This window comes from Diabrotica virgifera, chromosome 7 (genome assembly GCF_917563875.1).
Source record: "Diabrotica virgifera virgifera chromosome 7, PGI_DIABVI_V3a".
NCBI classification, from domain to species: domain Eukaryota; kingdom Metazoa; phylum Arthropoda; class Insecta; order Coleoptera; family Chrysomelidae; genus Diabrotica; species Diabrotica virgifera.
In genome coordinates this window covers 252,612,537-252,886,375 of record NC_065449.1, presented here as the reverse complement: position 1 = coordinate 252,886,375, position 273,839 = coordinate 252,612,537, and the positions used below count along the sequence as shown (strand labels likewise).

The following is a 273,839-nucleotide window of genomic DNA, read 5'->3' as shown; positions in this document are numbered from 1 at the left end:
AAGGGTCATGTTATAGCTCATTTGAAAGGGTATTCAACTCTTTATTCACTAATATAAACATTAACATAATTCTTTATACAAGGTATTCAAAAAAATATTTTTTCAATTAAAATAATTGAGACAAAAAGAAGAATGTTTGTAATTTATATAATTCAAAATACATATTACTACTTTAAAAAAAAGTGTATGTACTTTGTACGCACGTAAGAAGTTATACTTCTATTATTTATTATCATTTCAACGAAATTAATATACTTAACAGGTTATTTGTATTTTATTTAAATATTAAACTAACTTTCTTTACCTACCACTTTTAAAAAACTTTTTTTAAAACGATACCAAAAATATAAAAAAAAAAATATGAATCGTCCGGGATTTGAACCCGGGACCTCTTGATCTCCGGTCACACGCTCTACCACTGAGCTATATTGCCTTTGCTTTGACAGGTTACAAGATTTCTCATACATACTGACAAATTTAATAGACCAAGTGAAGTATACAAAAATACTTTAAATATACTTACTATTATTATAAAATATCTTATTCCTGAGGAAGACAAATCCAAAGACACAAAAATTATAATAAATAATAAATTTACTAAAAACACTAATATATCCTTTTATATGATATAATATGACTTATTTGCGCTGACAGCGCTGATACATACATATCTTGAAAAATTAGCAACGAAATACATACTGTCTGTATGCGCCTGCGCCCGGCATTATAAAATTTCACTCTCGATCGTAAAGAAGTATAACTTCAAAAACAGAAAAAAAATTATTAGACAAATAAAAATTGATTTTCGCTTAAACGAAATGTTCAAACTGTCAAGAGGTAGGTGGGTGGCAGCTTTAACATTAAAATTTAAGCGAAAACAATATTTATTTGTCAAATAAACATTTTTTTCCTGTTTTCTGACAACAGTAAAAACTTTAAAATACATACATACAGTATTTCTCATGATCATCTTTCAGTGCGTCACAGTTTTTCGATTTCTTTCTAACGCATCAAATTGTACGTGACAGAAAAAAAGGCACGTCGGTGATTACATTTCGTCGGTGACATTTTTATAACATTTATTCTAGTTATTCTAGTTGTCGATAGATGGCGCCATAATAAAAAATATTTTTTTTTAATTAGATAATAAATAATATTACAAATATAATCTGTATAATTTATAAGACTATACAAATCAAAGAAAATACCATTTTATAAATGCAAGAAACACTTTTGATTTGTTTTTATTCCAAATTGAAAATATAATGTGACAACTGTCAGATTTAACTAAAATGTCATGTTAGAATAAATGTCATAAATGTCATAAATGTGTATTATCACGGACTTACCCTTTTTCCTATCATTTGTTACGCACTGAAAAATGATCATGAGAAATACTGTACTTGAATTAAATAAATTACATACATTCTTCTTTTTGTCTGAATTATTTTAATTAAAAAAATGTTTTTTGAACACCTTTTATAAATAATTGTGTTATTGTTTATATTTTTGAATAGAGAATTGAATACCCTTTCAAATGAACTATCACATGACCCCTATTCTCATTTAAAATAATCATCGATTACGTCATCACACCCAGATGGATGACGTCACTAGTATGATATAGGTATATATGCCAAAAAATCGGAACTTAAAAATAAAAATCGACCTCTTTCGAGATTTTTCCTTAAAGTCTCCGGTTTACGAAATGATGAAATTATGCGTCACTTTATGGACGCACTGTATTTTAAAACAAGCCAAAGTTTTACTTCAATAAAGTTAAAAATAATATTAAAATATAACTTTCATTGAGACCAATTTCGGTCCGCGATTTCTATAATTTATTTTCAATTTATGAATGCTGATGCAAAGAAGGCTAGGGAAGATCTATGAATTGTTTATGGCACTCTCTGAACGAATTGAAATATAAGACGTCTCTAGTTTTCGTTTCACAGCAAAATTATTATTTATTTATATTTTAAAATTTTACTGAAACCCTCTTTGAAAAAAGCGGCTATGCTTAATTACACCTTTTTCATTAAATTTCACACCAATATTACAGAGAACACTATTTTGCCAGGAAAGACGGTTTAACCGTTAACGGCATAAGACTCATGCTTTTTCTTCTTCTTTTTTAATAATTTTAGACACCTGTAAACTTAAACTCAAGAGGTCTTCGTATATTCATAAGTTACGGAACTATATGAACTGAGTCTAATTAATTTTTTTTATTGAGTCTGTCGGGCAGATGTATTATCGTTACCTGGAGGCCTGTCGAAGTAATTTTTGCTTCTGTTTTTTATATCTTGTAGCATTTTCTCATCGGCCATAGTTTTACAATTCCATTATGTCTCATTCTTTCAATTTTCGTAGAACACTTTTATATACACATTTTTTGGTTTTATTAATGTGTGAGTTAGTGAAGCGAAGAATATATAGAGAAATAGAAGAGCAAGATCTGTGCAAACGTTGCAATTTTGAGTTGTACCTATAGAAGTTTTTGGAAACCTCACGTTGTATAATTCATGAAGGTAACACGACTTGATGGACAGGGCATGTAAGCAGGCAATAGGAAGGTGTAACAGTCAGAAAAATTAGAGACTTAGGTATCACGACAACTTAGAGGACGATTTAAAAGCTATTGGGGTTACAGTATAGAGAAGAGTTGTCAGAGACAGAGGTGAATGGAGGATTTCTGAAGAAGGTTTTGGTTTATAATGAGCTGTGATGCCACTGATATGATGAGTTAGTGAAACAAACTATGAGTTCTCCTCCTCCTTATTCCTTTTCTCTTTAGCAACTCGTTCTTCTTCTAAAGGTGCCTATCTTCTAGAGATGTTGGCGACCACATTGACCACATTGATCAGTTGACATTAGACCAGTCCACTTCATAAGATGGGCCAGCCAGGATATACGTCTACGTCCAGAGCTTTTCTTGACCTCAATCTTGCCTTGCAGTATTAACTGTAGCAGTCGGTATTTCTTATTATGCATAATGTGGCCGAAGTAAGCCAACTTTCTGTTCTTTACGGTGTTAATTATTTCTTTTTCTTTTCTTATTTTCTGCAGAATAGTTATATTAGTTGTGTGGTGTAGGGGAGAGTTGGACAAAACCGGGTACCACTCCAAAACCGTCTGTATCTTTTGCTATGTGAGAGTAGCAAATGTTTGCTACAGATTGAAATATTCTCAAATGACTTAAGTCTCAGTAAGTAAGAACAAATTCAATCGTTAAGTCGTTTCGCATAGTTATCCAGTGTCGCCAAAAAACGCCGGTTTCAGTTATAGTAAAAAATAAATTAACCCTTTCCCCCTCCTTCCTTCACCTTACTAATAACTGAAGACTTCTCGACCTACCAGTTAAAATAAGGTAAGATTTTTTTGTTATTATTTCCCTACAGTCCATTTTAAATTTGATTGCGTAATAAACCAGCATTCGCGTAATCGCCACCCCATAAGTTTTGGTGAAAACCAAAACTTATGGGGTGGCGATTAGGCGATGCTGGTTTATTACGCAATCAAATTTAAAGCGGACTGTAGGGAAATATTAACAAAAAAAAGTCTTACCTTATTTTAACTGGTAGGTCGAGAAGTCTTCAGTTATTAGTAAGGTGAAGGAAGGAGGGAGAAAGGGTTAATTTATTTTTTACTATAACTGAAACCGGCGTTTTTTGGCGACACTGGATAACTATGCGAAACGACTTAACGATTGAATTTGTTCTTACTTACTTGATATGCCAATGTCAATTTTTAAAAATATTCTTAGATTTTTAATTTTTTTATTTTTATGAAAATATTGCAAAATACCCGGTTTTGTCCAACTGGTATGATAAAACCGGGTAGTAACTTAATTACCATGTAAAAAGACTAATGGGCAAAAAATAAAATATTTATTAAAAGCATGTGAACAAAAATCGAAAATCTATGAGGAGAAGTCACAAATAAAAACTTCATCTACATCATCATAGGCACTACAGGCGTCATAAGCCCATTTGATGCAAGAGACACATTTTATCCAGCCTTCCTTCGCGTTATAATTTGAAAATAGTTAATTGTAATATAGACACGCATTGTCATTATTATCTTCTTCCTCCAAACTCTCCAAAATGTTGTTTTTGGTGCAGCCCTTTTTACCACGTTTTTTCTTTTTTTTTTGTCCAGTTCATTTAGTTTTAATTTTTTTACGACTGGAGATTTTTTTAATTTTTCCTACAGTTTTATTTTCACAAATAAAAACTTCATCTATATCATCATAGGCACTACAGGCGTCATAAGCCCATTTGGTGCAAGACACAGATTTTATCCAGCCTTCCTTCGCATTATAATTTGAAAATAGTTAATTGTAATATAGACACGCATCGTCATTATTATCTTCTTCCTCCAAACTTTCCAAAATTTTGTTTTTGGTGCAGCCCTTTTTACCACGTTTTTTCTTTTTTTTTTGTCCAGTTCATTTAGTTTTAATTTTTTTACGACTGGAGATTTTTTTAATTTTTCCTACAGTTTTATTTTCACAAATAAAAACTTCATCTATATCATCATAGGCACTACAGGCGTCATAAGCCCATTTGGTGCAAGACACAGATTTTATCCAGCCTTCCTTCGCATTATAATTTGAAAATAGTTAATTGTAATATAGACACGCATCGTCATTATTATCTTCTTCCTCCAAACTTTCCAAAATTTTGTTTTTGGTGCAGCCCTTTTTACCACGTTTTTTCTTTTTTTTTTTTGTCCAGTTCATTTAGTTTTAATTTTTTTACGACTGGAGATTTTTTTAATTTTTCCTACTAGCTTTCTTACTAGCTTCTTCAATAGAAGAAGCCACATGTTGTAGTTAACTAAAAGCAAAGAAACCACTGCAGAAACTGGAAGTAACAACAGATCTGATAAAATCGGGCACCCGGTTTTGTCAATTTTCGGACTACCCGGTTTTGTCAAACTCGTAAACAAGACATTAAATGTTATTTAAATTTTTAAGTTATGAAATAATATTCAACATTTTTGGCCAAATTAAATATACTAGGTTACATGTATTAAATTTTGAAATGGCCATTAGTTATATTCTTTAGAGAAGAAAACATCTACAAACTTACCTTAAAAATCGAGTTTCCTGCTTCAAAAAACAGGTGAGGTCTTACTGCTCCGGCACAGATTACTCAAATGAGGTAGAAATGAATACACACGACCGTTGGTGGTAAAGGGACACTAATTTTAACATTGTCTAATAGATAGCAGCAGACAGTTAGAAGAATTATGGGGTACCCGGTTTTATCAACCTACCCGGTTTTGTCCAACTCTCCCCTATATATGAGACACTCAAACGTCGGTAGCACCACATTTCAAACGCCTCTAATCGTTTGATGGCATCTTCAGTAAGACTCCAGCTTTCTAATCCGTAGAGGACACTAAAGACATAAGAATTGTTATGCGTATATTGATACTTAAAGATAAGTGCAGAGAATCTTCCTAAGACTGTTAAAAGAGCTTCTGGTTTTTTCAATACTAGTTTTTATTTCGTAGCTACTGTAAGGTAGGCAATACATTCACCATATGTTGGAAAGGTGTATTGCCTGCTATTCGTATAGTTGGTAGAAGCATGATAATAAAGAGGACAGTTTATAACCTAACCATGGAGTATCATTAACCATACATGGCGCTGCGACAAAAAATATATAAAATAAAATTAATAAAGAAGATAAAGCAGTAATAATTATAGTAAACATGGACTTTAAAGGTGTACCTCCTATGGAGATGTCAGGGAATGTCTCCGAAAATTGGAAATTCTGGAAACAGCGATTCACAACTTACCTCGTGGCAACGGAAATTTCAAAAAAGGCACACGAGACTCAATGTGCCCAGTTGTTAACGTTAATAGGCGACGAGGGAATGAGAATTTATAATACATTCACATTCTTAGAAGAAGAAAAAAATAATCTAGAAGTTTTACTTACAAAATATGATAACCACTTTACACCAAAGAAAAATTTAACCTATGAAAGACATCAACTATTAACCAGTAAGCAAACAGAATTTGAAAGCATTGAGCAATTTAGTGTAAGAGTGAAAAATATATCATTACACTGTGAACTAGGTGAATTAAGAGAGAGCCTAGTTAAAGATATTTTAATTTGTGGTATAAAATCTAACGAAATTAGAGAAAAACTCCTACAAGATGATTTAGTAACATTAGAGGAAGTCATAAAGAAAGCAGTTTATATAGAAAAAACCAAAGAACGTAACATGGCTATATCCAGTTACATGGAGCCAGGTACCAGTGACTTAAATGTAGATAAAGTAAACAAAAATCCCTCACGAGATGTAAGTGGAGAATCCAGACAAAAATTTGCTACCCAACGTCAAGGCAACAATAACCAAGAATGCAAGAAATGTTCGTATAAACATGATTTTAGAAAATGCCCTGCTTTCGGTAAAATATGTGCAACATGTGGAGGTTACAACCATTTTTCGTCAGCCTGCTACAGTAAGAAGAACAACAGAGATAGAAGAAGTGTTCATGCTATCGGAGACAACAGTGAAGATGAGTTCCTTTACGTGGAAGCAATTGATATGATTTCAAACAATGGTGACATAGCATGGGCTCAGGACTTAAATGTAGAAGGTAATATTATAAATTTTAAATTAGACTCAGGCTCTATGGCTAATGTTATACCTGTAAGTATTTTAAATAAAATAGATTTTGATTTCAATAGAATTAGAAAGACTAAAGTCACTTTAAGTTCATATTCAAAAAATTTACTACCTATAATTGGAGAATGCTGGTTAAATTGCAAATATAAAAATAACCAAAAAACTATGTTATTTCATATTATTGATTTAAATACATGTCCAATATTGGGTTTAAAAGGCTGCATAGAATTTGATTTAATCAGTAGGGTTGATATGGTAAATATAGAACAAAAAAATAGCGTAAATAAATTATTGATAGATTATAACTCACTGTTTAAAGGCATAGGTTGTCTAGAAGAACCTTATCATATTGAGCTCAAACCAGACGCAAAACCAGTAATATATCCCCCTAGAAAAATTCCATTTTCCATTAAAGAAAAGTTCAAAATAACACTTGATAGTTTAGTAAGGCAAAGGTTAATTGAAAAAGCAGATGATGCTGCAGACTGGGTAAATGCATACGTTTTGGTGAGAAAACAAAATGGAGATTTAAGACTTTGCTTGGATCCCAAGGACTTAAATACCGCTATCAAAAGGCACTATCTCCAACTACCAACATTTGATGAACTGATAGAAAAACTGGCAGGAGCAAAAATTTTTAGCACCCTAGATGCTACTCAAGGTTTCCTTCAGATAAAGTTGGATGCAGATAGCTCAAAACTGTGTACTTTTTCTACACCGTTTGGTAGGTATAGATTCCTTAGAATGCCCTATGGACTATCCAGTGCACCAGAGGTATATCAGGAAAGAATGTCTGAGATTTTTCAAGACATAGAAGGCGTAAGTGTCTTTATTGATGATATTATAGTGTCTGGCAAGAATGAAAGTGAGCATTATAATAGATTGCAAGAAGTTTTAAAGAGAGCCGAAGAAAACAACATTCGTTTTAATAGAAGTAAATGTAAGTTTGGTCTTTCAGAAGTTAAATACATGGGGTATAAAATTACAGCAGAAGGCCTGAAACCAGATGATGAAAAAGTGGAAGCAATAAAAAACATGCCTTATCCAAAAAACGTAGCGGATGTGCAAAGATTCTTAGGCATGGTTACTTATCTAGGTAAGTTTATAAACAATTTGACAGAAAAGACTGCCCCCCTCAGACAATTGATAAAAAAAGATATAATATTTGAATGGACTAATATTCACAGTAATGCATTTAATAACCTTAAGAAAATCATTAGTAGTAGCCCTTGTTTAAATTTTTTTGACATAAATAAATTAACTACTATCTCTGTAGATAGCTCTAAATATGGCATGGCCGCAGTGTTATTACAGGATAATATGCCTTGTGCTCACTCTTCATGCTCTTTTACAGAAAGTCAAACTCGCTATGCGCAAATTGAGAAAGAGTTGCTTGCAGTCTGGTTCGGTGTTAACAAGTTCTCACAATATGTGTTTGGAAAAAAATTCGTAGTGGAAACAGACCACAAACCGTTAACCAGTATAATAAAGAAACCTTTGAATACATGCCCAGCTCGACTACAAAGAATACTTATTCAACTTAGAAAATATGAATTCGAATTAGTATATAAACCAGGAAAAAATCTAATATTAGCTGATACACTATCCAGAGCATTCCAAAACACAACCTTCAACGAAAACATAGACATAGAATTAAAAGCACAAGTATGCATGATAATGGAAAATGTAAATGTCTCAAAACAAAAAAGAGATGAAATAATAGAAGCAACTAAAAATGACCCAGTACTTAAAAAACTAAGAAATCAAATCCTTACAGGTTGGCCTAATCGTATTAAACAAGTACCAGAAGAAATTAAACCTTATTTCAAATACAGGGATGAACTAACTTTAGTAGAAGATTTAATATTTAAAGGCCAAACTTTAGTAGTACCAAAAACAATTAGAAAGGAAATTTTGGAAAAACTGCACTATAGTCACATTGGTGTGAGAAGAAGTATCGATAAAGCGAACCTATCCTTTTTTTGGCCTCACATGAACAACCAAATAAAGGACATGATTTTAAACTGTAACATATGTCAAACTTTTCAAAATTCCCAAAAGCCTGAACCCATGATTCCTCATTTATATGAAAAAAAACCATGGTATAAAATAGGTTGTGATTTATTTCATTTTGGAAACTGTGTATTTTTAATAGCTTGTGATTATTATTCAAAATTTTTTGAGATTGTCGATTTAAATAAAAATTTAACAAGTGAAAATGTAATACTAGCACTTAAAACAATATTTTCCAGGCAAGGCATTCCTGTAGAACTAATGACAGATAATGGTCCAGAATTTTCAAGTAATATATTTAAAGAATTCACGAAAAAATGGAACTTTACTCATATAACTAGCTCACCGAGATATCCACAATCCAATGGATTCGTGGAAAGGCAAATTCAAACAATTAAAAAAACTTTACAGAAATGCGCTGCCGAAAACAAGGATATATATTTAGCGTTATTAGATTTAAGAAATACTCCCTTAAATAATAGTGACACTCCTGCAAGAATTCTAATGAATAGGGACCTTAGGGACCAAATGCCAAACTTAACTAATGGTAAAACTAAACAATTTGACACATCAACATATGATAAATTTTTAGAAGATAATAAATACAAACAAAAAATTAATTTTGATAAAAAAGGTGTTAAAGAGCTTCCTGATTTGCAAATCAATTCCAGGGTTAAAGTACAAATCAAACCGGGTGACAATTTCTGGCATTCGGGAAAAATTTTACAAAAAGTTAATATTAGATCATATAGAATAAAGCTATCTAATGGTACACAAATAGTAAGAAACAGAAAATTCATTAGAATTCTTAATACTAGTCAAGAGAAGTCGGCAGAGTATCCTAAAAACGATTTGTTTATAGATAATAATAAAACCCTGAGTTACAGTTATATACCAATTACTAAAAATTCTGTAAATCCAAATCCCAGATTCGGTAACTCAAGTCTGGAACTTCCCTCAACCTCGACAGCTACTAGTGATTACGGTGAGAGTGAAAGTGTAAGTAGTGATGTTGGGGGAGAGGAAGGAAATACAAAATATACTCGTAGTGGTAGACCTTCTCGTACACCTTCGTACTTGAAAGAATATATGATGTAGTTGTAGTATGTTTAATCTGGATTGTGTTTTCTGTTCATGTGAACTTTTATTTTGTTTGTTAGACTTAGACTTAGGAAGAGAGGTGTAAGGTAGGCAATACATTCACCATATGTTGGAAAGGTGTATTGCCTGCTATTCGTATAGTTGGTAGAAGCATGATAATAAAGAGGACAGTTTATAACCTAACCATGGAGTATCATTAACCATACAGCTACGAGTATGATCCCAAGTATCCGTAATGTCTTATTAACCGGATATCATATTTCTGTACTCTTTCTAGGGGTGTATTGTTTACGGTAATTTGGGCGTTAATGTTGGTGTTCTTACCAACGATCCTTATTTTTGTCTTCTTACAATTTAGTTTTATGCCGTACTTGTTACATGCTTCTACAACATTATCCATCATCCTTTGGAGCCCCAGCGCACTATCTGACAGCAATACTGTATCGTCTGCATATCTAATATTGTTTATAAGTTGTCCATTTATTCAATACCGTCTCCTGATTCGTCCAAGGCCTCTCTAAAGATGTTTTCAGAGTATATGTTAAATAATGCTGGTAACAGTATTCAACGCTGTCTAACTCCTTTTCTTACTGTGAAGATTTCGGACAGTTTATTTTCGAATCGAACTGTTGCTTTTTGTTGGAGATATAAGTTTGAGACCAGTCTTACATCCTTACCATCGAGTCCTGATGTTTTTAGGATATCGATTAGTTTCCCATGTGGGACTTTATCAAATGCCTTCTCGAAATCTATGAAACATGCATACACATCACAGTTGACATACCTGGATCTTTGTATTAGAACTTGCAAACTGAAGCCACTCGTTTTCAAATCAATATTAATTTTTAAATACATTTCTTTATTGGAGGAATATTTTCTTGTTTACCTGTATCCTGTATGATTATTTGACTAATCTCGCCCCAGCTTTCCTAATAACCATACAACTCCCATAAAAGTGAATAAAATAAAAAATAATCACACCATAAAGGCCATTACGTTTAATTTAAGAAATTTCCCGACCGAAAAGTTTTATTTGCCTTGTCTGTTACAAGCCCCTTCCTGAGAATCCAATATAACAAATAGTCTTATTCCGTGTTTGAGGGCACTTTAAATGCATCTACCCGACTTTACAGACTATTAATAAAGGCCAAACTGCTTTCTTATTAAAGTTTGAGTTATAAGTTCGAAGCCGATAAACATCTTTAATTTCGTTTTTACATATAGTTACGCCAACTTTTGTTCGGGATCGCTCCTCATTATTGGGCCCATTTGAATAAATCATTGCTTGTTGGTTTTCTCTTCTTTTTTTGCAAGAAAACTAAAAGATATTTTCTGTCAAATTAGCTATTTGCAAAGTTTACTTTAAGTTAATAAAATGAAAGGTTGAAGACATTTAGAATGTAGCATACGAGGTGAGTAATAAAAATAGCACAATGGAAAAGAGAGAAAATAATAATTTAAAGGCTAATTCCGAATTAAACACATTTATTTTACAAAAAGGTACACCGATCTGAATATCATGAAATACCAAATTAGTCCAGAAAGCCACTGCGCATCCGCCAGGAAAAATATTCTAATTCGGATTTTTTGCACAATCTTACTCAAAAAGGACTCCTTTTAACAAATTTGCATGTTGCCAAGACCAAAAGGTGGTCAAAATTTTTTTAAACGTTTTTTTTTGTTTTTTTCCTAAAATTATTTTTTTCGCATGGAAAAAAGTTTTTTTATTTTTTTTGGATCATTCCAAACAGAAAAGGTCTTTAGTGACTTTTCTCTAAAAATGATAGTTTTTGACATATAAGCGATTAAAAATTGAAAAATTGAGAAATCGGCCATTTTTAATCCTCAAAAACTATGTGAAAAACGAAAAATTTTAATGTTGCCAAGGTAGGTAGATATTTTTTAAACATCGATTGATGAATACAATATTCAAAACTCCTTTGTTTTTTAATTGCTAATCAAGCGTGCGCGACACTATTTTCCACCGGACAGTATGGTGCAAATGAAAGGAATAAATTGGTTATCTCGTAAACCGGCGAGATTAAGGAAAAATCCCGAAACAGGTCGATTTTTATTTTTAAGGTATGATATTGTGGCATATATGGTATACTAGTGACTTCATCCGTCTGGGCGTGATGACGTAATCGATGATTTTTTTAAATGAGAATACGGGTCGTGTGGTAGCTTATTTGAAAGGCTCTTCAATTCTCTATTCAGTAATGTAACCATTTACATAATTATTTATACAGTGTGTCCTTCTACTTATGTTTTTGTCAAATAATTTAATTTAATAAAAAATTTTTGGACACCCTGTATAAATAATTATGTAAATGTTTATATTACTGAATAGAGAATTGAAGAACCTTTCAAATGAGCTAGCACACGACACCTATTCTCATTTAAAAAAATCATCGATTACGTCATCACGTCCAGATGGATGACGTCACTAGTATACCATATATGCCACAATATCATAACTTAAAAATAAAAATCGACCTGTTTCGGGATTTTTCCTTAAATTCGCCAGTTTATGAAATAACGAATTTATTCCTTTCATTTGCACCATACTGTCGGTGGAAAATAGTGCCGCGCACGCTTGATTAGCAATTAAAAAACAAAGGAGTTTTGAATATTGTATTGCAAAAAACTCTTCGGGATTTCATCAATCGATGTTTAAAAAATATCTATCTACCTTGGCAACATTCAAATTTTCAGTTTTTCACATAATATTTGAGGGTTAAAAATGGCCGATTTCGCAATTTTTCAATTTTTAATCGCTTATATGTCAAAAACTATCAACTTTAGAGAAAAATCACTAAAGAACTTTTCTGTTTGGAATGATCCAGAAAACCTAAAAAAAACTTTTTTCCATGCAAAAAAAATAATTTTAGAAAAAAAAACAAAAAAAAAACGTTTAAAAAATTTTTGACCACTTTTTGGTCCTGGCAACATGCAAATTTGTTAAAAGGAGTCCTTTTTGAGTAAGATTGTGCAAAAAATCCGAATTAGAATATTTTTCCTAGCGGATGCGCAGTGGCTTTCTGGACTAAATCTAATGACGCTTTTTAATTAGCTTAACTTAACCCATTTTCGGCCTCGGCTGTTAATGCTGTTAATGTAAACATCTTATTCTTATATTATAAAAATCGTATCCCTTATGTCATCCTCCAGGGCAGGCATCGACATAGCTATTCTTTACATAATTTGACGATTATTTATCAGCTTATTCTTCATATCATATAATATACCATGTCTTTTCAGAACATTGGTTACTACCATAGCTATCTTAATTTTTTTCACTGCCTCCCTAAATAGCATGTTTGTATCAATACCATATTACCAATCTCGCAAGGTCTTCAACTATGAACGTCTTTCTTCGTCCTGGACTGACTTTGCCTACTATTATTCCTTAAATAATATTTTGTAGCAACCTGTATTTGGGACCTCTACTATAGCTTTCTCTTTTTGATACTTTTTACAATCACAGTAGCATTGCTAAGACTTTCTAGTATTGTGAAGTTTCGAATCTTCTCCTCCCTAAAAAAATTCTTCTATAGCACCAGTCCAAGACTCGATACTATAAAGTAAGACCGAGAACACGTAGCAGCGAAGTAGGCGGATCCTCAATGCCAATCTTAGGTCTCTGTTACATAATACCTTGGATATCTTTCTAAGAGAGGCTCCAGCCTGCTCAATTCTTGATCTAATTTCACCGTGACTCTCTGCGTTACAATTTAACTATTATTCAAGGTAAAGAATTTGATCAACTTCCTTAAGTTTTGTATTACATATCATGTAATACATATAGACGGTTTTACATTCTATTGTTTACTTATTACGAGTATTTTGGTTTTCCGTATGTTCAGAGTTCAGATCCATATCTGCTTGATTGCAGCTCTCGACGACCCTATCACTATCGTCATGTTAGCTTAGCTCTTATCTTCTTGAGTATATGCTAGGAGTACTGTGTCGTCGGCATTTCACAAATTATTATTGATGGTAAAGTCATCGTCAAGTGTATCCTATAATTTCTGTAGAGATTTGTAGAGAAAATTTGGACGTTAATGGCTTAAACTTTTGTTTTTATTTTCATTTATTGTCCTGCTCGCACAAAAAATAAAATAAATAAAATATCAAATTGGGAAGGAAGCAATGTATTAGTTAAGGGGTTACATAGGTTTTGTGGGTAAAACAAGTGACTTTTTAAAAAAATTATATCTCGAAAACTAAAAATTAGTTTTATTTATAATTGGAACATGTAAAAGTATAGTACTTAAGGTACTCTCAAAAAAATTGTCAGCCAAAATATTCATTTTTGTAGAGTTGACTGCAATTTTTTGACAACAGCCCTTTTTTTGCGGTGGGGAACATAACTGAGTCCAGTCTCATCTGAAATCAGAAAATCAAAAAGTTTCTTCTGGTTTATTTATACCTCTGGCTAGTGAATGAACGAAGGAATAAAAAAAAATGAAATTTGAAGATTTTACATAAGTTTAAACACATTTTCGACGCCAATTTTTCTCATTTTCTCAAAAATTACCATTTTTAAAGTAGTTTTTTTTTATAAAACAAAAACAACTCCACCTAATAAAAATGTCTTCGTTCATTCACTAGTCAGAGGCATAAACTACAAGAAACTTTTTGATTTTTTGATTTCAGATGAGACTGGACTTAGTTATGCTGCCAACCGCAAAAAAAGGGCTGTTGTCGAAAAATTGCAGTCAAATCTACAAAAATAAATATTTTTGAGAGTACCTTAAGTACTATACTTTTACATGTTCCAATTATAAATAAAAATAATTTTTAGTTTTAGAGATATAATTTTTTTAAAATGTCACTTTTTTACCCGCAAAACCTATGTAACCCCTTAACAAAAATACATACCTAACAAAAACATAATTCATAACAAAAATACATTAATTTGTAGATTTTCCTCTTAAATAGACTATTCGTCTATTGGTGTATTGTGTATGTTCATATCCAGGATGTTAAACTGTAATTTGACAAAATACTATTAAATAGGACATATTGTCTACGTTAATTTTAAAAGTTATGGCACTTGAAATATTATAAATCTCAGCCGTATGGCCGCATGCCACCCGGTTATAATGAACCCAACAAACAAAATTTCTCGTCGTAAGTAGATAGATGAATAATTTTCACAAGTTGATGCATTATCTTTTTCTCACATCCACCATCGATCCTTCTCCATAAAATAAAATAAAACCAGCTGTCTACTAAGGAAACCTGATACTTTTAAGAGCCGCTACCCGTCTCTCTTGCACCCTAACCTTCCGCTAAGGCCCGTCTGCCTTTCTCCCACAGCAGAAAAACAAACACATTAAAATGAACAGTGCTGAACATTGACAATGCCTATAAATAGACCATATACCTCTTTACAGTTTATCAGAGCCCAGCATCTGAGTTGCGTAGGACCCCTGGGTATGTGATATTGTGGGGTCGATCAGGGCACTATGCCAGTGACAGATAATTATCAGTAGATTGTTCAGATTGTTGTTACGATCGCAGTAGTAGGTATCTTTAAAGAAGAAAGGAGTGTTCACACTTGAGATACCACGTTTTTGAAATGCTTTACATTTTTTTCTTATATTTGAGAAACTTAATTTTAAGGTCCGATTTTATTCAATTCTGTATTAGTAAAAATCATATTTGAGTTCATCTGTCATCTAGGTATTCTGTGGCGTTGGAAACAAAGTAAATTCATTATTTTGAAAGATAGTTCATTCAATAAAGTCGTCCCAGGAACGCAACTCATAAATATTGGCAATATCATTTTAAAGTCTTTACTTTAATGTAGAATACATATATGTAGAAGTACTTTAAAGTCTAGAATTTGTCTGAATTGCCGATATGAGTGAGTCAGATTAAATTAAATTATTAGAAGAATGTTTGAAGTTATACTTCTTTACGGGCGATATGAGGGTGAATTTTTATATGTTAAAACCTATGATCCGTTCGCATGCGCATTATAACTTTGTTCTGATTGGATGTTCAAATGACATGTCAAAAATTATCCAATATGGCAGCTGTAGCACAGCTGTGACGTACAACTAAAATTCTACAAGAAATAATGAATCAGAGGGTAAGCTTAGCAGATAAACAACAGGGTTTTCGTACTGGAAGATCGTGTGTACAGATGCAATATTCATCTTAAAGTAAATTACTAAGGAATCACTAGAGTATAATAGACCATAATTTCTATGTCTGATTGACTTAAAGAAAGCATTTGACAGAGAAATACTCAAAGATGTAATGCATCTTTTGTATAATAGAGAAGTTCCCCTAGATATTATAATAAAAACAATTGAAAACTTCTACCAAAACAGCAAAATGAAAGTCAGAATAGATGGACAACTTACAGAACTATAGACATAGGCAGTGGAATAAGGCAAGTAGACTCATTGAGTCTTATGCTCTTCAATTTATTCATGGATGAAATCATCAAAAACGTCAACATAGGAAGAAGATACAGAATGGGAATATGGGAAACAAAGACGTAAAAATACTCCGTTACTCAAACGACGCAATATTGATAGCTCAAGATGAAGAGAGTCTGCAAATACTAGTCCACAGATTTAACATAAGAGCAAAAGAATTCAATATGACAATTTCATCTCAGAAAACTAAAACAATACTAATTATTAGTGAAGAACCAATTAGATGTAAAATAGAAATTGATGGTATACCCCAGGCTGTGAAAAAACGTGATATAATTCAGGAATTTTTGAAACCTATCAGGTGTTATAAAGGACGATGCCAGGAATAACTTCTACTAAAATGTGACCAAAAATATTGTGAGCTTTTTTTTTAATTGCGATTTTCATTTCTTAAATTTGCAATTTTTAAAGATTTTTAATTTTGCAGCTTAGGATATTGATTTTAGAGAAAAACTTTTAATAGAAAGTTGTAGTAAATTAAAAACCTACAATTTGAGCTATGGTAAGTTTAATTTCGTTTATTGGTTATTGCAAAACAGCATGCGAAAAGTCCAAAATGGCCGTTTTTTACAATTGCGTTATTTATTGTACAAATAATTTTTTTGTTTTTTAAAGCTTAAAAATGAAGATCTTTCAATTTCAAACATAAAAAAAATTGCAAGACCGGATTAACGAATTTGTTGCTTAGATATTATAAATTGTTTATCCCAAGAGGTCAAATGTCGAAGGCTATAACTTTTTGAAAAAAAATCGTAGAGAGTTGTTGTGACATCCAATCTCCTTCTAAAGAGTTATATTTTTATATTCTGATGTAAATAAATGCGTAAAACATTTTTAAACCTCTAATTTTTGGGTTTGAAAATAAGGGGGCAAATTTCGTTATAAACATTTAGAGCTGAAACGGCCCTGTACATCCTATGAGTTTCTAACTTACAGATTATTGTTGCTAAAGACGAAACGAAGATATATAAAAAAATAAAAAAAATTTACAACTAACTGAAGCCGAGATAATTGTTTATTTTTTCTTAAATCGTAGTGCCTTTATTTATAATAATTAAGAAATTATTTTACAGTCATTGATTAAAGAAAGACTTATATTATCTTAAAATAAAAATTATTATAAACTATAATTACATTTAATTATTAAAAATTATTTTTAAAATCGGTGCTTTTGCGAGCGGCCGAATTTTGCAAATCGCCCGGCTCGCTTCAAATCCGCGCGCTCGGAAAATTTTTACGTAACTTGTATTAAATTTTGACCGAAAACAATTTAATAATATTACCTTTATAATATACAGTGTATTTACCACTGTATTTGTTTTTCTTGATAAACTTTTATATGTGAAATCTCATTTCTGAAGAAATAATATTACAAAAATGAGTAAAATGATACATATAACTATATTTTTAATTTTTGCAGTGTTATATAAATATAATAATAATAATGTTACTTCTTATTATACAATATAAAACTTTTTCTTCTTGTAGTGACTATTCGTTTTGGATGTTGGCGACCATCATGGCAATTTGGCAAACCCCATTTGGAAACTGAGAACCAGGAAGGCGAAGGATTACCTTGCTAGAAAATTTACGTACGTCGTTCAACACAACAACTACAAATCTTTTTAGAACAGCAGTACCGATTTAGTGTGCAAGTATAGATTGCCATGATGGTCGCCAACATCCAAAACGGATAGTCACTACAAGAAGAAAAAGTTTTATATTGTATAATAAGAAGTAATATTATTATTATTATATTTATATAAGAATGAAAAAATTAAAAATATAGTTATATATTTCATATACAGCGTGTCTACTTAAGTTGGAAACATATGGGAAACTTTTTTATTATTAATTTTACGAAAAAAAGTTATTCTTTATAAAAAGTTCTGCATGCCTCAAAACCTAAGATTCAATCATTAGATATCAAATTTTCTTAATATTATACGAGGTATGTCAAAAAATATGAATTTCGGTCAAGGGTAAAGAACCTTTATTTCCCTCAATATCGAAAATTCTTACGATAAAAAGTTGTTTGGAATTAAAAACTAAGATCAAATATGCAATTACATGCTTCTAATTGAAAAAAAAAAAATTTTTCTCAAATTTATGGAAACATCGTTTTTAATTATTTCAAATATGGTAACTCGTTTATTATTCATTTTACGAAAAAAAGTTATTCTTCATAAAAAGCTTTGCATGGTCTAAAATCTTAGGCACAACCATGATATATCAACATTTATCAATTTTATACGAGGTGTGTCAAAAAATATGAAATTCGCTCAAGATTATAGTACCTTTATATTTCACAATATTTCAATTAGAAGGATGTAATTGCATAATGAAACATAGTTTTTAATTCTAAACAACTTTTTTAATAACCGTTTTCAATATTGTGAAAAATAAAGGTACTTTACTCTTGAGTGAAATTCATATTTTTTGACATACCTCGTATAAAATTAATAAAATGTGATATCTGATGGTTGCATCTTCGGTATTAGGACATACAGAGCTTTTTATAAAAAATACCTTTTTTCGTAAAAGTAATAGTAAAAGAGTTATCGTATGTGTAATAAATAAAAACGAAGTTAGTATCAATAAATTTGAGAAAAATTTGGAAAATATTTTTTCCAATTAGAAGCATGTAATTGCATATTTGATCTTAGTTTTTATTTCCAAACAACTTTTCATAATAAGAATTTTCGATATTGAGAGAAATAAAGGTACTTTACTCTTGAACGAAATTCATATTTTTTGACATACCTCGTATAATATTGACAAAATTTGATATCTGATGATTGAATCTTAGGTTTTAGAGCAAGCAGAACTTTTTATAAAGAATAACTTTTTTTCGTAAAATGAATAACAAACAAGTTTCCCATATGTTTCCAACTTAAGAGACACGCTGTATATGTATCATTTTTGTAATATTATTTCTTCAGAAATGAGATTTCACATATAAAAGTTTATCAAGAAAAACAAATACAGTGGTAAATAGACTGTATATTATAATGGTAATATTATTAAATTGTTTTCGGTCAAAATTTAATACAAGTTACGTAAAAATTTTCCGAGCGCGCGGATTTGAAGCTAGCCGGGCGATTTGCAAAATTCAGACGCTCGCAAAAGCACCGATTTTAAAAATAATTTTTAATAATTAATGTAACTATATTTTATAATTATTTTTAATTTAAGATAATATAAGTCTTTCTTTAGTCAATGACTGTAAAATAATTTCTTAATTGTTGTAAATAAAGGCACTACGATTTAAGAAAAAAGAAACAATTATCTCGGCTTCAGTTGGTTGTAAAATTTTTTTATTTTTTTATAAATCTTCGTTTCGTCTTCAGCAACAATAATCTGTAAGTTAGAAACTCATAGGCTGTTCAGGGCCGCTTCAGCTCTAAATGTTTATAACGAAAATTGCCCCCTTATTTTCAAGCCCAACATTTAGCTCGGCTTCAGTTGGTCGTAGAAATTTTTTATTTTTTTATAAATCTTCGTTTCGTTTTTAGCAACAATAATCTGTAAGTTAAAAACGCATAGGATGTACAGGGCCGCTTCAGCTCTAAATGTTTATAACGAAATTTGCTCCCTTATTTTCAAACCCAAAAATTAGAAGTTTAAAAATGTTTTACGCATTTATTTACATCAGGATATGAAAACATAACTCTTTAGAAGGAGATTGGATGTTTCACCAACTCTCTGCGATTTTTTTTCAAAAAGTTATAGCCTTCGACATTTGACCTCTTGGGATAAACAATTTATAATATCTAAGCAACAAATTCGTTAATCCGGCCTTACAAATTTTTTTATGTTTGGAATTGAAAGATCTTCATTTTAAAGCTTTAAAAAATAAAAAAAAATTATTTGTACAATAAATAACGCAATTGTAAAAAACGGCCATTTTGGACCTTTCGCAGGCTGTGTTGCAATAACCAATAAACGAAATTAAACTTACCATAGCTCAAATTGTAGGTTTTTTAATTTACTACAACTTTCTTTTAAAAAGTTTTACCCTAGAATCAATATCCTAAGCTACAAAATTAAAAATCTTTAAAAATTGCAAATTTAACAAATGAAAATCGCAATAACAAAAAAAGCTCACAATATTTTTGGTCACATGTTAGTAGAAGTTATTCCTGGCATCGTCCTTTACAACACCTGATAGGTTTCAAAAATTCCTGAATTATATCCTGAAATCGACCTATTTTTCACCCACAGCTTGGAGTAGTATCAGTATTGAAAAAATAATGGAAATAAAATACCTTGGAATTACATTTTCAAGCTATATTGAAGGCGATATGGCGAACCGAGATATTAACACTGAGATGAAGTAAAGAATTTATAAAGCCAGTGAAAGATCAATAATGACATATGCATCAGAAACAAGACCCGATACAGCCACAACATAAAGACTACTATAAAGGGCAGAAATGAAAGTACTGAGAAGAATTACAAATTACAGGAAATACGGTGAGAGATCGAAAAAGGAGTGAAGACAATGTAACGTACAATCTATAAACGAATGAACACTAAATAGAAAAAAGGATGGAATAACCACATAAGCAGAATGGGGGAGACACGTGTTGTCAAAATAGCAAGAGAAGAAGTATCGGTGAACCACGCAAAAGATGGAGTAACAACCTTCCATAAAGGTATCTATCCGCCAATGAACAAGCAGAGTTGCTTATAAAGAGGAAGTAGAAGAAATATACCTAAAAAATAAACTTTCATATTACAAACGACCTGTCAAGAAAAATGCTTCTATGAAGACGGCATTATGTAGTAGTGGATAAAGTTGTGTCGTTTCGAAAAACGTAATATACCTACTTGTGCAATCGAAAAAAAAAACAGTTTTGAATGTTTTAGATTGTTTTTAATGTGAAAGTTTGAATTCCGCGTTTTGAAGTATATTTCAAATGACTCAGATTGGTTGACAAAACTTAAAATCGAAATCTCATAGATTTGAAGATGTGCTCTAACAATGGGAATTGCAGAATGACTGGCATATGGAAGTGATAAATTTTATTGTTCTGATGTGGCACAAAAAATAGCAAAAATAGTGCTACGTTTATTTATTTAACGGCTTTATAGAAACTGACTTCATTTGTAGCAGAATGAAAATATTGCAAACGAAATCTGCTATCTTTACCTTTAAAAGGTATTTTGATTTTTTTTGATATGATACTCTGATCAAAAATATTGAATTTTTACCGTTGAATTGATACACATTGCACCTTTTTATAATGGTTTTTTCGTTTCTTTGTAGTGAGATGCTATAAATTAATAAAGTATTATATGTACTTACAAGTAATTTTCTGTGCAACATAATAAATAAATAAAGTTTTATTGAAGTAAAACCGCATTAAATATTCGTCTATCTCTTAGTAGAAAATGACGACTTCAACCGCAACTTCTCAAAACAAAATAAAAAATAGACTCTTTGAAAAACACGGGTTTGGTTTCATCTTTTTAATCCCACAAAGTCATAATGCACATCTCGCATTCTCAAACCGAATATCAAATCTATTCACCTGCAGGAGGCCGAAGAATAAATTAGAAAACACAAAAGCCACGTGTTCATCATTAGTTAACGCTTGCACGTGACCAGATAACAAGATTTGTGGATGATGCGCTACAGAAACTGGTAAGTTACACCTACGGTCGGGATTAGTACACCCCGGATTTACACTGTATTCCTATTACATCATTACCGATTGGATTTATCTTTATTCTTGACATGTATACATATAGGTACATACTGATATGTTAGGATAACCAAAATTTACTTTACTGAAATTTTCATCTGTTTTATCACAAAAAAAATTAATCAATGTTACAAATTAATCTCTCAGGGTTATTCGTGCTTCGCTTCCTATCTTACTTCCGTATATACTGTTATGATCTGCTTCTTATTAATTTTATATTAATTATTTTTTATTTGATTAATTATTTAATTGTCGCAAATCATACATAAAAAATGAATAAAAAAATCTCAGGGTGCCTTTTTGTAGTATTAAAAAATGTCTAAATTATCTTACGTTATACTTATCTTCTCTCGTGGTTTCAGTATCTCTTAGTTGATCCTAATCAGGATAAAATATAAAAAAAAATAAAGCAAAAATATAAAATAAACATACAGAATTGTCTTTTATTTATCAAAATCAATACTCTAAAAATCTATCAAATCTAAAACCTGTGGACACAGATGTCCGAATGAAATTTTTACCACTTAAATTTATTATAGTTAAAAAAAAACAATTTATCGGTTTGTTCCCGATGACTTTGGTAAAACAAACTAAACAAAAACAAATTTATGTATTCGCAAGATTAGCTATACTTCCGATTTACTTTTAGAAATATTGGAATTTTAATTCATATGCTTTTTACTTAAAATTTTAGTTTCCGAACATAAAAATATCTTTCACATAAGTTGACTGACCTTTTTCTTCACTCACTCTGATGTCTTCTCGTGATCCAAAAACAGCTCTCCCTCGTTGACTATGTTAAAGGCTACTCATCAAAGCCCTCTCCGTTCTCCAGCTTCAAAACTATCAGCATACCAGCACCAATTCTCCAACGAGCCAAAGCCTCTTTTGACCAGTACTCGATTCACACAAACTCCAAAAATTCTCTGCTCTCCTTCTCACAATAATACAGAATCAAAGAGGTATTTCGTCTCAATTTGATCTGTCTCTCGTTCCACTTTTCAGCACTATTCTCCACTATCAAACAACCACTGGTACTTGCTAACTATCTATTCACGAAAACGTCGAACTGCTCCTCAGCGATGCCAAAAACATAATAACTTCTTTTTCAAACTCACTCAACATTCAAACCACTTTTCCCCTTCCAACTTGCCAAGAATCAGAAACATTTCTCTTTTCCATTCGACAAACAAACAGTCATTTTCAAAATTATTCCGACCATCCTAATTACTTTCGGGGAACCCTACAATATTTACTCGGGTTGAAACAAAGATATTAAAATTCCAAACTTTCTTTTAAACCATTTTTCTAGAAAATGATAATTACCTCTACCTGTGGATTCTATAGTTCCCGTAATAAACAATCTTTTTCCATTTTAAATCTAAATACATCGTCCTTTTCACTTTAATTATTCACAAAAGTCTTTAATGGTTCATCGGAAAGCTCATTAAAAAAGAAATCCACTTACATCCAAACTAAATTCTAATAAATATTTACAGATCAATATACAGGATGTATTAAATTTATGTGCCCTCGTTATTTAAAAAAATTTTAATTTAATTTTCATTTTGCCTTTGATTGATAAATTGAAAACACAATAATACATTAGTTTCATCTCTATTTATTTCGTTGCTCCATGTTTGGTTATTGTATAATATATCTTTGTTTCTCCTTTTCTGATATCAAGTTGATCGTATAAATATATTTTTATACGCTTCTGCTTTACAAATAATGTAAAGACTGAAATAGTTTTTGTACACACTTATATGACTCAATTATGACTACAGAAAACAGGGAGAAGTGTACTTTTTAAGTGTGTAAAATATATAATTCCTAGCTAGAGCGCTTTCGGCTTATAAAGCCATCTTCAGAGATTCAGAGCTATGGTCAAAAAGTACAAAATACCACTACTATGAAGAGAGAGAAAAATACTTCTACTTCTTATGCAGTTTTTAATGATAGAAAAAAACTTGTCTGGCTGTTGTTTCAATTTGTTCATCATCAATTTGTTTCTCTAGATCTAGTCTTAGCAATTCTTATCCATTTCTTGTCCACGATATGTTTGATATCAGCCGTCTACCTCTTCTGCGGTCTGGCAACTCTTTTCCTGTTCTCCTTTGGTCTCCAGCTCAGTGGCGTGCTGGCCATATAAATGAATCGGTGCAATCACCGAGAGGCCCCGGCCTATTGAGGCCGTCAAATAAGTTTTTTTCGCAAACAATTTTGGACGTAACAATTTTTTTAAAATTTCTAATCGAATAATATTAACAAAACAATTCAAAAATATTTTATTTCCATACATAGTGTTCGAGCCATTTGCATTTGAATAATATTGATATAATATTGCATTAATTCCATTACTCTGTTTTATACACACCCTGTATTTCAAAACGGTTAAAATTAAGACGTTCAATTGAGCCATGAATAGGTATTATTCGGCTGATAATATAAACACAGACTTTTACACAAAATACGACTCAGCAATAATTGTATATATTTTTTTAGAGTGTTTTTAGGAAAAGTTCATTAACTATTTTTGGATGTTTTCGGTTTTGCTGAGTGGACAGAACCAGGCGATGTATCGCGGTTATCTTGAAATTAGCGAGGATAGATCCATTAGAAATATATTTACATATGGTTAATATAGATATTATTTTCTATTAATGGAAAAACAACTTAAACAATCTACTATGCAGACGATGCAATATTAATGTCTCAAAGTGAAGATGATTTAGAACGTATCTCTCTCTCTCTTGTTTCCCCATTACTGAGGATCGTGTTCCTCAGTATTCCTAACAATTTTATTCCATTGGTCTCTATCTTCAGCTGCTTTAAGAGTTTCGCAGAATGAGTTTCCAGCTGAATTCTTAATTTGGTTGGAGCATCTAGTTGGTATATAGAGAGTTAGACATCTAGTCGAATAGAGAGTTACACCCGTCTCTAATCTTGGATGTAAGAGCACTAACATCAGCAGAAATAGGAAGCGATCATAAATTGGTATTGTGTAAAATGAGAATGAAAACACTTATATATGATAACAAAACAGAAGAATATACCACCAAGATTAAAGTCGAAAGCTTACAGGACGAGTCCACAAGATACCTATTCCAAAAAAGACTAACGGAAAAAAGCAGCAACATGTATATCACAGAAAGTGACGGAGTCTAAGAAAGCTGGGCAAAAATTAAGTCTAATATCTTAGCCTCAGCGAAGGAAGTTCTTGGTGAAAGAAACATTAATAAAAATAAATCGCTTCCAAGACGAAGAACTCCATGGTTTTGTACAGAAGTGAAGGAAAAATGTAAAGAGAAAAAAAAAAGCTTACCTAAAATACATGTCAACTAAAACACAAGAGGCATACGATAATTATAAGACTATAAAAAACGAAACACATTCAGTAGTAAGAAGAATAAAAAATGATCACTGGGAACGTTTTTCGAAAGAAATGGAACATGATTTTTATGGTCTCCAAAAGGAAATATAGCGCTTTATAAGAGGTCAAAGAACGGAGGTAAAGGAACTAATAGAACCAAAACACATAGAAAAGGATACATGGATTGACTACCTAAAAAAGCTCTATGCAGAAGAAGAACAAATGATGCTAGAACCGGAAACACCAGAAATTACCACAAATGAAGATGTTAATATAAGTGCACAGGAAGTACGAAAAACACTCGAAAAGCTGAAGAACAGAAAAGCTACAGGTAAGGATGGAATACCAAACGAATTACTGAAATATTGTGGAGCAGCAATAACAGAACAATTAACAACATTAATTAACAAAATCATAAAACACAATAAAATACCGGAAGAGTGGAGAACGAGCGAACTAATTCTACTTTCTACTATTCAAAAAAGGAGATAAAAAGCAGCCAGAAAACTACAGAGGTATCAACTTTTTAAATACTACCCTAAAACTTACAACTAAAATCTTACAAGACGTAATGAATCAGAGGATAAGTTTAGCAGATGAACAACAGGGTTTTCGTACTGGAAGATCGTGTACAGATGCAATATTCGTCATAAAGCAAATTACTGAGAAATCACTAGAGTATAATAGACCAGCATTTCTATGTCTGATTGACTTAAAGAAAGCATTTGACAGAGTAAGACTCAAAGATGTAATCCATCTTCTGTATCTGTATAATAGAGAAGTCCCTCTAGATATCATAAAAACTATTGAGAACATCTACCAAAACAACAAAATGGAAGTCAGAATAGATGGGCAAATTACAGAACCTATGGATATAGGCAGCGGAATAAGACAGGGAGACTCATTAAGTCCTATGCTTTTCAATTTAATCATGGATGAAATCATCAAAAACGTCAATAAAGGAAGAGGTTATAGAATGGGAAACAAAGAAGTAAAAATACTCTGCTACGCAGACGACGCAATATTGATAGCCCAAGATGAAGATAGTCTGCAAAGATTAGTCCACAGATTTAACATAAGAGCAAAAAAATTCAATATGACAATGTCATCTCAGAAAACCAAAACAATAGTAATCAGTAAAGAACCAATCAGATGCAAAATAGAAATTGATGGTATCAGAATTGAACAAGTAAGGGAAGTAAAATACCTTGGAATTACATTGTCAAGTTACGGAGACCTAGACAAAGAAGTGAGAAATTAAGTACAAAAAGCAAATAGATTGGCAGGATGTCTTAATAACACTATATGGCGAAACCGACATATTAACACTTAGATGAAGTCAAGAATTTATAAAGCCAGTGTAAGACCAATAATGACATATGCATCAGAAACAAGACCCGATACAGCCACAACACAAAGACTACTGGAAACGGCAGAGATGAGAGTACTGAGAAGAATTACAGGAAATACACTGAGAGATCGAAAGAGGAGCGAAGATATTAGAAGACAATGCAACGTACAGTGTATAAACGAATGGACACTAAATAGAAAAAAAGAATGGAACAGCCACATCTGACATAACCAGAATGGGGGAGACACGTGTGGTCAAAATAGCACGAGATAAATCACCAATCGGCAGAAGAAGTATCGGCCGACCGCGCAAAAGATGCGGAGTGACAACCTTCCATAGAGGTATTAATCCGCCAATGAACAAGCAGAATAGCTTATAAAGAGGAAGAAGAAGAAGAAGAAGATCTAGTTGGTGATCGTCCTCTTAATCTTCTCCCCGGAACGTTTCCAGAAACAATTAATATCTCCAAACTATCGTCACCTCTGTGAACCACGTGGCCGAATAATTGCAGAATTCGTTACAGACATATTGTAGACAGACTTTTTTTTATTTTCGAGTTGGTTTAGAATGGAAACGTTTGTCCTATGAGCTGTCCAAGGTATGCGCAGCATAGCTTGAATATTCTTCTCCAGCACCACATCTCAAAGGGATCCGCTCTCAAAAGCACCACACTTGGACTCAAAGAGTCCAATTCTCTGCCCCGTATAGAAATATTGAGAATACAAGGGTATTCACCAGTCTCAGCTTGATATTTTGAGAGATAGATCTGTCTTTCCATACTTAAGTTAGGCGACTCATCGCATTTTTTGCCATACCAATACGTCTTCGAAGTTCTGCTTCACAGTTAATTACCACTGTTAGTTGTACTAAACCCGAGATAAACAAAGGTGTTTACTATCTGATATTCTTGTAACATGTTAGTCAGTTGAATAGTGTCGAATCTGTCGACCACCATTATTTTTGTCTTAGCTTTATTGATTTTCAGACCAACTTTATTGCTTTCGTACTCTCAACTCTTCGCAGGAGATCAAACATTACTTACAACGTACGCTGCACCAATTCAGAGCTGCCGCTAAAGTGTTGGCCGCCTGTGTGCAACTTAGTATTTGCCGCCCCCTTCCAACACTTTAGTTGTTTCAACGTAGGTACTAGTATTTAAAGAAATATGCAGGACACCATAACGCGTATATGAATAATATTTGGTCTGATCTCGACGTTACTATATTTAAATATATAGGCCTGGATCCCGCGTACCAAATAAAGTTGATTAATAGCAAGCTGAAAAATTGTTAATAGCTTAACGGTGTCTATTCGGACAAACTTTGATGTATGGGAACACTGGAACAGGGGAAGTTTTAATTGTGGAACAGGTTAAAAATTTGGAACGTCAGACTACGAAAACGTTCCATGTATTTTGTCGGACGTAATTTCCAATTGATTTGTTACCATTTCATTAAACTCTCACGCAGAAATCAGACTGGTGTTTATCACCAACTGGGCATTTTAATGAGTGGAACACGAAGAACATGTCAAATGACAGGAATCATGTTGGTTAGTAATATCAGTCTGATTTTTGCATGAGAGTTTAATGAAAGGGTAACAAATCAATTGGATGCTCTGTTCGACAAAATACATGGGACGTTTTCGTAATCTGACGTTCAAAATTTTTAAACTGTTCCATAATTAAAACTTCCCCTGTTCTAGTGTTCCGGTACATGAAAGTTTGCCCGACTAGACACCGTTAACCTATTAACAAGTTTTCAGCTTGCTATTAATCAACTTTTTTTTGGTACGCGGGACCCAGGCCTATTTGAAATACAGTAGTGTGCAAAAGAAAAGCGTGTCTAAAATCATCAAATTCTCAACTTATACTGAACTATAACCCTATCCATAACAATACATAAGCATAAAGAAACAATATCATAACAACAACCGTCGAGTAATAAAAAAGATTTTTTTAAACCATCTGGTAATAAAAAAGACTTTTTTATTACTCAATGAGAGCAACTTAAGCACTTATCTAAATTCTCGGAAAGTATCCTATTGTCGTATCGTACTCTCTTAACAAATCATAAATGTTCAGAATTTGAAAAAATCTCATATGTGCCACGTAGATAAAAATATCTTAAAGTCCGAAATCCGCCAACCACTTTGAACTAAAAAACATTCCCGGAACTACTTTATGACTACAGCCATGATACTATACAGCTGCAAAAGGGCAGTTCATATAATAAAAAAATAACATTTTCTGGCATTTTTGTTTAGATTGTTTGGGATATTAGAGTTTATAGGAATATCTGAATTATTACTATTTAATTTTTTGAATTTATTTTCGTTTTAAAAAAGTATTATCATCAGTGGCCTGCTTTTGGCCGCCCCTATAATCGGCCGCCCGTGTGCTATGCACACTTTGCACACATGGTAGCGGCGGCCCTGCACCAATTTAACATAACCGCTAGAAAATTTAACATGTTAATTTCACCAAAAAAGACAAAATGCATGGTTATAAAACAGCAAATTCAATAAGATGTAAATTGGAGCTGGAAGGTCAGATAATAGAACAAGTGATGGAGTTTTAAAAACTAGACATTGCACTATCTAGCTACGAAATGATCTAAACAGAAGTGGAAGATCAAGTGAATAGAACAAACAGAGCAGCAGGTGGCCTGAATGACACAATATGGAGAAATAAAAATATCGGAAAAGAAATGAAACGCAGAATTTACAAAACAGTAATCAGACCAATAATGACATACGCGGCAGAAATACAAATACGACCCGACACAGAGAGGACAAAAAACCGTTCGAAAAATCGATGGTAAGACTTTATGGGACACAGAGCTAGAAGTACAGATATACAGCAGAAATTCAAGGTGGACAATATTAATAACTGGATAAGAAACAGAAGAATATAATTGAATGACCACATACGCCGAATGACAATAAATAGAGTAGCAATAACAGGCCGCTTGAAAAGTTCCAGCACGCCACAGCTCCAGCTTGTTGTTTTTTGCGTTCATTTCACTTAAGCCAGCGTTCACTTAATTCTAGATATACCTATGTTCAATGACATCAGTAACTTTTGTTCTGTCACGAATATCGGTCTGTCATTCAAATTCCGAATTCTCTCTTTCAAACTGATCCCGAGCATGGCTTTCTCCATCGTCATTTGTGGTTCTTTGTAAAGGTCATAGTCTCAAGTCCGTACGTAGGTCAGTAAGTCTCTTCAAGTCTCTCTATTCTTAAACTTCGTTCCTGACGGTTTTCCAAGTATGTATTTTAACAGTAGTATCTCTAATGATATTGTTGGCCATCGTCGTTCAAATTGTACTAGAACTTCCATTCATCTTCCATCACATTTTTCTACTATTCTTCTTACCTTGAATAGACCTTCTACCATTAATTTTAACTTAAATCTCACCACTTGATTTTTGGCAGTCCTCTCCAATTTTCTGGTTTAGTTTCTGTTTCATTAACTATTATCTTACAGTCACATTTTTGTATATCTATATCTTCTTCTTTACTTGGAATGAAATAATCTATTTGGGATTGATTTTGTCCACTTTTTTAGTCAACAAGTTGAGTAGCTCTTTTGAAAGAATGTGAACAATCGTCATATCTAAGGCTAATTTAAGCATATCAACTCCAGCTTGCAGGGTCGGTATTTGTCTTGTAGTAAATTCCTTCTGTCAATTGTACACGTTTACTACACGTTTACGACCTCTGACCTTTTACCATGCTCTCATCCATTAATAAATAAAGTATATATTTTTTAATTTTTAATTAACATAAAATTAAAAGAATCTCGTGTATCATATCAATATTTCATATCGTTGTTCCAGAATGACTGTTTAGGCAATACGTAAAGTATCCTTAACAATAGTAACCTATACTTATTGTACGGTTATAGAGTATATTCCCATAGGTAAGCTGGTTAAGAGTAGATAACGATTTTTCATATGTAATTTAAAGTATTATCTGCATAAATGGCACAAAGAATATTTGCTACGAGAGGTATATGGTTCAAAATGCATACAGTATCACGACTAATAAGTTATGTTCACATACATGTAGAGTACTTACAGTTTTATTCCTTGATGACGTGTCACATCAGAGCTCTGATTGAATTCCATAATCCATTTGGTTCATTTGTAAGGCACTCACTAATACGCTAAATAAATCATCGTCGATAATACTGAGCAGATTGAATTATCTGAGCGGTATAAAACGATAGCAAAAAAAGCCGGTAAAATGCGGCCTTTTTACGAATAGCGGGAGCGTCGATAGATTAGAGATGATTCTCGTTAGGAAGCTTTTGACGATCTGCCCCGGCGAGGGGTTCAAATGCGAGTCTCAACAATAACCTGGAGTTTCCAGAAAGGTTACATAAATACTACTTGAATTTTAAGTAATCAGTAGTACAGGGGCGTAACTAATTATTTTAGTGAGCCGTGTATAATATATTTATTGTACATATTGCCGGGGGCGACAGGCGAGAGAGATGGCCTATATCACCTCGAAGAGAGGGGATTGGCAAAGATGTGCACAACGATAAGAAATGTTTGAAGAAATTAGAGTTTATATACACAAGGGGTAACAACGATAAAATGGAGGAAAACGATAAGTTTTCCCCCTAGGGATAGATTTTAATCTTCCAGGGGAATCACAGCGATTTTCGTAATACCACGAAGAAAATCACCGTGAGTAGTGTGAATCTTGACAGTACGAACTAGACCATCCTTACCAGGCAATACATCTATTACCCTGGCAGTTGGCCATAAGAGTGGAGGAGTACCATCCTCCTTCAACAGAACCAAATCCCCGATCTTGACAGGGTCAGTAGGGTCGGTCCATTTATTTCTTTGCTGCAGGAGGCAAAGATAGTCTTTTTTCCACAATTTCCAAAATTGCTGTTGAATTTTACTAATACGCTGAAAAAGATTCAACCTATTTTCAGGTATCTCTGAAACACTTGGTTCAGGGGGCGCGGTTAAACTTCTTTGAACTAAGAAGTGAGCTGGAGATAGGAAAGCGAAGTCATTGGCGTCAGACGACATCCTAGTGATGGGTCTCGAATTTAGAATAGCCTCGATTTGGCATAATACTGTGTTAAACACTTCAAAGGTGAAGTGGGAATTTCCTATAATTCGATAGAGGTGATACTTCACACTCTTTATTCCTACCTCATGGAGGCCGAATTGATGGGGGTTGCGGGGAACACCCATCTTGAAAGTTATGGAGTTTTGAGTACAGAATTCCTTAATCTGTTCCGAATTATTTTGATTTAAGAAAAAATCATAGAATTCGCGCATTTCATTTTTTGCCCCATGGAAATTTGTGGCATTGTCGCTCCAAATAATACTGGGCGTGGATCTTCTGGCAATAAACCTTTTCAGAGTAAGAATATAGGCTTCTGCGCTTAATCCTGTGACGAGTTCGATATGAACACATTTAGTGCTCATGCAAATGAAATAGGCTACGTATGCTTTGTAAAGCGGTGCCTTCCTCAAATGTGAGGACTTAATTAAGAAGAACCCCCCATAGTCCACTGAGACGACTTGGAAGGGTCTAGTGGGGAGTACACGATCGGGATGCATATCTGCCATCTGTTGAACAGAATTGGGTGTCATGAATCGGAAACAGTTTACACACTTACGAATTAAGCGTTTAATCTGTCTTAATCCGTCAATTGGCCAGTACTTCATTTTGACATACGAAAGTACTGTTTGCGCGCCTGAATGTAATAACTTATGATGAGCTTGAGTCAAGATTAGTTCTACAACTCGACATTTAGAAGGAAGTAGAATGGGGTGTTTTTGATTATACGATATGGGGGCGTGTCGGAGACGTCCTCCCACACGAATCAGCCCATCATTATGTTGTAGGAAGGGGTTGAGTTTACGAATGGCTTTATTGGTCACGAGTTTAGCATTTTTCAATTCAAGAATCTCTTTTTTAAAGTAGATACTTTGGATATACCTGATGATCGCGTGATCAGCGATCTCCATTTCGGGTGGCGTCAATATATCCGTATCTCGTGGAGAGTTATTTATTTTCTTTTTAATATTACTGATGAATCTAAAAAGATAAGCGACAATTCTTTGAATTTTACGAAAAGAAGAAGATTTAGCGAATAGATTTTCAAAGGTGTCGTTGAGTTCGTGATTTGTTGCTATGTTTGAGACAACTAACTTCCTTAATTCAGGAAGATCATCCTGAAAATGAGGAATTTGATGAAGAGAAAAATCGATGGGATTGTCTCTAATAAAGCTAGGTCCGCATAACCAGTCTTCGGTGGTCTGGGGATTATCAAAGACATTTATCCCTCTGGAAGCGGGGTCAGCGATGTTTTCGTGACTTCTGACGAAATGGAAATCACAAGGAAAAGTTTCCAACAAGGAATTGACCTTTTGAATTCTGTTTTGTACAAAAATGTTCCAAATGTGTTTTTTAGAAAGTATCCAAGACAAGGCAATTGTAGAGTCAGCAAAGAGATGAGATGAAGATATACTCAAATTTTTCTTGAAGATGTGAAAAAGTCTATGAGCCAGAGTGACTCCCAACACTATTCCACAAAGTTCCAATTTGGGGATGGTGAGTTTATTTTTTAGCGGAGAAATTTTGTTTTTAGAAGCGATAAGCCGCGACGATACAGAAAAGTCTGAGTATGTCGCTTTGAGATACACACAAGTGCTGTATATTTTTTCCGATGCGTCGGTGAAAATAATTAATTGAACATCAACAACTTTCTTTTGTAAAAGTAAGCATCGAGGTACCTTGACCTCTTCTATAGTTTTGAATGTCGATAAGAGGTTTTGCCAATTTTTCATAATGATGGGTGAGTCAATGGGTTGATCCCAGTCCAATTTCTGGGACCATATTTCCTGTATCAAGAGCTTAGCGTTCACAAGGACAGGGGATAACCATCCTAGCGGGTCATACAAAGTAGCAATGTAGGAGAGAATAGTACGTTTAGTAACAACATTAGCCAATTTGAAGATAGGAGTTTTAAACGAAAAGTGGTCGCGTTCTGAATCCCAGAATATGCCTAAGACTTTATCAGATCCCGTGAAGTTAAGACTGACTTCAGAGACGGGATTTAAATTGTGTTGAGACAGAAATTCTGAAGAACTGCAGTTCCACTTGTGGAGGAGGAAACCATGGGTTTCTAGCAAAGAAGTTAATTGTTCGAAAAGACAACTTAATTCATGAAGACTGTCAGCACCGCTGATCAGGTCATCCATATAGATAGATTCTTGCAGAACACTAGTAGCAAGTTCGTGGGTATGTTTGTTGTTGTCAGCGATGTGCTTGATAACTCTTTGAGCGATAAATGGGCTACTTGGGAGCCCGAAGGGTAATCTTTGAAATTGATAGCACCGTAAAGGCTGCTGAATATTGTCCCTAAAGAGAAAATTTAACAGAAATGTTTCAGTGGGACAAATGGCGATTTGTAGGAACATAGCCTTGATGTCGCCTACTAGTGCGAATTTAAACTGACGAAACTTAGCGAGAATGTCAAAAAGTTCATGTTGGACGACATAACCTTTGTCTATGACGTCACTGAGGGAGATTCCCGTAGACGATTTATTGTTTGGATCGAAAACTATACGAGTGGAAGTAGTAGAGTTGGATTTGAAAACGGGAAAGTGAGGGAGAAAGTAATTAGGTTTACCTGAGTCATTTAGCATTTTTAACGGCACTTGAATTATTTGTCCGTTATTGAGATATTCCGATATAATGTCCTGATATTTTTCCAATAAATCAGGGTTGAGTTGAAAACGTTTCTCGAGACTGAGAAAACGTCTTTTTGCCGAGAGAAACGAATTTCCCATGTCTATATCTTCGATAGGGAGTTTGAGATTGAGTGTGGACTCATATCGTCCATTGGGGAGAACATTAACATGTTTTACAAAATTAATTTCAGCGGGGTGATCATTAATGAGATCGGTGTTCTGAGGAGCGGCTTCTTCCAGCTCCCAGAATTTTTGTAAATGATCGGATAGTTCCTCGTTGGACACTACCGGCTCATTTACGGCGGAAGGAGTGTTATGAGAACAACAAGTAACGAGAGAGTTTGAATAAAATTCCAAAGCCTTTTTAGTATTTTTCGACTTAAGAGCAAAGTCTGGAACTGACCCTGATATCGTGTACCCGAGTAGAGTGCGTTGAAGAACGGGAAGACCTTTTCCCAAACGAATTATTTCAGGTTGAATGATATCGTTATACAGGTCTGCACCGAGCAGGATACCAATTGGGGATGTTACATGGAACATCGGATCACCTAATGGTATCTCTGAGGGTATGTTTAGTTTGCTCGCCGAAATAGAAATTTGAGGAAGCGGATTTGTTATCTTTGGGAGTACAGAGCACGAGATGTCAAAAGGAACGTCGTTAGCGACAGCGAAAATTGTTGTATCTACAATAGATTGAGACGAGGATGAGGTGGAGTTAATTCCATTGATCCGTAATTTTCCATCTCTAGTGGTGAGTGACAGTTCCTTTACGAGGTCAGCACTAATAAATGAAACCTGTGAGGCCGAGTCTAAAAGTGCCTTTGCGAAGACCCTCTTGCCGCTAGGAGCGACAAGATAGACCTGGAGTGTGCTTAATAACACCAAATGATTATCAAGCGAGGCTGCAGATAGAGCCATTGAATGTGGAGTCGAATTTTGAAGATTAACTTCCGTTTCAGGAGCTCTAACATGTGAGGGCCCCTGTTGTGAATTACCCTGTGTATGGGAGTTATTTGAGATAGCGGTTTTATTATGATTATTTGAGTTGTGTTGGCCAACAGCCGCGGAAGGGTTACTATGACCCGTTTTGTCGAAATGGAGCAACGTGTGATGACGAGATTTACAAACTATGCAAGAGAATTTGGATTTACACTGATCGAGCATGTGAGACCCAAGACAATTAATACAAAATTTATTTTGTTTGACAAAACTAAAACGTTCTTTAGAATTCAACTGCTTGAACTGAGGACAAGAGTAGATCGAGTGAGAGTCGTTGCAATAGGAACATTTCTTAGGACCTAAGCGAGGCGAAAGGTTACTGGTAGAAGTGTCTGAGGCTAGGTGTAAAGAGTGTCTGGAAGTAGTAGTCGATTTTGGTTTTGATTGAGATTGAATATTCTCAAGATGAACAACGCGTGTCTCGATTTCCCCTAGAAAATGGACAAAATCAGGGGTAGCTTGGCTACCACCGGATTGGAACTCAAGAGCCCTAATGGTAGGTGCGTCGAGTTTCTGAGTAGCGATATGTATGAGAAGTAAATGCAAGAGATCTGAAGGGGGCCTATTCAAGTTCAATAGGGCCTTGAAATTATTTGACATGACCGTATGAAAATTTCTTAATTGTGAGTGATTTGCGTTTCCAGAAATAGGAGGCGCATCAAGAATTTGAGAGATGAGAGTTTTGATAAGCGATTTAGAGTTGGCGTACCTTTGTGTCAGGTTATCCCGGGCTATTTTGTAATTGTCACCTGTGAGTGGGATATGCTCGAGAAGCGTCAAAGGCTCGGAAGTTAGAAAACTTTTGAGGTAAATGAGTTTTTCCAGATCACTTAATGTAGTATCAGATCCTATTATTGTATCAAAGGTCTCAATGAATGAATTGTATTCAGTAACTAAGCCACTAAATGGTTTTAACTGAATACGAGGGAGGTTTACTGTTCGTTGCCTAGCCATAGACTGTGAGGTTAGAGAAGAATTAGGGTCAAATTGGAGGGAGGGGGTAGCAGTCACATTAGAACTTTCAATGACCTCTAACCTTTCTTCCAATAGAGAAATTGTATCCAAATATTTATCAAAAACCACAGAGGAATCAGTAGAGGGGGTAGGTTCCTCGGGGATCGTCTCCAGCACATTTTGAGCATCGCGGAAAAGTCCGTAAGAATGTTTGAGTTGTGAAATTATTTCACGAATTTTATATTTGTTTAGAGAATTAAGAGTTGTGGGAACCGAATCAGCCAACTTGGTTATATCAAGTTTTGCGGTGAGCCTCTGTCGGTTATATTTTGATCGGTCAGCCATGTTGCGAGAATGTGAGATTAGATAGATTATTTGCAAATGTCTAAACCTATAAATCGATGCGAAAATGAGAGAATATGTACAATATATTATATATTACACGTTTAATAGTGTGAGATTGGCTTAATAGTATCACCCTGTATGAGCGCAGATTAGTATATGAAATGCAAAACTATAAAATTTCAAAATATATGCAATTTTCCAAAATGGGTATTTTTCAGCAAGTGTGAGACACCCTTAACAAGTATTTAAATTAATTAAATTGAAGGAAAAAACAATTATTTATTTTCTATAGTTTTCTAGAAGTGTAAAATGAGCTTAAGCGAAGCTAAATGTAGCAAAAACTTACAATTTATGCAAGAAAACAAAATTATTTTTAATAATTTTTGTAACCTGTGAACCAGGCTTAATCGGATTCAAAATTATAAATTTAATTTAAATCAAAAGGTTGAACAAACAATGTTAAAATTATAACACCCGTACTATCAGCCAAGAAATGAGTACACTTTTTGTATACTATAAACAGAAAAATATATTTACGAAAATAAAATAATGTAATATATGCAAATATTTTTTCATACAAACAAAACGACTCCTTTATTTGAACAAAGCAAGTAGTTTCTGAAATTGCACGTGTAGACCGGGCTTAACAACCTACCAGCTATTGTAGAGACGTGCTGGGTTAAATACTGAGAATTTGAGTGCAGAAAGAGAGGAATATTTTATTTTTGTGCCGGGGCGGCGTGGCTTGGAAATTTCCAAATGCAACAGAAAGACACTATAAATGAAAAACCGTTATTCTCAGAATAGAGATTATCAAAATATGCAAATACGAAGGACCTTGAGGATTTAATTAATAAATAATTAATATGATACGGCTCGATGGAACAGAAATGTTTAGGCAATACGTAAAGTATCCTTAACAATAGTAACCTATACTTATTGTACGGTTATAGAGTATATTCCCATAGGTAAGCTGGTTAAGAGTAGATAACGATTTTTCATATGTAATTTAAAGTATTATCTGCATAAATGGCACAAAGAATATTTGCTACGAGAGGTATATGGTTCAAAATGCATACAGTATCACGACTAATAAGTTATGTTCACATACATGTAGAGTACTTACAGTTTTATTCCTTGATGACGTGTCACATCAGAGCTCTGATTGAATTCCATAATCCATTTGGTTCATTTGTAAGGCACTCACTAATACGCTAAATAAATCATCGTCGATAATACTGAGCAGATTGAATTATCTGAGCGGTATAAAACGATAGCAAAAAAAGCCGGTAAAATGCGGCCTTTTTACGAATAGCGGGAGCGTCGATAGATTAGAGATGATTCTCGTTAGGAAGCTTTTGACGATCTGCCCCGGCGAGGGGTTCAAATGCGAGTCTCAACAATAACCTGGAGTTTCCAGAAAGGTTACATAAATACTACTTGAATTTTAAGTAATCAGTAGTACAGGGGCGTAACTAATTATTTTAGTGAGCCGTGTATAATATATTTATTGTACAATGACATACATACGGAAAGATAAAGCCTTCAGCCACGAAATTAAATCGAATATTTTTCAATTTAAAGCTTAAGCAGCTAAGCTAAGAGAAGAGGTGAGAATAAATATAAAGACTACATATAGAAACCAAAGCTAATAATTTAAAGTATACCTTGTAATCAAATTGAAAAACATAAAATGTTCGAGCTCGAGTTCCTGGAAGCCATACGCTGTGTTTTTCTCCTCAGGGGGTATTCTCACTAACAACATCTTGTTAGGCACCTTATTTATCACCTAGGTCTTCTTTCTCGCTTTAATACACTTGAATCTCCGGGCAGATCATTTTATTTTTGGGGTCCTGACTACAAACGTTTATAGCCGATGTCAGCTCCTAGCTGTACACGCTAAAGTTGCCTCCTTATTTCTATCGCCCATCCAAATAAGTGGCGGTATCAATGTTTGCGTTAAAATGTTTAAGAAATTCGAGTAACCGCTTTAAAGACATTTGCCGATATTTTAATTATTGTCCATATTTATGAGTTGCGTTCACTCAAAAAAATTTAGTTCGCAATATTGGTTGACAGTGATTATTGAATAGTATTTCGTTGTAACAACAATTTAATTTTTTGTTTCAACGAACTTTTAGACATTGATCAATATATTTGGTTATTGTCACAATTATTAAATAATAATTGTGAAAATAACTAGAGTACATTAATCAATAACACTCAATTTATTCAGACAATAAGTTAATTTCGTATATTTAATAAATAATGGTAATTCTGGCAGCAAAGCACTTTCTTGATTTCGTAGATGATAAGTAATTACCTTGGTTTATCGTGACAACGTACAGATTTCATTAAAACAATGTACAAATGTTGTTAATAAAGAGTAATATTTGATTATTCCATAGAGGTAAACTGATTGTTGTGACAACGAATGCATTAATCAATCTACTACTGCGTTTAATAACTGCAATCGATGAGTTCATGGTAACAATAAACGAAGTTGTTGAAACAATAAATGTTTTGCTTGACCATTTCAAATGTAAAAGCTTTTCCCTATCGTTCTTTGTTAAACAATGCTGTTACCTCTGCCGAAGTGCCGAATAATTTCATTTCGTTTCCAAGTGTAGTCCGTACTGGAAGGAAGTTTTCGTGTGTCTATTACCGTATTAATTTTTTTCGAATCCTGAGAAAACTAATTAGTATTTTTGAAAAATTTAAACGCAGAATAAAATATTACAGTGTTACCGAGGGTCTGAAGTTCCTGAGAACTTCTATAATGATTATTTTAATAAGTCACAGGGGTGAAAAAGAGAAAATTTAGTATAATTTTTAATTTCAAATATACCATTCAAAAGAAACTTTTTGTTTATTCTAAGAGACTTTCAGCCCTCGGTAATACTCTAATCTTTTATTCTGCGTTTAAATTTTTCAAAAATACTTATTAGTTTTCTCAGGATTCCAAAAAAATGAATGCGTTTAAAAATAATTCGATCAAAATTTTGCACCTGCGCTCTCCAAAAGGATTAAAGTGTTATACATTTTTGGAATCACTATTTCAAACGCTTTTAAATGAGCCGTCACATGATGTACTTTCCCATTAAAAAAAAAACCAAAGTTGTGGCTGTCACCTGAAGACGAATCGCGTAAAGTTTGAAACATTGATGTTATAATATACTTTGATTATTTTAAAAATCGACCTATCCGAACGTTTTGCTTATGTGCTAAAAATAAATACATAAGTTAATAAGGGGACAACACTTTTTCCAGCGCACTGTATAAGTGAAATCATATGCGAAATCACACCATGTAAAGTCCATTAGGTTTAGGACAAAAAAAGGGGATTTGCAAAATTATTATTAATCAATTAATATCATACATTGAGCTAATGCATTCAGTAATTATCAATATAAAATACGTTCATAGTAGGGATGAATAAAATTGCTTGTAAGAATAACCATATTTATTGTGGGAATGAGCGGAATTAATTGTAAGAATAAACGGAAATAATTGTAAAAATAAACGAAATACGTTAGGAGAAATAACACTGTTATTGATACAACGAATAATCTTCGTCGGTCAATTAACACGACGTTATTGTTTCAATGAATATTGTTCGTTGGCTGAGTGAACAGTGTTCGTAATATTAATAAATGGATGTTCATCCATTCAATAAAAGTAATACATTGGATCAACTAACGAACATAATGAATTGATGAACATCGCTTTGTTGTTCCAATAAACCAAGAATTGGACAAATTTTAAGTATTGCTTTTGTTGTCTGAATTAACATTTTTATTAATATTTTGTACCTTTCGTTGAGTGTTCCTAGGACGACTTTATTTAGTTATAGTTCATTATAACAATTTATAGTCCAAATAAATTTTCATAATAACAATTTTCAATCTTGTGAAATATACAGGATGTCCCGAAAAGATGGGTCGTAAATTATACCGCACATTCTGGAGTCAAAAATAGTTCGATTGGACCTAACTTACCTTAGTACAAATGTGCTCATAAAAAAAGTTATAGCCCTTTGAAGTTACAAAATGAAAATCGATTTTTTTTTCAATATATCAAAAACTATTAAAGATTTTTTATTGAAAATGGAATGTATCATTCTTATGGCAGGATCATCTTAAAACAAAATTATAGTGAGATGTGTCCACCCCATAAAAATTTTATGGGGGTTTTGATCCCTTAAACCCCCCCCCCCAAACTTTTGTGTACGTTCCAATTAATTCATTATTGCGGTACCATTAGTTAAACACAACGTTTTTAAAACTTTTTGCCTCTTAGTATTTTTTCGATAAACAAGTTTTTATCGAGATGCGGCCTCTTTTTTAATATATTTACATAAAATCTTTATGGGAGTTTTGTTCCTTTAAACCCCCAAATGTTTGTGTACGTTCCAATTAAACTATTATTGTGGTACCATTAGTTAAACACAGTGTTTTTAAAAAAATTTTGCCTCTTAGTCTTTTTTTGATGTCACCTTTTATCGAGATGTGGGTTCTTTTTCAAAATATACCTAAAAATGTAAATTATAAATAAATTTTCAGATTATTAACAGGTCTCTAGAATCTTACTTAACCATATAAAATATGTGGTGGATTCGATAAATATTCAAAATATCTCGATAAACACTGGCTTATCGAAAAAGTTCTAAGAGGCACAAATGTTTTAAAAACAGCGTGTTTAACTAATGGTGCAACAATAATAATTAAATTAGAACGTACACAAAAGTTTGGGGCGGGGGGTTTAAAGGAACAAAACCCCATAAAATTTTTATGGGTTACACAAATTTTACTTTAATTTTTATTTAAGATTCTGCTGCCATAAGAATGCCACATGTCCATTTTCAATGAAAAATCTCTAAGAGTTTTCGAAAAAAAATGAAAAAAATTGATTTTCATTTTGTAACTTCAAAGGGCTGTAACTTTTTTTGTGTGCACTATTGTATATAGGTAAGTGAGGTTCAATCAACCTATTTTTGACACCAGAATCTGTGGTATAAATTATTACCAATCTTTTCGGGACACCCTGTATAAAGATACTTTACTCTTGACAAAAATTCATATTTTTTGACATCTCTCATATACTATTAATAAAATTTAATATCAGATAAGTGCATCTTTGGTTTTAGAGCATGCAGAACTTTTTATGAAGAATATATATCTTTTTTTCGTAAAATCAATAATAAAAAAGTTTTCCATATGGTTCCAACTTACAGGGACATACTGTATATATTCGTATATTAGTAATTATTCATTTGTTTTTAATTTTTAATATTATCCAAATATATATTATTCATTTTAATTTTCAAAACATATCTAAATTTTATGATATAATAATAAATCCACTTAGTAAATATTTGATTAGTTTTACTTACATGACTGAAACAGTATATAGGTCTGGAACTTTGATATATGGGAACACTGAAACAGGGGTAGTTTTAATTGTGGAACAGGTTAAAAATTTGGAACGGTCACAGCACGAAAACGGCACATTTATTTTGTCCGACAGAACAAACTTAAACTCTCCGAACAGAGATAAAACTCTCATGAAAAAATCAGACTGCTATTTATTACCTGTCATAATTCCTGTCATTTGACATATTCTACATGTTCCACTCATTAAAACGCCCATTTGGTGATAAATAGCAGTCTGATTTTTGCATGAAAGTTTAATCTCTGTTTGAAGAGTTTAAGTCTGTTCTGTCGGACAAAATAAATGTGCCGTTTTCGTGCTGTGACCGTTCCAAATTTTTAACCTGTTCCACAATTAAAACTACCCCTGTTCCAGTGTTCACACATATCAAAGTTTATTCGACTAGACACCCTTAAGCTATTAACAAATTTTCAGCTTGCTATTAATCAACTTTTTTTTCATACGCGGGATCCAGACCTAATAGACATTTGCTCAATAATAATCAAAAATTTCGCTTACCAATCCTACACCGATACAGTTAATTTCTGGACCGAAATAGCATAGGATATGTAACTAATATTGTGCATACAAAACCTATTCGAATTCAGTCGACCCCATGACTGAAATAGTATAGGTTTTGTAAATTCGCCACCTGTCCAGCGCGGAGAAATTCCAACAAAAATAATTATAATAATCCATTCGTACCGCGTACAGCTAAGAGGTACAGCTACATCGGCTATAAACGTTTGTAATCAGGACCCCAAAGATATACAGTTGTCCCGAGATGCAAGTCCTTTTCGTTCTCTCCTTCTTTCCGTATATCCACAGAGCCTCAGCCACACACCCCGATAACAAGCAGTTATTTATTTAATTATTTATTTACACTGTAATGGGTTCCTTTTACCCACCTTTCTGCTTTATTTATGGTGCCACACGCAGGCAGGTATTCCAATTGAAAATATTTTAATATTTATCGCGCAATAACCAATATCTATGCTGATTGGATGAGCTACGAATCGTTAGCGTAATCACAAAAATGAATTATAAGTGCGATGCACTGGTTTGGGCGTATGGTGAGGCGCTGCGCTGCTCCTAGATGAAAAATCGTTTTGATCGTTTTAAATGAATTATGTGAATGTGACCCTCCTCGCTTTTGTTTATACATTAAATGCCCGTTTATCAATGTTACCGTTGATTTCTAGAAGTGTTTTTAATTATACCTCCTAAATTTTATGTAAATACATATTACCAGGAGTATTATTTATTTCGTGTACAGTTACTGTTCTATGTTCTATAATTCTGTAATTGTTGAGACTTAAAAGCCAATTTAGGAACATGACAAAGACCAATGACACAGAAATTGACTTATAGTTGAATAGTAAGCATCACTACAAATAAAAGCAAAAATCAAATCTGCCGAAAAATGCAACACCTAAATGTCTTTTGTGTGCTGGGTCTAGGCATAGGATTGTTGGTCCATATTTCGTTGAAGATAAGAACGGGCATCCAGTTACTATTAACCAACAGCTTTACAAAAAGAACATTTTACACCTTTAGTTAGAGATTTACTGCATAATATACAATTTATTCAACAGGATGGCATAACAACGAGCCATACAGCTAGGCGCTTCCTAGCCTTACTTCACGAACATTTTGAAAATAGAATAATTTCTTGTTAAACATACTTCGAATATCCAGCTCCAGCCAGCTCACTCAGCTGATCTGACAACACCTGATTTATACCTTTTTAGGGCGCTGAAGGAATAGTCTTTAAGTCAGAAGTTCCGCCAGCAAATATTGGAGGACATAACGGCAAAACATAACTTGTTTTTAACATTCTTTTCAAATGATTCAATCCTTTCGAAAGTAAAAAACAGTTCAATACTTCGGCGGAGAAAGACAGCTTTGCAATATTGTGCGATCTCTCTCATCAGCCTACAAACAAGCGGTTCTTAATATAACAGGAGCCTTGAACAGTACAGGAACTGCTTCATTAGAGGCTATCACAAGTCTTCTTTCGCTGGAGTTATATATTTCGTCGGTAGCCTTTATGGCCATCCTAAGACTTAAAGCAAAAAGCAAACAATACTTGGAGGCTGAATTATGTATTGAATAGCTATACAAACACTACTGGGACTATACTGGTCCCAACTATTAATAGCGACTTAATATGGTTCACTGATCGATCCAAAACTACCCATGGTATTGGATCAGGAGTCTTTTGGCAAACATGCAATTATGGTAAATACATTATGATAAATCTCCTAGCCTAGGTAAATAAGTTTTATACTTTACAAAATGATGAGTGTTCATTGGAGAATTAATTAACGAAACTACTGAAGGAAATGCACAAATACAAAATATCCTTAAAATCTTTCATGGTCCTTGAAAATATCACTGACACCTCAAAATTATCAGTTATCTTCGATGTAGTCCAGATACTAAAATAAAAGCACACAGTGGCGTGCTCGCCATAACAAATATACAACTGTGTTCCAGGTTGAAGTTTTTGCTTTGATGACCTGCATTGATGAAATCTTAGATGGAGACATTCTGGCAGTAAAAAACCCACTCACCAAATCAAGTCAAGTCAAGTCATTTATTCATGTCAATATACAAAAGTACTTACATACGTCGAAAAATAGTATACAACTTTGGTTCACAGATATAAAATACAAATATAAAAACACAAGATATAAAATACAAGTATAAAAACACAAGGCTTAATATGAAATAATACACACATCAATTAAGACAGACACTTTCTGGGTTCCTAAGAATAAACAAAGTACAATTCAACAATTCACAACCCAGTTCCAAACATTAAAGTTAAAATTTAAAAATTCATCACTGCTGTAAAATGCTTGGCCTATGAGAAAATTCTTTAGTTGTTTTCTAAATTGTAAAGTTGGCAATTCAGTAATTTCAGTAGGCAACTTGTTGTAGAATGTTAAACCATATGAGTTTGGTCCGTCTCTACTTCTTTGGAGCCTGGTGTAGGGCAGTATTAAGGCATGCTTATTTCTGGTTTCATATTGGTGTACATCCTCATGTCTTTGATGACAATCTATATTTTGTTTCACATGAACAAGACTCTCCAGAATAAATAGCGAAGGCAGAGTCAGTATGTGCAGTGCAACAAATGCTTGCCGACATTCTTTCTGATAGGACAGGCCAGCAATTATCCTTACTATTCTTCTCTGAATACGAAAGACATCTTTGGCTCCAGCACTGTGACCCCATGCCAAAATTACATAGCTGATGTGTGAATGACACAGTGCAAAATAGGCCTGTTGTAAAGTGAACTGAGATACACACTCAGAAAGTCTTCTAATCAGAAAAGTTGTAGTTCCTAACTTAGCAACAAGGGACCGTGTATGAGCCTTCCAACATAATCCTGCATCCAAGTAAACTACCAAAAATTTTATTTGTTTGTCTGCATCTCCGGATGGAAGCTGTCTTGTTGAAAAAATCAAAGACTGGGTTTTATTGATGTTTAGAAGCAACATATTTGCTGCAAACCATTGTTCTGCATTATCTTGTGCTTGCTTTGATGCCTCTATTGCTGCCTTACAATCCCAATCTTTGCAGGTAATAGTAGTATCATCAGCAAAAAGAGTAAATGAACTGGTAAGGTCCATCTGTGGAAGATCATTAATATAAATTAGAAACAAAAGTGGTCCCAATATTGAGCCTTGAGGTAATCCAATATTTATAGCTCTCTCTGCCGACCTCACTCTACCCACCTGCACACTCTGCTTTCTATCGGAGAGATAGCTGGAGATCATTGCAATGCTACTATCTCCAAACCCATATCTCTCCAATTTCCTGAGAAGCAGTTCATGTGAAACACAATCAAAAGCTTTGCTCAGGTCACAAAATGTAGCCGACAGATAGCAACTCTGCTCAAAAGCCTCTTGAATCTTCATCACTAAGTCCATGATGCTTTTGTCGTATTTAGACCCCTCCTAAAACCAAACTGACTATTTGTGAACAAATTTTTGGATTCAAAGTACTTAATAATCATTGCTGCCATACATTTCTCAAATACCTTTGATATTATAGGAAGGAGTGATATTGGCCTATAATTGGATGGGTCGTCATTGTCACCCTTTTTATAGATCGGTACCACCACTGCTTTTTTGAGCAGATCAGGAAAGATGCTTTCCTTAAAGCAGTGATTTATAAGTGTTGTTAATGGACCAGCAATGAGATGTTTCACTCCTTTTATTATGTTAACCGAGAATCCAAAGTAGTCTCTACTTTTCTTATTCACCATATTTGTTAAAATGTCTCTGGTTTCAACGAGAGAAACATCTTGGAAGAAAAATTCTTCCCCAAACATGGTGACATTAAAATCCAAGGGATTGAAAAAGGAGGGTTGAATCTGGGTTTGCAAGTTACAGGCGACATTAGTGAAGAAGTCATTAAATTCATTAGGTGTAATTTTTGTTTCTAACTTACTTTTAGACTTGTTTCTGTGTTCATTGATGATATCCCACATACACTTAACTGGATTGGATGCAGTTGAAATAAGGTTATCATTGGCCTTTTGTTTAGCAGATTTTATCGCTAATTTGTAATCTTTTTTGTGATTTGCTAATAGAGTTTTCTGAGCGAATGTAGGAAACTCATCATACTGCTCCTTTAGTAAGTAGAGTGTTTCCCTCATGGACTTCAAATCATCGTTGAACCAGTTTATTAGTCGACTTTGATCTCTACGTTTTTTATAGGATTTTTCAGGAAAAGAGTGTAAGAAAGCCTTACTTAATTTATTATGAAATGCAAAGAATTTAGCTTCAGCAGACAAGTCAGAATCTTTTAGAAACTCCCATTTTAAACCTTCAACATATGAGAAAAAAGAACATTTACCCTTTTGTGTAATTGGTCTAAAAACAGATCTAACAAGTGCTGGATCATTACCACTATTAGGCACAAGAAAATCCAGAAGCTGGCCACAATGATCAGAGAGTGCAGTCTCAACAACCTCCAGATTACAGTCATGATGATCCAAACTCAGAAATATATTGTCCAGACAATTATTCCCCCTTGTAGGTTCAAAGACCAACTGGGATAGTCCAAAAGAGGAAAACAAGCTACATACTTCAACACATTCTCGAGTCGTAGACAGAAAATTCACATTGAAGTCCCCCACAACTAATAGATTACCTTTACCATGAACTATAGTCAATGCTTGCTCCATTATTTCCAGAAAAATATCCAAAGAAGCAGATGGTTTCCTGTAAACTGAAATTACATATAATTTAGATGTTTTTAAGAAAATACAACATATTTCCACGCATTTTACAACAGTCATGGCATTTACTTCATTTATTAATTTAAAATCATACATGGATTTAAGAAAAATAGCTGAACCTCCCCCTATGCTGTCTCGGCAACTAGCTGCAGCCAATCTATAGTCGGTTATATATAAGGCTTCAATCTCTCCATTTGTGTGCCAATGCTCTGTTACACAAACAATGTCACAATTTTTGTCAGCTAGGAACATTTCAAATTCATTTGTTTTATTCCTCATTGAATGTATATTTATGTGAAATAGCTTTAGTTTATTCTTGTGTTTTGCACCACCATCAGGCTCTTGACACTTGGATGCAGCATCTTTTTTAAATGGAAGGTCATCTACAGCATTTGGTTTTATGACCTCATCACACTCGCTTGCTTTTACTTTTAAAAATTTCCACCTCTATTGTCAAATAAATCTTTATACCTGTTCATGTGAAATCTTTTTACCCCTACACCAGCTGGCCGGAAGTCAGGTTGATACATCTTGTCCTTGTGGTTAAAAGGAGCAGATACTACGAAACGCTTTAACATATGTTCCTGGCTAGGCAATTCTTTTACTGTGATGATAGTTTCTTCCATACCCCGTTTCTCCTTTAGGAATTTATAAATATCATCTTCTGTGGAAGTTCTTCTAATTCTGTACAAGTATAACCATACCTTACTCTGTTCTCCCAGGAAACCTCTGTTATTTTCATCTAGACTTATCTCTGCAGTACCAATATTTCTTTTTGTTTTCCATTTTTCCCTTCGTCTGTTTACCATTTCTACAAATCAAAACTAGTGAGGAACTACAAAGATTTCCTCAACAACCTGACATAAGACAATAGAGTGTCTTTAATAATGGATGCAGGGTCATGAAGGGGTGCATGGAAATGAACGAGCAAATTTGTTGGCAAAACAAGAATCGAGAGAATCCTTTGTAGACCCAGAACCTTTCTGTGGAATCATTAAATATGCTACTAAAAAACGAAGTTCAGAAGTGGTTGATAAGAAGTCATCAAAACATATGGAGAAACACTTAAGCACAAATCAGAATAAAAAATAATCAAGAATAGTGATAAAAAACTCTCGAACAGTTTGATGAACCTCAATAAGAGAGAGATATCAAAAAGGTAACTGAAATGGTGACTACATTGCCGTTTAAACTACTTATACAAAATAGATAAGGTGAATGAACCATGATGCAGAAGGTGCGAAATGGAACAAGACATTGCTATACACATCTTAGGCCATTACAATGTGCTAAGTGCTAAGTGATGTAAGGCAGAAGTTCACTGATCAACTGAGGTTTGAAAAAGACATCCTAAAACTACCAATAAAAAAACTGTTGGCCTTCGTTCAGACCACAGGACTTATTATAGTTTAAAGGAAAAAACAAGATATGGTACAAAGTACAAAGGCCTTACAACCAATCGCCAGATACTAACGAGTCTTGCCTGATACAAGAAAAAGTAAAAGACAACAATTTTTATATTATGTGAACTGAAGGAAACGGAATAATGATATTTTTCTTGAAAACTTCACGACAACCTAGTACTTGAACAAAAAAAAAATATTTTTTGTTCAACTATTATTAATGGTTATGTATAATGATTAGATGCAAGTTTCTTGGAAATAAAGACATTATATAAAATCAAGATATTTCTGTGTTTATGGCTCTTGCGGTACTATTTCCGCAGATTCTCAATACCCCATCTCATTCACCAAATAAATATTTCGCCATCAATCAGCGACAGGCCTTCGGGCTGCAGCTTGCTCAACTGAACTTTAAACTTCCAAAAACAAAGCCCAAATCCCAGACTGTCGGTCGCTAGGTAAAATTCAAAATCGTGTCTCGGCCGACCGATCGTCTGGTCCCAAATTACTCTGTCAATAAGCATCACTGTACGGTCCTTTTGAGCCCTCTTTCACATCACTAATTCCTTCAAAGTCCATTGTTGGCCGGGTGAATCTTTTACATGCTTATCGGATTGCATTATCTCTATAATTCGGTACTTATTCCGTTCTTATGACGCAATTTGCAGCCACAAAAACCAATAAAGGTATAATGGTTCCTTTAAAAAGATTAGGAAATTGCATAGGGCCACCATCTTGTTCTTCGACCAACATAGAGCATTCCTAATTCAGGCTATCTCCTTCTAATTTAATATAGGATTAGAGCAAAAAAAGACTCTTGATAGTGTGGTTAATTTTGTTATGTTATAATTCATTAAGGACAGAAGAAGTACATACGTATTTTGTTTCGTTACGGAAGAAACATTGTTTTCTTCTTCTGTATTCTTTTCTTTTGCCTTAAAAAAGTAAAAAACAATTCCTCACGGTTCACCCATGTTTTTTATTTCTTCTTCTTCATGTGCCATATTATTATAATTATTATCCGACGTTGTCGATCGCCATTTCGAAGGCTTCTAAATCTTATGCAACGTGGAATAATGTCCTGTATTTAAAATCTGAATCCATTCACGAATGTTTTTTAAACAAGAAACTTGTTTTCTTCCTATAGTTTTAAGACTCTCTATCTTGCCTTTGAGGATCAGAGTCTTTAGCAATTTTCTATATTTATTGGCCCTTCTTAGTACTTCCTCATTAGTTTTTTTTATTGTCCAAGGTAGCTTCAGCATCCGTCTATGAATCCACATTTTCAATGCTTAAATTTTGTTCATGATCGATAATTTTAGTGTCCACACTTCTGCACCATACAAAAGACTCTTATTCTGTATAAAATGATGTGTGTTCGTTGGACAATTAAGTAACGAAACTATGAAGGAAATGCACAAGTTTATTGAGTTGTTAACAGCTTAGAGTACAAAACGATATTAAATTAATGAATACAAACTATTTCTTAAAACCTTTCATAGTCCTGGAACATATCACTGACACCTCGAAATTATCAGCGTGGGTATTTATCATCTCCGATGTAGTCTAGATATTAAAATAAAAACACACACAGTGGCATGCTCGCCATAACAGAAGTACATACCAAACATAGCATTTAACTTTTAACCATTCTTTGTATTAGCTTTAGACTTAGATGATTATTGCAAAATTCCAAAGAAATTAATTCATTTTTATAAAAGTAGTTTTAGTCATTGCTATTCTATTGGTAGGGGAGCAAAGTATGCTAAATTTGCAGTCACTCGAGCGCTTTGAGGACCTATTGGGTGAAGAGTAGGTCCTAAAACCAAAAAAAAGTTAAGTAAAATTTTCCATTTTAGTGGAGAATTTCCATTTTTAATTTAATTTTCCATTTCCAACCATCGTTTTTTTAGATTATAGCGCCATCTATCCACAATTCGAAAAAATGTCTCGAATAAAAGTTACTTATTTTTACGTAAGTAATCCAAATCTGCAAGAAAAAATGGGGGCTCCCATTTAAGATTTTAAAGTAACCCCCCACCTCACCTGTGGGGGGTCGTGTTTGGTGCCATTCGATAGATTTTTCAAAAATATTAAATAAGTGTATTTTTCAGTTTTTCGATCTGTCATTCATTTCGCGAAATATTCGCTTTTTTCTTGTGAAACTTTGGGACTCACCCAGTTCCTTACGCCCCGCTCAAATCGTCAGATTTTTAAAATATACACTGTTTAGCATGTACTTAAATTACCTTATCTTAATCTGACATTTCGAGTTTTTCTAAGGATAGATTTTTTTTTCGGCCCCCCCTTAACTAACTGCCCTGCATCAAGAGCCAATATATGGTAGAGGTACATTTTTAGGTTACAAGGTTTCTCCTCATGTAATAATCTGACGCGCTCGAGTAACTGCAAAAATCCCCGCTTGGGCTCTCCTACCATATCTTTCATTTTTATCTGGATCTAGTTAGTCCGTTGTGAGTTGTGATAGTGATAGTTCCCAAATATGTAATTTTGTGAACTTTTTCAACTTGTTCTCCATTTAATTGAAGCTCTACATCTGGATGTGAGTTACAACTAAAAAATACAAATTTCATTATACAACAGGGGTGGCCAAGCTCCTTGATAGTCCGAGCCATTTTTCAAAATTTGAAATTTTTCGCGAGCCGCAATTAAACAATTATTAAAAAAGTGTAAAAAACGTATTAAATTTTTCTCTCGCCGCGCCGTTTGGATTTCAAGAATTTTAAAGTGAAGTAAAATGGTTCACATCGTTGTTTAAAATATGCAAATAGTTCTACAAGCAGTTTTTACTAATTCAGGATACTTCGATTCTTCATCATCCTTCCATCTTCTTTCCGGGCCGGCCTACTGATTTTCTACCGTCTCTCAAAAACATTGCCTTTAACACTCTGTCTTCCTCTGATCTTACTACATAACCTGCCCATCTTATCTTAACCTTTTGTATGTCTGAGGATGTTTTCAGTATCATACACAGTCACCAATTCAGCTTTGCGGCGCCTTTTTCACTCTCCTGTCAATTCATCTCTTTGACAGCCAAATATCATTCTGAGAACTTTCCTTTCAAATATCAGCAGCATTTATTTATTTCTCGCTGATGTAGGGCTTTTTATATGTGGCTGTAATCTGTGATTACCGCCCCTAGATATTTAAACTCTTTTACTACTTCGACGTTGTGGTCATTAATAGTCATGTTCTGCCTAACTATTGGCCTTGGATTTTTGGTTACTAGCATGTTCTGCTTAATTTTTGATCTTGGATTTTTCTTTACTAGCATGTATTTCGTCTTCTCTTTATTTATTCGAAGGCCCAGATTCAGAGGTGTAACCAGGATGATCCTAAGTGGGGGTGGTTACAACTAGGTACTTGATGGTCTCTGGGGGGTATGGAATAATAATGGTGTTAAGCGTATAGAGCTCAAAGTACATCCAAATGGGGGGTTACAACCCCCAAAACCCCCCTGGTTACGCCTATGCCCAGATTACCTATTTTTTCCTCGAGTTGTGAAAACACCTCTCTCATATCTCTTGTAGAATGAACGACTGCACCTAGATCATGAGCAAAGGCCAACAATAAATAGTTTTGATCCTCGATTCGCAAATCCCCCCGTCAGCTCAGATGATATTTTATTTATTATCTACATATTCTAAAGCCAAATTGAATAGCAACTTTGTCCAAGTCCTGATGTTACACTCAGTCTTTTAAGTTTTGTTGTCAGTAATTTAAGACATTTTGAAACACATAAATTTAAAGTAATTAAGGTGCATTTATTGAGAGCCACAAATAATCCCTCAAAGAGCCACAATTTCGCCACCCCTGTTATACAATTTGAGTTTATTTTAATACACACTTCACACTTCCTCTCGTACTTCGTGAATACGATCAAGCAGAATTTGGAGACCCTCAATATTTTCTGACAGAATTACTGTATCGTTTGCATATCGAATTAGTAGCTCCCAGTTGATTTTTATTCCATACCGTCGGTATACCTACTGCGAAAACCGATAAATGACAATAAATTTTAAAATATGTATTGAGTTACGTATACCAAAATTCTCAGTTTTTTACGCTCTACATACAGGTAAAACCCAATAAATGATACGACTTACCATTCAGCAGATAATTTGTGTAATAAACAAATAAGTTACACCTAACCAACTTTTCATTTTCAAATAAAACAATATATCGCTACTTACTTCCATAAACTCAAAGTTCTGTTGCATGTAAAACCAACTAAGCGGACATATACAGCGTGTCTACTTAAGTTGGAAACATATGGGAAACTTTTTTGTTATTCATTTTACGAAAAAGAGTTATTCTTTATAAAAAGTTCTGTATGCTCTAAAACCTAAGATTCAATCATCAGATATCAAATTTTGTTAATATTATACGAGGTATGTCAAAAAATATGAACTTCGTTCAAGAGTAAAGTACCTTTATTTCTCTCAATATCGAAAATTCTTATATTGAAAAGTTGTTTGGAAATATAAACTAATGTCAAATATGCAATTACATGCTTCTAATTGGAAAAAAATATTTTCTAAATTTTTCTCAAATTTATTGATACTAACTTCGTTTTTATTTATTACACATACGATAACTCTTTTATTATTACTTTTACGAAAAAAGGTATTTTTTATAAAAAGCTCTGTATGTCCTAAGACCGAAGATGCAACAATCAGATATCACATTTTATTAATTTTATACGAGGTATATCAAAAAATATGAATTTCACTCAAGAGTAAAGTACCTTTATTTTTCACAATATTGAAAACGGTTATTAAAAAGGTTGTTTAGAATTAAAAACTATGTTTCAATCTGCAATTACATCCTTCTAATTGAAATATTGTGAAATATAAAGGTATGTACTATAATCTTGAGCGAATTTCATATTTTTTGACACACCTCGTATAAAATTAATAAAAGTTTATATATCATGGTTGTGTCTTAGATTTTAGACCATGCAAAGCTTTTTATGAAGAACAACTTTTTTTCGAAAAATGAATAATAAACGAGTTATCATATTTGTAATAATTAAAAACGATGTTGGGTATCCATAAATTTGAGAAACATTTTTTTTTTCAATTAGAAGCATGTACTTGCATATTTGATCTTAGTTTTTAATTCCAAACAACTTTTTATCATAAGAATTTTCGATATTGAAAGAAATAAAGGTACTTGACTCTTGACCGAAATTCATATTTATTGACATACCTCGTATAATATTGAGAAAATTTGATATCTGATGATTGAATCTTAGGTTTTGGGGCATGCAGAACTTTTTATAAAGAATAACTTTTTTTCGTAAAATTAATAATAAAAAAGTTTCCCATATGTTTCCAACTTAAGTAGACACGCTGTATATATTTGCCGGACAACAATATATTTCTACTGCTGTATATCTACCATATTCAGTAAAAAGGTGATAAGTGTCTTTAATACAGTGTGATTTATTTTGATTTACAGGTAAAACCAGGTAAGTGATCGCACCTCGATCTTAAATTTAGGTTTAATCAGCTAGGTCTCTTAACTATTTCAAACTAATGATAGAATATTATTTCTGATACATGCATCTTTCACTAGCATATTGAATATCAAACACAACTGGTAGGTATAGACTAAGAGCCGCTATAGGTGAAATTTCTTAATCATTTTAGGCACGATGGGACTCTATAACTTAAATAGTAGAACCTAAAAGAAAACGTTTGAACACTGTGCCGTCACTTTTCAGTGGCACATGCGTCGACAGTGGCGCATCAAACTTTCCACTTATTAACTGGATAAATAAATTAAAAGTTACCCTCCCTTACTAACAGAATTAATTTTTTTTTATTTTTTAAGTTCTATGTGATTAATACATAATATTCAGTGTAATTTTAACCCACCACCCCCTTCCCCCTGCCCCCACCATCAAAAACTTCATTTTTCGTTTTTATTTTTTTTTTGGTGGGATGCAATCAATTTTAAAATTTCAAAAAATTCACACGCATAGCTGAGGCTTTTATAAAATATTCCTATTTTTTATAGACCCATAGGTAGAGTGTACATAACCTCAAAAAATTAAAAGAAATTGTTTTTTTCAAAAAAGCGTATAACTTTTTTTGCGAAATAGCTGCAGGTCTAATTTTTTCTTAATCTTGTGTGTTTTATCAAACACTATATTTTTGATTTTTTTCAGATTTTTCCGTAACTCTCCCCACCTTCAAAAATCCGAATAACTGTTTTTTGGGGGGTTTTGGGGGATTTTCCCTATTTTATAGACTTCATAATATATCAAATCAATTTTGTTTTTATAGGTTATATGTAACTTGAAGTAACTGAGTCCTTTAGAATATTTCAAAATCAGAAAAACACGTTCAAACCCCCCAAAACCCCCTTAAACAACAGTTTTTTGGATTTTTGAAGGTAACCAGCGTTACAGAGAAATCTGAAAAAAATTAGAAATATAGTGTTTGATAAAATACACAAGACTAAGAAAAAATTAGATCTGCAGCTATCCCCCAAAAAAAGTTATATACTTTTTTCCAAAAGAAAAATTTTAAAAATTTTTTGAGGTTATGTACACTGAACCAACAGGTCTATAAAAAATAGACGTGTTTTATAAAAGACTTAACTATGCTTTTGAATTTTTTGAAATTTTAAAATTGATTGCATCCCACCAAAAAAAAAAATAAAATCGAAAAATAAAGTTTTTGATGGTGGGGGCACGGAGAAGGGGGTGGTGGGTTAAAATTACGATTAATCTTATGTCTTAATCACACAGAACTTAAAAAAATGAAAAAAATTAAATTCTGGTAATGAGGGAGGGTATTTTTTAATTTATTATCCCGTCCATAAGTGGAAAGTTTGATGCGCCACTGTAGACGCATGTGCCACTGAAAAGTGACGGCACAGTGCTTAAACGTTTTCTTTTAGGTTCTACTATTGAAGTTATAGGGTCCCGTCGTGCCTAAAATGATTAAGAAATTTCACCTATAGCGGCTCTTAGTCTAGTACGCTTAATTCAAAATAAAGCACAAAAGCACTAAACTTTAAAAACGTTTTTTCTCGATTTCGGTATTTCGACATTTATCTGGTTTTCGTAGTGTACCGACGATATGGCTGTCTCTCAAGAGCCTTTTTAAATAACTGGTCCGAGTAAAAATATTAAAGAATGTTGGAACAAAATGCAACCTTGTCTGGCTCCTCCTTGTATTGAGATTTCGTCATTGTAGTTGTAGTTATCTCAAATTTTTACGAGAGCAATTTGATCCCAGTTCAAGTTTTTAATGACACGAATTTATTTGTCATTTAATCCTATATTTTTTTAGCATCAGAATCTGCATTAATTTTACATGCTGTACCTTATCGAATGCCTTTTCGAAGTCCGCGAAGTATGTAAATACTTCCTTTTCGTTCCATAGTAACTGTTACTAAGTAAAGGATATTTAGCCCAAAAAGTGCCTTCCTCTCCCTGGTTTCTACTATTCTATAGCATTTCTAAAACCAGATTTGGTATCTTCGAGATCTTCTTCGCATTTGTGTCTAATTTTGTTGTTAAGTATTCTTAAGGAAAATCTTAAGGGTGTGGCTCATTAGGCTAATTAATCGATATTCTGAGCATTTTATAGCGTTGTCTTTTTTAGGTAGATATTGCGACAAAGATAAGGCAAGACAAAACAGACTGAAACAGTCTGCTTTTCGATTTTTTATTATGAACATTTTTGTTTTAAATTTTTAATATAAGAGTTATTTCTTAAATTTTCGTGACCTTTTACTCAATCTCATTTTACATTCTGCTAGTCCAGAAACCGAAGCTTTTCACCTCGTAATTTATACATAATGGATCGATTTGCCTGAAAATTTGAGAATAAGCTGTGAATAGTCAAAGGATCAATATCTATATTCTATATGATGCCGAAAGGCGCTTTTACCATGGGGGTGGTTGACACCCCATCTCGGGGGTGGAAATTTTTTATTATATTGTGACCGCAAAAGTTGATAAAAACGTTCATTCTAAGCAAAAAATGTTCTATACAATTTTTTGATAAAATTAATAGTTTTCGATTTATTCGCTATCGAAAGTGTTAGTTTAATAACCTATCGAAAAAATCAATGTTTTTCAATATTCTCATTTACGATTCACTTAATTTTTGCCGTAGAAAAAAAATTTTCAAACCAAATTCTTAGGAATTATATAACCTACAATTTCATATTTACACATTTTTTCGTATCTCTGATGCTAATCTTTCTATTCTGAAGAAAATGGCATTTTTTACCAAGTACAAAATTTCGTTATTCGCTTTTAACTCCAGTTTTTTAAAAACTGATCATTCTAAGCCAGTCAAACTTCTAAAATCTATTAATAATCCATAAATAAAGAAAAATAAATAAGGCGGAAGAATAAATAAGAAGGAATAAATAAAAACACCGTCAACTTACATTATTATGCTTCCAATTGGATTTTTTTTTTCAAAAAACTATATTGATTTTTTAACCGTAACTATTTTATATTTAGAAAGATTGGTAGAAAAAATTTTTGTAGATTTTTACAAGATATATAAGCCTATTAATACTAAATCTTTTTAAAATCCTCTGTCGCAAAAAGAGGTGACTTTGAATGGGTTGGTAAAGGTGGTTTTTGCATGTTATTACAAGTTTTAATTGTCAATAGCTCACTCAATTTTTGCCTTAGAAAAATTTTTTCAAATCAGTTTCTTGAGAAATAAATAAGCTACAATTTCATATTTAAACATTTTTTTGTATCTCTGATGCTAATCTTTCTATTCTGAAGAAAAGGCCATTTTTTCCAAACTACAAAAATTCGTTATTCGCTTTTAACTCCATTTTTTTTAAAACTAATCATTCGAAACCGGTCAAACTTCTAGAACCTATTAAAAATACATAAGTAAAGAAGACCAAATAAGGTTAATGACTAATTTTAATTAGGGTGGTGATTAGAGGAATTCTTCCGATCACTTTTTCGCAGAAAAAAATAGGGGCTGACATTCTTTTAATTGTAAGTCACTTAATTTTTGAGCTAGAGACTTTTTTTTATTTCTGTAGATAGACATTTTTAAATACTTTAAATTTTGAACAAATTATCCTCAAAAAATGCATAGTTTTCCCGTTTTTTGACTTTGAAACTACAATATTTAGCATTTGGCGAAGTAGAGCTAACATAATAAAGTATAGCTCGATTGCCATTGGTCTTAAAGAAAATAAAAAAACGGTTTTGTTTATTTTTTCAAAAGGTACATTTTTGTTAACTAAAGTTGTTTTAATAAAACGAAAATTTTTGGAGTTATTAGCAGAAATCTTATTATAAACATTTATTTTTTCGATATAAAACTAACACTTTCGATAGCGAATAAATCGAAAACTATTAATTTTATCAAAAAAATGTATAGAACGTTTTCTGCTTAGAATGAATGTTTTTACCAACTTTTGCGGTCAAAATATAATAAAAATTTTCCACCCCCGTGAAGGGGTGGCAACCCCCCCATGGTAAAAGCGCCTTTCGGTATTATATAGATTTTGATCCTTGGACTATCCACTAGTTATTCTCAAATTTTCAAGCAAATCGATCCATTCTGTAAAAAATTTTTTTAGCGAGGTTTTGTTCTATTATAAGCTTCATTACTTGGACTATGGGTTATTTTTTTTTTAAATAAATTGTGTGAGCATTTTCTGTGACAATTTCTATTTTCTATCAGAAAGTCTGTTTCATTAATCTAAGGTCTGAAATCTCTATTGATCTATAAATAAAAATACAATGACATCTAATTTTAGTGGCGGTTTTTGTTAATAAAGTCGTTGTCATTCTATTTTTCTGCGATCTGGGAATTCCACCAACTTTAATCACGCACCTATTATTTTTTTTTACCCCAAAAAATAATATCTGGGAATCGTTCTGTAGCATTTATTTCTTTTATTTTCTATATTTTATGTCTTTCCGCGGCGCTATCAATAAAATGCCTATTATCAAAAGACATATCATTAAAAATTACTGCAGATTCATCCCTCTCTATACACAGTGAACGCACTCAAGGGATGTAGGTAATAGAGATAAGCCAATTGGGGCTTGAGCTTACACATACACAATTGAATAGAGTGGTAGAATAATAGATGTGACAATGAGAGTATGAGAGGCAGATACCCTCTCGATATCGGAATCGTCGCGGTGATTACTAAATACAATGCACTAGTTAACACAAGTCATTTATCTTCCGAAAATGGGAAGATTTTGCTCTTTTTCCAGAATTTAGTTGTTATTGTTTGATGGGTACCTTCAATGAACTGAATAACGACAACGATCAACGATCTGAGGTTTCTATGAGTTTATGACACCCTTAACGGCGATGTTACAATTTATGTGAAGCTTTCCCTGATGATAATTAATTACACAAGGGAGAAGGGAGACGTTATCAAAATTAATAGAACAATTTTTTATAAACATGTTTTAGTATATTGTTAGAACACGACATTTTTTTCCATAATTATCAGTATGATAATCATTATTACAATTGAGTGGCCGTTTGCCAAAAGCTGATGTCCATTTTTCAGAAGAGCAAATTCAAATGTCCACGATGTCCATAAAATCACAGTTTTAGAAATATCATATTTGGTTTTGAGTTTAATGTTTATACAGCTATTTATGTAAGTCGACATATAAGAAAAAACTGTAATTTTATGGCCGTCGTGGAAATTTGAATTTGCTCTCCTGAAAAGTATCAAAAATGGACATACATATCTGCTTTTGGCAAACGACCACTGAATTACAATTTAACCTAAATTACTACTGTTCCCTAAAATTTAGAGCTTACCATATTAGTAGGAGAAAAAAGTATGCTAAATTTGCAATTACTCGAGCGTTATTAGGACCTATTGGGTTATGAATAGTAGGTCATAAACCAAAAAAAGAATGTGTGTGTACTTTGTACGCACGTAAGAAGTTATACTTCTATTATATTATGATTATATGATTATAAACGAAATTAATATACTTTTTATTTATATTTTATTTAAATATTAAATTAATTTATACTTACTACTTCTCAAACATTTTTATTAAAACAGTGCCAAAAATTAAAATAATAAAAAAATAAAACACACACAAGTACATTAAAAATGCCACAAATGATTTCTGAACATTAATTGTCGGAAAATTTTTTAACTAAATACGTATTTTCTGAAAATAAAATTATATAATAAATATACTTACAATCATAAAATGTATAAAAAAAAATAAAAAAATAAAAGTTTCTATTGGGATTCGAACCAACTTACCAAGCGGCTGGTATTTGCGTTGTATTTTGAGTCACCCGCATTAAAACTTCGCCACAGAGACAGCTTGTCATTATGTGCGAAGATCGTCTAACTAAACAGATTAACCTTTTGACATTTTTAACTTATGTAAATCAAATTATTTTGATTTTGAATTGAAATGATTTAGAATTGAAAAAATACAACAAAACATAGAGTAAGAAAACAATATATTAGGTGAATATTATTTAAATAAAAGTATTACATACTACTTATGTATTTTGGTAGGTTCAAGGTAGGTATCGGAGCCCGTATAACGACTAATAAATTTCGCAATCACTTGCGTCGTGCAAAGTGGCTATGTTCAAATATCATAACAAAATTTGATCAACTATTTATAAAACACTTACCAGTGAAAGATTCTTTAGCTCTGAATAAGCGAGATCTGCGGCACTCATACTAGTCACAGTTTGATGAGCTTTCACATTGGCATGCAACAATCATCTCTTCTATGTAAATAAGTCCAAAAATATAATATGAAAACTATTTAAAAAGGCAGTATAACCATTAACTAACTTTTTGTTTGTTTGTTTCTCTTCCAACATATTTTAAAACGCAACAAGCATACATTATAACCAAACCACCGTCCCACAGCTGTGCCACAGCTGCCATATTGGATAATTTTTGTCATGTCATTTGAACATCCAATCAGAACAAAGTTATAATGCGCATGCGCCCGGTCGCTAGGTTTTCCCATATAAAATTTCACCGTCATTACGCCCGTAAAGAAGTATAACTTCAAAAAGTTGAGTTAATTTTTCCTGAAGTGGATGACTTCCATTTTTAATTGAATTTTCCATTTCCAACAATCGTTTTTTCCGATTATATCGCCATCTATGCATATAATCCGAAAAAATGTCTCGAATAAAATTTGCTTATTTTATTAAAACCTTTTTATATTGGCTTGGTTGGTGTCACGGACTCCGCAAATTTTGTAATCCATTTTAAAAATAGTTCTAGGCTACCTAGGCATCTGAACTTTTTAGGATAGCTTAGAACTAGCTAACAATGCAATATTTAACTGCTATTATACAGGGTGATTAATTGTGAAGTGGGGTGAAGCTCCGTAGATCCGTTATAGTAATGTATAGCGATAAAACTTAATAACAAAAATTGTAGCGAACTTTGAGCTTCACATTACAAAATTAGTTAGAATGTTACAGGGTGTTCTAAAACATAGTGGCAGACCAAACTTATGTTTTTTTAAATAAAATACCCTGTATTTTATTTTATATTCGAAATCTTCGTAACTTTTCGATTACAAAAATATAAAGGTTTGGTATGTTATACGGGGTATTTACAAAGTTATAACCAATTTTATATGAAAATCGTAACAAGTTTAACGACCTGTATAAATAAAAGCAAGCACAAGGTCAATGGTTTATTGACGTCATATTTTTTTATTCATTGTCAAAATTTTTGTAAATGTTTGTTTTGCTAATTTTCTTTATATTGAATACAGGGTGAGTAAAAAAACGCAAGTACATTATTTTCTCAGTAATTTTAAATAGAACACCCTGTATTTTATACCATTATCGAAAAGTACCATTACCATACTATAATTTTTGGATAACATTCCCTATGTCTAAATTTATTAGTTTTCGAGATATTTTCATTTTTCAGAGCAAAATTATTAATAATTACGGGTCTAAATTTTTCCAAATTTTAAGTAAGGCATGACTGAATAATTTTCTAAAACTTACAATTTACGATTACTGATTATCAATCTGTAATCAAAGTTGGCTACAATTTTTGTTATTAACTTTTATTACTATCTATTACTTATAACTGATCTACAAAGCTTTACCCTACTGACCAATCACATGTCGATGTATGGATAAATCGATTTTTTGTTGTTTCAAACTATTTTAAAAATGTGACTAATGCAATGATATTTTAAAGTACGTTTATACATCGATATCTACAAATTGATGGTGCCTCAATGGCATTAGACTGCAGATCGAGAGGTCCCCAGTTGGAACCCGGCTGTTGCGTATCTTTTTTTAATTGTTTTAATAAATAATTAAAAGTTTATATACCTACTTAAAATTATAAATATGTACTATTTTAAACAAACGTGGTATTATAAAAAATACTATTTTATATTAGTGTAATTTTTGGAATCATAATTATAAATAACAGTTAATACACCTACTAAAAATTCATATTTTATAAGTTAATTATTCTTTCCAAACATGTTGTGTCCTACATATGTATGTACATGTACAATAACAAAACCGTGATATTATAAAAAGTACTTTATCTACTCTATGTCATATTATGTATAAGTTTTTAGTTTGTGAAAACTGTCATTATAGATAGCAGTGCGTGAAGTAACAATGTATTTTAAATGGGATTTACTTTTTCGCACACTTTCAATGGATTTTTTGTCACACTTGCATATAATCAAATATCCTTAACTTTCGCGTTGTCATGGTGATGACAATATGAGCAATGACTTACAACAAAATTTTTGACAGCTTTGTGGTTTGAAAGTAGTTAGGATTTTTAAATGTCAAAGTTCTAAAAATTGTAGAATAGAAATGAATTCAAGTGACGAAGAGTTACTGTTTTTATATTTGTTTATCGTAGATAAAATATTGTATGAAACTGTACGTGAAGTACTTTTTGCGAACTTACGCCATTTATAGCACTCACTCCGCTGTCGCTCGTACTCTAAATATCGCGTGCGTTCGCAAAAAGCATACTTAACGAACTGTTTCATAAAATAACTATTTTTATTAGAGTGTAATTTTTGGAATTTTAAGCATTTTATCGTTAAATCGTTTATTGTTAAATTATTTTATATTCTTTCCTATAAATAATAAAAAGGTTTTATTATAAAAAAGTTATTTTTTATAAAAGTGTAATTATTTACGTAAAAAATCCAAATCTGCAGTAAAAATTGGGGGCTCCTATTTAAGATTTTAAAGTAACCCTCCACCCTAACCTCGTGGGGGGTCGTGTTTGGTGCCATTCGATAGATTTTTCAAAATATTGAATACGTCTAGGTATTTTGCAGTTTTTCGATATGATGTTCATTTCGCGAAATATCGCGGGATAGATTTTTGAAAAATATTGAACACGTATTTTTTAGTTTTTCAATCTGACGTTGATCTCTCGAAATATTCGCTTTTTTGTTGTGACACTTTGTGACTCACCCATTTCCTTACGCCTCGCTCAAATCGTCAGATTTTTGAAATAGGTATACACTCTTTTGTATGTACTGAACTTACCTTATCCTTATCTTAATCTGACGATTTCGAGTTTTTCTAAAGATAGATTTTTTTTGGACCCCCTTAACGAACTCCCCTGTATTAAGAGCCAATACATGGTAAAGGTACATTTACAGGGTACAAGATTTCTCCCCATCTGATAATCCATAGGCGTAACCAGGGGGTGGTTTTGGAGGTTATAACCCCCCCCCCCCCCCCCCCGTTTTGGATGTACTTTGAGCTCTATACGCTTAACACCATTATTATTCCACATTCCACACCCCCAGAGACCTTCAAGCAGATGTAACCCCACCCTTAGGATCATCCTGGTTACACCTCTGTGATAATCTGATGCACTCGAGTAACTGCATAAATCTCCGCTAGGGCTCCCCTACTATATAGCGTCTCTTATCTAAACTAACTAGATGGTGCACTATTCTAACATGCACACGCGCACAAATACTATGCTTTTCTTTTTCACTATCACTCAAACTAGTTCAAAAGGCTTTGTCCTCTTCAATCTTCTACGTTGCCCGGTATTATCGAAGAGCTGGATTGCCTCAAAATTCTCGTGCTTATGACGTTGCTCGTGACTTCCTGTCATCTTCTTTATGATTATATCCAGTTTCCATTCCTAGGTTCTCATGGAGGTCACTGCTTGCCACGTAGGATATGTTCCAGCTCTACAATGTTTCTCAGCGTTTTCTTCTATGATCTTTGTAGGTATTTATTATTGTTATATTGCTTGGTCTAGTCTAGTACACTTTAAGTGGAGTGTTGTAGTACACTCCAGTGGATATCTGTAATTCTATACTATACCCATGTAGGATGTAGGTCTCTATACAGAGTGTCCAGAAACTCTACCGACAAACGGAGATTCTTCATATAATTTTAAGATAATTTAACCCAATTCACTTAGTCCGAAAATGCTTCCTAAGGGAACTAGAGCTCTTTGAAGATGGCGTCTGGTAATTAGTTTTTCTTAAATACCTTCAGAACGCTTCTATTTAGAAAAACAAAAATTGGTACGCGTATTTATCTTCAAGATATAAATCTAATCCATCTATTGCAAATTTCTAGTACCAATCATAGGCGTCCCTTTTGGGTAGGGCAACGGATATTTTATCGCATAAGTTTTTATCTTTAACTTTTATGCATTTCTGATACTGGATTATTAAATTGGGAAGTATTTTAGTACTAAAAGGTACTCTTGTTTTAAATAGGTAGGACATACCGTTTTCTAGAAAAATCGACTTAAAAACTTTTCGCTTTTTGAAAAAAAAAAAATTTCAAAAAAAAACTGTTTAGAAAGATGAAAACTGGTACATTTATTTATATTCCAGAGATATATCGATTTCATTAATTGCGAATTTCTAGTACTGGTCATAGGCGTCCGTTTTGGGTAGGTCAACAGTTATTTTATAGCATAACTTTTTGTCTTGAATTTTTGAGCATTTTTGACACTAGATTATTAAATTATGAGGTATTCGAGTACTAAAAGTTAGTCTTACTTTATGTTGGTAAAATACTTCGTTTTTTGTTGAAAAGTTCTTTCAATTTTTTTTCAAATTCCAAAAACGAAAAACTTTCAAATCGATTTTTCTAGAAAAAGGTGTGTCCTACCGACTTAAATCAAGAGTACCTTTTAGTACTAGAATATCTCACAATTTAATAATCCGGTGTCAAAAATGCATAAAAGTTAAGGACAAAAAAGTTATGCGATAAAATACCCGTTGCTCTACCCAAAACGCACGCCTATGACCGGTACTAGAAATTTGCAATAGATGGAATCGATTCATCTCTGAAAAGTAAATACGCATACCAATTTTCGTTTTTCTAAATAGAAGCGTTCTGGAGGTATTTAAGAAAAACCAATTTCATGACGTCATCTTCAAAGAGCTCTAGCTCCCTTAAGAAGCATTTTCGGACTAGGTGAATTGGGTTAAATTGTCTTAAAATTATCTGAGGAATCTCCTGTCTCCGTTTGTCGGTAGAGTTTCTGGACACCTTGTATATCTGTTTGTAACGTATGTAATAACTAATAACTTATTATGGATCGACAGAGTAAAGTTCTTCCAACTGGCCAATCCATTTTTTATATTTACCTTATATCTAATAATATTTAGTTCCATCTTTTTCTTAACGTGAGCCTTCCAGAGTAGATTGGTAGGTATACCTCATAGGCGTAACCAGGGGGTGGTTTTGGGGGTTATAACTCCCTCCCATTTGGATGTACTTTGAGCTCTATACGCTTAACACCATTACTATTCCATCCCCCAGAGAACATCAAGTAGTTGTAACCCCCCCACCCCCCACTTAGGATCATCCTGGTTACATCTCTGGTATACCTAAACACTATTGGATTATAACTGGTATAGATTGTATTTTTTTGTTGGTAGAATTAACATGAACATATTTGGCTTCAGCCTGATTCTCCATTTTTGTGTACATTTATGGATTTGGTTTACTGCTATTTAGACTTTGTTGGTGGTCTCTTCAGTCTACAGTTTCCATTTTCTAGTTTAATAGGTAGAGAGTGAATAATAAGTCTTTTGAGTCTTTTAGTAGCTTTCCATAAGAAATAATCAGTGCTACCGTCATCTGTTAACTCCTGTAAGTAAGAATTAATTGAATCATTTTTATTGTTATAAGATGGTCCTCTTGAGGAGCCCTTGTTTGACAAATTCTTCTCAGGTTTCTTTTCTCAATTATCATGTACCCTACTTCCTGTGGATAATTGTTTTCTTTTATCCTAGGTTTCAGTGTTTTTCTTTGAAAAGTATCTACATAATTTCATAATAATTCTTCTTCGTAATTTTCTTTATAAAGTTATAAATTAATGATATTATCTAAGTAAAAAAAAACGAAAAAACAATTTCTATATAAAATTGGTTTAAGTCGTAAAAAAATTCAGTTCTGTTCTCAATATTGTAACGGTTTTGATTTGTAGTCTTCATAAATTTTTATAGATCTCCAATTTCCTCTTCCTGAAGCAGTTAAAATAAAACACCACAACCATACATTTTATTTTATAGCATACACCCTAAACTGAAAATATTTATGTACTGTGGATAATTTTGTATTAGCTCAGCAAGTTGTGGGACGGCGTCGGAGTTATATTTCAAACAAAAGTGTTTTTCAAGGTTTACTAAAACATAAAAATTAATAGGCTTGAACGTGTTCAAAGTTGGTGCTGCTGATACTGCAATTCAGACATTACCGCTTGCTGTCGTTGTTTACGTTATTTTGAGTGGGTTTACACTGCATAATGTCTGGACTATGGAATTCTAAGAATGAAAAGTATATTTTATAATTTGAGAGATCACAAAATGAGTTCCTAGCAGACATTCTAAAAGCAGATGTCTATCAAGTTAGCCCCCGAAAATTAAAAAACATTGTTTTGCTTATGTTTTTAAATTGTGCTAATGTTGTGCTAATTTGTGCCGATATTATTTTAATTTGTGCTGATACGAAAACTCAATTACACTATGATTAAAATTCGGGGGCCAACTTGACTCTCAGCCCCCGGTTTTTTTTAAGAATATGAATTTATTTTCATGTTACGCAATTGTGCTCGATGTATCTTAAATTGTGCCGTTGGAATTTTTGAAAATGCTTCAATGTTACGCATTTTATTTAACATTTAAAGCTCGGGGACCAACTTGACTCTCAGCCCCCGGGTTTTTTTAAGAATATGAATTTATTTTCATGATACGCAATTGTGCTCGACGTATCTTAAATTGTGCCGTTGGAATTTTTGAAAATGCTTCAACGTTAAGCATTTTATTTAACATTTAAAGCTCGGGGGCCAACTTGACTCTCAGCCCTCGGTTTTTTTTAATATGAATTTATTTTCATGTTACGCAATTGTGCTCGATGTATGTTAAATTGTGCCATTGGAATTTTTGAAAATGCTTCAATGTTACGTATTTTATTTAACATTTAAAGCTCGGGGGCTAACTTGACTCTCAGCCCCCGGGTTTTTTTAAGAATGTGAATCCACTTTTGTGTTACACAATTGTGCTCGATGTATGTTGAATTGTGCCGTGGGAGGTTTTGAAAATGCTTCAACGTTACGCATTTTATTTAACATTTAAAGCTCGGGGGCCAACTTGACTCTCAGCCCCCGGGTTTTTTTTTAAATATCAATTTATTTTCATGTTGCACAATTGTGCTCGATGTATGTTAAATTGTGCCATTGGAATTTTTGAAAATGCTTCAATGTTACGTATTTTATTTAACATTTAAAGCTCGGGGGCTAACTTGACTCTCAGCCCCCGGGTTTTTTTAAGAATGTGAATCCACTTTTGTGTTACACAATTGTGCTCGATGTATGTTGAATTGTGCCGTTGGAGGTTTTGAAAATGCTTCAACGTTACGCAATTTATTTTACAATAAAAATTGCCGTAACAGCTACAATTCAAAATTCCAACGGCATAATTCAAGATACATCGAGCACAATTGCGTAACATGGAAATAAATTTATATTCTTAAAAAAACCCGGAGGCTGAGGGTCAAGTTGGCCCCTGAGCTTTAAATGTTAAATAAAATGCGTAACGTTGAAGCATTTTCAAAAATTCCAATGGCACAATTTAACATACATCGAGCACAAAGGGGTAACACAAAAATAAAATCCACATTTAAAAAAAAACCGGGGGCTGAGAGTCAAGTTGGCCCCCGAGATTTAAATGTTAAATAAAATGCGTAACGTTGAAGCATTTTCAAAAATTCCAACGGCACAATTCAAGATACATCGAGCACAATTGCGTACCATTAAAATAAATTTATATTCTTAAAAAAACCCGGGGGCTGAGGGTCAAGTTGGCCCCCGAGCTTTAAATGTTAAATAAAATGCGTAACGTTGAAGCATTTTCAAAAATTCCAACGGCACAATTCAAGATACATCGAGCACAATTGCGTACCATTAAAATAAATTTATATTCTTAAAAAAACCCGTGGGCTGAGAGTCAAGTTGGCCCCCGAATGTTAATCATAGTGTAATTGAGTTTTCGTATCAGCACAAATTAAAATAATATCTGCACAAATTAGCACAACATTAGCACAATTTAAAAACATAAGCAAAACAATGTTTTTTAATTTTCGGGGGCTAACTTGATAGACATTAAAATCAGCCTAACTATAAAAAAATTTTTGGTCAAAAAATCCTTTATTTATTTAAAAGAACCATTTCATCTTAGTGGCTGTTCTACGGGAGGAGGGGGTAGAGGAAATTCCCACAGCTCCCACAAAGACCAAAACAGAAAAAAAATGAAACGACGAAACATAAGCGGCTCCATTTTCAAACAAATAAATAGTTTAAAAATAAAATCTTTGGATTTTTAATTCGGAAACAGATTCTCTGTTCTACCTATCCCCATCCTTCTAAAATTTGCAAGGAATAAAGGGTGATAAATGCAGAGACATGGGTGGGGAGTCTACATAGTTGTACTCCACAACACATCAATTCAACGAGGCAAAGATCAACAAAACTGTTTCCTAGTACTCAATACGTGAGTAAAACCGTAGGTAGATAAAGGTATTTGATATTTAATTTCGATTCAGAGATGATTACCATCTTTCTATGTCTATGGACCATTTCGAACTTTTGTTCTCTTCATACGTTAGACCAGTGGTTCCCAACCTTTTTTGGCCTACCGCCCATTTTTCCAAAAACAAAATACTTAACGCCCCCCTTAAAAAACTCTTCCATTCTTAAAATTAGTAACGCACTTTCATTCACAATTGTTTTACATTTTTTGGGTCAAAGGCTACCTTAAATATGATTCGACGGCCCCTTAACTAATCCAAGCAACAACAAATTTAAAAAAAATGTTTTATTCAAAAATACAGTATTCACGTATTGATCAAACTTTAACTTAAATACATATGATAAAAAACAATATAATAATAATATAACATTTTTAGTGAGAAGGCTGAGCTTGATGTAATGATAGTAATCTGTCAATATTTGGTTCCATACTTGTCATCAGCAATCTTAAATCACCGCGCTCCACTATGGACAGTCTATTTCTCTTCTTTGTTAATAAATTGCTGACTATGCTAAATCCTCTTTCGGCTGAATACGATGAAGGAAAGGCAATGAAAAACTTCTTTGATGCAGCCCATAAAGCTGGATATAATATTGAAATTTGACATTGCAGCCAAAATTCTTGATATCCATTTTTAAATTTCACTTTTAACTCTTCATTTGTTGACAATTCTATTAATACCTCCCGTAGTGATAATTCTGCTGTTTCTAAACTTGAGAACGGTTCTAGCACCCAATCTGGACCAAGGATATCCTGAAATCTATTCCTAAAATCTTCTTGAAGTGCTTCCAAGTGCTGGCAATATACCAGAATGTCTTCATCATTTGTTTCCACCGAGGAAAGATTTTGAAACTGATGAAATTGTCTCCGACCCAAATTTTGCCTATACAAATTAAGTTTTGACACGAACGAGGAAATAGTTCCTTTTGCTTTGATCAAATTCAAATTATCACCTTGTAGCTGTAGGTTTGTTTCATTAAATTTATGGTATAAATCAGTTAAATAAGCAATATCGCTCTTAAATTTTAATAAATTGTCTCTCAAAGAATCATCTTTGCTTTCAAAAAACTCTAAAACTGAGTCAAAGAGATCATAAAATCTTTTTAGACAGGTACCCTTCGAAAGCCATCGAACTTCTGTGTGCAACAATAAACAATTAAAATTCTCGTCGTTTTCATCACACAGTTTTCTAAACAATCTATCATTGAGAGCACTGCTTCTGATCTTGTTAACTGCAGTAATTACATATTGTAGTGAACAATGAAGGCGATCACTAAGATTTTTTGCAACTAAATGCTGTCTGTGAATTACACAATGCACGGCGAGTATATTTGGTACCGCTTTTTTCAAATATGCTATCAGTCCGCGGTGTCGTCCAACCATTGCCGGAGCACCATCTGTAGCAACAGTTGTGACATTTTCCAGAGGTATACCTTTATCTGTAAAATAGTGTTCCAGAACATCAAATATCGATTTGCCTTTAGTATCTGTTTCCAGTGTTCTTACAAATAACAGTTCTTGACAGATTTTTTCACTTTTTATGAAGCGAACGTACGCAAGAAGTAAAGACTCATTTCATTGTTTGGCAGAGTTGATTCATCAAGCTGTAAAGAATACTCAGTAGTCTTTAAATAATCAGTTAGAGAACGCTCCACATCCTCAGACATTTCGTCAATTCGTCTCTGTACCGTATTATTGCTTAATGGAATTTTTTTAATAATATCAGATGCCGGCTGGTGCAGTACAGTCCGCAAAACTTCACTTACAGCTGGCAGTATTAATTCTTCGCCAATAGTATGGGGTTTCCTGATTTAGCTATAAGTAAGGAAATGTTATAAGAAGCACGTAGCCCATCATCGTCTTGCTTTGATGCTGCTGAAAAGATACTAGCTAAAGTTGGACGTTTGAAATGTTGTTTTTTGAGCATTTCAAAATATGATAAATTTCTGTCTTTTCTGTCGGGATGTATTTTGGTCAAATGTTCTTGTAATCGTGAAGGTTTCATGGCTTCATTTGAGAAAACTCTCTGGCAAATTAAACACATTGGTAATGCCTTATTAGAAGGCGACTGAATAAAACCATACTTCAAATGTTCGACATTGTATTGTCTGCACTTTTTCTTTGGATCGGACATACTGTAGGTATATCTGTAAAAATAAATATGCTGTAGCCACCGCTTTGATAATTTTAAATAATAAACTTTTAAATATTTTTTAGTTAGCAAAATCAATATTTCAGAGTGGCGGAATATCCAAGCAAGTAGTCGAGAAATTTAAAACATGTCACAAGTAAATAAATATACACTGAGAGAAGAATTTAAGGAAAAATTACAAAACAACTTATTAAAAATTACCATACTGTACACATATTATAAAAATAACTTTATATTCCGAAAATAGTTTATTTTTGGCAGTCTGATCAGATTACTATTCAGTATAGTAAATTTTATTAGGATTTTTTGTACTTTTTCCCCAATTTTTCTCTCAGTGTACGTAGGTCCTAATTAACTTTTTAATTTGATCCAGTTTGTGCAAGTTGGTACTTTTTGAATATTTTACAATAACTATACATATAAGGAAACAAATTTAGATTTATTACATTTTTAAAAAATACCTCGTAAGTTACGATAGGGAAAAAATAATAAAGAATTATAGTAAGTGATATAAATGCCACGTAGATACTTACCTTTGTGACAAATATGTATTACAATAAAATATATTTCTAATAAATGCACTGCAACTTTCTGCAAATAACACACAGAAAATTCACCACCCTGTTTAGCGAAACAATCTCGAATGATTAAGTTATGCCTGACCATGCCGCTGCGCGAAGGAGGAGCCAAAATTCACTTAAAGCAGAAAGGTTCTACTGGAAGTGGAATTATACTAACCAAACTGAAACGTTCGACTGCAACGTCGAAATTGTTGCAGTGTTGGACTGAGTGATAAATAAAAAATTGCACGGTGCATAACCAAAAGGCATTTTGTGCATTTCGTTTATATTTTCGGATTCACCTTCTCTATTTCTGTGTGAGAAGCGAAAAGCAAAGTTGTTAGAAGCAAAGAAGCAATGAGTTACTTTAGGGGGGCGGCAGCTGTTCCTCAACGCCCCCCAAATTTTCCTTGGACCCAAAAAGCCCCCTTATCTCTCTTCAACACCCACCGGTGGGCGGTACCGCCCCCGTTGGGAACCACTGCGTTAGACGTTAATTATTTCTTGTAATTGGCATACTTGGCAAAGGTGTCTATTTTCGATTCAGAACATCATTACATGCTTTCCTGAAGAGAACAAAAGTTCGAAATAGTCCATAGAAAGATGGTATGAATCGAAATTAAATATCAAATGCCTTTATCTAGAAAAAAATGTTGAAACAAAAATATAATTAGCTGACATGAAACATAAACTATAGACACAGACAAATTCAACCCAATAAAACCCTATAGTTAGGAAAATTAAGGTAACTTAATGCATCTTCTTCTTCTTAAAGTGCTGTGGATTTCTGCGTAGACGTCCACCGTACATTGTCTGGTCAGGTGAGATGTTAGATATTCAGGATTAAATTCCTTTTTTTAGCAGCATTGCGAAACATTTCACTTAATGAAAGATGAATTTCAGACTTAATCACGGGCACCCATATAAAAATTTTTAGGGGGGGAGGGCAGACGTGAAGATATTGCACATTACATTTTGTTTACATTAGATATTGGATAACCATATACCTAGGTATAGTATGGGCGCCCATGGACTTAATACATAGTACTTACAATCTATCTCCTTTTATGTAGATTAGGTTTATATTTTTTATGTTTTTTGGTTGGTGTTTCATTGGAGGTTTCCTCCCCTTCCGCCAATGCAAATGTCTAGATCCAGGCCCGACCAGAGGGGGGGGCAGGGGGGGCAAAATCCCCGGGGCCCGGGGCCTAAGGGGGCCCGGGCCCGGCCGTTAGCAAATTTGCTAACGGAGAAATCGAAATGAAATTTTCATTTTTATGGAAGTATAACGAAATGGACGAGAATGCGATCTCAGAAAGTTGTGTAAGATTCGCCGAAGAGTACAATTCAGATGTAAGCAGGGATCTAGTTGATGAAATGATTTACTTGAAAACTGTTAGTAAATCAAACATCTCAGATACGTCGCTGAAACCAGCAAAACTTTTGAACAAGCTCGTGTCCCTTAATGTGACAAATCTTTTCCCCAATGTGTGCATTGCTCTTCGCATATTCTGTTGCCTACCAGTATCCGTTGCTCAGGCCGAGAGATCATTTAGTGTTTTGAGCCGAATTAAGAATTGTTTAAGATCTACTATGGGTCAACAACGATTATCTGATTTGGGACTGTTAAGGCATAGAGTCGAAACTTGCAAAAACTCTTGATTTCGACCACGTGATCCAAAACTTTGCGGATATGAAAGCAAGAAAAGTTATGTTGTAACTAACAGTTCTATTGTAAATAATTAAAAACAAAGTTTAATTGTTAAAACTGTTTTAATTTTCTTCCTTCCTGTGTCAATAGCATGAGTGTTCACTATTACATATCCCAGTTTATGAGTTATAAGATTTTTGGGAATTTTCGTTCAACTGGGTTTGGGGGGGGGGCGGCCGGGTCTCATCCCCGGGGCCCGGCCTGGCTCTGGGCGGCCCTGTCTAGATCCACCACTGTTGTTCAGACTATGTCATAGAACGTTTTTAGAATGAATTTGAAGAATACCCTTTTCGCTTTTGTGTTGCCAATCTGCCAATATAATCTATGTTCTCTAATGATCCAGTTGTTCACACGATATCTTGCACACTTGGACTCTATAGGAACTCATTCTTATCTTACGATATTACAAGATAGTGAGGTCATCAGCTAATGCGAAAAGGATGGTGCCTTCCCATTTTTTTTGGTGTGATGGCTCCGTCATAAGCTAGGTTCCATAATTTCGTTCCGAAAACGAATACTGGAGATTACACCGACTGCAAACCCTTTTTCTACGACTGACTATCTACCTATTCGACAGATACCTACTCAGCGATATACCTACTCGACAGCGTCTATCTCTCAATGAGACCAGGCCTCCCTATCCAACGTCCTATTATTTCATCCACCGTTTCGTATCCCTTCAGGGCTTGGGCTTCAGGCCTCCTGACTCCTCGATGAGTCTTATGTCATCAACCTTTCATCTAGATAGTTTTGGGACGCGTGGAAGGAGACTAATAGGACATCAGACCCATGTCTGCTTTTTGCAATGAGGACCAGCTTTGAGGTCCTCCAGGATTCTGGAAACCGCTGCGCGACCAGAAGAAGAAACCCTGTCTAGTCCTGGAGCCTTTATTACGCGTCTTAAATGCACCCAGCACTCTATTGATTTCTTTTCGAGTGAAGGGAAAAGGAAACACCCTGTATCGACATATTTTTTTCAAATTGATGGTCTTGAGTAAACAAGTGCATAATGTGAACACACTATTTTCAATTGTTTATTTGTCTATTATATACAGGGTATCCCAGACTAATTTATCCAGGCTATATCTATTAAACGAATAGATATTTTCGAATGGGACAAAAACTGATATACATATTCTATTTGTAATACACTTTATTATGGCGTAGAAAAAATCATCCACTAAATATTCATCCCTTAGTTACAACCCCTAACTTTAATTTTTTTTAATAGCAGCCTGTACATTTTTTTATAGTTATGGATGAGGTATTCTCTCGTCTATTCAACAGATTTTTTAAAAATAAAATCGGTTTGTAAATAATCAAGAAAATTTCAGTTTATTTTTGTTAATTACATATTATGGTATCGTTTTTTAAAAATTAAAGTTAGGGGTTGTAACTAAGGGGTGAATATTTAGGGGATGATTTTTTCTTCGCCATAATTAAAGTGTATTCCAAATGGAATAGACCAGTTTTTGTCCTATTCGAAGATCTCTATTCGTATAAGAGATATAACCTGGATAAATTAGTCTGGGACACCCTGTATATAGTTATCTGTATGATTATTATGAATTCGTATTTCGTAAGATCGTTTAATATTTTTCAAGGAGCTTTTTATCTGAATATTCAATAATAAAATAGGTAGGTATACAAACATAATCCTTTGATTCAAAGATCCTTCCTTCAACATACATTTTTCACGTCTATCTATTAGTCACTCTAGGAAGGTTTATTCATTCTTATCCATTAACAAAAAATAAATAGTATCTATCGTCATCGTCCAAATTCCTTTTCGAAAGTCTCTCTCCAGATATTACTTTCTGTATGTACAAAATGATTTCAGTCAATTAGAGAAAATTCCTCCATCACGGCAACACCGTAGATGCACAGAACTGTGGGCGTACCCGCCGCTTTAACGAACAGTATCCAAGGCGTAAAGGGCGGAGCCTTCAATACCTCCGTCCAATGCATTTCCAGATTTAAACGAGGTCCTGTGAACTGTGAGCTGGCATCGGAAGGATATGACAAGTCATTTTATTTTCTGGTTTGTTTTATCTGTATTTGCTCGCACAACTATAAATTTCTACTATGAGTTGAAGGAATATTTTATTTGTTGTCAATTACGAGGTGTGTACAACATTTTTGGGTATAAAAGAGAAAAGAGTGGTAATAGATACAGTCCTATTTGGGTTACTATGATCTGTTAAAAGGAAAAGGATAATTCATCATAAGAGCGATGTAAATATTGAAAGTTTGGTGCTTCTTGTAATAATATTTTATACCTACTTGAAGACTTGAACAGATTATGTACCTAGATATAGTCGATTCGCTAAAGTCAGACACAACTGGCTAGTGATTTTAGTTGGTGATTTTTATGTTTTTTGCCAAAATTGGCAAAATTACTAACTATTTAGTAGTTATTAAGGCCATGGGTACATAATTCGCAAATATTTTTATGGCTATCCCTACTCTTTCTGTCTTTATACATGGCAAATTACGTGTAGTAAAATTCACACTGGTAGGTATGGATATGTAAACATGACTAGAATGTCATTCCACTTGACAACGTCATAATTAACTTAAAGAGATGGCTTTTGAATATTCTTGGACAACTGATATTTGTATAATTGCAAATTATTAATTCAGTTAATAAATGTGAATTTTTTCACTAACTAGGTATGTATTCAGTGATTGTAATAATTTATTATGTACAACAAAACTAATAGGTACTCAATCGAGAAAAGAGGAAAAGTGGTAAAGTGATTTTTTAATAATATATTGTTACTATGGAACGCTTACAATTTTGAACATATTTAACAACAAAATACTTGGATCACAGAAAATATCTTGATGTATTTTCTGCTTAAATCTTCCATAAAAAATACACAATAAATAACTTTTACAAAGTTCACTTCTTAAATCAATTATTTATCAAATACACTATATAGGGTGTCAATTTAAAAAGTTGCCACCCCTATAATTTGGTCCCTATAGAATATAGAAAATCTAAAAATATACAAAAACACATTTTATAGACCACTTTGCAACTAAATTACACTAACCCTCTAGCGAGGGCGGACACAACCCCCAAAATCTTTAATGGAAAGGGGGGTTGAGTGATACCTCATTTTAAAGGTCGTTCGATTACCTTTTCAAAAATACCACATACATTATATTTCTTTTCAGTAATTTTAATTTTTTTATAATTAATTTTAATAATTAAATATCGAGTTAAGAACTCCAAAATTTTTTTTGGAGTATTGAACTCCAAATTGAATTTTTTTTTTGGGTGTTGAAGTATTTAGAGTATTTTTTTGAAGTATTTTTGGAAAAATCAAGTAAAACCGTAAAGATATTAAGTACCTATAGAGTTCAGAACTCCAAAATTTTTTAAAGTAGGTATTGAGTCCAAGATTTTTCCAAAAGTACTGAAAATAAATATAAGGCATATGGTATTTTTGAAAAGGTAATTTAATGACCTTCAAAATGAGGTATCACTCAAACCCCCTTTCCATTAAAGATTTTGGGGGTTGTGTTGTGTCCGCCCCCGCTATAGGGTTGATGTAATTTAGTTGAAAACTGGTCTACAAAATGTCCCCCTCACAAATAAATTTGACGTGTTTTTGCATATTTTTAGATTTTCTATAGGGACCAAATTATAGTATAGGGGGTGGCAACTTTTCAAATTGACACACCATATATCAATATTATTTAATCAACAACTCAAAATATACCCGATGCCATGTCAAATATTTAAAATTCTCATTGATTGTGACTGACTGACAATATTCTATTCGACTGAGTGCGTTGTACCTATGACAAAGATAGATTTGGAAAATATTACCACGGACATTGTGTTCATTTTTTTCGAATCCTGAAAAAACCAATAAATATTTTTGAAAAATTTAAACGCAGAATGAAAGACTATTATTACCGAGGGCCGAAAGTCCCTTAGAATAAATAAAAAGTTTATTTTTAATGAGATATTTGAAATTAAAAATTACACTAAATTTTCTCTTAATTTTTCACCCTTGTAACTTATTAAAATAAACATTATAGAAGTTCTCAGGGACTTTCGGCCCTCGCTAATAACGTAATCTTTCATTCTGCGTTTAAATTTTTTAAAAATACTTATTAGTTTCCTCAGGATTCGAAAAAAATGAATCCCCATTTGAATAGCATTGCAGCCAAAAATACGTACCCATCCTCTTAATTATTAAGTAATTATTTTTTTACCAATTTTATCAAATTGGCAAAATTACTTGCTAAAATCACTAGCCAGTTGTGTCTGAGTTTAGCGAACCGACTGGCGAATATTAGAGAAATACACTCACCGGCACAAAATTCCGCCACCCAAAATTTTTGATTAAGTTTGACAATCTATAACTTTATTATTTGTACTCCGATTTTCAAGATTCTTGCATCAGTTTGTAGATACATGTACCTATTGATATCGTTTGGTATTATTCCGGTAACAAAAAAATTTTGCTTACATGCCATTATACAGGGGTGAATGGAAGCGTTGCATTTTCTCCTAATTTTAAAAAATTCTGTGGAAAAACTGAATAGCTGATTTTGTTTCATAGTCCTGTCATATGTCATAATATTCCGGAGGCATCACTAAAATTTTGTTTTTTGAATTATCCGAATATCTCTTTTCTTGTAAGAGCCACTGGCGAAGCGTCCATAACAACTGTTACCATTGGTAACAGTTAAAAATCTTGCAAATATTTATGACTCATGTAAAATAATTCTGTTTAGGAACCTATATTTTTACTAATAGAAATATATCATTATATTATGTGCAGGGCCGCCCAGAGCCAGGCCGGGCCCCGGGGATGAGACCCGGCCGCCCCCCCCCCCCCAAACCCAGTTGAACGAAAATTCCCAAAAATTTGATAACTCATAAACTGGGATATGTAATAGTGAACACTCATGCTATTGACACAGGAAGGAAGAAAATTAAAACAGTTTTAACAATTAAACTTTGTTTTTAATTATTTACAATAGAACTGTTAGTTACAACATAACTTTTCTTGCTTGCATATCCGCAAAGTTTTGGATCACGAGTTTTTGCAAGTTTCGACTCTATGCTTAACAGTCCCAAATCAGATAATCGTTGTTGACCCATAGTAGATCTTAAACAATTCTTAATTCGGCTCAAAACACTAAATGATCTCTCGGCCTGAGCAACGGATACTGGTAGGCAACAGAATATGCGAAGAGCAATGCACACATTGGGGAAAAGATTTGTCACATTAAGGGACACGAGCTTGTTCAAAAGTTTTGCTGGTTTCAGCGACGTATCTGAGATGTTTGATTTACTAACAGTTTTCAAGTAAATCATTTCATCAACTAGATCCCTGCTTACATCTGAATTGTACTCTTCGGCGAATCTTACACAACTTTCTGAGATCGTATTCTCGTCCATTTCGTTATACTTCCTACGCGCAATGTATTCCCGATAAATTTTTATTAATTGTAACTTATGCAAAGAAATAATTTCTTGCATATTGCCTTTTCCAAATGCATAATATTCCTTATAATAATTTCATAATTAAAACCGCAAGCAAATTCAATCTGTTGTAAAATATTTTAATAAAAGGAATTTTTTAAAATTTGCTAACGGCCGGGCCCGGGCCCTCTTGGGCCCCGGGCCCCAGGGATTTTGTTGAAATTTTCTTGATTATTTACAAACCGATTTTATTTTTAAAAAATCTGTTGAATAGACGAGAGAATACCTCATCCATAACTATAAAAAAATGTACAGGCTGCTATTAAAAAAAATTAAAGTTAGGGGTTGTAACTAAGGGATGAATATTTAGTGGATGATTTTTTCTACGCCATAATAAAGTGTATTACAAATAGAATATGTATATCAGTTTTTGTCCCATTCGAAAATATCTATTCGTTTAATAGATATAGCCTGGATAAATTAGTCTGGGATACCCTGTATATAATAGACAAATAAACAATTGAAAATAGTGTGTTCACATTATGCACTTGTTTACTCAAGACCATCAATTTGAAAAAAATATGTCGATACAGGGTGTTTCCTTTTCCCTTCACTCGAAAAGAAATCAATAGAGTGCTGGGTGCATTTAAGACGCGTAATAAAGGCTCCAGGACTAGACAGGGTTTCTTCTTCTGGTCGCGCAGCGGTTTCCAGAATCCTGGAGGACCTCAAAGCTGGTCCTCATTGCAAAAAGCAGACATGGGTCTGATGTCCTATTAGTCTCCTTCCACGCGTCCCAAAACTATCTAGATGAAAGGTTGATGACATAAGACTCATCGAGGAGTCAGGAGGCCTGAAGCCCAAGCCCTGAAGGGATACGAAACGGTGGATGAAATAATAGGACGTTGGATAGGGAGGCCTGGTCTCATTGAGAGATAGACGCTGTCGAGTAGGTATATCGCTGAGTAGGTATCTGTCGAATAGGTAGATAGTCAGTCGTAGAAAAAGGGTTTGCAGTCGGTGTAATCTCCAGTATTCGTTTTCGGAACGAAATTATGGAACCTAGCTTATGACGGAGCCATCACACCAAAAAAAATGGGAAGGCACCATCCTTTTCGCATTAGCTGATGACCTCACTATCTTGTAATATCGTAAGATAAGAATGAGTTCCTATAGAGTCCAAGTGTGCAAGATATCGTGTGAACAACTGGATCATTAGAGAACATAGATTATATTGGCAGATTGGCAACACAAAAGCGAAAAGGGTATTCTTCAAATTCATTCTAAAAACGTTCTATGACATAGTCTGAACAACAGTGGTGGATCTAGACAGGGCCGCCCAGAGCCAGGCCGGGCCCCGGGGATGAGACCCGGCCGCCCCCCCCCCAAACCCAGTTGAACGAAAATTCCCAAAAATTTGATAACTCATAAACTGGGATATGTAATAGTGAACACTCATGCTATTGACACAGGAAGGAAGAAAATTAAAACAGTTTTAACAATTAAACTTTGTTTTTAATTATTTACAATAGAACTGTTAGTTACAACATAACTTTTCTTGCTTGCATATCCGCAAAGTTTTGGATCACGAGTTTTTGCAAGTTTCGACTCTATGCTTAACAGTCCCAAATCAGATAATCGTTGTTGACCCATAGTAGATCTTAAACAATTCTTAATTCGGCTCAAAACACTAAATGATCTCTCGGCCTGAGCAACGGATACTGGTAGGCAACAGAATATGCGAAGAGCAATGCACACATTGGGGAAAAGATTTGTCACATTAAGGGACACGAGCTTGTTCAAAAGTTTTGCTGGTTTCAGCGACGTATCTGAGATGTTTGATTTACTAACAGTTTTCAAGTAAATCATTTCATCAACTAGATCCCTGCTTACATCTGAATTGTACTCTTCGGCGAATCTTACACAACTTTCTGAGATCGTATTCTCGTCCATTTCGTTATACTTCCTACGCGCAATGTATTCCCGATAAATTTTTATTAATTGTAACTTATGCAAAGAAATAATTTCTTGCATATTGCCTTTTCCAAATGCATAATATTCCTTATAATAATTTCATAATTAAAACCGCAAGCAAATTCAATCTGTTGTAAAATATTTTAATAAAAGGAATTTTTTAAAATTTGCTAACGGCCGGGCCCGGGCCCTCTTGGGCCCCGGGCCCCAGGGATTTTGCCCCCCCTGCCCCCCCCTCTGGTCGGGCCTGATTATGTGTTAATAGTACCTAATTCAGTAAATAGCCAACAATAACAAAATCCTTCGTTATGTGGTTGCAAGAAAAATAGACTATTGTTGTCCATGTCTTCTGGTTTCTACATAAAAAATGGGTGGACCAGGTTCACGATTTAAATAGTTTTAGAGTTTTAAAAAGGAGACATGAAATTTCTCCGTTGCCTATATGTAAGATGTATACCCAATTTGATTCAGTTTGGCAAAACAAGAATCGAAAGTTCTCTTAACCAAGCTTTTAAAGCAAATATTGCTAAACATAATTAGTTTGTTAAAAAAAAATAGATAGGTATATCCTTAGCACACTTATAATAGATACCGTATGTTTTTCAGCCAAACAAGAATTAGCGTTTCGTGGTCATTTTGAGGGCGACGACCCTGACAATCGAGGCAATTACAGGGAATTGTTAACATTAATTGCCAAAAAAGATCAAAAATGTTGCCAACACCTAGAATTATCAACTGTTTTTCGACAGTTTCAAGTGATATACAAAATTATATTATTGAAGCTATATATACATTTAGCCATATCTTCATTTTTTTAAATAAGATTGTTTGCATCTGGTTTTGGTAACACTTTAGAAAAAGTCACGCGTCGCCACTGGTGAGAGCTGTACCTTTTTTTGTAAATAAAAACACTGATTGATTCATAAAATAGAGGTTGGATTGATAAGATTAGAATGGCCCCCATGCAGCGCAGATCTCAATCCTATTGAGTATTTATTCGCCGTCATCCTAGGCCTCTAGAAAATTCGGTACAGTTATATTGCCCTGGTAGAGGAATATCGGGCTATTCCCCAGGCAGGGATAACACATCTTTATTTGATGCTAAATAGATTACGAGCAGTCGTTGCTGCAAGAGGTGGGCATATCCGCTATTGAATTGTTTTCTTTTGTTGCTAATTTTGTTTTGTTTTGTTAATTTTAGTGCATTTGATATTTTTAATTAAATAAACCTTCAAAACAGTGCTGGATAATTCAAAAAACAAAACCTTAGTGATACCTCCACTCCAGGATAATACAAAAGGAATATGAAACAAAATCAGCTGTAAAATTTTTCCACAGAATTGTTTAAAGTTAGGAGAAAAAACAACGCTTCCATTCACCCCCATATAATGCCATCTAAGCAAATTTTTTGTTACCGGAATAATAACAAACGATATCAATACACGTACCTACAAACTGATGCAAGATTCTTGAAAATCGGAGTACAAAAATAATAAAGTTATATACCTATTGTCAAACTTAATCAAAAATTTTGGGTGGCGTAATTTTGTGCCGGTGAGTGTAGTTTTTTAAGAAAATTCTTGAAGTTTATACTTTTGAAGACGTACCTATTATGTGGACGTGAGTATGTTCACCGCCTCCCTTATAGTAAGTATAATATCTGTTGGAGAACTGTATTCTCCACCCAAAATAAATTCTATTTCACCAACAACAAATTTCCGCGCCGCCTCTGTAACAACCATAAATAATTCCATTACGCAGTGCCTGAAGAAATCTTCCAAGAATGTTACTCTCCGCCTTCTTTTACCCAAAGCACCCCCAACGGAAAGATTTGTTAACGGGATGCAAGGGCGAACAGCAGTCAACTATCAACACTTCTTAAGAACGTACGCAAAAACCTTTTTCCATTACGCTTGTTCGGAGAGTATTCTTCACGCGGCAATTAGCAAAAAGCCGGTACATAAAGTGTAAAAATATGTGTGGTGGCGTCTTTCACGGATAGTTGTTAACTCAATTGTTCACATGTAAAATTCTATTTTCTTGCCCTTTTCAACTTCATTATAGTCATAGCAAAATAGAAAGTGTTTTATTTACATAAACAATTCAACAGGCCAGAATTACAGCATCTTACGGCTCATTAAAAGTTCTCCACTTAGCTATCGAAGGCTTAGCGACACATTGAAATTACTGCAAGTGCAAAACGCTGGAAAGAGACATTGGAACTACTCCAAACTCTCCATGGAGGAATGTTGAACACCGGCGTCCCTCCAATATCTATGATTTTGAGTATTTGGTCACATTCTACTGATCCATATGCCATACCTATGTTATCGTTGGTTTGATAATGTTGTTTGCCATTCTTAATTTCGTTTTTAGGATTAACTTGCTATTTCTTCCAATAAGAGGTCTTACCTTAAGAGACTTGGATGCGAAGGTACCGAAAGGAAGATACAGAGAGTAGTAGGCGAATATGGACTAGGTACTTACGAACACGTAATGAGAGATGAGAGAGGCTAGTTCAGTTTTGCAAAGACAACGAATTCATTATCAAGAACACATGATACGAACACCAGTTCGAAGAATATACAACTGGAAAGCCGATAAAGATGACTGTGAGAACATAGTAAGAAACCAAATTGACTACATTTAGAAACCTTAAAGAAGCTGATCTCTCCCAAGAGATCAAAGAACAAATAGACAAGGAAGTCCAGAAAGTAGAAAGACAAGGATAACTTAACGCTACAGAAAATGGAGAGAGTTTGAAAAGTTCCTGAGGATCTTCATACAATACAACAACTGGAGGGCGATACACCCCCTAAAAGCAAACAATAGATAATACAAGAAATAAACTGACGGATATCGGTATAAGGAGGAAATACAAGAATAAAAACGAACAGCAACACAAAAACGTAAATAAAAGCGAAGGAATTGTGGCTATCAGAAAAATATATGCAGAAATAGAAAGATTAGAGAAAAAACATGACACCATGACAGATTTAACATATACAGGGAAATTTAAAAACATTTGACATATATGTACAAAAAAAGAGGTATTGAAAACATAATGGATAAAAACAACAAAACAACTGAAAAAAGACTTGCCGGTTGCCAGCTTTGAGATGTGGTGTGATCGAAGAATGTGGAAACTATCATGGACACAACACGTAACAAACACGGAAACGTTATGAAAGATGAAAAATAAATACTCAACACTTTGAAGGAAAGAAAAATTCGCTACTAATTAGTACATAATTGGTCACATATTAAGAAATGAAAAATATGAGGTGATACTATTGGTTACACAAGGGAAAGTGGAAGGAAAAGACGACCGGGGAGACGACAAACGTCCTGGTTAAAAAATTTAAGGCAATTGAGTGGAAAACAACAATAGAGCACTCCAAAACTAAAGAACTTCAGAACTTCAGCCAATCTCCTTAAAGGATGAGGCATACGAAGAAGAGGTCTTAGCATGATTCTTGACATTTGGTGTGTACGTTATTCTTTTGTCAATTGGCACTCATAAGTATTTTGCCTGGTTGCACGAAGTTGCACCATTCTATCTGTGAGTTGATTATCCTCACTGGACAGTCTGCACTTTCGAATCTTTTTTGGTACAAAACTGCCTGAGAATGAACCCATCTCCAACTAATTTAGCGTATCTTGTAGGCATCTTCTTGCTAGGTTTGAATCTAGACTTCTCGCTGCTATTAGTGCTATTGCTGTGTCATCAGCATATAGACAGCATGAAAATATATACCTATTATGAAAAACATGAAAAGATGATAAAAAAAAAATAAAGAAAAACGGAAGACATTTACACATACAAAACATGACATAAATAAGATTCTCTCTCTGGTTCCATCCCCCTTGTAAAGTATTGGGCGCTTATGCGTTTCTTGGCCAAAAGTGTAAGATTGCTGACTGGCCTGGCCAGGTCAACGCATCTTCTTTCTTATTTATGCTCTGGGTAAACTGTGTACTAGTTCCTTCCGTTCTATTTTTTTTCGTGCTCCGTTTTTGACTTCACCCTATCTTAGTCCAATTTTTGGTGTTCGCTCGTTGTAGTTCTTTTCCAGCTGTTATCTGGTCATCTCTTTCTGTAATCTCTTTATTTTCCCCTCTGGTAGATATTCAAGATTCAAGTGCTTGATGTCTCGCTATGTTGCTTTGATCTTTCCTCAAAGTATGGCAGTGGCGGCCGGTCAGGGTCGGCAGGGTCGGCAGTGCCGACCCACAAATTTATAGATATAGATTTTTTAAATATTTGTATCTCTGAAATCAAAAAAAATCTATCAGATAATACAGACTAAATTTTATTCATGGTTTTTAAAAGAATTTGATCAATCCGAGCGTTAAGTGATCCCTGCGCATAACAGACTTCTCAAAAAATCAATGATCCGAGCCATTTATCTTACTGACTTTTCGGCTAGCCGTCCCTAACATCCGTAGCTTGACAATTTACACGTAAAACTCAACGACGTAACAAGTCGATGAGCAAGCAAACATTATTTTGCTTAGGTACCTTAAAGGTACTACTTTTCTCCGTGGGCAATAGAAGATACGGCATGACAGGTTACGCGCCAAGTACGGCACATTTCGGTCTGCCGGTAGGTGTTTCATTTGGAAGCATGCATCGGTAGAAATTGTCAAAAATAATCACGCCGTTTTACGTCGTTTAATTGATATTGTAATTTTTGTAAGTTGTCAGGAATTATCATTTAGTGGACATGATGGATCGAAGCATTTGTTAAAAATCAAAGTAATTATAGAGAATTAATAAAATTGTTTTAGAAATACCTATTTACTTTCTGATTCGAAGTGTATTCGTAATACAGAATGAACTACATAATACATATAATCAAATAGTTAAATTTTGAATAACGTTGTTGAATCTAAGATTTAGAAAACCATTTGCTTTTCACTGAAAGTAGATGAAACTTCTGATTATCATGTCATTCACAATTATCAATTATTTTGTTCGATACGCGTTACGTGGTAATATTTATGAGAGGTTTTTAGGTTTTAGAAATGTGAGTAAAAGCAATAAGGCAGAATATATTTTTGGTGTTTTAAAGAACAGATTCAAATTTTTTTATACCAAAAATAACTTGGTAGGGCAAACTGGGGCAATCTTATGACGGCGTTGCTGTGATGAGTGGTGAATTGAATAGTCTCCAGGCAACAGTTAAAACTATTGCTTTATTTACTCACTATTATGCGCATATAATGAATTTAGTTTTACATGATACGTGTAAAAAATAAAGAATATCGACTTTTCTTGCCAGTTTAGCTCACCTAAACGGATTATTGCTTTAGAACAAAATTTGTTTCTAAAAAAAGCGAACAGTTTGTCAGACGCGATGAAATTTTAAATCTCGGTTAGTTTTATCTAAACAGATTATCTCTTATAGTTTTAGTATCTGTAGCAGATTTTCGTGAACAGCTTTTGGAAGTTTTTGATTTTATTATCGAAGGCGATGATTTTGAAAGTTGCGATACCTCGATCCGTGAAGCAATCGGTTTGAGAACTTTATTAAATACTAATGACTCTTTCAATATTTTTTTAAATATTTTTAAGACAGAGTTTGCCCAAGATATTCCTTGTTGTTCAAAATCAGTCAACTGACATTATTTATTCTAAAAATAGAATACAAAAGCTGGTGCAAAATCTCAGAGATTTTCGTAATGATAGTAGTTTCCAATATATACGCAGGCAGTGACGTTTTGGATTCGCTTGATATTTCCGAACCACCCCAAAAAAGACAACGACATAATACATATCTCGAAAAACGAGTAAGTATATCTTGTAATTTTGGATACCTACTATTATATGCAAATAGATACTTGTTTTTCGAATTTTGAAGATTTGCAAATTTTTGACCTCTTTGACGATTTAAAATTTAAAAGTTACGTTCGCCAAAGAATTTCCAAGATATTTATTATTACAAGTTAGGTACTTAAAAATTATGCTGGTCCAAATATTTTCAGAAAGTGGGATAAGTTGCACAATATGTATGTATAATTCTATGTAGTAAGTACTGCAATTCATTACAACAAACTGTTTATCAATTTTCTTATTACCACCAATTTCTGCCTAAAAAAAACGGGATTTACCTTGTCTCAAAAGAATCAACACGTATTGTCGAAACACCATGAAACAAGAGAGAATGTCAAGTACATCAAATAAAAAAAAAGCAAAAAACAACAAAATCTCCTATGATGAATTAAGCCTTTTAGTTTGATGGTATACCTATATGAGGAGACAAAAAAACCTTGCCGACCCTGTCTCCAAGGCCACGAGCCGCCACTGAAGTATGGCCAATCCATTTCAATGTTTTCCTTGACTGTAGTAGATGTGTTAGTTTGCTTTGTTCTTTCCACTTTCCCATAGTTTTGTATGAGTTATTCTGTTGGGCCAGTATATTTTCAGGATTTTTCTTAAAGATTTGTTTAAAAAAGTTTGCAGTTTTTTAGAAATCACATTAAGGATCGGAGCAAATATAAAAAATAATGAAACAGACAACCAGAGATTTTAAAGACAACTCAAAATTTATTCATAATACCTACACCTACCATACCTAATAGTATAGTATATGGCTTAACACCCCATATGGGGTTTCGCCGCTTTCGCTTTCTAGATCCATTTTACGGGGTGGATCAGTCCCCATGATCATTGTATTTGTTCACTAATATGTCTCCATTTCTTCCGGTCTATTGCCCTCTCTTTCCATTTTGTAATTCCTGCTCCTCTTAGGTCCTCTTCTACTTCAGTTAGCCATTTCGATCTGGGTCGACCACGTCTCCTTTTTCCTCCTGGTTGCAACAATATCGTAGCTTTTGATACTGATTCTGGTCCTTGTCTCCATATGTGACCTAGCCATTTGGTTCCTTGAACTTTTATTTTCTTTACTATATCTTCACCATTTAATTCTTCTAAAATTTCTTTATTCGTTCTCCTTCTATAGTCTTGTTCTTCGATTCTCACTGGACCCAGTATTGTCCTTATTATCTTTCGTTCATTTGTCCTTAATTTCTCTTCTTCTTTTTTTGTCATAGTCATGGTTTCTGCTGCATACATCGTTATTGGTCTTACTATTTTTATATATATATATATATTCATTTTTGTTTGTTTGGTCAATATATTACTCTTTAGTAGTTTTCTATTTGCTTGGTATACCCGGTTTGTCGCAGTTATTCTTTCTTCGACCTCCGTTTTTCTGCCCCTTTTGTTATTTATCATAACGCCCAGGTATTTAAATTTCTGTACTTCCTCGAATTTTTTATTTCCTATCCTTATCTCTCTGTTTTGTTCTGCTTTTCCGAGTCTCATTAATTTTGTTTTCTTTTCATTAATTCTTAGTCCCATCTTCTTTCCCTCTTCTTCTATCTCCATTAATAATATTTTCATGATTTTTCGTGTTTTTGTTACTATCGCTATATCATCTGCATAGGCGATTAGTTGGTAACCTAATGCTCTTAGGTTTCCCTTGTGGATCTTTCTTAGCACAAAATCTACTGTCAGGTTAAATAGTGTTGCTGACAGTGAGTCACCTTGTCTCACTTCTTTATTTATTTCGAATTCTTCTGTTTTCCCTTTTTGTGTTAGGATACTTATTTTTGATTTATTCATAGACATTTTTATTAGGTTTCTTAGTTTTTTACTTACTCCTTGATATTTTAGGGCTTTCATTATTTCCTTTCTCTTTAATATTAAGTCAAAGGCTAGTTCAAAGTCTATAAATAATATTTCTATTTCATGTTGATGTTCGTGTGCTTTTTCCATGATTTGTTTAATGGTATGTATTGCATCTGTTGTTGATCTGCCTTTTACGAAACCGCATGGGTATTGTCCTATGATATTTTTTGTTTCATCTGTTAACCTTTTTTGTATTATTGACGATAATATTTTATAGGCAACGTTTAATAGTGTAATACCTCTGTAGTTCTTACACTCATGCTGGTCGCCCTTTTTATGGATCGTTATAATCTGTCCAATTTCCCACTCGTTCGGCATTGTCTCCTCTTTCCATATTTTCTTAATCAATTCATGTATTTTTTCATGCAATATGTCCCCTCCGTATTTTATTAGTTCTAGATTTATTCCGTCCTTCCCAGGTGCCTTTCCATTATTCCCTTTCATTATAATGTTTTTTACTTCTTCTAATGTTGGTTCCTGTGTGTTCGTTTCTTCTTCGTCCTCGTCTTCTATTTCATCATTTATAACTGGTTCAATTAGTAATGTTTTAAAGTGACTTGTCCATATTTCTTTATACTCTTTCTCTTCCTCTACAATTTTACCTTGTTTGTTTTTTATTCCGTTTAATTTACCTTTGAATGTTCTATTGTTTTCTTTTATTTTATTATAGAATTTTTTTGAATTTCTGTTATATTTTTCGTTCTCTATTTCCTGAATCTTTGGATCTATCCATTGTCGTTTTTGTTTTCTGTTAATTTTTTTGCCCTCATTTCTCAGTAGTTCGTAGTTTTCTCTGTCTTCTGCCGTGTTCGTTCTTATCCATTTTAATCTCGCTTCCACTTTTTTTTCCATAATTTTTTGACATTCGATGTTGTACCATTCTTTTTTCTTCTCCTTCTTCTTTTTGCCAATTGTTTTTTCTGCTGCTTCCTGTATGGCGTCTTTTATGCAGCTCCACTCCCGTTTCACATCAACACATTCTTGATTGTCATCCATTATTAGATATTTTTCCAGTTCTTCCTGATATCTCCTTCTTACTTGATCTTCTTTTAGTTCTTCAGTGTCCCATTTCGTTTGTTTGCTTTTATTTTTACTCCTGCATGTTTTTTGTTTTATTTTTGCTGTTACCATGAAATGATCTGAGTCAGTACAGGCTCCTCTGTAGGATCTTACGTCCTTAATTGAAGATTGTCTCCGCCTGTTTATCAAAATATGGTCTATCTGAGATTTAGTTTGCTGATTTGGTGATATCCATGTTATTTTGTGTTTGTCAGGATGCGGGAACTTTGTACTGCTTATGACCATGTCTGTTCTTGTTGCTAGGTTGCATAATCGTTGTCCATTGTCATTTGCCTTTCATGTATTGTGTATCTTCCTGCTACAATTTCTGTGTATTGTTCTTTTCCTATTTGGGCATTGAAGTCTCCCAGTACCATGATCGTGTCTTCTTTGGGTATCTTTTCTATTTCTTCCTCTATATCATCGTACCATTTTTCTTTTTCTTCTCTGTTCGCATTTTCTGTAGGCGCATATACGTTTAGTAGTGACATACCTATTGCTTGGCTTTGCTTCTATGCGCAAGTATGCAAGTCTGTTACTTATCGGTCTAAATTGTAGTATCTTTTGCCTTACATCTCCGAGTATCATAAACCCTACTCCGTATTGCCCTTGTCTTTCGCTCCCTGAATATTTGAGGCTGAGGTTTTTGTTTTCTAATTCGCCGCTTCCTTTCCATCTGGTCTCTTGTATGGCAGCTACGTTTATTCCGTATCTTTTCAGTTCTCCTGCTATCTCTCTCTTCCATTTTTCCTGCAGATACCATACCTACTTATTAGTAAACTTTTTATTCCAAGAACGATAACACATATTTTACTTAGGTACTTCTTATTTCAATTTCATAATACGTAATTACGATGTAAGTTCATAGTCATAGTGACCCCCGGTTATGAATATTATGTATTAGAATTGCAAAATACTCATACACAGCCACTTATGTAACACAAAAAAGTCAAATGGGATCGGAAGGGGCCTTATAGGACGAAATACAATCCATCTAAATTTATTCAAACAGCTCAAATGGGGGACAATAGAGAAATTGAATTGGATTTAATATAAGGGAAGGGGGTTGTTTAGGTGTCACATGATCCTGTTTTAGTATACGAAAATTGAGATGGTTTGCCAATAATAATGTGTAACAAAAATGTTAATATTATTGGTGTTATGCGATGCTGTATACAAGGGACTATTTTATAGGGTAGACCTGTTCACTAAAATATTTTGTTTCTGTACATTTAATACTATTGTTTTCACCCATTTTGAAAAAATGTGAAATCTTTGTATTATCCACGTCCGTCTGTCCGTCTGTCCGTAACCACAACTCCTCCGGCAATATAGCAGCTAGAATGACAAATGAGGTGTCAAATGAAAGCTGATAATCCAAGGATGGTACTAAAGGTGAGATATTTGACCTTGGCGGTCTGTCCGTCGGTCTGTACGACCGCGAATATAACTCCTCCATCATTATACCAGGTAGAATGACAAATGAGGTGTCAAATAAAAGCTTATAATCCAAGGATGGTACTAAAGGTGAGATATTTTACCTAGGCGGTCTGTGCGTCGGTCCGTACGACCGCGAATATAACTTCTCCGTCATTATACCAGGTAGATTGACAAATGTGGTGTCAAATGAAAGCTGATAATCCAAGGATGGTACTAAAGGTGAGATATTTAACTTAGGCGGTCTGTACGTCGGTCCCTCCGACCGCGAATATAACTCCTCCATCGTTATACCAGCTTGAATGATAAATGAGGTGTCAAATGAAAGCTTATAATCCAAGGATGGTACTAAAGGTGAGATATTTGACCTAGGCGGTCTGTGCGTCGGTCCGTACGACCGCGAATATAACTTCTCCGTCATTATACCAGGTAGAATGACAAATGAGGTGTCAAATAAAAGCTGATAATCCAAGGATGGTACTAAGGTGAGATATTTGACCTGGGCAATCTTTCCGTCGGTCCGTAGGACCGCCAATGTAACTCCTCTGCCATTATACCGGGTAGAATCACAAATGAGGTGACAAATGTCAAAGTTTAGTAAGAATGACTCAACATTAGTAAATTCGTATATCAATCCACGCAAAGTTACACGTAAAATTCAAATATCGTCTTCCAGTTCTACTTTCGATTACTTTGGGTGAAAACCTAGGACTTACGAAGTCCAATTACTTTTTATTATTGTAGTTTAAACATGTAACTTAAATATGATCATAATATCTATTACATACTTCCTTAAATTGTATGCATATAATTTTATAAAGGATAGCACATCCTATACCTATGCGTTGGTTACTCTATGGCAGTGTTTTTCAATCTTTTTAATTTTGCGACCCCTTTACAGGTTGAAATATTCCGGCGACCCCCTGGTGTCATAGAAAGCCAAAGAAATAAATTAATTAAAAACTACATACGTTAGGAAATAATTTTTTCCTAATATTGTTCTGAAGCTATTTCCTTGTGGCATTTTTGTAATCAACTATTTTCAATGGGAAATAAGCCATAATTTTACCAAAACATGATTTTATTAACGTTTAGAAACCCGATTTGGGCTTCGAAACGTTAATAAAATCATTTTTTGGTAAAATTGTGGCTTATTTCCCATTGGAAATAGTTAATTTTTTCCTATTTTGATACATTTATCTTTTATTCACGCAGGCCAACAATTAAAGAAAAAAATAGCATTTTGCTTTGCAGTTTGACGAATCTACAAAAATGTTTCCTACTTTGTACAGTTTGTAGTATTTGTGCGCTTTGAAGCAGATGACAGTATCATGGAAGAAATCTTATTTTGCAAAGCGCAAAGCACTTCCTGCAAACACTACTGGCCACTGTTTGTACGATATGTTTTTAGAAAGCACTTGCGACTACAATATATTAAGTTATTATCTACCTATATGTATAGATACTCATTTTAAATGAAACACGATGTATTTTATTAATCTGTCGCGGGGCAATTTACTTAGATTTTAAACTATACTGAAGTGTCCTACACCTATCTCCTTATATTTTTGAAACATTTACGGATTTCATAATTTATAAGGTTAACAATCATTACAATCAAGTATGTCATGGTTATGCACAACTCATCAGCAAAAACCAGCGATCTACCTAACCAAGACACCAAACCATCAATAAAATTAAAATTTTTATTATTTCATCTCCCAGGGGATTTTATTGTTTTATTTGAATTTGGCCTACATTGAATAATATTCTTATTTTAAATGGCACACCCTCTATTCTGTACCTTATACTTTATATTGGAAGACATTTTTGAAAATGGTATTAAGCTCTTTCCAAGAAGTGACGAATGGAAATCGAATAAAATGTATCCTATAATGGCAGATGAACCAAAACGAGTGGATACTAAATAGAAAAATTTAGGACACAAGACACAAGAGGTGTTAAAATGGCAAGGGAGAAATGACCAATCGGTAGAAGTATCGGCCGACCGCACAAGAGATGGAGTGACAATCTTCCACAGAGGCAATAACCTACCAAGCAAAATTGTTCATATAAAGGAAGAAGAAGAAGAAGAAGAAGAAGAAGAAAAAGAAGAAAAAGAATAAATTAATTTTTGCAAAATTTTACAAATAAGTACCAAATACTTTACCACATACATTTCGTATGTGAACTTTTGCAGCTCACATTTGGGTATGACTATTTGATTAGATCTACTATATAATACATACTCTTCATAGCATAAATAGTACCGTGTAACATAAAATCAATTGTTTTATTTAACAAATACATTCTACAATTCCAACAACTAAACACAATCTCAGAATCTAACGAATTAATTATACTCCATGGGCCATGGGAGATCCTTTCCACTGATACATCCTTTCCTTTCCAGCTCCCAGTGCAAATCCATGCTTATTATTTTTCATTCGCGAGACTTTCTGTGAGCGCACAATGGCAACACCGCGCTAAATATAGAAGAGGGTTCATCACAACACAACTAGTTTTACTTGGCAGTTGAAGGCGAGGTTGTATAAGAGATGTTGTGTATAGTTCAAATTTGAAATTGAATTTTTCTTATCTCGTGAACTCATTATTCTAGTGAAGATATTGGACAGAACGTTTTCTTGAGCAGTGTATGACGGATAGTACAGTGTTGTGGTATTAAGTTTAGTGCTTTTGTGTCCTTTATTCCGTGTCGTTAACTTTCTGGAATTTGGCGTAAGTATAAGCAAGTAATATGGATATGAAAAGTATCACAATCTGTATTTTCCTTCAAATATCTTTGATAGTATATGACAAGTTTGAAATAGTTGTTTTATTTGACGGTTCAACTTCCATATCGGAAGCAGTTATCAAAAAATATAAAATTTTGACAAGTGAAATAAAACCCATCAACAAAGAGTTTAACTTATTAATCAAATGTAAAACAATATTTTCTTCATTTCGTTTGGCAAATTAATACTATAATAGAGTTACATTTTTAAAAATTATTAATTTTATTACCTAGGACCTATCAATACGCATTGCGAAAACTTTTTTTTCATCTTGGAATTACCGAAACTTATAGCACATAATATACCTATTCAAATCGAAGATATATCCAATCATATTCATCTGAAGAAAGTGGAAGGACTCTGTGGCAGGAGATTTGAGAGAGAAAGGTTTAAATTAAGAAAATACGATGAACAGGAATGAGCTGTGAAGAAGAGTAAGGAAGAGCAGCGACCTCTGGATAGGGAAAATCTGAGGAAGAAGACTAAACATATTCAAATCTATACGAAAATAGGTGAAACTGATGAACTGATTAATGCAGATGGTTCAGAACGCAAAACATTTGAGGATAACAATGTGAAAACTATGGAAACCTCCTCAAAAGTGAGGATATTCCCCAGAAAGATGCAGATATGAAAAATAAGATCGATCATACACAAAAGACATAAAGAGTAGACTATGTAATAAAGGCTATCAACTAAAAGACAACAAACAATATTGACAACATTAATATATCAAAGTGAACAAAAAAGAAGTAGAGTGGCCCGTAGTTTTGTTGTATCTCTGTTGTTTTTGTAAATACATAGGTAGGTACTAATATACTGCTTTACCATTTGTCTGGCATTTCTCCCACTTCCAGAATTCTATTACATAAACCTAAACCTGTGAACAACTTGTTCCTGTCTCTCCTACTGCTCTCCATACTTCTCTAGAAATAATATCGTATGGTCCAACTGTTTACTTTATTTATTGAACTGCTTTATCAAATTCATTGTTATTTTGAGTTTATCTTATATATTTACACTTCTGTTCTGTTTTGCTACTGCTACTTTCTGTGTTATATCTGTCTCATAGTTCTGTTTGGCATCTTGTTTTCTCTTGTTCGTTCTTGTTTGTCCCTCCTCTTTCATTGTCTAAGGTATGTCTGCCTTTGCTATGTTTAAATCACAAAACGTACATCAAAGGACTAAGTTATGAATCTACAAGACCATTATTCGAGCAATAGGGAGCTATGGATGTGAAACTTGGATCATCATCATGACATCTACACACCTAGCAGAATGATCGGCGCCCTCTTTGGGCTCTTCAGATTCGTTTGTCGCGGTGAATCAATCCGCATTAACATTTTGGTTTTACAATTGGTTGTGTGACTTGGCATCTTCTACAATTTTCCTCCATTCGTTCCTGTTTTTGCTTCTGGTTACACATCCTCTGACTCCCATCTTCTTAAGGTCCTCTACTATTTGGTTCTCCCATCTAGTTTTTTGTCTTCCTCGTGGTCTGCCTGATAAAGGTCTCCATTTGGAAATTTTCTTGATAACGGCTTCTGGATACCTCCTTTCTATATATCCCATCCATCTGAGTCTCTGTGCCTTGATAAATCTGACGATGTCTTCTCCTTTCAGAAGTTCTCTTACTTCGTGGTTCATGAGTTTTCTAAATGTATTATTACCGAAGTTTAGTGGTCCTGCTATCCTCCGAATTATTTTCCTTTCTAGGATCCTCAATCTTTTTTCCTCTTTCTGTGTCAGACACATTACTTCAGCACCATATGTGATTACTGGTCTGTTTTGTATTCTGAGTAAGCTTCTTATCTTTGAGAAAGTTACTGTATTTCCAGTAGATTCTGTTTCCTGCCTGGATTCTTTCATTAATTTCGATACCTACTTCTATCATTAGTTCCATTAACTGAGACTAAAAGATATTTAAAATGTTCTACCTTTTCAAATTCATATTCACCAATGTTTAAGCTTATTATCACATTAACTGGGTTTTTTCTTGAGCATGTTAGGTTTTTTTGTTTTGTTTTGATTTATTTCTAAACCTCTTTTGGATGCTTCTTTGCATAACTTCGTAAATTTTTCCTTTAAACTGTTTAGGTTTCTGCTAATTAGTGCTATATCGTCAGCATACACAAGTTGCGACGTCGATGTTATAATCATACCTTTTATTTCTGTAGCTCTTATTGTTCCTTCTATAGCGACATTAAATAGTGACGTTGATAGAGAGTCGCCTTGTCGTACTCCACTTGCTATTTCTATATTTTTGGTGATACCGTTATCTGTAATTATTGCTGCAGTCGATCCTTTCATTGTCATTTTCGTAATAGGTTTTTCATGTCTTCTATTAGTTAAGCTGTCAAAGGCTTGCTTGAAGTCTATGAAAAGGATGTGTAAGTCGATATCATGTTCGTAACCCCTTCCCTCTCTAAATCCGTGCTCTATTTTAGTTTTAATGTATTTTGAGAGTTTTTGTCTGATTAATGATGTCAATATTTTGTAGCATCTGTTTAACAGTGTTAGTCCTCTATACTTAGTTGTTACATTTTGTGGTGTGAAACATGGTGAAACTTGGATATTGACTCAAAAATCTGTAAACCACATGGACATCTTTGAAAAAAGGTACTAATACTAAGCCCTATAAGTGACAACAACAGGTGACGAATCAGATACACTTATGAAGATATAACATAATATAAAGAACCACTTTTATCTCAGAATGTCCGCCTCGATGGGTAAGCTATGTATTTATGATGGAAGAAAACAGGCTTCCAAAAAAACTGTTGAATGCAAGAATACAGGGGAAGAGACCTATTGCAAGACCGAGAAAGCGATGGGAGGATGATATGGATGAGGACCCAAGAAATCTTCCTGGCAGTCGATCGTGGAGGAGAATGTCAACAACTGACAATAACGAATGGAGATGTTTGTTTAGGGAGACCAGGGTTCGAATGGGGCTGTAGAACTAGAGCCATAATATGGATTTTTTTATGTCATCACTTGTAGAATGTAAAATAATATTCTTTCCAGTAAGAGATAAATTAATAAGTCTAAGCAGATTGTAATGTATGCTGAGGATGTAAACTTGATGGGAAGAACCGCATGCGAGAGACATCATAGAACTTGTGTGAAGCTTGAAGAAAATGCGAAAGAAAGAAGGGTAGCCGTCAATGTAGATAAAACTAAAGCCCTAATACAAGCAAGGAAATAACAAAACTTGCAGAATCCTATAAACAGACGACGTTAATTTTGAAGTATGTAGTACCTAAAACAGCTCCCATACCTGGAGGTACAGATAACTGAGGACGGTAGCGAGGAGGAGGAAATACGAAAACAGATAATGCTTGCTAACAAAGCATACTTCTCTTCGTCGCAGGTGTTTCAATTCAAAGACACCATATAATCCATTAAAATTTAAAATGTTACATTTTTTAAGCTATACCTCGCATTTGTTAGAGGAGTCAATTTTATTTCTTTAATGTGTAGGGGGGATCAGTAGAAGCTTAAGTTCAAGTTTTTGGGGTCGCCACCCTTGTCCCCCAGCCGCCATCTTGGAAATGGGGTGCAAAGGGGTTTGGCGCTATATCTCGTAAACTACCAACCCTACGGAAAATATAATTAAACATAAAATGTAGAAAATTAAATTTTCTACAATTTTGTTTCTATTACTTTTTATCGTCAAGTGACCAACAAAAAAGATATAAACAAAAATATGTAAAATTTTCAATATATAATAATTAATAATTTTCAAAATATAAACAAAAATAAAATAACAAGTTTCCTTTTGGAGGTTATAACTTTTTTTAGTTCATTTTAAAATAAAATAACACTATAGCAATTTTGTAGAGGGTTTTCTAGCGAACAATTTCCACTATAAAGTTGTGTAATTATATTTATTTATACAGTGTGTCAATTTAAAAATTTACAATGGCTATATCTCACGAACAAAAGCTGATATCAAAAAATGCTTGAAACCGTTTCTAGGATAGTAAGGGGGAACTAAAATGGCATGAAAGAGAACTCACCCCCATCAACCCCCTAGGCCCCACCCACCACAACCCAAAAAGTTTAAATTGCAAACCCCTACTTGTGATATATAATTGAAGAGGCTATAAAAAATGCTATCCAATGGTATAAACAATAATTATACAGGGTGAAGCAATAATTGTGAAACTTTGGCTTAAATGAAAAATTTAATGAGGTTTTGTTGAATTGCAAATTTGATAAAAAATGTCAATTAAGTAAATATTTAATGTGAATTCCGTTGTTTGGTAAACAATAATACAGCCTATTATCAAATTCTGCACGAAATTTGGCAAATGTTCTAGTAATAGGGCGACATGCTTGAGTAATTCTTTCTCGCAATTCCCCAAGTGAAGCAAGTTGAGTTTTATAAACAACTGATTTAACGTAACCCCATAGAAAAAAATTATATACTATTCTACTATAAAAAGTATCATCCAATGGTATAAAAATTAATTATACAGGGTATTAATATCAGCTGGCTTACTATGACTTTTGTATTTGTAATGCTATTTCCCGGACTATTATTTTAAATGGTAAATGTCCGCTCGAACTTTTTTTTGTTGAATTAAAACTTAATTTGCTATTTTTACCTTAAATCAGTTGTTTATAAAACTTAACTTGCATCACTTGGGAAATTGCGAGAAATAATTACTCAAGCATGTCGCCCTATTACTAGAAAAACATTTGCCAAATTTCGTGCAGAATTTGAAAATAGACTGTATTATTGTTTACAAAACAACGGAACCCACTTTGCAAATTTATTTAATTGACATTTTTATCAAATTTTTAACAAAACCTCATTAAATTTTTCATTAAGCCAAAGTTTCACAATTATTGCTTCACCCTGTATAATTATTGTTTTTATACCATTGGATAGCATTTTTTATAGCCTCTTCAATTATGTATCACAAGTAGGGGTTTGCAATTTAAACTTTTTGGGTTGTGGTGGGTGGGGCCTAGGGGGTTGATGGGGGTGAGTTCTCTTTCATGCCATTTTAGTTCCCCCTTACTATCCTAGAAACGGTTTCAAGCATTTTTCGTTTTCAGCTTTTGTTCGTGAGATATAGCCATTGTAAGTTTTAAAATTGACACACTGTATAGGTTTTACAGCGCTCCAAACTTGACCAGATTTTCGAATGCTCATAGGGATACAATAAAAACAAAAGTTAGGCTTACTTTTCTATCTATATATAATTTTTATTCATACAATTTATTATGATTTTAACATTCCTATGCTATTATTAATCTGTTTTTGACCTTTCTCCCCACTATAAAACTTATAACCCTAAGCATATATAGAAAAGGCCCAAGAAGTTGTTTGAGGACAAATTCGCCGGTTCAGAAGAAGAATGACGCAACCGCAAAATCCAAAATTCTTAAGAAGAGCAAAAAAAAACGATTTTTGATATCAAAATCATAAAGTATGATAAAAATTAGCCATTCACCACACCGTGGTCAGGATCTCGAGATATAAGCGTTTTTTGGGGTGTGCCGCTTGTCTATGAAGTACCTAACATAACTTTTTTCCTATTGTATATTTTGACTTAAAATTTTCCAAAAAACTTCATGAATTATATTTTATTGTTGTATTGGTTAAAATTATAAACTAAAAAGTTTGTCACTCAACTTTTTTAAGTAAACATGAAACTAACGAAATTTGATGACAAAATGTTTATTAAACAACTTCTTTTTTAATATGTTTAAACATTTTGGACAAATTTCATTGTTATGTACATACTTCAGAGATGACACAGTAAAATTTTCAAAAGGAAATATTTACAGCGAGGTAAATTTGAAAAATCATCAAAATTTATTTTTGGCATTTTTGTATAAAATTTTATTTTTGAACATGTTTCACCAACTTTAGATAAAAATAAACTTCATATTCGGATTCAGCGACCTCGAAAACATAAAAATAGACCAAAATTGGTCATTCACCTTAAATTTAATTTTCATGGTCGGCATAACGGTTGATGCCGCTCGCCTAATATTATAGATAGAAAAATATTGTTTTTATTGTATTCCTATGAAAATTCCACACCTGTAATTTTGAACCAATCAAAATACGTTATTTTGACAGATCACCATGGCAACGGAGGTATTTTATCGGAAATTTTTTGCTCGTGGGGTACCCCACAGCGAATTATAGTGGAAATTTTTTGACGTTTACAATAACAGAACATTTTTGACAGACTGGTTTTTATTTGTTTACATAATTTAGTTTTGATTCATTTTCTATCACTTGTAGTTACTCAAAACTTATGTAAAATTGAAGAATATACTATTTTCTATCTTGAAATGGTATTCCCATGCAACTACAATGAGTAGAAATTACGAATGTGAAAGCCTAAATAATTGCTGACAAAGCTATGGCGCGTCTGCGACTCGGGAAATTTTCAAAATATTCATGATCTCAAAAAAATTTCCGGAAATAATTTGACCTCTAGTAGTATTACTAGTGAGAATTCGAGAATTTGGTAAAGTTTGGAGCGCTGTAAAACCTAGATAATAAATAAAGTTAAACAACTTCATAGTGAAAATTGTTCATTGAAAAATCCTCTACAAAATCGCTATGATGATATTTTATTTTGAAATGAACGGAAAAAAAGTTATAACCTCTCCAAAAGGAAACTTCTTACAAAATTTTCTCTTATTTTTGTTTATAACTTTTTTGTTGGTCACTTGACGATAAAAAGTAATGGATATAAAATTGTAGAAAATTTAATTTGCTACATTTTATGTGTAATTAAATTTTCTGTAGGATTGCTAGTTTAGGAGATACAACGTGAAAGCCCTTTGCACCCCTTTTTCCAATATGGCGGCCGGGGGACAAGGGTGGCGACCCCAAAAACTTACTGAAGCTTCTACTGAACCCCCCTACACATTCAGTGGCGGATCCAGAAATTTTGTTTGGGGGGGGTCATGGGTCTTGAGGGTGATTTAGTTACCTTTCTCTGATGCAAGGTCACTTAGTCTTACCAACCCTAGGATACGTGGGTTTACAATTATGGGGGGTCATGACCCCCCGTGACACCCCCCTGGATCCGCCAGTGTACACATTAAAAAAATAATATTGACTCTTTTAAGAAATGCAACCCTAAATGTAACATTTCAATGGACTAATAGGGAAGTAAAGTTTAAAATATACAGGGTGTCCCGAAAATATTGGTCATAAATTATACCACAGATTCTGGGGTCAAAAATAGGTTGATTAAACATAACTTACCTTAGTACAAAAAATGTGCACAGAAAAAAAGTTACAGCCCTTTGAAGTTACAAAATGAAAATCGATTTTTTTTTCATATATCGAAAACTCGGCGATTTTTTATTGAAAATGGACATGTGGCATTCTTATCACAGAAAAATCTTAAAAGAAAAACAACGGTGAAATTTGTACACCACATAAAAATTGTACGGGGTTTTTTTGAATAAAGAATAGCCAAAAATATGAAAAGATGTAATGCAACTGCAGACGCGTGTTTCTGACTACTTAGTCGTCATCAGGATGGTATAGCCAAGGTAGAAAAAGGTACAACCCTACTTGAGGAAGGATCACTACAGGAGCAAGTGCCCAATTGCGACAAAAATGTTGCGACCCCGTTGGATTCAGGGCTACAACTAACACAGCCACACTAAGGAGCCACAGCTACCTGAAGAAAGAAACGCCAAGATGTTTAAAACATAAAAAGAATGTTGATTAATGTGAGTTGATATTAAGGAGAATATTGGGACCCACTTGGGACAATGGTAGATGGTAGGTATATGGAGAATAAGGTTCAACCACGAATTACACCTACCAACATTACAAAGTAACTTTATACGAATGGATAATGACAGAACGCTTAGCGGAATTATGGTGGGTAGTCGGCCAGTAAGAAGACCAAAGAAGAGGGGATAGACAAAGTGAGAACCGATAATAAAGATATATTATATCGAGGTGGATAATTGGAAGAGAGCAGCCAGGGTCAGAGATACTTGGAGGCGGATGCTGGGGGAGGCCAGGGCCTAACATTGGACTATAGTGTCATAGGAGAGAGAGAGAAGAGATAAATTACTCTTTAGTCAGTTGACCAAATTGCAAGAGTTAATTAAACATAACGATAAAGTTTCCTTATAAAACAAATACTTACTGCAACGTCATTTTTTATTTTTTTTTAATTTCCAGTTCTACCCTCGTATTACAAATTTCCAGACCTACCCTCGTATGCAATCATCTTCTCTGCCGAGCCGTTGAACAAAATATTTTCCACACCGATTAATTTCTTACCACCCAAATTCTTGTCTTTATCAGATCAAACGAATTCACTTAGCATTTTTTATCCCCTTCTCTTTAAAGTGCCTAAAAGTCCGACACCTACAGATAATTTATTAAACCGTTTCATGTTTTATTTTGTTTTATCACGATTTTAGTGTGGAATGAGGAGTTTTGTGTGAACTATTTTTTTGTCTATTTTGGAGAGATAAATAATACAGAAACCATATGGTCTGTTGTAGGAGAGTTAGGGGCAATTTATTTTATCGTTTGCTATGACTTTTTGCTATTGTTCTGAAAATATTTTGATTATGGAAATTTTTATATATTATATTTTATAATTTTATAAAATATAATTATAATTTATATAATATTATATAAAATTATAATAAATATATTTATATATTATAATTTTATATTTTAATACAGGGTGTCCCGAAAAGATTGGTCATAAATTATACCGCACATTCTGGGGTCAAAAATAGTTCGATTTACCCTAACTTACCTTAGTACAAATGTGCTCATAAAAAAGTTACAGCCCTTTGAAGTTACAAAATGAAAATCGATTTTTTTTAATATATCGAAAACTATTAGAGATTTTTTATTGAAAACGGACATGTATGATTCTTATGTCAGAAACATCTTAAAACAAAATTATAGTGAAATTTGTCTACCAATTTTATGGTGGTTTTGTTCCCTTAACCCCCCCCCCCCCCCCAAACTTTTGTGTACGTCCCAATTAATTCATTATTGTGGTACCATTAGTTAAACACAACGTTTTTAAAACTTTTTTGTCTCTTAGTATTTTTTCAATAAGCCAGTTTTTATCGAGATACGGCTTCTTTTATAATATATTTACATAAAAATTTTCTGTGGGTTTTGCTCTTTTAAACCCCCCAAATGTTTGTGTACGTTTCAATTAAACTATAATTGTGGTAGCATTAGTTAAACACAGTGTTTTTAAAACTTTTTTGTCTCTAGTCTTTTTTTGATAAGTCACCTTTTATCGAGATGTGGCTTCTTTTTCAAAAAATACATAAAAATGTAAATTATAAATAAATTTTCTGATTATTAACAGGTCTCTATAATCGTACTTACCATATACAAATATGTGGTGGATTCGACAAATATTCAAAATATATCGATAAACACTAGCTTATCGAAAAAGTACTAAGAGGCAAAAAAGTTTTAAAAACACTGTTTTTAACTAATCGTAATACAATATTAATTTAATTCGAACGTACACAAAAGTTTGGGCGGGTTTAAGGGAACAAAACCCCCATAAAATTTTTATGGGGTGCACAAATTTCACTTTTAATTTTTTTTAAGATGTTGCTGCCATAAGAATGCCAAATGTCCATTTTCAATAAAAAATCTTTAAGAGTTTTCGTTATATGAAAAAAATCGATTTTCATTTTGTAACTTCAAAGGGCTGTAACTTTTTTTGTGTGCACTATTGTATATAGGTAAGTGAGGTTCAATCAACCTATTTTTGACCCCAGAATCTGTGGTATAATTTATGACCAATCTTTTCGGGACACCCTGTATATTCATTGGCTCTACCAAATAATAAGGAACTGATACTGAATAAACAAAGGGAAAAGAATCTGATAGAAAAATGCTACATGGAATGTTAAAACGCTATTTAATTTTAAACAGACAGAAAAACTATTATTGGTGTGAATCCAAAAAATTAGATGATAGCGAAGGTTATGTTAAGGAAAATGGAGAAGGAATATTATGCGTTGTAAAACGCATTAGAAGAAAAGGAAAAATTGAAAGAGTTTTAGCAATCCGGAATTCTATGAACTCCTTGAGGAAAATGTAGGGAAGACACTGAAAGAAACATACCAACTACTAAGCTATATTTATCATCATCAGTGGCGTTATAACTCTGTGAGTCTTTGCCGCGTATGTTTGTCGGTCCTGGGCCACTATATTCCCATTTTCTCTAGATCTTCTCTGACTGCATCTTTCCACCTTTTTCTGGGTCGTCCTACAGACCTTCTCCCATCTGGACTTTCCCAAAACACATCTCTGGAAAATTTAGAATTCATCATCATCATTATTGGAGCTACAGCCCATAGTAAAGCCACTACCTTCAAGTCTATTTCGCCAGTACGCCAGTCACTCCTGTCAATTGCCAACCGTTGCCAGTTTGCTAGCATCATCATCTACTTACACTATCCGTCCATCTAAGTTTTGAACTACCTCTTCAACTACTTTCCACTAGCTATGTTTTAAGGATTATTTTAGGAGGTTTCTACCTATTTTAATGAAAGCTATCACGTCTTTACCTCTACTTTAGATATCTGTTTGTATTAGCGGTATATCTCATAGTTGTACCTTCTCCTCCAATTACGGTTTTCACAGATACCACCGAATATTCCTCTCAGGATTCTTCGTTCAAATATGAGTAGAAGGTTTTCAATCTGTCTTGGAGATGGTTGATGTTTCCGATCCACATGTCAACACTGACTGCAAAAGCACAAAGTGGCTAGGACGCATGTATGGAGAATGGAAGATGGAACACTTCCAACAACGCTAGTGACAAAAACAGTACGTAGAAAAAGAAAACAAGGAAAATAAATGTAAGAATGAAGCGGAACAAGATCTAAAGCAATGAGATCTTGAATGTAATTCTACAACAAAAAAGTGTCAAACCATTAATACGACCTTTGTAATAGATTTCTTTGGTTACTATAAAATGAAATCTTCAATCAAAGAGAAATCTTCTGTTTATAGTAGATAGCAGAATCAAGTATAATAAGTGATAAAATAATAATTTTATTTATGTACCTATGTACCTCTCTCTACTCCATTTCATAAAAATTGTACACAGAGTTTTGGCAGTGATTTTGGTTGTTTTGAGGGGTACTTACATAAACTTTTTTGTCGTAAACGGGGGACGAAAAAAGATGTCATGGCTGCGTAATATTTCCCAATTGGCTCAATGGACAGGAATACATAGCTATGAAATGCTGCTAAAAACAGAATTATGTAGATAATCCTGACTAACTATTTAACATCTCACCTGACAAGACAATGTACGGTGGACGCGTACCCTAAGAAAACAGAAAATTACAAGAAATCGATGATACAACGGAAGGCAGACAAAAGAAGATACAATCCCTAAAAGAAAAAGACATCACAGATAATTTAATGAAGAACGAAAAAAATAAAATTAAGACATGGATTACTACAGAAATTCTGCAGTCAATGGAAGAAAGAAGAAAACAACAAGAAGGATAATTCCATATAAAACATTACAAAGACAGAGAAAGATCAGAGGCCAAACTAAAAGAACTGTTATGCGTCAGCTAGATAGGTTGTATTGTAGCTATATTTATTTTATTTTTAAGACAGAACTTTTCATGTTACCTTCGTATACACCAAGTAAACTAATCTTGATTTGAACTCATGAAAAGCCTCATCGTTTTAAAAAATGTTATCCCGTGATCCCGAAATAGATACGTCCCCGGATATTTTTAATCTGTTAACCCATACCGAGTAATAATTCCCGAATTCCAGAATGGGCTATTATGACATTTGGAAACCGATGATGAGACAGATCTAGACGAAATTATGTGTTGTTTTGAACAGCGAAGCAGCGATACACACAATCGTAATGCACGTCAACGGGCCGCTAAAAATAAACTCAATATGTCGGAAATCAGGTCGTTTTCTTTAAATACACCCAGAGAACATAAAAACTAGAAGTAGAAAACATCTCATTGAGACCAAGGCGTACAACACTGATGTTTTAAATAAAAAAAAAATATGGTTCGAGTTTAGATTCCTGCTACTATGTTTATTAGGCCTGGATCCCGCGTATTAAAAAAAGTTGATTGATAGCAAGCTGAAAATTTGTTAATAGCTTAACGGTGTCTAGTCGGACAAACTTTGATATATTATGGGAACACTGGAACAGGGGAAGTTTTAATTGTGGAACAGGCTAAAAATTTGGAACGGTCAGACCACGAAAACGGCACATTTATTTTGTCCGACAGAACAGACTTAAAATCTCCGAACAGAGATTAAACTCTCACGCAAAAATCAGACTGCTGTTTATCACCAAATGGGCGTTTTAATGAGTGGAACATGTAGAATATGTTAAATGACAGGAATTATGACAGGTGATAAATAGCAGTCTGATTTTTGCATGAGAGTTTAATCTCTGTTCGGAGAGTTTAAGTCTGTTCTGTCGGACAAAATAAATGTGCCGTTTTCGTGGTCTGACCGTTCCAAATTTTTAGCCTGTTCCACAATTAAAACTCTCCCTGTTCCAGTGTTCCCATATATCAAAGTTTATCCGACTAGACACCGTTAAGCTATTAACAAATTTTCAGCTTGCTATTAATCAACTTTTTTTCATACGCGGGATCCAGGCCTATTAGTATGGTATAACTAGACCCAAACCCAGACATCCAAAGTGAAAGTTATCCTCCAACACCAAATGGTTCTATATGGTGCACATAATGTTCAGAAAAAAGTCACACCATTTTGAGCGTCGGGTTTGGGGGGAGAGGGGGGAGAAATCGGTAAATTCGTAATTTTTTAGGTTTTTCGTCAATATTTCTAAAACTATGCGGTTTAGCATGAACAACCTTCTATACAAAAATGTTCTACATTAAATTTGAAATAAAAAGGGCTCTATGCATAATCCTTCTAAAATGAACGGTTTCAAAGTTACGGAGGTGGTATAATATAATTGGTCCAAAAAAAGGCCTAACCCAGACATCCAAAGTAAAAGTTTTCCTTCAACACCAAATTGTTCTATATGGTCCACATATTGTTCAGTAAAAGGTTACACCATTTTGATCGTCCGGTTTGGGGGGAAATGGGGGAAAAGTCGGTAAATTAGTAGTTTTTTTAAGTTTTTCGTCAATATTTCTAAAACTATACTTTAGCGTAAACAATGTTCTATACAAAAATGTTCTACATGGAATTTAAAACAACAAAGACATAATTGTTATAAAATCAACGGTTCCAGAGTTACGGAGGGTGAAATGTGGAGGTTTTCGATACTTTTTATATTCTTTGGGCAATTTATAGAAATTTTCTTTAACAGGATTGGGTTTTGTAAATAAAATTTGATATCTCAGTGGCCGATGGTGTGTTAGTGATAAGACCTTGAGAAGACGTCAACCTTACCACCCAAAATCATCATCAATTGCCCAATTAATATAAAAAGTATCGAAAACCTCCACTTTTCACCCTCCGTAACTCTGAAACCGTTGATTTTATAACAATTATGTATCGGACCATTTTTGTTTTAAATTTTATGTAGAACATTTTTGTATAGAACATTGTTTACGCTTAAGCATAGTTTTAGAAATATTGACGAAAAACTTTAAAAAAAACTACTAATTTAGCGACTTCTCTCCCATCTCCCCCCCAAACCGGACGCTTAAAATGGTGTAACTTGTTACTAAACAATATGTGGACCATATAGAACAATTTGGTGTTGGAGGAAAACTTTTACTTTGGATGTCTGGGTTAGGCCTTTTTTGGAGCAATTATACTATACTACCTCCTTAACTTTAGAACCGTTCATTTTAGAAGGATTATGCATAGGGCCTTTTTTATTTCAAATTTAATGTAGAACATTTTTCTATAGATGGTTGTTTATGCTAAACCGCATAGTTTTAGAAATATTGACGAAAAACCTAAAAAACTACGAATTTACCGATTTCTCCCCCCTCTCCCCCCAAACCCGACGCTCAAAATGGTGTGACTTTTTTCTGAACATTATGTGGACCATATAGAACAATTTGGTGTTGGAGGAGAACTTTCACTTTGGATGTCTGGGTTATGCCATTATTTGGATCAATGTTATCATACTATATGTTTTTATGTATATTGTATATATTTTTAAATTAAATCAATTCATGGAGACTTAAAACCATTTAAAGCAAATGAAAGACAACGAAAGAATTTAATAAACTTTGAATTAAAAATCAAATTGATGAAGTTCAAAAAGCTTATCCAGGAGTAAATCTTAGGAAAGTACACTAAGCGTCAAAATTAACGCACCATCTTAAAAATGGGACATTTTTGATGTCTCGTATTTCCTAAACCTGTTGTCCGTTTTGAGTGATTTTTTCAGTATATTATAGCTTTATTCTTCAAGATTATTGATGTAATAATATTATTACTAAAAAGGTAAGTGTCATTATATACCGGGTGTAACAACGATAGTGTGTTTTTCCTCAAAGTTCGGAACACCCTGTGGAATATTCTAGCACATATAAAATATTGAAATTAAAACTCAACTGTAGCCTTAGACTTTCTTAACATTCTGCTTTTTGATTCATTCGTTGATATGGTATCATAAAGAAGTTAGATGCTTTAACAACTAGCCATGTTATTAATCAATACAGTTTCTAAATAAGTGCGACAAACTGTAAGGGGTAATTCTACATAAAAAAATAATGACTGTTTGCTTTATAAACATATCGTCGGCTTACTGCCAAAACCAACTAACTCCACTTTTTGTCGATTCTGAGTTAAGTACGCCTTTGTACTTAATAATTATCAAAGAATGTCCTGATGAAACCAGACATTTCAAAGCAGATTTTAAATGTGGGAGACAGAAGGGTCTCAAAACAACTAATTCCAATGATGACACTTTTATTAAGCCAAAAACAGATATGTGCAGTTGTCTGCACATCTCCGTTTAAATAAAATAGTATTTTATCATTTACAATATTCTAGTTCTGCCAAAACAAGACAAGTGCCTGATATGGAGGACAGTGATGTTCAAAGTTACCTAGAAGTTGACTAACTTTGTACAGCCAAAACCCGACAAGTGCCAAAAAAAAATGTTTTTTGTACTTTTTTTTAACTTTCACTTCATTTTAATAAGTTTTTAACAAAATTTTTCGTTTATAATGTTATTTACTTTAATATTTTTCAGTCATTAAATCATTTTTAAATTCAAACGATTTTTCATTTCAAATTAAAGTTTAAAACGTCGATTACTCAAAACTTTAAAAAGTGGAGTTAGTTGGTTTTGGCAGTAAGCCGACGATATGTCCACAAATGCTTCGTTTCCGAGATACGGGATGTTGAATTTTTTCTTACAAACTGACGATGTATTTATTGCTCTAAAACTGGTTGAGATATGCAAATGAAATTTGGTAGTTTTTAAGAGATAGTTATTGCGCATTTTTTGACATACAATTAAGAATTTTATATTCACCATTGGCGTATAAACATTTTAGATACATCCCGTATGCACGTCAATGGTGAATATAAAAGTCTTAATTGTATGTCAAAAAATGCGCACTAACTACCTCTTAAAACCTACCAAATTTCATTTGCATATCTCAACCGGTTTTAGAGCAATAAATAAATCGTCAATTTGTAATAAAAAATTCAACATCCCTTATCTCGAAAACGAAGCATTTGTGGACATATTATGTTTATAAAGCAAACAGTCATTATTTTTTGATGCAGAATTACCCCTTACAGTTTGTCGCACTTAGTTAGAAACTCCCTGTATTGATTAATAACATGGCTAGTTGTTAAAGCACCTAACTTCTTTATGATCCCATATCAGCGAATGAATCAAAAAGCAGAATGTTAAGAAAGCCTAAGGCTACAGTTGAGTTTTAATTTCAATATTTTATATACAATGAGAGTGTAATTTGGAATAAATTCAATATCTCAAATACTAATTATTTAAAAAAAAAATGCTCAGACCCGTCGATTAGTATTTCAAATTGTCCTCTTTAACATACAATAATAATGTATACAGGGTGTCCCAATATAGAGATATGACGTCATCGTTGATTTTCTTAAATGGCAACAATGTCATTTTGATAGCTATTTTGATAGGGTGTGTAAAGTTATACATAACTGCTAAATATACAATTTCTATTTTCTACCATTTACAAGATAATAAAAAATAACAAAGTTATGTCTGTAATTTGGAATAAATTCAATAATTAAAATATTAATTGTTTTTTTGAAAAATGCTCAGACCCGTCAATTAGTATTTTAAATTGTCATTTTTGATATACAATAATAATGTATACAGGGTGTATAATAATTTACAAGATAATAGAAAATAACAGTTATGAAAAACAAGTAATAAAATAATAATTGAAATATTTAATCGTTTCAATTAAGCAAATGCTCATAATGTTGCCCTTAATTATTGTCAAATAGTCAATGGGCAACATTATGAGCATTTGCTTAATTGAAATAATTAAATTCAATTATTATTCGACTACTTGTTCTTGATAACTTTGCTATTTTCTATTATCTTGTAGATGGTAGGGAATAAAAATTTGAAATTTTACAGTTATGTATAACTTTACACACCCTATTAAAATAGCAATCAAAATTACAGTGTTGCCATTTAAGAAAATCACCGACGACGTCAAATCTCTAAATTGGGACTGCCTGTATACATTATTATCGTATGTCAAAAATGACAATTTGAAATACTAATCGACCGGTCTGAGCATTTTTCAAAAATTCAATTAGTATTTGAATTATTGAATTTATTCCAAATTACAGACATGACTTTGTTATTTTTTATTATCTTGTAAATGGTAGATAATAAAAAGTTGATATTTTGCAGTTATGTATAACTTTACACACCCTATCAAAATAGCTATTAAAATGACAGTGTTGCTATTTAAGAAAATCAACGATGACGTCATATCTCTAAATTGGGACACCCTGTATACATTATTATTGTATGTCAAAAAGGACAATTGGAAATACTAATAGACGGTTCTAAGCATTGTTCAAAAAAACCATTAGTATTTGAGATATTCAATTTATTCCAAATTACAGACTCTCTCTGTATGTGCTAGAATATTCCACAGGGTGTTCCAAACTTTGAGGAAAAACACACTATCATTATTACACCCGGTATATAATGACATCAGTGGCGGCTCGTGATTTTTACAATAGAGGAGGCTATACCTAACTGTAAAATATCTAGACAAATTTGCATTAGCAAAAAAATGCGCCAAAAAATGTAATTTAAGGCTCCATTTTTTGACCATTTTTTATTTACATTTCATAATATCATCCTAATTCATAATTTCATGATATCATATCATTTTAAAAATAGTTAGTCTAATTGTAAAAGTGTAATACCAAAGTTTGTGTCGTTTATTTGTTAACAATTCCATCTATGTATTTGTAAATAGATACCTATGCATATCAAAATAAATACAGATTTGAAGTTTTGCAGTCCATACATAATGAAGCTTCAAATTTTTTAAGATACTCAACTAGAATTTTTTTAATTCTAAACGCAGCCTACTGCGAATTCAAAAACACGATAAATTACCGATATTTTGCTTTGCGTTAGAGATATCGGAAAAAGTTATTTGAGCAAGTTGTTCCAAATATTATTATAACCCCACATACCAAATTTCATAACAAAATTCGCACTTTTAGATTTTTCATTATTTTCAGTCAGGACCCTAAAATTCGTTGTCCCGAGACGCATGCAACCACGCAACGGAGCCGAGAAGCTATTCTGCCTCCCTTGGTATATCTCCGGGCAGCGTGTGATGGCGCCGTAGACGCCACTGTTAGGAGACCGGATCTCCTTAAACGCCTGCTGCGCTGCACGGAGCATTAGCAACGGAGACTGCTGGGCTTCTCGGCTCCGTTCATGCATCTCGGGATAACCAAGGGTCCTGCCTACAATAATATTTAATAAAACTGAGACGCGATCATACGTTCTAATGCTAATGCTCCGTACGTATGGATAATTAGTGATAATATGGAATTTACACGTTGTATAATAGTGAGACTGCTTATTGTTTTCGCGATTCATGATAAAACAGAGATAAACAAAACAGTGTAGAGTGTGTAAAAAATTTATGGGGAGGCTGAGCCTCCCTTGCCTCCTCTGACGAGCCGCCACTGAATGAGCACCTTTTTAGCAATAATATTATTACATCAATAATCTTGAATAATAAAGCTATAATATACTGAAAAAATCATTCAAAACGGACAACAGGTTTAGGAAATAAGAGACATCAAAAATGTCTCATTTTTAAGGTGGTGCGTTAATTGAAGCTTCGTGTATCAAGTAGCATTTCTATAGCACAGTCTTATTTTTGGTTGGAACTGTTGCACTGTTGGAGACTTTCAAAGTTAGCAAAGGTGCACGATAAACCCCATTCTGTTGTAACATATATTATGGAGAAGCCATTATGCGCGAAGCAATGTCAGAATGGGAAGGGGCATGTCCATTAGCGGCAGAAGATTCAACTACTTGAGGTACGCAGATGATACAACGGTTTTCGTTGAACCCTTAGGAAAATTGACGGAACTGTAAAACTAATAAAACGAGTGCGTTTGGAAGCAGGGCCTGTCCATAGACAGATCAAAAACAAAGATTATGATCATAGATACAAGAAATATCAACCAACCAGACATGTCATCGAAGTGGTAAATCAATTTGTCTATCTGGGCACCACCATAACCAATTCTGGAGGATGCACCAAAGAAATAAAAAGAAGGTCAGCCGTTGCCAAGGGAGCAATGACAAAGCTGACCAAAGCATAAAAAACCACATCACCATGGATACAAAGATAAGGCTTGTAAACACAATAGAGTTTTCCATTGTTTTTACAATATGGTCCATTTTTCTATATGGATTTGAATGCTGGCCTTTGAAGGAAGTTAACTAACGCACTGTAGAAGCGTTTGAAATGTTTTTTCGCTGGCGACGAATGTTGGGAATATCCTGGACCGCAAGAAGAACCAACGAGTCTGTTCTTAGACAGCTACACTGCGAGGCTTCAAACATTGTGACCGAAGAAATCACGGCTTACTTTGGCCATGTGGTGCGTAGAGATGGTTTGAAGAAGCTGACGTTGCAGAAGATGGTGCAAAGAGCGAGAACCCGGGGAAGATCACCAACGAGGTATGTGGACCACATTAAAAAAGAGAGCGGAGCTCCAATAGACATTTGTTTCGGAGTTGCAGAGGATAGAGAAATATGGAGACAGTTTAAGAAAAATCATTGAAAATTCAAGGTCGCACGATGTCTGAATCGTTCGACCGATGTCTGAATCGTTCGACCGACTAGGAAGAGAATTTTTGATTGGCCGAGGCCGGTTTCTTTTTGGAAGGGGTCATCATCTTCCTTATGTTTGACTCTGGCTAAAGTGTTTATCTTTTGCGATTTCAACTTCATGGATTCTTGAGATACACCTAGGTATTTACGTGGTTATTTTGTCATTTTATTATTTGTTTAAGCACGTTCCATCATTTGTTGTGTTGTTTCTTCTATATTTTGTTGTTTCTTTTGTGTTTTCATCTATGGAATACAGTACAACTCCAATTATCCGGACTCCAATTATCCGGATCGCCAATTATCCGGATCAGATTGAGAAAAAGAAACAATCAAGTTTGTAAAAAAACAATTCATTTTACTGTGATTCAGTATTGTGTGTCAATATTACGTGATGTAAACTTTGTCATTTACATATTGTTGTGTATACTATATTGTTTTTCATAATAAATACCGTATATATTCTCCATTGTGTTTTGCTGTAATGACGTTTCTTTCCCGGAAAAGGCCTTTTTCGAGACAAATCCAATTATCCGGATTTTTGATTATCCGGATCGGGCCCGGTCCCAATTAATCCGGATAATTGGAGTTCTACTGTACATCAAAGCCTATTGATTCTCGCAGTATCTAGTTTGGGTGGTTTTTAAACTCAGAAAATTTTTCCCTGGCTTTTTTTTTCATTATCTCCAGTACTCTTACTTGCTTCAGATATCTGAACTAGAAGCGTTCACCTACGTATCTGCGGGTACTTTCGTTATTTCTCTCAAGCATTTGTTGTGAGCTGCTTGTATCTTGTATTTTCTTCCTGTGTTTTGCACATATGGGGAAAAGGGAAGAAAAACACCCAAAGGGAAGAAAAGGTTATACAGCATTGCTAAAGCAAAGTACAAAGATGGGGTTGTCGAGGCTTTAAATAAAATGAAACATGGTACTTAACCTAAGGGAGGATGACTACCTTTGGAGATTTGGAAGGCTCTGTGAGTGAAAGGGGTTGATATGCTGTGGCAAATGATGGGTAGATGAAGAAGACATAATGTCCAATGCATGGAGGAAGAGCATGATGGTATCACTGTAAATACATATATAGGTAGATAAAAGGTACATTCAGGATTGTGAGAATTATTTTTTTCTTTCCTCCTTCCTTTTATCTTGTCAGGATGTATTATAATTATACTAATTCTAGAGGGATAAAGCTAATGTTGTACAATATACAAATTTCAGAGAGAACTGTAGACGGAAGGTTAAGCAGGAGCACATCACATTGATAGGAGAACAGTTGTAAGTTGATGCCAGGAAGGATAACAGCAGATGTTTCGTTTACTTTAAGAACGTTTTAAAACAGTTGATAGAGAAATATGTCGAGAACCAAAATTTGGTGAAAAGCAGAGGAAGAAGAAATCAACTTCCGGTATAATGGAAAGTTTTAGCGAGGCTCTCAATATTTTAAAATAATTTGAACATATCCAAAAATTGCCGTATCTTAAATTTTCAGATATTAATTGTGTTTCTAAAACGTTTATTTTTGGTTTTGGATTTCCCAAATAGTCACCCGGTATAAAATACAGGCCCTATTAGGAAAATTTTACAGAAACATAAAGTTTTTAAATAATAATTATAATCATATAAGTTTATTTTTATATACGGTAATAATATGAAAGCTAAACAAAAATTGAAATATGATATTGGCGATAAAAAAATGACGATCTATTCGAAATGGTCATCTACTGATAAAATAAACACTGCTATTAAATATGATTAATTTAGTATTTACGTTTCTGTAGTGGTATGACAAAGTTTGTAAATATTTATATAAGGCAACCTTCCTTTAGCCCTTGATTTGTTTAGTTGTTTATGTTCTTACTTAGCTGCGTACTTTTTCTCTATATGAATAATCCATGAAGTTTAAATCACAAGAAGATAAACATTTTAACCAGAGTGAGGTAACAAGAAAACAAAAAATATGAGTAAAATAAATTAAACACCACCTCAAAAAAATTTAAAATATTCAGAAGAACACAGCGCAAGCCACAAAAAATATGAATACCTGTATGTTTTCCATTCCTCGTTTATTTCTTCTAATGTTGTTAGAACCCTATTAGTATCATCTATGCTTGTTATAGGTCACACTGTCCATTATTTATATTTTAGGACTTAGTTCCTCTATTATCTTTATGTGGAGAATTTGTCGTCGAGTTTTTTCTGTAAGTCTTCTATCTCTTCACATATTTCTGTAAGCGTCCCTTTGCTATTTTTCTATTTTTCATCCATGGTTTTCTGCCTTCTCTTGAAGAGAAGACACCAATAAAGCCAAAAACATGCTACGAACAGCTCAAATTAAGACACTAAGAGTAATTGCAGGGAAGACAAGAAGGGATAGAATACGAAACAACATCATCAGGGAACAATGTGGCGTGCAAGATGTAGTAAGGTGGGTACTGTGGACTGTGGGTAGGCAAAGACGAAGAGAATGGTTCAGTAATGTAAAAAGAATGGAGGAGCACAGACTACCAAGAATTGCGCTAGAAGGAAAACCAGCAGGCAAGTGTCCACTGGGGATACCACCAAAAAGAAGGAGAGATAGCTGGCAGTCTACCTCTCAAGAAATACTTCAACGTCGAAATTAACAGATCGACAGACCTACAAGTATAAAAAAAGGTTTTTTGCCTATTAGTTTGTGGTCTTTTGGATTGTCTTTAGTTTGATTTTAACATGAAGTAAAAACTCTTTTGTGTAATTGGTATAATTTAATCAATAATTAAAATTCTAAAAAATTCAAATGACTTAATTAGTCGTTCAGAACATTTTCGGACGTATCATTTCATCCTCAGTGAACTCATTTTACTTGCTAAATAGCCCCAAAACCAATCAGTAAACAGTAGTTGGATTTTATGAAATGTACACTATAAATTTGTAAAAATAATACGACTTGAAGCCGATGAACATTATAGGTATATAACTTTCCGGAAACATGAGATTTCTTTACTATGGCATTTTTTTTTCGTACGCTTTGGTCCACAATCGTCTGCCAACCTCCACTAAAGGAGACAGAACCACAAGAAGAAGATTAGGAAATATTAAAGCAAATACTTTGTTTTTCTAAAATTTAATATTTTGAGTTGTTACGGTTTAGAACGGGATGCGCAATTTGATATCTTTATTTTTTTGTTGTACTTTTTTTATAAAAGAAAAATATCACATTTGAAGTCTTTTCTTTTTTTGTTTCAGGTAAATAATAATTGTATCCCTCGATTCGAATTGTAGGAAATCTCGTGATATGGCAAAGGAGGTTTTCGGCTGGAGCGCATGAGAGAAAGATGTTGTCTACAGGTATCGGCTATGGGGGTGGACAAAACTCTGTTTCCGTGACAAATTCCACGCCCCCGTATAGCCCACCCCCGAACGGCGGCGGCGGCACCGCCGGCAGACACAGCCCTCTTCCCAGCTTCGGGTTCACTCAGGAGCAAGTCGCCTGCGTTTGCGAGGTGAGTTTTTTTTATCATTATATTAATAAAATATATCATTATATTAATAAATAAAAAAAACGCAGAAAAATTAAATAGAGCTCAGAGAGGATTTCTTGTAAGAATGACGGGAGCATTTGGAACAACTGCAACACAGGCACTCACAGTTTTAACTGGAGTAATGCCAATGCATTTGGAAACACAAAAAAGAGCATGTAATTATTGGCTAAAAAAAGAAAAACATGAAAAAATAATACAAATAATAGGATTAGATATAAGAAATAAAAGAGAATTAAAAGAAATAATAAATAGAAAAAGACAAAATGAATGGGAAAATTCAACAAAATCTAGACGTTTATACAATTTTATACCAATATTAGAAAACATTCCAAATTATTTTAATCCAAAACAAGGTTTAATACACTTTTTAACAGGACATGGACCGTACCCAACATATTTGGAAAGATTTAACTTAAAAGATGATGCATATTGTGAATGTGGAGAACTAGGTACACCAGAACATATAGTGTTACATTGTGAAAATACTATAGAAAATGAAGAACACAGAGAAATGAGAAGAAGATTAGAAAGAATTGAAATAAGAGATATATTACAAAATGAAGAATATTTTGAAATATTAAACAATCTCGCACAAATAATATCTAAAAAACAACAAGAAATCTATAATAATAGAAGAAGACAACCAATAATCCAACCCTGATGAAGTTGAGTAAGATAAAGTTAAAATAAATAAAATAAAATATAAATTCAAAAATAGATATTTACAATTATAATAATAATAATTCAATATAAAATAAATAAATAAAAATAATAATTCAATACATAATTCATAAAAATAAAAAAAAATAAAAAAAAAAAACTACCAACTCTCTTCTGAAAATAGAGGGACTGTCTTTATAACTTAGAAGGGAGTTGATAGTACCAAAAATATTTTAAATTGTTTATTTAAATTTGTTTGTTATACGTAATTAAGAGATTATGGCAAATTGATATTGTAAAAATAGATTTAATAGTTGAGTAAAAAATGTAAAAATATAAAAAAAAAATATCTGTAATCCCATCAGGAAAAAACGACCTGGATTAGTCACTAGAGGCCAGGTCATATGTATAAATAATAAATAAATAAAAAATAAATAAATAAATAAAAAATATCATTATATTGTTCGTAATAAAAAATTTTGAATATAGTAAATTATTATAATCCAATACAATTTTTTTTAACAGAATATTGAAAAAAATACAAATAAAAACACTAAAAACTCACAATTTTCTATAAATATAAAATAATGATGTTAATATGTAATGCCGGTTTCCATGTTTATCAGTTATACATCATCAAACCGTACAAATTTAAAACAAGATAACAAAATACAAGGCTACGCTGCTTAGGGTCGCCTTCAAGCCAAAAAAGGTTACATATACTTCTACAGTAAAATGGACATATAGTCCAGAAAGCCACTGCGCATCCGCTAAGAAATCTTACTCAAAAAGGACCCCTTTTAACAAATTTGCATGTTGCCAGGACCAAAAGTTGTTCAAAAATTTTTTAAACGTTTTTTTTTTTGTTTTTTTTTTAATTATTTTTTTGCATGGAACAAATTTTTTTTAGGTTTTTTGGATCATTCCAAACAGAAAAGGTCTTTAGTGACTTTCTGTAAAGTTGATAGTTTTTGACATTTATAACCGATTAAAAATTGAAAAATTGCGAAATCGGCCATTTTTAACCCTCAAAAACTAGGTGAAAAACTGAAAATTTGAATGTTGCCAAGGTAGGTAGATATTCTTTAAACATCGATTGATGAAATCCCGAAGAGTTTTTTGCAATACAATATTCAAAACTCCTTTGTTTTTTAATTGCTAATCAAGCGTGCGCGACACTATTTTCCACCGTTGCATGTGTATACAGTATGGTTGTATGGTGCAAATGAAAAGAATACATTCGTTATTTCGTAAACCTGCGACTTTAATGAAAAATCCCGAAACAGGTCGATTTTTATTTTTAAGTTATGATATTGTGGCATATATGGTATACTAGTGACGTCATCCATCTGGGCGTGATGACGTAATCGATGATTTTTTTTAAATGAGAATAGGGATCGTGTGCTAGCTCATTTGAAAGATTCTTCAATTCTCTATTCAGTAATATAAACATTTATATAATTATTTATCCAAACCTTCCCTAATTGCATTTCTCCGCACAATTCTATCTTGGGCCATATTAATGTTAATCCCCTTTAACAACATGTCCTGCCTTATCGTCTCCCCCCACGTCTTCTTTGGTCTTCCTCTCCTACTCCTTTCAGTAATCTGCACTTCAGGAATTCTTCGTATTGGGTGATTAACGTCTCGACGTTGAACATGACCAAACCATCTCAACCTATGCTCTCTCATTTTGGCATCAATTGGTGCCACACCTAGACTTCCCCTAATATTCTCATTTTTAATTTTATCCTTTTTTGTCACTCCACTCATCCATCTAAGCATTCTCATTTCCGTCATATGCATTCGTTGTTCCTCTTTCTTTTTCACTTCCCAACATTCAGTTTCGTACATCATAGCCGGCCTTATGGCTGTTTTATAGAATTTTCCCTTCAACTTCATTGGAATTTTCCTGTCACACAACACACCACACCACTCGCTTCTTTCCACTTCATCCATCCAGCCTTAAATCTACTGCATGCATCTCCATCTATTTCTCCATTACTCTGTAATACTGATTCCAGATACCGTAATTTGGGGTAACTTGAGACGATAGGGTTACTTGAGACAATTTGGAGACACTATTATTTTTCGTCGATTTGGCATCCCGGTTAACATTGTTAGTGTTGTTTTGATAGCAAAAGGTAGCAAACTTGTGGTTGTTGACCGTTAGTAATTAAATTCTTTTGTCTTATCTAAGGTAAGTTGATAATTTTTTAATAAACGTCAACTTTAAAACTGCCAAATTTCATATAGTACATAATTTATATTCTTTTTCTCATGATCATCTTTCAGTGCGTCACAGTTTTTCGATTTCTCTCTAACGCATTAAATTGTATGTGACAGAAAAAAAGGCACGTCTGGGAATACTTCGGTAATTATTCTAGTTCGGTGATTATTCTAGTTGTCGATAGATGGCGCCATAATCAAAAAAGAATTATTTATTAAATAAAATAATAATATTATCAATATAATCTGTACAATTTATAAGACTATACAAATGAAAGAAAATACCATTTTATAAATGCAATAGACACAATTGATTTGGTTTTATTCCAAATTGAAAATAAAATTTGACAACTGTCAGATTTAACTAAAATGTCACGTTAGAATAAATGTCATAAATGTGTATTATCACGGACTTACCTTTTTTTCTATAATTTGTGACGCACTGAAAAATGTTCATGAAAAGGAGAATATAATAATTCTATGACTAATATCCGAAAACAAGCAATTGTTGTAGAAAACGTAACCTCTAATATTAATATTGGTGTGTCGTAAATTTCATTGCGGCGTTGCGAAGTTTATGGCTGCTATAAAATATGAATTCTCAGCCTGACCTTGGTTGGTCAACTTGAGACAACTGTCTCAAGTTACCCCACCACAAATTAGATGCTGTAAAAACTAGTTTCTAACCCACCTACTTACCTACCTACCTACTTACCTATGTCCTTACCATTTTTTCAATATTGTTTCAGGCTCAGGTATGGTTCGAACCCAAAAAAGAATTTTGGGATCTAGAAAATACCGAAATTTCTCGGAGGAGCAACTTCATAAAGCAGTGGAAGCTGTTAGGTCCGGGATTTCTTTGAGGAAAGCCGAAGAAAAATTTGGAATACCACGATGTTCTATAAATAGAGCAGTAAATGGAAAGAACACAGGAAAGGTCGGTAGACCATTTGTTTTAAATGAAGTTGACCAAAATGCTTTAGTAATGTGTCTATGTTCAGCTGGGGATTGGGGCTTTCCTCTCACACTATACGATATTAGACTCATTGTCAAAGCATTCCTCGACCGTTCTGGAAGAAATGAACATAGATTTAAAAACAACATGCCAGGTAGAGATTTTGCCATGTCTTTCTTGAAGCGTCACCAGAACACTTTGAGTAATAAAATGTGCCAAAACATAAAGAGATCTCGAGTCAAAGTCGACCATAACGCCATAAATATTTACTTTGATGAGTTAAATCAGTCAATGTTGGGAGTTTTTTCTCATTATGTCATTAATTATGATGAAACAGATATGACAGACGATCCTGGTCGTAAAAAAGTTGTTGTTAGAAGAGGGTGTCGACATCCTGAAAGGATTATTGATTTTTCTAAGTCAAGTACGTCTGTAATGTTTGCCGCTGCCGGAGACGGGACACTTCTCCCTCCATATGTAACATACAAAGCTGAGAATCTTTATAATACCTGGAGCGAACATGGCCCTAAGGGGACAGTTTATAATAGAAGTAAGAGTGGGTGGTTCACTTTGGAGATATTCGAAGATTGGTTTCGAAAAATTGCCTTGCCTTATTTCTCGAAGCAAGATAAAGAAGAGAAAAAAGTAATGATTGGGGATAATTTGGCGAGCCATATATCCCCATATATAATAGAGGAATGTAAAAAAAAACAACATAATCTTCATCCTACTTCCCCCAAATAGCACTGGACTTACTCAGCCGTTAGATGTCGCATTTTTCCGCCCACTTAAAATTAAGTGGCGTGAAACTTTAGATTCTTGGAAAACAAAAAATCGTGGAACTGTGCCAAAAGATACATTTCCTCGTTTATTAAAAAAATGTCTGGAGGCAATGGGAGAGAAAAATCTTTCACAAAACGTAATAAGTGGATTTAAAGGAGCAGGATTAATTCCACTAAATCGAGGAGAGGTCTTGAAGAGGCTTCCAAGTAAACAGGCAGCAGAGGATGGCAAAGAAAGTGAGAATACCGTTGCCTGGGTAACTACATTTCAAGAATATTTAGAAGAATGTAGAAGGAAAGAGACAGATGGTTTAAGAAAACAAAAGAAAAAGAAATTGAATGTTCCTGCTGGTAGAGGAATCTGTGAAGAGGATATAGTAATTTTGGAAGACAAACCAAAGCCAGAAAAAAAGAAAAGAAGCCAATTAATGGAAAAAAATAAAGAAAAACCATCATCCAGTAAGAAAAGGCAAAAGCCAAGTAAATTATGTCTAGTGAAAGTGACGAAGACAGTTGCAATGAGGTTGTATTTGACGACAGTTCGGATGATGACTGGGATTCTTTTCAAGCAAAACAGATTGACAATATTGAAGAAAATATTACTGAAGAGACTAATGACCAGGATAATATTTACTCTCATCAAGAAAAACATCCTCTGCAGCCAATAACGGCAATAACTAAACAAGTTGGATGCTTTGTCATAGTTAGTTACGACTCAAATTTTTATCCTGGGGTAATTGAAAAGATTGACAGTAAAGGCGCAATAATAAGTGCAATGACAAAGACTTCACGGGAAAACTGGAAATGGCCCAAACCTAAGGATGAACTGTATTATTGCTGACAGGACATTGTAGGTGGTATTAAACCGCCTAAAGCCCTAAATAATAAAGGTATTTTTCAGTACCCGAACTAAAATTGCTGTAATTAATTGTTTTTAAATAAAAGTTTTGAGCTCTCTGTCTTTTTTATTAACCCAAAAAATATTCTGAATGTCTCAATTTACCATAACACTTTATAATTATATTTTCGGTGTCCCAAGTTACTCTATCAAGGCGTAATTTGAGTCACTTGTTGAATTTATACGGCTGTCTCTAGTTACCCCATTCTAGTGTGAAACTTGAGACAGACATAAAAAAATTGAAAAAACTACTTACGACAAAATAAACAGAAATATTCTATAAACATATCATAGTTACCTATGCGACTAATGTTTTCAAATAGTTTTTGAACATTAATTTTTTCTCGGTATGTAATAAACAGGTTTAAGTTAAAAAGTGTCTCAAGTTACCCCAAATTACGGTACTTAAAACTATTGCTATTTACAATCAGTTCACCATCCAAAAATACCATTTTATTTGTGTAACTCCATCTTTAAATGAGCATTCCAAATACTCTGTCTTTGTCCTACTAAGTTTTAAATCTTCTTCCTCGAGAGCTTGTCTCCACTGTTCCAGTTTTTGTTCTAAGTCTCTTTCACTATTTCCTACTAACACGACATCATCAGCATACATTAAGCACCATGGAATGTTACCCTGTAGTTTCCCTGTTATCTGGTCCAAAACTAACGAGAATAAATACGGACTAAGCACCGAGCCTTGGTGAAATCCTACTTTCACATGAAATTTATCAGTCTCTCCCACACCTGTCCTAACACTAGCTGTTACTCCCTCATACATATCTCTCACAATCTTTACATATTCACCAGGGACTCCTTTCTTATTGAGTGCCCACCACAGAATCTCTCGAGGAACTCTATCATATGCTTTCTCAAGATCAATGAATACCATATGAGCGTTTGTTTCTTTACTCCTGTATTTTTCCATCAACTGCCTTATAATGATGGAAAAATACAGGAGTAAAGAAACAAACATACAAGTCTCCATAGAGACGAAAATATAATACGATACATCAAGCCAAATCGTCTTAGATGGGTAGGACTAGGACATTATACTGAGAACGAATGATGAAAGAACTACTAAATACCGAGACCAGACATCTCGTAACGCGACAATTCGTAACCGGACAAGTGGTAACGGACAACTCGTAAAGGCTACAGTTCGTAACAGCGACACTTCGTAACGGCGACAGTTCGTAACTATACAAATTCGTAACGTCAAAATAGAATTATTCTGTTTACTTTTGTTAACGTGGAAACTAACTCGCTCATCCAGAAGAACAGTGTCACAAGTCAAAAAACATCATTTTTCAGCAGAGACAAAAATAGATTTTTAGATTTTAATTTAACTGTCAGTTTTAAACGGTAATTGCTAAAATTTTCAAATCAAAAACGAAGAATATAGATAAGTGAATGTTTCTAATTGTGTATGAAGCAAAACTAAAAAAAATATGATCTGATGTAACAAAGAAGAAAAGATGAAAATTTTGACTTGTCACCTTTCTTTTAAAATGTTGGTCCCTTTTTTAAAAATTAATGAAAGTATTACCTTGAGAAATAAAATTTTATTTGTAATAATATGAAAATTATCTTACTAGTATAAAAAATATATATTATTAAACATATAAAAGAAAAACCAAAATAAACATTTTATTTCTAACACTTTTGATAAAACGAAAATACTAGAATATAACAGGTACCTAAATAGTAATCTACAAAGACTCATTAAATGGCAAATAGCACTGGGGATACAATTTTTATTTAAATAATGACATCAGCCCTTTCTTCTTTTTTCTGATATCCCTACTTTATTTTTGAAAACCGTTTTCAATTTTGGTTTGATATTTTTTTTTTCTTTGAGATTCAATAGCAACACACTATCAAAATGTTCTTGCTGGTAAGAGGTTTTATAAAACAATATTCCAAGGAATTCTTTTGTGATTTTCAAAATTTTTATATCAAAAATTTTTACGGGTTCGCCATTAGTATTTTTGGAGCTTGGAGGACAAATAATAAATACAATAAACTAACATACAAATTTTTCCCATACAAAAAAAAAAACGAATACGACTGCATAACTGATACTAATATTTATTTTTAAATATAATTTCGCATTGAATAAAGAAATCATGCCTATTCTCAAGAACTCAAGATCATCAAAACGACCAATTCTGTAAACACATTTTATTTCAGTGAATGTAGAGTCATTAACAAATATAAACATTAAACAAATCAGGAATAACTGATAAATTTAAAACAGTATTTTATTTTTTAAATCAACTTATAAGTAGTTATTTGATACTGCCCATCACTAATTATTATAAAAATGTTCATTTATTTACAAAAAAGTAGATAAATATACGAGACAAAAGTCATTTCTCTAAATATTTCAACAGTGACAATAAATAGTAAATCTTTTTTTTAAGAACAATGTCACATGTGAAAAAAAAAGAAAAACGTGAAATTTATTTTATCAAATACTTCATGAATAATTACATAACTCAAAATATGCTACTCACCTTTTCAAGAAAAACGGCACAAATCTAAATATCTAATTTTTCCGTCGAGACGCCGAAAAATACTAGGACACTTCTCAAAATATTTTTTTCTTAATAAAAATCGAGACGTTAACTTCGAACGTCAGAGCCCAACTGAAAATGAAAAGTGTCATTCTTCCGAAATAAAAGTATTCATTTTTACCACCAAAGAAATATATAATGACACTACCGCCATCTTTCGAAATTGGTAGTAGATATCTGTGACATTTTTCCTGGTAAAAGTATAGGATATTTAGAGTCAATTTAATAGGATAACTCGATATACGCATTTTTTGAGCTGTGTCACTGTCTTTAAACACACATATTTAAATACATACAAATTTTTAACATGGATGCAAAGTGCTCAAAATCGAGCAAAAGGGACAAAAATAAGGGAGGCCTATGTCCAGCAGTGGACGCAAAGGGCTGGATGATGATGATGAAAGTTTTAACAATGATTTTAAAAGTTTATCCCCCTTATTGTTCCTTAAATTTGCATATACCTAGACAAAGGAATAATGAAGTAATTCGTGAAATTTTTAAGCCGATAACCGCCCATGGACGAAATATGAAATGCCATAAAAATGTTTATCCTGATACTGATTCGTTAAGTTGATAAATATAATTTCATTTATAACTGTAATAATAGTTGTTTCCACGTTAACAAAAATAAACAGAATAATTCAATTTGGACGTTACCAATTGTCCGTTACGAACTTGTATAGTTACGAACGATTGCTGTTACGAATTGTCCGTTACCATTTGTCCGGTTACGAACTGTCGCGTTACGAAATGTCATGGAAACATACTAAATACAACTTTCTGGGAAAGTCCCGATGGCAAAAGGGCAGTTCATCGCCCAAGGAAAAGATAAGGATGCAGTAATGAGTAATCTACGTAAGATGGGGTTATAGTCTTACCCCAACTCCTTTATAATAGTTGGTTGGTATATTATGATTATGAACAATTTAAAAAATACGGATGTATTAAAATTTCTCAACTAATTTATTTATAACTTGATTGCATGTTTAAGATTGTCTACCATTTTAGGTAAATTAAATAATGTAACATTTTTTTTATCTCAAATGTGCCAACTTGATCTTACAAGACTTTAAAAAGCCAACCGAAACTAATCAACAGCAACCCGGTCGTTTTTTTAAACAAAACTTGAAAGAGCCCAACGCAACAATATTTTTCAAGGAATTCCAGCATCAGCAGCGTTTGAGAAATTTGAGCCCACACAATTCAGTCACACGTGCAGTCGTGCGTGCATATTTTCCAAAACTCATTCATCATGTCTGTTGTTAATGTGTTACATATTGGCCAGTTTTTTGTTGTCTGTACTTTCAAGTTTAATTTGTAGTCGCAGTTATGAAAATGCTTTCTTGTGGCATGTTAAATTTTTTTTATTTATGACAGTTTTTAACGTTTCCTAACTACATACCTATTTTAAAACAAATTTAAAGGTTAATTATTTATATGGGAAATATTTAAAGAATAAAATTTTAAAAAAATTTAAAGGTAATTTTTATTACCATATTATAACATAATATCCAAATGTAATGAGACTGTTTGGTATTTTTCACCTATTTGTTTGGTTATTTATGAAATTACTTGCTTCTGATATATTTGATTTTTCTTTCTTGGCTCTACAACTCAAGTGTTAGGGGAGTGCAATTAGAACGAAAAGATACAGTGTTTCGGAAAAAATCAAACAAGGTTACATTTTTCTAAAACTTTTTTTTGTTAGTTTATAAATATGTTAAAGTAAAAAGTTCTACTCACAAATTTCGCCGCTAATTGTTTATTAATTGTTTAAACAATAACAATTGTTTTGTATAAATATAATGTTAAGAATATGGGTGAATTCAACATTTTATTTTGATAAAAATGTTTTTATTTTAGTTTTGATTATGCTGAACCCGAATCTGACATTACAATTTGCAAATTCAAAATGGCGGATTCAAAATGGCGGATTTTTTCTAAAAATCCTTAAAAAGTCGTTGTAAAATCCGAATTTTTTTTATAAAACGTGTTTGTTTACATATATGTGGATATTTTTGAGAGGTTGCTGAACCTGAATCAAATTTTGATAATTTAAATTATATAACGGCAGATCCAAAATGGCGGATAACTTAAAAAATAGTTGTAAAATCATAATTTCTTTACAAAGCGTATTTATTTCTACATATATTTATTTTTGAGAGCTTTGATAAACCTAACTTAAATGTTAACATTATAAACTATAAAATGGCGGATCCAAAATGCGGATTTTCTAAAAAGAACATTTTTCTAAAACATTTACTGTCTTTATTTTTAACAGGTTGTTGAATTTGAATTAAAGATTAAAAATTTAAATTTCAAAATTGCGGATCCAAAATGGCGGATATTTAAATGAAAAACAAGTAGAATCCAATCAAACAAATATGGAATTTCATTCTTAAAAACAAGATAAACAAATAATTTTCACAACAATATTAAAAATTAAAATGTATTAGAAAGAATATTTAAAGAAAAAACAAATTTTCGATTAGAAGGATATAATTACATATTGGAACATAGTTTTTAATTCCAAACAATTTTTCTCTATAAAAATTTTCGATATTGTGAAATATAAAGGTACTTTACTCTTGAGTGAAATTCATATTTTTTGACATACCTCGTACAAAATTAACAAAATTTTATATTTGATAGTTGTATCTTATGTTATATACGATGCAGAGTATTTTATAAAGAACAACTTTTTTTCGTAAAACTGATATTAAAGAAGTTATCAATAGGTTCCAAGTTACGCAGACATACTGTATAAGAGCTAAAAAAAAATTTTTTTGTTGAACATTTATTATTGTTAAAGCTTATTATTAAATGTATTTTAGGTAAGTTTTACAGAAAAAAGTTTTGATCACTCTATATATACATTTTTTCGGCTGGTAATTTTCGGTTTTTGTATTACATTTTTGTTATCTTTCTTAGTTTAAAAATACATTGTTTATTTCATTTTTAAACTAAAATAATTCAATGTTTTGTAAAGATTACATCCCAATCTCTAAAAAAATAGCAAAAAATTGTATTAGATTTATTCAAACTTGAGTAATACCGTCTTAAATTGGTGGGAATTCTGTAAAATTACGAAGTTTTCAAAAATTACATTTTTTGAGACATCGTATTATTTAAATTAAATTTTTGAGATTTTTTTTGAATGAAAAATCGTTTAGTAAGATGATTGAGAGGTAAGTTGTGCAAATTTGAGAGTTTTATAAGTAAAATTGTATTAGTTACACATTTTTAAATCATTTTTAAACAAAATTCATGTAAGGCTCACTTTCCGCCCACACCGTACTTATGTCCATACATTTTATTTCTTTTTATTACAACCATAAGATAGCTTATTTCATCTTCTTTCATGTCCAATTTGTAAAATTTATTTTGATCCATTAGTTCAAGAATTACATTAAAAAAACTGAACCGTGCACTTCTTCCAACGCTAGTATACAGTGCGCCAATGCGTGTGAGAAGGGTGACTTTAGCGTTATAAATAAAAAATTACAGAAGCTAGAGATTTAATTTTAGAAAAATCTTTATATAAGGTTTTTTTTGTAAAATTTTCTGAATTTTTCAATGGTCAAGTCAGTTTTTTTCTAAAAATTATATTTTTGGAGTTATTTAAAAAAACATCTAACTTCGCTGTTCATTTGTTTAATAAAAAATGAAGCACCCACTTCTCGAGTAGAACTTTTTGATATGTTGTTTATTAAACATTTCTTAATGAAATTACAAAAAGTTTTTTCTTGTTTAATTTTTTCCGAAGTGAAAATCTAAATGCACTCCCCTATGTAATATCGATAGATAAAGCCACTACACACAAGGAGTTACAAATTACAAATTATCGTTATTTACATCTGCTTTCCTGTAACTTCTGATGTCTTTTAAAGTCTCTTTAGGCTTATTTTCTATTATCTTCTCTTGGTTTCTCGTCTTCTCTTCTGATCACTTCTTTTTTACCTGTTGTGAAAACCTTTATGGTCAAAATATGTAGGTAGTCACTAGTTTCTTACAATTGTATTTGATTGCTAATTGTATGATGTTTTTCCCATGTGGTTTCCTGTTATAGGATCATTCCCTACCATCTTTCAGATTGAAATTTTCACCTTGAGAGATTAGGAGTTCGTTTAGGAAATCGTTTGTTCCAAATCTAGTTTTATGTTCGAAATCTTTTTGTCTTTTGTTTTTTTTTGTGTGCTAAATCACTGAATCAAGTATCATTAATTATCCATGGCTTACGGTTTGTGGAAACCGGTGTGTCGTATATTACTTTGCAATATATTATTGTGTAATGTAATTATAGTTTGTGGAAATTTGTCTTAAGATGAAGTCAAACAAATCAGGTATTTTAATTTGGTCTGTTTAGCCATCGATACACATATCTATCTGTAAGTTCGGTAACTGTAAGTTGACTGTTGCTCATTTTGAGCCCCATACGGTAATTTTGGCACTATAATATCCGCATAATATAAATTTGCTTCCTAAGATTGCTAATAGATACTTTAAAATAGTTTTTGTTTGTATTTTGGGTGTTAATAAAAGGTACATACTTCTCCTTTGCGTATAGTTTTCTAAAGCAAGAATGAACAAACATCTAAAAACAATGTCGACGATATATAAATAAAGGTGATAAGAAAACCATGCTGTACAATAATTATTATATTATGTATGTAGATATAAGAATATCCCGACACTGAATCATTGTAATGAAAAGTATCTCATTCGAGATAGGTTATCAAATTGTAGTTGCATAGCAAAATAATTTTTATAAATTGCGATACGTGAATCACTATCTGCTCAACCAAAGGAAGTTATTATAGATATTGGTCTAACAAAAATTCAGATGCCATGGAAGTTAGTAACAATTTGATAAGGTGATTAAGGAAGAAACTGCATCGAAATTTCGATAGGTAGTTCATAATGTGACTGTTCCAATTTAATCTGGTGTCAAATATCATTGGTGTTAAATATCATATCGAGAATTTGACAATGGTAAACAACAGATAGTGGGGAATTGTTGAACAAAATTTGGGACAATAGAGTGGAGGTACTTTTGGAAAATTTCATTAATTTAATTTTACTCTGAGTAAGACGTCATCCTAGTTTGTTAGATCTATCTTAAAGAAGGTTCACTACACTTTGTAGAAGTTTACAATATGGTGGTAAAATAACAGATTTACCATGGCAGTATGATTAGGTCAACAGTGTATTTTATAGGAACAGGAAAGGAACTGTATAGATCGTTGATTACAAGAATGAAATACAGATCCTTGAGGGACACCTTTTTTTTGAGCAAGAGATTGAGAAAGTTTCCCATTAGCAAGGACTTAAGATTTTTCTAGTTAGCAAGTTTTTTACAAATGAAGGAATAATACCATCTAAATTATAGTTGAACATCAAAAATAGTTTAATTGCTTTTTTTGCACAAATTATTCACATGTTTGTCAGTGCTGTGCCACTATTTCCCATTGTCTCACTCCCATTTTCTCCAGATCTTCTTTAACTGTATCTTTCCACGTTTTTCTAGACCGTCCTACAGACCTTCTCTCATGTGGCCTTTCCCAAAATACATTGTTTATAAGGCGATTGTCGTTACTGCGTATCACATGTCCTGCCCATCTGTCTATGGTCCTTTATATATCTGACTAGATTTTCCTTTCCCAAGAGTGACTCGTTATTGTATCTGAGCCACCTTTCGTTTGTCAAGCTGACTTTGCAATGGCCATATTATAATTTGAAGGATTTTACGTTCCCACACCAGCAGTTTATTTACTTTTCTTTTTGTTAGCGTCCATGTTTCGTTTCCATACGCGACTGCTGGTCGCATACGCGACTGCTGGTCGCATTATGGTCTATATATCTGGGTTTTTGCACCTCGTGAGAGAAGTTTTGACTTCATTAGATGCTGCATAGAAAAGAAAGATCTGTTTCCTGTCATTATTTGCGTTTCAACTTCTCGATCTATTTTGATGGTTTGTTCGTTCTCGAACTAATTGTTGCTTTTATATAGATTTTTAATTTTGTTAACAGCTTTAAAGTTATGATCGTTTATAGTACCACAAATTATTGATTCGACTTTAAATGAAACATTTACGCTTGTTCGAAAACCCTTCGAAAAACTAAAAGCTATTGTTAAAACAGTAGTTTTCACTATTCTATTTAAGAAATTAATGTTTATTAAGTACCTATCCCTAAATAGTAATCGATTAACTATTCGAAACCTATTCATTATGAAAATTCACGTCCTAAAGGTGCTATTTTGAAAGTTCCCAACATCTGTTATGTTATGGTCAAACGGCCGTCGTCAATGATGACTTATAATCTATTAACCGCTAGCGCTACCTGCCCATTAAATTAACAACCGATAATATATAGCTCTAAATTGGTCTCTCTTTTTCTTTTGGGTTATGGTGAGAGAATATCCGTTTTGTCTTTGGAATATTATAATCAATAAATCAAACAGTAATGAGCACGCATCCTAACGTGCAAAGTCAACGTTAAGAGAGATTTCAACGGAGCGTCTTGAGGCGCGCTTTAAAAAATAGAAAAAGATTCAAGACAACGAGAGTCAACCAATCAACGCAACATGAAATAGCGAAATTTCACTCAAAATTTGATATTTATGATCCTTAAACTAATACCGAACCCTCTATTAGGACCTCTGTGGAGCGGCGCATTATTTCCGGTCAATTTTTGGTAAAATGAGATTCTTCTTCTTCTTCTGGTTCCTATCCGTTTCGAACGTTGAATCACATCGGCAATCATAACCTTCCTGGCTGCGGCTCGAAACAGTTCCGTTAAGGTTTTCTTAAACCATGTTCTCAAATTCCGCAGCTATGATATTCTTCTTCTACCGGGTCCCCGCTTACCTTTGACTTTACCTTGCAGGGAGTAAAGGTGCTGATTTCTCATAACATGTCCCAGATACTACAATATTATGTGTTGGATAGTAATCATAATCTCCAGTTCCTGCTTCATTCTTCTTAGCACTTCCTTGTTCGTGATCCTTGCTGTCCATGATATTCTCAGAATTGTTCTATAAAGCCACATCTTAAATGCTTTAAGTTGTTTTAATAGTAGTGTCTGTAAACGTCCATGCCTCCGCTCCGTACAACAATACAGACAAAACGTAACATCTCAAATGTCTCATTTTTGTATCTAATAGGGGTATGTTATGGCTTTTGAAGATGGAGCTCATTTTGTTAAAGACCGTTCTTGCCTTTTCCATGCTGCACTTTATTTCCTATACATTGCTCCACTGCTCATTTATAATAGTTCCCAGGTAGCAGTACAGTTTTACGCGCTCTATCTGCGTTCCATTAATGTATAGATGAGCCCCGTTTATATTCTCCTTGCTGATAATAGGCCAGGGTAATAAGACAAAAATATACCCTCTTCGTGACACTTCAACAGCCAGGGTACTGTAGCGTTTTTTCAACAGGTAATGCCAATAAGAACAAATTGTAACTATTTCCTGCGTAAGATCTGGCGGCCATTTTTATTTATAAACAATTTAGTATCAAAAAACGGTCTTTTTTCCTTTTTTTGCAAATTAATGGAAAACAGTAAGACATGGTTTTCTTAGTACAGACATCTTCGAGAGAATGGAAAAAGCTTTAAAATGGCGTATTACAAAGTTTAGTACACTCATTTGTTGTTAATATAATTGCGAAAAAAGGTCGAAATTTCAAAAAAATTAATTTCGCAATAACTATTGTAAAAATAAGTCTAGAGCTTTGAAATTTTTGTCAAATGAGGTTTCTTTGGTGCTTCATATGTGACAAAAATTTCAAAGCGATTCATTAAATTATATTCAAATTGTTTATCCCAGAGAGCCTTTTTTGCAATACTATAAGTCAGAAAAAAATTATGTTAGAACCATTCAACAGGTGTCATCGAAGGCTCGAAGGGGGAAAATATTGCACAATCCCATTGGTGGTTATTGGGGTAAACTTACTTTTAGACAAACTGGAAATATTGGGCCCATTAACTTGATAATTAAATTGATAGAGGCACTATCAACGAAAAATTAATATTTTTACTTCATTCAAGCTGCGAGAGATAAAATACTGAAACACTATAACAAAACTAATTGGATATACTGTATAGTTCTTATTTTGCATCCTGGGCATAGAGGCATTTTCCACTTCATCTTGGAGAAAGCTTCTACAATCAGAGGCAGTACAAAAATTTGAAGAAACTTTTAAAGCTTACTATTTTAATAAATCCCAGAATGATCTACAGAATCTAATACCCGAGCCAGCACTTAGTCTAAAAAAAGAAGATAACGAATTTGATTTATATATTACTTAACAATTTAAGAACGCAATATGACAATGATAACTTACAATCTTGGAAGTATAAAATTGAAAAATACATAAATGAGCCTAGGTCAGAATATACTGGTCTGAGAATTATACTTGATTGGTGGAGAAGACACGAAAATATCTACCCGTCATTATCGAAAACGCCAAGGATTTTCTCGGAACGCCAGCAACATCTGTACCTGAGGAAATGCTACTTTCAAGAGCAGCTTTTAACAATAACAAAGCCAAGAAATCGGCTAGGCGTTGACACCATGAGAAGTGTTATCTGTCTTAATTCATGCCTTGTCAATTCCGTTTTAAAAATGTGCTAAATTTATTATTTAAAATAAAATCTAGTTTGCAATTTTATTTTCAATATGATTAGGTAAGTATCATTAATTATTATTTTTAATTTACATTTTTGTAAATCGTTTTAGCAAAAAAAGTGTTCAATAAATTAAAATATGTTATGTTATAATAATGTTATCTTTTTCACAAATAAATACGTTCTAGATTCTAGAGTTTTCATTATTAGTCAAGATATTTTAAGATTTCTTGTTTTCTTGACAAGAAATCTTGGTATTGGTATAAAATTTCTTGTCTTGCCTTGAAATCTAAAATTACTTCTTGTCTTGATCTTGTCTTGAAATCAAGACAAGATCTTGAAATTTTCAAGAAGTTGGTGACCCCTAGACCAAATAAGACCTGGGGGAGACGATTACGCAGGACATGTTGGGAAAGGGGATTAATATTGATAAGACCCAAGTTAGAATTGTGTGGAGAAATGTAATTAGGGAAGTCGACCCCGCATAGGAATAAGGCAAAGAGAATGATGAACGAGTTTATTTTTGTGTCGTTTTTATTATTTTTTATATTCATATAAGTCTTTAAGCTAATGTAATTTTATTGGTTCCTTATTACATAAATAAATAATAATAAATAAAACAATACAATCATAATTGGTCTCTCTGTTCTTTGCTGTTCGGTGAGAGAATATTCGTTTTGTCTTTGGAATATTATAATCAATAAATCAAACAGTAATGAGCACGCATCTGAACGTTTTAAGTCAACATTGCACGGGTGAAGTGTATTGGACTCATTATCACTTACCTATGATCGTTCTGTTCTGTTTCTTTGCCAAACTTCTTGGAATTATAAATTAGGAGGGTCTTTATATGTTTTAAACATTGTTTTATTTGTGACTACCAGGAAAGATGGCCTTTTATTACTTTCTTTTCGGTCAATATTGTATTTGAGATATCTCATTTCCTCGTGGTTTAGTTTACTTTGTTCGCCGCTGCGAGGAAGATAGTTTTTTAATACTTGTATCAGCAAAGGATCTTGGGAAAGTCATCATACACTAACGTGGGATGAAGATTTGAAAAAGTGTACAATCAACAAAAGGTTCAATCAAAAGTGTACAATCAACAAAAGGTTCAATCAAAAGTGTACAATCAACAAAAGTGTAAAATCAACAGGTTCAATCAACAAAATAGCTAAAGGAAATATTATGTCGTTGTTTGTGCACTGAAGTTTATTTGTCTTTGGGCACCGTAAAATTTTAATTGACATCTTTGGGCACCATAACAACAAATGTACAAAAATGATACCACGGTTTTTCTCAGTCCAGTAGTGAAGAATTTTTGTAATAATTGATGGATTCGACCGTTATTTGATGGAAATTTATTTTATCTATTTCCACAAAATTTATTAAAAATTACTGTCACTACAGTACTAGTCTCAAAAATCATGTACTAGTTCAAAATCTATGAACAACGCATCATGGGTTACGTTATATCTTACGTAAATAACAGGTAGTCTGGAATTCTTTTAGTGTAAAAATTGAGTTTTAGAGTTAGAGTATTTGATCCATTAATGATAGATTCAATTTTTACACTAATAGGGGAGTGCATATAGATTTTCACTTCGGAAAAATCAAACAAGATAGAACTTTTTGTAATTTCATTAAGAAATGTTTAATAAACAACATATCAAAAAGTTCTACTCGAGAAGTGGGTGCTTCATTTTTTATTAAACTTTTTTTAAATAACTCCGAAAATATAATTTAAAAAAAAATGACTTGACCATTGAAAAATTCAGAAAATTTTACAAAAAAACCTTATAAAGAATTTTCTAAAATTAAATCTGAATCTTCTATAATTTTTTATTTATAACGCTAAAGTCACCCTTCTCACAAACATTGGTGCACTGTAAACTAGCGTACGGCGAAGTGCATGGTTGAGTTATTTTAATGTAATTATTTAACTAATGGATCAAATGAAATTTTACAAGTTGAACATGAAAGAAGAACAATTAAGCTATCTTATGGTTATAATAGAAAGAAATAAAATGTATGGTCATAAGTACGGTGTGGGCCGAAAGTGAGCCTTACATGAATTTTGTTTAAAAATGATTTAAAAATGTGTAACTAATACAATTTTTCTTATAAAACTCTCAATTTTGCACAACTTACCTTACAAGCATCTTACTAAATTATGTTTTATTCAAAAAAAATCTCAAATTTAATTCAAATGATATGGCGTCTCAAAAAATGTAGTTTTTGAAATCTTCGTAGTTTTATAGAATTACCACCACTTTAAGACGGTATTACTCAAGTTTGAACAGATCTATTACAGTTTTATAAGTACTTTTTTAAAGCTTAAGATGTAATATTTAAAATGCACTAAATTATTTTACTTTAGAAATGAAATAAACTATTTCTTTTTGAGATTATTTCATTCATAGGAGATTCTGACCAATAGAAAGCTACAGAAATCTAAATTAAACTGATAATTTTTGATAATTTCCCATCGTCAAATTTATTACGTCAGATGTCCTTCGTTGCTATGAAAAAATACATTCAGTGACATTAATGACAATTAATGTTTTAAAAATTATAAAACCGTAAAAATTTAACCGTAAAATATTTATAACAACTGTGTGTTTAATTGTACTAATTTGTACTTACATAAATAAATTACAATAAAATTTTGGTTTTGAACAGTTTTATTCATGAAATAATCGCAACAAATTGCACTCGATCTCTAAAATTAATATAGAATTTTTGCCCTCGTGACACTTTGACATAATTTCACTCGCCTTCGGCTCGTGAAATTAAAACTGTCAAAGTGTCACTCGGGAAAATTCAATAATTTTAGAGCTCTTGTGCAATTACTACTGAAAATTTAGAAAGATAACAAAAATGTAATACAAAAACCGAAAATTACCAGCTAAAAAAATGTTTATACAAAGTGATCAAAACTTTTTTCTGTAAAACTTACCTAAAATACATTTAATAATAAACTTCAACAATAATTGTTCAGTAAAAAAGTTTTTTTTTAGCTCTTATACAGTATGTCTGCGTAACTTGGAACCTATTGATAACATTTTTATTATCAGTTTTACGAAAAAAAGTTATTCTTTATAAAATACTCTGCATCGTGTATAATTTAAGATGCAATCATCAAATATCAAATTTAATTAATTTTATACGAGGTATGTCAAAAAATATGAATTTCAGTCAAGAGTAAAGTACCTTTACATTTCACAATATCGAAAAGTGTTATTAAGAAAAGTTGTTTGGAATTAAAAAATTTGTTTTAGTGTTGAATTACATCCTTCTAATTAAAATATTGTGAATAATAAAGGCACTTAACTCTTAAGAAAAATTCATATTTTTTACATACCTCGTATAAAATTAAAAAAGTTTGATATTTGATGGTTGTATCTTAGATTTTAGCCCAGGGAGAGCCTTTTATGAAGAATAACTTTTTTTCGTAAAAGTGATAATAAAATAGTTATCATAGTTGGAATAAAATGATGATGAGTATCCGTAATTTGAGAAAAAATTGAATTTTTTTTTTCAATTAGAATGATGTAATTGTATATTTAAATATAGTTTTTAATTTCAAACAATTTTTCATAATATCGTTTTTTGATATTCTGGAATATAAAGGTACTTTACTCTTTAACGTAATTCATATTTTTGATATAACTCGTATAAAATTGATAAAATTTGATATCTGATGGTTAAGTTTTAGATTTTTGACTATCCGGAGTATTTTATGAAGAATAACTTTTTTTTCGAAAAAATGGATATTAAAAAAGTTTTCCATGTGATTCCTAGCTACGCAGACATGCTGTATAAGAGCTAGTGTATAAGAATTTTCAAATGGCAATGCCATATTCGGATTCAGCATAATCAAAAACAAAATAGAAACATATTTGATCAAAGTAAAATGATGAATTTAACGATATTTTTAAAATTATTTATACAAAACAATTGTTATTGTTTAAACAATTAATAAACAATTAGCGGTCAAATCTGCGAGTAGAACTTTTTACTTTAACAAGTATATAAACTAACAAAAAAAGTTTTAGAAAAATATAAGCTTGTTTGAATTTTTCCGAAACAATGCATGTTTTCGTTCTAATTGCACTCCCATATAAAAGAATTCCAGACTACCTGATATTTACGTAAGATATAAGGTAACCCATCATGCGTTGTTCATAGATTTTAACCTAGTACATGATGAGCTCCTTGAGCATATCAGCAAAACTGATTAGGTTAGTGGAGGTGGCTTTTGAAGCAAAAAAGATTTTCGTATCAGAGTCAAAAGGACTCAAAGGAACTCAAGAAACAGTTTTACAGTCAAAAAAAAAACGTAAGATCGCACAAACGAAACACATTCAGAACATAACTTTTTCTATTTTTTGTTGCAGGTACTCCAGCAAGCAGGAAATGTAGAAAGACTAGGCAGATTTTTGTGGTCGTTGCCAGCATGTGATAAACTTCATAATAACGAATCGGTTTTAAAAGCCAAGGCAATAGTAGCGTTTCATAGAGGAAATTTCAAAGAATTATATAGGATACTAGAGAGTCACACATTTAGTCCACACAACCATTCGAAGCTACAAGCGTTATGGTTGAAGGCACACTACATCGAAGCAGAAAGACTAAGAGGTAAGATTCCGTGATTTTTCATATGTATACAGGGTGTTTCATTAATAATTGTCCATATAGTAACTGGAGAAACCTTAGCACACAATACGAAGATTTAACCTAAAACACTTAAATAAAATGTGGTTCCTTACTCAGTTACAGGGTGTTTTTTCTAAAAATTTAAAAACTATTTTGGCTCAACATTTTAAAACTATTCGACGTATCCTTTTCATACTTGGCAGAAAGTGCGACTACTAGACACCCTACGAAATTATGATAAACAAACGTTTCTAGCTACTACCAGAGGCGTACGACAGGGTGTGGTAAATGGTTGACCCTTCTCAAATTCTACACCACTTTACGAATTACAATTTTTGTGCCATTTTTCGATTCTCCAATACTTTCTACGTAAATAATATACTGTTCATTGGTAACGATAAAGTCATTAGTTTTCGAGATATTTGAAGTTAAATATGAAACGGCACAGTTATTTTGATTATTTTATGATATGATTCATATGATTAAAATTTAAAAATTATTTGTACCCAGTACTTTGAAACTATTTGGCGTATCCTTGTCATACTTGGCAGAAAGTGTAGGTACTGTACTCCGTACTGAATTAAGATAAATAAACGTTTCTAGCTACTACCAGAGGCGTACGACAGGGGGTAGTTAATGGTTTACCCTTCCCAAATTCTACGCCACTGACGAAATTGCTATTTTAGTGTAATTTTTTGATTTTGCAATACTTTTTATGTCAATAATATACTCTTCATTCGTAACGATAAAATGATTAGTTTTCGATATATTTGAAAATAAAAATAAAGTGACACAATACATTAATCAAAATAACCGTGTCGTTTCATTTTTAACTTCAAATATCTCGAAAACTAATGACTTTATCGTTACGAATGAAGAGTATATTATTTTCATAGAAAGTATTGTAGAATACAAAAATTTAACTAAAATGGCAATTTCGCCAGTGGCGTGGAATTTGGAAAGGGTCAACCATTCACTTTCCACCGTCGTACGCCTCTGGTTACAGCCACAAACGTTTGTTTGACATAATTTAGTAGTTTGTACAGTACCTATACTTTCTGCAAAGTATGAAAAGGATACGTCGGATAGTTTTAAAATGCTGAGCAAAAATAGTTTTTAATATTTTAGATAAAACACCCTGTAACTCAGTAAGGAACCACATTTTATGTAAGTGTTTTAGGTTAAATCTTCGTATTTTGTGCTAATGTTTCTCCAGTTACTATATGGACAATTATTAATGAAACACCCTGTATAGATTGATAGGCTCTTCTTACATATCCATCTTGTTCCAGTGTCGTCCTTCGTTTATATCTTCATGTTTAATACTGTCCAATCTTGTTGCTCCACAGCTTGCTTCTCATAAAATTCATTTCGATTGCTGTATTTTGGCTCTTACTCCTTCAAAAGTATATGTTTCAACCGTTAGATCTTCGGGTTTTGCTATTTGCTTATTATTTGTCACTTTCATAGACGTAGTTTTAAGCATTAACATGTAGACCAGTAGACCCATCTTTAGCTGCTGCTTCCAATGCTGCGAACGATTGGACCAGGTCCGTCTTTGTCTTTCTTCTCGCTATGATCTATAATCTATGATATCGATGTCATCCGCATACGCTAGTATTTATACACTCCTATTAATAATGGTTCCTTCTGATTCTAGCTTCCTCTAAGAAGAAAAATAGAAGGCACGATAGGCTATCTCTCTCTCGAAGTCCTATCTGTGTCTAGAAAATTCTTGATACTCGTTCTGCACTCTAACCTTACACTGTTGAGCGGGTTGATTGCACCAATGTCACTAAGGGTATTGGGGTATTGAATTCTACCATTGCTTTGTATAGTGCGTCTCTGTCTACACTGTCATAAGCACATCTATCATCTATCACAAACAAATGGTGAGTATCACTTCCACACTCATATGTTTTCCAAAGCTTATCTTGAAAGGAATATTTGATGGATAATTGAGTTTTCTTGTGAATTGTGAAACCATCACTAATATTTGTCTATAATGTTTTCCCAATATCCTGATATCCTGATCTCCTTTCTTGTGAATAGGAACAATTATACCTACGTTCCAGTTTTCTGGTAGTTTTGTTTCCAAATTAGTTCTACTAGCCTACTTATACAACAGCTCAGAAGGACTGCCATCTGCTCCAGAAGCTTTGTTTTCTTCTAATTTTTGTATTGCTTATAGATGATCTCTTCCTCTGTTGGGATGTTATCTTTCTCTCTTTCTCCATGCCTTCGAACTGGTTTTCTGTCTTTTGCAACCTCATCTCACTTATTATATTTAATCTCTCCTCAAATTTTTCTGCCTATCTTTCTAGTATCTGCTCTTGATCACCAATGATTTCACTTGGTCGGTTTCTAAATATTGATAACCTAGATTTAAATTCCTTTTTGTTCTGGTTAACTTCGTAGAATTTTAGCGTTTCCATTTGTATACCATACTTCTCTAGTTCTTTCAGTTGGTTTTCTATATGCTTCTTTTTTCTTTTCAATTTTATTTTTCTATATGCTCCTTTTCTCGTCTCAGGTGCCTATACTTTTTCTCTTCTTAGTCCTTGGATCCGTTTATACAGGGTGAGTCATGAGGAACTGTACATATTCCTACCTCGTGTAGAGGCTCCTATGGGGAATAACAAATGACCATTAAAAAGTGTCTGCTCCCATTGTTTAATAATATACAGGGCGAGTTTCGAATTTTGACAGAAATTTGTATTCGTCATAATTTTTGAACGGTCAGATCGATGTGTCTCTTATTTTGGTCAATCGTTACACTATTACCACCTAATCAACTGATTTATTCAAACTAGCAAAAATCAGGTCCGGCTTCAAAAAAATTAGTTCGTTTAGGTCTTAGAAAAAATTTCAACCTGTATACGCTTTTTGAAAACTATAATATGAATTTTACAAATTAGACAAATAAATAGGCAATTAAAATGACATATTTATTTTTTCCCCACACAATTGCTTAATTTTTTATAAAAAAAATCAAATTTGAGTATGAATTAAAAGTTTGGTAAAGTGAACCCTAGATTTAAAAAAAATAACTTTTATTACAAAAATTATTTTTTTTTGAACAAATATTTAATTTATGTTACCACCCAATCAACTGATTTATACAAACTAGAAAAAAATCAGGCCCGGATTTAAAAAATTAGTTGGTCTTAAAACAAAATTTCACCCTGTATACGCTTTTTGAAAACTCTAATATGAATTTTACAAATTAGACAAGTAGGCAATTAAAATGGCATATTTCTTCTTTCCCCACACGATTACTTAATTTTTTATAAAAAAATCAAATTTGACACTGAATAATTAAAAGTTTTGTAAAGTGAACCATAGATTTTAAAAAATTAACTTTTATTACAAAAATTAATTTTTTTTGAACAAATATTTAACTTATGTTACCACCCAAACAACTGATTTATCCAAACTAGAAAAAAATCAGGCCCGGATTTAAAAAATTAGTTCGTTTTGGTCTTAGAAAAAATTTCACCCTGTATACTCTTTCTGAAAACTCTAATATGAATTTTACAAATTAAACAAATAGGCAATTAAAATGGCATATTTATTTTTTTCTCCACACGATTACTTAATTTTTTATTAAAAAATCAACTTTGTCAAAATCGGAATTTTAACCTAAAACTGAAAAAAAAAAATTAAATCACGGTTTAACTCGCTACAACTCTGTTCCATTTTAATATTTTTTTTCTGAAATTTTACAGCACATATCTATTACCATTGTGAATATTAAAATTGTTGTAGACTTTCCGTCTTCTTCTCATAAAAGTTATGAATTTTAAAAAATAAAAGGTGCAGATTCGTGAATTGCAAAGTTAAATCGCAAAAATTAAGTTTTAAGATTTAAGATTTATCTATTTGATCACGTCTATGTTAAACTATAGAGTCCAAAGAGAAGTGTTATGGGTTTTAGATCTAGACATGGTATAGAAAAAAAAAATGGCGAAGCTTTTAATTTTGAGAAAAACGTTGTTTAATTTTTTTTATTTTTATGGCAAAATTCCGATTTTGACAAATTTGATTTTTAAATAAAAAAAATAAGTAATCGTGTGGGGAAAAAATAAGTACTCCATTTTAATTGCCTATTTGTCTAATTTGTAAAATTCATACTATGACTCATTTTTCTAAGACCAAAACGAACTAATTTTTTAAATCTGGGCCTAATTTTTTCTAGTTTGAATAAATCAGTTGATTGGGTGGTAACATAAATTAAATATTTGTTTAAAAAAAATTAATTTTTGTAATAAAAGTTAATTTTTTTAAATCTGGTTTCTAGTAAATATTGTTCACTTTACCAAACTTTTAATTATTCATAGTCAAATTTGATTTTTTTATAAAAAATTAAGTAATCGTGTGGGGAAAAAATAAATATGCCATTTTAATTGCCTATTTGTCTAATTTGCAAAATTCATATTAGAGTTTTCAAAAAGCGTATACAGGGTGAAATTTTTTTAAGACCGAAACGAACAAATTTTTTAAATCCGGGCATGATTTTTTTCTATTTTGTATAAATCAGTTGATTGGCTGGTAACATAAGTTAAATATTTGTTCAAAAAAAATTAATTTTTGTAATAAAAGTTATTTTTTTTAATTTATGGTTCGCTTTACCAAACTTTTAATTCATACTCAAATTTGATTTTTTTTATAAAAAATTAAGTAATCCTGTGGGAAAAAAAATAAATATGTCATTTTTATTGCCTATTTGTCTAATTTGTAAAATTCATATTACAGTTTTCAAAAAGGGTATACAGGGTGAAATTTTTTCTAAGACCCAAACGAACTAATTTTTTTGAAGCCGGACCTGATTTTTTCTAGTTTGAATAAATCAGTTGATTAGGTGGTAATAGTGTAACGATTTACCAAAATAAGAGAAACATCGATCTGACCGTTCAAAAATTATGACGAATACAAATTTCTGTCAAAATGCGAAACTCACCCTGTATATTATTAAACAAGGGGAGCAGACACTTTTTAATGGTCATTTATTATTCCCCATGGGGGCCTCTATACGAGGTAGGAGTATGTACAGTTCCTCATGACTCACCCTGTATGCTTGATTTTTTCTTTGCGTTCCTTGTGTACATTCCTCATCGTACCAGCCCGACCTTATTTTTTCAATATGCTTCCAGGTTCTACTCTGCCTCCAAGAGTTGTAAACATCTTTAAGTACCACCTGTACACACCACCAGCTTACTTTCCAAACTTTTATAGAATTGCTTAGCTATTGCAGTTTGCTTTTACTTTGCTCGTATATAGTTTCTTTTTTATCCAGTTTTCTGCTCCACGTATTATTAGAGGTAGGTTGTTTTTTTCTGTAAACTCTGAAATTCTTCTGATTATTTGCTCATTGATGGTTCTATTTCTCGAGAGTATGAATCCTATAGAGACTTGAATTTTTCAGTTCCCTTGCTTTCCTTATTATCCTCTAGCTTTTTTACTTAATGTGTATGTCTAGTCCGTTTTTTTTGTAGGCTCTTGTCCCAGTTTTCGGTGCATATATGCTAGATCTTCCTCGTCTTGAACTTGTAGGGCAGTCAATGAGGGTATTTGGCTCCGAATTCCATCCTACTACATCGATTTACTTGATATTTTCGCAGTAAGTAGGGAATAGCTCAAGAAACAAAGTCTACCCTATGGAGATGTGTGCTTTTATCTTGGGGGTGGTTCCCACCAAAATATTTTGGCTAAAATAGCCACGGAAGAGACTAGAGAACCTAATTTTAAGCAAAAACTGTTCTATAATTATTTTTTGAAAACGATACTTTTCGAGTTATTTGTGGTTAAAAATTGGCCATTTTCATTGAAAAATAACACCTTTTCGGAAGGATTTTTGCGAATACCTTAAAAACCATGCATCTAACAAAAAAACTATATAAAATATTTCTGTAGGTTATAAAAAAACAAAGAGATTCGTTCCTTCATAAATCTTCTAGTTAAAATGCAAAGAGGGATATGGTAGGTAAGAAAAGTTTGTTTTTTTTGCCGAATGCTCAAATCGGTGTATTCAACTTGATATAATAGAGAAACTGTCGATTTTAGGTGTACAATACTTTTTATTATAGTGTTATTTATATGTTCAAAATGTTGGACAGGATTAAAATTAATGGTTTTTGAAAAAAATAAGATCAAATTATAGAGCGCATTTTTAAATTTTCTTAAAAATCTTCCTTTTCCTACATGTAACTCGAAAAAGATAAGAGATACGAAAAAAGATACCACACAAAAATGTAGGGCTTTTTCAGATAAAAATTTCTTTTTTATTTTTCATTACTGTATCTCTTATCATTTTCAAGTTACATGGAGAAAAAGGAAGATTTTTAAGAAAATTTAAAAATTCGCTGTATAATTTCATCTTTTTTTTTTTCAAAAACCATTCATTTTAAACCCGTCCAACTTTTTAAACGTCGAAATAACACTTTAATAAAAGGTATTGTGGAAGGAAAACGATGCATGTACATTTTGGTGGATGGGGGTTAAAATTACTTCTCATTTTTTCTTAAAATACATTAGTTATCAATTTTGTTAGCAGCATATCTCGCTTAATTTTAATGTAATGTACCTTTAATATAGCTCATTTTAAAGGTCTTTTCAAGCACTACAAAATATATTAGTAGCATTATACACCTAAAGTCGACCGTTTCTATGTTATTTCAAGTTGAATACACCAATTTGAGAATGTACCAAAAAACAAACTATTTTCACCTACCATATCTCTTTTTGTATTATAACTAGAAGATTTATGAAGGCACATGTCTCTTCTTTTTTTATAACCTACAAAAATGTTTAATACCGTTTTTTTAGTTAGATGCACAGTTTTGAAGGTATGTATTCGCAAAAAACCGCTCGAAAAGATTATGTTTCAATGAAAATGACCAATTTTCAACCACGAATATCTCAAATTTTGCTTAGAATTGGGTTCTAGCAAATTGCGTGGTAAATATAACCAAAAAATTTTCCACCCCTAAGAAGGGGTGGGACCCACCCCCCAAGATAAAAGCACACATCGGCATAGGGTAGACTTTGAATTAGGAGATAAGTAGAGGCTAGGCCCAAAATTTCCTTAAAATCCATGCAGTAGGACAGAATTCGGAGGTAATATCCTAATTTTGCTCCCATTGACTGGCATATTTATCATCTACGAAAATTACGTTTGTATAATTAATTTACTTCTGTGTTAGTTTCTATAAATCCCTCTTTTTCATTTTTTCCTTTTGCTCCCCTTCGTTTAACTCCTTTATACATTTGTATGTCTTCTGGTGCTTGGATGCTCGCACATTTCATTAAGAGGATTTCATGATTATTGCAATTTACATTTTGTTATAGGTAGACCATTAGGCGCAGTAGGTAAATACAGAGTAAGGCGAAAATTTCCCCTTCCGAGGACGATATGGGATGGAGAAGAGACTAGTTACTGTTTCAAAGAAAAATCTAGAAGTGTTCTAAGGGACTGGTATTCTCACAATCCTTACCCAAGTCCTCGAGAGAAGAGGGAATTGGCCGAGGCTACAGGATTGACCACCACACAAGTCTCAAATTGGTTCAAAAACCGAAGACAAAGAGACAGAGCTGCAGAACACAAAGATAGGTAAGTCAGAAAAAACGCGAATATGGCCATTTTGAAAAACTCGGTTAACAATTATTATTATGAAAATCAGAAAGTGGCTAAATCAAAGTTTAAAGCCACATGATCCTAAAAAAATTGTGTCATTAATTTATTGCTAATATGTTATTTTTAATTACTAACAATGAGCGGTAAGATCGTATTGACGCGGCTGTAAATGTGAGTGCGAGTAAGATGCACTATTGACTGCCGGAATGGCATCTCTCTCGCATTCACATTAACGGCCGCCTAATACGTGCATGGCGATCATAAATAACAGCTTAGTAATAAAATAATGGCAAAAATGTCTTCAGGATCTTGTAGGGGGAGGCCTTCCAACTTTGATTTGGTCATTTTCTGACTTTTATAATAATAACTTTTAATCGATTTATTAAGCCTTGAAAATCGCCAATTTTCGTTTTTTTTTTTAAATTTTAAATTGCTTATAACTCGAAAACGAACAACTTTAGAGAAAAATTATAAGACACTTTTTTTGTTCAGAATGGTTGAACACATCTAAAAAAATTTATCCTGGCCAAAAATATTGATTTTTGAAATTTGAATAAAAAAATTGTTAAAAAAAAATTTGGACCACTTTTCACGTGGGCGACTTCTTGAACCTTATTCTGGGATGTCTCACGAATGTGATTATGTAAAAAAATCTCATGTGAATATTTTTTCCACCGCCGTTTTCGCCTTGTCTATTTTTATTATTGGCAAGAAAAAAAAATGTGGCTCTTTAAAAATTCGAAAATTTTGTAAATTGTAATTATTGATTCTTCTTACTCAAAAGATTGCCGACCCCTAGATTAAATTAATTGCAATTTTATTTTTTATATATATATTATTAGTTTTATTAAAAAAATAATTTTTAGCCTGCTGTATTAAGTGATTGTTGAATAATGTTGAACTTAATAATGAATATAATATACACATCTACTACGATTTTCCAATATAATGTAATAACTCGGTTCGAACGCACGTTTCCATTGAATTTTCTCCTGGATAATGGGCATCTTCATTGTTCGCATTCGATTTTTTCGATATCGCGGGTAATAATATAGACCGAATGGTGGATTGTTAATTGAGTTAATCAAAAGTGCGATGCAGGCAACCGTAACAACCGTCGAACCACCGACCATACCAACCAACCAAACCAATTCAGCAGCTGTCCGATCGAATTACCACGGTGAGAGGAGGCGCGGAAGCCATAGACGCGAAGGTGATTATTTGATATCCCAGCGTGATCGACAGCGACGGAGACGAAGGGGTGAGGGGGTAATGTTTTAAAACAATTGTTGCTGCGTGAGATTGTCGAGGATGTGGGTGAATTCACGTGACAAAAAAGCGACACCGGAAGACATTACAAGAAGTTGACACATTAAAATTGATTAACTCTTCTATCTATACAGTGTGTCAATTTGAAAAGTTGCCACCCCCTATACTATAATTTGGTCCCTATAGAAAATCTAAAAATATGCAAAAACACGTCAAATTTATTTGTGAGGAGCGAAGGCGGACAGTACCCCCAAATTGAGTGATACCTTATTTTAAAGGACATTCAATTACCTTTTCAAGGTTATTGAATGACAGGGCCAACGTCGTGTTTACTCACAACAAGTAACTTTGTCTTTATTGTATTTATGCCAAATCCCTTATTGGAGCATTCTCTAGTGACTCGATTTATAAGGAATTGAAGACCTGCGATATTTCAGCCATGATAGCTCTGTCATCTACCCTGCGCCTGTGGCAGTATTTTATCTGCCTCTCCTTCTTGTATTCTGGGCATTTTTTGTTCGGCTGAAACTTGAAAAGTTCTAGTTATTAGTTGAATTTTGTCACAAATAATGAGTCAACCTAGCTCTGTCCATCTTGAAGATAGGGAATTTCTGCCAAACCGTGTCGTAGGCCTTTTCTATTTCCAGGATTGCCATTCCTGTCTTCTGTTCCCTGTTGAACCGAATTTTTGCGTCGTTGATAACTCTTGGCAATTGTAGTTCGCAGTTCCTTCCTTGTCTGAGTCCAAATTGGTCCTCATGTATAATTCTTCTTCTTTCTACATGTTTTATCAGCTTTTTGTAGATGATCTTTTCCAATATTTTTCTATGGATTCCAGTAGGGATATTGGTCTGTAGCTTTCTGGTCTTCCGTCGTTCTTCGGTTTTAGTAGAGGGATGGTCTTTGCATGTTTCCAGTTGTTCGGAAAATGCGCATTTTCTAGTCAAAATCTAAAAATGTAGTATAATTGTACTATCATTTCCTTTTTCTTCGATAATTCCTTTAGTACTTGGTTGTGGATGCATTCTATTCCTATAGTTATAGTTACCTTTATCTTCTTAGGATTTTAGGAACTTTTGTTGGATTTATCTAGTCTTCTTCCTTTACTAAAAATTGTTTCCTCCTTTTTATCCTGCCGTACTCGTTGGAAATGACTGAAAAGTCAACTTCTTCGATGTTTTTTTGGTCTGATATGATTTTGCCTATGTGTTGCTTTTTCTTGCGCTTCGAAGTGTGCTCCTTCCTCATCGATTAATCGGGGCATCTTTTATTTTCCTCTCTTCTTGGCTCTCAGCATTTTCCAAATATTTCCATGGGTTTCTTCTGCTTTGCTGATGTTGCCATTTGCCTTCGGTAAGGCTGCTGAGTATTATCCTTATTTCTTCGGAGAGTTCGTCCCCGTTTATTTTGAATTCTTCTGTCCTTTTTCTTTGGAAAGCTCTTCTGGTCCTACTCCTTTCGTTGATTCGCTCCTTCAGCTCGTTCTTAGCCTCAGTGATGCTATATTGATTTTTAGAATTTCTAGCCTTTTAATTGGAACCTTTTGAAATCCCTCCTCTGCTGTAATTCTTGCTTTATTGCCTTTATTAATTCGATCATCCTGTCTTCATCCTGTCTTCCCTGTCGACATCTATAATTAGCTTTTATCTACTCCACTGTACACCGTAAATGATAGGAACTCAGTTGTATATTTTCAATATTGGTAATTTTGTTGAACACTATTAAATACTTAAAAAAAATATCATAACATAAGTGGAATTGCCGAATACCGACAACCATTCGATTCCTATTGTCCTCCCGGCTTTAAAGCCCCTTTGTACTTTTCTCAGTAAGTCCCGAGGAAATGTTGACCTCTTTAATGGTCCTCGCTGAAGTGGTTCTCCAATGGACGACAAAAGAAGAGTAAGGTCGTCCAAGATAGATGGTTAGATGAAGCAGGAAAGGACCTCGAAGAAAAATATGTTATAAATAGAAATGGTTGCGACATTTAGAAAGAAGGAAACAAGAAGAATACCAAATGTATTAGTAAATACAGAGATGGGCGACAAAAGAAGAGTAGGTCGACCAAGAAAGCGATGGTGTGGAACAGAAAAGTACTTTAACCTTCCGATGACCAACCTTTTTTTGTTACACGGATGACCAAGGGGGGGGGGAATGACCCCAGGTCAAAAATGACGATTAACACAAAAATAATTTTTTTTTTTTAATTTTTAATTTTTTTTGGCATGGACTTTTGTCATTCAGCCAGTCACAACATGAGTATTAGTGTCATGTGTAGTGTGTATGTTAGTAAGTGTCTTGTTACTTTGCAAAGTCGACGTCATTAGCGTAAAACTACTTGTAATTACACATAATAGACGCTATTTTACTAAACATCAACTTCAGAATACATTCTTTATTCGTAAAATATAGGGAATTTTTTTTGTTTCAAAATATGAGGATATCTAGAATGATATTAAAGTCAAACAAAAAAATAATGAGTTAAAAATTGAAAATACTTTTGAATTTATTAAAGAAAAACATACGCTGGGGTCACAATTTCCTCCGCTTGGTCATCCGAAGGTTAAAGAGAAAGGTGTTAAAAATCTGAGAGGAACAACTAAGAGCAGTAAAGAATCGATAGTTTTGGTGTGGACCCAAGAAGTTATTTTCTTTGATGAAAGAAGGTAAACAACACTTCGTGTCGATTAATACAGCTAGACAGCAGTGAGCTGTTTCCTTTTTATCTACTCCACTGTACATGGTAAATGATTATAGGAACTTAGTTTGTATGTTTTCAATATTGGTAATTTTGTTGAGCACTATTAAATACTTAAAAAAACATCATAACACCAGTGGAATTGCCGAATACCGCCAACCATTCCGATTCCTATTGTCCTCCCGGCTTTCAAGCCTCTTTGTACTTCTCTTAGTAAGTCCCAAGCAAATGTTTACCTCTTTAATGATCCCCACTGAAGAGGTTTTCCAGTGGATGACAATAGAAGAGTAGGTCGTCCAAGGAAGGGAAGGTTAGATGAAGCAGAAAAGGACCTTAAACAAAAAGGTATCAGAAATATAAATGGTTGGGACATTTAGAAAGAATAAAAAAAGAAATATATCTACCAAATATATTGGTAAATACAGATATGGGGGTGGCAAAAGAAGAGTAGGTAGACCAAGAAAGAGATGGTAGATGGAGCAGAAAAGGACCTTAAAGAGGAAGGTGATATGAATTTGGGAAAAACTGAGGACCGTAAAGAATGGAGAACAATTTGTCAAGACATGGGCCTACAAGTTATTTTCTTTGATAAAAGAAAGTAAACAATACCGCAGTGAGCCCTTTGGTTTTTATCTACTCCACTGTATATGGTAAATGATTATGTATATTATACGAACTCAAGTTGTATATTCATTTTGTTTAACAACAGTAGAAAACACGGAATTGCCGAATACCGCCAACCATTCCGATTCCTATTGTCCTCCCGGCTTTCAAGCCCCTTTGTACTTCTCTCAGTAAGTCCCAAGCAAATGTTGACTTGTATAATGGTCCCCGTCCCCGTTGAAGTGGTTGTTGGCGCCGGCTATGGGGGCGTTTATTTGATATCCCCGCGACGTGGTGTGATGAGCTCGAATATGAACGAGGCAGAGCACAGAGCGCAGAGGGGATGTTTTACCTCGTGGTTCATTGTTTTTGTGAAATTGTGCAACGAGGTAGAAACGAGACTGAGGAGAATTGAAAGGTATCCCGTTTCACGTTCGCCAAAGTAAACTTTCAACTGGGAAAAGAAAATCCCGTACCTGACCTGGATGTTATGTTTCATATTTATCATATTTATGTATTATTGATTTATAATATAGACCAGAGAAATTAGAAAAATAATTTACAGGTGAAGACCGGTAAATTATAATAGTAAGGGAGGTAAGTATGCTAAATTTGCAGTTACTCGAGCGTTCTGGAAACCTATTGGGTTGTGAAGATTAGGTCCTAAAACCAAAAAAAAATAAGTAAAATTTTCCATTTTAGTGGGGACTTTCCATTTTTTAATTTAATTTTCCATTTACATCAATCGCTTTTTTCGATTATAGCGCCTTTTATCCGTAATTCGAAAAATTGTCTCAAATAAAAGTTATTTATTTTTACGTAAGAATTCAAATATGCAATAAAAAATGAGGGCTCCTATTTAAGATTTTAAAGTTACCCCCGACCCATCTCCGTGGGGGGTCGTGTTTGGTATCATTCGATGGATTTTTGAAAAATATTGAACACCTATTTTTCAGTTTTTCGATCTGACGTTCATTTCGCAATACTTATAGCTATTCGTTTTTTTTTTTTGTGAAACTTTGTGACTCGCCCATTTCCTTACGCCCCGCTCAAATCGTCACATTTTTTAAATATACACTGTTCTGAATGTACTTAACTTGTAGTCCTGTCGCCAGGGGGGGTACAACGGCCTCCTTAATTCAAATGGACTTACCCAAGTTTTTTTTATATATTTTGACCCGCAGAATACGATTTTTTTGTGTAACAGTTGATCCAGATGTCGATAAGATTGTTATAGACAAAGAACTTGAGGAATTACGTAACAGTGATTTCTCGCAAAACAAAACATCTTTTTGTATTTTTTGGGTCATTCTAGGCAAAAAATGTTCTAACAAGTTTTTTCGTAGGATGCATAGTTTTCGAGATAACCGCGGTTAAACTTTCAAAAAATCGAAAAATTGCAGTTTTTGAACCCGAATAACTTTTGATTAAAAAATAAAGTAGCAATTCTGCTTACCGCATTTGAAACTTGTAAGTCAAATTATATCGGTTTTGATTATTTGCATTGCTAAAAAATTATTATTTTATTGTTAAACAAAGCTATAAAAACCTAGTGCGTGAGTGATGTTTTCAATGATTTCTCATTTAAAATCGAACGAGTAGGTAGAGTAGCTACAAGTGCAAGCGAGGCAATTTCTACGTAGCATGCGTTAAAACGCATGTATTAGGCACGGGAAACACTATGTGTTTATAGCTTTATTTAACAATAAAAAAATTAATTTTTAGCAATGCAAATAATCAAAACCGATATAATTTGACTTAAACTTTCAAACGCGGTAAGCCGAATTGCTACTTTATTTTTTAATCAAAAGTTATTCGGGTTCAAAAATTGCAATTTTTAGATTTTTTGAAAGTTCAACCGCGGTTATCTCGAAAACTATGCATTCTACGAAAAAACTTGTGGGAATATTTTTTGCTTAAAAAGACCCAAAAAATACAAAAAGATGTTTTGTTTTGCGGGAAATCGCTGTTAAGTAATTCCTCAAGTTCTTTGTCTATAACAATCTTATCGACATCCGGATCAACTGTTACCCAAAAAATTCGTATTCTACGGGTCAAAATATATAAAAAAACTTGGGTAAGTCCATCTGAATTAAGGAGGCCGTTGTACCACCCTTGGCGACAGGACGATTGCCTTATTATCTTAATCTGACGATTTTGAGTTTTTCTAAGGATATTTTTTTCGGGTTCCCATTAACGAACTCCCCTGTATTAATAGCCAATAAATTTTAGGGGTACATTTACAGTGTACAAGGTTTCTCCCCGTGTGATTTTCTGACGCGCTCGAGTAACTGCAAAAATCCCCGCTTGTGTTTCCCGTTTTCCTATATTAAGGAAACTACAAATAATTCCGGACAAAAAATCCCCACAAATTATCCCTGGACAAAAACTGTTCGGACAAAAATCCCCACAAAAAATCCCCGGACAAATAATCCCCGGACAAATAATCCCCGGACAAATAATCCCCGGACAAAAAATCCCGGACAAATAATCTCCACAAATTTTTTAGACAAATAATATTCCCACAAATAGTTTTCTAAAAGGTAGTAGGCAATGTTTTGAACATTTGTATTGAAAGCAGAGTAAGCAAAAGATTTAAAACGAATACACCTTGATTTCCACAGACTTACCTCATTGCCATATCTTCAACGATTTTTGAAAAAACTCACACTTTTTGTCATGTAAAATTTGAAGTTTTCGACATGGAATTCTAATTGGAAATTTGGTAATTGAAATTACAATTCATGATTTTCGTGCCGAAAAGCGGTTTCATGACTATGACGATTGCTATAACTCTCATGCACTGAAGCTGAAATAAATTTAAGTTGTTTGCATTCACGGGAAAACTTTTAGAAAATTATTCGGCAGTAAATATTTCTTAGGGATTTTTTGTCCGGAATTTTTTGTGAGGATATGTGGTCCAAAAAAATTTTTGTCTGGGGATTATTTGTCCAGGGACAATTTGTGGGGATCTTTTTGGCCGGGATTATTTGCCCTAGCTTCTTGTTTTTTAAAACACATACCAAGCCAGAACAGCACTCTGAATTTTTGAAGATAATATGTCAGTATGTGTTTGCGATTTCTGCCCATAATAGTAAATACTGAAAGAATCTTTTCGTTTATGAACATTCAATGGATTAAGGAAAGGAACAAGATGGGGGGTGGATACCCTTTCTGCAATCTTGCAGGTACTCTGCAATTTAAAAATGGACTGTTCTTTTTTTACAACTTTATATTGGAAAAGAAAGAGGTTCTATAATTGACAGGAACGAAAGAAAAATATCCCCAATTCAAATCCTAATGATTTTTTTATTGACTAACAATTTTAGTTATATTCTTCAATTATGTTAAATTACAATTACAATTATGTTTAAATTAAATTACATATTCATAGCTAGATTTAAAAAGGTCTCAAATTAACTAAAAAGAGGATGTTTCAATGAGTACGTCTCGATTGATGCCCCTCAGACTCCCTTTAGCTAGAGGGTATCACCCTCAAACCCTAGTTTCTTTAAGTTTATGATTTGGTCACCCTACGAGTCTATTTTGAATACCCTGTTAATAAATAAAGTTTGTTTAATTGAATATTATGTGCATTAAAGTCTTCTGTCCTAGATACATTTTTCTTATTTCTAGAATTATAACTGCTGCTCATGAATCAATAAAAAAGACAGAATATATTACAGAAACGTGGTAGGGGGCAAGAGCTTTGCTTACTTATGCGGACAAGAACGGTCCCCTAGTTCTTCTCATATTCGGAAAAGTCGTCGCACTACATTTTCCAAACAGTTTTCTTCATAAATACTATCAAAAAATAATTTCCAACATTTGATTATTATCCTATCAATTATGAAATATTAAAAAAAAACCGTCTAGCGGCAAATTTTTCACAACGTCGACATCCAAACACACAAAAATAAGTTTCTGATGATAATATAATAACGGTTGTATGCAGTATTTCTTTGTTGGTTGATGAGGGAACGCGTATCAAATTACTCGAGAAGGAAAAGAAAGAGAATCCCAGATGAAATTCGATATTAAACGATGTTGGCATCCTTTTCTCTCTCTCGACATTTTCACATGAAACTTAACTTTACTATAGCGTTGGTATTTTTTTAATATTTAATGGCATAATTTCATAGAAAAGAATTAATTCGGTTTTGGGTTTTTATTGGTTGTCAATGAGGTGGGCCACATTTTTAAATTAATTTTATTTGTTTGTTTGGGTTTTCTTATGTCATATTTTTTACTTCTATTTTTATAAATAATGTCTGATTTTGTATCACGGCCTGGACATTTTTAGTTTGTTTTAGTTTTTCTACTTTATTAGTCTTGTTGCAAGTGGCATGAAGATGAGTAATTTTAATTTTCTCTCTAATATGAGTATAATTTAATATTTTTTGATCAGCAGTTGACAAAAAAATGTGCTCAAAAGTTACCTGGGGCCTGGGATAGAGAAATATATAAACCTAAGTAAGGAAATCTTAAACTTAGCTATTTCCAGAATTTTAGAAAGGAATCATGGACAATCAAGGCCAGGAATTCAGATAAAATTCATGTTCAGACAAAAAATGTTACCCATTACCAAAGAATATATTTTTTATACTCTCCATTACTTACGCTAATCGTCTAAGAAGAGGGTGTAGAGTGTATAGAGAAAATAACATATTAAACACAACACTAACATGATAACACAATAACCAAAGTGATAACAAATAAACTGAATGAAATTATAACATTAGCAGAAGAACAACAAGGTTTTAGGTCGAGAAGATTATGCACCGGAATTCTATATTTATAATGAGGCAAGTTCAAGAGAAATCGTTAGAATATGTACAACAAACTTACGAAGGCATTTGACAAAGTCAAATCAAAAGGCGTTATTCTGTAGAAATAATCAAAACTATTGAAAATAGAAATCCACTAGGAAGAATTTATTTATTTAAGAAACTATTAATCTGGTACACTCTCTTCTTAGAGCCAGTTCAATCACCATGTCTACTACAGATTCCATCATCCAATTATTACAATTTTGTCTAGCTCAAGACTTTTTTGTTTTCAATAACAAATTTTACAGACAACCTGATGGCTTAGCCATGGGTAGTTGCCTATCCCCTCTCTTAGCTGATATTTTCATGGATCATCTAGAATCCACACAGATCATGAAAAATCCGGAGATTCTACACTGGTTTCGTTATGTGGATGACTGTTTGTTATTCATAGCCGGGAATTCTAATTTAGCTGATTCACTTCTTTCTAAAATCAACCAAATCCATCCTAATATTAAGTTCACTATGGAACTAGAATCATCCCAATCCATTAACTTTCTTGACCTCACTATCACCAGATTAAATGACCATTTCGATTTCAGTATCTATAGGAAACCAACACAGACGGACCATGTCATACCCCTATCATCTAATCACCCCATTTCACACAAATATTCAGCATTTCACAGTTTCATACACCGTTTAGAAACTACCCCTCCATCACAATCCAATTACAACAAAGAATTGAACATTCTCAAACAAATAGCCTTCAATAATGGTTACGAACCTAACATCATAGACAAGTTTATCCATAAGAGACAACTGAGAGTCTTGAGAGAGGCTGCGTTCCCCAGAGATTCGACCACCAAACCCATTTACACTTCCTTACCATATCATCATGAACGTTTGTCTGGAGATATTAGAGATATTATTAAAAGATCAGTTGATAACATTCAAATTTCATTTAAGGTATCAAGTAATTTAGGACAGTGCCTTTCCAACTCCAAAGACCCTATTAACTACATGAATCGTAGCGGTGTCTATAAATTGCAATGCTCTGATTGTGATGCCACATATATAGGGAGAACTTGTAGGTCACTTGCCTCCCGTTCACTTGAACATACTAAAAGAGAGAATACATCAACCTTCTCTCAACATCTTAAACAAAACAACCATACTCTCAATATCCCTGATAACGTATCCCTAATACATAACATTCCCGATAAAAACTTTCTGAGATTGGACCTATACGAGGACCTTGAAATAGTCAAAGAGAAACAGAGAAGTCCAAATTGTGTTAATCGCCATGTGTCTTTCAATCGTGACTTTCAACCGTTACATCGTCAACTTTTCTCATAAATTACATTATAAATCTGTTTCTTATATTACTTTATTTCTCCTAATTATTCGCATCTACCAATTGTTCTATTTCTTTCTTTTCTCTTCTTATTCACACACATCCACATGATCACTCAATTTTCGATAATCATCTAATCCTTTCTTCAAAAAATTTTTTCTTCTCCCAAACAAAGCAATTTCAACTATATCTGCAACATCCATTTGTCACAACTTGTACACAACTATATCTATTCAATATCTATCCCATTCTCTCCACATCATCTTTTCAAACCGTTTTTCGTTTAGTGTCCAATCATAACTATTTCATTCTAAACTAAATCAACCAATAATACTGTACAATATATCTTTCAAGTTTCACACATCTAGTAGTTATTCCATTCAGCCAACCTTTCATTCATCATTTGGTTTGTTTGGTTGCCTGGTCTCTGGAGTCCCCAGTCTCTCAATAATGTTCATTAGTCTCAATAGTGATGTCAAATTTACTTTATATACCAAAAACTCATCTATCTCAAATAAACACAATTTTTAATTTTCTCATATTACTCAATAATCTTACTCAACACTTATCTTCATCTGACCCCACTTTAGTTGTAGCTTAGACACTTTTATCCAAGTTATTAATTTTTCTTTGCCCTAGATGTTATTTAACATAAAAGGACATAATAAAGAAATTTGGACTAAGCTTGTAATACAACCTTTTCAGTCTTGTAAATTTGTGTTGATGAACCCATCTATATTTTATTAATTTACAAATAAGATTTTGCATTTACAACTTTTTCAGCATTTGATATCACGACCCCTATTGTCTCTAATTTTTCAGCCAGTCTCTCAGCCATCATTTGTGTTGGTTCACAAATATAAATTATCTAATTTCAAAACATAAACCATACATTACATTCTCTGCATGTTGTTTTGCCTACCTTTCTTCATCAATTTACGTACACTTCATTGATGATTGTGGGTACTCAAATTCCCCCCTTCTATTTTACATCTAGATAATCTATTCTCACTAACTCTTTATTTTTATAATTCCAACACACTGATATTAGCTGTTATCATTGCTTGTACTATAAACAACTATAAATTTAGTAGCTGTGTAACCAATTTTTCATGATACTTCAAGTTCCATTGACAATTGTTGTCTTGACATCAGACAGATTCGCTTTGGATATCTCACATCTTAGTTGCCTGTCAGCTCTTGTAACATAATGACCTAATTTGTTACCTTTGACCCACTTACAACGTGTGGGAGTCATATGTTATCCTAGGGCCATATCCTTAGGGATTATATCCATCCTTTGGAATTTGCTATGTTAGCATTTTGATGTGACTTTTAGTCCATTTTTGAAAGGCTTTGACCTTCGTATTTTTTGGTTGGCTCACCATGTTCTTGTAAGTATAACCAAACTTTGATTCTACCTTGGTCATCACTTTAAGTTCAACATTTTGATAATTAATATGGTTATACTTATTTTAGGCAACACTGATGATGCTCTTTTTAGAGCGAAAACGTTCTGTTCGATGTTTGTAGCCCTATAGGGCTTTTTAAAATAATATACCTTTTACCAAGACCAAAATTTTTATTAAATTTTACTTATTGAAAATAGCTACCAGAACATCACAATAAAAGTAAAACAGTAAAAGTAGAAGAAAAACTAACTGACTCAACAATGGGATAAAACAGGGGAATTGCCTGAGTCCTCTACTGTTCAACCTGATCGTGGATGAAATAATAAAAAATATAAGAACTAAAAAAATATACCAAATTACCAAATGGAAGATAAACAGCTTAAAATAATCTGCTATGCAGACGACGCAATACTAATCTCTCAAAGTGAAGATGATTTCCAACGTATGCTGCACCAATTGAATATAACCGCCAGAAAATTTAACATGGTAATTTCGCCAAAAAAGACAAAATGTAGGGTTATAACAGCAAATCTGCTAGTGACATATTTTGGCCCTAAAAGACATGAATTGACAGGAGATCGGAGAAAGCGCCGTAATACTGAATTAATGAACAAAAAGATTGCTAGAAATACCAGAGATGAAAATCCTTAGAGAAATCGATGGTACACTATGGGACAGGACTAGAACTTTAAAGTAAAGATATACGACGGAAACTCGAAAGTTAAGAACATTAAAAAAGACTGGGTAAGAAAGAGAAGAGTACTACAAGGACAACAAATAGAGTAGTAATTACATAAAGACGGCGAGAGATGGTTCCCCAATAGGAAGACGATCAGTGGAATGACCACGAAAAGGATGGAACGACAACTTACTGGAAGAACATTGAAAAATAGTCAGGTCTACACAAAAAGAAGAAGAATACAATAAACCAGCATATCTATGTTACTTTGTGAACCTGAAAAAACTTTCGAGGAGCAAACCGAGTGATGTCATATGTATCATCAAAACAATAGGTATTACCATAAAAACAAAAATAGAAGACGTACTTTTATTGAATAGAAACAGAGAAAAATAATGTTACATTTTTCACTTATGCTTCATAGAACACCGAACACCTACTTGTAGTTGCCTTCGTGTTGCCTTAATCTTACCTGCTATTACACAAAATAAGAAAAGTTTATCATTTCAATTTCACTGTCTTGAAATACTTAAAAAAAGGTCAACAACACAAAGCATTATATACATCAATTAAATCAAGTAGGTACTGAGAAGACCTTATTTATTGAAATACAATCGGCATTTAGGCCACTCAAAGCAGGCCAGCATCCCGAATCCAGTAGGGCGAACTAATGACTGAATAAACATTTATTGGGACCTTTTTCAAGTTTGTGTTGTTCTTTTTAGTTTACCGACACCCCACTGTGCCTCTATGTCAAGTGTTGCACATATGTTTACCAAGCAATCACGACCAACAGAACAGATGGTTCAATTCGCATGTGACTGTGACGTCTTTTCAATTTGTTTAGGTAGTGAAATTTTTGAATAACTACCTGAAACGTTCCATTTGTTTTAAAAAAGACTTAAAATATGCTCATTTTGCGCATAGCTCACAGAAAGTTTAAATTTATTGTAGTCCATAGGTACATTGTTTAGGCCTGCATTTTTCAGAGGATGCAATTTTATTTTTTTAATGTGTTGGGGGCAGTGGTGTCATGGCAAAATTAGCAGTGCCGGAACGCACCGCTAATCTTTGTTTACAAAACCCAAATTCTCTATTTATTTTTTTTTTCTTTTCTTAACCAGTGCCGGAACGGCGTTCCCGCGCGTTCCCGCACCATGACACCACTGGTTGGGGGGCTATAAGCTTACGTAATAATATAATCGTTTGTTTCGAACATTTTCTAGCATTGTGTTTTTATGTAGATATTGCGATAAAGATGGACTTGAGCCAATCTGTGGGAATCACTCTAGTGTTATACAGGGTGTCCCGAAAAGATTGGTCATAAATTATGCCACACATTCTGGAATCAAAAATAGTTCGATTAAACCTAACTTACCTTAGTACAAATAATGTGCTCATCAAAAAAGTTACAGCCCTTTGAAGTTACAAAATGAAAATCGATTTTTTTCAATATATCGAAAACTATTAAGATTTTTTATTGAAAATAGAAATGTATCATTCTTATGGCAGAATCATCTTAAAACAAAATTATAGTGAGATTTGTCCGCCCCATAATAATTTTATGGGGGTTTTGATCCCTTAAACCCCCCAAACTTTTGTGTACGTTCCAATTAATTCATTATTGTGGTACCATTAGTTAAACACAACGTTTTTAAAACTTTTTTGCCTCTTAGTATTTTTCCGATAAGCGAGTTTTTATCAATATGCGGCATGCGGCTTCTTTTTTAATATATTTACATAAAAATTTTATGGGAGTTTTGTTCCTTTAAACCCCCCAAATGTTTGTATACGTTCCAATTAAACTATTATCGTGGTACCATTAGTTAAACACGGTGTTTTTAAAACTTTTTTGCCTCTTAGTCTTTTTTTGATAAGTCACCTTTTATCGAGATGTGGCTTCTTTTTCAAAAAATACCTAAAAATGTAAATTATAAATACATTTTCAGATTATTAACAGGAAAATATGTGGTGGATTCGATAAATATTCAAAATATCTCGATAAACACTGGCTTATCGAAAAAGTTCTAAGAGGCAAAAATGTTTTAAAAACAGTGTGTTTAACTAATAGTGCGACAGCCACACTACATAATAATTAAATTGGAACGTACAGAAAAGTTTCAGGGGGTTTAAGGGAACAAAACCCCCATACATTTTTTATGGGGTACACAAATTTCACTTTAATTTTTATTTAAGATGCTGCTGCCATTAGAATGCCACGTGTCCATTTTCAATGAAAAATCTCCAAGAGTTTTCGATATATGAAAAAAAATTTCATTTTGTAACTTCAAAAGGCTGTAACTTTTTTTGTGTGCACTATTGTATATAGGTAAGTGAGGTTCAATCAACCTATTTTTGACCCCAGAATCTGTGGTATAATTTATGACCAATCTTTTCGGGGCACCCTGTATATTGCATTAAAAAGTTTTAATACTACTAGAGAACAACCTTGTTCTCTGATACTACTTTTATGTTATCTTCATAGCTTCAGCAATTCAGTTGGTGTATCATCTGGACCACACGCTGTCCCTAATTTTAGTATTTTTACAGCGTGTTCTACCCCTGATTTTATAATTTCTGGGCGGTCACTACAATTTTGGTAGAATTCGGGAATATTCTTTCTGTCGCCTTCAAACAACTCCTGATACAGCTGTAATTTTTTTCTTATTTCGTTCTCATTTACAATAATTTTGTCGTTATTGTCAACTAGTAGAGAGGCAACGCGTTTTTTAAATATGTTGCTTGTTTCTTTTACTTTTTTGTGCACAATAAGTCGTGCCTAGATATCAAATCCTCCATTTCATTGCACTTTTCTCTCATCCATTTTTCTTTGGCAAATTTGATCTCCCTTTTAATCCTTCTCTGTAGATTTCTATATTCCGTTCCATTCGATTTTATAAGTTGTTCCATCAATTTCTAGATGTCGTCTGTTATCCATTTATTTTTCTTAATTAGGTTACTTCCATAATCATTGTTCATTGTCATTGCACTTTCTATACTCATGTTATACAAAAATAAATTCGTGACACTTTCTGATCAAAAATATTCTACATTATTGAGTCCTATTAATCCCATAAAACCTTGAAAACCGCAATTATGACACGCAGTGTATATTTTCTCCATCGAGACAAGAAAAGCGTTTATTTACAACCCTAGTAGCTCTCTCGAGGGCTGGAGGAAAACTGTATAATGGAGAGAGAGAAGTATGTATAAACGCGGTATCGTATTTCACCAAAACAACGAAGTCTGTTTAAACATTAGTCTCCCTTGCCCTTGTCATAACAGGGCAATGCCTCGACTTATAACATGTAGGTAACTTCTAGATAAAGCATTTGAGTTGTTTTGGTATTAGTACATTTTTTGTATGATGAGGTATTTTTCTTATACATAAACTGAACGTGTATATTATGAAAATGAAAGCTTATGCTTCATTTCGGCTCAGAAATGATCAATGATCCCCTTACGTTTCAGTCTCCCCAGACCTTATCATAGGGCCTAAATGATCAGCTCTGAATTGAAATGGAACCAAACTGTCTGCAGAATAATAATTGTCCTCTTAATCCTCATAATATGTACTAATCTTTTAGTCTTTTCGTCATATTATATGGGAAAGGCAACCGACTCTTATGTTGTGCTTCTCTCTTCATTGTGATTTTCTAGCATTATGCACATGTTTCTGTAATCTTTTATGCTTTTTGTCTGTATAAAAATGGAATTTCTTACCATTTTGTTTTCAGTTACATATTATTTTTTGTTTCATGGCTACCTCGAAAATTTCTTGGCTTCTACTGTTTTGAGTTCGATTCTTGGTGGTCTTACTGGGTTTTTGACCTCTTATGTTGATAGTGGTTGTCTTTTTTTCATTCTAATTCGGATTGAAAACTCTTCCTCCCAGCTTTTATAATTTTTTCCCATTTGGAACTTTCTTATCCCTTTGGGCTTTCTTGGGCTTCCTAGCTGTTCTTATTTTGCGTCTTTTTCTTCCATTTCAAGACTACCGTGAGTTCAGATTCACTTTTTTCCTCTACATTTTATAAGGAGTTCATTTTATTTTTACCTTCTGATCGAGTTATTTAGTGTTTTCTTGTGTTTTCTTCATTAGAAAATTAAAGTACGTACTTCTACATTAAAGTAGATATTCCCTATTTAGATGATTGGTATATTAAGGGGTTGCATAAGTGTTCCGTCTCCTTATGGTTATTTTACATGTAGATGCATATCAGAACATTCCTAAAGCTTGGGTAAATTATTTTCCAGAAATATCTTAATAGATTAAAATAAGTACATTCATTCTTACCCATAGTTCTGGGTAATATTTGTCAATTGTATTCCTGATTCTCTTTATAAAGTTAGGTATTTGGAAAGTTTGTGCGAGGCAAGCTATGTTGCTGCTTCTTAGAAGGACAGTGATGACGATTTGTTAATTACGTTTTTTTCCAAAGTGAAATTTTGTAGAAGAGATAAAGACATTTTTGCTTTCCCCACCACACGGGATTTCTGGTCGAGCGCTTTTTGTAATTTTAGGAAGTAGTAGCGAACAAAACTTTGATCTGTAAACACCTCTAGCAATCAATAAAGAGTTCTATCGAAAAGTGTCGCCGAATATTATTTTAATTGCTAAAAAGTAATATTTAATAGCATCGTATATTCACGGTAAACTAATCGTGAATCAAACAATAGGTCTTGCGGGTAAAAAAAGTGACTTTTTAAAAAAAATTCATCATCATCATTCTCTTTGCCTTATCCCTATGCGGGGTCGGCTTCCCTAATTGCATTTCTCCACACAATTCTATCTTGGGCCATATCAATGTTAATCCCCTTTACCAACATGTCCTGCCTTATCGTCTCCCTCCAGGTCTTCTTTGGTCTTCCTCTCCTACTCCTTCCAGGAATCTGCACTTCAGCTATTCTTCGTATTGGGTGGTTAACGTCTCGACGTTGAACATGACCAAACCATCTTAACCTATGCTCTCTCATTTTGGCATCAATTGGTGCCACACCTAGACTTCCCCTAATATACTCATTTCTAATTTTATCCTTCTTTGTCACTCCACTCATCCATCTAAGCATTCTCATTTCCGCCACATGCATTCGCTGTTCCTCTTTCTTTTTCACTGCCCAACATTCAGTTCCGTACATCATAGCTGGTCTTATGGCTGTTTTATAGAATTTTCCCTTCAGCTTCATTGGAATTTTTCTGTCACACAACACACCACTCGCTTCTTTCCACTTCATCCATCCAGCCCTAATTCTACTGCATGCATCTCCATCTATTTCTCCATTACTCTGTAATACCGATCCTAGGTACTTAAAACTATTGCTTTTTACAATCATTTCACCATCCAAAGATACCATTTTATTTGTAGTAGCTCCATCTTTAAATGAACATTCCAAATACTCTGTTTTTGTCCTACTAAGTTTTAAACCTTTTTCCTCCAGAGCTTGTCTCCACTGTTCCAGTTTTTGTTCTAAGTCTCTTTCACTATTTCCTACTAACACGACATCATCAGCATACATTAAGCACCATGGAATGTTACCCTGTATTTTCGCTGTTATCTGGTCCAAAACTAATGAGAATAAATACGGACTAAGCACAGAACCTTGATGCAATCCTACTTTCACATGAAATTTATCAGTCTCTCCCACACCTGTCCTAACACTAGTCGTTACTCCCTCATACATATCCCTCACAATCTTTACATATTCACCAGGGACTCCTTTCTTATTGAGTGCCCACCACAGAATCTCTCGAGGAACTCTATCATATGCTTTCTCAAGATCAATGAATACCATATGAGCGTTTGTTTCTTTACTCCTGTATTTTTCCATCAACTGCCTTATAGTGAAAATTGCATCTGTTGTTGATCTACCCTGCATAAAGCCAAATTGATTCTCGGATATTTCGGTCTCTTCACGTATCCGTCTATCAATTACTCTTTCCCATATTTTCATGGTGTGGCTAAGCAGTTTTATAGCCCTGTAGTTTGTACATTGTTGTATATCTCCCTTGTTTTTGTAAACAGGTACCAGTATACTGCTTCTCCATTCGTCTGGCATTTGTCCAACTTCCATAATTCTATTAAATAGACCTGCTAGCCACCTTGTTCCTGTCTCTCCCAATGCTCTCCATACTTCCCCAGGAATATCATCTGGTCCTACCGCTTTTCCTTTCTTTATTTTTTGAAGCGCTTGAGCCACTTCCTCATTGGTTATTTTGGTGACCATTGCTGCTACTGTCTCCGTTGACTCTACAGGCTGTCTGTCAAATTCTTCATTTAATAAGCTGTCAAAGTACTTTCTCCATCTCTTTTTGACATCCCTTTCGTGAACTAGTATTTTATTATTTTCATCTCGGATACATCTAATCTGATTAAAATCTTTTGCTTTCTTTGCTCTCTGTTTGGCTATTTTATATATCTTCGTTTCGCCTTCCCTGGTATCAAGTTGATCGTATAGGTTTGAATACGCTTCTGCTTTAGCTTTTGCTACTGCTACTTTCGCTTCCTTTTTGGCGACCATATAGTTTTGAAGATCTATGTCCGATCTGGTTTCTTGCCACTTTTTATATAATTTTCTCTTCTCTTTTATTTTTCCTTGTACTTCATTTGACCACCACCAAGTCTCTTTATCTTCAAACTTCTTTCCTGACGTTTTCCCAAGTATTTCAATAGCCGTCTCTCTAATAATATTGGCCATTTTTCTCCAAATTGTGTTAGGGCTTCCTTTCATGTTCCAACATATTTTTTCTACTATTCTTTCCCTGAATAGACCTTCCTTCTCATCTTTTAGCATCCACCACTTGATTTTTTGTGGTCCTCTCCGATATTTTTGTTTAGTTTCGCTTTTTACTTCGATGTCCAGAACAAGCAGCTTATGTTGTTGGCTTACTGTCTCACTAACTATTACCTTGCAGTCCTTGCATTCACGTATGTCTTCTTTCCTTATCATGAAGTAGTCTATTTGGGATTGATGTTGTCCACTTTTGTAGGTAATAAGTTGAGTTTCTCTCTTTTTAAAGAATGTGTTAACAATCGCCATATCCAATGCTGTTGCTAATTCTAGCATGTCATCTCCAGCTTCATTTCTAGTTCCAAAGCCTAATCCCCCATGTATTGTTTCATATCCTGTCTTGGCTTGGCCCACATGTGCATTGAAATCACCTCCTATTATAACTTTCTCCTCCGCTGGAATATCACTCAGTATGTCTCCCAATTGATCATAGAAAGCCCTTCTTTCATTCTCACCCAGACCTGTTTGAGGAGCATACACACACACAACATTCAATACCTCTTTATCAATTACAAATTTCACTGACATCATTCTATCACTCGTTCTTACAACTTCTACTACGTTATCTTTCATTTCACTATCAGCAATTATACCAACTCCATTTCTAGTGTTACTACTCCCTACATACCACAATTTATATCCATCACCTAGTTCTTTCGCCCTTTGTCCTTTCCACCTAGTTTCTTGAATACAAGCAATTTGAACTCTTCTTCGTTTGAGCGCATCCACTAACTCCAGACTCTTACCTGTAAGTCTACCAAGATTCCAAGACCCTATCCTGATTTTTCTAACCTGTAATGGTGTTCCCCCTGAGATAGTCCTCACCCGGAGATCCGAATGGAGGCTCATTTTACTTCCGGAACATTTTACCTCAGGAGATGCCATCATTTCAGTATAAGTTTTTATTTCGTTTGGAGAAGGTCTTTTCATTATTATGGCCTGAAAAGATTTTTGGATATTTGATGCCTGAATGCCTTTTCTATCAGCACCATACCCTGCCCTGTCCTGCACGTTTAGCCAATACACCACCAATGCAACCAAAGTGCAGTATTACCCCACACCCGCCTGCATTTTTCTGTATAGGCCAGGATCCCTACTGTAAGGACTGCCCTATAAGCCAATGTATTGTTGCCCGTATCCCGCCACTAGGAGGCACGTACTTCATTCGGGATACTTTTTTTTTTTTTTTTTTTTTTTTTTTTGTTAAATTTAAAAAAAATTATATCTCGAAAACTAAAAATTAGTTTTATTTATAATTGGAACATGTAAAAGTATAGTACTTAAGGTACTCTCAAAAAAATTTTCAGCCAAAATATCAATTTTTGTAGAGTTGACTGCAATTTTTTGACAACATCCCTTTTTTTGCGGTGGGCAGCATAACTAAGTCCAGTCTCATCTGAAATCAAAAAATCAAAAAGTTTCTTGTAGTTTATACCTTAGGCTAGAATTATATTATCATAAGAAAATATTCCACGGAAAGTACTGTTGTTTTTGTTTACTGTAATTGTCGTAAATACCGAACATATAAATACAACCTACAGTGTTTATTAACATTCAGTCTAATTATTATTGTTTTATTGTTCATTGTATTAAGACTCATTAGTTATTGTAAGAAGTAGTATTCCAGTTCCAGTAGTATTCCGTATATACGAAGAACTCGTACGAATGACGTATATAACTTTTGTATTACACTGTATACGTAAATTCAACCTTTTCTGTAGAAATAAAGTTTTTAAAAACAAGTTCTACGAAAGTGTAAACTTATTTCTAGTGAATGAACGAAGGAATTTTTATTAGGTGAAGTTGTTTTTGCTTTATAAAAAAAAACTACTTTAAAAATGGTCATTTTTCTAAAAATGAGAAAAATTGGGGTCGAAAAGGTGTTTAAACTTATGTAAAATCTTCAAATTTCATTTTTTTTTATTCCTTCTTTCATTCACTAGCAAGAGGTATAGACTACAAGAATCTTTTTGATTTTTTGATTTCAGATGAGACTGGACTTAGTTATGCTGCCCACCGCAAAAAAAGTTGCAGTCAACTGTACAAAAATGAATATTTTTGGCTGAAAATTTTTTTGAAAGTACCTTAGGTACTATACTTTTACATGTTCCAATTATAAATAAAAATAATTTTTAGTTTTCGATATTAATATAATTTTTTTTTAAACTCACTTTTTTTTTACCCGCCAGACCTATGTAACCCCTTAAATGTAATGAAGTAAACGTCGACGTTGTTAACATTTTAGTCCATGTTAAACATTTAAATTTAAATTCCTTGTATAATACACAAATTTTTTTGACATACTGTTTTATGTCAAATATTGATATTACCTATACGCTGTGAGCTCGTACGTAGAGGGGATATTTAAAAATTCGCGAGCGCCAGTAGTGACAAGTCTGTAAACGTTTACTGGAAATTTGACTTAAATGTTAAAGTGATTAATTTAAAATTAAAAATAAAAACCTCAATTATAAAAAATATTAGTTGTTCAAAGCTGTGGTATATATTTTTACCTTAAGTATACTTACGTTTTAAATACTGAATTTAAGTTTTTTTAATGTTCCGTAATATGGAATTATAAATTAATGTATTAATCTTAGCGCCATCTACACGATAATTGTGAAAGTATCCGAAGTAAGAAATTAATATTTCATCAATAGAACGTCAAAATGATTAGCAAAATCTTAAAAAAATCGATTACAATTTAATTACTTTTTTGCGTTGTAAATATTAAGCGATAACAATTAAATAATAAATTTAAAAATTACCGGTGAAAGTTGCATTACTAATCCGCTAGGAGCGACACCAGCGAAGCTCAGAGCGTATATGGTATGGAATAATGATATTACCTATTAACCTATATGACAGAAATAGACATAATTTTATCTTAGGTATTCTGGCGAATGGATTTAGTGTCCGAAGTCATATAAACCCAAACAAACAACAATCTTAGGTATTCTGTTTATATGGGATTATGTCACAATTATTGGTGTAATAAAAATTACATTTTTAGATAACTAATGTTTGAGGTTTGGATTTCCACTCCGAAAATAGTTCTGGAAAAAGATTATTTTAAACAATTTTGGGAAGATGCATTGCATAGCATAACCAAAGTTTTATAGGTTACGCGTTTACGCATTTTCATTAAAATTTACATGTTTTTATTTTTCAATTATTGCCCAATCAAAAAATAAAATAAATAAATAAATAAATAAAATATGAAATGGGGAAGCAATGTATTAGGTAGCTAACAGAAATAATATATTTCAAGGTGGTTAGTCAGTTTTTTTCGACATCCACTCGACTGTTTTTAACAGTCAATTTTCGCATATCGAATAAATTTTGAAAAATTGGGGGCTCTATGGAAACAAAAAATATCGGTGAGAGGCCTACGGGGTAAAAAGATTTGGAAAACACTGATCTAAGGCGAATTATCGAATAGATATGGGTCTCGTTCATCATCACCACAAAAACTTACTTTTAGTATTCGCGATTTGAGATAAATTGGCAAGTGAAACCCGACTAGGATTGAATTATAAATACATTGTAGTATCCCAGCAATAGTTATTCGGGCCTCGGGTTTTAAGGTGACACGGGAATATAGAAACGCAAAACATATCATTTTCAAACCAAAAAACATTAATAAAAACCTACATTACTCGTAACTAAACCTGACAAGAAACAAAAACGGAGCCTAAAGGAGGCAAAACTAAAAATTATCAAACTATATGTTATTTCTGGTTTACTACCCCAGGTCAAAGACATGACCGTCTTCAATTCTTCAACATCCTTAACAGACGGCGGCTAGGTCATACAGAAAAGGACCATTTTTTTTATGATTCATGAAACTTTTAGGTTTGAATTTGATATTTTGGCTCTCTGAATTTGATAATATGTATTTATTGTTTGAAAAACATTTACTGCTCTCTTATTATATCATATCCCTTTTGGAATATGGTAGCAATATCTGAAGAAACACGTGCCAACTTCGTGAAAATGAAAAAGATATTATTATCTAGCAAAGATCTGACATTGGCCATCAGAATAAGGTTAATTAATTTTTATGTACACAGTGTGCTTTACTATGGAGCTGAATCATGGACATTAAACCGAAATGCAATAAATCGACTGTACCCATTTGAAATGTAGACATTTAGAAGTGTATTAAGGATTTCATGGGTAGAAGACACGAATATAGGAGAATATACTGAGAGAGGGAATTGGAAAACACAATAAAAGAAAGAAATGTTGTTCTGAAGCTATTTTCTTGTGGCATTTTTACAATTTTAACTATTTAGAATGGGAAATAAGCCACAATATTATTAAAAAATGATTTTTATTAACGTTTCGACGCCCAAATCGGGTGCCGTTGTCAAAATACAAAATACTATTGTATAATATAAAAGCTACTTGCCTTCTCAAGAGCTGTCATAGTTGTCAGATCAGTAGTGACAAAAACATTATTTATCAAAATTTCTGTAAAAGTTTTATCTTTCTGTTAGTTCACAATGTCTGAAAAATGGATATCAAAAATTCTCGGTGATCCCTACAGACCTTTATTCACACATCCTACCAAAAACAACCCTAGATCTCTCAAATTTTACGGTAGGAATTATTCGGTTATTCCTATAGTTATGCTGGCCATTGCAGACATGTGCTGGTTAACATTTTGTAGTGTTCAGGGTTTTATTAGGAGTTTTTATATTGTTCGTACTGAATTTGGAATGTTTTGTACCAATTTTAATTTTTGTGATAATATGGTAATCGCAGGTTAGTTTAAAAAATCATTGTGTTTTTTTCTTCCCTTTCAATTACTTAAGTTTAATCATTTGGAACATCAGTTCAATTACATTCATCAGTACACTATGTACTGCAAGAGTAGTTGTTTGAATTGTAAATTTTTCAAACATAGTTGGTTAAAAAAATAGTGTAACGAGAAATAGGACTAAATAGAGAAACGCATTTATCCTACATTATAATTTGGGTAAATATATACATAGTTATATAACAAGAAGCTAAAATAAGATTTTCGGTAACCATATAAAATCACATGTCAATTAGACCTGCATAAGAGGAAAAATCTGTATAAAAATACATATCTATAAAAGTGTGAATTTTAATACACGTAATTTACCGTGTAAAGACAGAAAAAGTAGGGATAGGGGAAAGGCGGGCAAAATGGGGTACTTAAGGTTGAATAGTATTTTGTATTTTGACAACGGCACCCGATTTGGGCGTCGAAACGTTAATAAAAATCATTTTTTAATAATATTGTGGCTTATTTCCCATTCTAAATAGTTAAAAAGAAAGGAAATTACAATATCTTGCACATGTGATGAGAGGTGAAAGATAAAACATCTTGAGACTCACAAGTCAAGGAAAAGTGGAGGGTAGGAGAAGCGTAAGAAGGTGACACGTTTCCTGGTTGAAGAACCTGAGAGAATGATTTGGTTGAAGCTCATGGCAATTATTCAAAGCAGTTGCCTCGAAGGTCAGAACAGTCATGATGATTGCCAACCTTCGTCGAGGAGATTGCACTTAAAGAAGAAAAAGAAGCAATATATTATGGTCTCCGCATTATAAATGCTACAAAGATATATTAGAAAGAGTCAAGCAAAAGTTCTTAAGATTTATAGCCTTTAAATTGACAATAGCTGTAAATGAAATAGAATATTAGGTATGTTATACAATCTTTACTTAAATTGCCTTCTCTTGAAGAACGACGAATATTGCTAGATGTGCCTCTTATGTATAAATCAATATGAGGAAGCATTGATGCTAGTGCTCTTTTGGAAAATGTTTACTTCCCTACTAACTGTAGAGTAGAGTAGAGAAATCAGATCTCAAGACTTATTTTATTTAGTATTCCATTATCGAATTGCAAAATAAGCCCATACAGAGAATGAGTAGAAATGCAAACAAATCTAACAGTAATGATTTTTTTCATTTTTCTCTAGGTACTATTTAGAATAAGATTGAAAACATATTCAATGTGTTATCTAATAACAAAACATAGTTGAAGCTATTAATATCTACATTTATTTTCTTAAATAAGATTTGAGCATATCGAATAAATTTCGAAAAGCTAACATAAAAAATAGGTAAATATATGGAGTGCATCGTCACTATTTAAAAAATACTGATATTATTCGTATTCGCGATTTGAGATAAATTGGCAAGTGAAACCCGACTAGGATTGAATTATAAATACATTGTAGTATCCCGGCAATAGTTATTCGGGCCTCGGGTTTTTAAGATTACACGGGAATATAGAAACGCAAAACAGATGTGGATAGCAACACCACACCACACCACACCACAAATACACGTATCGGGTGTCCGTTTACTGACTCATAAGTTAATTTTAACACACTTCGTTTCGTGTGTTCGTTCCTTGAATTGAAACCGAATAGCCAAGAATGTAATACTGTTATGGTTGCTGTTGCTTTGCTGCAATGCAATGTTTTCGGTCTGTTTTATAAATATTCTACCTTTCATTTTCAACTTTCAATCTCTTTATACTGAGTATTAAGTTCTGCAACTTAAAAAATGATTAATTGACGAAATACCACAATGCATTTTTTCGCCTACACACATCTTTGTTTACAGTAAACAGTAAAAAGTTAGGGTTAGTACATTAAGACAGATTTCAACAGTTTTCAACCCTCACCTTTCCACGAGTGACTTTTTGTAACACGAATGCACGAGTCACGAGTGGGGTCTATCAATAACCAGGACCAAATTTTAAAATTGTATTTTCTTATTAAAAAAATTTTCAGTGAAACTTCTGATTTATCTTATAATCTGTATCTCTGTACTATCTAAATGTACACATAATTGTGTATCAATATACCCTGCGCGTCATTAAAAAGAAGCCACCTAAAATTTTTGTCAGTTTTTAATTTTTACGACTCCTACAAAAAATTGATTGTCACTAGATGTTTGTGCAATGTTTAAGAATATGTTTAAAGCATTATGCAATTATTTCTTAAATAACAAATGTCAAAGAAAAACCTTCTCTCAAAACGATGACTTTATCAGAAAATTAAAGCAATTAACATTGTAGGTATATTTTTTCTGTTTTCTGTATGAAAATTACCATAAAGTCGTGATTTTTAATATTCTGTACTACCCCCTCTATTTTGAATTACACTCCTCATTATACTTGACATTGAATCGATAAAATTCTGGATGTTGCCTTAAGATAATGCTTCCCATTCTTCCATGAGCGCCAACCGAATCTGCTCATGATTTATTGGAGCAGGTATGGTATACTATTTCTTACGTTTCGTTTGAGTTGGTCCCAAACATGCTCAAACGGGTTTATATCTGTACATTGAGCCTGCTAATTCATTTTTGGCACACTGACGGTTTCCAGGTATTACCTACGTTACTATCCTGGCTATGTGTGGCCGCGCTTTGTCTTGAATGAAAATAACGTTTTCTCCCACAAACCCAGCAAAAGGCATTACATGCTCGTCTAGAATTTCGTAAAGTATCGGTGAGCATTCAGCGCTCCTCACCAATAAACACGAGATCAGTACGGCCTTCGAATGAAATGCCTGCCCAAAACATTATCGAACTTCTCCAAAAGCGCCACGTGCTCTCGAACACAAGCAGCATATCGTTTCCCATGTCTTCTTTATGTTTTGATGCGACCATCTGAGCCATAAAGAACCATCCTGGACTCATCAATAAACAAAACATTTTTCCAATCTTCTATCGTCCAATGCTCGTGGTAATCGTGGTCTCTATCAAATTGAAGTCGGCGTTGCTGATCTGCTGCTGTTAACAAAGGTCCTATTGTTGGACAACAAGCCCTTAGACCAAATTCCCTCAACTTTCTTCTCACTGTAGAAGTGCTTAGTGTCCACCCATGAGCATTTTGAAAACTGTTGCTTTAGCCGTAACGAACCGATTTTGCAAAGAAGTGCGTTATAAATACGGTGACCATAATATGTACTTATTTAAGTAGGACAGTACTTATTTTTAAATATTGTTCTAATGTACTTTAAAACCTTTCTAAGGACACGCGAATGTACTTATTTTTTCTAAAAAATGAATATTTTTATCTTTTACTACTTTTAAACAAATTTCTTTGTATACTGTTCCAGGTATTGCAGCTTTTGTGTCTTGATGGTTTCCAATATTTCCATTCTTTTGTTGACTCTTCTTATGACTTCGTTGTTTGTTACAGGCTCGGTCCATGCTATCTTCAGGTACCTTCACCCACAGTTCAAATGCTTCCAACTTTTTAGTAGTCGACGCGTTAATTGACCATGCTTCTATCCCGTAAAGCAGAGTCGAGAAAATATAACACCTTGCCAGCCTAACTCTCAAGTCTTAATTATTTCAGTTCTCTTGCACAAACTACCTTTCTCATTTTATTGAAGTTGGTTCTTGCCTTCTCTATTCGAACTTTAATTTCTTTGGAGTAATCGTTTGTGTGATTAATTATTGGACCAAGCTAGTTGTAGTTTTCAACTTGTTCTAAAGTCAGGCTTTTATCATTATTTTTGGTTTTTGATATCCTCATAAATTTAGTTTTCTTGATGTTTACTGATAATCCATATTGTTCTCCATACTCAACTATCTTGTTCACTAGCTTTTGGAGGTCTTGGAGGTTGTCCGCTATTATGATAGTGTCGTCCGCATATTTAATGTTGTTAATTGGCGTTCCATTTAGGTACCTTTATTCCTGCTGTTTCTTCCTCAAGAACTTTTTTCATAATTTCTTCAGAGTATGCATTTAATAGTAGTAGTGACAATACACACCCCTGTCGCACTCCTCTTTTAATTTTGAACTCTTCTGATATGTGTTCGTCAATGCGTATGTGTGACTGCTATTTATAATATAGATTTGTTATAATTCAAAGGTCATTGTATTGTAATTGTTTTGCTTTGAGGACGTCCATTAGCTCTTTGTGGCGGACTTTATCGAAAGCCTTGTTGTAATCTATGAAACAGACGTACATATCCTGGTTCACATCCAAGCATCTCTGGATTAGTAATGTAAATCCAAAGTGGGTTTCTTCAATATTCATATCAAGTGTGGTAAATGCGTTTATGAAGGATCTTTAAAAACATTTTAAGTGTGTGAGACATCAGGCTTATGGTGCGGTGGTCGTACACAAAACTTCACTGCACAAGTGAAACATTTTTACACAAAATGTGTAACCTATCTAACTATTCAAAAGCATAGATCTAAAGTGGGCTCCACACTCTCGGCGAAGTTACTTCGCCAAAGTTGACCGAAGTCCGAAGTACCCTCTCTACACACTCGTTCTACTTCGCGAGGATGTGCGATACCGACAAAGAGCGGTGCGATACCGACAAAGATCCCTTTGACCAGACCGACAGAAAATGGAAGTAGAACGAAGTGAGGCAAAGTTACACAAGGTGGCCGTCTACACTTTCGTACTTGTTGAACCTCGATCGACTTCGGCGAGAGTGTGGAGCTCGCATAAGAAGTGAAATAACATGGAACGATGTTTGTTATTCTCTCGAAGCTTTTAAATTGTATATCAAGGCAACCATGTTAAACGAAGATCAACTCTTTGACGAACTGGGAATTTTGAAAGACGTGGCTACAAGTGAAAAAATTGCTGAGTGGAACAGAAAAGAAAAAAATAGTCAGGATCGATGGCTTAAAGTTTTTAAGTGTGTAGATCAATTCAAACTGAAAAACTTACAAATATTATGCGATTTATTTTTTCCGTTCCGGGTACTAGTGCGGCTATCGAGTGTTTATTTTCTGTAATAAATAATTATTATTGGACGTCGGAAAAGTCACAAATATCCATATCCACTCTCAAGGCAGCGATGCTGGTGTACGCAAATTTTGATGAGACTTATATGAAATGTTTCATTTACTTCAGTCGAAGCCGGACCTTCTTAAATTAATTTTAAGTTCAGAAAAATATGAATGATGCAAAAAACCGGAAGAAGTTGAGGCTATTCCAGGTCTGTCATCTAAAAACTCTTAATTACAGGCTTGTAACTTTTTCAAAGTGAATGTAATGTGATATATTTAGTTTAATTGATATAATTTTTTATGTTTAGCTACATAGTTCATTTATTTTTAATGCCAAAAAGTTATATTTGTCCAATAACAAGATACATTTTGCGTTTTTATACATTTTTGTTTTTTGTACTTTTTTTTCTTTAAAAAGATATGGTCACCGTAGTTATAAAGAACTGTCCTCCCTGGCCGTCGTGATTCTTCTCGGGCCTGATCCTGGTCGTTGTTTGTGAGATACAGTCTCTACGAATCGTTGATATGTTTTTTGGACCATTCAACAACTGACTTCAAGCTGTCTCTGGCCACTTCTCTTTAATTCCATTATCAATCAAAGTAACAATTTGAACAGATCCAGCAAATCTCAGCCACAATTTTAAATTTAAAAATTGCACGAGTTCACGCTTTGAACAACTGTAAACTAATGAAAGATTTTTGAAAAACAGAACAGCAATATTCCAAGAAAAATAAAGTACAAACAACACGTCCGTTATTTGGTCATAAAACTGATATCAATTTTGCAAACTTACCCTTCTTCTTCTTCGTCTCAGCCATTCACGCCCACATCTGAACATAAGCCTCTTCAAGTCTTCCTTTCCATTGTTTTTTGTTGTACGCTACTTGTAGCCAATTTTTCCCGGCTATCCGTTTCAAATCATCTGTCCATCTCATAGGAGGTCTGTCTCAAAAAACCGAGCTAGTTTTGTGTCAATAAATTCAGAATATACCTAGTGTTTGGCAATTTTGAAAATGTTTGGCCATGAAATTGTGTACTATTGGCTCAACTTCTGTGTGCGAAGCCGTTTTATCAAGAATGAACTTTATTAAAAATCGGTAGAGATCTCACTTAACAGAAGAATATCTCAACTCCCTAATGAGTCTCATTTGCACTAAACTCACTCCAAACTTCAGACAGGTTGTACATAAAAAAATGTCATTTTTCTCTCTGATAATTTAATTTTGTAAAGAGTTTTCCCCCTTATTGTTACATGTACTTACTAATCATTAATTTTGAAATTAAGTAAGCTGTAATATAAAATTACTACTTACTTACTCTCTACTATAATATGTTAAGTAGGAGTACTTTTCAGATGTGCATTTAATTAAAATAATTTTCAGATTTAATAAGTTTGCAACAAACACCTTGTATTGAAACTAATGTAGAAAAGATAACATGTTAATTCGTATTTTGTACTATGATTATTTATTTTAAATTCCCCAGTGTCCTTTCTACAAAATTGAAGATGTCTAAAAACTTCATTAGCATTCAAAATATAAATTCCTAATTTTTAAAATATTCTCAGTAACAATTTACAATACTGCTGTTTTCAAAATATACTGATAATAACATCAAAACAATACACAATGAATTTATATTTTATTTATTGTACCAGGAAAACTTACAGAAAAGTATACAGTAACCAAAAAACAATCCGATATTATTAGTTTTCCTTTCCATATTAGTCCTACTACTATCATTGTTTGATTATGCTATGTAGAAATGCGTTCAATGATTGTCCCCGTTTAGGATTTAGTCCTCTTCAGGGTTCATATTAGTCCATGTGTTTCATACTTTCGTATGAAAAATGTTTCTGACTCGATGTCTTTGAGGATTCCTGTTAAAAAATGTCCCCTTTAAACAAATCAGAAAGGTGCCGGGTGAAACAATTTTTTAAGCAAATTCAAAATTAATTTTTTGCCTCGAAAAATATATTTTTAGGTTTCTTAGGTAATTATAAACAATAAAGGTATCTTTATTGGTCATATTTCTGAAAAGTTGATAGTTTTCGAGTTATAAGCGATTTAAAATCTGAAAAATGCGAAAATATGCATTTGCGATGCTTGAAAACTTCTAGTTTTAATAAAATGACAGATCTTTTTTATTTAAGATGACCCAAATATGCTAAAAACATATTTTCGCGGACAAAAAAGGTGATGTTTTGAATTTGTTAAAAAATATATTAAACAATTTCTGCCCAAAAATTTCGCCCTGCACCCTTCTGATTTGGGGATATAGGGGATATTTTTTAACAAGAATCCACAAAGAAACCGAATCCGAACAGTCAGACAGGCAGCATAAATCCGGACCCCGGAAGTGTCATAGGTTTTCGAAACGGACCCGCAGGGAAACCAATTGGTGACCTCTGCAATAGAATAAATTGTATAAACTTAACATTATTGAAAAGCTCTTATAACAGTCTAGGTGGCCTCTTTTTAATGACGTGCAGTGTGTGTTTTCAGCAAAATGAGTAAGATTTTTAACAAGTTGAAATATTACACCCCGTATAAGCATTTCGCCCTGTCTAGAGAGGGTAACTATATAATCAACTCGTACCTAGTCACCGATAGGTACCTATGTAATTTATAGTTGAAGATATAACTATTACCTTACCTTAACTACTACGTGTTTACTATTTTAATGACGTTGTGACTCGACAAAATACACTATAAAATTGTGAAGGGTCAAATTTTGCGATATGTAATTACAGTTTTTATAATAGTGAATTATTACCGTGGTAAATAATAGTAGGGGAGCGAAGTATGCTAAGTGTGCAGTCACTCGAGCGCTTTGGAGACTATTGGGTTGTGAAGAGTAGGTCCTAAAACCAAAAAAAGTTAAGTAAAGTTTTCAATTTTAGTGGGGACTTTCCATTTTTAATTTAATTTTCCATTTCCAACAATCGTTTTTTTTATATTATAGCGCCATCTATCCATAATTCGAAAAAATGTTTCGAATAAAAGTTGCTTATTTTTACATAAAGAAACCAAATCTGGAATAAAAATTTGGGGCTCCTATTTAAGATTTTAAAGTAACCCCCCACCCCACCTCCGTGGGGGGTCGTGTTTGGTACCATTCGATAGATTTTTCAAAAATATTGATTTGTATTTAAAATTTTAAATTTACCCCCCACCCTTCTCCTTGGGGGGTTCATGTTTGGTATCATTTGATAGATTTTTGAGAAATATTGAAAACGTATTTTTTCATTTTTCGATCTAACGTTCATTTCGCGAATTATTCGCTTTTTTTTGTGAAACTTTTCAACTCACCCATTTCCTTACGCCCCTTAAATATACACTGTTTTGCAAGTCCTTACCTTACCTTATGGTAGGGGAGCAAAGTATGCTAAACGTGCAGTCACTCGAGCGCTTTGGGGACCTATTGGGTTGTGAAGAGTAGGTCCTAAAACCAAAAAAAGAGTAACGTTTTCCATTTTAGAGGGCGCTTGCCATTTTTTAATTTAATTTTCCATTTCCAACAATTGTTTTTTCCGATTATAACGCCATCTGTGCATAATTCGAAAAAATGTTTCGAATAAAAGTTACTTATTTTTTCATAAGGAATCAAAATGTGCAATAAAAAATGGGGGTTCCTATTACAGATTTTAAAGTAACCCCCCATCCCACCTCCGTGGGGGGTCGTGTTTGGTGTCATTCGATAGATTTTTCAAAATTATTAAATAAGTGTATTTTACAGTTTTTCGATCTGATGTTCGTTTCGCGAAATATCGCAGGATTCGTAGTTAAAATATTAAATTTACCCCCCACCCCTCTCCGTGAAAAGTCGTGTTTGGTATCATTCTATAGATTTTAAAAAAATATTGATAACGTATTTTTTAGTTTTTCGATCTGTCATTCATTTCGCGAAATATTCGCTTTTTTCTTGTGAAATTTTGGGACTCCCCCATTTCCTTACGCCCGGCTCAAATCGTCAGATTTTTGAAATATACACTCTTTCTCATGTACTTAACTTAACTTATCTTAATCTGATAATTTCGAGTTTTTTTTAAGGATAGATTTTGTTTTTCGGGCCCCCCTTAACGAACTCCCCTGTGTTAAAAGCCAATATATGGTAGAGGTACATCTGCAGGGCACCAGGTTTCTCCCCATATGATAATCTGACGCGCTCGAGTAACTGCAAAAATCCCCGCTTGGGCTCCCCTACCATTAATCTGACAATTTCGAGTCTTTTTAAGGATAGATTTTTTTTTCGGGCCCCCCTTAACTAACTCCCCTGTGTTATATAGCTAATATATGGTATTAGAGGTACATCTGCAGGGCACCAGGGTTTTCCCCATAATATGGTAATCTGACGCGCTCGAGTAACTGTAAAAATCCCTGCTTGGGCTCTCCCCTTCCGTAAGTTATTATTTTAATATAATTTATACAAATAAACCTCTGCATAATACGCTACATGAGTGTGTCAGTTTTTAGCGTTTTCTTTATTCTTATAGGTCAGAAACGGAGAATTTTTTTAATGAGGACATACAGTAATGAGCGCGATAATAACCGGCAAAAAAAGCCAACTTTCTCAGGAGAGCAAAAAATAATTTTTAAATATTTAAAATAGGGATTAAATGAGGAGTAATTGTCCAGGAGCATCGGTATAGCGTTTATTCTTACAATGATGGCTTGTAGTTTCATCCCTATGGGTTATAATTTCATTATCTTAATTTAATCCCCCCACTTTCAACCCTATCTACAGTTGCGTCATTCTTGATCTTAAAATTTTCTGTACCTACAAAAAAACTATGTTTAAATATTTATTATGCCTTTTATTCTTACAGCGATGGCTTTTATTTTCATCCCTATTAAATATCCCTATATATTATCCCTATATAAATGATATTTCAATAACGACGCAACTACCCTGTAGTGGATTTCAATTTGTTCTACGCGCAACCCGCCAGCACTCACTTGTCGGATAGTACCATGGACGTATAAACACAGATCTGTGTTTATACGTCCATGGATAGTACGCATAGGGAACCATTTAGAGTCAGTAGGGCTTTCACTTTTTTATAAATTTGATATTTGGGCTAGAAAGAAGCAGTATGTGAATGGGTTTAGGAAATATGTGATTCTTCTAAATTAACTAAAGGCAAAGAAATCATTGAATCAGTTCTTAGACGATGGCCTAAAGACACAATGCGAAACTACGCTACGATTTATAGATCAGCTCTGCTGAGCTCTGCTAGCCATGGGCAGTAGCGGAGCCAGAATTTTTTGGGGGTGGTCATGGATCTTGAGGGTGATTTAATTACTTTTCTTCGATGCAAGGTCACTTATAGCCGGTTGTTCGAACGCTAATCAACAATGATCACTATCAAATATTTAATTACTGTCACAACTGTCAATGTCAACATTGGGTGGGTTGCTGAAAACAATTGATTATAATTATGAGATTAGTTAATCAATTAACATAACAATTATTAACATAATTGATTAACTAATTTCATAATTGTAATCAATAATTATGTTTTCAGCAACCCAATCAAAGTTGACATTGACAGTTGTGACAGTAATTAAATATTTGAAAATGATCATTTTTGATTAGCGTTCGAACAACCGGCCCTAACCATCCCTATGATAAGTAGGTCTTCAATTATTTTTTGGATGGCCTAAAATTTATTTTTGTTTGACGGCTCTCGGTTTTTCTTTTTTTTTTATAATTATTAAGTTAATATTTATTTTCGTCTGGGGGGGGGGGTCATGACCCCCGTGACAGCCCCCTTGGATCTGTCACTGGCCATGGGGTAGCAAAAAATTTTTGAGAGGAAATAATTGAGAACAATTGTGGGATACTTTGAACATGCTTCAATGGCACCTTTTGGAAAATATGTAGATCTTAATAAAAAATGGAACCACAAAATTCTGCTTCGTTTTTATTTTCCTAATTGACTGTAACACGCAATTCTTTGGTTTTCGTATAATTGTCAAAATCTAATACACCTTTATTATTTTTTAGCACCCAGACAAATTCAGAGAAACCCCACCTCGACTCCAGTGGCTCGGACAGCGAAAGCGACGGTCATAAAATGACGTTCGCGGCCAGTGGCCTCCTCCAAAATCAACTCAACCCCTATCAAACCATCGCCACTCCGTCGCCTTACTCCTGTCAGCCGATGTACCACCAAGGGCCCCCCGAAATGCTTCAGGACTACCAAGCCTTGTGACAATGGTTACTTGTCCCGCAGAATAACTGTCCCAACAGTGGAAATTTTTAGAGAGACTTATTATAATGGGTGTTTTTTATAGAGGTATAGGACTTTGAAATGGAATAAAACAAAATGATGATTTTTTAAAAAGTGAAATGTCGTTTCAGAGAATATTTACCATCCCTAGACAGCTGTTTGTCTCGTACGTCTTCAGTAGGACTACGGGAACACCTCTCAACCAAGACGAAAATAAATTGCGTATTAAAGTGGAATTTCAAAAATCACTTTTAAGACGCTCGGCTGTAGCGACATTTCTTAGAGTTTAGAGAAAAGAAGAAAAGTCCCAGATACAAAATTTATTATTAAAATAAAATTAAAATAACTAATAACGATTTAAATCCGAAACCTTTCTTGGAACCACTTTCTGGTATTAACATCCTTATCTCTGACTTGTACCGGGTGTCCCAATAAGAATGGCTATCGGCCATATCTCAGGAACCGTTTATAGTACAGCTTTGAGAAAAAAATATTTTTAACAAAAGTTGCCTCAAGAAAAGCCTGGAAATTATTATCATAATTGTAGGTCCGCCGCTAGAGGGTGTAATCGAATATCTAAAATTAAAAAATCAAAATTTTACAAAATTTACCTAATGAAAGGTTGAACTGCAGAATATCTACAAGCATACGTTTGGTGGAAAAGATATTATCACTATAATTAAGCGAAACCGCCTGCAGTGGGCAGGACATGTAGCCCGGGCCCCTGAATCGAACATGATAAAAAAGATTCTAACAGCGCAACCCGTGGGAATGAGAAGACGGGGTAGACCAAAGCTGAGGTGGATGGACGGGGTAACACAGGATACCGAGAAGATCGGAGTCGGCAACTGGAAAATGCAAGCAAGGGACAGAACAGAATGGCGTAGAAAGCTTGAGAAGGTCGAGGCCCTCTAAGGGCTGTAGCACCAAGATGATGATGATGACCTAATGAAAGGGCACTGGAAATCCAATCTACGTATTCTTCATAAAATTCTGCGCATATTTGATTTCACAAGTTTACAAGTTTTCACAAGTGGCTACCTTTGCAAATAAGAGGTGGGGGTGAGTGGGAACCTTCGTATGAAAAAATGGCTGTAAGTCCGGTTTTGCTAAGTCGAATTTTGCATACTTGGTCTTGTTGAAAACAGTCTTCTTTTCGAAATAGCCTAATAAGTAATATGCAAGCTAGGAAGCGTTATTTAATTATTTTCAGAAATCTATTTTTCTTTGGAAAATATTAAATATAAGTATGCATTTTTAATCCTGTATTACAAAATTAGACCAAATTAGCAACATAATACCGAAAACCGCATGACAATACGTTTTTTCTATCTCGAGATATCTTAAAAAATGTGTAAATTTTAAACATAACTGTTACTGTCACCGGTAAACGAGAAGTAGTGTGCTATGGAAAAAACAAATAAACCTTTTCCAGATGTAAACGTACATAATTAAATAAAACAACAATAAGACAAACAACACTAAAATATAACAAAGAAATAAAAGCAACTACTTTAATACTTAGTCGTAGTGACTGCCTAAATGTTCAAATTGTTACCAATCATTTTCGATGCAAGCATTTACTCTTTGAAGAGTAGATGGAATAGCAACAGATTGAACTGTTTTAGACTTTTATTTATGGGGACGGATTAAAGACCTTGTTTTTGCCGCTATGCCCACTACGTGAGAAAACATGATCTAGAATCTAGAGCAGGGGTTCCCAAACTTTTTTGTACCACGCCCCCTTTTGTTGAAATGAAAGCCTCTCGCGCCCCCCCTTTACAATAAATTTTATGCGCCTTAATAGGAACAAAACAAAAACAAATAAGTATTAGCTTGAAAACGAAACATTTATTTATTCTGCCATAAGATACAATGATATCAGTTCCCATAAAATACAAAAATTATTAATAAAAGAAAAATATATTAGGTTGGTTAGTGCGATGGATGTGCTTGCATTTTATTTACTAGTGAGCCTATTCGTGGCTGAGTTTTAGTAAGTGCACAGCACAAGTCACTAGCAACATCAAGTTTATTCCGATAGTTTTGTTTTAATTGCCACAAGTTTTGACTTAGTTAAAGTATTTGTAAATCACACAAATAGTTACTTGAAAAAGGTAAATATAAATGAAGAGCTTCCTGTGATACACTAAGATACACTTTGAAATATTTTAACCAAAATGAAGGTTTGTCCATTATAACAAAGTATTTAGCATTGGAATCATTCAAAAAATCATTTGGATTTATTTGCAAAGCATCTTCTTGAACTGATTCAGACAGGGAGTCTATGTTGACATGGAATGGATCAGTTGACATTCTGTAAATAAAATTATCGCAAGTGTTTGAGAAGTATTTCTGGGACCCTTCAATTAGGCTCTCCAAATGGTTTGATATTTGGATATTCAAACTTGATCCTTCTTAAATGTCCTTGAAGCGTGTTTCTTTTGAGATTGGCTCTACTTTAGAGAAATTTTAGGGGTTTGCTGATATTTTACGCCTCCAAAGTTGAATTACTAAGCCTCCATCACAGTGAGTAACTACTATATTTGAGTCTCCACCCTGCAGTTTTCGGTTAAGGCTGTTCGAGTCAAAGATGTCTAACAAATAAGCCAATATTACTTGGGTACAATGTTTTTGAAGGCCATGTTTAGCTCATTAGCCATTTGCTTTTAATGTTCCAAGGTGATTACTTCATCTCAAAGGTCAAATAATCTTGCCAACATGTTTCCTTTTGAGAGCCATCTTACTTCTGTATAAAGTAGCAGTGTTTTGTGCTCACTTTATAATTCTTCACAAAGAGTTTTAAACAGTAGAGTATTCAACGCACTGATTTTTTATGTACTTTACTATTTTAATACACAACTTCAAGACAGCCATAAATTCATTTGGAAGGGTTTTTGCTGACAAGGCTTGTCGATGTATAAAACAGTGTATCCCAATCACATCAGCATTTTTCTCTATTACTAATTGCAAATAGCCTGAGCGAAAACAAAGCATTGAAGGCGCGCCATCTGTACATAAACTGATCAGTTTTTGCCCAGAGAGTTCATGTTCGTCAAAAAGCTCTCACACTGCTTTCATAACATTAATAGCTTTTGTCGTGGACTCCCGTCTCCAACTCTGTAGAAAAGAGTAGCTTGTCTTTCATTCTTTCGTTTTGAATATACCGAACATAAACAATTAACTGATAACATTGCGCTATGTCAGTACTCTGGTCTAGCTGAATAGCAAAAAATTTCATTATTTAGGCGATTATTTTACTGCATCAACTACCTGGTTTTGTATGCCTTCGGTCATATTATCAATGTTATCAAAATCAATCACAGTGTTGTCAAAAAGAGATATTTGAGATAACTTTTGCTTACTCTGCGTTACTAGACACAGTTTAACAAGCGGTTAATTTTGAATTTTAGAAAAATAACTAAATTTAATTTAATGTTCAACTTGTCTCGCGCCCCCCTTGATATGTCCTCACGCCCCCCATGGGGGGCGCGCCCCCCAGTTTGGGAACCCCTGATCTAGAGAATACGAAACGTCATTCAAAGCATTGCGAAAGCAGAAATTGAGACTGCTGTTCAATCTACTCTTGAAAGAGTAAATGCTTGCATCGAAAATGATGAGCAACAGTTTTAACATTTAGGTCGTCACTAAGTAAGTAGTTGCTTTTATTTCTTTTTATAGTGTTGTTTGTTTTATTGTTGTTTTAATTAATTATATACGTTTACATCTGGAAAATGTTTCTTTGCTTTTTCCACAGCACACTACTTTTCCTTAACTTCGTTTACCGGTTACATTAATAGTTGTTTAAAATTTACACGTTTCTTAAGATATCTCGAGATAGAAAAAAGGTATCGACATGCGGTTATGTTGATACATCTCGGACATCTCGGTATTATGTTGATAATTTGGACTAATTTTGTAATACAGGATTAAAAATGCATACTTGTATTTAATATTCTCCAAAGAAAACTAGATTTCCGAAAATAATTAAATAACGCCTACTAGCTAGCATATTACTTATTAAGCTATTTCGAAAATAAGACTCTTACATTGACGAAAAATAGCTGTTTTCAACAAGACCAAGTGTGCAAAATTCGATTTAGCAGAACCGGACTTACAGCCTTATTTTCATAAGAAGGTTCCCACTCACCCCCACCTCTTATTTGCAAAGTTAGACTTAAACTTGTGGAATCAAATATGCGCAGAATTTTATGAAGAATACGTTGATTGGATTTTCAGTGCCTTTTCATTAGGTGAATTTTTGTAAAATTTTGATTTTTTAATTTTTGATATTCAACTACGCCCTCTAGCGGTGGACCTACAGTTATGAAAATAATTTCCAGGCTTTTCCCGAGGCAACTTTTGTTATAAATATTTTTTTCCCAAAGCTGTACTATAAATGGTTCCTGAGATATGGCCGAGAGCCATTCTTATTGGGACACCCGGTACAATTTATAAGCCAAGAGACGACGAACAAAGAAGCGATCTTACTCGTCTAGGAAAAAGCCCGAAAGATAATTCCAATACTCAAAATCTGAGTAAGGATAAAGATAAAAAGTGAACGACATTTTATGTTTCCTTTCGATTCAGAGGATATTCACCATCCCATGACAGCTGTTTGTCTCTTAGATGTCTTCAGTAGGGCTAAGTGAACAACTCTGAATCAAAGGTGTTGACATAGCCCTACTGAAGACGTCTAAGACACAGAAACAGCTGTTTAGGGATGGTGAATATCCCCTGAATTGAAAGAAAAAAACTGCGTTCACTTTTTATTTTTATCATTACTCAGATTTTGAGGATTGGAACTACCTTTCGGGCCTTTTCCTAGATGAGTAAGACGAAATGTGATTGTATATTGTAGAATCCTTCTCGCTTCTTTGTTCGTCATCTCTTGGCTTATAAATTGTACAAGTCAGAGATAAAGGATGATACCAGAAAGTGGTAAGAAAGAATCGAAAGATAATCTTTTGGCAAAGTATTCGAGTCAACAAAAAGAGAAAAAGAACCTCTTCTGCCCTTTTGGAATTATATGATTTCTGGCATATGACCGCCACGGTTGGCTCTGACGTAGTCTAATGTGGAGGTCCAATTTTGGATGACTTTTTCCAACATTTGTGGACGTATATCGACAATAACGCGGCTAATGTTGTCCTCCAAGTGTTTAATCGTTTTAGTCTTATCGGCGACTTTACAATATATCCCCACAGAAAATAATCTAGCGGTGTTAAATCGCTCGATCTTGGAGGCCAATTCACAGGTCTGAAATGTGAAACTATGTGGTTACCAAACTTTTCTCCAATAAATTAATTGTGACACCTCACCTCCTGCACATCTTCCTCCATCCTTTTATAAATTTTCTCCATTTGGAGCTTTCCTATCCCTTTGGGTTTTCTTGCACAACTTCTGCATACCTATCATGGTTGTCAAAGCAATCATGGCTCTATAGCGGTCACCATTGACTGTAATATTCTGGCCAGCATCATTTTTGAAGAAGTACGGACCAATGATTCCATCAGCCCATAAAGCACACCAAACAGTCAGTTTTTCTGGATGTAATGGTGTCTCAACATACATATTAGGAATATCTTCACTCCAAATATGGCAGTTTTATTTGTTGACAGCCATTCAACCCAAAATGAGCTTCATTGCTAAACAATATTCGCTTATGAAAATCGGGATCAATTGCAATCTCGTTTTGGACCCATTCACCTAATCTACGCCTTGCTAGGTGATCGTGTAGTTTCAATTCTTGTATGAGTTTAAGTTGAGTATGAGTTTGTAAGTACGCAAACCAAGATGTTCCCGATAAATCTTATATGAAGTGGATGGGTACATATCCAACTGCTGTGCATGATGGCGGATAGACTGATTCAGGTCTTCCTCTATGATACACTCTACAGCAGCAACAACTTCTTCTATATGCACTGTACGACGACGGTCTCTGTGGATGCGCGTTATTATTTAGAGTAAACAGTAAACGGTGCGAAACCGTTCCATGGTTAATCGAATTAATTGCTCTGATGAAAGATTATGTTGACCATACAATGGACGTAATGCGGGATACGTATTTAGAACAGATAACCATGATTTTCAAAATAAATTAGCACAATTTTGAAGCGTTGTTCAGGAGTCAGTCTATTCATGCTGAAATAAATGCCAAACCAAACTAAACATAAATTACTTGACAGCTGTTTTGACCGCTGTCAAAACAGCTTTTCACCGCTGTCAAAACAGCTTTTGATAGCTGTCAAGATTGCTGCAGTTAAAAAAGTGTTGCCAACTTAAATTTCTATACCTCTAAAAAACACCTTTTACCTAGTTATGTTACGTTTATTGTACAATTTTTCCCGCAATTACTACGCAGAGAAGACATTTTCCATATCTATCTTTAAACATTATGTTATATACCTATTGAATTTTTGAATGTCGATAAAATCATGTGAAAATACGCTTTATTAGAAAAATAAACAACTATACCTACGATTTTTAATACACGTTTAACTGTGAGAATATTATATTGAACATACAGCAAACCAAAATACTCCTAATAAGTAAACAGAATACAAAACCGTCTATATAGAGGTTATCCAGAAACTCTCCTGACAAACGAAGACAGTGGCGTAACAAACTCCGTCGCCCCCCCCCCCCGCAGAATTGGACACATTTATATAAAAAATAGAGCTCTTTTAACTTTTATAAAAAATAAAAAAAAATCAAGCTCTTTTTAAATATTTAAAAAAAAGTTTTAATTTTTCTCCGAAAAGTGCTTCATTTTTTGGTTATTTCACGTTGAAATATACGCTTTGGAATTGGACGAATAAGATCAATTTTTCATGAACTACAACTTTGCTTGTACTGTGTCGATAGACTTAATGAATACTTACACCATTTTTTTTTGTTTTTTTATGAGCTACATTTTTTGATAAAAATATTTTTTCGATAATTTTTTGATAATATTTAATTCGATAAAATACTTACTTTTTCAGTTTTTTGCGAACAACTGCCTGTAAACGTAGTTTGCTTGTTGAAAACAAAAACAATTTCACTCGCAAATTACTCGAAAAGTATTATTGACTTACACAAAGAAACTCCTATAAACCAAAATTTTCTTATAATTAGTCAATGTATCCATTTTCGGACTTATTTTAAACGTATGTTTTTCATCCCCGAGAATGGTTGACTCCCCCCCCAAGTAAAAGCAACCAACGGCACAAGTCCAACTTTGAAGTGGAGGGTAAATAGAACGTAAATCTAAATTGTCAAGCAAATCCGTGGTGACGCTGAATTACATTCCAAAATAGTCATTTACAGTCAATGATTATATTATTGGATAATATTATTCTGAGATACAGATTTCTTCGTCAGTACTATCAGCGAATATATCTACAATTTTATTAAAACATACTTATATCTATCTGATAGGCAACTTCATTTCCAATACTACATTGATTAAAAAACGTTGCGTATGTACGTATAAAATAATAAAACAATAATATATTTTTACATTATATTAGACGATAAGATGGGGCACCTGACATATTGGGGCCCCCCGCAAGCTTCATGCTGCGGGGGCCTCTGTTACGCCCCTGAACGAAGACTCGAGAGTCCCAGAGATAATTTTAAGACAATTTAACCCAATTCACTTAGTCCGAAAATTGAAGATAAATAGGCGTACCAGTTTTCGTTTTTCTACATAGAAGCGTTCTGGAGGTATTTAAAAAAACTAATTACAAGACGCCATCTTTAAAGAACTCTTAGCCCCCTTAGGAAGCATTTTCGGAAGCAATTGTCTTAAAATTATCTGGGGCATTTCCGGTCTTCGTTTGTTCGAGGAGTTTCTGGATACCCTGTATTTACCTATATTAATAGTATTAAACTTGTGCAAGTTGATCAACTTGTTTACCATGGATATCAGTTAAATTGTAACGCAGAGTCGCGGTGAAATTAGATCCACAATAGAGCAGGCAAGAACCGCTTTTAGAGGGATTTCCAAGGTATTATGTAACAGAGACCTAAAATTGGCCTTGCAAATCCACCTATGGACATCCTAAGTCTTGACGTCACAAAATTGGGAGTAGCTTCAGGCCCGGCCCCAGGGGTGGGCGAACTGGGCGGCTGCCCAGGGCGGCAAATTTAGGGGCGGCAAATTTTAGAACAGCCAATTTTATAAATTAAAGAAATAATAAATTATATGTTTTTAATATTAGAAAAAATCAATAGTAGTGTAGGAAACAAAGGTTGAACCTTGCAAAATGGACATAAGTCCGGTTTAATTTTTTTTCTGGTATATCAAGGGGTGCTTATTATAAGACTAACTTTTTCTGAAAAAATTTCGCCCCGGAACCCCCTTTTTCACCCCTTTAAAGGGGGTAATTTGTGGTTTTTGCGGAACGTAGCCCTTCCTGTACCTTTTACAAAAATTTTTTTTATAGAAATATAAAAAGGACTATATTTTCTACGACTTATTTCCGACAGCATATGTCCATCATCTACCGTTTAGCGGGGGTGGCGCCCCAAAATTGACAAGTTTTTAAAAAAGATGTTTGTAAAAAAAATATATTTTCCCTAAGTGTAACGGAAATTACAAAGAAATCCTGCGACAATTATTCATAAATAAGTGACTGATTTTTTGGTATAGGTTGTACTCAAGGGTAATTGCCCTATTTTTAATTACAGGGTGTTACATTTTAAAAAACCCCTTTTTATACCAACTGAACTGTTTATGCTAGAGTAAAAAGACTTTCAGCGATTACCCATGTGCTGGTGCTATTTACAAATTTGTATAATGCACCCCCATTTTTTCCCCGGAACCACCCAAAAAAAAGAAGAATTAATAAATAAAGTGATTTTCTTGGAATCCTTCACACACAATGCCCTTTATTAATATGCTTCATATATAATTTTGTGCACGTTATTATTACCCATGCATGGACACCAAAAGCGATTTCCTAGTGCAACCCCTGTAGCCAAAAAAAAAATAAATAAATTGGAGGGTTAAAATTTTTTTTTGTTTTTTTGGTTTTTGATTTATATGGGCATATGCTTCATCAATAGTGCTTTTCAAAAATATATATGGTTATTGCAACATCCCTGCGGAAACCACCCCTATCCTTGAAAATATACTGCAGAAACTACCCCTATCCCTTGGCGAGCAGGTTTTTACGATTTTCCCATTACCTATGCATTCTTTTTAAACAAAACTTATAGAAGGTTAAAGACCACTATTTACTCTAAAAATTAGGTCGTATTCATTTTTTTCGTATAAGCAACCGTTACGGCACAGTGGCGTCGTAAACTTCATATATGCTTTGGCGGGCTCCAGTTTTTGTTTTCTTTTTTCGTCACCTGTTAGTTTTATTGATAAAATACTTATGTAAAATAAAACAACACAGTGTAACCTACAAATTATGACCTATGCACATTTTACTTTACATTCTTTGCGCCCCAAAGCCACAGTGGTGGCCCAAAATGTATTTTTGCATATTTTCGCCACCTACACGCATTTTATTGCATTAATGCTACCTTAATAGCACAATATTCACCCTTAAGTGGTCGCTAAGCAGTGGCGGATCCAGGGAGGGGTAATGGGGGCGATCACCCCCCCCCCCCGCTCTCAAACCAAGTGATATTATATTTAAAGATTATAAAAATATTCATTTATTTTTATAGAGATTTAGCCAATTGACACCCCTCTCTTAACGATGCTGGATCCGCCACTGTCGCTAAAGCATAAAAAGTACGCCATTCTTATAAAAATAATAATATAAATAAGTATTTCTATAAAAATAAATGAATTTTTTTATATAATCTTTAAATATAATATCACTTGATTTGAGAGGGGGAGGGGGTGATCGCCCTCATCACCCCCCTGGATCCGCTACTGCTTAGCGACCACTTAAGGGTGAATATTGTGCTATTAAGGTTGCATTAATGCAATAAAATGCGTGTAGGTTGCGAAAATATGCAAATATTGATTTTGGGCCACCACTGTAGCTTTTGGGCGCAAAGAATGTAAAATGTGCAAAGGTCATAATTTGTAGGTTACACTGTGTTGTTTTATTTTACATAAGTATTTTATCAATAAAACTAACAGATGACGAAAAAAGAAAACAAAAACTGGAGCCCGCCAAAGCATATATGAAGTTTACGGCGCCACTGTGCCGTAACGGTTGCTTATACGAAAAAAATGAATAGGACCTAATTTTTAGAGTAAATAGTGGTCTTTAACCTTGTATAAGTTTTGTTTAAAAAGAATGCATAGGTAATGAGAAAATCGTAAAAACATGTTCGCCAAGGGATAGGGGTAGTTTCTGCAGTATATTTTCAAGGATAGGGGTGGTTTCCGCAGGGACGTTGCAATAACCATATATATTTTTGAAAAGCACTATTGATGAAGCATATACCCATATAAATCAAAAAGCAAAAAACAAAAAAAAAATTCAACCCCCCATTTTATTTATTTTTTCTTGGCTACGGGGGTTGCACTAGGAAATCGCTTTTGGTGTCCATGCATGGGTAATAATAACGTGCACAAAATTATATATGAAGCATATTAATAAAGGGCATTGTTTGTGAAGGATTCCAAGAAAATCACTTTATTTATTAATTCTTCTTTTTTTTGGGGTGGTTCCGGGGAAAAATGGGGGTGAATTATACAAATTTGTAAATAACACCAGCACATGGGTAATTGCTGAAAGTCTTTTTACTCTAGCATAAACGGTTCAGATGGTATAAAAAGGGGTTTTTTAAAATGTAACACCCTGTAATTAAAAATAGGGCAATTATCCTTGAGTACAACCTCTAACAAAAAATCAGTCACTTATTTATGAATAATTGTCGCAGGATTTCTTCGTAATTTCCGTTACACTTAGGGAAAATATATTTTTTTTACAAACATCTTTTTTAAAAACTTGTCAATTTTGGGGCGCCACCCCCGCTAAACGGTAGATGATGGACATATGCTGTCGGAAATAAGTCGTAGAAAATATAGTCCTTTTTATATTTCTATAAAAAAAATTTTTGTAAAAGGTACAGGAAGGGCTACGTTCCGCAAAAACCACAAATTACCCCCTTTAAAGGGGTGAAAAAGGGGGTTCCGGGGCGAAATTTTTTCAGAAAAAGTTAGTCTTATAATAAGCACCCCTTGATATACCAGAAAAAAAATAAAACCGGACTTATGTCCATTTTGCAAGGTTCAACCTTTGTTTCCTACACTATAGTATGAACAGGAGCGGTAAAAATTCAATTGTAAAAACGAGAATTAAATAAGTTAAACAATAACAATTGCAAGCTTCATTCGACGGAAAATCGACAACACCGCCTTCTTCTTCCTCGCATAAGAATTGTGTGTTCAGAACTACCCCTCCCAGAATATTATTAAGTGTTTAGTGTTAAAAATAATTGTGTACGTGCAGTAGTGGATGCTCCAATTGATCAGCACCTAGAGCTTTTCCCACCCATCGCAACTGAAGTGAAAATATTAGGTGACTAGCGTCATCTGGCAATTAAAAGATGAAGTTTTCGATCGTAATAGCATTGTTAATAATATTTAAAAAATATTAAAATATTACTAAAGCTCTAGGTGCTGATCAATTGGAGTATGGAGAACAAGTCTACGTTCTCTCCGATGAGGCTCCGATAAGAGCCGAAAATCGCGATTCAGAGGACTGGACTGCTCTCCGTATTTTAAGTGAAAAATAAGATTGTTTTGTCTTCGCATTGCAACTGAATTAAAAATAAAATTTTTATTTTATTTTTATATTGGTCTTTACTCCTTCGAATAACTAGGTCCATTTTCTGTTGGAATTTACCAGCTGAACAGACGGGGTCGTGAATTGTAAGTTTTTTGAATTCCCTCTTGTCTTCTTCGCTTCAGCATCCATTTGGCTTGCAAATTTTAGAAGCCTTGGAGGTGTTACCAAGGAAATGGACCAATAAGTTTTCAATTTAAAAATCTTTTAGTAATATTTTAATATTTTTTAAATATTATTAATAATGCTATTAGGATCGAAAACTTCATCTTTTAATTATTAAATGATTTTTTTCCCGTGCCAAGGAACAAAGAGTTCTACTTACTTAAAAAAGTGAGTGTGTAATTATTGATATTGATAGTGAATTTTTGGATATTAAAAGATGTTAATTTATAGTAATGTATTAAAATTTCATGAAAATATTTTAAATAGATGTTTTTAAGCGTGTATCGGTCAAATAAAGTGAAAAAAGGGGTATTAAAAAATTTAGCATAAAGCCACACATCAATAAAAATACAATCGTGGTTTAAGTTGGCGATCGCTGAAGGAAGGTGGTGAGTTATGGATCTACCAAGGGGGAGGGGGCGGCGGTCGCCAGTCTTGCCCAGGGCGGCAAAATCCCTAGGGCCGGACCTGAGTAGCTTATATTTGGCTCTAAACAATTCTGTTTATAATGTTACATAAGGAATTTTAAATTTATTGTTTACGTGGTTTGTGTGACAAAATAAGACTTTTCATTTAGGTATTTAGTTAAAGAAACGTGCCAATTAAGAGATTTTTATTCGTTTTTTCCCAGGTGAGTTAAATTAATGCAATGATTAGAATGTAAACAGTTTTGAGTTTATGTTTATTTTCAATCACTAAGGAATAAAAACCACCTGAGCAAAAACGAATAAAAATCTCTTAATTAACACGTTTCTTTAACGAAATACCTAAATGAAGTCTTATTTTGCCACACAAAGCACATAAATGAAAAATTCCTTATGACCATTTAACCTTACAAACAAAATTGTTTGGAGCCAAGAGCCAATATAAGCTCCTCCCAATTTTGTGACATTTGTGACGTCAGACTTAGGCTGTCCATTTTGCTGCTACTTGTTCTTGGTCTTACTTTATGGTGTCGAGTCTTGAAGTGATCTAAATCGCCTTAAGATTTTGAAATGTGGTGCTATAGAAGAATGTTAAAAGGTTCTTGGGTGGAGAAGATTCGAAAGACAAACGCAGTTCAGGACGATGAAAGACTTTATGGATGAAGATCTAAGTCTTGCGAGATTGGTAATGTATGGTACTAATAGGTACAAGCATGCTATTTAAGGTGGCAGTGTATAATACAGTCGAGATAATAGAAATCATGGTAGAAATGTGAAATTATTACCAATATCCTCTCTCTTGTCGTTTCCCCATTACTGCCCACATAACAATGATGTTCGCATCATGTTCTAAGCATATCCTGCCAACATTCGTCGAAGTATATCCTTTTTAGTATATGCGTAGTACAAGCATAGCATGTACCATAAAAAACATTCTAAATTTCATGTTCTTTGCATGTGCTTCGAAGAATATTCTTGCACCGAATATACTGAGCACATTCGTGTACGTAGTAACTCGGAATGTTCGTAAAAGTTTATTCTTAGAATATACCTTAATCGAATATTCTTAGTATATGCGTAAGTATATGCAAAAGTATATGCTTAACACATACTTGTATATACTTTTAAAATATCTTAAAAAGAATATACTGTATGTACCTATAGGAAGAAGAATAATGTTAGCCTATAGATTATCAACTTCGCGTTAAGAATAATTAATCAAATTTAGGTATTTTGGTAGGTACTACTGAACTATCTAATTCATCATTTTTTTTAAACCGTTTTAATTGTATGGTAAAAAAGTTTAAAACTTAATTCTATTGAAGAAAAATGAGAAATTCTCGTTTCGTTTTCAATTGAAATGAATACACCATTTTGATTTGAGTTTATACCATAAAAATATTTTTACCTATAATTTTCGGGAATCCGGAAACGGCCATTCATTGTTATTCTGACCCTTGCATTGCATATTTTATACCTGCACAAGGGAAGGGGGTAGGTAACAAAAGGCAAAATATGAAAATAATTTCCAGTACAGTTAAGGCATTTATGTCTACGCTGTGAGGAAGAAGCGACTGTATTTCTAGCTACAAGGACTAAAACATTTTAAGAACATAAAAAGCAGCTTGAAAATAATAAATTCATATTGGTACTTCAATATTTCCTAAATACCTAGTAAGTAAAAGTATGTATAATGTATATAGATACCTATAAATTTTAGTAATTTACATACATATTATATTATATATTTGGCTATTATATAATTATATAAGCAGCATTTTTATTTTGATGTGCACATAATAACTAAATATATTACTTATATTTTATATATAGGCTACTTACCCATATAATATTTATTATACATAGGTACCTATATAACTAACTAAAGTTTATCCATTTTATACTTACTTTTTACGTAATATTGTAGAATGCAATAACTATACATTCTCATATGCAATTAGAATATGTAAATATAATATATTAGTAGAACCTAGGATGAGATTGGGTGATGTTGAAAACATACTTCTGAGAAATATAGCACATCCTTGGAATATTCTTCCCATATACTAAAAATATGTGCGATAGTACATTCTAAGTATATACATAGAAGGTATATAGCACTTCCTTGGAATATTCTTCCCATATACTAAAAATATGTGCCCTAGTACATTCTAAGTATGTAACTAGAAGGTATATAGCACTTCCTTGGAATATTCTTCCCATATACTAAAAATATGTGCGATAGTACATTCTAAGTATATAAATAGAAGGTTTATAGCACCTCCTTAGAATCTTCTAAAAAGTATGTTCTTGGTATATACTGAAAAGAAGTGCGGTAGTACATTCTAAGTATATACATAGAACGTTTAAGTACTGTAATGTAGTATATACTCAGTATATGCTCTGCACATTCGCAATGGTAATTACGCATATTCTAAGTATATACTTTTTCTGAAAAGTATGTTCTATGAATCTACTAAGAACATGAAATTGTTATGTGGGTGAGGATCGTGATTTCTTCCAATATTCCTAACAATGTTTCTCCATTGGTCTCTATCTTCAGCTGCTCCAAGAGCTTTGCAGAAGGATTTTCCAGCTGAATTCTTTATTTGGTCAGACCATCTAGTTGGTGATCGTCCTCTTGATCTTCTCCCCGGAACGTTTCCAGAAACAATTAATCTCTCCAAGCTGTCGTCACCTCTGCGAACCATGTGACCAAAGAATTGCAGTATTCGTTGCAGACATATTGTGGACAGCCTTTTTTTTAAATCTTGAGTTGATTTAGAATGGAAACGTTTGTCCTGAGCTGTCCAAGATATGCGCAGCATTCTTCTCCAGCACCACATCTCTAGGCATCAATAATTTGGCGCTCGCATGCGCGAAGAGTCCAAGTATCTGCTTCGTATAGAAATATTGAGAACACAAGGGCATTCACCAGTCTCATCTTGATATTTTGAGAGATAGATCTGTCTTTCCAAACTTTAGTTAGGCGACTCATCGCATTTTTTGCCATACCAATACGTCTCCCAACTTCTGCTTCACAGTTGCCATCGTTAGTTATACTAGACCCGAGATAGACAAAGGTGTTTACTATCTTGTAGGTAACATGTTAGTCAGTTGAATAGTGTCGAATCTGTCGACCACCATTATTTTTGTCTTAGCTTTATTGATTTTTAGACCACCTTTATTGCTTTCGTACTCAACTCTTCGCAGGAGATCAAACATTTCTTGCTCATTTGCTGCTTTAAGTGTAGTGTCATCAGCAAATCTTAAATTGGAGATTTTCCTACCAGTTACTGTTACTCCACCGGCCCATCCTTCTAAAACCATCCTCATGCCATGATTGCCATGTTCACCACAAATGTTAAATAAGTCCGGTGACAACACGCATCCTTGTCTAACACCTCTCTCGGTCTTGAATTGGTTTGAGAACTTATGATCTATACTAAATTTAAATTCAAGATGCAGTAGAAATAAACAAACCAGGACACGTTAAATGCAACTAGGAGCACTCCCGAATCGTAATTTACATTGTAAATCCCAAATCATGATTTCCAAAGTTTATATTGTAAATTATAATTTGGGAGTGCTCCTAGTTGCATTTAACGTGTCTTGGTTTGTTTATTTCTACTGCATCTTGAATTTAAATTTAGTATAGTCGTACTGTCGCTTATTGGACTGGTATAGATTTTTAGTATGCTAAATGTGCACTCACTCGAGCGTTATGGGGACCTATTGGGTTGTGAAGAGTAGGTCCTAAAACCAAAAAAAAAGTAAAGTTTTCCATGTTAGTGGGCTCTTGCCATTTTTTAATTTAATTTTCCATTTTCAACAGTCGTTTTTTCCGATTATAACGCCATCTATCCATAATTCGAAAAAATGTTTCGAATAAAAGTTACTTATTTTTACGTAAGGAATCTAAATCTGCAATAAAAGATGGGGCTCCCATTTAAGATTTTAAAGTAACCCCCACTCCACCTCCGTGGGGGTCGTGTTTGGTGCCATTCGATAGATTTTTCAAAAATATTGAATAAGTGTATTTTACAGTTTTTCGATCTATCATTCATTTTGCGAAATATTCGCTTTTTTCTTGTGAAACTTTAGGACTCACCCATTTCCTTACGCCCGGCTCAAATCGTCAGATTTTTGAAATATACACTCTTTTGCATGTATGTACTTAACTTACCTTATCTTAATCTTGACAATTTCGAATTTTGTTAAGGATAGAATTTTTTTTTGGGCCCCCCTTATCGAACTCCCCTGTGTTAAGACCCAATATATGGTAGAGGTACATCTGCAGGGTACCAGGTTTCTCCCCATATGCTAATCTGACGCGCTCGAGTAACTGCAGAAATCCCCGCTTGGGCTTCCCTACCATAACTATCTACAAATGAAGACAACTGAACAGTGAATTTGAGTATAGAAAACCAACTATACAGCATAGAGTATCGTTGGTTGTCTAATTTTAGGATGATTAGAATCGAGAACAAAAAATGGAGCAAGTCCAGACGTCCTGGTAGAAAAATAACTATACAGCATTTAGTATTGTTGGTTGTCTACTGTTAGGGGCTGGAATGAGGTATAATATAGCAGGAATTATTGAAAATTGATTCTCTATTTTATATTATTTGTTCTCTGTATGTTGATATAAAGCCACGTGTGTATACTTATTTCCTATCAATAATTCACCTATATTTTAACTAAATAACACGTTGCTAACATTGACCTATATACCATATAAGTACCTTTGTATGTATTCCTATGCAAGCAAACATGTGATTTAAAAATCTATTACAACTATTAATAAATTAGTTTGTTTCTCTACTCTACAGGAGGATGGCACAGAACATTGTGTTTTGCATGCATTGATGCATTCGACTCATTCGGCAAAGGGAAGAGCTTTTAGAAAATAGGAATGATCATACCAGAAAACATAATATTTTAGGTATAGGTACATACAAATAAGCCATAGCTAGCAAAGAATACTTTAACATAACGGTAAGGACTATCGGGGAAATTATAAAAAAGAAACTAGAATATAAAAGGATACTACAACATAGGTAAGACTAAAATAACGAAAAGAACTTAGTAATAAATAGGTACACTCAACGATGTAACCAGGATGATCCTAAAGGGGCGTTACAACTACTGGGGGGTCTCTAGGGGTATGGGTAAAACCCCCAAAACTCCCCCTGGTTACGTCACTGGGAACACTCGATAAGAATAGTTCCGATTATGTTATAGAAGATAGAGTTGTTTAGTGGGTATGGTACTATGCTTGGTTGCACCAACATATCTTAAGCTTAGGACGTGCTTTAAGCTCAGCTTACGAAACATACGAGTTGAACCATTGCGTCTTAGATCAATTTTCAGCTTTTCACAATGGATTGCCACGTGAATTGCTTCTATAAGAATCCAAAAATTATAATGCATCGTAAGTGAGACTTAAAGCGGCTCTATCTATAAGCTGAGCTGGGCTAAGATGGAGCTTAGGATTTGTTGGGGCAACCAGGCATTCTACTTTACTTACTTTCCGTGTCCGGAACATCATCAACTTTAAATTTTGTACTTCCAGTGGTTGGACACATAGACGGTCTTGTCACAGTAGGTGGTGACTATTCTGAACCTCACCACAGTCGCAGGTGTCGTCCTCATGGTATCCACATTTTTTCAGGTTATTTGCACAACATGAAACGCAGGTTCTTAGTGTGCTTAGCGCTTTCCATGTCGGATACGGTAAATTGTGTCCAGCAACCATTTCATCTGAGAGGGAAAAATGTGTTGCGGTAGCTGACGCTTGCCATATGTGTATTCGGCGCGTCTCTGGAGGTTCTGGGATGGATCTTGATGTTTTCAGAAAGCTTTTCCAAGATCTTAGTCTGCTTGGCTGAGTCTAGTGGTAATACAAAGGGTGTCGTCGGTCCGTCTCCTGTCTCTTTCGCCCTACCTCTGATGTTACTTGTCTCCTGATAGGTGGTGGACTAGTGGAGCCCTCCTAACTAAGGATAGACTTCTTTGATAGGTGTTGGTTTCGGGCAATCCGATATTATACGAAACATTTCAGTTACCAGTAGAGCCACGTCGAGGTTTTTTGCGTGAGCAGATTTGAGTACAGCTGACATGTACATTAAAAACATTTTAGAAGATCATGTTTTGCCATTTGCCAGCCATATTGGATATGACAGATTCATGCTAATGCACGTTAACGCACGTCTTTATGTCTCTGGAATAGTGAATACTTACTTTGATGAGATTCCATTTAAAAATTGTATTGGCCACCATATATCCCATATCAAATTTAAATCCGATCGAACATTTCTATGTACATACATACAGCAGCAGCTATGAACATTTCTATTAACGAATGTTAATACGATATTCAATACTCGATTTTAGAGGACGTAAGGGAATCTTTAAAAACACCTACAATGTTGGCAAAAAATGACTGGATGAACCAAGAAATTCTAGGCCTGATGGAAGTTCGACGAAAATACAAAAATAGAAATATTAGGTTTGTTCTAGCAAACAGTCAAACTAGTTAGAAACCGTCAGCAAACAGTTGGTCAGGGAGAAAACATAATACAGTCACCAGTGCTATCCCCTCTACTCGTGCTGGTCCACTATTCGCTGATGGTTTCAAACCGTTTGAAACTGATGCTAGAACAAACCTATTATCAAATACCGTGAAATCAACAAACTCATAAAAAGAAAAATTAAACAGGCCAAAGAATCCTGGCTCGAGAATTCATGTAAAGAAATAGAAGACCTCCAAAAAAAGCATGACAGTTTCAACCTCCACAAGAAACTTAAATATATACCTCCGGAATTAGAAAACAGAAAAATGCTCACATATTTAAAACCGCAGACGAAAAAATTTGTGATAACGAACAACAATGCAAAGAATGGGAGAGACACATCAGTGACCTTTTTGACGATGCTTCTCGAGAAAATGCTCCAAATACTACTTGTGACAACCAATTAGACAGAGGTCCCAGTATACTGAAGTCGGAAGTCATAAAAGCAATACAACAAGCCAAAAACAATAAAGCACCTGGTCCAGATCAAATCCCTGTTGAGCTACTTAAACTTTTAGATGAGGAAAACATTACCTACTTGACTACCTGAAAACATTACCTACTAAGGAAAAATACCCGTTGATTGGTTGGAGTCACTGTTTATAACATTACCAAAGAAAAGCAGGCCCACCAAATGTAGCGATTTTAAATAGACTAATCAGTTTGATGAGTCACAAGTCACACACTCAGGATACTTTTACGTATTATACAAAACTGAGTATTCCTTCTATGCGAAACTAGAATGGGTAATAAGCAATTTGGATTTTGAAATGGTCTAGGAACTAGAGAAGCTCTATTTTGTATGCGCGTTCTCTTACAAAAAAAGTTGTGAATTCCGAAAGAACGTTTATGTTTGTTTCATCGACTTCGAGAATGCATTCGACCGAGTAGAACACGATACACTTTTCGATTGCCTGCAGGCAGCAGGACTTGACCACTACGATATAAGACTGCTGAAATACTTATATTACAACCAAGTAGCCTCTATCCAGATTGGAGACAGTCGTACTGAAAAACTACCCATAAAACGTGGATTACGACAAGGTTGTGTTTTATCACCCACCTTTTTTAATCTGTACTCTTAAGAAATCTTTAGGGAGGCTTTAGATGACAGACAAGAGAGAGTAAGGCTAGGAAAGAAATCATCATCATCATCGTAAACCCGTACGCGTCCACTGCTGGACATAGGTCTCCCTCAGCTCTTTCCATTTATCTCTATTTTGTGCGGCTTGCATCCAGTTACCGATAACATGCTTCAAATCATCGGCCCATCTGGTTAGTGGGCGTCCTCTGCTCCGTAGTGCTTCTTCTCGCGGCCTCTACTCGACAATACGTTTTGTCTATCAGTTGTCTGGCAATCTGGCGACGTGTCCTGCTCAATTCCACTTAGCGACGCGATTTTTTCGACAGCGTCTGTTGTTTTTGTTCTACGGCGTATTTCTTCGTTTGGGATTCGGTCTCTCAGGGAGACACCCAAAATCTGGCGCTCCATAGCCCTCTAGCTGATGCCGCACTGCAGGATGCTAGATGGTGGCTTGGAGGGTGGATTTTAAAGGTGGATGGTGGAGGGTCGCTGCATCCTGGACGCAGTGAAAGAGTGAAATGAAGTCAGAAGTCAGTATCCAACTGACTGCTGAGGAATCGTTTGTTTCATTTGTTACGTTACATTTGGTTTGTTTTTTAGCTTATCGTCATATTATAGGTAAAACTCACTCACTAAACTTTTCAGAAAGTGGAGAAAAATCGACTTACAGGCAAAAATTGTTTTTTAAATTCACCTGACTTGAATATTGGATTTTTTTTAATGCAACTGCAAAGAATAAATAAAACAGATATTTTAAGCCATGTTTCGTCACAAAGTGGGTCTGCTGGTTCCCAAATTGCCCTTCTTTTATACACAGCACTTATTACGCTTTCATCCATAGCGAGGCTACCCGGATGGATTATCAAACACGACTGATATGGGTGGATAGACGCCTGGCGGACCACCGGGTGGGTAGATGGTAGTGGGAGGCCACTGCGGCTACCGTCGTTGTATTATTCGTGGTATAAGTATCTGGATGGTCGCCAGGTGGGTATCTACCATCCACCATCCTAGCAAACTTCCTGCACTGCGGCATCGGCCTCTGAGTTACGCGAATCTTGTTCACTACCTTTTTTGTTAGTGTTAATGTTTCGGCTTCATAAGTGAGTACAGGCAACACACACTGGTCAAAGATTTTCCTCTTGAGGCATATGGGCAAGTCCGATTTAAATACATAGTTCAGTTTACCAAACGCTGTCCAGGCTACTCCTATGCGACGTGGGATTTCGCACGTCGCATAGGAGGGGAGAAGTAATCAACAATATTAAATACGCTGACGATACCATTCTTGCTGAAAATTTACAAGATCTTCAGACACTACTAAATCTAGTCAGTGAAGCAAGTTATCGGAGAGGCCTAAAATCAACATTTCAAAAACAAAGTGGATGGTAGTTGGAAAGATTAATATAGATCAAGGTCAGCTTTCTCTTGATGGAGAGGAGTTAGAACGGGTGAATCATTTCAAGTACCTTGGCAGCTGGTTAAATGTAAATTGTGACTCTGATGAAGAGATAATAACTAGGATCGAAATATCACGGAATGCTTTTATGACCTGGAAACCAGTTTTATGTAACAGAAACCTGTCGATGAATATTCGAAAGAAGGTCCTGAAATGTTATGTGTGGTCTATCCTATTGTATGGTTGTGAGACATGGACGTTAAAAACCACAATGCTAAACAAAATAGAAGCATTCGAATTGTGGTGCTATCAACGAATCCTAAAGATATCGTGGGTTTCGCACACTTCCAATGAAGGTGTTCTTCAAATGATGAATTCAGAACGTCTGCTCATAAGCATTATAAAGAGGAGAAAAACATAATACTTCGGCCATATAATTCGAGGACAGGACCTAAATACCATCTGCTTCGCCTTAGGTACTTATAATACAAGGAAAAGTGGAGAAATGGATTGGTCGAAAGAAACTTTCATGGCTGCGTAATATTAGACAATGATGTGGCTGCACAGTAGAAGAATTATTTTGCGCAGCAGCCGATAGAGAGAGGTTACAGGAATTTGTAAACATGATGACGGCCAACGTCTGAATACACACACGGCACCTAAAGAAGAAGAAGATATATCACCGAGTGGAGAGTAAAGAAAGATACCAAACAATTTTACCTGTTACAACCATTAAGGTACGTATCCATTACGTTGGTGCTCCATGTTCCGTGTAACTGCTCCAATGGATACGGCATGCGCTCCCCTACATATAAATCGCTACCGATAGGATCGCCGAGCGGGAGCACCAACGTATCCACTATGTGGAGCAGCTACACGGAGCACGGAGCACCAACGTAATGGATTCGTGCCTTTACATACATTACTAAGAGTATTCATCGTGAGATGCAGTATAAAAACAAGAAAATAATTAAATTAGAACATTAAAATTTTTTTGATTGTTTAATTATCAAGTAAATACATTTTTAATAATTATAAGGGTATTAGACGTGTATAAAAGGTGTTATTAATTATCACATCAAACAAACTAAAGATTTAAATTATAGAGCTTTAATATTGTGCCGAAAAGGGAATATTAAAAGAAGTGTATACAATTTTATTCTACACGAAAACTGTACCTACATGGTGTCTTAATATTCAAAACTGTAAATTGAGAATAAAAAGAAACAACTTTTTACTTTCTTTCTCTTACCGTTGATTTGATGTATTACCCATCTTAATATTTCAATCAACGCTCTTACTTTCTCTCTTTTCTTATTTGTCATCTTTATATTCATCATACGGCACCATAAGAAAATATTTTTGATTAACTGCTCTTATGTATATATTTTTTTATAATAATAAGTATACATAGTGACACCCTGTATGATAGATATGTTGCTAATTACAGCTTTTTATCCTTAAAAAAGTACACAATTTTAAAAATACGTAGTATAACTGTTTTATTAAACACTTTACAGCAACAACTGCAATGACTGAAATGGGTAAGTAGTAGAAATAGTATTTTTATTTTACCACACATTTGGTACATAAATTATAACAAAAATAATTTGTAAAATATCTTTAGTAGATGGTGATCAAACGTATTTTAAATCAATACTCAACAGTAGTGAACACTACGAAAGAAAAAGGATAGAGATTTAATCAGATACTATATTTTTGGTCCTATATATCTATCGAACATGTCTATTCTTTAACGTCCGTTCTTGTAACGGTAAAATATTGCAAAACCTCTAAATTTTAAAGAACCGCTTGGATTGACATGAAATTTGGCATACACAAAGATAACAAGTCAAAGAAAAAAAGTGATATTGTGCCGATATGTGCTTTTGCCCTGGGGGTGGTTTTCGTCCAAAATATTCGTCCAAAAAAAGTCAGGAAATGGATAAACTGGCTAATTTTAAGTAACTTTTGTTCCATAGAGTTTTTTCACTAAGTCAATACTTTTCGAGTTATTTGGCAGTGAATATGTTCATTTTTTCAACAAAATAACCACGCTTTTAGACGGTTTATGGTTATGCCATCTTTTGGATCAACTATACTATACTATCGGTGTGTTTTCCGCTTAAAGCATATTTCTATTCTATTCTATTCTAAACTCCTATCTTACGAAGTGTCACGTCTATGGGTCAAGTATTTATCGTTAGGTGACACTAGTGTCATTATATGATTATCCAAAATCAACGACGCACCGAACACAAACAGTGTCACATATTGACTTGTGCAAAGCATTTGTTCATCTAAGATGTGTATAAAGCGTCGTTTGTCGAGTTAAGACAGTATATGTGATTACTGTATTAAAAACAATCTGCGTATGTGCTCAAGAAAAGTGACACATTTATCACTTATTTATCTTTCTTTTTGCAGTATTTTGTGTTTAATGTTGTTACTTGTATTTAAAGTTACATCATTAAAAAGTAATATAAGTCTGTTAACCAGATAATAATATGTAATGATATTATATTCTGTACTGCAAGTGTCACTTTTGATAAATAATATTTCGTAAATTTTTCGTTATTTTATCTGTATAGTGTCGCAACTCAAAAAAAATTTTTATTTAATATTTTTAATATATTTAATACGCTATTTTATAGAGCTTCAAAAACCATTGTAACTGACTAAAATAGTTATTAATTGATGGATTCGACCGTTACTTGATGGAAGTTCATTTTACCTAACAATAAAACACTGAAAACGTTTGTTTTATATATACTTCCACAAAATTTATTATAACTATGTGACTACAGCTGTTTCGGCAGAGTGCCGAAACTTGAGAAAGGCATTTTGCCGAAACAGCTGTAGTCACATAGTTATAATAAATTTTGAGGAAGTATAGAAAACAAACGTTTTCAGTGTTTTATTGTTACTAGTTATTATTCTAATTTTGATAGTTTTTTAATTAAACCCCAAAAAGTTGTAGGACAAGCTGTAAACGTCGTTTTCTCGAAACTTTGCTTTTTTGACTTATTTGACCACTCTTTGAGCGGGGGTTATGTATGCGAGTTGGTGTGTTATGAATATTGTCGTATTCAACTTGGTGTCTATGTATTTTGAATTTATCGTAGTTACGCGTGACATGGCAACCCTGACTGGTGATTTAGTCCGTTCTTTAACGGTACCATATCGCAAAACCTCTAAATTTTAAAGAACCGCTTAGATTGACATGAAATTTGGCACACACATAGCTAACATGTCAAAGAAAAAAAGTGATATTGTGCCGATATGTGCTTTGCCCTGAGCGTGGTTTTCACCCCCTCTTGGGGATGAAAAAATATTCGTCCAAAGTAAGTCAGAAAATGGATAAACTGGCTAATTTTAAGTAACTTTTGTCCTATAGAGTTTTTTCACTAAGTCAATACTTTGCGAGTTATTTGGCAGTGAATATGTTCATTTTTTCAACAAAATAACCACGCTTTTAGACGGTTTTTCGCAAATAACTCAAATAGTAAGTATTTTGTCGAAAAAACATTCTTAGCAAAAATATAGCCTGTAAAAAATTTAAAAAAAATGGTGTATATATCACGTCTCTATACCTAGTAGAAGCAGAGTTACAGCTAATGAAAAATAGGTTTATATTCGTCAAATTCCAAATGGAATACTTTAACGTGAAATAACCAAAAATAAAGCACATTTCGGGGAAAACTCATTACAGCTTATTTAAAGTGTTTAAAAAAAGCTTCATTTTTGTTTTATAAAAAAATTTCTAGCATCAGAAGTAAACAAGTTACACTCAAAATAAAGTTGGTCCCTTTTTGTTTTGGTAAAAAAATCGAGAAAATCACCCCCTAATTAGTATCTTAAATGAACTTAATCGTTACGACTTCACAAGTTTCTTGACTCGTGTATGTATTGTTTATATGATCTGTAAGTTTCATCGGTTCAAAGTCCTTATTAATGAAAAGTCTGTAGTTAGAAGGTGTTGAACGAGTGACTGATCACGAATGTATGCAAATTTAGAAACACCAAATCTTAATCAGTTTTTGTATAACAGAAAAACAAAAAAATACATGATATTCAGGAAAGAAATGCTGCCTTTTTTTATTTTTCGAGATTTTTGGTATCTCTAACAATTTTTAAGTTATTTTGAAAAAAAGCATATTTTTCAAAATTAAAATTTTTAAAAATTTTAATTTAAAACCAAATTTTTTCAAAAATATGCACTTTGAATCAATGAAACTTACAGATCATATAAACACAACATAAGGAAAATAATTTGTGAAGCGGTAACGATTAATTTCATTTAAGTTGCTAATTAGGGGGTGGTTTTCCCGATTTTTTTTTTGCCAAAACAAACGGGACTAACTTTATTTTGAGCTTAACTTGCTTAAATTTATTGCTAGAAACTTTTTGTAAAAACAGAAATAAAGCTTTCTTTAAACACTTTAAAAAAGTTATAAGGGGTTTTCCCAAAAAGTGCTTAATTTTTTGGATATTTCACGTCGAAATATTGTATTTGAAATTTGGTGAATATAAATATATTTTTCATTGGCTATAACTCTGCTTCTACGAGATCCAGAGACCTAACGCGTACACCATTTTTTTTACTTTTTTACAGGCTATATTTTTGCTAAGAACATTTTTTTCGACAAAATACTTACTTTTTGAGTTATTTGCGAAAAACCGTCTAAAAATGTGGTTATTTGTTGAAAAATGAACATATTCACTCGCAAATAACTCGAAAAGTGTTGACTTGGCGAAAAAGCTCTATAGAACAAAAGTTACTTAAAATTAGTCAGTTTACCCATTTCCGGACTTATTTTGGACATATATTTTTTCACCCCCCAAAGGGGGTGAAAGTCACCCCCAGGGCAAAAGCACACATCGGCACAATATCACTTTTTTCTTTGACATGTAAGCTATACGTATGCCAAAATTCATGTCAATCCAAGCGGTTCTTTAAAATTTAGAGCAAAAACCGTGAAAGAATGTACTAATTGGTGACTGTCTCAATTAGAATCAAACAAAATTCATTGCGTTGATCAACTATTCTTTTTTAAACAATTGCAGTAATGGTAGGGGAGCAAAGTATGCTAAATGTGCAGTGAAGAGTACGTCTTAAAACCAAAAAAAAGTTAAGTAAAGTTTTCCATTTAAGTGGGGACTTTCCATTTTTTAATTTAATTTTCCATTTCCAACAATCGTTTTTCCGATTATAGCGCCATCTATCCATAATTCGAAAAAATGTCCCGAATAAAAGTTACTTATTTTTACGTAAGGAATCCAAATCTGCAATAAAAAATGGGGCTCCCATTTAAGATTTTAAAGTAACCCCCCAACACATCTCCGTGGAAGCTCGTGTTTGGTGCCATTCGATAGATTTTTCAAAAATATTGAATAAGTGTATTTTTCAGTTTTTCGATCTGATATTCATTTTGCGAAATATCGCGGGATTCGTATTTAAAATATTAAATTTACCCCCCACCCTCTCCGTGGGTGGTCGTGTTTGGTATCATTCGATAGATTTTTGAAAAATATTGAGCACATATTTTTTAGTTTTTTGATCTGTCATTCATTTCGCAAAATATTCGCTTTTTTCTTGTGAAACTTTGGGACCCACCCATTTCCTTACGCCCCGCTCAAATCGTCAGATTTGTGAAATATACACTCTTTTGCATGTACTTACCTTATCTTAATGTGACGATTTCGAGTTTTTCTAAGGATAGTTTTGTTTCGGCCCCCCCTTAACGAACTCCCCTGCATTAAGAGCCAATATATGGTAGAAGTACATTTTTAGGGTACAAGGTTTCTCCCCATGTAATAATCTGACGCGCTCGAGTAACTGCAAAAATCCCCGCTTGGGCTCCTCTACCATAATTTTATTTCATACATTGTAGCAGATGCATCGAAATTTGACAGTGACTTAGAGAAAAACAGTGACGTGGTAAGAAAAGGTGTCTCATATTTTTATATGATAATTTTTTTAGAAATGGACGGTTTAGTACCAGTGTATTACAAGTCCAAAGACTACGGTAGATTGATGCTGCGTTGGGCGGAAGTAATGCTCCGAATAATTCTGATCTGGCCTGATACAGATCACTACAAACTTTTGCTCTTCTCCTGCGTTACCTCAAGTTTAGCAAGTATATACATATTCTGTGGAATAATTGCATATGCAGTAAAATACTCAAACGAGTTTGAGAAGGTTTCTTACGCTTTATTTATGATGGCTATTCCACTATTGGTAAGTATATCAGTATACATTTCAAAAGTATTTATTCGCGGTGTGCAAGTCCTTGGAGGGGATACGAGAAACGATCGTGCGAGAATAGCGGAGAAATATTGTAACTTTCTTAAATAATTCATTGTCAATTGAAATTGTCAAATTGACGTATATTTCATATCTACTGTCAATGAAGAAGAAAAATTATATATTGCTCTACAATATTGATATGATATGCAATTATTATATAAAGGTAAACTTAATAATTGTATTTTGCTTGCAGTACTGCATTTTAATAACTAATTTTATTTACTACATACAATTGTTTACATTTTAATAACATAACCTGAATCTTATTTTTTCTTCTTATTATTGTTTGGCACTATGGCCTTGACAATTATCCAGTAACCAGCACTAATATAATAGACGGCCGGAGTGTGACGTCACGGCCAACTGCGGCTATATTCAGTGTTATGATGATCACTTTCCAAACAAAGATTGTAAACTCGTTGAAAAGTAAGGTTTTACCGAATCTCAAGACTTTTTAATTAGTATAAAATCTAAAAAAAAAATAAAATAAAATATAAAATCTAAAATTTCTAAAAATCAAATAAATTCTAACCTTACTTCACCCATAGATACATTTTATTGCTATTTATATAAAACATCATGCTTTATTATTTACACAACCTTGTAAAATTGCTGTAGTAACTATAACAATACATACTTACATATTGCAAAAAACGGAAATATTCTCTGTAAAAACTGAAAAAATAATAAAACATACAAATTTGCCACACTAAACAACGTTTGTTTGGAAAGGTTTGGAAAAATCTGACATAAAATCACTCCGGCCGTCCATTGGCCAATATAATTAAAAGTGCGAATAATGTTGCTGGGCGTAGAAACCAGGTGTCGCTTTGCCGAACTTGCACTGTCCCAATAGTGTTGATTTTTGAATAGAAAGCTATCAAGTTCGGCATGCCAGCGTATATTTGCTTCATTGATCTGACGAAGGAGTTTGACACGGTTTGCCTGGAAGACATTCTAAATATATTAATAGAAAACAAAACACCGACCAGCATAACAAAGATAGTTCATATCCTAAATAACAATAACGTAACCAAAGTTGGAGCAGAAGACCAATTCACTGAAAATATTCCAACACCGGGAGGAATTAAAGGCTACAGTTTAAGCCCCTACTCATGGGCATAATTATAAACAAAGTAACATCTCTTAATCTCGGATATAGAATGGGCAAGAAAAGAATTGGTATGGTGTGTTATGCAGATGATGCAGCTATTATTGCCGAATCAGAAGATGATCTTCAGAGACAGCTCTTTCCAGTTCTTTCAAATAAGCCACCAACTAAATATGAACATTTCTACCAACCAAACTATATGTATGACAATTGCAAAAGATCCGCTCAGATGTAAGCTAGTGATTCTAAAAAGTACAAGAATTTCAATATAGGAAAGGAAAACTAACGAAGAAGTAAGAACAAGAATGAACTCTGAGGAAACGGTAGTAGATAGAATAGAAAGAAGATCACTGAAATGGTTTGGACACCTATTAATAATGCCTGAAGAAGGTTGGCCTAAACAAATTTTTCAGTGTAGACCACCAGGAAAAAGAAAGCGGGGTAGACCGTGAGAGTCGTGGAATGAGAGCGTCAGGAGATCGATGTATGACCCCAATTTACAACAAGACGGAGACAATTTACAATTGGACAGAGAAGTTTGGCAAAGGATGACGGGAATACGGCAAGATGCTGTTAACAAGTGAATAATTATTGTAACATAATTGTATCTACCCGTAAATAGATAGAGAGACTTAATAGTATGTTCTTTAACGGTAAAATATTGCAAAACCTCTAAATTTTATAGAACCGCTTGGATTGACATGAAAGGCATACACATAGCTAACAAGTCAAAGAAAAAAAGTGATATTGTGCCGATATGTGCTTTTGCCCCGGGGGTGGTTTTCGCCCCCTCTTGGCGGTGAAGAAATATTTGTCCAAAGTAAGTCCGGAAATGGACAAACTGACTAATTTTAAGTAACTTTTGTTCTATAGAGTTTTTTCACTAGGTCAATACTTTTCGAGTTATTTGCCAGTGAACATGTTCATTTTTTCAACAAAAAAACCACGCTTTTAGACGGTTTTTTCGCAAATAACTCAAATAGTAAGTATTTTGTCGAAAAACCGTTCTCAGCAAAAATATAGCCTGCAAAATTTTTTAAAAAATGTTGTTATATCACGTCTATATACCTAGTAGAAGCAGAGTTATAGCTAATTAAAAATAGATTCATATTTGTCAAATTCCAAATGGAATACTTTAACGTGAAATAACCAAAAATGAAGCACATTTCATTACAGCTTATTTAGAGTGCCCAAAATAAAGTTAGTCCCATAACAAGTTACGCTCAAAATAAAGTTAGTCCCTTTTTTTGGTAAAAAAATCGGGAAAATCACCCCCTAATTAGTATCTCAAATGAACTTAATCATTACGACTTCACAAGTTTCTTGACTCGTGTATGTATTGTTTATATGATCTGTAAGTTTCATCGGTTTAAAGTCCTTATTTTTGAAAGGGCTGTAGTTAAAAGGGGTTGAACGAGTCACTAATCACGAATGTATGCAAATTTCGAAATATCAAAATCAATTTTTGTCTAACAGAAAAACAAAAAAATACATGATATTCAGAAAAGCATTGCTGACTTTTTTTGTTTTTCGAGATTTTTGGTATCTCTAATAATTTTTAAGTTATTTTGAAAAAAAGCATATTTTTCAAAATTAAAATTTTTAAAAATTTTACTTTAAAACTAAATTTTTTCAAAATCACTTTGAATCGATGAAACTTACAGATCATATAAACACAACATAAGTAAACTAATTTGTGGAGCGGTAACGATTAAGTTTCTAATTAGGGGGTGGTCTTCCCGATTTTTTTTTTGCCAAAACAAAAGGGACCAACTTTATTTTGAGCGTAAATTGCTTAAATTTAATGCTAGAAGCTTTTTGTAAAAACAGAAATAAAGCTTTTTTTAAACAATTTAAAAAAGTTATAATGGGTTTTCCCCAAAAAGTGCTTAATTTTTTGGATATTTCACTTCGAAATATTCTATTTGAAATTTGGTGAATATGAATCTATTTTTCATTGGCTATAACTCTGGTTCTACGAGGTCTAGAGACCTAACGCGTACACCATTTTTTTACTTTTTTACAGGCTATATTTTTGTTAAGAACATTTTTTTCGACAAAATACTTACTTTTTGAGTTATTTGCGAAAAACCGTCTAAACATGTAGTTATTTTGTTGAAAAATGAACATATTCACTCGCAAATAACTCGAAAAGTGTTAACTTGTCGAAAAAGCTCTATAGAACAAAAGTTACTTAAAATTAGTCAGTTTATTCATTCCCGGACTTATTTTGGACATATATTTTTTCACCCCAAGAGGGGGCGGCGAAAGTTACCCCCAGGGCAAAAGCACACATCGGCACAATATCACTTTTTTTCTTTGACATGTAAGCTATGCGTATGCAAAATTTCATGTCAATCCAAGCGGTTCTTTAAAATTTAGAGCAAAAACCGTGAAAGTACTACATATAATAAAACTTTGTTTTAGCCAATTCTAAAGATCCCAGTACTTGGCTACAAATCGAAACAGCTAAAAAAACTAATTCATCAGATATCAACAGACTTTTTGCCTTACGATATATTGGACACAATTCATACGAATTCTTTTAACATAATTTACAAGGTGATGTTTTATTTTATGACAACTTTGATAACGTTGGGTGAGTATTGATTGAATTGTATAAATCAAAAAAATACTAAATTATACTGTGAGGCATAAGTTATGGATATAGAAAATTATGCCCATTTTCATCGTGGATTTTTTCGTGAAATCATAATGGCAATGTATCAATATAATGAAGGTGAATTAAAAGACAATTTATGTTTCATTTCGATTAAGAGGCAACGCATAATCTACAAATTGTTGTTTCTGTTATGAACTTCATCAGTGCAGATGCTTGCCCGCCTCTGAATCAAAACGAAACGAAATTGCCTTTTGAAGGGAAATTTCAAAAATAGATTGAAATTCACTATGAGAACGCTGCCGCGACATCTATTAAAGAAAATAGAAAAGTCTCAGATACAGAATACAGTATTAAAAATAATATACACTAATTTAAATCTGAAACTTTAAAACGAGTAAAGACGAGGCGATTACCCCGGCTAATTGAAATAATATTCGAAAATATTACCTCAATCATCCAAGATAGCCATCTCTACACCTTTAGCTTAGCTCAGTCACTCAGGTGTATGTTCGTCTCGTCCTAATCTTGTTTATTTTCATAAAAATATAATAAAAATGTGACTTATTAAGTGCATTAACCAATATATTCGAATTCTTGCCAAAAACTAACAATTTGTAGATTATAATTATGGCTTTTGGTAGCTGATGGTAACTTCTTGATGTCTAATGGTACTGCTGTAGACTTCTTGTAGGTTTGGGCGGATGTTCGGCCCTAGGCCCCTGCAGATAGACATGGTGGTCGTTGCAGTCTGGATGTCATGGTCTCGTAGTGATGCATCGCCGTAGTTCCATCACAGGTGATAGGCTTGAAGCTCCCAGAGGGAGGACTGTGATTTTTAACCCAAAAACTAGAAGAGTAAAACACATATCAACAATCAAGAAGTTAATAACCAAAGTGTGCCAGTCTGCCATTCTTTATTCCAAAGAGTAGCAGATGACAAGAATAAATTAAATGGAAATAAGATGAGAAGAATAGTTAAAATTTGATTACTAAACGTGCATATATGTAAATTAAAAAGATATATTTAAAACTAAAATATCAGAACACATATTCTTACATTGGAGGTTAGTTTAGATAAAAAAATATTAGAAAAAGCTGTTCTAAGAAACTAGGTATGCATGGAATATAATGATTGTAATTAATATGATAAGAATAAAAAATTCACCCCAAGAGAAGATTTGATTTGGAATAAAAATGATTTATTTTTCACGTTACATGCCTTTTTAAGAAATAATTCTTACCTTTCCTTAGTGTCAGCGAGCGATGAAGTGTCACGGTCATGACAGTGGGACATGGAGGTGGCAGGCATGTTCCTTATTGAGACAGATACTTACAGACAGTTCACCAAACATAGCTGAAAGTGTGAAAATAACTACGCCCGTGATGCTCATTCATCATACGACGGACCTCGCACTCGCACTGACGGTCCAGATCGTTTGTATGCGCGTTATGTCTTCACTGTTCGCGCAGGTAATAGGAATTTCACACGTTCAGCTATGTTTGGTGAACTATACAGAGTAAGAATATACGGGGTGCGTTCAGTATGATGATTTAGATTTTAGATGAAAAGAGATATAGTAAATAGAAAATAATAAAAGTGGGCACCAACAAGTTTTTAACGAAGAAAACTGGTAAAACAAATGGAAGAAAATTATTGTTAATAAAATATTAAAGAAAATAAAGTAAAATATTTATTTAAAAATAAAATAACAAAGATGTGACGTTTGTAACGTTACAAGTTTCTTTATAGAACCATTCTCTGTTAACATCCTGAATCTCTGCCTCCCACAATTTACAAGGCATAGAGACGACGAATATAGAAAACAGAAAGGATTCTACAATATGCAATCACATTCCGTTTTCATTCGCCTAGGAGAAGGTACACAATCTGAGTACAGATAGAAGTGAATTAAAAGACAATTTATGTTTAATTTCGATTCAGAGGCAAGGCATAATCTACAGACAGCGCTGTTTCTGTTTTGAACTTCATCAGTGTATATGCTTGCCCGGCTCTGAATCAAAACGAAACGAAATTTCCTTTTGAAGGGAAATTTCAAAAATAGATTGAAATGCACTATGACAACGATGCCGCGACATCTATTAAAGAAAATAAGAAACTCTCAGATACAGAATACATTATTAAAAATATAATTAAATATAATAAAGATAAAATATATAATTAAATATTATAATTAAGATTTGTTGTAGCTATCTTATTTTCTTTGGTTATTTGGATACAGCCACAATTTATGTCAGAAAAAACTTTACCCTTTCCATGTGCATTACCTTCTGATTTTTCCAACAAATTTATTTATGTCTCTTTGTACATTCTTCATGCAATATCTGTCTCTATAATCGTCATCATGTCAAACGGTGGAACAAATATTTTTATACTTGGTGTTGGTCTGCGCACAGCCAACCAGATGTACATATTGCGCAAATGTTTTCAAAGCTACAACACGAGCGATATGGGTACAGTCATACAAAAGTTAAGAACAACGGATAAAAAAGATGTGGCTATTAGTTGCGCTAACGTCGAGAAGGAGTACTTATTGAGATGTGTGAAACACCACAACATGCTTATAAGGTAAAGCTTTTGAATTTTTACTTTCGCGTTCTGAATAGGATTGTACATAATGTAAGGTTTGTTTATGTAAGAAAGATACAATTAGCTGGTTCATCAAAGTCAACCTTCTTCTTCTTCTTCTTCTTCTTCTTTTGGCATCATAACCTTGGATGGGTCTTTGCCTATCTGGCTATGTCCTTCTATTCAGATCTCTGTTGTGCCCTTCTCATCCATTGTCTTATATTCATGGTTTTCAGGTTGTCTTCCACTTAAAATTTAAATTCAAATTCAAAATATCTTTTATTAAAAAAATTGTAAACAACACACTCATAGCAAATTGCCACAATTGAATAATAAGTGTCTACGCGACAATTGAAAAACGCGAAAATAGCCATTTTTAAGACTTAATAACTCGATTAAAAATTATTACTATGAAAGTCAGAAAGTGACTAAATCCAAGTTTAAAGCCCCCCCTATATGATCCTGAAGAAATTTGTGTCATTAATTTATTACTAAGCTGTTATTTTTAATTATTAACAATAAGATCGTATTGACGCGGCTGTAAATGTGAGTGCGAGTAAGATGCTCCATTGGACTGCCGGAATGGCCTCTCTCTCGCACTCACCATAGACATAGACGGCCGCCTAATACGTGCAGGCGCTCATTTTTATTACTTAAATAACAGCTTAGTAACAAAATAATGACAAAAATTTCTTCAGGATCTTGTAGGGGGGGCTTTTAACTTTGATTTAGTCACTTTGACTTTCATAATAATAGCTTTTAACGAATTCATTAAGCCTTGAAAATCGCCATTTTTCGTTTTTTTTCAATTTTAAATTGTTTATAACTCGAAAACGATCAACTTTAGAGAAAAATTACAAGAGACTTTTTTGTCCAGAATGGTCCAAAAAAACAAAAAATTGCAAGGGCCAAAAATATTGATTTTTGCAATTTGATTAAAAAAAATTGTTAAAAAAAATTTGGACCACTTTTCACGTGGGCGACTTCTTGAACCTTATTCTGGGATGCCTCATGAATGTGATTATGCAAAAAAATCTCATAGGAATATTTTCTCTAACGAACCCGCCGTTTCCGCCTTGTATATACGCGACGACGAGCTGGCCAAATACCCAAGTAGGTGGAGGCCAATAAACTAAAGAAGAAGAAGAAGAATATACCTAAATATAACCATAAACGGAACCATATTAGTTAAACTCTGTGACGTCACGGGTCATTTGAACTATTTTAAGATACAGAAGACTTTAAATTTGTACTTCTAAGTTATGAGTTTTTGAAGCATGAAATTTTTAAAATCTCATTTTTATACAAAACTAAACATTATTATGTAATAAAAAAATGTGCAAGTTCCCTATTGTGCCAATAATTTACTTAATATGTTTTAGATTTATCAAAGATCTTAACGATGCTTTCAGCCCTTTTGAACTTGGTCATCTATTTTTGACCGTTTTTGGTGTCAGCATAGGAGCGTATGTTGCATCTAGGGTGAGTAAGTAAAAAATAAGCTTATCTATTTATTATTTATCCTAATATTTTTGATATTATTTATTGATTAAATGAATGTAGGTAATACGTTTTACAAAATGAAACAAAAATTTAAAATAAGGTCTACTAAGGAATCAAATAGACAAATACAAACTGTCTACTCTCTAAGGAATATTGCTCGGAGATGGAGTGGTTATTCGAGTCTTTGAAGGGAGAAGGCAGAGTTTCTTAAGGGGTCTCATAGCTTGGATTGCCTAGGGGCTTCAAGATTCTTAGTCCGGGAGTGCGGGTGGTGCACAAAGAGTAAATAAGAAGATAACTGAAGTAGATGAAAATTGAAATTGAAGAATAATGACTTAACAGAATATTTATTTGATAGAAAAGTTGAAACCCAACTATTTTTAGAATAAAAATAGTAAAACACAACAGAAAGTTACCAAACAAATAAAATCAACAGAAATTGGAATAAAATAATTATTTAAAGAAAAATAATAAACTTGTGACGTTTGTAACCTTCCAATATAATTAATCAAGTGACAGGGGAGGATGGTAAAAGTACAAACGATAGAAATGAGATAGTAGGGACAGAATAGAAATTATAAGTTCTGTGTAAGTTTTCATACTATCTTTTCCATTAAGGTACGTATCCATTACGTTGGTGCCCCGTGCTCCGTGTTGATACGGCATGCGCTTCTCTACATAGTGTGTCCACGGATGGGGTGCTCAAGAGGAAAAACATTTTTATTTCATTCTTGATAAAAAGTTTTGCTTGTTCTAAAACCCCATAAAACGAAATAAAATTTAAGTTTTTCAAAACCTGCTTGATTTTGTAACCAATTTTATGTAAATCCCTATAAATGTTTGCACCAAGTTCGAAATCGTAACAATAATCTAGTGTTGCTAACCTACAGTGTACATTAGTAACTGTAAGCTCCGATAAATAATTTGTGAGTTGTTATTTTCTTCGACAATGTTAAGCTTTCAACAAAAAATTTATCTTGTGAACTGTCATTCTTGATCGATATTTTGCTTGTTCTAAAACCCCCTAAAAAGAAAACAATAAATTTTAATATCAATAACAATACAATAATAAAGAATAATAGGAAAAATAACAGTAAATAAAAAACAACTACTTGGCGTAGCCTCCACCAACTTGTTAAAACACTATGATTATTATACATTATTGTTACGATTTATCCTACATATTATGTGATGACCACTTACCAATCACATCAGATGAAGTGGAAAGAGCAATATCACAACTAAAAGATGGCAAAGCTCCTGGACCTGACAATGCATATGCTGAACTCATAAAACTATTTAACACCGACGCGCGACGGTACTCAACGCCTAACCAAAATATTTAACGACATATATTTAAGCGGAGTAATACCAAAAACATGGTTGAAGTCGACGTTTGTTGCTTTACCAAAGAAAACAAAGTCCGTATCCTGCAGTGATTTCCGAACCATCAGCTTAATGAGCCATATTTTAAAACTATTTCTAAAAATTATACATCAAAGGATATATAGACTGCGAAGAAAAAATCAGCCGTACACAGTTTGGTTTTCGAAAAGCAGTGGGTACAAGAGCAAGAGAGGCTCTATTTCGTATACAAGTGCTATTTCAACGATGTAGAGACGTAAATTGCGATATTTATGCATGTTTCATTGATGACCATAAAGCGTTCGATACAGTAAAGCACGACAAGCTGATGGAGATATTAACCAATATTGGAATTAACACCTGTGATTTAAGGATTATCAGCAATCTGTACTGGAATCAAACATCCTCTATCCAGACAGAGGCAGGAGAAGCCGACGATATCAAAATCAAACGTGGGGTACGTCAGGGATGTATACTGCTGTTTAATATCTACTCTGAGAAAATCTTTCAAGAAGCAGTGGATGATGTTGAAGCCGGAATTCGAATTAACGGAGAATGTATCAATAACATAAGATACGCAGACGACACTGTGGTATTCGCTGACAGTTCTGAAGCCCTACAGGAGTTAATGAACAGAATCGCGGAGGTCAGTCAGAGATACGGACTTTCACTAAACACTAAGAAAACAAAATGTATGATTATCTCCAAGAACAAACAGCAATTTGGACGAATCAGTGTGAATGGTCAACAAATAGAAAGAGTAAAAACATATAACCTACCTTGGTACGAACGTCAATGAAAATTGGGACCATTCTATAGAAATCAAATGTAGGATAGAGAAAGCAAGATCTGCATTTCAAAAAATGGCAAAGTTGTTCAAATGTGATGATTTGTCGATACCCATAAAAGTCAGATTACTACTATATCTTTCCTATACTCTTGTACGGAGTTGAATCGTGGACTCTCACAGACGCCACCTGCAAGAAAATTGAGGCTTTTGAGATGTGGCTTTATCGTCGAATCCTGAAGATATCTTATGCCGACCACATTACTAATGAGGGTGTTTTGCTGAGAATGCAAAAAGAGAAAGAGCTGCTAATCAAAATAAAAACAGCCAAAATCGAGTACCTCGGTCACATCATGAGGAACAGTGAAAGATATGGACTACTGAAACTGGTCTTACAGGGAAAAGCAGAGGGAAAGCGAGGACCAGGAAGGCGAAGGATTTCGTGGCTGAAAAATCTACGTACGTGGTTCAACACAACCACTACAAATCTTTTCAGCGCAGCAGTGTGCAAAGTACAGATTGCCATGATGGTCGCCAACATCCGAAACGGATAGGCACTACAAGAAGAAGAAGTTACGATTTCGAACTTAGTGCAAAAATTTATAGAGATTTATATAAAATTGTCTACAAAATTAAGCGGGTTTTAAAAAACTTGAATTTTATTTTGTTTTATGGGGTTTTCGAACAAGCAAAACTTTTTATCAAGAATGACATTTTTCGCTAAAATTAAAAATAAAAAAGTTTTTCCTCTTGGGCACCCCATCCGTGGACACAGTGTATAAACCGCCAAATCGGTTAATAGGTGGCGATTTATATGTAGAGGAGCGCATGCCGTATCCACACGGAGCACTAAAGTGGATACATACGTAGTACGTACCTTTATATTTAACACATTTGATCTGCAATTGACTATGTTCTCGTTCTCATCGTTATATATGTTACAGTTCAAGTTGATTCTCAGTTAGAGTCGACTCCAACTAGTTGGAGTCAACTCCAACTGAAACGAGCAGTAAAAGTTGATTTTAAAAATTTAAATCAACTTGTACTAGTTGGAGTTGACTCTTCCTGGATCGATTCAGTAAATGTTGATTATACGAGAATCTCAAGTGCATTTTTGATGAGTTTGCGTTTCTTTGTCTTGACCGTTTTAACTACTTATTAGTAGAGTCTGTAACGTCGTCCCCGTTAGGTTAATTATTCTGATTCGATTTTTTGCACAAACTTACTCAAAGAAATACATCCTTATAACAAATACACAGGGTGTCACGCGGTACCTTGGCCGAAAAATTTTTTAACCAATTTTTGTTAAATTCAAAAAAATAATTTTTATCTACTTTATCTCATATTATGTAAGTAAAGGTTTTATTGTGTGAAAATTGTAAATATAGATAGCAGTACATGAAGGGCTTAAAGTGTGTCTGAAGTAACAATGTATTTTAAATGGCTTTTAATTTTTGTTTTCGCACTGTTTTTTAGCACACTTTCATATAATTAAACATCCTTAACTTTCGCCTTCGGGAGGAAATCAGACTCGCCCTTGCAACGGCAACTGAAATGCTCACAAAACAGCGACCACGGAAGCAAAGATGGATGACAGAGGAAATTGGATTTAATGGATAAAAAAAGAAAATTCAAACAGCACAAAGTAATGTACAAAGCAGTAAATAGAACCATTAAGCAAAAAATAAAAATTGCAAAAGAAAAATGGATAACAGAACAAAAGAAATCGAAAACTTATATAAAAAAACATGATGACTTCCATCTGTATAAGAAACTCAGAAATTCACAAGCACGACATATTCAAAAGGACTAAATAATCTAATCAACGCAGAAGGCAAAGTGATTTCAAGCCCTGAAGAACAAATAAACATGTGGGAAGACTAACGACGAAGGTCTTCCAATACTGAAGTCCGAACTGGAATATGCTCTACGTCAACTAAAAAACAACAAATCTGTGGAAAAAGATGAAAAACCAGCTGAGCTGTTGAAGTTAATCAACGAGAAAACTTAGACCTTCTTCTTGGACTATTTAATAGTGTTTAAAATACAGGGACTATCCCTAAAATATGGCTTGAATCAGTCTTCATACCACTACCTAAAAAGAAGAATGCCAAATTATGCCAGGACTTCCGCCTTATAAGTCTATTAAATAACATTCTAAAGCTTTTCTTGCGTATCATACAGAACAGAATATACAGTAGAGTCTCGGTTATCCGCCCTTCATTTATCCGCCGTTCCGTTTTATCCGCCGCTCCTTTAAGTAATAATTTTTTTTTCAAATTTATATAACTTTGAAAATATTAAAGAATGAGTAAAAATTTTTTAAGATGAGATAAAATAAGCCGAGCATTCCGAGCAACAAGAAGAAAGAGCTGTCGATATTATGCTGCTACAAGATGGCGAGTATTGGCAGCAACAAAACGAGATACATCAGCAAGGCAGATGAAAATCGCTAGTTTTTTTCGTTCATCCTAAATCATTCTATCTACAATGTCCAATGTCAGTCAAAATTAAACTGATTCTCTTCTTCTTCTTCTTGTGCCACTCCTATCGGAGACTGGAAATCATCAAGGGCTCAACTTGTGTTTCATTTAACGCTCCCTATTATCCGCCATTTCGGCTTATTCGCCCTTCCGTCGACCTGTTTATGGCGGATAACCGAGATTCTACTGTATTATAAAAAATGTGATGAGGTCACCGGTCAAGAACAATTTGGCTTCAGGAAAGGTATGGGGACACGAAAAGCAATATTCTGTCTTCAAACTCTGGCACAAAGATAAGCAAGCAGACCTTTTTATCTGTTTCATAGATTTTGAAAAAGCGTTCGATAGGGTGACGCACAAGACCTTGATAGAAAGATTGAACAACATCGGAGTCGACAAAAGAGATTCTAAAATTATAGAGGCTATTTATTGGAATCAGGCAGCAATCGTAAAGACCAATGGTAATACGTCAAGGCCAATTGAAATACAACGAGGTGTTAGACAGGGTTGTGTGCTATCACCCATACTTTTAACGTCTACTCTTAGGTAATATTTGCGAACTCTTTATCGCACTCTTCAGAAGGAATCAGGATAAACGGTCAGAGAATAAATAACATCCGCTATGCAGATGACACAGTATTAATGACTGATTCGGACCATAGTCTGCAGATACTGGTGGATAGGGATACTGAGAGTTGTGAAAAAATGGGGATGAAGATCAATACTGCGAAAACCAAAGTTATAAAAATATCAAGGAACAAAAATTTACCTCTTCCAATAAATATGTGAAACACCAACAGCTTGAATACGTAAGCCAGTACAAATATCTTGGTTGCTGGTTCAACAATCAACTTGATTATAAACAAGAAGTCAAGAGCGAAAATACAGGTAGTCCGACAGGGGTTTATCAAAATGAAAAGCTTATTTTGTAACAGTAGCATTAATATCAGCCTTAGTTTAGATGTCGTTTTCTGCATTACTATGTGTGGTCAATACTTTTGTATGGAACGGAGGCCTGGACACAACACAATACTGATGAACACGTTGGACGCCTTTGAACTCTGGCTTTATAGAAGTGACTTGAAAATACCGTGGACAACCCACACCACCAACGAATATGTTCTGAGGAGAATAGATACAGGTAGGGAACTGCTAAAAATCATTAAAGTCAGAAAAGTTAGCTACCTGGGACACATAATGAGAAACGAAAAGTACCGCCTCACGCAACTTATCATCCAGGGTAAGATTAAAGGAAAACGGGGTCCCGGTAGGCTCCAGATTTCATGGCTTAGAATTATCAGAGACTGGACCGGCCTTGATTCAACATCTTTGTTTAGAGCCGCATTGGACAGAGACAGATTTGCCAGTGTAGTCGCTAATCTCCACTAAAGGAGAAAGCACCACAAGAAGAAGAACTTTCGCCTTGTCATGGTGATGACATGTAAGAAATAAATTACAAAAAATGTGTTTTTGTGGTTTGACAGAAGTTTGAATTTTTAAATGTCAAAATGGTGCAATGGTGCATCTCACTCGCACTCACATTGATAGCTACGTCAATACGCTCCTAGCGCTCATTGTTAATAATTAAAAATAACCGCTTAGTAATAAAATAATAACAAAAAGTTCTTCAGTATCTTGTAGGGGGGTCGCTAAAATTTTATTTGGTGACTTTCGGATTTTCTCGTGACTTTCGGTGACTTTCTCGTCACTTTCGATGACTAATATAATTTTTAACTGAGTTATTAAGCCTTGAAAATGGTCATTTTCGTATTTTGAAATAAATATAACAATAAACAAGTATGAGGTCTTTTGACCTGGCTCCGAATGACCCAAATGATGTAAAGAAAATTGTCCTAAATGAATTTTTTTTGTGAGTTTGTTTAAAAAAGTTGTTTAAACAAATTTTCTACCACAGTACCATCTGACACTTTGTGGATTCGTTATAAGGACCTCTTTTTGAGTAAGTTTGTGCAAAAAAATCGAACTGGAATAATTTACCTATCGGAGGCGACGATACAGCCTAGAATATAAATATCACAATTTGAACATAATTATTTCCAGTAACATTTAATTTCTAGGATGATGACGTCATCTACGTTTTTTTAAATGAGAATAGGGGTCATGTGATAACTCATTTTAAAGATAATTCAATTTTCTATTCAGTAATATAAACATTAACATTATTATTTATACAGGGTGTCCAAAAAATATTTTTTTTGAATTAAATTTTTTGACAAATAGAAGAATGTGTGTAATTTATTTAACTCATAATACATTTTACTCCTATCAGAAAACCGAAAATAATGTGTATTTGACAAATAAAAATATTGTTTTTTGCTTAAATTCAGTATTATTTTTCAAATAAACATTTTATGAGAGCAGTAAAATGTATTTTGAATTAAATAAATTACATACTTGCATTCTTCTTTTTATGTCAGTAAATTTAATCAAAAAAATAAAAAAATTTGGGCACCCTGTATAAAAAAATTATGTTATTAGTTTTATTATTGAATAGAGAATTGAATTACCTTTCAAATGAGCTATCACAAGACCCCTATTCCCATTTAAAAAAATCATCGATGACGTCATCACGCCCAGATGGGTGACGTCACTACTATGGTATATATGCCAAAAAGTCGTAATTTAAAAATAAAAATTGACCTGTTTCGGGATTTCTTTCTAAAATCGTCCATTCTCGAGAAAATGAATTTATTCCAACCTTTACGTGCTCACTGTATATTATGAAAGTCAGAAACTAAAAAAATCAAAGATTAAAGCTACCTCTATAAGATCCTGAAGAAATTTTTGTCATTATTTCATTAATAAGATATTATTTCTAATTATCAACAATGAGCGCTAAGCGCGTATTGAGGCGGCCGTCAATGTGAGTGCGAGTGAGATTCACCATTGGACGGCCCAAATGGTGCATCTCTTTAACACTCACCATTGACGGCCGCCTAATACGCACTTAGCGCTCATTGTTAATAATTAAAGATAAAGCTTAGTAATAAAATAGTGACAAAAATTTCTGCTGGATCTTGTACAGGGGGCTATAAACTTTGATTTGGTCACTTTCTGACTTTCATAATAATGGATTTTAACCGAGTTATTAAGCCTTGAAAATGGCTATTTTTGCATTTTTCAAATTTTAAATCGCGTATAACTCGACAACAATCAATTTTAGAGAAAAATCACAAAATACCTTTTTTTGCTCAGAATAACTCAAATGATCTAAAAAAAATTGTTCGAAGTGAAAAAATTATTTTTGTGAATTTGTCTAAAAAAATTGTTTAAACAATTTATCGATCAAGGTACTGCCTGGCACCCAGTAGATTTGTTATAAGGAACTCTTTTTGAGTAAGTTTGTGCAAAAAATTCGAATCGGAGTAATTTCACTAACGGGGACGACGATACAGCCTAGACTAATTTGAACATATTCAGTAACATTAATTTAATTTCTAGAATCGGCTGTTTGTGTGAATCAGAATCAACTTTTACTAAATGGCATTGGGAAGAGTATACTTTTCCTAGTTGGAGTCTACTTTTACTAGTAAATGTTGAATATAAATCTTCATTTTATATTTATAATCAACTTTTACTGAAACCAGCCGTTAGAGTCGACTCCAACTAGTTGGAGTCAACTCCAACTGGATAATCAACTTGAACTGTAACATATACATTTTTTAGGATGACGTAAGCAAATTTCAACGATTCCTGGGAGTTCTATATGTTATAGCTTACCTTTTTCAGCTTGGATACGATTGCGTCACGAGCACTGAATTGTGGTATCAGGTATGTTAGTTAAGCATTTGATATTTAGGAATTTTATGAATGCTGACCACTCCTTTTTAGTATGAATTGTATTTACAGTTCAACAGGCCTTAAAGGCCCATGGCTTGGAATGTTTCCACTGTTTTCTTCCATTTTCCTCTGTCAGTGACCGCAGTTCTTCAATTTGTTATACCGATTGTTTCAGGTCTTCCTTACACGCTTCTAGCCACTTTGTCTGTGGTCGTCCTCTTCTCTTCTTTCCTTTCCCTCTCAGCAGCGAGTCCTTTGCCCTCCCACCTTCCGTCATCCATTGTGTCAAAGTGGCTGACGGAACAATTCTCAGATCTCCGCATTTGTTCGTCTCCTCCAAACTTCATCGTCTTTTACTCCCACGAATATCTTCCTTAGAACACTGCTCGCAGATGTTCAGCATATTTTCTTGATTTTTGTTCATAACCCATATTTCGCTGCCGTAAAGGACTGTGGGCTGGATTACTGTTCGGTTTTTTCTCTTAGTACTTTCTGTAAGGCTCCGACAGTCGTTTTTCCTCTCGAAATTAGCTTCTCAATTTCTTAGTTTTCTTTCCCTTTTCTTGTTAGGGTTACTAGCCCAGTCGGGATAGCATTTGACCTTGCATTAGGAGCTGCCTCAAATTTTATTTTGTCAATCTTTAGGAAGGGACAATAGTAGTGTAAATTTAAAATCTCGACTGAATTCCACCGTTGCTTTAGTCGCCATCTTGATTTTAAGCGAGAACCGTTTGACTCAATATCTCCGCTATTTTCAACTTTTCGATAAAAAGTGTAAATACGGAAATTGTTGAAAATACGATTTTCTAGAATTTCGTTTATTATAATGTTTTTCGTGCGGTCGATATTTTCCGAGTTATGAGGGGAAAATACTGACAGTTAGAGCATAATTATTGAATTATTGAATTATCTCGTTTATTATTAGTTTTACAACAAACATGTACCTGTACAAAAACGAAGAGAATTAAATTTTGTACAACTTTGATCTCTTTAATTTTTTTGATAAAATCAATATTTAAGGTAGTACGTACGCGGTAAAGGTGCGAGGGTAAGACCTGATTGATTTTATAGCAATTGTTTTTGTTCAATATCTCCGCCATTTTCAACTTTTCGACAAAAAGTGTAAGGACTGAAATAGTTGCAATTACGATTTACTACAATTTTTTGAGAAAACCAGTGGCGGTTCTACGAGGGGGGAGAATGGGGATATTCTCCCAACAGGGTCCAAAATTAAAAAAAATTGTTGGAATATAAAAATATATATTAACTGACATGAAACTTAAAATATCGACAGACAAATTCAACCAATAAAACCCGATAGTTAATAAAATGAAGTGAACTTTAAGCATATATTATTAAGATATTATTTATGTCTTTTATGTACTTAGTTTGGTTGGTGTTTCATTGGAAGTTTCAAAAATTGTATAAAATATTATTCTCTTTATTTTTGTTTATGTACAATTATGTCGTAAAGTTAATAATAAATGACACAATTCAATAATTATGCTTCCCCTCCGCTTCCACTATTTCCCCCCTTAACTCGGAAAATATTGATCGGATAAAAAAATTGTGCAATAGAATATGTAGGAAATTGCATTTCCAAAAATTTTATTTCCTACCGTTTTTGTCGAAAAGTTGAAAATGGCGGAGATATTAAGCAATAATAACGGTTCTCCTTTAAAATTAATATGGCGGCTAATGCAACCTCGGAGTTCAGTCGCGATTTTAAATTTACACTACTATTGATCATCACTAATGGATAGAATTATAAAATTTGTGGCAGCTCGTAAACAAGATTCAATTCAATAATTATGCTCCCTCACTACTTTTTACTATTTTCCCACTTATCTCGGAAAATATCAACCGCATGAAAAAAATTGTTAAAAATAAATTGTAGGAAATCATATTTGGAACAATTTTAGTTGAAAATGGCGTAGATATTGAACAAAAACAATTGCTATAAAATCAATCAAGTCTTACGCTCGCGCAATTACCGCATACGTACTACCTTAAATATTAATTTTAGCAAAAAATGAAACAGATCAAAATTGTGTAGAATTTAATTCTCCCTATTTTTGTATAGGTACATTTTTGTCGTAGAACTAATAATAAACGAGATAATTTAATAATTATGCTCCAACTGTCACTATTTTCCGCCATAACTCAGAAAATATCGACAGCACGAAAAAATTGTAGTAATATAAACTATAGAAAATAACATTTTAAACAATTTTGGTTGGTATACTTTTTGTTGAAAAGTTGAAAATGGCGGAGATATTGAGCAAAAGCGGTTCTCGTTTAAAATCAAGATGGCAGCTAACGCAACGGCGGAATGCAGTCGAGATTTTAAATTTACACTACTATTGGCCCCCTCTACAGATTAGAAAAATAAAATTTGGGGCAGCTCCTAATGTAAGGTTAGGCCTGTTATTCGTCTAACACGACTGGACTATACTCCTAGATACTTAAACTCCGTCACCTTTTTGAAGCAATAGTCTTTAATTTCGTTGTTTGTGGTAGTCTTCAGTTGTGTGTCTTATGTGGTCTGCCCTATTTCCATATACATACTTTGTTTTTTTCCTCATTAATACTCAGTCCATACTGCTTAGCCGTCGCTTCAAAGAGTTTCCTTTCAGCTCTTGCTATTAACACTACATCCTCAGCAAGGGCCAGGACCTGGCGTGTGCTGTCATAGATCATATCTTTTGTTCGTATCTTTTGTTCTCTCTCTCAATATTGTCTCAAATAAGAACTTAAAGAGTACTGTAGACAGCGGATCTCCCTGCTTAATCCTCTTTTAACTTCAATTTACTTCAAATTTTCCTGTTAGGCTTCCTTCTATCTTTACTCTATTGTTTCTCTCGCTGTTTGTCTCGTTGTTTGTGGTACTATTCAGTTGTGTGTCTTCATATGTGGTCTGCCCCGTTACCGTATAGTTTGTTCTTTGCTCATTAATAAAATTAGTCCATACTACTTAGCTTTCGCTTTAAGGAGTTTGAAAATCCTTAGCAATTCCCTTTCAGTTATTGCTCCAAACACTACATCTTCTGCAAAGGTCATGACCTGGTTTCTGTTGTCAAAGATCATACCTTTCGTTCGTATTCCATTCTCTCTCAATATTGCCTCCAACAAGAAATTGAAGATTACTGTGGACAGCGGATCTACCTGCTTGAATTCCCTTTTAACTTCAAATTTCCCTGTTAGGCTTCCGCCTATCCTTACTCTATTCTCGGTCTTCATTAAGGTCATTTTTACTAGCCTGATCATCTTTTCAGGGATTCCAAGTACCCTTAGAGCCTGGTACAGACGCCTTCTTATCACATAATCGTAGGCTTGTTTGAAATCTATAAAGAGGAGGTTTAGCTTTAACTGTTGCTCGTACGTACTGCTCTGAATCATTTCCAACACGAATATTTGATCTATGGTGAATCTGCCCTTTTTGAATACTACCAAACTGCTCGTTTGAGTGCCTTTCCAGTCTGCTTCTTATGGTTCTGGCGAGGTGGCGAGTACCTTATATCGTTCTTATATGTTACATCTAGCAACTTTTTAGTATGAATTAAATCAAGTTGAATATTTTGGATGGTGATTTTAGGTTTTTTAATTTTTATAGGCAAGCTTATTACCTGAATGCATTTTTAAAAGCAACTGGAACAGTCTTCAAGATGAGAGTCTTAAGAAAGATCTATTGTTTGTTTTGCACCATTCTCAAAAATTTCTGGTATGCACTGTGTACGGCCTTTATGACTTGAATACAACGTTGTTTATTAAAGTAAGCATTCTACGTATTTCAACCGCAGAAACAGACGAGCCACTCTGCAGCGCTACTCTGTGGCGCCACAAAGTGGCTTAGACAGGCGATTTTGTAGCGCCATTGATTTTGTAATGGACGCCACTGTCAGCGAGGATCGGAGACAGTGGCTGGCTACTGTCGCTCGTCTGGAATGGCACGTTTAAATTACATAATAGCCACTTTACACGATGCAAGTAATTGCGCAATTAATTGCACACTTTCTTGCGCAAGAACTTGTGCAATAAGTTGCAACTAACTTTCTGCAATAAAGTGATTACACGGTGCAAACAATTGCATAAACTGATATGAAATAGACAGAAACTTTGACAAAATAGCATAAATTTTAGGTTATGTTGTTTTTATAAATTAAATGTAATTTTTTGAGTAGAGTTTTATCAGATCTTTGGTGCTGAGGCAAAACCCGATATGTCAAAAAACATGATTTTGCAGCAGATGAGTTTAAAAGTTCGCAGTGTTGTTGAAATAGTGGACATATCGGAAACTAATTTTATCATCTACTGGTTACATGGATGCGTTTAGCCATGTAGGGTTTTGTCATCATATTCTTCATCGCTCAATGTACATATTGGCATTAAAAACGAAAATCGATAATTTTTGACATATCGGGTTTTGCCTTAGTACCACAGAGATATTAGATTATAATTTGAGAAAATTATAATAATATGTATTATAACAAAATCAATTAATACCTAATGCAAGTATACCTATAATACATTATTCATTTACAAAAGGAAACAAGTTGTAAGAAATGCAAATAGAAAATAGTTTTTTTAATCCCTATGTTGCATCATTAAAGTTATCCACCAGAATAATGTTATCTGTGAAGTTTGAAATTGGTAGAAAGTTCCTCTAGTTTTGTAAAAAAATTGTTTAGTTTGAAATTTAGGATGACAGAATGTCAATGTAGTAAAAACAAACAGTGTAGCCTTAAAAATAGGACATGTTCTATTTAGCTGCAACTTCTTGCAGCTTCTGTGCAATTTTCGTATGACACGGACACGATGCAATTTCTATTGCTGCAAGAAATTGTACAATTAATTGCGCAATTAGTTGCATCGTGTAAAGTGGCTATAAGAATTTACGGCTAATCATCGGAAGCTACTTTGTGGATCCACAGTGTAGTGCTGCAGAATGATTCGTCTGTTTCTGGGGTAATTATTTATTGATTTAATTAAAATCTGTAAAAAAGCTTCTGAAGTAATAATTGTTTGCTATTTTAGGTTCTTAAAGTCACCTTTTCGGCTTACACTGTGCTTTCAACTGCTTCAACTGTATCAAAGTAATATAAAAACTAGACAAATAATATGTTTTTTGCCGATAAAACACAGTGTACTGTACGATTCTTAGATATTATAGTGAGGAAGAACATGAAGCAGTAAAGTTGCGAATAAATAGGACAAGTAATTTTACACACTTAAAAATGAATTATTAATTGTGACATTATTGTGAGGCACTATAAGAAATTTACATTGAATTTTTATTTTAATAGTATGTAGACAATAATTGTATGCTTATTATTAATAAAGCTTATTAATATTAAAGAAAACATCCTTAGTTCATGTATTAATCAGTGACATTTAAACTGTAACAGTGCTCCCGTGTGGTGTGTCGTTGACTAATGTAAACTGGACATTAAAACGGCGGCTTAAATGCAAGAATTTTACACTAAAACTTTGATAAGATTTTAACTTAAGTATAGTAACAAAGTTAGTCATTAAATTACATATTTGTTAATGCTTGTATTCTTTTATTCCCACGTTAGTGGGTGGTCCTTTTGAATTTTAATTTATTATTTACATTGCTTATTACGCTCTACAACGGCTCTAGTAACACTAGCATCACAGCACTGGCATCACAACAAACACCAATTGCGAATCTGAACCTCCACTTACAGTCGAAGAAGTAAAGTATGCCATCAAAAGTACCAAAGATGGTAAAGCAGTAGGCCCTGATAATTTTTATTCCGAATTCTTAAAACTTATGGACTACGACGGTAAAAAATGGTTAACAATATACAGGGTGTAACGAAAATACAGGTCATAAATTAAATCACATATTCTGAGACCAAAAATAGTTCGAATGAACTTAATTTACCTTAGTACAAATATGCACATACAAAAAAAGTTACAGCCCTTTGAAGTTACAAAATGAAAATCGATTTTTTCGAATATATCGAAAACTATTAGAGATTTTTTATTGAAAATGGACATCTGGCATTCTTATGACAGGAACATCTTAAAAAAGAATTATAGTGAAATTTGTGCACCCCATAAAAATTTTATGGGGGTTTTGTTCCCTTAAACCCCCCCAAACTTTTGTGTACGTTCCAATTAAATTATTATTGTGGTACCATTAGTTAAATTCAATATTTTTAAAACTTTTTTGCCTCCTAGTATTTTTTCGATAAGGCAGTTTTTGTCGAGTTGCGGCTTCTTTTTTAATATGTTTACATAAAAAATTTATGGGGGTTTTGTTCCTTTAAACCCCACAAATGTTTGTGTATGTTCCAATTAAACTTTTATTGCGGTACCATTAGTTAAACACATTGTTTCTAAAACTTTTTTGCCTCTTTGTATTTTTTCGAGAATGCACTTTTTATCAAGATACTGCTTCTTTTTTAATATGGTTCAAAATATACCTAAAAATGTAAATCATAAATAAATTTTCATATTATTACCAAGTCTCCATAATCGTACTTAGCCATATACAAATATGTGGTGGATTGGACAAATATTCAAAATATCTCGATAAAAACTGACTTTTTGAAAAAGTATTGAGAGACAAAAAAGTTTTTAAAATATTGTGTTTAACTGATGGTACTACAATAATAATTAAATTGGAACGTACACAAAAGTTTGGGGGGGTTTAAAGGAACAAAACCCCCATAAAATTTTTATGGGGCGTCCAAATTTCACTATAATTTTTTCTTAAGATACTACTACCATAAGAATGCCACATGTCTATTTTCAATAAAATATCTTTAATAGTTTTCGATATTTTGGAAAAAATCGATTTTCATTTTGTAACTTCAAAGGGCTGTAACTTTTTTTATGTGCACATTTGTACTAAGGTAAGTTAGGTTCAATCGAACTATTTTTGGTCCCAGAATATGTGATTAAATTTATGACCTGTATTTTTGTTACACCCTGTATATGACACAGGCATAATTCCCCAAAAATGGCTAGAATCAGCTTTTATAAATCTTCCAAAAAACCCAATGCGAGAAAGTGCGAAGACTATAGAATTATAAGCCTTATGAGCCATTTACTTAAAACATTTCTAAAGGTCATTTACAAAAGAATATAATATACAAAGTGCGAGGAACAACTAACAAGAACACAATTCGGATTTCGTGATGCTCTGGGAACACGGGAAGCCCTTTTTGCTGTAGAAGTGCTATTTCAGTGATACAGGGATGTAAATTGTGATATATACGTATATTTATATTTAAACAATTAAACATTGTGTAAATACAGTGTGTCGCGTTTAAGATGAAGACAGCTCTAATAGATCAAAATAAATACAGATTTGTTTTGAACATGCATACAGGTTGAAGGTTTACATTTTTTAAGATACCTACTCAACTGAAATTTTAATTTTAATCGCGGCCTACTGCGAACCCACAAACAGGGTAAATTTTCTATATTTTGCTTTGCGTTAGATATATCGAAAGAAGTTATTTGAAAAAGTACTTCCAAATCTTATTCTAACCTCACATACCAAATTGTATGACAAAATTCGCACTTTTAGATTTTTCAGTATTTGTAGTCAGGACCCTAAAATTCATCTCAGCTGTCTCGAGATGCAACTCGGGCCAGCCAATTTTAAGATTTATGATCCTGACTACAATAAATAATGAAAAAACTATAAGTGCGAATTTTGTCATGAAATTTGGTAGGTGGGGTTAGAATAATATGTGGAACAACTTTTTCAAATAATTTTTTCCGATATCTTTAACGCGAAGTAAAATTTCGAAAAGTTACCCTGTTTATGGAGTGGCAGTAGGCGTTTTAAATTTAAATTTCAACTGAGTATCTTAAAACATGTGATCATTTAACCTATATGACTGTGCAAAGCTTCAAATCTGTATTTATTTTGATAGCCAAAATATAGGGCTGTCTTCATCTTAAATGCGACACACTGTATATATGTCATTTCCTTTTATAAATAATTTGGTTGTTAAACCATAAGAGGATAGACCGTTCTTGGACAAAAATTTAATGGTTCCTATTATTCGCTGAACCGAAGAACGTTTCTCCAATGTTCCTTTTCTTCTAAATAACTTTTTTCCATTAATGTTACAATTTGTCCTACTGTACTACTTCTCTTGACTAACGAACGTATCAATTGATAAACTATGTTCAGGAGATCGCTCATGTTGAATAAATGTCCCATTGATATTTTTCCAGTCATTATACCCATCGAAAGTTAGAAGAACAATAATTTTCGTGGAAATTAGTTTACAAACGTAACAATAAACACGGCTACATTTAGGACTGTACACTAACCACTCACGAAGAATGTTTCCCCATTAGCTTCCTTTTTTTAAAAAATCGCACTTTGCAAATGTCTGGTGTTATTATTATACAGTTGTGTAACACATTCACTAATGTTATCAATATATTGATTCGGTCGATTATTTATAAAATATTGTTGAAATTCCAGATTTACATGTTTTGGCTAATCTCCTATATCGCTAGGAAAAGAGTTATTGACATTGTCGTTTTCTATAGGAGATGATGGAGGTGTACTTGCGACAGGTGAAGTCGCTTGAAAATCAACTGTGGAGTCATCATTTTTATCATTTCCTGTTCGTAAAATAAAAGAATTTAGAAAATTTATTTTGTTATTGCAATAAAATTTTTTTTGTGATCTTTCCGGGCCCTGTTAAAATGCGAGCCCGAGGCAGGTGCCTCACGGGCCTAGTGATAAAATAGGCCCTGGTCAAGCATAGAGGACTTTGAGATAGATAGAGAAGAATAGTACGCGGTTATTATATGGATGAGTTCATTAGCAATCCAGTAGCTACTGTACTGCTCTAAATGAGGATCATCACAAGGCGCTTTAGACCTACCGCAGATCCTAAAATCTATTCCATCGTCGGAATACCTTCATCTAAGATCAGAAGAGCCATAGTCTCCAAGGCTGAGAAAGACAAATAAGTCAATGATTATCACCACCTCTTGCATTATCACGCCGAACAACCAAGCAGGCTGAAGTCACGCAAAATAGTTGGAGACCTCACAAAGCGAACGGAAGAGCGAACTTGGAAGCCGATACGACCCACAATAACCCGGTGTATATAGACATTTCAAATAACAAAAATTGCCGGAGAGCCAAATTTTGGTGGAGAGCTAGGGTATACCATAACAAATAAAGTTTAAAAAGTCCCCATCGATCCCATGTGTGCGTCAAAAGTTATTCGGGGTCAAAAGTCAAAATTTGAGATTTTTTGGATTTTTTTCGAAAACGGTAAGTTTTATCAAAAAAAAATCTTAAACCAAAGTTGTAGATCTTAAAATTCTCTACAAAAATAGTCCTTACTATTTTTTTCCTAAGAGTTGCCATTCCTGAGATATCGCGATTCAAAGAGTCACATTATACATGATATGCACACGTTTCCACACCACCTACTGTGAGGTAGTGTACTCGGCGCGTTTTTTTTTACCGTGGTTTCCCCTGTAGGCCTACTCCACTAACTGTTTTGACAATTTTAGGAAAATTTAAGGAAACAATACGGGTCAAGTTCTAGATATTACCTTATTATTGATATTGATTATTGATATTGCTATTGATTATTAGGTTAACTATTGTTTTGATTTCTTTAGATATTTTAATCAGATTCATATTCTTGAAAGTCTACTTCAACAGTCAAGTCTTCTTCGATTTCATCTTCTTCTTCTTCCTCTTGCTGGATGTTCAAAAATTGTTCAAATGTGACTGAGTCATTGGTCTCTTCATTAAAATCACAGGAGTCATCCTCTGTTGTACTAAACTGGACATTTGAGCAAGACTGACCTTGGCAGTTGGTACACACTAGAGAACACAGCAACCCGACTTTTTTACATCCACATTTGGCACTACAACCTTTTTTGCAATTGCAAAAAATAGTGTTAAGGAGTTTTTCTGGAGCAGGTGGGAGTAAGGTTTTAATCGGTTCCAGAGTATTATCTATTAATTTCCAACCCCAGTCTTCTGGATTCAGTTCATTGCCTAGCCATGTTTGAACTTGATAATATACTCGATACAAATGTTGAAAAGCAGATGCTGATGTTGGAGGAAGACATGATACTTGTTTCTTGTTTCGCGTATTTTTTACAAAAGTTAAGTATCGGTATTTATCAAGACAAATAATTTTTTTTGGAGCTCCATAAACCGCAAGAAGAAAGCGAATTTCTTACGTAATTATTGTTTGCGGTGTAGAATCAAGTTCTGTAAAAACTTTGCAGCAGTCAGTCAAATATTTTTTTTTCGAATAATTTAAGTACTGACGTTTTGCCCCTTCTGTACATTGCGGACGTAGTGTCGCAGCCGATTATCGCATGTAAAAATAAAATGTACTTTTGGCATTTGGGATAAGCCGATAAACTATTCGAAGAATATATCTCTGTTCGCTGTTGAGCCCTTCCAGGTTTCAGAAAATAAATAACTTTATCTACTGGAGTCCTTGCAGTAATCAGTACCAACAAATCAACATCTTCACCAACTACAATTGTTGTGTTTGTTGCCTTAAATTTTTCAATTGCTGTTTCAATTATAAGGACATCTGCGTCATTTTTAGCTTGTTTCACTTCAATATTCGCAGCTGTTAATTTGTCAGTTAACATGGAAATGAAACGAGATTTATTATTAATGTTGGCGAAAAATTGTTGTTGATTCGCTGGAACTGTTATATTTTCATCAAAGATAATCTCGGAACACGATGATGTTTTTGTAGTTCGACGATCAACCACAACTGTTTTAGTTTCACTTAAAAGTTTATTGCAAATAAAGCAAAACTGAGACATTTTTAAAACTATAAAATTGTACAAATAACGGTAACGGTACTAAATGGTAGACGCTTGTATTAAGTACTTATATTCACTTGAACTGAACCTTTAGCACTAAAAGAAACAGATAATATTATGAACCAGACCTACGGACAATACTGTAGCCATTGCCTATAATAGACAATCTGTTCTTTTTTAAACAATGGTATAGCCAAATGTTTTTCAAGGCCATGTGGATAGAGGAAATTCAATTTGGGACTGTTTACCTTTTGAAGAAATATTTTCAGAATAGTATAATATACTATATAAAAGAGACACAAATAGGCATTTATACTTGTCTTAAGGGCCACATATGTATATACGTGGCTTATATGTGCATATAATGTATAAAGTAACTTTTAAAACCGCGATATCTCAGGAATGGTAACTCTTAGGCTACGGCTCCACGGGCGCATAATTGACGCTAGCAGTAGCGGTAAAATGAAGAGTGATAAATGAAACCAACAGCGATAATACTGGGCGGCTCCACGATGCTCTAAACTGTCGGTCAAGATCGGTAAAAGACGCATCGTCAAGGTCATGTCGCAGATGCATAGGTCCAGATCTATTTTTACAGTAATTTACAGGGGCGTAGGTAAATTGAGTCCCATATATCTAAATTAAGAAGGGTAAAATATTTAGATGGTCGAATTGAATCCCGGGCATCGTAATCCTTCTAATTACCTTTTAATAGCTTTTAATTTGTAAGTATTTTATTGGTTATGCATTTATGCTAATCAAATATAAAATGTAATACATACAGTGCGCTGGAATAAGTTTTACCCCCTTATTAACTTATTTATTTTAGCACATAAGCAAAACGCTGGGACAGGTCGATTTTAAAGATAATCATAGTATATTATAGCATCAATGTTTCGAACTTTACGCGATACCTCTTCAAGTGACAGGCATAACTTTGATTTTTTTTTAATGGGAAAGTACATCATGTGACACCTGATTTAAAAGTTTTTGAAATACTGATTACAAAAATGGATAATACTTTAATTCTATTTCAGACCGTAGGCGCAAAATTTCGATCGAAGTCTTTTTAAACGCATTCATTTTTTTCAAATCCTGAGAAAACCAATAAGTATTTTTGAAAAATTTAAACGCAGAATGAAAGATTACATTAATACGGAGGGCAGAAAGTCCTTAGAATAAACAAGAAGTTTCAGTTGAATGATATATTTGAAATTAAAAATCAGACTATATTTTCTCTTTTTTTCACCCCTGTGACTTATTAAAATTAACATTATAGAAGTTCTCAGGGGCATTTTGACCCTCGATAATACTGTAATATTTAATTCTGCGTTTAAATTTTTCAAAAATACTTATTAGTCTTCTCATAATTCTAAAAAAATTATTGCATTTAAAAAGAATTCGATTGAAATTTTGCACCTACGCTTTCAAAAAGGATTAAAGTATTATTCATTTTTGTAATCAGTATTTCAAAAGATTTTAAATGAGGTGTCACATGATGCACTTTCCCATTTAAAAAAATCAAATTTATGCCTCTCACCTGAAGAGGGATCGCGTAAAGTTCAAAACATTGATGCTATAATATACTATGATTATTTTAAAAATCGACCTGTCCGAGCGTTTTGCCTATATGCTAAAAATAAATAAGTTAATAGGGGAAGGTAACACTATAGAGCGCGATCTATCTGTATACGATACAGTTTGAGTTGATTGCCAAAATGAATTCTGTGAAAGTTGTTCTTAGTGAAAAAGAAAAACAATTGATTGTGTTGAATGGCTTTAAATGTCGTTTTCATAAAACTTTAAAAAATGACGGCATGATGACAAGCGTTGAATTTGTTGTGCGCAGACGAAAGAAAAATGTAAAGCATTTTTAAAAACCCAAGGGGATAACGTAGTGACGGAAATTATGGATGACCACAACCACAATCATTGTGAATTAAACGAAGATGTGCTCAATCGCCAAATGTTAAGTAACTCCTTGAAGCGAAAGACAGTAAAAGATGTCAGTGGACCTATGAAAATTGATGATATGAAACTTTTGCATGAATAATTACGAAATGGCGACATTAGTACCTTGACTACCAAAGATGTGGAATTGGTCCGAAAAATATGTATACCGCTCGACAATCTCTTTTGCCCAAATTGCCAAAAGTATGGAAGAAACTTATAAACATTAAAACATTTCTAGTGAAAACCAACAAAAACGAGGATTTTCTAATGGTAAACGACATAGAAAACCAAACTATTATGTTTTCCTGCAACAGCATTTTACAATTTAAACAGGTTTGGACACCATTTATGTATATATATGGAACTTTTAAATATTGCCCAAAGTTCTTTAAGTAAATGTTCTCCCGCCTGCAGTGCATCCATTGCAAGCCCCTTATCGCCGACCCTGCATGGAGCCACTACAAAGGAAGATGTAATTTGTAAATTGTCGTTCTCGTGGAGCCAAGATTTTACAGCTGTGCTGCTGCCGTAATTTTACCGCTACTGCTAGCGTCAATTTTGCGCCCGTGGAGCCGTAGCCTTAGGAAAAAAACTGTAAGGAAAATTTTTGTAGAGAATGTTAAGATCTACAACTTTGGTGTGAATTTTTTTTTTGATAAAACTTACTGTTTTCCAAAAAAATCCAAAAAATCTCAAATTTTGACCTTTGACCCCGAATAACTTTTGACGCACACATGGGATCGATGGGGACTTTTTAAACTTTATTTGTTATGGTATACCCTAGCTCTCCACCAAAATTTGGCTCTCCGGCAATTTTTGTTATTTGCCAAGCATTTTGATGTCTAAGTTGACCGGATTACAAGCCCTATTTGACCATGAGGAAAAACTACCTGCTGAATCAAACTTACCTTTCTCGGTGGGGAGTGGAATGGACCTTTTCTACGACGATCTGAAAAAGTGGAGCCATGCTGAAGAGGCTTCCGTGACTTCGGCTCTGTACAAACCATTGAGAGTCTGCTGGTGTGCGTGTGAGAACAGCTAGAGCAAATCTGTACTTAAGAGGACCTAAAGCAAACTAACGAAAGAGTTCTCGGTGTCATAAAGCACTGATATTATGCAAAAAAGTGTAAATATAGAAGCTATACATTTTTTTATTACTTACAACTTTCTCATTTAATTTTTTTCCATAGGTCTTGTAGTTTTGCCGGAAATCTTGATAAACTGTTTTTTATAATTACAAACTAGACAAGGGCGAATCTGTTTTGAGGTGGATGTGAGAGATGGCATTCGGATTTTTGCAGATACAGTTAAGTGACAACTTCAATACTTTATAATTGACTTATGCTCCTTCTCAAATATGCCCGGAACATTAATAAAAAAATTTAAATATTTAAAAATTTCAAAAAATATCGATTTTTTTCTACTTTCATTGCTTATAACTTCAAAACGATTTATTTTGGAACCAAGTCGTAGCAAAGAAAAATAAAGATAATTGAATTTTGTATAATATACGACTAGTTAAAAATGTCTTAAATTATTAACCTTTCTGCAAAATAGCAATAAATACAAATTAAGGGGGCAAAATAAGCCTGCTTTTGTTCAATGTTTTTCAACCACTTTGGTTGCACTTAGAACCTTCGCTAAGAAATTTCACTAAAATCGACCTAATAGATTTTGCATAATAATTTTGCATAATAATTTTGCAACTTAATTTTTTTAAAAAAGTTCAAATTTTTTAAAAACTTTCTGAACAAATAGTAGACCATTTAGAAGATTGCTAATTTTTAAATATTTTAATTTTTTGATTAATGTTCCGGGCATATTTGAGAAGGAGGATAAGTCAATTATTATTATTGAAGCTGTCACCTAACTTTATCTGCAAAAATCCGAATGCCACCTCTCACATCCAAAAATAGACGTTTTTCACAGATCTGCCCTGGTCTAAACTATTCTCCTTTCACTTCCCCACCTCAGATCGCCCATAAATTATTTTTCGTTTATTTTTTATGTTTTCTTCATTTTATAATGGGTTCTACCCTGTTTCTATTTTTTTTTTCACTTTTTAGCTTTTTCAAAGTCTTCTGCCGTTGTCTATGTTTCTTATAAAGACAAGTAAAAAACATAAAACGATTTGACATTTTGATTAAAGTGAATTTTTAATCACTCTATGACTCTATTGCATCTATTCGTAAGTTACAAAATATTATTAATTGTTATGTTGAGAATAAAGATAAAACAGTACAGTTGTGAATGAATAATACATCTAAAGTAACTTTACAAGACTTGAAAGGGAATTGTTAAATGGGGGCAATTATAAGAACTCTTAATGAAACTTTTATTTAAATAACAAGATCTAACTATACCGAATGTCATACTAAACGAGTATATACAAGAAAAATTATTATACAAGCTTTTTTCTGCACGTTTTATGACGATTTTTGTGTTTTTTGAGTTTTTTTAATGGTAAATTTTTTTTCGAATATAATTAAAAATAAAAGGTAAAAGACGCAAACAATAAATGTCGAATGTAATAATGTTGAAATTTCTGATTATTTATAGGACATCCTATATATATACATGTAGTGTAAGTATGATACATTTAATTATTTATTTTTATTATATAAATGTAAATTATTCCTAATGTTCTTTTATAGTAATCAACCAATTCATTACCTAAGCCCTAAATCATGGGACTCATGAGTAAGTAAATTTTATTAAAAATATATTTGATATAACGTTATAGTTTATATAAAATAATGAAGTCAAAAAGGTGATAAAAAAGTGAAGAAAGAACGCTTCCCATCTTTTACAATGTGAAAATCTGTTTAACACTGAGGTTAGTCCAATCCCTGATATTCCTCAGCCAAGATTTCTTCTTTCTTCCCAAACCTTTTCTTCCCTCTACTTTTAATAGAGATGGTTTCCTTTGCAGCACACAGATCTTTTTTTTGGTTGGGGAAATCCAGCTCAAGATGTCAGTGTTGATCAGAGAACTTCTTCCAGTTCGCTTTTCTAAGATTCCATCTAGGCCGAGGATATTATCTGATTATTAGGATTGATATGACGATTGTGATAAGTACAGGTCAATGTTGAGTATGTGAGGTCTGCAAGGACACTTGCCACATTTGTTGTTAGTGGTCTATCATTGGTATCTTTTGAGAGAAAGCATAGATCTGGCCTATATTCCTTTCTCCATGAAGATGATTTAAATGTTCTTCTATTTTTGACATCAAAAACTAGATATGGGTTTTGCTCTTTGGACCATTCAACCAGTGACTCCCCATTTTCATCATTCGTGGTATACTTCCACATATCCTGGTGGCTGCTGAAGTAGTCGATGTAAATAGTAGAGTGTGGAGGAGTCCTTACCACTTCTGGTTTCCATGTAGAGGCTGGGGGTTTATATATATTAACTACGATGATCTCTTCAATATTGTTGACCACTTCGTATATATTGTTTTCATTGGAAGCAGTAAGCATGGACCTATTTTGTATATTGCTTCGAATATAGATTGCGACCGTAATTTTTATCGTAAGTGGCTCCCAGTAAATCTTAGGCAGGTATTATCATCCAACCACAAAATTCCACTGATGAAGATAGGGCTCTTCCTCGTTTTTCCAACCCCGTTTATCTCGCACCGTTCGCATCTAAACATTCTGTATATGAATTTGGCACCTAGGAATTTTTTATTGATTCCTTGCACACGCGGCCGCATTTCAACCAATAGGCGGCGAGGTGCCATTCACGTATACCGTATACGGAATGTTATTCGGTGCGAAATTCATATACGGAATGTTAAATATTCGTAGACGGAAAAAAGACAACTTTTTATTAGAGTTGGTTAAAAGGAGATTGATTTTATGTACTTGTTAATGTATTATTAAATAAAAATAAAACAATTATAGTATTTGGAATGTTATTTGGTGCGAAATTCATAAATGGAATGGTATATATTTGAGAGACATTATTATTTCTTTATTTGACTAAGGTTTTGCTTTCTCAGAATTTTTAATGACTTACACGTATTGTTTAGTATGTTTAGATAATATGTTTCAGCTATTGAATTCTGTTGAAGTTTGGTGTGTGCTACCAGACGAAAATAGTCGTCTTTTTTGATCTACGAACATTTAACATTCCGTATATGAATTTCGCACCAAATAACATTCCATATGCTATAATTGTTTTATTTTTATTTAATAATATATTAACAAAATATTTTAAAATCAGCCTTCTTTAACTGACTTTAATAAAAAGTCATCTTTTTTGGTCTACGAATATTTAGCATTCCGCATATGAACTTCGCACCAAATAAAATTCCAAATACTACAATTGATTTATTTTTATTTAATAATACATTAACAAGTGCATAAAATCAATCTCCTTTTAACCAACTCTAATAAAAAGTTGTCTTTTTCCATCTAGGAATATTTAACATTCCGTATATGAATTTCGCACCGAATAACATTCCTTATACGTGAATGGCACCTCGCCGCCTATTGGTTGAAATATGGCCGCGTGCCGCAAGGAACCAATAGAAAACTCCTAGATGCCAAATACATATACGGAATGTTTAGATGCGCACCGTTCTCGTTCAGTTTTTATGTAGCCTTCTTAAACCGTTTGTCCATCATCATGTAGGTGGTCGACCGACGCTTCTCTTGGCTTCCATTGGTCTCCATTCCAATAACCTCTTTGTTCATCGCGCATCTGTCATTCTGTAGCCAGGTATCTTTTACCTTAAGTCAATATAGACCCCGCATAGAAATATAGCGAAAGATAATGATCTTGATGGTGACAGGTAGAGACTAACTAGTTTTTTTACAACTTTTTAAATCACAATGAGATTGTGTTAAATAGATGGCGCTCAGTTTCAGATGTCGTTTTACCCTACTGGGATCTTCAGAGAGGCCTGTGGTCTGCTCTGAATCAAGACGAAAACCAATAATTGCTTAGTAAGCAAAACTATACAAAATAATTTGCTTTTAGACGCTATAGCTGTATCTATTCAACACAATGAGAAGTCTTAGATCAGAAAATTTAAAACTTGGTTTTAGTTTTCATTTAGAGCAGGCGACAGGCCTCTCTGAAGATGCCAATAGGGCGAAACGTACGTAACAGGATGGTGGCTGCCTGCTGCCTCTGAACTGTCTTTCATTTTCATTTTTTCATTTCATTTTTAACTTTTTATATATTTTTAGACTTCTCCTGGTTATTCCCAGACACCAGCGACTCTGGCAAAAAAATGCTGCGGTTTTCTGAATTCATTTTCAGTTTAAATCTGATGTGGCCCTGTATGGAAAACCGGAAAATCTTGCTGTCCTCTTGCGCTGCCACCACGTCACTTAATATTTTTATCCTCTATGGCATAACGGGCTATGTAGTAGATAATATAAACGAATTTGACAAAATGACGTATGCCTTGTTTATGATTGCACTCCCAATATTGGTAAGTAGTAGGCCTGGATCCCGCGTACCAAAAAAAGTTGATTAATAGCAAGCTGAAAATTTGTTTAGAGCTTAACGGTGTCTAGTCGGACAAACTTTGATGTATCTATGGGAACACTGGAACAGGGGAAGTTTTAATTGTGGAACAGGTTACAGGTTTCGAACGTCAGACTACGAAAACTCCCCTGTTAGTCTGGGCTGATTATCGGAGAATAGGACATTTTTGGGAAAAGTTATTTACCAGCAATTTTATTGCTGGAATCGAATCTTATGATTGTATACATATATTATTAATATTATAGATATGCAAAGTCCGCAGATAGTGTGCTACTTTTTTTATAAACAAAATGGCGCCCGAAAATCGTGTTTTTTTTTTAATTTTTGCTCTATAACTCCAAAGATTTTAACTTTAGACCAAAAACACTCAAATAAAAATTCACCGCAATTAAATTCTGCATAGAGACGTGTTTTTTCCGATTTACTTCGACGAAAATTTTCCCCGGAAATAGCGGGGTTTTCCAACAAAATCTTTAATTTTCAACTAAACTTTTAGATAAGTATTTGTTAATTAATAATTAAATAACTTGGTAACGTAAAAGCCCTTTCCGTATATACGGGAAGGCAGGGCGGAATGAGGTAGCGGGGCGGAATGAAGATTGGTATTTTTAAGTATCAATGACGTGCTGCAGACTAGCAGCGATAAGTAAAAGTACATCAGTGTAGTGTGACTGAAGACCGGTAGGCATGTTTGTCTAATTATCTTTACGTTAACAACGTGAATCTATCGTTGCGTGGTTTTTCGCTTATAATTTGTAACTGTTTGTGATTTTATGACCAAGGTAAGTTGCACACGCTTGTTTTTTTACAACGTTAGTTGGTAATACTTGTAGGGTATTTATTTAGCTTTCGTTTAGTATAGGCAAACGTTTTCTACCAATCGTTTTCGAGTGACCATAGCTTGATGAAATAAATCATGTGCTTGGGGCGGAATGGGGAAGCCCACTTGGGGCGGAATGGGGAAGTACCCCGTGCCGCCCCACACTATTTTTATTAAACAGGAACTCTATATTTAACTATTTTTCTTCTATTTCAGATGGTTCTAGTATACAAAAGGAAGAAGAATAGCCAGCCATGGTCTACTAAAAGTATGAATAATGCTGCCGAAGCGGTTATTTCTGGTCAAGTAGGTTATTTGAAGGCTCCAAAGCAATTTAATGTTCTCCAAAGTACCTGGAGATATCCTGCAGAGAAAAGGAAAGATCCGCAGTACCATATTGACAAAACGGCAGGGAAATTTTAAGCTGTTTTTACCGAAAGGCAAGAATATGAGCTCATGAGCTATTTGAAAATTATGGAGTATCGATTATTTGGTCTAACGATGATAGATTTGCGTACCTTAATTAGCTTATCAGTTAACTGTAAGAAATGGCCTAGCCCACATATTTACGAGTGAAGTCGCCGGCCAAGATTGGGTCAATGGATTTTTAAAGAGAAATCCTACTTTATCACTTCGGGAACCTGAGTCAACATCTGGCGCCAGAGTTATGGGTAATAAAGTGGCAGTGATGAACTTAGCTTAACATAACTTAACATAAAATGACTTTTCAAGGTACTTAATAATTGGACTTAATAATTACAATTATTAAGTTATTTTTTTTATTAATTTCACTAATCTTGTAATGACTACCCCGTTGTGCCCCGGTGCAGGGGCAGAACGGGGCAATTGACATTGTTTAATATTTTAGTAACAAACTTACTGTTCTTGTTCTTATAAAAAAATAATATTGTAATATAATGTCAACAACATTACAATGAGTTTATATAATGATATGCAGCTTAAATAATTAATCGTAACTTATTTTTAAAAATCAATTTCAACTTAGTACCCCATTCCGCCCCGCCTTCCCCTATTATAATTCCAGAAGCCGATGGAAATTGAATGAACAGTTTAGCAACAATTGAAATGTTAATTAAAAATTTACGGTCGCTATTATAACGACAATAATTATGATGCATAAGAATAACTATGATTTTTTCATAAAAAGACACTATACATGTCTAATGTACTTTACAAAATTGAAATTGGACTATTTAAGCGGCCTCAGGAATATTTTAAAATTATAAACAATTTTTTGGCTTATAAACAAATAGAATATCTCGGGAAATATTAAACTAAATTAAATTGTAAAAACGGTATTCGAAAGAAGCGGCAGGATGCTTCTTGTAAAAGAAAAAACGTTTAATTATGACGAGTGGTTCCTGAGATACAACCGGTCAAAGTTGACCGAAATTTACGGCAAAGATATAAACAATAGGATCATAGTTTTCAAACCATCACCTTTTTATTTTTGTCCTCTTTCTCCGCACTAATTTTCATATCTTTAAAATCCTCATAACATATATTATTATAATAAAAACTATCGATAATACGTGTGAAAATTGCCAAAAATAGCAAAATTCCAATCAAAAATTAGGTTGGAGAAAATGTAACCCTCAAAGTTCAAAATCGGTATACGTTAAAAAAAAATGCATTTTCTCGGCTTCGAAAAAACTCGAGTAGAGCCATCGAACTAACGCATTATTAAATGTCAAACTTGCTTTTGTTTTGTTATAATAAATTAATTTATTTATTATAACACAATATTTTAATTTGTTTAAATAAAAATTGTTTAAATAATTATACAGCTTTCAAATGAGAATATTTATGTTTTTAACTTTAAAAGGTACACTTGTAGTAAGTTGATCTAAAAAAAAGCCTACAACTGGAAAAAATATGTAATTTTCTGTTCATATAAATAAATTAATCTATTATAACAAAACAAAAGCAAGTTTGACATTTAATAATGCGTTAGTTCGATGGCTCTACTCGAGTTATTAGGAAACAAAAAAAGAATCAAGGAAATTGCTCCATGGGAAGCAAGAAAATGCATTTTGTTAACGAATACCCTATTGAACTTTGAGGGTTACATTTTCTCCAACCTAATTTTTGATTGGAATTTTGGTATTTTTGGCAATTTTCACACGTATTATCGATGGTTTTTATTATAATAATATATGTTATGAGGATTTTAAAGATATGAAAATTGGTGTGGAGAAAGAGGACAAAAATAAAAAGGTGATTGGTTTGAAAATTATGATCCTATTGTTTATATCTTTGCCGTTAATTCCGGTCAAATTTGACCGGTTGTATCTCAGGAACCACGCGTCATAATTAAACGTTTTTTCTTTTAAAAGAAGCATCCTGCCGCTGTCTTTCGAATACCGTTTTCACAATTTAATTTAGTTTAATATTTCCCGAGATATTCTATTTGTTTATAAACCAAAAAATTGTTTATAATTTTAAAATATTCCTGAGGCCGCTTAAATAATCCAATTTTAATTCTGTAAAGTACATTAGATAGGTATAGTGTCTTTTTATGAAAAAATCATAGTTATTCTTATGCATCATAATTATTATCGTTATTATAGCGACCGTAAATTTTTAATTAACATTTTAATTGTCGCTAAACTGTTCATTCAATTTCCATAGACTTCTGGAATTATAATATATACAGAAAGGGCTTTTACGTTACCAAGTTATTTAATTATTGATTAACAACTACTTATCTAAAAGTTTAGTTGAAAATTAAAGATTTTGTTGGAAAAACCCGCTTTTTCCGGGGAAAGTTTTCGTCGAAGTAAATTGGAAAAAACACGTCTCTATGCAGAATTAAATTTTGGTGAATTTTTATTGGGGTGTTTTTGGTCTAAAGTTAAAATCTTTGGAGTTATAGAGCAAAAATTGAAAAAAACACGATTTTCGGGCGCCATTTTGTTTATAAAAAAAGTAGCACACTATCTGCGGACTTTGCATATCTATATTATTAATACAAACAATAATAAGATTCGATTCCAGCAATAAAATTGCTGGTAAATAACTTTTCCTTGTATTTTGCTAATTAGCCCAGAGTATGTATTTTGTCGGACAGAACTTCCAATTGATTTGTTACCCTTTCATTAACCTTCGGATGACCAAGCGGGGTAAATTTTGACCTCAATGTATGTTTTTATTTAATAAATTCAGAAATACTTTCAATTTTAAACTCATTATTTTTTTACTTAACTTTAATATCATTCTAGATACCCTCATATTTTGTAATAAAAAAAATTCCCCATATTTTACGAAAATTTTTTTTTCTGAATTTGGGCCCAAAGACGAACTCCCTTGGCCTTCAATGTTCCAATTTTATATTAAGTAAGTACCGTCCGTTATGTGGAATTGTTTGTAAGAAACATACCAATATTGAAAAAAAGTTGTTTGTTAAACCTATGGCGACGTAAATATTCGCGATGTGCAAGGTGCAAGTACTTGGAGGGGATACGAGAAACGATCGTGCGGGAATAGCGGAGAAATATTATAACTTTCTTAAATAATTCATTGTCAATTGAAATTGTCAAATTGACGTATATTTCATATCTACTGTCAATGAAGAAGAACAATTATATATTGCTCCACAATATTGATATGATATGCAATTATTACACTGAACCAAAAAAGTACGTAAATATAATGAAAAAAACATTGATTCAAAAAAGGGGAGCATTAATTTTCGTCCAAAGATCAGTATCATTGGTCCAATGTAAGTAGATAAATTAACTAATGCTTAAAAACATTAATTTTTATGAATTAGTACGTTCATTCAATGTATTTTCTAGTTAAGAATCAATGTATCAGTACATTGAATCAATGTATCGGTACATTGATCAATGTATCGGTACATTGAATCAATGTATCGATACATTAATTCTTAACTAGAAAGTACATTGAATGAACGTACTAATTCATAACAATTAATGTTTTTGAGCATTAGTTAATGTATCTACTTACATTGGACCAACGATACTGATCATTGGACGAAAATTAATGCTCCCCTTTTTTGAATCAATGTTTTTTTCATTATATTTACGTACTTTTTTGGTTCAGTGTAATAATTGCATATCATATCAATATTGTGGAGCAATATATAATTTTTCTTTTTCATTGACAGTAGATATGAAATATACGTCAATTTGACAATTTCAATTGACAATGAATTATTTAAGAAATTTATAATATTTCTCCGCTATTCTCGCACGATCGTTTCTCGGGATTCTACATCTCTCTGGGATTAATTATCACCACCCATACAAAAAACAAATGGTTGAATGGCATTTTTCTTTGATTTCAAAAATATGATATGATCTTCGACTTCTTGCTGAGTCTTCCCGATGTAAGAATGATTACTGGAAATCTAGGATGGTATATTTTATTAGTTCGTACAAAATATCGATGTAGAACCCAAATAATAACTGCATGTTAGCCATCTACAATTTATATTAATAATTATTATAAAAAAATAAATCTAAATAGTGAACATAGTTGTATTTTTGGGTATCACTTTTTTTTATAGAAATATTTTAATTTATCCTGAAAAAAATTGCTAGATGTTGGAATGTTTATTTTTACTTTGATAGATACTACCTACCGACTGCAAGAGTTAATAATATTTTTCAATTATTTACGGTTTAATCACCTAAAGATTCAATTTACTAATCTTTTATAAGATTATACTATTTAGAAATATTTTCAAATGGTTCCTATTTTCTTTTACATATGTGTCGAATTAGCTTTTGAAAAAATTTACAGAGAATAAAAATTAATTAATACTAGATGTGCAGGATTGAATAATAAAATAGGTACTTACATTCCGTAATGTCTTCATGGGTAATCTTTTCAAATAAAAATGTATTTGTTTTATCCTCAATATGACTTTCACACCGAAGAAAGGAGATAATTCTTTCGAAATTGCTGTCCCATCCATCAATAAATCCATTTCCATTTCCAAATGCCACTCCAAAGTCCATATCAATCTGCAAAAGTGGAAATAGAAGTACAACTTTTTTTTTATAGAAATCCAACAAAATAATTTGTAAATAGTTATAAATATGTATATGTAAATACATACCTTAGAAAAATCAACCAAATCACTAGTGCCATACACCGCTACCCAGAGTCTGCAGGGTGACTGTCTGCTATTAGGCTGCAACTGTTGTCACGTGATTTTTTTACACCAATAAAAACACTTATAGAGTTTTAAGAAATGTATCGGTTTATGTACAAGATCATTGCTACAATGAATTGATCATTGATTCAGGTCTATTACATTAATAAAATGATTGCGTTACATCAAAACAATGTATCGAGTTATTAATCAAAGTCGAAAACATTGATTTAATGTTACGTAAACATTGATTCAATAAACGAGTTCGTAATTTAAAGAATACTGTACATTAGTGCAACGTTTTATATTCATTAATTTAACCGCATACTCCTGATGTATAATTTCATATATACAATGAACAAATTATTAGTATTATGAAAAAAGTCATTGGATAGATAAAAAGATTCATTGGATTAATGATTCTATTCATTATTTTTTAATGAATAGAATTACATTGTAATAATGAATATGGTCATTACTTAATGACTACGTGTTTACAGTATTAACGAAATTTTCATTGAATCAATGTAAAAAAAGTCAATGATTGGCGTTCATTGGTACTATGTACAATATTTTTTTCAGTGTATATAAAGGTAAATTTAATTAATTGTATTTTGCTTGCAGTACTGCATTTTAATAACTAATTTTATTTACTACATACAATTGTGTACGTTTTAATAACATAACCTGAATCTTATTTTTTCTTCTCATTATTTCTTTGGACTATGGCCTTGACAATTATCCAGTAACCAGGACTAATATAATTGGCCAATATAATTAAAAGTGCGAATAATGTTCCTGAGCGTAGAAACCAGGTGTCGCTTTGCCGAACTTGCACGGTCCCAGTTCAGAATGATGATTCCTGTTTTGGTTCAGTTGTGATTGAAATATGTTTTACTAGTGTTTATTTATCATTTATTGATACAATACTAATATTAAAATTACGAATACATTATTTTATTTCTTAAAACATCTTATTTTCTTTTATCAATTGTCATTTTTGACTTGGGGTCATTTTTAACCCCCGTTGGTCATCCGTGTAACAAAAAAGGTTGATCATCGGAAGGTTAAACGCTCATACAAAAATCAGACCGCTATTTACCACCAATATAATTTCTGTCATTTGACATGTTCTATGTGTCGGACTTATGAAAATGCCCAACATATTTGTCGGACAAACATTTTTTCATATATTATATAGTTTGCTATTGCATAAACTTAAAAAACCTGCTAGTTTTCATGATCATAAACTTGTCAGTATGATACGTTCCACAAGAATTATAATCAAGTTCCACAATTAAAACTTCCCCTGTTCCAGTGTTCCCATACATCAAAGTTTGTCCGACTAGACACCGTTAAGCTATTAACAAATGTTCAGCTTGCTGTTTCAGCAACTTTTTTTTGGTACGCAGGCTCCTGGCCTATAATAGAATTGGAAGTTGGTAAAGATGTTCATATTTTTTTGGTTTTAGCCAATGCTCAAAGTGCCGGCGATTGCCTTTAAATCGAAGGAATTCAAAAAAATCATCAGCCAAATATACACAGAATATTGGCCGAGTGACATAATGGACATGATAGACAAAGATGGCTTTAAAGGAATTTATACTGTGGGGTTTTTTGTAATTGGGACACTATGGGGCTTAGGTATGTAAAAGAGCTTAGTTAAAGTTTTAAGAATTTCAGAATTTACCTTCTATCAATAATCGCGATATGCGCCAGTCGCAAAATCTTCTGCTAATTTTTTTATTTTACAGCATCTGAAAAAAATTAACATTTTTCTATAAAAATAGAAGAATTAAATATAGAACAAGCACGAAACTTCCAAGACAACGGAAGACATGAAACAGAAAGTATTATTAATAGAATTCAAAAAAGATGAACCTATACTATCCAATAAGCAATAAATTCATAAATAAAAAAGAAATAACAAGAAAATCAAAAATTAATGTGTTCAAGTCAATATTATATAGGCCTGTATTAACCTTTGATTGGGAGTCGTGGATTGAACGAAAAAAGAGTAAAATACAGTCAGTTGAAATGAAATACCTTAAAAGAGTTCGAGGAGTTACCAAAAAAGACTAAGACTAATACTAAGAAACACTCAAATAAGAGAAAATTTGGAAATAGTCAACCTTAAAATATATAGAAAGAAGGCAACTCAGTTGTTGGGGTCATCTTCAGAGAATAAATTGTACAAAACGGGTGAAAGAAATTTGGTAGCCAAAAACACAAAAAAGAAAGAAGAAAGGTAGACCACGACAAACATGGGATAGAACCTGAGGAAAAATATTCGGAAAAAGGGAACAACATTGCTAGAAGCAAGGACGCTGGCCAGAAATAAGAAGGAATGGGTCAAATTTGTACATAATGTTAATATATAGCAGAATATTAGTTAAGTTTAAGATTAAGTTTGATATTAATATTGAGTTGTTTTTGTATTGCATTATAGTATTGTCGTATGGTAATCGTAGAAATGATTAAATTTTAGGTGTTGTTTTTACTACAGCCATATGGGTTCGACCGTTACTTTTCTCAGAAATAACGTTACCATTGCCATCGATATATCCATCTGGTTGGATCAACGATTCGACCTTTTGGGTGTTTTATGCTTTACAAGCCCTATCTGTTGGTTTTGTAATACTGATCGGAACAGTTTCAGCTGATTTTTTAATACTCTCAGTTTGCCTTTACACTACCAACCAGTTTTATATCCTACAACAATGTTTTCTTGTCTACAACACCGATGACATGGCAGAAGTTAATAAGAAATTGAGAGTTCTGGATAAGGAGGACATGCGCAAGTACTATGGTTATCCAGAAAAAGAGTATTTGGTCAGATGCGTAAAGCATCATGCAATGCTTTTGAGGTAATCTAGTAATCTATTAACTTTTTTATTTTTTCGTTTCTTCATCTAGGTATACTTATCTAGTCTAAATCGAAAACTTGAATATTTTGGCCATGTTATGCGACACCCAGAGAGATATAATATACTCCATTTGATAATACAAGGCAAGGTAGACGGAAGAAGAGGGCCAGGTCGAAGAAGAACGTCATGGCTTAAAAACCTGAGAGAATGGTATAACAGATCCTCTGCATCCCTTTTCCGAGCTGCCGTTAACAAAATTGCTATAGCCAATTTGATAGCCAACGTTCGATAATCGAGCACGGCACATGAAGAAGAAGAAGATCTAGTCTACTCACTCAGACGAACCCTAATTTATAATACCAACAGAATGGCTGAAGTTTCGAGTTTACTGCACTTCCAAAAAACCAGGAACCAAAAAATGCGAAGAATACCTACCATATACAGGGTGTTTCATTGAGAAAGTAACATACGTTAACTGTAGAAAGAGGATACCTAGGCGGTCTCAAGCATACCATACTTAATGGGTCTTACTCCATTAATAACAAAGATACTGGGTGTTTTATCTATTTTGCCATTTTCTTAATTGGTTCATAACTTTTTAACCGCACTGTATATTTATTTTATATTTGGCACGCGAATATCCTTTAAGGTGTACAATAAATTAATTTATTTACAATTGAAAAAAATCCAGGTCCGGATTAAAAAATATTGGAAAAATGTTCCGACCCAAAAACAACACCTTGTACATTAAATTTTTTTAAAATGGATTTTTGGTCAAATTTTGAATTTGAATTCTGAAATTATGTGAATTGCGAGAGCTCTAAGTAAAAAAAAATTTAAATACAACTTACAACTTGTTAACCGCTCTGTATATTTATTTTATATTTAACACGCGAATATTTTTTTAGGTGTCCAATCAATTAATTTATTTACAATTATAAAAAATCCAGGTCCGGATTAAAAAATATTGTAAAAATGTTCCGACCCAAAAATACACCCTTTATATTAATTTTTTTTAAATGGATTTTACATTTGAAAAGAGGATGAAAAACTAAATTTAGTAGTATACTTTGAATTTTCGGCAAAATGATTTTTCTGGTAAAATTTTGAATTTAAATTCTGAAATTATGTCAATTGAGAGAGCTCTAAGTAGAAAAAATTAAAATGCGACTTAATTTTAATTAATACCATTATTTAATCTAAATTGGTAAAATGTTATGATTTCAGTGTTTTCTTTTATTATGTGTGACAAATAGTTTATGGCGAATATTCATCTTTAAATAATGAATGAATAAATAATAAACAGTCAATAAAGAATACATCACTTTAATCAACAAAGTATTTAAAAATTATAACAAAACAGCGAAAATTTGCAGCATAATAACTATTGAAAACTAAAGTACTTATTCAAAAATTACCACCATCAATAGTTATTTTCCTAACTAGTGCGGAAAGTGATACTTTCACGCAGCGGCGGCTCGTGGGTCAATCTTCAGGGGGGTCATTTTGGTTTGAAAACTTCAAACTGTTGATTTTTTAAAGTATTTAAAAGATCTTTTAGCATTTATATTTTAGATAAAAAATACAGACTTAGATAAAACTCAATACTATTTACCCTAGTTTTCCGAAAATTAAATTTGTCTTTTTTTAGAGTAAATCTTTTAAAAAATATAGGAAAAATGGTATGAACAGGTTATTGACTGATATATAGATAGGAATATTTATAGTATAATAAATTGTAAATTTATTAAAACGAAACTTACTTTAAATATTTTTATATTTTAAGTCAATTCTTCTATCCTTTAGTTCTGCAAAATAGTCTATGACCTTCTCATTGAAATTTGGAATGCTCTTGACAAGCGTTTTCTCGATGCTCAGCATAGACAAGGCACTAAGTCTAGGTTGTCCCATCGTATTACGCAGGAATGTTTTTACTCTTTTTAAAGTAGAAAAACATCTCTCACTTTCCACGGTTGTCATAGGGAGTGTGCACAAAATATTTAATAACTTCACTGCTTCAGAAAATGTTTCAGACAAATTCATGTTAATAAAAAGCTGAAGTATGGCTACTGCACCAGCACTATTGCGAAAATCCTCACGACAATATAAGACTTCAAGTTCCGATTTTAGTTTGGAAATATTCACTGTGGGATAATTAGCCGTCACCATTTTTAAAATATTTTGCGGAAAGTTGGTAGTGTATGCTTCAAATTTCTCTATGTAGAATAACTGTGAAATCATGAGATGATCATTGAAACTAAACCTGTGATTTATTTCAGATATAATAATATCACAAATTTCAAGTGCAGTTCGTCGCTTTGGATCCTCTGCAGTAGTTTTTCTTTTTTTTGCTGTTGATGTGCTTGGTACTTCTGATTCCAAAATAGTATTTCTAATTATTTGGATATTGTTGTTAAAAGACAGGATACAATTTTTGACAGATATAACATCAATGTCTCGCATTTGCAATTGTTTAAACAATATATCAACATGGGGCATTATTTTATGGAAAAAATTTAACCAAAATAAAAAATGCTCATCTTCCAAATGTCTTTTTAAACCAGTTGCTTGATTTATATTGTTACCATCTTGCTCCTCATCAATAATTTCCTCTAAGCAAGATTTTAAATCATCTTTATAAGTGTATACAATTTCAACACATTTTGTATTGAAAGCCCATCGAGTAGGCGCAGCTTTAGGTAGCCTTACTTTAACCACTCTATCCAGAACCATCGTACGTTTTGGAGATCGGCCGAAAAAGGACGAAAATCCGTGTAAATTTGCAAAAAATATTTTTATCGGTTTGTGTTGACTCGCCGCTTTTTGGAGGATAAGATTAAATTGATGGGCATAGCAGTGAATGAAGTGTGCATTTGGGTATATTTCTTTAATTTTTGTTTGTACTCCTCCCAGTTTACCGCTCATGACTGATGCACCATCGTAACTTTGGGCAATCAATTTTTCAGGTGCTTCATTAATTTTTAATAATTGAAGTTCTTCCAATATTACATTAGTTAAATGTTGTGCTGTAGTACCTAGGGGGTTAACAAATTTCCAAAATCTTTCATGTACAATACCAGTTAATACATATCGCAATATGATAATCATCTGCGTTTTATTGGAGCTGTCTGTGGTCTCATCTACTTGAATGGCCACAAAATTTGTCTGGCCAATCTCCTTCATGATATGAGTATGCACAATGGCTAACATTGATTCTAAAATATCGTTCTGAATTGTTTTCGATGTTCCTTTAAATACTGTACTTTTTTCAATGTGTTCTTTAAACATTAAATCCAGTTCAGAAACAAAATCGATAAGGCCCAGAAAAATTCCACGATTATTGGAGCTGTCACTTTCGTCATGACCGCGCAATGCAATTTCGAAAACTCCACAAAATTTTACACAGTCGATTAGTTTGTTTAAAATATACCTATTTTTAGATACCAATTCATTAAAGTCATGCACAGATTTACGATATACACTATCAAGTTGCTGTCTTATGTTAACACGTCCTAAACTTGCGTAACTCATTGATGAATTTATATGAGTAGTTGAAGAGGCATGTTTTGTAATTTTCACTTTTAAATGCTTAATGTCAGTTACTCCATTTTTCGCCCATACAGCGTCATTCGAAAACAGTAAACACGGATAGCAAAAAAATGCATTTCTCACACTGCAGCCACAAATCCAATCACACAAATTGTACATTGATTCTTTAAAATATCTTTGAATGTCCTTACCCCTATCCTTTGTTGTTTGTTTTAAATTCATGTTTGGTTTTGGTCGACCACTTTCTTTTTTCTCAAGCCGCCGTTCATAATTTAGTGTTCCAGCAGATTTTAAGGCAATTATTTCGTCAACAACACTCATCTTGTTTTTGTTACAATCACAAAAAAATCCAACAAAACAAAATAAATTACGCAAATACGCCGCGATCGATATAGACCTGCCGTGAAGTGCGGTCAGCAGACGGTAACTAACTAAACGTGAGGCCGTCGACTCTACTAGAGGTATACGACGGAAAGGTCACTCCCACTCTCGCCCACGAAATTGCTATCTGCCGTCTCTTTTCTATTTTACATGCATTTGTCCATAAGCCATAAGAACTGTATATAGACAATTTAAAATACGGCCCAGCCACGGGCTTGTGTATAGCGCGAGGCGCGACGTTATTATATCTATTATATTTGTTTTGCCAATGCAGACTGCTGAGAGAGAATTTTATATTTCAGAGTGAAGTTTTAGATAAAAGATATTTTTAATAAAATTGGTATTTTTATGAGATTATTTTAGGGGGGTCATTGACCAATTGACCCTAAGGAGGAGCCGCGCTTGCTTTCACGTACGAGACTGCCGGTGACCCGAACGACGCGATAGCGGAGTTCGGGCAAGCAGTCGAGTGCGGGGAAGACACTTTCTGCATGAGTTAGGAACAATATTTTTTCTAGGGCCGTACGTTTGGAAAAAGCCACAAAAATAGAGTTATATCAATTTTTATTTAGAAGTGAAAATACACAAATTAATTCTTTGACAAGGTTGTCAAAACCAAACTTTCAATAGAATGGGTTACCACGACGACGATATTGGTTTCCATGACGACGATTCAAAACCATTGTAATTGTCTACTGATCTGACTTTTAAATATTATGTCAAAATAATTTTATTTCATCGAATTATCAGTAGTAATTGCACAAGAGCTCTGAAATTATTGAATTTTTCCCGAGTGACACTTTGACAGTTTTAATTTCACGAGCCAAAGGCGAGTGAAATTATGTCAAAGTGTCACGAGAGCAAAAATTCTATATTAATTTCAGAGGTCGAGTGCAATTTGTTGCGATTTTTTCATGAATAAAACTGTTCAAAACAAAAATTTTATTGTAATTTATTTATGTAAGTACCATTAAACACTCAGTTTTTATAAATATTTGACGATTGAAAGTCATCACTTTTATAATTTTTAAAACATTAATTATCATTAATGTCACTGAATGTATTTTTTCGTAGCAACGAAGAGCATCTGACGTAATATACTTAACGACGGGAGATTATCAAAAATTATCGATTTAATTCAGATTTCTGTAGCTTTCTATTGGTCAGAATCTCCTATGTATGAAATAATCAGTAGTAATTGCACAAGAGCTCTGAAATTATTGAATTTTCCCCGAGTGACACTTTGACAGTTTTAATTTCACGAGCCGAAGGCGAGTGAAATTATGTCAAAGTGTCACGAGAGCAAAAATTCTATATTAATTTCAGAGGTCGAGTGCAATTTGTTGCGATTATTTCATGAATAAAACTGTTCAAAACCAAAATTTTATTGTAATTTATTTATGTAAGTACCATTAAACACACAGTTTTTATAAATATTTGACGATTAAAAGTCATCACTTTTATAATTTTTAAAACATTAATTGTCATTAATGTCACTGAATGTATTTTTTCGTAGCAACGAAGGGCATCTGACGTAATATACTTAACGACGGGAGATTATCAAAAATTATCGATTTAATTCAGATTTCTGTAGCTTTCTATTGCTATATTATTGCTACTGTAGCTATATTACAGTATTCGTTACTTTGATTACTATGATTACTTTTGTATTTGAGTACCTGTAATCATATCGAGAATCGTATTTCTCAGTAGGTAGGTATTTTGTTTAGGGATTCCGATATAATGACGACCTTCACGAAGTACGAAGTAATCAGAGTAATCAAAGTAATCAAAGTAGATACAATAGTCGTTACTCAATCTGATACGATTGGTACGATGTAATCAGAGTAATCAAAGTAATCAAAGTAGATGCAATAGTCGTTACTCGCTCTAATACGATTGGTATGAAGTAACGAAGTAATCAGAGTAATCAAAGTAGATACAATAGTCGTTACTCGCTCTGATACGATTGTTACGAAGTAATCAGAGTAATCAAAGTACATAACGATTTGCCTCTCTGTATAGTAATCGTTACTTTCCGTATTCGTAAGTAACAAGTACTTTGTATCGAATGATTACTTTTTCAACATCACTACACGGCTAGGCCCTAGACACATCAAGAAAAATTATTTATATTTGATTCTCTTTTGATATTAATTTAAGTATCTTCTTAAGTATTATTCTTAAGTATTGAAGTATGTATAAAATTAATTTTTCATTTACTTTTGAGGTTGATGAAAGATATAAACAAAGCCTTTAGTCCCATTGAACTTGGTCATTTGTTTATCACTATATTTGGTGTTTGTTTAGGAACATTCACACTCTCAAACGTAAGTAGGTACTTATGTTTACTATGAATTCCTATTTGTACTATGCATCTCATTTTGTTTGGACCGTGTGGGTACATATATCGACGTTTCTCTCCAATTAAATGTAGCACCTTCACCACATTCATGGCTTGTATTCTCGAAATGTAAAAAGTTATTTAACGATTCTAATTTTTTAGAACGAAGCGGAGAGTTTCCTAAGAATACTGGCGTTAATATATACAATAGGTTTCAGCTTACAACTCAGTATTGATTGCGTAACAGGCAACGAATTATATTATCAGGTATTATATCTGATCCCAGATACAGTCCTACCCTTCCAAAAAAAATCAGTCACTCCTGCACAATTCTCTTTGCACTATTTGACTGCATCTAAGTCATCAGCCTTTACTGATTGATGCAGTAGCACAATCAATATTAGAAGTTAAGGATATCTTGTTGAGCTTTGAAGAAGCTGCACTAAATATCAGTCTAAAAGTAAATGAAGACAAAACAAAATATATGGTCGTCTCATAATAAGAAACAATTTAAATATTTAGAAGCAACAATCATCAATAATAGTGGAGTCACTGAAGGTTTTCACCTCCGATTTCGTTGAACCTCCATCGATTTTCATGACAATTGGTGAGTAGTTAGAGGATACCTCAATCAACAACATTGACATGATGCAAACTTGCGCTTTTACCTTGGGGGTGGAAGTCACCCCTTCTCGGGGGTGAAAATTATTTTATTAAAAATAATACCATAAATCAATATAGGGACAAATTCTAAGCAAAATTTGTTATATAAAGTTATTAATATAAATCAATGCTTTTTGAGATATTGAGGATCAAAGATTTTATTTTTTCGTAAAAAATGCATGTTTTAAAGCTGTTATTCACGTATAACTCAAAAACTATAAGCTTTTACAAAAAAGATATTCTTACCAAAATTAAAGATAATAAAAAATTGAATACACTCCTTACTTAAAGAACTAAACTAATGTTAATTCAAAGTGAGTTATAGGTATTGTACCTATTTAAATTTACACCCAAAATAACAAAATTCAGTTTGGCAACACTGTGCGAATGTTGATACAGTGGAACCTGCTTAATTCGAACTTCCATAATTCGAAATCTTCTTTAATTCGAATTTTTATTTTGGTCCCTAGCATTTCCTATATAAGTAATGGTAAATAGTCGTGAATAATTCGAATTTTATTTTGGATAATTCGAATTTTTCTGCTATCTTTTCTGAATATCTTAGAATCTTTTGTTATTGCTGAGAAGCTAAATTCTAAAAAGCAGCTAAAAATTTGGGATCTCTTTGGAAAAAAAAATAAAGTCGATCTTTTTTATAGCTTGCAAATGTTTCCATTGGTATTTTTGGCCGAATTTTAAAAAGCCCATTTTTTTAGGTTGACAAAACTCGGGCAAGAATAGGAACAAAAACATCTACAAGTAATAAAAATGATTAATTACTGTTTTTTGCTGTTCAACTGCTAATATTTATCATTTGCAGATGTTTTTGTAGCTAATCCTTGTTTTTGTAGATTTATTTTTTAATTCGAATTTTTGGATAATTCGAATTTTTTTAACGGTCCCCTGAGATTTGAATTATCCAAGTTTCACTGTACTAACTTATCCTTTTTAAGATAAGCACAACTGTAATTTAGTCCAAACAAATTAATATATTTTTTTTGCCAACAAAAATGAGATTTTTCAACCAAATAATGTTTCAAATATGTTGTGCAAAATAATTTTTAATTGGGTTCTGCTAATGGGCTTGCTTTTTTTGTCATTAAAATAAAAAAAAAACTAAATTTTACTCATTAAATCAATGTTGTCCGGTTATCGTCTTAATTATTTTAACTGTACTAATATCCGTTGAGTAATTATGAATGATTAATAGGTCGTTAAAACATTTTATCTGTAGCGGCTTCTGGAATATCTTAAAAATATCGAATTTCATTGATAAAATGCGCATATTCCACCGATCTTCGCTTCGACAATAATTGAATGTAAATTTTTTTGGACGAGTACTCAAATTTAAGTATTCAAGCCTAAATAACAGGAAAAGATGCATTTTATAAAAAATACCTACTAAGCACTTGTCAAAGTACTTCGGAATACCTATCAAATGATTTCCAGAAGAAGTTAATAGCATTAAAATTAAGCCAGTTATGATGAAAATAAGAGAACCCATTCGAATTTTGTAGGAAAAAGTGAAAAATAAAACATACGCCATTTCCACAATAATTAAAATTTATAGTAATCATTACAAGAATTTCTTTATATTAGCATAAGTAACGATTTCAACAATTTTGATTGGTTTAAAATGCAAATTTTAAAAAAATATATATAATTTAAAAAAATAATAATAACTCCACAAATACTTAATATACGTAAAAAATTATATATAATCAAATTTTAGTTCTTTCTGTATCAAATATTTTTCCTGTGTTTTATTTCTGTAGGGTAAAAAATAACCGAGATAGAACCGTTTAAAGCTTAAATTTTGCTGCAAGAATCGTGTAACCGGGGCCATTTACCTTTTATTTTTAAGAAAGAAAGGGGTTTAAGAATAAATTTAACGTCGTTTAATAGCCCTTGGAATTAACTTTCAAATTGCTTTTAGGTGAACCTGATATCCTAAAAATTAACGGAGTTATTTAAAAAAAAAACAATAACATTTTTTGGAAAGAATTTTAAAAGATATATTTTGAAAAATTTTTTGAGCATAAGTTTTAATGCTATCAACTTGTTCGAGGACACATTTGATAGATATTTCAAGTACTTTGACAAATGTTTAATAAGTTTATGTTATAAAATGCATCATTTTCCCGTTATTTAAGGTTGAATACTGGAATTTGGGTACTCACCGAAAAAAATATACATTCAATTACCTATAACTCACTTTCAGTTAACATTAAAAGGTTTTTCTAGTAAGGGGTTTATTTCATTTGTTATTAGCTTCAATTTTGGTAATAATAACTTTTTTGTAAAAACTTATAGTTTTTGAGTTATTTATGAAAAAAAACGTAAAATCCTTCGAGTAATATTTAGGCCTTTGCAGAGATAGCAAGACAAACTAATGGAGGCATAGACACAACAACGACTTCGAGGCTCTCTTCGGAAAGGAAAATCAAGTTAGATATATTATAATAAAGGCCAATAGACTAGGATGGTAGGGCATGCGATATGCAGTAACGACACTCGCCTTATAAACAATGTGTTTTGGGAAAGACCAGATGGAAGAAGGTATGTAGGACGGTCTAGAAAAAAGATGTATTTAGAGAGGATCTGAACAAAATGAGAGTGAGACAATGGAAAATGGTGGTACGGAACCGACAAACATGAAAGTCAATAGTAAACGTGGCAAAGACTCACGAACAGTTGAAATGTCATTGATCATGATGATACATATTTCTCAAAATTTTTACATACACATCGACATTCCTTTGTTTTGTCTATTTATCCTTTTGCCTTTGTTATCTGTAGTAACAAAAAACTTTAAAACTATTAATATAACAAAAATTTTTAGGCTAGCCTTTTACCAGATTATTTGTTTCAAAGCAACTGGAGAACACTGGCTGATAAGGAACTTATAAAAGATGTAATGTTTGTGATTCAACATACTCAGCTCATTCCACAATATACTACATATGGACTGTATGACCTCAACATCAATTCATATATCAGAGTAATTTTCTTTTTATAGGTTTAGCTTTATCAGAAACGTAGTCTAAAAGCAGTTCATAATATTGCTCACAAGACAGGGTAGAAAAGAAACAAAATTAACCAGTTTTTCGCAGTTTAAAAACGGCTTTTGCTGGGTAGAATAGCTCAGGAGGTAGAGTTTCTGACTTCCACGCAAAAGGCCGGGGATGGAATTTCAGCGCCGGCTAGAACATTTAAATATTTTTAAATATCTAAATTTCTACAGGCCCCCAGACTCAGCCTGAATAAAATGAGTACCTTGGATAAAACCAGGGGAAATAATAGACGGTTGAAGCGTTAATATTTCAATCAACGGTTGAAGCGTAGCACTGGCCCTGTTATCTTTGTTGTATACCGTAGGTCTAAGAGATAGCAAACTAGAGAGACTATTTTTAAACAACTTTTAACAAAATATACAAATTTATCTATGGAGTGAGTTACACTTAGCTGCAAGACCTTATCTCTTGCCGTACTGCTCATTCATAGCTTCGTCCAAAGGTAGAGTAGTCCAGAAAGCCACTGCGCATCCGCTAGGAAAAATATTCTGATTCGGATTTTTTGCACAATCTTACTCAAAGGGGACTCCTTTTAACAAATTTGCATGTTGCCAGGACCAAAAGGTGGTCAAAAATTTTTTAAATATTTTTTTTTTGTTTTTTTCCTAAAATAATTTTTTTTGCATGGAAAAAAGTTTTTTTTGGGTTTTTTGGATCATTCCAAACAGAAAAGGTCTTTAGTGACTTTTCTATAAAAATGATAGTTTTTGACATATAAGCGATTAAAAATTGAAAAATTGCGAAATCGGCCATTTTTAACCCTCAAAAACTATGTGAAAAACTGAAAATTTGAACGTTGCCAAGGTAGGTAGATGTTCTTTAAACATCGATTGATGAAATCCCGAAGAGTTTTTTGCAATACAATATTCAAAACTCCTTTTTTTTTTAATTGCTAATCAAGCGTGCGCGACACTATTTTCCACCGACAGTATGGTGCAAATGAAAGGAATACATTCGTTATTTCGTAAACCGGCGACTTTAAGGAAAAATCCCGAAACGGATCGATTTTTATTTTTAAGTTATGATATTGTGGCATATATGGTATACTAGTGACGTCATCCATCTGGACGTGATGATATTATCGATGATTTTTTTAAATGAGAATATAGGTCGTGTGCTAGCTCATTTGAAAGGTTATTCAATTATCTATTCAGTAATATAAACATTTACATAATTATTTATACAGGGTGCCCAAAAAATTTTTATTAAATTAAATTATTTGACAAAAAAAGAAGTAGAAGGACACCCTGTATAAACAATTATGTAAATGTTTACATTACTGAATAGAGAATTGAAGAACCTTTGAAAATGAGCTACCACACGACCCCTATTCTCATTTAAAAAAATCATCGATTACGTCATCACGCCCAGACGGATGACGTCACTAGTATACCATATATGCCACAATATCATAACTTAAAAATAAAAATCGACCTGTTTCGGGATTTTTCCTTGAAGTCGCCGGTTTACGAAATAACGAATTTATTCCTTTCATTTGCACCATGCTGTCGGTGGAAAATAGTGTCGCGCACGCTTGATTAGCAATTAAAAAACAAAGGAGTTTTGAATATTGTATTGCAAAAAACTCTTCGGGATTTCATCAATCGACGTTTAAAGAATATCTACCTACCTTGGCAACTTTCAAATTTTCAGTTTTTCACATAGTTTTTGAGGGTTAAAAATGGCCGATTTCGCAATTTTTCAAATTTTAATTGCTTATATGTCAAAAACTATCATTTTTAGAGAAAAGTCACTAAAGACCTTTTCTGTTTGGAATGATCCAAAAAACCTAAAAAAAACTTTTTTCCATGCAGAAAATTTTTTAGGAAAAAAACAAAAAAAACGTTTAAAATTTTTGACCACCTTTTGGTACTGGCAACATGCAAATTTGTTAAAAGTGGTCCTTTTTGAGTAAGATTGTGCAAAAAATCCGAATCAGAATATTTTTCCTAGCGGATGCGCAGTGGCTTTCTGGACTAGAGATACTAGAACAAGAAATGTTATTGTAGAACCCTTTATGTTAAGACACATATCGAAATCATGGAAAAATCCATAGAACCAGTTAGCAGGTATCTGTAATTTTCTTGTAGCTTCTCCATGACTTTCTCTTACAGTAATCTTTGCTAAGCTTTACATTAAGAAAATAGTGTGTAATAACTAGTACTTGATATAACACACTATTGTGGACTTGAGATCTGAAATTTGAAATTTGAAAAAAGTCTGCTTTGGACTAATACCTTTTCATTTTTAACATATTTTAATAATAATTGATACAATACTAACATTTTTTAATTTTAGGTTTTAAAGTTAGCATTTTCGGCTTACACATTCCTTACTAATGTCTCGGCCATCTCTAAGAAATAAAATAAGGGATAGTGCCTGACATATTAGAAGACTTAAGAAGTGAAATAATATTATTGAAGAAGGGATCAGTGGTGGGAAGTGGCGCGCTCATTTGATTTGTATTATAAGTAATTTATTCAATTTATTATATTGTGGTAATTACAATAAATTTTAATTGGTTGGTCATTAAAATACATATTTTGAAGCTATCTTTGATTTTACTAGATCTGTCTGATTCCCAAATCCTTTTTTTTTTCAATTCCATTTGATATAAAAATACTTTTAATTTCTGTTTTACCTAATTTAATTTCATAAAATCTGGAAAGGATAATACACAGGAAATTCTACAGACAAAAGCAATCTAAATAGACTAATACTTTGCTTCAGTCTGCAATAGGGCTTTTCATCGATTTTCATTTGTTTCGAGCTTCTGTCATGTGTCACATAATATTAATATATGTATCTACGCCATACGTCTTTGGTTTTGTATCATTGTTATATACCAATAACGTATGACGTAGATATATTAATATTATGTGACACATGACAGAAACTCAAAACAAATAACTGTGAATGAAAAGCCCTATAGAAGACTCCATAAATGCTTCTTTAGAATAAAAAAAGTCTGTTAAAACAGCATACAGTACCTCCTTACAGTATTTTCATTGAGGAGGGACTAGATTTAGATCAAATAATGAAAAGAAAATTGTTTTCTTGGAGCAAGTTCCTAAAACGGGAAAATCAAGAGTAATGAAACAAGAAGCTAATACGCCAAAAACATTCTGGAATGATGCGATAAGGGTTGCAGCAAACAATGTTAACACCTGCCGAAGTATGGAATGATCAGAAACCTAATTATAGAAATATGAAAATATTTTTGGATACACAGCATATGTACAGCTGTGGCCATTGAATAGTTTACACCCTTTAATATCTAGTGCTCAATTTTTTAATTTTTACCTCGTTTAAACGCACATTTTACTTCAAAGTGATGTTACCAGTAGCGGACCCAGAATAGATTGATTAAAAATAAAAAATCAAAATAAATGCAATCTATTTTACAAAATGTATCAAAATAGATATTATAGAAAGAAGTTTTTGTTGAAAAAAATTGAGTTAAATTATTGAGTTTGGCAATTGCTCTTGATTTTTCGCGTCATTCAAATGCCTACAGGCATTTTGGAAGCGTGTAATAGCTTTTTATTTTATTTTTTAATATGGCCATTAGAAGTTGTCGAGGCATTAAGATAAAACAAAATGGCGAAGTTTTTGACAAGCAATTTGACCTTTAGTAAATCCGTACGACATGCGACACTGCAATTTTACAGTATTACAATATAAAAATTAAGGTGTAAACTATTCAGTGACCGCGACTGTACTGTACATGTACCTAAACGAATCAGGGAAAAGTTTTATGCTAAATCAGAAAAAATTATTATGATAGGGTATATAAATAGATACATAGTACAGATTGTGGAATGTAAATGAACAAAAAGTAGAAAACACCAGAGATGTAGTTTTTAAAAAAACAGTTTATGTTTTCAGAAAAACACGGCAGATACAAATTAATGAAGAGCAAAATGATAAAGTTAAAGAGAACTGTAGAAGTATAACGGAAAATATTATTGATGATGAAGCAGAAGAATGTATGAGTACAAGTTAGCAAGACAGAGAAAATTTAATTTTGTCTGAAAGACATAAAAGAAAGGAAAAAATACCAGTGAAATACAGTGTGTACTAATTGAGAAAAATAATACGTGGACAGATGTGGAGAAAATACTAGAAGAGGTGATTTTGAACACGGATATTTGCATTTACAAGATGAACGGTGGACACGAATCATGGAATGGAGGCCTGCAGGGCCGCCGCTACCATGTGTGCAAAGTGTGCATCGCACACGGGCGACTGATTATAGGGGCGGCTAAAAGCAGGCCATTGATGATAATACTTTTTTTAAAACGAAAATAAATAGTAATGATTCAGATAATTCTATAATAATCCGAACAATCTAAACAAAAATACCAGAAAATGTTATTTATTATATGAACTGCCCTTTTGCAGCTGTAGTTATAAAGTAGTTCAGGGAATGCTTTTTAATTCAAAGTGGCTGTCGGCTTTCGGACTTAAGATCTTTTTATTTACGTGGTCCATATGCGATTAAATTCTGAACATTTATGATTTGTTAAGAGAGTACTATACGACAATAGGCTACTTTCCAAAAATTTAGATAAGTGCTTGTTAGTTGCTCTCATTGAGTAATAAAAAAGTCTTTTTTATTACTCGATGGTTTTTCCAAGAATTTAGATAAGTGCTTGTTAGTTGCTCTCATTGAGTAATAAAAAAGTCTTTTTTATTACTTGATGGTTTAAAAAAATCTTTTTTTATTACTCGATGGTTGCTCTGTTATATTATTGTTCCTTTATGCTTATGTATGGTCATAGATGGGTTATAGTTCACTCAAGTTGAGAATTTGATGATTTTAGACACGCTTTTGATAAACGATTTTGTTTGTAATATATAGTAGTGTGCCCGTTTCTTTTGCATACTACCTACTGTATTTCAAAGTAACGTCGAGATCAGAGCAATTATTATTCATATACGCGTTACGGTTACGGATTATTTGGATAAATTATGTGAAGTGTCTTTGGTTTTATTTTGTTAAATTCGCCCGGCCTTGTTCTTAAGTGATACCAAAGAATATATACTCTCCATAATATAGACCTAAGGTCTATATTCTTTGGTGATACTTTTAAAATGCCCGAAAGGAAAAAGAAAGCGACTCTCAGGCTTTCAATATACCTAGACAAATAAAAGAGGCAAAACTGAGCAGAAAAAAACTTAGCAGTGCACTGGAATTTTTGATGAAAAACATACCCGAAAATAAAGAACAGTCGCATATAAATTTAGGACTTTCAAAATCAACCGAAGTCCAAACTATCGAAAAAAGTACCAAACAAATGAATTTTACTGCGGATAGAGACGGGGGATTTGATGACAATAATAGCGATAGTGTGAGAGCTGATGCTGAAACGCCTGAACCTAAAACCACCAACCAAGATAGAACAGTTAATTATTCCAGTTATTCTGGATTGCAGTGCAGGAAGCTCAAGCTTTTACTTGGTTTCAGATGATCCCGGAAAATGGCCTGCAAAAATGAATCCAAGTGAAGTTCAATTTATTGTTGAAAATTTTCCTCAACAAATTTAAAAAAAATAACTTCCCCAGAGATATAAATAATAAACAATTTTCACAGACTTATTATTATCGCACACTACCAAATTCATCGCCCTTAGCGTAAACTCATTCATGTGTTTATGTTATCTATTCATAGTTTATTTTAATTAAATGGACGTTTAAATTAGGATATTAGATATTAGGATGTACATAGAATGGACTTTGGATCATGGATACTAGTCTAAATGTTCAAGTAAGTATCTAGGTATTTACAAATTAGGTATTATTGTTATGTATCTCCTGCACATTTCTTTAAATACTTAGTACCTATGTTGAAACGCCTAAAGTGTTGGAAGGGGGGCGGCAAATATTAAGTTGCACACGGGCGGCCAAGACTTTAGCGGCGGCCCTGGGAGGCCTAGAAACTAAGAAGCCGAGTACGACCACCGACTAAATGAACCGACAACATAAAAAGAATAGCGGGAAACTGGCTATAAGCGGCCCATTGTAGAGAACACTGGAAAGAACCGAAAGAGGCCTATGTCAGTGCCGGCTTATGCACTGGGCACTTGGGGCGCTCGCCCAGGGGCCCGGGCCCCGGAGGGGCCCGTAGAGACCCGTTTCTTTTGTTAATAAAAAAATTAAAGTCCGCTAAATAATCTACATATTTTCCAAAATAGAAAAAAAGACGACGAAATACCTGCGACTTCGAAATGGTCTGATTTTAAAACTGATGATTTTATAAAAACTGTGAACTTTTAAACCAACCAGTGATCCCTTAGAAAATTGTAAAAAAATGTATCAAGATGGAGACAAACCTTATTATAGAAGATTAAATAAAAGCAACTTTTATAGAGGAAAACCCAATGGAGGCAAAGAAAAGAGAGAGTTTGACTAATACACGACGCAAGTGTTTATTGTTTCCCATACAAATTTTTTTCAATTGAAAAAATAGTTATATAACTGATTTTGGACGGACTCACTGGAAACATTTGACTAGTTTGCTCAAAGCTCAAGAAGAAAGTAAATTTCATCTGAACTCTATGGTTACATTAAGAAAGTAAATTTCATCTGAACTCTATGGTTACATTAAGAACAAGATCATCATTAATTATTGGAGTTATAGACGCTGCCTTGAAAGAGCAAGTAGAACGCGAAGCTGACTATTGGATAAGCTTCATAAGAAGAGTTGTTGAAGATTTAACAAATCGTCATAAAGGAAATTACTTAAGTTGTCTTGTATACTAGGCTAAATTTGACTACTTCTTAGCTGAGCATTTACAAAGGAATGCGAATAAACGAAAAGGTTAAGTTAGCTATCTGTCTCACTAAATTTGCAATAAATTCTTGGAAGTAATGAAATCAAAACTTGTAGAAACTTCTGACGCTGTAAATGGTTTAGTTAAAACTAGGGATCCATCATTCATCAAATCTATTTTTTCCAGTTAAGCAATAACAGAGACGAAAAATTAGCAAATAAAAATTAAGCCAATAGACACTGCAGAATAAAATGGATATCTTTGAGACAGTTCTATTGACACTGATTTGGACAAAAACTTTGGAACGAGTTAATGCAACAAGCAAAACGTGAACGTGAAGAAACTGTGGACTTAAACGTGTCAATTGAAGTAGAATGAATGACATCTATTTTGAAATTTGTTGAAGACTTAAAAAATAATATCTTAAGGAAAATTGAGCTAGAAGCCAAAAATATTTTTTTGCGAAGACGAGGACATCTCAAACATATTCTAGTCAACTGACCTTCAAAGAACAAAGAAGAGCAAAGCATTTTTCGATGAAGCAGGTGAAAGTGAAACAATTCAAGGGGCAAGAAAGATTCGGAATTGAAGTGTTTAATGTTATATGCTACAATATTACTCAAGATCTTTTCAAGATAATTAAATGCTACAAAGATGTTACTACAGCTGTTAGATGTTTTTCTACGATAAATAAAGAAGCAGTTAAGACGTCAATTAATACTTTATGTGTGAAATATAAAAAAGATATTGAAGAAACCAAAGAGAATTTGCATAGCGAAATTACTCATTCTAGAACATTATGCCAAAAGTTGAATAACATTAATTTATAAAATTTGGTGTCATCCAGGATGTAAAGATTGTAAGGGCAACATTTCCCAGTACTTTACCTTTACTGCAAGTTTATTTCACGATACCAACTGCTACGGCATCAGGCCAGAGAACAAGGACCACAATGTGGTCCTTGTTCTCTGATCAGGCGAGCGGTCTTTTTCGGCTTTAAAAAGAATAAAAATATATTTAACGCTAAATTTGGGTCAAAACATCTACACATATCACTATTGTATTATTATAGGAAATGAAGACCTGGAGCAACTGAATTGTGATAGTATTATATGACAGATTGCTAATGCCTAGTCAAGAAAAAGTCATTTAATCATAGTGTCATATGTATTTTTTAGACTATATTTTTTTGTTTGTCATGTGTTATTTTGTGTAACTTTCTGTTTTTATATACTTATTTTTGAAAGTATTTTTTAGAATATTTTTTACATTTACTATTCTTCTTGTTTGGTTTAAAAAATATTGTATGGATTGATATTGTATGTATGGAAATATTGTATGTTACAATAAATACATATGTTTTCTTGTTAAAAAAACTGACAACGAATAACAATTAAGGGGGCCCCTAAATATTCAGCGCCCAGGACCCGAAGTTAGGTTAAACCGGCACTGGCCTATGTCCAGCAGTCGACGCGATTAGCTGATTAATGATGATAATGATGATACTCTGAGAAATATCATACTTGTTGTACCTCTTTCTTTCATCCTGCGTGCAAATATCTTTTAAAATAATGAATTGTTTGCAAATGTGAGTTACTTTAAAAAATATGTATATAAAAAGAAAATATTTACTCACATTATACGATTATATGTATTGATGTGATCTTGATTATTGATATGAGATAATATTCTTATATGTCATTTAATTTAATCAATGCATTAATAATAATCTAATTAATTTACCAGATCACATATCAATATGTTTTCAATCTCAGGGCTTTTTATAAAATTAATTACTTACTTACGTGGCTTCTAAGTATTTCTCAATGGTTCCTAATCGGGATAGGAAAGAAAAGAGTAAAATAATACACACATATGGGTTACAAATATAATCAAAATATTGTTTATTTTATTTAAATGGCAATCACTGCTTAATATTTGCTATATCTTATTATTCTTAAACATAACATTTACACATGGGAATCTTATTTCCTTTTGGTTTCCAATTGAAAGTTTTTATTAACATTTAACTATTATGATTTATTAGCAACAATTCTATTTAAGTTTGATGAAGCTTTTCTGATATTATTGATTATGTTCTTCAATTTTAAATGTGGTATTTAATACGAAAAACCCATACATTTATGTCCAAACAAATGAGACTGACCTTTTTCTGGTGAACTGAGAATGTCTTCACACAAGACCCGTTTCCTGCTATCCTTGGCTGCGATCAAAACCTCGTCCTGGCTTCCAGTAATGTTCTCCTTTGAAACTAGCTCGTATAGCTCTCGTTCCTGCTTCTGTCGTGATGCTGTGTTCTACCTTTTTCGAAACTGCAATCAGCTACCGGGAACTCTTGGCTCAAGGAGGTTCTTTACTCTCAACCTGGCCTACCTCTCGTTCCACGATAGATACTCCACACTCACGGAACTACACCGGCTTTCTCACTCTCCGTACACTACCGTCTACTACTGGACTTCACTTCTCGACAGCTCAAAACATTCTGCTCTATATTTGTCATTCATTCCCCTACTTTCTAAATATCCCTTCCAGATTCACAAATCAACCTTCTACCACCAACTCTCATTCGCAGTCTTCCTCAAAACCAATTTTTAATCTTTCTAAATATGCTTAATGGATTTCAAAAAAAAATAGTTAATTCCCATTCTAAAATTACTTTCTACTATTTACAAATTTTAATGACCTATTATCTACTTCAACTGAGTCTTATTTAGCATAGGCTAATGATCGAACCTTCCGCGAACAACGATAATGACCTATTATTTATTTCAACTGAGTCTTATTTAGCATAGGCTAATGATCGAACCTTCCGCGAACAACGATAATGGTACGCGCCATTCACTTTGTTTATTCTCGGCGCATTGTCCCGAGTTTCGTAAGCTTCTTCTAATCACTTCTTAAAATTACATATAACAATTTGTTGTATACAGGTTGTTCTAAATTTATATGCCCGTGGTTGAGAAAATTGAAAATATTTTATATTAAATTGAATTCTGTTTATAATTATCAAAATTTAATTTTCACATCAAATAGAAATATAACAAATCCCCGCCTTGTATTCGATAAAATTTATCTGCATTTTTAAATAAATTTTCTCGAGGCAAAACCAACTCCCTGTATATTTCCTTACTTTAATCTACGTCTTATACCCTAACTTACTATCTACTTCATGTAATTCTGTCTTTTATTCGTGATATTTGTATACATCGTGAATATTATAAATTCCTCGGATCTTTTCCGAGTTCCTGTGCCTCAACTCATAACTATTTATCCCATTTTCATTATTCACGATGTACGGGCCTTCGAAAACAGGCATCAACTTTGCGCAAATGCCCCCAGGAAGATTTGATACTCGTAATGCCCTCACGAGTACTTTTTCACCCTTTTGGAAAGTCACTGGTCTTCTTTTTCTATTTTGTTCCTGTCTTTGGATATATTTTTCGTTGCTTCGCCGTAATCTTCTCTGTACGGTTTCAATCACCTGTTGATATTCTTTTGGCTCTTGGTCTTCCCATGGCCTTATCGGCAGTACACCCTTCATGATGTATTCTGGGGTCTCTTTTGTTACTGTGCTCGGAATTGTATTTAGATACCTTTCTATTTCCGCCATTTTCCTGTCCCAGTGGCGATGTTGACCATCTGTTGCAATGCGAAGAAATTTCGTCACTTCCTGTATGAATCGTTCCGAAGGATTACGCTGTGGATGCCTGATGCTGACAAAATTTGTCTCTATTCCTCGTTCTCGAAGTTGTCCCTTGAAACGATCATTTCGGAAATACGTTGCATTGTCCAGTAGAATCTTTTTTGGTGTTCCTACTATGGCTATAAAATTGTCGATTTTTCTTAATATTTCTTCCCCCTTTGTGGTGCGGCAACTATATAATTTTACGTATTTTGAAAACACATCCACCATTACCAGAATATGTTTGTTCCTTTTAGTGGTCATAATTAGATCGCTTAACATATCTATTGCTACAATGTCTAGTTTGTTTCGGGCTTCAATATTTTTGGCAACATTTTCGTTTTTGAAATTCCGACTCTTATATTTTTGACATACATCGCACTTCTGGGTAATTTCCTTTGCAATGCGGTAATCCTGTCGGCTGATGTAATTTTCCCTAAAAACGAGCCAAACTTTTCTGCTACCGATATGCCCATTGTCCTCATGTAATTTCTTTATTATCTTTTCGGCCAATGTCTGTGTCACTAAATATAGTTCCTTTCCGTCTATTCTCTTAAAATATATGTTATTTTCTACTTCCGCTCTTCTTTTCTCTCTTTCCTCTAGGTCTTCCTGGTTTGTCCTTATCTCATTTAACGAATATATCCCTTCTTCTTGTATTAATCTATTTAGTCCCACCTGTAGAGTAATTGTTTCCTTTTTTCCGGTGTCCTCATCCCGTGTTAGAGCGTCGGCTATTATGTTGTCTTTTCCTTTTATATATCGGAACTCAAAATCATACTCCTGTAATAATAGAATGCCTCTATGTATTCTATTATTTACTAATCTATTCTTCATGATATGTACTAAAGCTGCATGGTCTGTTTCGATCAAAACCTCGTCCTGGCTTCCAGTAATGTTCTCCTTTGAAACTAGCTCGTATAGCTCTCGTTCCTGCTTCTGTCGTGATGCTGTGTTCTACCTTTTTCGAAACTGCAATCAGCTACCGGGAACTCTTGGCTCAAGGAGGTTCTTTACTCTCAACCTGGCCTACCTCTCGTTCCACGATAGATACTCCACACTCACGGAACTACACCGGCTTTCTCACTCTCCGTACACTACCGTCTACTACTGGACTTCACTTCTCGAC

At 33.4% G+C, this 273,839-nt stretch overlaps 4 protein-coding genes across 4 annotated transcripts; 3 read left to right on the top strand and 1 right to left on the bottom strand.

Annotated features, from left to right (window-relative positions):
- Positions 1-93,430: 93,430 nt before the first annotated feature.
- LOC126888431 (homeobox protein six1) lies at positions 93,431-187,635 on the top strand. The gene is made up of 5 exons (XM_050656685.1): positions 93,431-93,648; positions 116,264-116,520; positions 137,688-137,928; positions 145,294-145,555; positions 180,920-187,635. Exons 2-5 carry the CDS (start codon positions 116,353-116,355, stop codon positions 181,125-181,127), a joined length of 879 nt encoding a protein of 292 aa, XP_050512642.1. The 5' UTR covers positions 93,431-93,648; positions 116,264-116,352; the 3' UTR covers positions 181,128-187,635.
- On the bottom strand, positions 181,199-255,915 carry LOC126888429 (zinc finger MYM-type protein 1-like). The gene is made up of 2 exons (XM_050656683.1): positions 253,688-255,915; positions 181,199-181,328 (listed from the first exon to the last, which is right to left on the bottom strand). Exon 1 carries the CDS (start codon positions 255,749-255,751, stop codon positions 253,985-253,987), a length of 1,767 nt encoding a protein of 588 aa, XP_050512640.1. The 5' UTR covers positions 255,752-255,915; the 3' UTR covers positions 181,199-181,328; positions 253,688-253,984.
- Positions 208,252-230,407, top strand: LOC126888430 (uncharacterized). Its single transcript, XM_050656684.1, has 7 exons — positions 208,252-208,784; positions 212,392-212,563; positions 214,796-215,174; positions 216,557-216,656; positions 225,000-225,104; positions 228,727-228,885; positions 230,148-230,407. The coding sequence occupies exons 1-7, from the start codon at positions 208,512-208,514 to the stop codon at positions 230,208-230,210; spliced, it is 1,251 nt and encodes a 416-aa protein (XP_050512641.1). The 5' UTR covers positions 208,252-208,511; the 3' UTR covers positions 230,211-230,407.
- A 2,370-nt stretch (positions 255,916-258,285) lies between the features above and the next one.
- Positions 258,286-262,807, top strand: LOC126888428 (uncharacterized). The gene is made up of 3 exons (XM_050656682.1): positions 258,286-258,480; positions 258,657-258,761; positions 262,000-262,807. The coding sequence occupies exons 1-3, from the start codon at positions 258,385-258,387 to the stop codon at positions 262,174-262,176; spliced, it is 378 nt and encodes a 125-aa protein (XP_050512639.1). The 5' UTR covers positions 258,286-258,384; the 3' UTR covers positions 262,177-262,807.
- Positions 262,808-273,839: the final 11,032 nt, after the last annotated feature.

Excerpts from the sequence above, each read along its gene's own strand:
- LOC126888429 (XM_050656683.1), bottom strand. The coding sequence starts at position 255,751 with ATGAGTTACGCAAGTTTAGGACGTGTTAACATAAGACAGCAACTTGAT.
- LOC126888428 (XM_050656682.1), top strand. The coding sequence starts at position 258,385 with ATGAAAGATATAAACAAAGCCTTTAGTCCCATTGAACTTGGTCATTTG. Across the intron at positions 258,481-258,656 it reads GAACATTCACACTCTCAAAC|AACGAAGCGGAGAGTTTCCT; the intron begins GTAAGTAGGTAC and ends CTAATTTTTTAG. Across the intron at positions 258,762-261,999 it reads GCAACGAATTATATTATCAG|GCTAGCCTTTTACCAGATTA; the intron begins GTATTATATCTG and ends AAAAATTTTTAG.
- LOC126888430 (XM_050656684.1), top strand. The coding sequence starts at position 208,512 with ATGATAATTTTTTTAGAAATGGACGGTTTAGTACCAGTGTATTACAAG. Across the intron at positions 208,785-212,391 it reads TGATGGCTATTCCACTATTG|CCAATTCTAAAGATCCCAGT; the intron begins GTAAGTATATCA and ends ACTTTGTTTTAG. Across the intron at positions 225,105-228,726 it reads GCACTGAATTGTGGTATCAG|GCAAGCTTATTACCTGAATG; the intron begins GTATGTTAGTTA and ends TAATTTTTATAG.
- LOC126888431 (XM_050656685.1), top strand. The coding sequence starts at position 116,353 with ATGTTGTCTACAGGTATCGGCTATGGGGGTGGACAAAACTCTGTTTCC. Across the intron at positions 116,521-137,687 it reads AAGTCGCCTGCGTTTGCGAG|GTACTCCAGCAAGCAGGAAA; the intron begins GTGAGTTTTTTT and ends TTTTTGTTGCAG. Across the intron at positions 145,556-180,919 it reads GCTGCAGAACACAAAGATAG|CACCCAGACAAATTCAGAGA; the intron begins GTAAGTCAGAAA and ends ATTATTTTTTAG.